Source organism: Manihot esculenta, chromosome 18 (assembly GCF_001659605.2).
Source record: "Manihot esculenta cultivar AM560-2 chromosome 18, M.esculenta_v8, whole genome shotgun sequence".
In the NCBI taxonomy this organism is placed as follows: domain Eukaryota; kingdom Viridiplantae; phylum Streptophyta; class Magnoliopsida; order Malpighiales; family Euphorbiaceae; genus Manihot; species Manihot esculenta.
Genome location: NC_035178.2, coordinates 4,119,204 through 4,368,701, shown reverse-complemented (window position 1 = coordinate 4,368,701; position 249,498 = coordinate 4,119,204). Strand labels below are relative to the sequence as shown.

The window sequence follows — 249,498 nt, the reverse complement described above, 5'->3', positions numbered from 1 at the left end:
CAATTCGTTGAAGCTCTTTTTATGTTTCGACCACCTTTTAATATATCTCACTGTTGGCTTATAAGTGGCTAATGGACAGTCTTTTTCATGGGTTCTTATCGCTACACTGGCTTCTTGTCGTTGTTTGTTCTTGCATGGCCGGCCCCCATCAATGGGATCTTAGTTTACGACTGGTTGCCATCTGTTTTTCTTTCAACTACCTCAAAATGAAATCAAACACAACAGTCTTTTTTGCCCCTTCATGTGGGAAGGAGGATAATACCCCAGAACTTCTTCATATTAACTAGCTAGCAACTTGGCTTCAATATTGCTATCACATGATTCAAAATGGTGAAGAAATAAAAAAACACCAATCAAAATGTCTTGTATAATTAGTTCAGTACTCTTTTTATTAATTTATATATTTTTGTAGGATTATCAATATAAAATCTTGACACGTATCTATTTCGATTAATTTTATGATGAATGATTATTAATTTTCAAATTCAAAAATAAAATCTAATTATGATAAAAACTTTATTTACACAAAATATATACAATCATTACCATTTGGACACTTAATAGATATTTCAGAAATACCAATCTATATAACAACATTAAAACTCATTTTTCAATTAAACACAACAAATTATTGACCTTTTTTTTATTTACTTTTATGTTCTTCATTAGATTTGGAAGAATTTTTTTTGTCTTTTCATAACCCTCTTGTCTCTCTAGCAGTATTGAATTTGTCCGCCAAGGCCACCTAGTTTAGATGGCTCACGACATCTCTTGCTCACTTCTGTTCTCGGGATCGAAACTCACACACCCTTCTCTATAATGACTCTTGCAAAATTAGAATAAAGAAAATCTTACATATGTTTTGCAATAAAGAAAATCTTAGTTGAAAGATTCAGTTAATAACGAGTTTAACTTGAATTTGGTAGTAGACATTACATGCGAACATGTTGCAAAAAAATGGAATAATAATTGGAGAGAAACACATGGCCTGTAGTGGAAGGAAGGGTTATTAATTACAACATGTGAAAAACCTTAATACAAGAGAGACTACAAACCAAGCCATATGACGAAGAACTGGCCAAAGTCCACTATTACAAGCAGCCAGCCAGCAGGACACGCATGAGCAAATGCCTTGCACCAGTACTATTTTCGCTAGAAACAGACAGAAAGCTCTTTAATTTCCTGCCTCGGTGGACCCCTTAGTATAGCTTCTCTTCCTTTCTCAATTTAATTTCTACTGGAAAATGGACACAACTTTCCTACGAAGAAGTCAGCACTACCTGAAATGGAATGCATTGCCAATATGGAGTTAAGACATTTGTGACTTCCACGATTGACCATTAAATCACAAAGCCAACTCTTTGAATTTAGGAGTTGTTAATGCCCTTTTGGAACTTTGGAATTTTGCAATTCATCTATACTTCTTCATTCAATGCGCTGCTTTGGAGACAAACGATTCAAGAGAAAAAACTTACGTAAATTATATTTATATGAATTTTGACTAAAAATACATAAATTTATGTGAATCTCATTTTTATTTAGACTATGACTCCACGTGAATTCAGTATAGATAAAAAAATTTCTTCAAATATAACGGTCTCTTAATTTATTTTATGAGAGTATTCTTTCATTCAATTTTTTCTGTATATGGTGATCAATTACTCTAAAATTTATCATTATTTTTTTAAATATTATATTTTAAAAATAAAATTTTTATTTTTATTTTAAAAATATACCAAATCTTATAATTATATTCAACTCTCATGTATTCTTAATTCCAAGTCAAAGAATTTCTAAGTAAATATTAGTAAACAAACTTGTCATAAATGAGCAAATTTGGGGTTAGAAAGCAGTTAGTGGGAGACGAAAGTTGCATGGTAGTAATTATGAGGCTACAAAAGAATAAGGCCTCAATTTCTAAAAGCATATATTCAGAAAGTGGACATTCCAAATTTTCCAATCCCAAAAAGTCATATCATTTCAGGAAAATTGTTGAAAAAATTATTGGAGAGACGAGTACTAATCGAAGATGCCAAAGGAGTTGCGTAATGCAGGGTTAATTATAATGGCATAGGTGTACGAATTGCCGCAAATGCTGTCATGAGCATCAAGCTTCGCCGGCCCACGAGCCACGACCAGGCCATTTTCTCACGCTGACCGCATCTAAAATTGGCAATATGAATAACACTAACTATTTATTGGGTTTCAATATTTCCGTGATGAGAAAGGTTTTAATTGATCGATATTGACCGTTACTTGTAAAAATAAATTTATATAAAATCTATTTTATGAATTTATATAAATTTAATTTAAATAAAAATTATTTTTATTATTATATATTAAAAGAGAAAGGTGCCTTTTATCTCTATTATTGTCGTGTACTATGTCCTACTATAACTGGCATTTTAGATATTTTTTTTTTCAAATTATTTATTATTTTAAAAATTTTAATAGAGTATTAATTAGTAATATTTATATGTATCTCTATTAATTTTTAAGTTTTTAATATTAATATGTGAAAAAAATAATTATTTAAAAATTATTTTAAATAAATTATTATTTTTAAATTAAGATTATTAATTAATTTTATTGTGAAATGGAGCCACTGGGAAACTAGCAGAGGGGCAAAGTATTAGACAATTTTCTGGAAATATGAAAATCACTATTAGATTTTTGTATATTTAAAAAATAATTTAATTTATTTTTATTTTAAAATTAATCAATTAAAATATTATTATATTTTATAAAATCAGATTTATTAATTCATTTATCAAAGATATCTTTATTATTCAGTCTCTTTCCTTCTTTATTTTTTTTTCAATTTAAAATTTTTATTTTTTCATTTTTAAAATTTTAACTTTAAGACTCCATTAAAAAAATTTTAAAAATTATTCACTTATTATTTAATTTAATTTTATACATTATTTTTGTTATTAAAAAATATTTTTTTCCATTTATTTACTTAGTTACTATAATATGATTAAAATTATATGTTAAATTATTTAAATTTATGTAAAATAAAATTTAAATTTTCAAGAAATATATTTTTATTAGTATTATTGGATTATTTAATGAATTTTTATAGAATATGTAAATTTTAAAACTTAAAAATAAATTTAATAGGTAACAAGTTAAATAATTTAATTTTAGAAAATCTCAAATATAAATTAAGTAATATTATTTTAATTGGTAATAGGTTAGAGTATTTCAAATTAAAAAAATAAAATACTATTTTTATGGAAATAATAGGTTAAAATGTTTATTTAAAAAATAAATTTTAATAATAACTTATATATTAAATTATTCTATTATTTTAATAGTATTTTTTAAATAAATTTACAAGTTATAAAAATAAAAAAAATTATAATAATATTATTAAAAATAGACTATAATGAAATGAATAATAAGTTACCGAATGATTAAGCTACAATTTGTATTAAAAATATATTTATTAATATATTTCAACTAATTAAAAATAATTATAATAATTTATTCATTTTTTATAATAAATTCTCTTATTGATCCTGAACTAAATTCCGGCATCTATTTCTTTTGACACATGTGAATCATAAAAAGTTAGACAAAGTTAATGATTTTATTTGGAATTATTATATATTATGGTTGACAAATCAATAATAATTTTCTTTTGGACACGTGTACTAATTTTTTTATCATGAAATTTATTTTTTATTGTAAAAAAATTCAACCACTAAATTTATTTCATTTTGAAGATTACAATAACAATATAATAATTCAATAAGTGTTTTATTGTGGTAAATAATTTTAATAGATTTAAATATTAATATTTATAAAGTCTGTAACAAAATTTATTACCTTATTGCCTTCTATTATTTCTTCGACGTGATCTGTTTTTGTTCTAAGAAACCTTATTACAGATAATATTACGATTGTCTTTGAAATCATTCATTTTATTAAGAAAAAAGGGAAAAAAATTAATCAAATTTGAGAAATGTTAACTATAGTCATTTTTCTTTTTAATTAATTAGTAAATATTATACATTTTTTACTGATAGTATAGAAAGTGTCTGATAATCACTTAAAAAATGATTGACCATAACATTTCTCATCAAATTTTAGGCAATAACTCATCTTCTTACCGAGACGACAACACAAGCAGATAAGAGGATCCCCGACAGAAACCAGACTACAAAGGACCTAAGCGAAGCAATTCCATGGGAGCCTACAAAAGAAGAACAGGCTGTCTTAGCAGCATTAAGACAGAAACTAAAAATAGTCCTACCTCCCATTATAATTGTCTCACCACTGCTTGCTTCTATCCCAACATTGGTTTGGCTGTTTTCACTCTCTTCTCACCAGTAGTCAATAACCTGCTCCTGCTCCAGCATGCACACTTGCCTTCACTCAAGTCAAACATCTCTCCTTATGCGAAATCTGATTACTTGCATTTTGTTACAACAAGCCACGCCCATGTGTATATATGCCTGCCTTTTTGCCTGTCCAATCCCCATTTCTACTTATTTTTCTGCTAATTCTGCTTCTAAATTTGGAAATCTATTATCTAACAACGCAGTGACATTTCTTCCACTTGGGATTTGGGAGAAGTTAACACACCCACAAGTTGAAACAATAATATTTTTTTTCTGGTTGGCAGAGTTACTGTCATGTAGGATTTTTATTTTTTTTTTTAAATAAAGTTTTTAAAATTAAGAAAAAAAATGGCTTTAGAATTAGTAAACTGTGCCTGTTATGCATTGGTACAACAGAGAAGCATTTAAAGACCATGAAGTGTCTTCTATGATATCTCTGTTACACTTCTGATCATGGTTTGTTTCTGCAAAAGGTTCTAATCTTCACTTAATTATTTGGCTAAATAGTTTCCATGGACTTTGCCTCTACTACTGCAGCTACTTTGTGGTGTGATTATGTTGGTGCAATTTATCTGAGTGCTAACCTAGTATGCCATGCTTACTCAAAGCATATAGAATTAGATTACCATTTTGCTCGTGAAAAAGTCATCTGTGGAACTATTTACGTTTGGTTTGTCTCTCCTGATGATCAAATTGCTGATATCTTTCACCAAGACAATATAAATACACTCATAATCATTCGGATTTATTAGAAAGCAAACTTTTCATCGTTTCACAACTTCGACAGCTAAACATCCTTCTGTTTCAAATTTCAACACTTAATGAACTGTGAAAAACCTAATTTAGATAAGAACACCGTCCACACGATGCCACGGAAATTATTAACAGGTGAAGAATATAAAGTCAGGTTGGGTTGGAATACAGGAAATCAATCTACAAATACTGAAATATTTTGGTGTACTTGTACTTCAGTCAAGTCAAAGAAATTATGTAGAGAAGTACCCTTTTTCGTATCAGAAGTGTGTAGAGAAGTTAATTGTATGCCTTGAGGTGGAAAACTTGACAACCCGAGCTACAGGACTTGGCTGCAGCCTGCTCAAACTTATTAAGAGCCACTTCATTTTCTTCTAAGCTTGTCTAAATGAATATCGAGCCCACCATGTTGAGCTCCTCAATTTAGCCTGCAGGGATAAAAGGCTTACTGCAATTTTCTTCTTTCAAATGAATTTCAATGATATGAAAATTGATCATACGATTTATATGCCAAATCAACACAAACAGACATCAAATTCTGGACTCTCATCTTTGGTACTTCCCGGAGCAAGATGTATGGAACTTCCAACATTTTATTAGTTAGATATGCAGTAAGGATTGCTCCTTTGAACTTAGTGAAATATTTGTTCCCCAAAATTCCCTAAATCCATATGTTCTAAGACATGCATGGAGAAAATTCTCTTTGCCATTCCAATAAATCGGATCTTTAATTATGCATGTCAGCATGTGCAACCATTCATGCTACACTATATTTTGCAACACATCAAAATATGTATACAAGCAGTTTCTGCAAAGGCCGCGATTTGAATTAATGACCTATGCAACTTTCAATTTCAGTACGTGCACCATATATCGCATAATGATCTTGTATTTTAAGCCACAATCAAGTCACTTACTGCTCTTCCAAACTTGGACACTTCCACAACTTTAGCTCTGTGCTGACCAGGAAAGCCTGAATGTTGACAGCGAAAAGTCATTGAGGAGTTTATACACAAAGTTTCATTTTATGATCGATATTCTGTTCATTCATTTCTATCTCATAAAAAAGACGGAACGTTAAATAGATATTCTATTTGCCCGTCCAACAAGACAAGAGGGAACATATCATAAGAAACTGCAAAATTTGTCAAAGTAGAGTAGAGATTTCTGTTAAAATATTTCATTACTCGGTTCAATTAAAACTAAATTCCCTGTAAATTTAGGATCAGAGTACAAGGCTACAAGTACATATCATAGCACGAGAAACTTGGTAATAAAATCCTAATTTCTAGAACAGAGAAAAGTCTTCTCAAAGAACCAGATTATGAGAACTGCCATCATAATTATGTGCATCAGCCCATTGCGAGTGAGTGAACCCATGAAAATGCAAATTGAGAAGTCAAATGTTGGAATTATGACATAAAAGACGAAGAGAGTGCTTTTGCAAATAAGGCATGAAATTTTGCAATATCGCAAATCATAAGCTACTCATGAAGTTAAAGTTCAAAAGGCAGGTAAAGATGAGTGACAAGACTCAAGCAAATAGACAAACAGGGAAAGAAGGTGGAAGAAGAACGATTCAAGTTGAAGATTTAGGGAAGGTTTTGCCTTTAAAGCCATCACCTGAGCTATGGCCAAACAAAGTGGAACTGATGAAAATGATTTGTGAGAACAAGATAAGGTTAGGATTTAGTTTAGTGTGAGTTGTATAAGATGCTGATCACCATATTGTTCTTAAAAATTTGTCAACACTAAAAATCCATGTCCCTGAGAAAACTCTACAAATACGTGTCTCACCACATTCACTTGTCTTACAGTATTTGCTCCTAATCAATCATGCAAAGAAAAAATAATGGGTAAGTTGGCTAACCTTTGTAGAGGAAAAATAAGGGGTTAATTGGCTAATCTCTCTAAAGAATTTTAATGAACAGAATTAAGTTTGGTCCATCAACTCTAGCAAACGATAGAAACCAAAAACCTGAGTGGCAAACATAAAAGCTAAGAGTATCAGTAGACAGCTGAGCCCCATTTACCTGTAAATACTACAAGTCCCTCATTGACACCCTTGCCAAATCTGGATGAGTTTTGTTGAGGTATCTTGGAGACAAGTAATCCTACACATCTGACACAATTACAAGAGAAAATGAATTTGGCCTGTACGGAAGCGGCAACTTGATATCGGCAACACGCACTGTGCCTTTCTGTACTGGAGATTGGCAGTGACCATCCACATCCTCAATATCATATGGTTCTATACCTCAGGCTTCAGTTTCCTCTTCTTTCTCTAATTTAGAAACCACTGGACAAGTACAAGGGCCGACATGCAAAACTTTGCGCATGCTGTCACCATACGCCTTCTTCAAAACTGGAATTGCTCATTGAACCTCTACCGTGCATGTAAAATCACCTGCGTATCCATACAAAAGATACTCTTCAAATCAAATATGCCATGCATTTCAATCTTCAGTGGAGGTTTAGAGTCAATAAGGTTAATCTCTCATAAAACAGAAGATCAAAGGAACAGCTTAATTGATGAAGAATTCAACCCAATTTCATACTCATCACAAGCATAAATATATTTTGCCAAAAAGAAGCGACAAAAGAATTGAAGTTACATCACATCTATTTATTTTTTTAACTAGAGACATCATGTGATGTAACACTATATGCAGCTAAAAACAGCGGTTGGTGATCCATAATAATACAAAAGTCAAATGACGCCCATTAAAAATTATAATAGATAACTAAATCACAAAAATTGAGCATGTAATTTTAAGAGTCAACCAAATTTACCTTCAATCCTACCAATAGCCCGTTTGTGGCCAACAAACCCTCCTGTTACAGGCAACAAAGTTCAGCCAATACATTTAAAATTATGCTAATTCAGTACATGAAATATACAGTGCAATTGAGCAGACTTTGACAGCTTTACATAAATGAGCAACGGAATGAAAAAGAAATTTAGCAAAAAATTGAACTGCCATAAAACATGTTTCACGTTATATTAAACATGATAAGTTTGGAGATTACCAATGGGGAATAATGATGTTTTACATTTGGAAAGTTTGGATTGAGAATATCTATCATCTTCGGTCAATTCCAATATCTTTATGACCAATTGAAATCAACAGAGTTACTACTCTTTAGCTATTCAATAAATTTTGATATCTTTTCTAGACAAATGCAGTAGCCATTATGAAGTTAATATGAGGGGCGAGAAATGTGATTGCTAAGAACACAAATACCAACCTGAGCCTCTGTACAAATAGGCAAAAATAAGGAGTGAACCCTGACAAGTTTCCACAAAAACAGAGATAACAAATCACACTCATAGCCACCAATCAATCTCGCATAATTCTTTTCAATGCAATAACTTCTGAGGAAAAAAAAAATAAAGAAAGAAGCAAAATTTGAAAGGATTAAAAAAAAATTAAAAATAAAATAAAGCATACTTTACCAGGACTTTAAGAACAATTGGAAAATAGGGAGCAGTACGCGATTTTCCACTGAAGGTGAACAAAGAGGCTGCTCCTCTCCCTCCGCTGTCTCCATGTCGCCGAGAAGGGTGGTTCCCCGGCCTCCTTGACATAGCTCCAGATTGAACTGTCAACGAGCCTACAATTACACTATGCTGTTTCAAAATAATCGAGTAAGCTTCCCATATAAAAATTAAAAGACAAAATCAAAATTGAAAAAAGAAATAATTTGAAATTTGCTTAGAATTAGAGGGTCCTGTTGAACAAAATAAATGAATGGATTTCATTTGGTTAAACCAGGAGAGTGAATGTAGCAACCTTATACTTGGACACCTGAGAAAAGAAGGGCCTAAACAATCAAGTGCAGATCTAAATGTCGTCGCCATCGTCTCCTTTTGCTTCTTCTTCTTCTTCTTCTTCTTCTTCTTCTTCCTCCTCAGAGTGACTCGACGTTTAAGGAAGCGGAAATTTGGAATGCAAGCCGGGAAATTTGTACGGGAGCGTTGGATTCTAAACAGAAACTTCTGACGGAAAGAGGAAGTTCCGAACCATCGGTCAACCGAATGAAGCCCACAACCAGTCCAATCCAGCCCAGCCCATTGCTGAACCTCTTCTCTTCTGTTAAAGTACTCCAGCCCATTTAAATTTCGGTATTTTTTATAGTCGTATAAGTTTAATTTTTGTATAAAATTGTTAGAAATTAATAATTTATATAAATATTATAAATATTTTTATAAAATTTGCATTGTATATTTAATCAATTATTTACATAAATATGTTTGACAAATTACATATAAATTCCAAACTCCTTTTAATATGATTCAGTTAAATTAGATATTGAAAAAAAAAAATATTCCATCTGTTGCGATTCGCAGTAAGTAATTTAAGACAGTTTTGATGAAAATTTATTCAACTTTTTATGTCATTTATTTCCTGTTGTTTTCATTAAAAGCTCAATTTTCTTAGGGGGAAAAAAAAAGGGATGTGTATCTCCTTTGGATGAATTTCATTAGTTTCAACATAAAATAATTTTTATTCGTTGGATTAAATTAATTATATTTTAAACGACGAAGTTAATTTATAAATTTTATAAAATTTCAGGAATAATTTATTCATAAATAAACTAAAATTTGTTATTATAGTTGGTGTGATCCTGTCTTCTTTCATTGATGGAAGCTTTGGTGTATTTTGTTGAGAAAAATATGGAAGGCAAAGCAAAGAGAAGGTGGGTCACCTTGACGTATGCAAACATGCAATCATGTCGATTGCCAAAACCAACTGTCCAGTAATTGTTAGAATTTATCAACACTTTTTTAAAAAGAAAAACATGAAAATTCCAAAAAATAATACAAAGAGTCGGCTTTTCTTACAAAACAAAACATTATATGCAATGTCCAACTCACATTTCTGTCTATATACTTGTGTGCTACCTTCAAAATATTCTTCTGCTCGACTGTGAGAGGATTAATACCATCCTTTATTCAGAGTTGTCAGTTCTACTTCATTTTTATTTGATTTAGTATTTAGAGAAAAATCCAACTGTCAATAATTTTAATTTAACGTATTATTAAGGACAAGAGTATAAAACCCAAATGTGAGTTTAAATAATAAGGGCTTTCCATGAAACAAGGTAGGCAGTTAAATCAGAGATGATTTTGCTGCCTGGTTAAGACAAAAACTAATTGAAACTTTCAACATATACAATGTTTCTGATTTGGACATAATTCATAACTAAATAGCTAAAAAAATTCATTAATAATGAATACGTATCTGGTTCTCTTTGAAAAACAAAAGAGATGAAATGAAATGCAGGTGAAGGGTGAGCTGGATTTATTGCATAAAGTTTTATTTTGAAATGACATGTATGGGTCTCCAATACATTACCAGCTGTTCTAAACAACCCCACACCAACACACAAAAAATAAAATTTCCACTTGTTTTGGTGGACCATTACTCCAACATTCAATTGGTTGGATTTTGTCTTTGACCATCGCCCATTATATACACATAAACACAAAATCACATCTTAAGTTTAATGTTTCAATACAGATTTACAGTGAATTTCATAGATGGTGAATGAATGAATTTATCAGTGTCATAAATCCCATTTACTCTTATTCACGGTTCCTTGCACTGGGTTTGAGGAGTCCCCATCGATGGCGTGGTCCAGCTGCTTCCCAACCATAAATACGGCATAACAACAGCCTACTCCCATGCCCATGTGCATCCAAATACACTTTCACACATTTTCTGTGGGCTCCCAAACCAACACTCAACTGTTTCCACCTAAACAATCTTCACTTAAGCTTTGTTCTAATGCCAATACTTTAAAAATTGTCCACTACCTACCTTCTACTCTATACCCATTAACTTCAACATGTTTTCAGGAAAAGTAGTTGGAGGAATCGTTACCTTTTACGCATAAAACTGAAAGTGATACCATGAAGGATAGTAATCAATGATATCATATAATCCTATATGATATATCTGCTTCACTGTATAATTTTTCCTGTGACCAGACACCGAGGTTAACTCGTTACTCTAAAACTTTTTCGGGTCTTGTGATTATCAACTAAAATGGCCACCACGTAATCAATCAACAATCCTATAATAAATGGCCATAAAGTAGCTAGAGAATCTTGAAAGAAACAGGAACTCATATTTGGTAGTTGGCATTATAGCTGAGACATTTGCTTCTTTTCAACATTCCTGGAAATTTAACTACAGTTGAATTAGCATGTCCAGAGTTAATTATGGTAAAAGAAAGGGGCACCAAGTGACATTCTGTTATCCTGCCTTAAGAATGCAACTAAATTTCCTGATTGATGTTTTAACCACAATCGTTTTTTCTTACAAAAGAATTGAAGCACGAACAAAAGAATGAAAAAACAAAAAAGAAAATCTTACATATAATCAAGAGCATTGATATTATGTAATCTTCCTCTGTCCCAACTGCAGTCATTCTTCTGTCCACTTTTAATTCAAATTTCTTCTCACATTTGGGCAGAATCGTGTTTGTTCTGAGGGTGGAGGCCAATCAAGAAAAGGAAGCACTCGCAGCCCACTAATGATCTCCCCATGTAACTTCCTGTTCAATCACATTCATTTTCGGTGTTCCCTTCATCTATATCAGCTATAACCCTTACAAATCCATCATATATCCTTTCACTGAACCTGCTCCCCAATCAAATCAAGACCAACCAGCAAGAATGATATTCCTTGAAACAGCAAGAAGTAGAAATGGATCCCCTGAGCAGACAGGAGACTCCTCGCTGAAGCTGTTAAAAGCAGAAAAGCCAGTGCCAGCTCCTTTCTATATATCCTATTGTGCTTTCTTTTTGGACCCTTTTTCTCCTGTAGAAGTTCTTCTTTCATTTCTGCAAGATTTGGTACTGACGCCACCCTTTGATTATTTGGTTCTTTTTGAGCCAAGGAGACAAGATCACCCTCAGAAGAGCGACCAGACTTCTTAGTCACAACCCATTCATAGGCACTTCCAAGCTGGAATAGACCAGAGATCATGGCATTGAACTTGGTTACTGACATAGTGTTCTCAAATAGAAGGTAAGGAACAATGAAGGGGAAGGATTTTGGTGCTGGGAGAATATTGAGAAATGACATAGTGGCTGGAATGTAACAGACAACCCATGCCGGCAGCTCAGCCTCTGGTATGAACATTGTCATTGGCAAAATTATGCAAAATAGGGTGAAAGAATAAAAAGGTAAGATCAGCTTTCTAAGAAGAAAGAAGAGAAAGATCATATTGAACTTCTTCGATATGCTAATCTGCAAATGCAATAAAGGAACCAAATTAGCAATTGGAGCCAACAAAAATTGTAATCAAAGTTAACACAAGCTACAGGAAGTATATATACCTTTGCTCGTATAATATCCGGCAAACAGAGCCTAAACAACTGCATTGGACCAGAATGCCATCTGTGCTGCTGCTTTCTATATGCCTCGTATGATTCTGGCAACTCACACTGGCACTGAACATATGAAGGAAAACTAACTATTATTCTCACATGAACAATCAATTTCTGTTCCAATGAGATATTCACATAAATCACTGAGTCAAACCATTTCACTCTGATAGAACAAAAAAGAAGTAAAATTATACCTCAACATCATTTAGGAAAATAAATTTCCAGCCATGAAGATGAGCACGGACAGCAATATCCATATCCTCAACGGTAGTTCTCTCTAGCCACCCACCAGCATCCTCCAGAGCCTTAATCCTCCATACTCCAGCGGTCCCATTGAACCCAAAAAAGTTAATGAAAACCCCATTCACCTGTTGCTCTACTTCAAAATGAAATGCTAAATTAATATTCTGCAATCTTGTTAACAAGTTCTCATCCTTGTTCACAAACGACCATCTTGCTTGAACAAGCCCAAGCTCTTCATTATCCTGTAGAAACAAAAACAACATTCCAGTGCTAAGCATATAACACTTAACTAGAAATAAACAGCTCAGTAAATATAGTTCCTAAGAACTCCTACATGACAATAACAAAGAATCAAATTGAAATACCTTAAAGTGAGGTACTGTTTTTTTAAGGAAGTCGGGTGTGGGCTGGAAATCAGCATCGAAAATAGCAACAAATTCATAGTCTTTGACATAGCTGCAATTCATTGCAGACTTGAGATTACCAGCTTTATACCCTTCTCTGACTACTCGATGCCTATACACAATGTGGGCACCCTCTTGCTGCCATTTGTTAACCTCTTCCTTGATCAACAATTGAGTCGTTGGATCATCAGAATCGTCTAGAACTTGAATTAGAAGCTTCGATTTAGGCCAGTCCAAATTACATACAGCAGCAATTGATTGTTGATAAACCTAAGATGTATTGAAAACAAAAGTCAAAAAGTTAAAACCATAATTAACTCAAAAGATAATCCTAGTAGCCAGCTAGAATTTAAGCTAAGCTTAAAATGAACAGTGACCTAGTAGAGTTTGATCTCTAAAGTGCCAATGTGGATATGGATTAGTACCTCTTTCTCGTTGCACATGGGGATTTGGACAAGGACCATCGGGAAGAAGCCATTTTCGCCGGATTCAAGGTCGGCAATTGCGTCTTGTTTGAGAATGGGTTTTATCTTCTTGAATCGGATCCAGAAACAGCCCAAGCAGAGAACAAGCCTGTCCAGACTCTGAATAAGGAAGAGCACAATACATACATTGGCGAGGAATTGCAAGGGAGGAGCGAGATACTCCACGCGAATCAAAACCCATCGAGAATACAAGGAATCGAAAATGTCCTTAAACCCAAAGGAACTAGCTAATAGGTACTGTAATTGGAGGTGAGGAGAACCAAAATGCCAGCCCTTGAAATAGGCAGCCATCTCGAACCCTAAAAGCAAAACAGAGAGCCATAGAAAGACCTTGATGCAGGAGTAGAACCGGCTTTTGACTGTTATGTTCTCATTTTCCCGGCCGGCGTCCAAGTCGATTTCTACGTCGGCGTCGGTGTCAGTGCGACCAGAGCGTAGACGTCGCTTTATGAGGGAGCCAAGGGAGACCATTGCTGAGGCAATGGAGGTTAAACAACCAGCGGCCTTATGGGCTTTGAGAAGAAGAACCCAGGTGAGCTGCTTCGCGTTCTTGTTACGAAACTTGTCTCGGGAACGAGCCGGCGAGTCGCCGATGAGGAAATCTTCGTCAGCTGGACCCTCAAGCTCGACCATTGACCAGTTGGGGTTCTCCATTTTGACCACGACGGGCGTGCCTCTATGGCCCTCCTTAGCCCACCAATCGAACGAAGGTGCCATTGCCGTTAAATTTGGTATTTTGGGTCTGATCTATAAAAAATAAACCAGACTCGCAAACAAAAGAAAGCGAATGAAAAGCAACAAAATAATCAATCAAATATTAACCCAAAAACTCTTCTTCGTTTCCTTTGTTTTCTTTTTCTTTTTATTTGACACCTCCTTTCTTTCGAGGCCGAAAAGGCTATAACTTCGATATCATTGTCAGAAGAAACAGATAAAAATGGAAGGGGGAAAGAACAAATAAAAATGGCAGGAAAAAATAGACGCGTGGAGGAAGAAGCAGAAGCAACAAAGGCGAGGCGTGTTTAAATCACGGTGACATAGGGACACAACTTAAAACGAGAGGAGATCTAATCTTCCGAAGAGAGTGATGAGATGGAGAAACTAAAACAATGTCATATGGGTTAATGAGAGCGCGAGCTATGAGCAAAGAGATGAGTCCAAAAACCCTCTCATTCGATTACAGCTTGCAATACGGGAACGAAATAGCAAGGAGGACAAGTTATAGACAGGGAGATAGAGAGAGGAGAAGGTGTAAAGAGATTTAGGAAAACAGATGCTAACAGCTCAACACGTCTTTCTTTGATAGTATTATATTTTTCCAACAAATAATTCTTTTTTTATATTAATTAAAAAAAAATAAAAAAAGAAATATACAGACACAGTCCGGGGTACAGAAAAGGACAAACACATAAATAGACACTCACACCGTGTTCTATTGTCAAAATCGATTGGAGCTTAGCTTCCATACAAACAAACTCTCCCTTCTTTTCCCATTTTTTTCAAACCAACGCCATTACGCTTCAACCACACCTCTACGGATTCATTTTCTTTTGTATATTTGGAAATAAAAACATATCAATTTGCTTTTTTTAAAAATCTTCTTTTCACATTTACACAGCTCAGACAACGACACTTCTCTTACTGTTTTTATAAAAAAAAAAAAAAAAATCTGAAATTTAAATTTACAGACAATGGAGGATTGTTTTTCTTTTACGTGTGAAAACTTTCGCGAGTAAATGATCACACGGTAAAACGCAGATCGACAAGGATGAAACGGAAGGGACGTTTTATCTAACGAAGTACTCTTAATTATAACTGAAGTAAAAACGCGTGCTGACCAGAGAAAAAAAGAGTAACTATTATTTATTTGATTTAAATGGAGGAGTTTAGTTAATGAAGAATCCAACCCATGGCCGTCCCATCGCACTGAAGCATTCAACCAAAACTAAACTAAAGACCAAGTCCCTTTGTACCGCTAAGTGCCGTTAATTCCCAACCATAAGGAGACGGCTCTGTTTCTTTTATGTGTTCTTCCTTTGTTTTTAAACGATCGTATATTTTTTCTTTTATTAATTAAATTGGCCGTCAGACCCTACACCATTTAAATGGTTTTTTTTTTTTTTAAATACAACTTTGGCATTTTAATGGATCTAATGTCATTGGTAACATCAAGTATTGGTTGGTCTACCTCATGATTATGCAGCAGAACCATCTGGTAAATCATTTATTGATTAATTATAATCGATAAAGTTTGAAATTATTAGTAAAGTTAGTAATTTCGACTGTACTATCTTATTTATTTAGTATAATTATTTTTTTTATTTATCATATCCGTAAAAGCTTTGTTAAAAAAAATTCCGCAAAGGGGTGGTCAAATGAACCCATTATAGGAACTTCTCTCACTCTGCAAATTGCAAGTGATCACAGAAATATTTCAAATTTATTGGATAATTGCTCAAATCAATCAATTTTGACAAACGGCGAGCGACGTATTACTGTTACATGTCATTTCAGTTAAGACAGAATTGCCGTGCACGCACGCGCTTCGCACTGCAACTGCACATGTAAAGTTCATTTTTATAAAAATTATTTTGGTCTAAATTATCCTCTGCCCTTCTGTATAGCACCGACAAATGCCGGTCAAAAAGAGGAACTTCAACGGAGGACAATTTTGGAATATTCCCAGATAAGGTAACAATTATTATAGAGAGACTATAGATGCAATTGTGGTATTTCCCTTCGTTTCTGGGGGATACAACTTTACTTTGGAACCTGATGCACGGTCATGATTTGTTTCTACATTAGAGTAGCATTAGGAATCGTGAGGCTTAGCTGTATATTATAGAGAACCCGATGACACATTTCAAAATTCAAACAAGAAAATTAAAAAATCTGTAAAGGCTTAAAAAAAAAATAGAGACTGCAAAAAGTGGAACAGTAGGACATGCGACCATATCAGGGCTAAGGGGTAGAAGTGACATTTCGGTATAGAGATATAGAATATATTTTTTACTGAATTTTTATTTTATTTTATAGATGGGATTCCTAGGAGGAGTAAGAAAATAAGAGCCGTGAGATCACTGGGACACATACGGTGGAGACTGAATGTGGAGAAATTTTTAGGTGGGAGAGACCGGACGTGATGTTGAGAAGGTGATACGAGACTTTGAAACGTGGCACAAACTACCAAAATGAGTTTTCAATTGTTAATTTTCATTTATATATTCATTAAAATAATTTATTTAATTATTTTTTATTTCATTTAAATTGATTTAAAAATTGTATTTTGTTAAAAAAATAATTTTACAATTGATTTCATTTAAAAAGTAATTTCTTAATTTTTTTAATTTAATTTATAGGTAAGTTAAAATTTAGACATTAAATTAAGTTCAACATCTTTGGCAATTACAGATATAACCGAATGGTACAAATGCTTTTTTCTGTAACTAATTATTTTAAATATAAAATATTTTAAGAATTTTCAAATATTGGATTGATTAGAAAAAATAAATAATACAAATGTAAATATAAATTTTATCATATAATTTATTTTTCCAAGTTTAGATAAGTCTAGTCATCGCAGCTCGCTAAAGCCATTGTCGTGTCGTGCCCACATGTAATAAGCGTAATCTGCGCTCCTCTGCCACGTAATCTGGCTAAATATCATATAATTTATGATATTTATTATTTTTTTTGTTTGTTTTGAAAATAAAAAAATAGAGATCGTTCTAAATTCTACCTAATATTTTTAAAAATATATATATATTTGATGCAATTTTTTCAATAAATAAAAATAATAATTATATAAATAGCTATAATAATTAAAATATTAAATGGTATCTTTTGTATGTGTATATTTTAAAGTTTTTCTTATGTATCTTTTACATATTTTAGTTATTTCTAACAAAAAAAAAAAAAAAAAAAAAAAGGAAAAACTGGGGTTTGTTCAAGACGGCAACGGAATACCATGGATGACAGCTCTCCTCTCATAGTCATATATGATTGTTTTTCCATTTATTTATTTACTTTTGTTTCAACGTATAGAAAAGTATAGAAGTTTCTTGGGAGATGATAATATTCTAATAAACTATGGATTGTTTATTAAATCACTTGTCAATTTTTAACTTTCTAAAACTTTCCCTTATATAAATAGTTAAAAATATGAAAAATAATATATTTTTATTTTAATTACTATCCATAATTTTTAAATATAAAAATTTAATTTAATAATATCAAAAACTATTATTTAATACTACAATTTTAAAATAATAAGTCTTTAATTTATATTCATTAATACTCAATCGAAAGTGAATTTTAATATTATATAATTCAATTTGAGATGAATATAAATTTAAAATTAATGTTTGTAATATATTAGGATTTGTGTCTTTTTTAATAAGGTACCAATTCTAAAATATACATTTTATATTAATATTTTTGAATTTTTTATGCATTCTCACTTGGAAATTGAAATTTAAATATTTTAAAGGAATATTATTTTTTTAAAAAAATGAAAATTATTAATAAAATGCATCTTTATAAATTATTAGCTAAAATATATAAAATTAAACATATTTTTTAATATTAATAATTTAATTTAAAATGATTTTGAATACCCAATGATAAGTTTTAATTGGTGATATTGCTGCAATTAAACTGATAACATAATCAGAATAAAATTTTACTGTAATTATTTGAAATCTATAAAAAAATAAATGTAAAATGGTGGGTACTCACACCTTTATAGAACCGTCTCACAATGACCATTATAATGCTCAATTTTAAAAAATATAAAAAATATAATAAATTATTTATAATTTTGAATAATATTAAAGATAACTTTCATTTATCAATGTAATACTCCCTTTTTAATAATTCTGAAAGTAAAAATGAATATGATATATTTTTTATAATTCAATAGTCTTGATATCTATTGTTATTCTATTTTTATATGATAAAAAAAAATAAACGTAATATCTTTTTGATATTTCAATGATAATATAATCATTTATTTATTATGGACTATCGCTAGCAAATTAAATAAAAATTCCTATTCTTAAAAAGATTAAATCTTGTTAATAAATCAGAGCTTAAAATATTTAAATTTTATTAAATTTTTATCGTGATCATATTCTGTAATCATAAATAGTTATTTAATATTAATTGAATTTGAAAATAGTTTAGATATTAAATATATTAACTAGGTTTACCCATTTACATTTCAGACACCGGTGATTGTCGATTAAAATGGTTACAACATGTAGCCTTGATCTCGAGTTTTCTGAGACTCAGCGTTCTCTGATGGGCAACGACTTGTAAGGGCTATAAAAATGTCTTAAAGGGGTTATAATTTTTTTTTCTTTCATTTTTTATAATTAAAATAATTATATAATCCATAAAATTAATAAAAGGAATAAACAATTAATATTCTGAAATGATAGATATTATTTAATGTATTTTAAAAAAAATATATAAAATAATTAATGATATTAAAATTTAAAGAGTAAATAATAATTATTCATTAAAAATAGTAATTAATATAATTAAGTAGGGCCATGGGGAATTAGGTGAGAGTGAGCAAAAGGAGATGGGTCTAATTAATCCATGATTAGTCTTTTGTATACCAACACATTATAGTGCTCTTAATAAGTGGACACCTTATCTTTTGTAATTTAAAAATCTTAATTATTAATTTCATTAGATCAATTAGCTTCGTCTTGTGCACATATATGGATCAGCATGCCGTCAATTTTAAATTTGAATAAATTAAAAATTAAAATTTCATAAATTAAATTAAATCAATTTACATATAAATTGAATCAAAATTAATTTCAAGTATAAATTAAATCTAATCAAATTAATTTAATTAAATCTAATCGATTTAGTTTTTTAATAAATTTTTTTAAATTTTTTATTAAATTAAAGAAAATTAAAATAAATAAAAAATTAAATTAAAATTTTAAATTATTTCAATTCAATTATTAGTGATCCACATGTCCACACTACCTTTAAATTTTAATTTTAATATGTTTAAAAAAAAACATTTTCAATTAAAATGGACCGTTTTAGTTTTTTTGTATAAATATGTTAAATATTTAATAAATTAATAGTTGGTGAGATTGTTGCATTTAAAATAATAAAATTTTGACTATCTTTAATACTCTTCTATATGAAGATACGTTTGCCTTTTTAGTCATTTTTTTAAAATATAAATACTTTTCTTTTCAGATAATAATTAATTTATTGAAATCTTAATATAAACTTTATTTAATAGATATTAAAATTAAAATTTATAATTTCAAATCCAACGGTAAATTATAAAGTATATTATGAAACTTATTGTTTAAGTATATTTCTTTAACATATGGCTTCTCTTCTCTTCTCTACTCTTGCTGAGCTCGTCATCAAATTGAAAACGTGCACCTCTGTTGATGGTGTGCTTTGCATGTTTTTGCTTTATTGTCTTCCAATTGTCCATATCCTCGTTTCTCACTTGCTTATGACTTCAAACAATGTCCAAATTCACTTCCTCTTTTCTTTTATTTTATTCTCAATAAAATATTTTCTCTATTCCTTTTTTCGAATATATATATGTATATTTTTTGCAAATATTGTGAAGTGGGTCAAACTGCCAATAAACGAAAAAAGAGGGGTGTAATTAAACAAATGGCAAAAGTTAGCTTAATGATCTAGAAGGTCTTGGATGAAAGCTGCTTTCCCCACTAATACTCAGTATTTTACCCACTCCATTTCATTTCAATTACTCTCAATATATATAAATTAATATTTAATAACTTTTAAAATATTTGTATTTAATATGTATATAAAAATAGTATTTATTTTTTTCTAAAAGCAATTAAAAAATTATATGATAACTGTATTTTTTATAAGTTAAATTTCACTGTGTAAATGGATATATTCACTATTGAAATAAAAAATAAAAAATAAAATAAAATTAAAGTAATTAGAAAAATTATTACAATAATATATAATAATTAAGCAGAGAATTGGATGCTTGAAATAATAATAATAATAATATATATATAATGGTTGCCAGTCCATGCAATTTTGTAATTATTGACCACTTAAATTCAAGATTTAGTTTTTCTTTTTTTTTTTTTTAATCAAATTCAAGATTTAGTTGACATCTTCTAATACCTACACATCATTTGCTTCCGATTCCATTTGGCAACCGTCAGGTGCTGATGAGTTGTGTTCCAATCCTTCCATCCAAAAGACTATTTTACCCTTTTAATTTTTTTATTTTAACGTCGCTTTTTTCCTTTTAAAATTCTAAAAATCATTTTAAACTAACTTTTGCGTCCACTGAATTTTATTAAAATGCAATCAACGATGTATTGGTAAAAAAAATAATAATAATTTTATTATTTAATATTTCGAGTTAATATTAAAAAATATTCTGAAATAATGTTAAAACATTATATAATTTGTCAGTAAATTGAGACAATACGATAAAAACTGACTTATAATATCATTTTTACAGAATAGAAACTAAGCGTCGGTGGCATGCTTGCAAAGTTCAAAAGCAATTTTCATATACAGAAGACTTGAAGCAACAAACAACAAAGACTATCACCAAATACTCCAAATCTTTAGCGCAATCATTGGCGTTGGCAATTTGGCATATACTCCCGCACTGGAAACGTAGACTACTGGTTTGTTTATTTATTTATCTATTTATTAATTCTTGTTGAAATTTAACTTAGCTATCCCAAATTTAAATTGCCAACTGTCAATTTTTGCCAAAATTAGTTGATTCAAGCTGTCTATAAAATATATGCCAAAAATCTTCCATTCCAAACAAAAACTGCGGTGGAAATTCATATCGGGTTTTAATATGCCAACCAGTTTATGTCTTGAAGGAGAAGTTTCTATTGGGATCCCAAATAAATATACTGTATTGCAGCAAGGCAAATAGAGTATGATTTCTATTCATTTACTGACTTCAAACTTCAACACTAAGATTTGCTTGCTTCAATACAAGAATGGCTAGCTACATGTCAACCAATTGATGAACTGGAGCTCTTCAGTATGGTTGTCTTGGCTCACCCAGTATGCAAGTGTAGTCCTTAAGTTAGAAAGAAGTTGTTATAATTCGCCCTCTCACATGTCACCTTCCAATTTCATTTTCGAAGTTGAAAATGCTGTAAATATCACTACAGATGGCCGCTGTACTGCATGAGACAGCCAATAGTATCATCACCCATGATTTTAGCCTGTCATTTTTTGTTGCAATTCCATGGGTGTCCCTGCCAAAAACATCAAATGTGGAATAATAAGTCAATGCAACAAGTTGTTTAGGCCTGTGTAAAACAAATAATTTAAGTTACTTTCTCCCTTTGTGGATATTCAGAAAAACACGGTGTCCTACGTTGATGCTCTAATGATATTGTTCAGGTTTACAAACTACATAATAGAAAGAACACCTGAAGATGCTTAATCAGGAACACCATAGACTAGGACTGGCTACTAGTTCCTCAATCAACTAAGATCTTAGAGAGATACTATTTTGATATCTTCACATTTAAAATTGTTGGTTATGGTGTCAGAAAGTAATTCAAAGTATTTATACAGTTGCTCACCTTAGAGCAATGGCTGCTGGAAAGATGAAACCAACAGCGATTGCAGCTGTTGCTCCGGTGAACTGGAAAGCATCCCAGATGTTAGGCACAAAATTGGCCCCCACAAAGATAAATCCCATTAAAGCTGCAGTTATTAAGAAGAATCTCTTGTTATCACATGCAATAGGAATGGCATATGGAAAGAGAAGACCATCCAGGTTAAGGCGAAGGGAGAAAAACACAATTGGGAAGACAAGCATCAGGTGGATGCCATAGCTCACTCTAACCACATCATCAAGCAGTGAACTATATGGAATTCCAAGATCACCATCAAAATTGGCAAGCACATCGTCCAGTGTTTGGTCACCAAAGAGAAGAACTCCAAACAAGCTGGTAGCGATATAGACAGAAGAGCACAATGTAAGGGATGTTCTCACTATTGACTTCATCTGGGTGGGATCAACCAGTTCATTCTCTATAGGGTGAACTGCAAAATGTGTTTGAATGAGCAAATAATCAAGGAGTTAATGGCAACAAACAATCACGAAAAACAACCAGTGCCTCTATGATGCAAAAGAGATCGCCTTTTGCCAGGGCGTTCTAGCAGATTAAATCAGAGATGCTCACTCAAATCATGGATCAGATAGATAAGCAATATGCTTGTGAACTGAAAGTCATTTTGATGTCCACTTGACATTTCAACTTTGATCATGCATGGAAATTCATGCAACTAAATGAACTTGATGAACAAGATTTTCCCCCACCAAAAAAAGAATTTATCTCATGAATGTCGTTTTTTTACATGACCTCTATAATATTAACAGACTAATTATTTTTGTTTGACATTGAATACACAAGCAATCTAACATTTATGTAAATAAACAGACATTCGGAGAACTTGAAAGACAGTTGAACCAGATCAAAACACAACAGCCCAGATGACGTAAAGAACTAGCCATAAAACATAATGCAGATTCCATTAACTTACTGTTGTGGTGGCATATATAAGCAGTGACCAAAACAGGTATAACTGTAAAAAGTTTCCAGAAAGATGCTTGATCACTGATTTCAGGCATCAAACGTGGCATTCTGATACTTCCTTCTATTAATTTTACAATTGCCACTCCTGCAGTGATTGCCACAAATACAATAGCAAGCCCCACCGATAATGCTGACGTGTATCTCAATGAATCTAAAATGACCAAGAATATAGGATTACAGGGAGGTCACTGTTTGTCCCAATTATTATGATAAATAACAAATAAAACTTAAAAAGAAAGATATTGCATTGCAATCACTCAACACAGGTCACAGAAATCTTGTAACATGCAATAAGAATCGTTGGAAAACTCTTCTCGTTTAAGGATATGTATTATGCTTTTGCGAAAAAGATGGAGGAGAATAATTGAGTAGCTAACTATAAAAGGCTCCATTTACCAAAATAAATAAAAATAAATAAAGTGTTTGTAAAAATTTTTTTTCAAGAAAATAAAAAATATTTGTAAAAAAAGTTGTAGGTAAGTTTTGTTTCTATTCATATTTTAGGCAATTCTTATCTATATTCTTAGAACATGCACTCAAAATACAATAAGTAGGTCCCATTATGAAATTACATTTTCATACGGAGGACTCACTATCTTGAATTCATGATACACCAAGTGTAGTCAAGTTTTTCCCTTTATCTTTTTTAATTTTAAAATTTTATATTTAATCAAGAAAAAACTTAATTGAATTAAATCAGCAAATCTCCATAAAATCTGAAATATTAAGTGATAAAACTTGGAGAATATCGTACTCTAAAACATGACATAGGAAATAAAAGATTCTCTCTAATAGGTGGGACTAACATGAAAACTAATCCCTGCTGTTTAAAATGGACAACTAGGTCAATTTGTTAAGCCCAATTAGTTTTTCCCCTTACTTTTTTGTTACTTGATATCAATGCCAATATACATATATATATATATCAACTGAAAGTATTTTTCCTAGTTTCCTTTTTTTTTTACTGAAAATCTAAAAGGCGGTTCATTTCCTTTCTAGGTCTTGGTCAAGCAATACTTGTTAGACATTTCAAAATTCCAATATGTAGACGTGCATAAAGTGTTGGACATTTCAAAATTCCAATATGTAGCCGTGCGTAAAGTGTTGAACATTTCAAAATTCCATTATATAGACGTGTAGAGAGGGACTCTGGAAGCTTACCAACGCGTTTGAATGAAATGAGGGGAGAGAACACAAGCAGCGTGGTTAGCAGTAGCAAGAAAGAACGCGAAGTCAACCAATGTTGACCCAACCATTTTTCCATAACACCCGAATGGTGGACCCCATCTGACAACGTCCCGGCTAACACATCACCTGCCATTCAAAAAACATGATCATTCTTTGATAAAAAAGAAAAGATCATTCGGTGTACAGAATCGAGAATTCAACAGGGCCTACTGTTACTGTTTTCAACCTAGAGTCCTAGACATTCCACGGCTACCTTCTTTATCTAACAGCAATTACGACCCCAAGGATCAGAAATTTAATTTTAATACTCCTATCAAATGCATAATAAGCTTGAAAAAGTGAATTTCTTTACCGATTATGATCATGTATACGATGAGCATGCCGAGGTTGTTAATGACAATGCACATTTGGATGAGAGTGCGGCCGAGCCCGCCGAACGCGTCCGCGACGACACCGGAATACGTGGAGGACTTGGAAGCTTTACCGAATCTTAGGATCATGTCGATGGAAGACTCCGTTAACATGGCTCCCAGCACGATCATTATAATACCTGGAATTAGCCCTAGTTGCTTCACGGTGGCCGGAAGGGCCATGATTCCGGCACCAACGATGGTGGTGGATAGGTTAAAAACGGCGCCAGAGAATGAAGCGCCACCGAAGCCTACCTCGAGAGGCTCGTAGCCATCGTGCTTTAGAGGAAGGAGAGGACTCCTGGTACTCCGGCGGTATTTTCGATCGTTGGACATTACAGTCATCTTGATTACAGTCTGTCTTTAGAGCGTGCGTGTGCGTTGGGTGAGAAAAGAGGAAAAAGACGTGACTCGTGAGAGACGGGATTTTATACGGGGGCGTTTCTGGACACTTTTCACGCGGGAATGGACGCGGAGACCACCATCATTGCAATGGCCAAAATCAATGTGTGTTGAAATGTTGGAGGCTTCGAATAAGCTAAGTTTCTGTCCGTTGGACGACTTATCTAGTTCTTTCACCTGATAGAGCCGTTACTGAGAGTACAAGAAAAGTCGAATTAGGACGAGACGCCTACCACTTGTTTTGTTTTTATATTTTGTTTTTTCAAATTGGCTATTAGTTGCAGGTTAATGGTTGGAATTTTCAAAAGCAAGTTCATGCAAAGGAAATTTTGTGGGAGGCTTGTAAATTAGTTGCAGGCATTCTTGTCCTTTTCATTCAATTTATATATCGAATAAAAAAGCCAACCAAGTCACCTATTCCTTGGCAGTAGTTTTTGAACTGACCTCGGCCAAACTTTAAACAGCTTTGATAAGCCTAGCCTTGTAAGCGACGGCATTGGTTTTATGAAGGCTCAGCCAACCCTCCGTGATCCACGTGTCAATCCAATTTGCCTTAGCTTGGTAACGAAAACGTCAGATGGGGATGCATAATTCTAATTTGTGGAGCTTCCATCTCTTTAACCATCACAAATCAAGGCCCAATGCGCTTCAACTGCTACTATTCTTGTTTGCCTTCTGAAAAAACCTTCATTCTTTGCCTGGGTTCTATTAAAGTAAATGAGAAAATTTTCAATGTTTTAAATCCTAAGACGTGTGTTTGAAACACCTTGAGTTTTTTCAAATGAGAGTTTTTAGAAGTTTTTTATGACCTCCATTTTCAATCCAGAAGTCAAAGAATTGAAAAAATTTTCTCCTTTAACTTCATCGTGGTTTACTCCATCCTCTCCCAAACAAAATATTAATTATACCACTTATTTATTTCATTTGGGTGGTTTTTTTTAAACAAAATATTTTTTATCAGATTAAAAAATTCTTTGAATGTGTTTGAAACAAGTCCAAAATTCGGTTATGATAAATATTTTTTAAGAAAACATTTTCCCTATCTTTTGAAATTTGAAAACACTAAAAAATTTTAATCAATAAAAAATATTTTATTGATAAAAAAATTAAATCATTTTAAGTCATTTTTCACATTTTAAACATCTAATACACTTCTATATAAATTTATTAATATATTTTATTTTTAAATTAAAATTTAAAAATAAAAAATAAATTATCCTGTAGAAAATATTTTTTACAAATATATTTTTTACGGAAGATATTTTTCAAATAACGGAGGCTAATATAGACCGTATGCACCATAAATAATCGGACTTCCATAGGTACCATTTGATCTGGCTATCTGATGGTATCAAAACACATGGCGAGGGCTTTTGGGCCCTAACATTGCTGCATAATAAGAAAGCGGTACTACTCGGCAGGCCCATCTAAAAGTTGGGTGTAGCAGCAAGGCCTATAAGCATGCGTCAGCGGTAAAGAGGGAGGTTCCCAGTCTGTGACTGAAATGGCTTTAGCACTGGGGAAGTTTCAAGCATAATGGAGGGTAGAAAAGATGTACTACTACCGAAAAGGCTTGAAACGAAATTAGGCCTTGCCATTGTAACCTAGATAGCATGAAAAAATAGCACAATGAGCTAGACATCTTATGGGTTGTAGGACTAGGACGGGTCTCGGCTAACATCTTGCTGTCTACATGATTTTAAGTTCATTCACCATATCAAACTCTTAACACGATTTTAAGTTCAATTAACATATCAAACATTGATCAAATGATTTAAAGATGAAACACTTTATGCAATATTTGAGTAATAAGCTATAATTGTCGCTTCGTTCATAGTCCAAAAGCCAGACATAGTATCACTTGTATGCTCATCTTTTAGTCAGAAGAATCAGAATATTACAAGAGTAGAGAGTTTAAGGGCAATAGAAAGTAGAAACTATTATGTGCATCAGGTAAGCCTTAATATTCTGCATTGACTGAAAGCCAAAAATGGGGCATACAGAACTTGTAAAGAGAGTTGCTCTTCATGAGATGAAAATACAAGTCTTATGGACATCTATAATTTAAAGATAATGAACTTACAGCACATTCAACGTTTTCTTTTCCTCTTGCTGTCTTTGCCTGTATTACTCTTCGAGTTTGGATCAGGTTGTGAAACTAGCAGCTTGGACCACACAGCAAAACTCCATAAGGCCCTTTCTACATCTGATACCGTGAAGGACTCCCCATTTGAACTTAATTCCTTTTTTTTTTCAACAGAAAATGCCAGCTTAGTGAGGCGGAGCACAAATTATGCATTTTCATTCATAAATCTTTAATTAATCCACATACGATAACACATACATGCAAGGTAGAGAACTTTCTAATTTCCTTTCATCAACCATTATGAGGCAAACACCTAATTGAATAATGACAGTTACAAATTCCAAGTTTCGAGTTAAGATATGTAAATTATTCTTCATGATATTGCTCTCCAGAAAAGTATCTTTGATCCATCACATATTGGTTAAATTACCTCTGCTTAGTTCTTAGACAGGCATTAAGGAACTTCAACAATCCTGATTAAAGTACCAATATTATCTTTATTGATGCCTAAGGATAGCACCCAAGTGGCACAAGGCTAAGTGTCTAATTACATGATTCATGACTTCCAATTTGAAGGCTGCATTCTAGGGAAATGGCATTCCCCTGCATGAATTGACCAACATCCAATATCTAGTTAAAAGTTCATCATGCAATTTCATTTATTTGTTCCTAGTGATTGAAAATCGTATTATTTCTTTTAGAAAGGGAAAAGTGTGGCCGGCAAAATTGATTCCCAACATCCATTTTGCTTAGTTAAAAGAAGCTTAAAACTTGAAAATAAACTAGTGAAATTTTGTGAAGAGATTAGACTTATAAATAGGTAGACACTCTTCGCTAACAAAATAAAGATTAAAAACCTTCCTAAAGAGTTCATTCTAGAAAAAGAATTTTTCAAAAGTAAAATCCACAAACAGAGATGCATTGTCTAGAAAGGCTGAGTACTATGAAATAGAAGGCCATAAAAATTAAAGGATGAGTCTAGTCATTAACAATTAATCATTTGATAAAGAATCTTCCAGGAAAAAAGCACAAATATAAGTTAATGGAAAGATGAGTCCAAAATTGAAGATCATTTGAACATGACATATATCAGAGTAAGCATCTTAAAACCATGGTTAAGTTTGGAATATATTCAATAATTATGCTAAGAAAAAAACATTGCATGTTCCAAGAAGTCAACAAGCTTAAGCATAGGTCCCCCACCATCTCCATCCAACCCCACAGCATTTTAAAGGACGATTTCGAAAGCAGCATTCTCTAGGGACAATTTGAGGATTTCTTAAAACATGTCCATATCCAAGAAGTTAACAAGATTAAATCGATGGCATCATGGTAAAACAGCTACCATCTGAAAGTATCCTCAACAAGGCATTTCACTTGGGGGAAAAATAAAGCCCTTGAGATGCTTAAAGAAAGAATAATTAATCAACCAAATGACACTGACCTTAGATTTACGTAGTAGCTTATCCGTGAATAAAAGATATTGCTTCAACGTATAATCCTTAGAGGAGCCCAGAGCTGCCTCCATAGCCTTTCATCAACATTCAAATAAGCCAAAAACTAATTATCCAAATTGAAATAACACAACGATAAGACGTAATCACTAAAAAGATACCTCATCAGACATGAAAGGTGCGACATCAGGCGCATAGGCAGCCAAAACGGCGGAGGCAGTTGCCGGACCGACGCCTTTCAAAACCGAAAGCTCAGAAACAGCTTTTGATAAATCAGGAAGCGATTCAAACGCCTTTTGAGAAGCAGATTTCACTAACTCCTCGTCCAAGGACGAGACGAAGTCCAGCAAGCGGGGCCTCAAGTAATTAAATGTACAGAAACTCATCAATTAACACACTAGACAGTTTATAAACTAAAAGGGAAAGTGAGAGCGCGGTTACCTCCATTTTCCACGGGAAAGCTTCCATTGCATGAGCTTGGAGAGCTCAGAAGTGGTTATATATGGGTGAGGGTTTCGCTGATGGAGGAGAGAGGGAAGTTGGACACGGTAGAACTGATCGAGAGAGACGAGGTTGGGTTTGTTGAGAGATTGTATGCGAGCTGGGTAAGCAGAGAGGGCCTCCTTCCAGGAGCTGATTTCGGAGCTCTTAAAATCCATAATCGCCGCTGGCAGTTGCCGCTCCGCCGGAGTGTTCATAAATTTTAGCTTCTTCTCTCTGCTTTTCAGGTGGACTGGGCCAGTGATGTTCTGTTCCATTAAATGATGGGCCTAGTTTCTATACTTTGGAAGACTTCATAAGTTCGTTTGGTTTGCAATAACTCTTAACTCGTGAACTTTAAGCTTTCATACAGCCTTAGAATTTCGCTTTTTTTAATTACTTTTTATCCTTCATTGGATATAATTTATTTCATAAAAAATTTAAATAAATTTTTATAAAATTACGTAAAATATTAATTCTTTAAAATTAAATTTTTTATTAAAAATTAATTTTTTTCATTACAATAAAATAATTATTAGAAATTAAATTTTTTGTAGAATTCTTGCTTCAAACAAAAAAATTAGAGATTAAGTTTTAGTTATAAGTTTCATTATAAAATTTTCAACTCCTGATTACTCTTACTTGATAAATATCTAAATTGCGTTATTTCATTTATTTTTTAATTAATGATTTATTTAAATATATTTTAAATATTAATTAATATTTTTAAATTTAAATATTTTAAAAATATTTAAATTTTATTTGCTTAATATAATATATATAAAATTATAAGTATGATTATAAAATATATTTTAATAAATAATTTAATTAGTTGTAAAAATGAATATGAGTCGCGGATATTTAAGAGAGAACTTAAAATCAATAGGAATATTATTTCAGAAAATTAAATTATTTTCTTTTTTTTTTTTAAAATTGTATGGTATTTCAAATTCATTAAAATGTAGAGATGGTGGATATATATATATATATTCTTTTTCATCTCTAAATTGAATTCATCATGGTACTGTCTTCACATGTAATCGACAAGGCAGTCAGACAAAAATAATTGTCCCTACTTCATCTTTGTATATTTTTTCCCATTAAATGATAATTGTTATTAGAATAATCAAATTAAATTAGCTAAATAATAAAAAAAATAAACTTGTCAATTACGACTAAATGCATAAAACAAATTTAAAGAAAATTTTTAGAAATGGATCATAAAACTAAGCATCCATAAAAAAAAAACAGGTTTAGAAACAATGTTTTTTTTTTTAAAAAATATATAGATTAAATTTAGTGACTAAATTAGATTATTATGAAAATTATGATAATTTTGATAAAGTCTTTAATTTTATAAAAACATTATTCATACGTCATTTATAATCGTTGTGAGATTTTGAAAAATTACGGTTTAAGATACACACATAAAAAAATTCAATCCAAAGCATATATCACAATGCATCATCTCATCTCTCAATTTTATACGTTTTTCATGTATTAGTATTAAATGACTTAAAAATTTAATAATAATAATAATCAAACTTATTATAGTGTTTAAGTTTTTGACATTTAGATTCTGTTGGTTTTTTAGAAGTATTTTTTAGATTTTTTTTTTTATGTTTTTTGATATTTGAAATATTTAAAAAAAATAATTAATGAAAAATATTTTGTGGATAAAAGAAAAATTAAATTATTTTGTGTTTTGAAAATTTATATTAATAAATTTTATATAAATTTATTAATATATTTTTTATTTTTTAAATTAAAAGTAAATAATAAAAATTAAATTATTTTATTAAAAAATATATTTTATATGAAATATTTTCAATGAAAAAATATAAATTATTTTTCGTAAATAAATGAAATTTTAACATTAATTTTTTTATTTAATTTCATTGTTAATTTTCTCTTTATTTTTTTATAATTATATATCTAATTAAAAATTAATATTTTAAATATATATGAACTTAGATTACATAAATAATTTTGTAAGAAAAAAATTTAAATAAATTATTGTAAAATTATTTATGATTTTATTTCTATAAATAATAATTTATTTAAAATAAAAAATTTTAAATAAAAATTTTATAAGAAAAATTTTAATATTTTTATAGAATTTTTAATTTTAAATGAAAGAAAAAACAACTTTTAAAAAAAATCCATTCAACTTCGAGGAACAGAACAAAAACAAGTAATAAGAATCTTAAATAAGTGGAGTCTTGGTATCTACATTGGATTTCTGATTGTTCATTAGTCTAAAAAATTATTTTGCATAGTGTTATTAAAAAAAATTACAATTAACACTGATTCTTTATTTAGAAATTTTTTTTTGTAAACATTCGATTTAATTATTTTATTTTATTTTTACAATTCTTCTATTTAAAATGGAAAAACTCAATTTTTTAATTTAAAAATTTTTTATTTTAAAGTAAATTAAAATTTTATATAATTTTATAACTATTTATTTAAATTATATTATTACAAAATCAACATTTAACAAACGAATGGAAAAACTGCTATACTTTTGTCCTTTGTTAATTTTTTTTTTTGACAATGCTCAAATTATTTTTCAAAATCTTTTGAAGACCGAACCCCTTTTGTCTCCTTTGCAATTTTTTATATGACCTCAGTGCAGCCGAATCCTTTTTTTTTATCATGATTCAAAGCGTCAACCTTTTCAACAGCCGAGCTTCATCAATCATCACGTCGTAGGATGAGAGTGAAACGACTGCACTGGCAGTTTGATTCAAATTTAATAAAGCTAATCCATAAATCAGAATTATTAGTATAGTTTTAAGGGGAAAAAACTAGTAGTTTATCAAAATTAAATAAAATCATGTTAAAATAATTATATTCTTAAACTTTATTTAAACAAAAATCTTAATAGTACAATGTATTTTAAAATACTACTTAAATTCACCATTACTAATAAATAGCCTAATAATAATGCACAATTCTATAACTGAATCTCACTATATAATAATATATATATACTCAAAAAATATTCTCATTAAATTCAAATTATTTTTTTTTCAAAAAAAATCAAATTAGTTTGAGAATCCTTTAAAAAACTTATGCATATTTAGTTTAAGATAAATTGCTTTTATGTTTCTAAGTTATGAAAGTTAACACATATATTTTTTTATTTTTTTAACTTAATAGTTTAGTTTATATTTTAAAAAGTAAATATGTGCATCTCCTCTACTTTATATGGCAGTTTCTAAGGTTTTATTTTCTGATATTTTTTCGATAGTTATTTTCATGATAGATTCAGATTTGAATATGGCTCACTTGAATATTGATGAGGAGGAGGAGGGTTTTCTTTTTCGGACTGCTAATGTTGAGCGGTAATGGATATTAGTTTTTGTCTTTTGGAATGTTTCTCACCTATAACAAAATCAATTTTGAAGCCATAGAAACACTCCAGAGGATGTGTGGCATCCTCTGGGAGGTATGGACATTGAGGATATTAGTGCAAAACGTGTATTATTTCGTTTCTTCAATGAAGTGGATAGATATTGTATTAGTGAGGATGGACCGTGGTTTTTTAATCGTCATGTTCTTGTTACTAGGGTTTGGAGAATGGTGATAAACCATTGAAAGTACCTTTGCTATTTGTTCATTTTTAGGTCCTTATTAAGGGTCTTCCTCTTGGTAATACAAATGAGAAAACTACTAAAACCATGGAAATTTTATGGGAGAATTTGTTGAGTATGATGCTGAAAATAGTATGAATCCAAATTTTGGGTTCACGAGAGTCCATGTGAAACTGGACATCCGGAACTCTTTAAGAAGAAAGAAGAAGCTTATTGATGAGAAAAGGGCAGTCTACTCTATTAAGTTTCTGTGTGAAAATTTCACCATCTTTTGTTTCTTGTGTGGACATTTAGGCCATACGGATTTATTTTGTGATCTTAGATTATTTTTCACAAAACTTTTGAGGTGTCTCTTCTTAATGAGCTTCTCTATCTCATTTATTAACTGGTAACAATCATTTGTATTATAGCCATGAGTCTGGAGGTACTGACAGTACTTATTTAGGTCCCTTCTGCTTACGTCTGCATTCATTGGCTTGGGCTACTATATGAAGTCCTTGTCTTGGATTGCCATAAGCACCTCGACTCTAGACACATTCAGGGGAGTGATCACCTCGGGAATCTAGGGTTGATAGGGTCTCTACTTCTTCCTCTTCCAACGCTGTCTATTCAACGCTTTAGGCCCTCGATCCTACCTCCTTTCCTGTCTATCTAGTTGCTTATCCTCCTCAGCCTTTCCCCTGTCTCCTGCTTCCTTGGCGAATTTGCTAGTGGTTAAGGTGTCATCCTGTATTATGTACTTTTTTGCTCTTTTCATCAGTTACGCTAAGGTGGTAGGCGGCTTCCTGCAGAACGATTCAAAAAACTATGGGGAGGTGGTGCCTTTTTGCATGGCTTCCACGGCTCTTGCCTCATTGAGCTCTGGTATTTGCAAAGTTAAACTTGGTCATATACTCCCTTAAGGACTCATTCCTCCTCTGTCAGATTGTCTCTAAATGGCTTATTTTCCTTTCAGCTAGGACTCCAGCAATAAACCTGTTGATGAACACGCCGGCCAGATCCATGAAGCTCTTAACACTTTCTGCTTCCAAGCTGTTGAACCACGCCCGACCCAGCCCAATAAGGGCGGTAGGAAAAACCTTACACATCAGGGCATTTGAGTAAGTTTGCAGCTCAATAAACATTTTATAGTTCAAGATGTGTTCCCAGGGGCTCCCTGTGCCATCATACATGGCCATTGTTAGCATTATGAATTTCTTGGGGATGGTTTCCTATTGTATCCATCTCACAAATGGGGATGAAGTTGGTAGCAGGGGGCTGCTGCTGTCTCGTGTCCCTAACTCTGCTAGCAGTTGCTCTTTCAGCCTCTCTAGTTTTTTACATTCATCTGCCTCTTCTCTCCTTGGCCGTTTCTCCAGGTGGTAGTTTCTCTCTAACTCTTCATTCTTTGACCTTTTTGCTGACTCAGAAGAGTAACTTTCAATTCCATCGTTCTCAATAAGCTCCTTTACTATTTGGCCTCTTGCTCTAGCCAGGGGCTCATTCATTCTACTGGCTTCTCTATCTCCATCACCTGTTCTCCTGTTGCTTTGTTGAGGGGTTTGGTGATTTAATGTGGGTTGGGACTTATTAATGTTGAGCCATTCAGTTACTGGTAGTATGCTCAATAGAGTGTTGAGTCCCCTCTGCTGCAACATTTGGCCTAACCAGTGAGCAGTATTTTGGAGCTGGAAGGCTATGTTTTGCAGCTCCTGGTCAGATAGGGTGGTTCGAGGGATGGTTCCTGCTGAGCTTGGCAAAGGGTTAAGCAACACAGATGGTTGATTCAGTAGGACAATAGGGCTGGAGAATGAGAACTGTGGTCCTTCCTTAGCAGAGCCCAGATCGTTTGGGGTGTTTGCGGTATGGTTTTCGCCGTGATTGGCCATGTGGATCTCAGTGGGTGTAATGAGAATGAGAACTCTGGTGATGAAAAAATCTCCTTCGTTTCCCACAGACGACGCCAATTGGTATTCTGAGATCCAATAGAGGGAGGGCTTAAGGTGTATTTTGATAAGGTTGGTTGTAACGACCCGGAAACCGGACCGCTATCGGCGCTAGGATCCAGATCGGCTTAAGGCCGCCTGAACCCGTAGCAAGTCAAACATTCATCCTGTACACTTGTTTAATCCCATACTCATCAACACATACATAAAAATTTTGAACTTTTCTTTTCATTCATTCACCAAACTCAACCTGTGTATGCACTAATCATATACATAATCATTAACCCCACATTGGAGTCCTCATCAATGCTCCAATGGGGTAACATAACATATTTTAAGTTTGGTTTACATAACATCATAAAACATTTCATTAAAAGATCATGTAACCAAAAAGGGATTAACAACTTACTAGGGTCAAGCACAATTCTATCCTCAATAACATCATTACTTTACATAACTGTTTAATACTATTCATTACATTACTGAACTATACATTACATTTCAATATTTATCATGTCCACCACTAGCTATTACATGACCATAACTTTACTCTAGCTGACCTCCTAGTCTATCCCGTACCTGCAAACCTGGGGGATTAAGGGAGTGGGGTGAGCTACTAGAGCCCAGTGAGCAGAATAATAAAACATTTTATTTAAAACATATGATATCATGGAATGCATCACATCACAGACAAATCACATCAAGGATGAACTTGTCACCAATAGCCCACTACACATTCCAATAGTGTCAGGGGCGTAGACTGAGTCTCACTGGTCTTTCTCTTACATTACATAACATAACATTCCAATATGCCAAGGGCGTAGAATGGGCCTCACTGGTCTTTCATACTGTATCACATCATATCATAACATAGTGCGGGCTAAAGGATCATCCAACATTCATCCACATCAACAACATATTATGCAATGCAACATATTCGTGAATTCTAATGCAAGCACCCTAGTATATCTCATGGCATTCATGATGCGTGAATCATGTTAAGAACTGATTTATTTACTTTAAAGCATAAAGAGTTATTCCACTCACCTCAGGCTGAAACTCTAATGACTCTGAAGCAGCTATCTCACTGCTGGGGTCCTTGGTTTCTCGGGTCCGAACCTACACCGGTGGACTCAAATGAGGTACCAAACAAGGACTAACATAACTCTAAACTACTCCCCAAAAAACCCCTAAAACATCTTAGAACAACCATAGAAATCATGCAAAGAAAGGCTGAACAGGGCACTTTCGACGGCAGGTTCGGCGGCCGAAAGTCCCTCCAGAGCCGAAACTCAGCCACTTTCGGCGGCACCTTCGGCGGCCGAAAGTGGGTTCCAGAGCCGAAACTCATGCATGTTCGGCGGCACCTTCGACGGCCGAAACTCCCTTCCAGAGCCGAAAGTCCACTTTCGGGGGCAGGGTTCGGCAGCCAAAAGTTGGCCTCCACTGTAATACCCGGCTCGAGTCCGGCATCAGAATTCCTGTAGTCCGGTGGAATCTCGGGTGTCGGAACCCTCGAGAAGGGTAATACATATGTGTTTTTATGTTTTGAATTGTTAAAAGCCTTGAGTTGTGAAAGAAAAGCAACAAGGGAGAAATGCAAAGGTTCGGCCGCCGAAGGTCACTTTCGGCCGCCGAACATTGCATGGTTGCGGCTTCACGTTCGGCTGCCGAAGGTGGTCTGGCCAGCCACCTATAAAAGGGCCAAGGGTCGGTGGAAGGAGGTTATTTCTCCTCCACTTGCAGCCAGAGGTGAGTTTCAGCCTCTCCTACGTTGACTTTCATGTTTTCCATGATTTTCATCAAATCTTTCAAGAGTGTTAAGAGTTTTGGTGACTTATGAAGGTTTTGAGCAAAAGAAGCAAGTTTTGAAGCTTGGAGCTTTGGAATAGCTTTTCTTCATATCTCCACGTTAGGATCCTTCATCCTCAAGTTGTGTAAGAGGTAAGTGAAGATCCTGAGCTTCTTTGATGGTTTTTGAAAGGTTTTATGAAGTTTGTATGGGTAGTTTGCATGTTTAGGTTTAGGTGAGGTTTTTGGTACTTTGTGGTGTTCCAGCATGTTTAAGTGTTATGTGCTATGTTTGTTTGGGGTTTTAGGGTAGTTTTAGACCCCTTTGTGCATATATATGTGTATATGCTAGTTGGGAGTAGTTGAGATGCATGTTTGTAGGTTTTTGGGCAAAGTTTGCATGAAACAGAGCAGGGTTCTGCCCTTCGGGCAAAACCAGGTTCGGCCGCCGAAGGAAGGTTCGGACGCCGAACCCTTTGTGGAGGCAGTTCGGTTGCCAAAGGTTGCCCCCGAAAGCTAGGCTTTCGGTTTAGAAAGGGGCTTTCGGTTTAGAAAGGGACTTTCGGCCGCCGAAAGAGGGAGTTCGGCCGCCGAAAGAGGGAGTTCGGCCGCCGAAAGTGTGTGAGTTTCGTCTCTGGAGTGGGGTTTCGGCCGCCGAACCTGCCGCCGAAAGTGCCCTGTCCAGCTTTCTTTTGCATGTTTTATGTGCTGGTTTGAGGATTGTTTAGAGGGGTTTTGGGGAGTTTCGTAGAGATGTTCTTGAGTGAGTTTAGTCCCTCATTTGAGTCCACCTGTGTAGGAACGGACCAGAGGAATCAGGGAGGTCAGCAGTGAGTCCAGTGTCAGAACCTGCAGGGTCAGTGCAGAGATAACCAGGTGAGTGGAATTTAACTTAATGTTTTAATCTGACAACTGAATATTTTATCATGCTTCATGCATCATGAATATGCTCTAGGGTGAGTGCATTAGTGTACACAAAGATGATGCATTGCATTTATCCTTGTACTTGGCATGGCTCCTTGTACATTGCTTATGTGAGACGGCACGGACTTCGTGAGGATTCATTAGCCCTCAGAGGAAAGACCTGGAACAGCCCTACGGGGACCAGGCACATATACAAAGACCTGGAACAGCCCTACGGGGACCAGGCACATGGTACTTAGGTACCCCAGATGAGATAGAGGGAGTTTTGATCCGTCCGGCCGAGGTTATGTGATTATGTGTTGCATTCCATGAGAGCATGTTTTATCACCTGTATTTGCCTATTCTACTCACTGGGCTATCATAGCTCATCCCTCTCCCCTAACTTCAGTGGTGCAGGTTCAGAGATCAGAGAGAACTCAGCAGGGTACAGGAAGAGTACAGCGTATTGTAATAGCTAGTGTGGACATGTAAATGTAAAGAGATAAGGTTTATGTATAGTGTATAGAATGGTGCTTTGACTATAAGAATTGTAATCCCTTTGTGGAGTCACATGATCAATTTATGTATGTTTCTTTATTGTTGTATGTTTATGAGCAAAACCAGGCTTAACATTATGAGTTTGATCCGCCTAGAGCCATGAGGAGCTCTAGTAGGGATTAGTAGAGCACAGAGAGAGTGCATGCACAGGTTAAGCCTTGGAATGAAGAAAAGTTCTATGTTTTTACAGCAAATGTATGATCATGTATGGGATTTCACAGGTATACAGACAGGATAGCAGGCTTACTACGGGTCCCGGCGACCTTAAGTCGATCTGGATCCTAGTGCCGGTGGCAGTTCGGTTTCCGGGCTGTTACATCCACAGACAGGTTCGGCGGCCGAAAGTCCCTTCGGCTGCGAACCTGAGTTCTCCCAAGGGGCACAAACTCAGCTCCAACATGTACAAATGCCTCCCAAACTTTCAAACATGCATCCAACCCTCTCAAATTATGCATACACACATACATTAACACATAGGGGTCTCCAAGCAACCTAAACCCCAACAAAAACACAAAACAAGCAACTCAGCAACCTACATTGCCCAAAACTCACATAAAAACCTAACAATGTTCAACTAACCTAAACATGCATTTCTACCCCATGAATCCTCTTTAAAACTTGTTTAAACATAGAATGAGCTCAAGATCGACTCTTACCTCTTGAAGATCGAGAGAGAGTGTGACCTAACTTGGAGATTTGGGGAGGATGGGTTCCTGAGGTCTCCAAGCTTCACAACTTCGATCTAAGCTCGAAATCTTCAAAAACCAAGTGAAAACTCATAAGAAATCATGAAGATTCGAAGGAAGAAGCTCAAAATCGATGAGGGACGGCGGAGAACTCATCTTGGCCGAAAACGGGGAGAAAAATTCACCCGTTCGGACATGGGGACCCCTTTATAGGTGGCTGGCCAGGCCACTTTTGGGGCCTAACGTGCCTCCGCATGCATGCCATGTTCGGCGGCCGAACATAAGGTTCGGCGGCCGAACCTGGACTTCCCTCTCTCATGCCTTCGGGGGCCTAAAGCACTCCCGAAATGCATGCATGTTCGGCAGCCGAACTTGAGGTTCGGCGGCCGAACCTGGGTCTTCCTCCAAGGTTATTTTCATACAAAACTCATTTCCTTTCTTGCTTAAAACCATAAAATACATTAAAACATTTTGTGAAAACATGGTTTTACCCTTCTAGAGGTTTCCGACATCCGAGATTCCACCGGACGGTAGAAATTCCGATACTGGAGTCTAGCCGGGTATTACGGTCTAGTTGGCTCATACCTTCCTTCTTTTATTTTTTTCTTCCCTTTTATCTTCTAGTGACGCATAACTGCTATCCTGCACCTGTACACCCTGTCATTATTACGTAGGACCGTACATACGAATGTACTGTGTCATTTTCCATCATCAGACGATCATTTAATTTTCTTCAGCACCATGTTGATACGATTCTGAATATCTAGAGGTCTGTTGCCCCACGAATCCATCAAGTCGATTGGATCAGATCTCCTTCGCTTGGGCTTAATCCCTGCCCTATCTGGCCTGTCTGAGCGAGGCTTGGATTGCGTATTGGAGGACAGATCTGTGTATTAGATTTTGATAAAGTTATAACCTGACCTTCCAACATGAATTCAGTCATAGCCTGATATCTAAGACTAGTAGTCATCACTATATATTTCAACTTTATCTTTTATTGTGCTAAAACAAATATTGTTTTCATTGTTAAATTTGATTGAGCCAAATATATAAATTATAATGTTGAATTAAGAAAAAAAAATGTCTATGAGTTAATTTTAATATAATTAAGAGATAAAAAAGTATATTTTTCTTTAGTATTATATCACGAGCTTTCATTTAGGACGGAAAAATGTACATTGAACCTAAAAATAAAATGATAACTAAACAAATCGTGCCGTAACAAAATGATCTTGATCACCAAAATTTCATGTGAAAAACCCAAGTGGAGAATTTTGCCTACTTAATTTGCGCGCTTTTGGCATGCAAGCAATAAACACGCAAATAAGTAGGCAGATGGGCAACTCTGCTTCAATACCAAATCATTGTTGTCAAATCAAAGTATGTTCATCCACGAGTGTCTGTGCCTGCCTCCATTGACCCAATTGATAAACAAACTTGGATTAACTTTAAGACGAGTTTTTGCCTATTACTTGACATAATCTCTTTGAAGTTAAAATTAAAATTGTTAAAAAAGTCAAGAAATTGAATAAATCAGGTGTGTCCTCACAGACGTAGAGGTTGGTATGAAGTAATAATATAAAAGAAAACAAGTGGAAAATTGATCAGAGGTACAGCACATTGACCAGAATGATAATTCACTTCACATTCGCCCATCGATTTAATTCCCACAGTATCTTTTTTTCTTTCAAAACCTCGAGTTATATCATTAAACAAATTAGTATTCATTAACCCGATTCTTAATATTAATTTAATCATCATTACCATGCATCCCCCACTTGCATTAGAAGTCTGCAATACTCCATCATAATCCGCATCAAATTAATAAAATCCAAATTATTTTAATAAAATTATTTATTTACAGTATTATTAATAATGAAAATATACCTATTATTTTCTTACAAATAATTATTATGAACATATTATATTATTATACTATTTACTTTGATAAAATATATATTTTGCATTTTTAATTTGATTTGATTAATGATTCTAAGTTTTTTTTTTAAATACATAATAAAAAGTCCAATTTAATTTAATTTGGTTAATCAAATGCTCATTTCCCTAACTAGCAGGGCAAACGCAGAGCTGACCTTCATATTTTACAGAGCAAATCGCATCCACACGGTTGACAAAATAAGAGTGTCCACGTCAAAGTTGATAACAAATCATTAGGTAATATTCACATACTGAAAAATTTCCTTTCTCAAATCTTCTTATCACCTAATATTTTCAACAACCCATTGGCTTTAATTATCTGACCATCTCATATTTATTTATTTAAATTATTATCCTTCATATTCTGACCTAACATTTTAATTGTATAATTAATTTCATTGTTATTCCCCAACTATTAACCAATTCAAGCAATTAATATTTGATTTGGACATATCGTTATGACTATTGGTCATTCAAAATTTTGCATTTATGCTTGATCAGATTTGGGTTAATCCTGTATATATATAAAAAAATTCCATAATTGAGTATTTTCGCGTTATAAAATGTTTTTTTTAATTAATATTGAATATTTGATTGATTTAATAATGTAAATGTAATGTATATCTCACCATTCCAGCTAGAAAGTAATTATATAATATAACAGTTCGTACTACATAAACAGTCTTGTATAATATAGTAAGTAGATGGGTAAACTTTAAAAATATGATAATTAATTAATATTTTTTTAATTATAAAAGTATTTTTTATATATATATTTTTATTTAAATTTAAATTTAAATTTAAATTGAAAAAAATATATTTCATATTTTAATTTAAATTTATTTAAAAATGTCCATTAAAGGACAATAATTTAAGTGTGTACATTTATTTGTTTTTTTAATATTTTATTAATAATAATAATAATAATAATAATTTAGAAATAAATTTAAATTAATTGATGAAATTTAATATTTTCAAGCTGCTGTATAGTTAAATTTGATATTAAGCAAATTACCCAGGAGGCGCACGTTAGCAGTGAGACGTGTCTTCTGTTGAGTTATGGTGGTGATTCTCTGTACACTCTTGGGAGTGAGACTTTCTGTTTCTCTATAAAAGGAGTGCTCCGTTGGGGAGGGTTCTCGTGCTCTCTCGGTTAACTATATCTTTTAACACGAGAAAAAAAAGCCATTGCCAGCGAAGCTTTCTACTCTAGCTACCAAAGCAAAACCACCACCAGATAGGGAAATCCAGGGAGGGAGAGAGAGCTTGAAACGCCTCTCCGCCGCCGTGTCTGCTTTCAATCGGATCTTAAAATGAAAATGGCGGACCATTACTTGCTAGGATGGATCTTGGCCTCCGTCCTGGGGCTTTTCGCTTTCTACTACATGGTTTATTTGGTAGTGAGGCGAGAGGAGGAGAATAATAGACGAGCATTTTCGGAGCAGAGAAGCGATTCCGTCAAGACTATCCCCGCTACAAATGGAGAACGCAGATCCGATGACGACTGTCATGTTGACGTTATCATCGTAGGCGCCGGCGTTGCTGGCTCTGCTCTCGCTCATACCCTTGGCAAGGTGATTTTGTTTTTTCCTGTTTCAGCCTTTTTTTTTACGCTGCATTTTCTCGGTAGCAGAGGAGAAGTGTTTAGTTATTTTTGTTTTCTTTTAGAAATTTGATATGGTTTGCCTGCATGGCTTACAAGTTATACAAAATTTAGCAGTTGTTCTTTTTTTTTTTTTTTGGCTTATGAGCTGCAGGTAGTTCATGTTTGTATACTCTGCTGTGTACATATCAATAGTGGTTTTCCTTTTCCTTTTGATTTTTCCCCTTGTATTCTCTGTTCGTAGTTTAGATGAAGGATATTATTTAGGTGTTCTAAGATGAAACTGGATTTGATTTTAACTTGCAGAGACTAGAGTCCATGGTAACTAACTGGATTGGATTTAATGTTTCTTGACTTTTTGAACGCATGCAGATTTATTATAAATTTTTCTGCTACCATGGTTAGATTCCCTTTTTATTTTTTGAGAACAGATTATTTTTTATGGTCTAGAAATAGTTTTATATCTCTACAGCCTTAGCCATTATCTTCGTTATATGGCATCACTTTAGAATTAACGATTGGGTAGGACAAGATGAGCATATGAAAATTAGTTGTTAAAAGACTTGTCATCCATGGTCCAATGTTATTATTATTTATAAATTTTTTTTACTTGGTTGCATAGCATTTGTTTGTTCTGCCTTAACCCACCTATCTAATTATTAGTATTATCAGCTAACAGGCAAGACATGAAGTGGACGACTCCATAAAATGCTCTCTCTTTAAATTGTAGGGATTGCTTTTAAGTTCTTTATCTATAATTTAATCAAAATACAACTGCTTAATTATTGGGGATTTAACTTATTATAATTCTCCTGATTGATGGGAATATGTAATATTCTCCTATTACATATAAATTATGTTTTGTGCTCATTAAATAGAGGGCTACTTTGCATGAGTTTTCATCTTTTGAAAGTTTTGTTTTTACCTATTATTTAGGCCATGATTGGTTGTCTATGCTTCAGGATTAAGATAAATCCTTCTATTAGGATAAGTGCTAGTTGTTTCAATAAGTTAATTATGTTATTTTGAAAAACAGGATGGGCGCCGAGTGCATGTTATTGAAAGAGACTTAACTGAACCCGACAGAATTGTTGGTGAATTGCTACAACCAGGGGGCTACCTAAAGTTAATTGAGTTAGGACTTGAAGGTGTGTTGCATATCTGCAGAATTTTTTTAATGCTACTAGTTTGTGTTGATCTTGAATTTGCTGATATTAGAGTTAGTGACACCTATTGCCTATATTCAATTACAGTCAGACTATGTTGCTAATGGAACTGTATCAAATTTTATACTATAGATTGTGTGGAGGAAATTGATGCACAAAGAGTGTTCGGTTATGCTCTTTTCAAGGATGGAAAACATACACAACTTGCTTATCCTTTGGAAAAGTTTCACTCAGATGTTGCAGGGAGGAGCTTTCACAATGGCCGTTTTATTCAGAGGATGCGGGAAAAAGCTGCATCCCTTCCTAAGTATGTCTCTCCACCCACTATAGATGAACAAATGTGCTAATGCCTCTTGACATTTGACTGGCTCTCAAGATGATGTATGCACAACTATTTCTTAACGCGTCTCTAAAATAATCATTTCATAGGTAGGCATTAGGAAGTCGTTGACGTCTGTATGTGCCTATGGTGAGGATCCATGTGTTATTTAGTTTCACATTATGATCGTTAGAGAACCATATTTACCAGTAATTATACATTGTTACCTTTTCTTTTAGCGTACAATTGGAACAAGGAACTGTCACTTCTCTACTTGAAGAAAAAGGGACAATTAAAGGTGTGTTGTACAAAACAAAAACTGGTGAAGAGCTTACAGCTTATGCGCCTTTGACAATCGTCTGTGATGGCTGTTTCTCCAATTTGCGTCGCTCTCTTTGCAACCCTAAGGTGATGACTTGTGATCTTGTTGGATGTTAGTGATTGTTTTACTACGAATTATTGAATTACTTCTGTACAAGCACTATATATAGAAAGTAAAATGGCGTCCTAATTACATTTTGCAGGTGGATGTGCCCTCTTGTTTTGTTGGTTTGGTCCTAGAGAATTGTCAACTTCCATATGCAAATCATGGGCACGTTATACTAGCAGACCCTTCCCCAATTTTATTCTATCCTATCAGTACTACGGAAGTTCGCTGTCTTGTTGATGTACCTGGTCAGAAGGTCCCTTCTATTTCAAGTGGTGAAATGGCTAATTATTTGAAGAATGTGGTGGCTCCTCAGGTATATAATTTAGCCCTTTTTCTTCCTGCCCTTTTCATATATTTATCTACATCCAATCTGAAAAAAATGTTGCTATCTTTTATGTATGTTTGAAGGTGTCTTGGACTGACCTCATGAAATGTATATTGCAGGTACCCCCAGAAATATACAGTTCTTTTGTAGCTGCTGTTGATAGGGGAAACATTAGGACAATGCCAAACAGAAGTATGCCAGCTTCTCCCTATCCTACCCCTGGTGCTTTATTGATGGGTGATGCATTCAACATGCGGCATCCTCTAACTGGAGGAGGAATGACTGTGGCACTATCTGACATTGTTGTGCTGCGGGATCTTCTGAAGCCTTTGCGAGACCTACATGATGCTCCTACGCTCTGCAGATATCTTGAATCCTTCTATACCTTACGTAAGGTAAATTATGTTCATAAGCGTGTTTTGATGCTGCTACAACTGGAGTAGTGTATGCTTCTTTTTCTTGGACTGCCTCTAGCTGGTGGCATGCATATAGGAAGAACTTCTTGCATGGAGAATAAACTATGACGTTTGATTGTTATGAGAATTAAGGCCAAAGTTGGTCGTGGAACTTTCTTCAGGTGAAGATAAGATTCCATGATATACAGTCAACTCATTATATCTTTTGTGTTATCACTGCAGCCTGTGGCATCTACAATCAATACATTGGCAGGTGCCCTGTACAAGGTGTTTAGTGCTTCACCTGATGAAGCAAGGAAGGAAATGCGCCAGGCCTGCTTTGATTATTTGAGTCTTGGAGGCATATTCTCAACAGGACCAGTCTCTTTGCTTTCAGGCTTAAACCCTCGTCCATTGACCTTGGTCCTCCATTTCTTTGCTGTAGCAATTTATGGCGTGGGGCGTTTGTTACTGCCATTCCCTTCCCCTCAGCGCATCTGGATTGGAGCTAGATTGGTTTCGGTGTGTCTCTTTCTTTTTTACCATTTTGCAATGTTACTGTCTGCATATGAAATCATGAATACTAAAGTGTAAGATACTATTGGATACAGGGAGCATCTGGAATCATCTTCCCCATTATTAAGGCAGAAGGAGTTAGACAAGTGTTCTTTCCTGCAACTGTTCCAGCATATTATAGAGCTCCTCCCATTAAACACAATTAACTGCACAAGGAAATGGAAGATACTGCTGTCCAAGGCAGCTGCATTGTATTCTCAAAGAATTGTGAATTATCATAAACATTAGTTTTTAGAACGCTGTTTGCTTCTACATGTCTGTAAAATATTACTCTAAGCTTGAAATATATAAGTTTGGTAAGAAACTAGAAACCTTAAATGAGAACGAGTATAGCATTTGCCTTTTATGCTTATCGAGCACGCTCCCATAGCAGAGTTGAAAGTAATTATCCTAAAAATCATTTGTCTAAACGGGACTATTATAACGTAATATTTATATAATAAATATTTTAAATATAATTTCAATATAAAAATTTTCTAATAGTTTTATAGCTAATTCTTTTTTATAACATAAAATACACAAAAAATCTGTTTTCATTAGTCAAAGGAAATAAAATCTGTTTTTATTAGTAAAAAAGAAAAAGGGGGGCGAGGGGGTGTGATGCAACGCCTAAAATCGTCTACCTTATTGCGTCAAAAACATCCCATGCACAGAAAGAAAGTGGAAAAAAGAAATCTCCAATCCGCACGATATACAAGCAATAAATCAAAGAAAAACTCCGGAACTATCATTTTACGAGTGTTTATTATATAAATAATTTTTTTAATTATTCATGTAATTTGTTCAATGTTCGAACATGACGAATTATACTTTTAGATAATTCCTAGAAAATAGGTCAAAACACATATCAGCAGGGCTCTGCATGCATAATTACATTATGGCCCTTACTTCATATCTAGATCTTTTGTTCCCCCCAAAAAAAGGGTAAAAATCTCTCTCCCTCGCTCTCAATATGAACCTATTAATACAACATTAATTCGCCCCAAAATTAATTCGCAGTGAATTGAATTTTCATCAGAAAAGAAAACTCTCACGGTTTACAGTCCTGGGCAATTCCTCTAGCAGTCCGATGGACAGTTCATGATTTCAGGTCCTTCCTTTCTTGCTTAATAGCCTCGTAGGATATCATTACCTCTTTGAACTTTGCCTCGGCAGCCTCTGCACCAACGTTGAATCAATAGAATACATTTTTTCCGCTTCAAAGCTATGGCCTCTATTCACAAGATTATAACAAGAATCGGAAAAAAATATCTAACCTTTATTATCTTGGTTCTGATCTGGATGGAACTCCTTTGCCTTCACCCTGAATGCCTTCTGTAGGCATAAAAATCTCAGTGTAAGGAGGCCAAGAAAATTTAAAAAATCATGTTTAAGAAATTATTGAATTGCAATTCTAACACATAAACAGAAAAGCCAGACAATTTTTAATGAGATCATTGAACAAGAGAGGGGGAGGGGAGAAGAATCCCACACACACTCTCTCTCTCTCTCTCTCTCTCTTTCTGGGGTGGCTAGTCTGGCATATTGATATCACTGCAACCTATATAAGATGATCATGGTCTCAAATGCAGGGAAAACAGATAAAACAAAATGAAGTTGCATGTATCTCCATGAATTAGGCTTAACAGATCTATGCCTTCAGATGTCCTATTCCTTAACAATGATTAGACCTATCTATCTTAATCATGCTTGTATCACCAGCATGCCAAAAACAAATAACATCATTGCAGATATGTTTAGCTGGATGAGTAAGCATTGTCTCAAGTGCACAAAGCAGTGAAAGGTCAGCAATTTGTTACAGAAGGTCAATCAAAGATGCAACACTAGCTGTTTGAAAATATCAATTGTTAAGTCTGACCATGAACCTAACATTAATGCAGAAGAGAACATACTAGAGTAAATACCTTAATCTCAGCTTCTGTATATGGTGTTTTTCTGGATCTGTTGTGCAAGAAGAAAAGTTAGGATGTCAGTCCCAACTGCTATCTATGTGCTGGATAATTACTCGAATGCATGTTAATGAAGTGAGAAAAACTAGTACCAAGAAAAATCAACAATGCATCTTAATAGGTCCATGATATTAAGGAAAAGTCATAATCTTCCTATTAATGATTTTGTCTGAGGGATAGGGTTACGTATTTCAGAAAAAAGAAAAAGAAAGGAGCTCAAGTGACAGCTGTGAGTTGTTAGCTTCGGAGGGGGAAAGGCTGTTACAACAAAATTAGTGGAGAGAGGGTCACTATTCTTGTATAAATAAGAACAGTAGCTCTGCATGGGAACATGAAGAATGAATAATAAGACTCTGCTTTCTTTCTCTCCATTCTCTTCTCATCTGATTCCCTATTCTTTATCTTCTAATCTCATCTGAATCTTCTTGCCTAATTTTCATAATCTCCTCTGCCACATCCTCCAAGGTATTCTCCCCGAACCTACAACAGATCTCTCTCAAAATCCTCCTCAACAGTGTTCCCCCTTTTCCTTAACCCAACAGTGATGCCATGAATCTGCCCTATCCATCAAGAATAAACTAGCTATGGCTACGCTTTGTTCCCTCACAGTCCCATAGATCTCAAAGTACTTGATACATTTCCGTACCCAAGCCCGAGGTTCTTTCCCATCAAATGAAACCAATTTGATTTTAGGCATTATGGTCCTTCAGCATGACCATTTGGAGCTCGGAAGAATTCCTTTGCCTCCAAGGCCTACTGCATGAAGTCCCACAGATATAGCAAGGTTTCTGACCCCTTCGCTACTTTCCTCCTCAACACCTTTGCCTTTACCGAGGATCCTACTCCAAACATAGATCGCAATTCCTCTAGAATAGCATTTCTAGTCTCAATTGCGCTCTGTTTAATTTCTTCCCTCAGCTCCCGTTTATCCTTCTTCGCGTTCTCTCGCAGAGCCCTAGTATGATCCTCCAATTCCACCATTCTCAATTCCATGTTGACAGCTTCAAATCTAGTCATTTTTTCCCCAGCTACCCCCAGATTCAGAATTCCAACGCTCGTATCACAGCTATGATACCAAATTGTTAGGTTTTGTAATAGAGAAGAGAAGATTAGACGAGAGAAAGAAGGTTCATATGACATTAGAATAGAAAGAATAGAGAATCAGGTAAGAAGAGAATGGAGAGAAAGAAAGGAGTCCCTTATTATTCATTCTTCATGTTCCCATGCGAAGCTACTGTTCTTATTTATACAAGAATAGTGATCCTCCGTCCACTAATTCTATTATAACAACTTTTCCTCTTCCAAAGCTAACAACTGTCACTCGAACTCCTCTCTTTTTCCTTTTTCTAAAATACGTAAAAGATACAAACATGAACTCCAACCATCCTTTTCTCATAGCAAAGGTGCTAAATCATTTAGAATTAAGTTACTGAAACATTTCAATATCAATTAAAAGCATTTGAACATGGAACTTTCTCTATCCTTTATAAAGACACCAACATATAGCTTTGTAATTATTACAGGTCTAAACAACAAAGGGCAAGATCATGCCATGATGGAGAAATCGATAAAAAAAAAAAAACCTCTTTAATATGCATGATCCAAGGTTCCAATCCTTCTATTAGCCAATAAAAGCCCCCAAAATAATAGGATAGAATTGAAGGATATGACATCAGAAAATAGCTTTCCTAAAATTTGCCTATCAAGATCTTACTCTTCAGAGATTAATATATCCTCATGTTCCAACCAATATGTGTAGTATTCCAATTCTTTCTAATAGTCTAGGAGCTATGCATCTGAATAGTGTTAATGGGCAAACTAGAAAAAGAAAAAGAGAATATAATAGATGTGGATTGCAATCAAGCATTGGTGAAGTAGCATTACCTATCAAGGCCCAGAACTGAGTAATGATGTGACAAAGGGTAGCTTGCACTCTCTCTTGGAGTCCTAAAGTTAGTCCTCTGCTCTCTGAAGGATGATGCATCAGCCTTCCAATACCAATCATCTCGCTGAAAATGCTGATGATATGCACCTGGACCATTTTCCCTCCAGCTTTCATAGCTTCTCTTGTACTTGTTCCTCTCTCGGTTGAACACGCTTTGCATGCGCCTTATTCGTTCCTACAAAGAATAATATGGTAGCATATTAGACAATCAAATACAAGTAAGAAACACATAACCAAGTACAGACCATCAGATTATTGCAAGTTTAAGATGTTTGACACCATAAGGCTGGGTTTTAGCAATGCTTATAGCACAATGTAGAAAACACAAAAGGATAATAGGATATAAGATTCATCAACAGAAGTCCAACATGTATCATGGAAAAGTAAGTGGAAGACTTTCAAAAGGTTGTCATTTTACCATGTCAAAACTATACTATCTTTTAAGAGTTTAGTGAGAACCATTAGTTAACCATGTTAGGGCAGTAAAGAGTAAGAGTGAATCGTGAATAAAGGTCTTGCCCTCCAAATAAATCAAGTAAAAACATATTGTGATCCAAAACTTGTAAAGACATGACAGAAGGCATGGAGAATGAGCTAAATAAAAAATAATAATTTTATAAATTCTACAGACTTTTTTACTAAACACAACTGAGCTATAAATGAAGAGAGAAAACTCACTACTCTCTCCATTTCCTCTTCATATTCCTCTTGCATTCGTCGATTATACCTTTTCCATGCTTCCTCCTGAAAACTTGACCGAAAAGAACCGCCAGTCCCTCCTTTCCATGATGATTGTGACCGTTTTATCTATAAAGTGCAATTGCATATGCAATCAGACTGGCAAAATGGCATACAAAAAGCAATGTGTTGACTAAATATATATAAACTATAAAGACAGACTGTTTTCCACCACATATAGGGTTAAGCATATTGAATACTCAAACTGAAATTCTTGCAAGCCTTTTTGGTTTTGAGATATCAAACCTGATAGTTTCTTAAAATTATCACACTAGAGATGATATTAAACATGAAAATGAGTTGCAAAAAAATTATACAAAAAGGCCGTAAAGCATTAGTGGTTTGTATAATAAATAAGAAGGTGTTAGTCACAGGATGCAATCAAGAAATTGATATTCCACATTATTCCTATAGTCCATGCATTTGACCATTCTTACATTTACAGACGTGTGCACATGGATCTATATGCTCCTTTGATTTAGAAACAACAAAATAATGCAAATTTGTGTACTTTATGCAATGCCATCAACCATAATCCTAACTGCTTTGTTGGTAGCTAAATTAGCTTGATATTATAATTGGCCTTTAGGACAAGAAAAATATCATGTTAGGTCAATAGTGATTACAACACAACAAGGCCAAGCATTTATAAATAATTGTATACCTGAGTATTAAACCATTCAAAAGTCATCTGCAGCTGACCAACCTGCCAGATTGCTACAGCCATCAAATGGTGTTCTCTAACAGAGCTGGTTCACCAACAATTAAATCTACTTTCTCAGAACCCAAAGAATTAATGCACATTTTCAAACTTTAGCGGCATTAAAAATTAGTCCACATTACAGCTTTCATGAGATCTAAAATGGCTAGCATAGATTGAGGAGGTAAACTCAAATGAATATGGCCCAAGGGATATGTAGTTGTTGATAACTTCTAAGAAGGTTAAACCATCCTCAGTTCATTCGTATTCCGAACCATCCTTATTTCATTCACTATACGAACCATAATTCCATAATAGGAAAATCAGGAACATGGAATCTTTGGCCTAGGTAAGCTTATGCATGTAGGAGTATATGCAAAATACAATCACATACCAAACACCCAGTATCAACATAATCATTGCAGAACATATAACTCTAATTTTAATCATTCTCTTTCTGATTGTGATTGCCAATAAGAATTTAGATAACATCATACGATAAACAACAAAATTTCCCCATAAATACATACATTTAGCAACCAATTTGAATTAAAAAAAAAAAAAAAAAAAAAAAGAAGCAAAGAAGAGAAATAGAAACTCACAGCGAAAGTGGTAGCAGTGGCGCCAATTATACCGAAGATAAGTATTCCCCAAAGCTTCATATCCTCTGCTTTCCCTTGATAGGGTTTGTTTGCCGACTGCCATGGATTGTCCTTATCTCGACTACTATCTTGGCCTCCCATATTATTAATGCTACAGCAACACTAATTTTCAACGATTGCCCTCGAGGAAAACGCAATTCGAAACCCTAAAATCATAGGTACGGTTTCTCTTGACTATGTAATTTTCTTGAACCGCCTTTTGAACGACAGTGTTTGGTCCGAGAAAGAGAGAGATATGTAAAATTGAGTTCTTTGGCGAAAGAAATCGCGCGAGACGAAGACAGAACGAACGAGAAGCGTGAGATGTCAGATTAGAGAGAAGAGGGAATCTGACATGTACTAACTCACACCAGAAACGTATAATTTAGAGCGCCTAGAAGGCCAAATTTCGCCTCCAGTTATGAGAAAATAAAAAAATATTAATTTTTTTTTTTAAATTTATCTTCAATTATCGCTAAAAAGTTAAATAAAAAATTATTACTTATCATAATTTGAAAACTTTAACTACGAATTACTCAATTTATTAGTATATTCGGACATATATGATCAGTTTATGATCCATTTAACTAAAAAATTGAAATTTAATATTTTTAAGTCCTAATAGATAATTTAAGATAAATTTAATATTTTTACCAAATTAGTATTAAATAATATTTGCCTCGCCACTTTATTATGACTTCCATCACACATGTTCATTAATTTAAATTAATAAAAATAAATTGATAATTTTAATTTTAAAAAAATTTATAATAATTTATTTAGAATATTTTTATATTGTCATATTTTTCATACAATGACTTAAAAGAATAAAATATATATATATATCATCTCTAATTAAGAAAGGTCTCCCCAAATTCTACAAAGATTATCAATCATAAATCTAACACTTGCTATTTCTCATAGTATTTGCAGTGGGTAAACAGCTAAAAAATTGATTCTTACACAACTAAATAGAGATTTATTTATTCCATATTCCAAAGGTAAATAGAATAAGCATAATTAGTCAGCAAAACAGCTTTCATGAAAGGATTATTATCCAACCATAAATGTTCAATATTATGCTGTCAAATTGGAAGGTTCTTGGGCTCATTTTTGGTTATAAATTAAAAGAAAGTCGATCCATATAAATTAAATGAAACAATACCAGTTTATGGGAATTATGACAGAGGACTTCATGCTGTGATCCATTCTACATGAGGGAAACTCTCTGAACATATTGCCTCAACAAAAAGCTCAAAAATCTTCAAACTCAGAACTCCCTTTAATTCAAAACACCAATTACAGAGGAAAAGGAGAAGAAATTAAAGAAGAAACACAAGTCAAATTCTCCAATTACTGTCTTTTTTTTTTTTAAATGAAGAAAACAAATCTAAAAATATACATGTGTGTGATTCTAACACGTAATCTTTCTTCTGCTAAAAATTCGAAGAACAAGCAGTTAGGAGCTGAACCTATACAACAAAGAAACCTCTTCCTTTCTTCTTTTTCCCTTTCCCAAAAGACTTCTAATGTGCAAGTCAACTTGAAATACTTCAAATTATTTGTTAGGAGGATTACAACCTTTGATTTCTTCCAGACATTAGAGCTCCGGCTTCAACCGCCCTGCATAATAACATCTCAAGTTTAAAACACAGAACCAAGTTAAAACTCAGATTATATGCATATGCATGTCCTGTCTATTACCATTTGGTCCCAAACCGTCAATGGCAGAACTTGAATCAAATCCCATTTGGAAAAGGGTTTGGAGATCGTTGTCTAAGGCAGCCTGTACATTAAAGAAAAGGGGAATGAGTGAGTGCAAAGTTTTTCCTTTTCAAAGCCAGATATAAGAGTAACATCTACTCGAAGACCGCTTACTTACATGAGGCACAGGTGGATATTGTGGATTTGTATTTGGAATTATTGGCATGTTTGCTGGAAAAATTCCATGAGAATAAGGGTACGCATTCATCCCTGGACTGAATCCCATAAAAGCAGCATTACTACCTCTTGAATGAAGGATCTAGAGTGGAGGAAAACCAAAAACATGTATTACTATGGTAGCTTAATAGAATACAACTGATTTAATTCCTGAACCATATGAACCTTGGCTTACATCTTTAGACAGAATCCTCTCGATATCAGTGCTTAGTTCAGGATTCACAGTGGCAAGTTTCATTGACAAAAACTGCAACAAGGAAGCAAGTATTACTTCACTGGATGGTTGATTATTATCAATAACTACCATAGACGGGCATACAATTCTCAAGTGAGTAGATAACTATCCTTTCTGTCGGAGATATGAATTGAATAAACCCCAATTTAGAATCAGAAAACATTGATTTGCCTTCAGATTATTGAAATATTAAACCAATTTTATTTTCCTTGTGCAAGACCTTGAAGGTAATTAGTTGTGCTTATCTAGAGCAGGCCTCTAGTGATACTAGCAGTCTTATTGTATAGAAACATTGCAATTTACATATAGATGTGCATATTCAAGACCAGATAATTTAGGATCCAGAATAGCATACCTCGACCTGTTGTTGCAACGACTGCACATAATTGATGATTTCATCTAGCATTACTGCCTTTCCAGTGATCTAAAGCAATCATCAACACTAATCAGATCCCCTTTGTTATTTTTTTCACAGGAAATAGAAAAGTTTTCACTGAAAGGATAGACTTCCACTGCGTACCTTATTGCATCCCGGAACGAGTTCTTGCAACAATCTCATCCGCTCACTAATCTTCTCTCTTCTCACCTGCAAAAAGACCTTTGAGTTCAATATATGGATATAAATAATATCTTCTTCCCATGATCAATACATATAGCGAGAAGGTACCCTTTCAGCAAGGCTGTGGCTATTGGTAGCCTGACCCCTTCTTGCCCTGACATGAATGTAATTCTCATTAGGAGCTTCTCCACTGTGAGAATTGTCTTTAGGTTGTTTAGCTGCCTGCTTACCCCGCAAATTAGCAGCAGTGTTCTGTTCAGTTCTTGGTTTCTTCTCATCCTGTTCTTTTTGGACATCAGAGCTATGTCCAGAAGCATCCTTTTGTAGCTCTCCATCAGCATTCTAAAGTTAAACAACACATCAATTCAAACAAATAACAACTAGGGGCAATCAGAGTACTGCAAGACTTAAATAGCCTAATCAATATAAATGCAAATTACCTTATTTGGATCAAAAGGAGAACTGGATTCAGCCACTCGTTTTCTTCTCTTCCCATCAGGTGAAGCTCCTATAATGGGCTCTTCTGTTAATTGGTGATCTTCTTGAGATTCTGTACAATTTGATATAGTCCTTCCAATAACTGCTTCCTTGTTGGAGGAATAATTCGGATGGCATCCAGTATTGGCAATCTGGCTACATTCGGAGAGACCAAATGAACTAACCATTTCTGAGAAGCTCCCACTTCCATAGGAAGGGAACTTGGGCACCATCTCAACATAACTTGAATCAGATGGGTAATGAACAAGATGGGAAGTGGTACTGATTCCCTGGTTTTCCATCACAACAGGGTAAGAAGAGTTGGTAAATTCACTTTGAGACACCATTGATGAACCTCCAAAATTCTCATGCTGACTTATTGAAACAACTGGATCCCAAGCAGGAGCAAAGAAGGGGTTCCCAGTCATTCCTGAACTTTGGCCTCCATTTTGAAACGCCATACCATCATTGTTATCACCACTACTACCCATTTCTCTAGATTTCAAAAGCTAAATCCCCAAATTCCAAGGAACAAGCCTATATATGATTTTGTGGAAACCCCAGCCCAACAGTTAGCCGAGAACAAGACTAAATATAGATATAAAACAGAAGGAACTATAGATTAAAGATAAAGTGGGTTTGACCAGAATTAGGTGGTGTTATCTTGCAGGACTCAACAAGGAACAAATAGGCTTGGCAGCTTTATAGAACTGAGCGGGTGCTAAAGCAAAAGGAACACCTCATTGCAGCATCCCATAGACACAAAGCGAAAAAGAGGAAATCCAATGCAGGAAGCATAAAATCTAACCAGCAACAACTACTTAGCTCATCTTTGAAAAAACCTTTGGATCAAGGCTACTCTAATATGCAATGATAAATCGGAAAATGCTTCCCAGAGACAAGAAAGTGAACCTTTCAGAGCATAAAGTAGACATAGACAAACAATGGCATTAGCCAACTAACAGCTCACCTGACCTTACAAAAGAAAGCAGATTCCCTTTTCACTTTTGCTCGTACAAGAAAGCAGCTCCACTCATTAAAAAAAAAAAGAAAAAGAACACATAACACCAATGTATTAAAATTAGCAGCCCATGAATCTCTATTCAAGGGGAAGACCTCATACTTTAACCATTGAATGTGGAATTAAAAAAACAGTGTATAGTGAAGTGACTAGCTGTTGAAGTTTTGAATCAGAAGACCCAAGGAGGCAAGTAACCAAATAGAAAGGGAAGTTGCAGAGCACCTTTTGAGATATTCTCAGATGGGTTTCCAAAAAAGACCAAAAAGCATCAAATTCTACTTGAATTATGCAACAACTGAAAAGAACAGAGTTTCATTCACAGTCCCCTAAAATGGGTGTTTGATGGTACCTCCAAGAGCATCAAATGCTTGCTTAAATTTGACAAGAAAAACCAAATTCACTAATTGGGCATTTCCACAAACAGTAAAGCAAGCATCAAATTCCAACTTTTATTATACATATAGATCACAGACAATGTAGGAGTCCTCTATGAGCCTAGAGAGACATAAAAGAGAGAGAAAGCATGCACAAAGAGAGAGAGAGAGAGAGAGAGAGAGAGGCCTTGGCTTACCTGCTTAAGCAAACAGGTGACATGTATGATTTTAAAAGACACACTAACTACTGCCCAACTGCTCTACTAAATTATTACAGATCCTAATCACTTTACTTTACTCCCCTGTAATTTCTTTTACTATTTTTTTTTTAATTATTAGACACTTTCTTTTTCAATTTTTTATATTTTAATATCTATTTATCTCAAAGGAGATTGGACAGAGAGGTTCTTCTCTTCAAGGCCAAGCTTGCTCACTTGCCTTGCTTGCTTCTTTGAAGTATACTTTCTCTCTTTTTTTTTGTTTTATTTTATTTCATTTCAATTTAATAATATACAATTTACCGACACATTTGCCAACTATTCTAACAGACTTGGCTTTGCTGTTATACACTCATTTTTCTCAGTGCCAACTAACCCAACCCCTCCCTTTCTTTTCTTTTCTTTTGAGAAAATTTCATCATGCATCTAAGCTCCATCACTCTCCATGAACACTCCCCCTCACACCATTCCTCATCAACTCGATTCACTTGGCCCACCAAATCCCTCTCTCCAAACAATTCAATTTGTGGGTCATACAGATCCATAAGACTTTTCTTCGATTTAGTTCTTCTTTATCATGCCTCTGATTAGACAACTCATACAAAAATACTCCTAAATACGGATCACACAATAGTATTTCTCATTCTTTTTTCAGTTTTATAAATCCAATGTAGTTTTTTTAATTAAATATAAATCACCTGCAGCAATCTTTTTCCTTTTTTTGTTATTTTTTTATTTTGTAAGCTTTGGAGGCTTTGTTGAGAAAGAACACAAGGAATAATGGAATCTAATCATGAATTTTACCTTCTTGTCCTGGCACAGTTTCCAGCTGTAGCTTTAGAGCAACTAGCGCCTGTGCTGTGCTCTATGTCTGTGCAACCAAACCAAACCAACCTGGTCAAATCAAAATCAGATTATCTGGTCAACATAAGTTCCGGTTGTGATCTTGCTGGATTTAAATCAAATTATTTTTCCGAGATTATCGGCTAATTCTGCTTTTCAGCAGTCTTAATTTTAATCCAGTGTAACCAACCTCACCTCACTGATTTGATTTTGTGTGACGTGGATATGGACCCAACGTGAGGGACTGCATAGTCAAAATCAGTATACATACTATGATTGAGATGGTACACCTAACTGATCAATGTGGGTACTCACACCAAATCATTCTTCAGGGTACGATTCGAGAGTGGGACAGACTGGGCTGTCTCAATTAGGGTTAGGGTAGAGACTTGAGAGAAAAAAGAGATTGGGGTCTCAAATTTGAGATTATGGAAATTAGAAGCTGAAGGAAAATTGCAAATTACTGGATAATTCTATCTCATAATTGATATTAAAGAGAGGTTTGATCGTCAATAAGTGGTTAATCATGATTCATTTCATTTGTTAGAAATTTACTTTGTGTTTGATAAGGCTAGATTTCATTTGGGAGACCACAGAAAAAAAAATGTGGAAAATAAATTCTTTTAAAATATAAATTACGGATGAATAATTATATAAATGAGGTATTTATTTAAAAATTTAAATAATTTTATTTTTAAAAAATTAATTTTATTTAAAAAAATAAAATTTAAAACCTCTTAAATTTAATACACTTATCATCATCAGACTATATTTTTAAGTGCTATATTTATATAATTATAATTATTATTAATTGCAACAAGTTAATATTTTTGGATATTTATTTTGATCAAATCTATCGAAACAGTTCTATGTACTAGATAAATCAGTTTACATAAACAATTGAGTAATCATAAAAAAGTATTTTTTATAAACATATTTAAAATTATTTATATGCTATATTTTAAAATAAAAATTAAATACTTTATAGAATTATTAAACATGGCATGTTAATTTTTTAAATTTTATTTAATAAAAGTTATATTTAAAAAAATAACTAAATCAAAAATTAATTTAAATAGTTTAAAATAAAATTTAATTTAACTTAGTACTAAATTAAATATTAAAAAATTTATATAAGGAGATTTTCACGAAACCCCTGGCAATTTCAATTCTAGCAATAATTAACCTCAACCACAAGTAATTTTGTTCATGAAACGGTCCATCAACAAAATTCTTAATAGCAGCAAACACACTCAAAGTTAACCCCACTACGATCACGCGTGTGACAAGTGTCAAACTTTGGAACACAGATGCGGTCCACAAGATGTGGTCCACCCTAACTAGCAATTATATGGGTTGATTGCTAGCTAGGAGAAGAGAACTAGATCAAATTTTCTTTCTTTGGTTTTTTATTATTTTCTCACCAGTTTTCTACCAAACCAAACATATGATGGAAAATCATTACTTATTAGGTTTCTCTGCTTTACAAAATTTAGCACACAGACACAGACCAGAGCCCATGCTTAGACTGCTACCATCCCACAGTCTTTACGATAAATATATATATTTTTTAATATACTTTAAAGAAGCTTTTCCCTTCTCTTCTTTATAGAAAGTTCGATACAAACTCCCTTTTTCTTCTAATTATACAATGCAGAGCTTGCACTGCGTGTGGATTATATTAATGGGAAGTTAAAGACTACAACTCATAAAGCATATTTATTTAAGTATAATTAAATTAGATCATTGGAGTAAAATGGTGAATCCCATGATGGAGTTTGAGGGTTTTAAGACAAAGACTATTGAAATCACATACCAAGAATCTTCCTTTGCTTCTTCTTCTTCTTCTTTGTTTTCTCTCCCATGGCCATGTCCTCCAATGACGAAAATATATATATATAGAAGCATGCGCACAAGATTATTAATCATAATGCGGCCTTCACTTTAGAACTAAAAGCTACCAGAAAGGCTGCTAAGGAAACTCATATGAGATGGAACTCCTAATAATCAATCTTTTTCACACTATTGATTTTTTTTTTTTTTTTTCGCCCTCCAATTTTAAGCAAGAACAAGTTGAGAAGTAATTCCATTTAATGGTGGCCACAGAGAAATATTTCAGAGAATAGTACCCATTTGTAGAAACTAACTAAATAAAATTTACGTATCATTACATTTTTAAATCAATGGATGGTTTTTACATGTCATATGTAGCAGTTGTAGCAACCTGAGCAGGCATAGCAAAATCTTGGCAATCATGAGGATCCCTCGTATACCTAAACTGTAACAGTAACCTAGCCTTATAAAGCACCAAAATCTCTAAAAGGCCAACATTTTCATGTGAACGCATTTCAACATCAAAATCTTTCCAATAATTCTTCTAACCTTTAAATAAATAAAGAAGTTTTAATTTAAAAATTCTAGCATAGGGTTTTGAGCATCTTCCTAAGTTATAATTGACTTGCAAAAATCTGATATATCGCCTTTTGATGTGCTTTCAATTTCTCATAGATCGTAGTAAGAAGCCTCAGGTCTCAGGTCCATTTCATTCAGTCATAAAATCAAACATCATATGTACTGGAGATCATATCCAAAAGCCCAAGATGGGTTTGAACTGAGGTAATCCCGAGCCTCAAATTGATCTGGCCCAGTTCAGAAACACTGAGAAGGCCCAAATTGAATTAAGATTTCCAACCCCTTTGAACTGATCGATCGGACAGTGGACGTAATGCAAGAAAATTTTAAAATTCTTGTATTCGAGGGAACCACATAAAAGCAGTACTTGGGCTTGTCGGGAGGAGAAATTAAAACGCAAGGTGGAAGCAACAGAGACGCATCGAAAGAGGATCCATCTCTGGATTCTTTGTTTTTAAGGTTTTGAAGGACACAATCTACTTACGTCTTTCTCAAATTAAATTTCTCAGAAGCAGAAGCAGAAGCAAAATCAAACGTACACGTGTAAATTGTAATAAATTGGTCCTTCCAAATGCTACCTGTCAATTTTTCCACAACCCTATCTTTGGCTAAATTTTACGACGACCCTTATCTGTTATTTTAGATAATTTTTTAAAAAATTATTTGTGATTTTGAGAATTTAAAAGTAATATTATTTTTTATTTTTAAATATATATATTTTTTAATTTTTAAGTCATTTATTTGAGATAAATTATTATAAAATTATTAATTAATTTTATTGATTTATATATATATAAGTCTTAAATGATAAATCTTGAGGGATAAAAGTAGTACAATATTTATTTAATTTGTAATTTTTTTCTTAAACAATGAGTTGAGAGCATTTTTAGAGCATTTAGTTTAATTTATTATATAAAATTAATAAAAATTAATTGGATAAATTCATTCAAAGTGACCACAATAATTACAGTTACTCTTTTAAAAACTAAGATACATCAATAACTGTTGCTTAAACTAATAAAAAAAATAATTAAAAAAATTATGGGTATTAATAAAGTTATTTTTAATTACTATAATTTTATTACAAAAATTCCTATTATCACTATTTTTTTTAGCATAGCCTGGTGGTTGAGTAACAGAAACTTAATTTGACAAGTAAGGTCAATCCTCCAAATCTCAAATCCTTTTTTAAAAAATTCTCAATTACTAAAATATGATTCTAAAAATTCTAAGATCCTGTTTGGATAGGTTGAGAAGAGTGGGAAAAAAAAATACAATTGGAAAATAAAGTGAGATACCACTTTTCCTTTTTTAAATGTCAAAGAAAAATAAAAGGAGAAAAGAGAATATATATTATTTTTTCTGTAAGAGAGAAAATAAGAATATAAGAGAGAAAAGTGTATAATAAAATATGAGAATAAAAAATAAAAATAAAATATTTTGTTTTATTTATTTAAATATAAAAAATGAAAAAATCCTTTAAAAAAAAAAATCTTTCCACCCTCGTACTTTATCCACACAGTGTAAAGCCCACGCTACGCCCACCCTACCCTCTGTAGTCTATACACAAGGCAGATCCAACTCACGCAACAGCGGTTTACGGCGGGAGCAGTAACATCGACGGCGTACAAATGCCATGCGGACGTACCCAGCGAAAATTGAAAAAAAAAAAAAAAACTGTTATTATAATTTTATTAAATTTATATTTATATATCATAATTAAAATAAAAATGTACGTATACTTATTTTATTTGTAATAAAGAAAAATACTTTTGGGCAATAGATGCGGGGCGTTGATCTCCTCTTCCACCTGTAAGCTTTGCTTCTTGAGTTGCCAGTTGCCAGCTGCCAGCTCTTGCTCTAATTCTTTTAATGCATGTACGTATATTAAAAACAATCTGCAGCGCCATGGATATTCCAAGGAAGGTGAGAGCTGAGTGATAAATTATTAGCATATGAGGTTGGTGTATGTTTGAGAGATTGGAGACAAGTTTGGTTGGCAAGAGACAACAACTAGTGTACACAGTATCAATTATCAAACATGACATGCATCAGATTTTTGTGTTTAATGCTGATACATACTGACAAGAAATTTCACAATTAATGCCCAGGCTCAGCCTGCCTCTGTCTCTTCCCAATTTAACCACAACATCCTCCATAATTATTCAATACATAAAAAATATTAAAATTTAGAGAAAAATAAAATGTCAGGATTTCAAAATGAGAAAACAAAATTGTGAGGACTGGATTAAAAAAAGCTCAACATCTTCAGGCTGCGTTTTGCCATTCCAGTACGGTAAACAATAAATATGAAGACAAGGTTTTGATAGAGTGTACGATATGAAAGGTCACATTCATGCTGTTGGGTATGGGCCAACAGCTAGATATGGCTTTAAAACTCTTGTGAATCTCAAACACATGAGAGTCTCTAGCCCAATGATATTCAAATAATTTTGTATTTAAATTTCCACAAAAATCTAACAAACAAAAAAGAAATTTGCAAACACATAATTTTGTAACATTACATGACTTGAGGAAATTCAATTTTGTTAGTTCTGGTCATTAATATCGACAGGTTTGATTGGAGGTGACAAAGAAAAGGGGGGCAACTAGGAGAGGTCTCCCTGGAAGAAACAGACTCCTCAATACAAAAATCCAGTATCTAATTTCACTATCAGGTTTTGGACAGGATAAAGATCTGCGTTGATTCAGCTCTCCAGGCTCCAGGATCCAGCGTGCTAGCTGTTATCTAGCCATGGGACCATATTACAATTTGGGACCATTTCAAATTTCATTGCTTATAATTTACTTATTATTGATTCATTTTATTATTTAAATTGAAAAATTCAAATTTAAATATGGCAAAAAAAAGAGTTTTTTTTTTTTTTTTTCTTTTACCTTAACTAAATGTGAGTGATTTGCATGATTAAAGGCTTGAAATTAATGGAAGCTGCAATGAAGAAGGTCGTTATTAGATGAGCACATTACTTTTCCAATGCTGTGATGGACGAACTTCGTTTGGACACTTCAATAGCTGTCAACAACAAGCACAAATGTAATTATGGAATTTGACTAAAAATTAAAGAGGGTTTGAAGAAATTCATATTACTGTATATGATTTTAACTTTTTTGTGACTTAAAAATGACAAGTACTTATCAACTTTGTAACTTTTTTCTCCATGAATTGTAATCTTTTTGACCATCAAATTGCTCCATTGTGGACCTTTATTCTTTCCCATTTTGTGGTTCGTTGCAGGTTTTGCCTTTATATATTTTTCTTTTATTATTTGTCCAATCAAAGCTTGTTCTTTTCCTCTCTAACATTTTGGCCTTTTCTATTGAAATGTACTGATTTCGGTGATTGCAATCTGTAGGCCATTTAACAACTCACGAGTGTTTGTATACATAAATAGTACCAAAAATAATAGTATTACTAAATAATTTCCATCATCATATGTTAAAAAATAAAAATAAAAACAATTATTATCATTAAGCTGGAAACTAGTTAGCTAGGATGATTAAATATTTGGAACTTAAATTACTAGATAATTTAATTAATTATTTGTGTTTAATGAAAAAAAAATTTATTTTTTAAAATGAAAATCAAAAATTGAAAAAATAAAATCTAAAAACTCTCAATTTTATTCTAATATAATTACCACAAGATTAAATTTATAAATACAAGGAAAAAAAATTTAAAACTATTAATATAGTAAAAATACTGGATAAACTTGAAAATATAGGAAATTAAAATTCCAGGTTATCCGGCACTAAATCCTCGTTGTCATGTTACAAAAAAAGATCCCATAATAGTCAATATTGCAATCAAGTAATGCAGAGTCGCACACGCAGAGCCCACACACGAGGGAGATCAATGAGTGCACCAAACCCCATTAATGATCTATTATGGGCGTCCACACAAGGACATGGATTCGCTTTTAAGTCCAATTTCTCTTTAGTTCACATCAAAGGGAATAACAAAAAGCTAAAGAAATTTTTTTAAACTATAACGACTTTATAAAGAGAGAAAAAAAAATTATAGAGCAGACAAACTCCTAACTAATTATGACTAATAAATTCTTAAAATAATGGACTACTCACACTTGAGAATCTCTCCCACCACCTTTTTTTCAATTGATGAAGTGTAATGTCTATGCCTTTGAGGAAAGCTCAGATAAGAAAGCTGGAAATGCAATGATGGTGCAATGCAAAATGAGGAACAGAATGACGGTATTGAAAGAGATTTTGTGGTCAAAGTTAGCACCTTTTGCATTATTGGGAAACATTGAGCTGGTCAGTTACTTAGCAGCACATTAAAAAAAGGATTCATTCATAGATTTATATATTATATATGGGGCCAACATCTATTTAATCATTAATCCCTTCTCCCAATTTTGCAAAATCTTGCATTCCAATATGAGCCAAAAGGTCCATATTTGCTAAAAGTTTCTTACACTTGGGTCACAGACAAGATAATTGGCCCCCACCATTGTGTTTTTGCATTAATCTCCAATTTCCTCCACTAACAACCTAGAAAAGATAAAAACATAATGGAAAAATTCCTACTTCACCACCTTCCTTGCTTTTTCTCCATGCAAGAACTTCATCTGTTTTAGCAAAACACATAATTTTTTAGGTATCGTTCCAAGCTGCAAAAACTGGCAAGTGAGACATGGAAATTGCTGCTGGCCTCAGCTGGGTTGCTGCTGTTTGGAACCATGGACTAGCTCCATTTGTTGAGGTAATGAACTTTGATGCCAGTGGAGGCCTAGCAAACAGCATTGGGTTGCCAGTTTTATCTGGGCTAGCTTCTCTCGAGCTGCTCAAACTGGTCACCAACGATGACGTATTCGAGGAATGGGTCCCTAGTTTTGTGGCTGATTCACTCACCACTGCAGGCTGGCTACAGTTCACTGAATCAACACCGATAAGATCTTGCATCGCCATTGAATACGGGGAACTTCGATAATTCCCCAACTTGTGATCATGCGAATCAACGCATGCACTGGGCTGTGGCTGCTGCGGTGACTCGTACATAACCACTTTCCAATCCGAGCTACTGCTATTAGGAATCTGTATAGTTTCACCACTGTTCTGTGCTGGTGGGTTATAGTCAATTGCCCCATTACTCGTTTCAGTCTCCTTGTTTCGCCTGGCTAACTCTCCGGCGAGCAGAGTGTTACTTGCCATGATCCTCCCAACATCATATCTTGTTATGTCAAAATTAGTCACAGCATTAACCCCGCGAAACTTGATCGCTGCGATATCATAAGCTTCAGCCGCTTCCTCTTGGGTGCCTGAAATTTTATTTATTTAACATAACATTTTAAGCAAAACCCTTTAATCAAAGAAATTTTAGTAGCAAAAAACTTTAATCACTTTCTTTATCATCTCAACTGATTAAAAAAAACAGCCTTATAAAAGATGCAGTGTTACTGAAAATCAGAAGCATGTAACGTGCAGTATCAAAGTAGCCATTATCAGCCTTATAAAAGCATCACTAGTCTTTAGTGGAGACATGGGAGCAGAGGTGTCATAAAAATGAGTCCTTTAAAAGTTCTTTATGCACAGCAAGAGCCCCAAAAAAAAAAAAAAAAAGAACATGAATTGAGAATGATTGAAAGGAATATAGCCCCACAAAAATATGGGAGAATTTTAAATATAAAAAAATGATATATAGAACTTACTGAACGTCCCAAGATAAAGGTCCTTGTTTCCTGCAACCCTTCCTATCCTCGCTTGCCATCTTCCATGCTGGTGATGTCTGGCAATGGCATAAGATGGGAGAAATTTTTAGAACACTTAAAAATTTAAGAAAAAAAAAAAAGGAAAAGTGGGGAAGAAGAAGTGAAATAAAGATCAATTGCAACCTTGTTACTCCTCTGTACATTGAGGCCCCCCTGGAGAACCCACTACTTTTCCTGCAAAGGAAGAAACAAAAGTTACTGTTATCACTCTCATTTATTAATATCACAGTCACCATTTTTGAACTGCAAGTCATGTCCTTACCTTCGTAAATGCGCAACGTATTCTTGTCGGCTCATGTTCTTCATCTCTTCAAGCTCTTCCTGGTAATTTTCCAACTGAAACATGGTAAAAACGGAATTTTAATTACTAAGAAGTAAGAAAATAATCCTCAAGAAGATTATACTCACAAAGACCAGAGTTAATATTACCGGAAAATTGATATGTGTAGAAGGACCCCAGTACTTGAGGGCAGCAAGATCATAAGCCCTTGCAGCTTTCTCCTCCATATCATATCCCCCTATAATTACAATTGATAAACTAGATTAAGCATCACTTCAAGATTATTTAAGCAATATTTTAGCATAACTATTAAAGAAAAAAACTCACCTAGATAAACTGAAATATTATCATTGATGGGAATGGCATCAACACGAAGCATGAACATGACAAGGAATCAAATAAAACAAGTCAGGCAAGGAGGACAGAAGGACGAAGAATTGCAGTCAAAAAGCAATACTTCCAAATATATACTGTAAATATATTATATTGTTTGCTTGACCAACCTTGCCTTCCTTTCCTGGTCTGGCCCTCCTTCTTGCAACTATTATCCCAGAGATGGGCTTCATATCTACCCGTCCATCTATGTCTGTGGAGATATTTTGACAACGGCAACATGTATAAGCAGGGAGGCAAAATAACAACTCCAAAGAAACACAAGTAACTGAATGAAAGAATCATAAAACAGTTCAATGGTGCTCATAAGAAAGCAAAACGGAGAAATTTCTGTTAGGTTAAAGAAACAGTATTTACTGACCTGGTAACACCTCTATACTGTGATGTTCTTTGCCCAAACGTGTCTATGGACTTCCTATGAACAGGCTGCTTTTGACCCACTTTTGCAGGCCCTCTCTTCTTTGTTTCCATAGTCATACATTCAGTGGCAGTAGGTGAGATCTGTCTCGGCGCTGTAACACAACTGGACTGAGAACCAGGGATCATGGATAAGCTGAGAGATTGTATATCCCCACAACCCATAGAACTAACAGACCCGGAAGCTCCTCCGTCATCAACCATGCTGCTAGTGAGTTGCTGCTCCAGTGCATTATGGGTGGAATATTGCCTAGCAACCCAGTTCTTCAAACAAGGCATCCCATCATCTCCTATTTGAGGCATCTGGGATTCACAATCGGAAAGTTGGCTATCCTTGGTTGCTTCCTCCAGTGAGGCCTGGTACATCCCATGGCATGCTATTCCACTGTAATATGGATGAGTTTGAACAGAGAACTCTTGGTCTTGTTGCCTGTAAGTTTCGTGAAGGTCAACAGCATTTTGCCTATTGTTTTCTGGCTCTGTGTTTTGATGATAATACATGCTGTCTAGGCTTAAGGCCATTGTTTCCCTTTCGTGGCTGCCGTACTGCTGAGTTTCCATAGTTGCACCACCCAGAAAGTCCTCTAGTTTTGGTGATGAACTTGGCACTATCCCTTAACACAGAAAAAATTAAACGAAATAAGTAAAGATTAATATAAATTCCCGCTCGAAATCAAGGATAAAAAACCAACTAAAGACACAAGCAGGAAATAGGAGAACAGAAGCAAACCTTCGGGTTGTGATCTAGTTAGAGCTTCCATAATGCAAAGCGACCCATCAGACTTAAGTGGCATAACAGACAAGGATGACTGAAAGCCAACATTTTCTCCAACCCCATAACAGATTCCAGGGCTGTCGAACTGAGATGAGGACAGATAGAAGCTTGTTGGAACAGCACTAGAAACAGCGACGGAAGCAACTGAAGGAGCCGGGCTTTCATGATGGTACTGGTGGTGATGATGATGTTGGGGGTCAGAAGCAACCTCCATTTTCATGTGGGGTGAGAGGGAGAATCCCAGCCAGTTATTATTGCTGCCATTGTTATTATCATTCATCGATTTCATCTTCTTGCTCTCTCTCAGTCTCTTTTTCTCTCTCTCTCTCCTTTTCTTAAAACCCCTTAGAAGTATCTCTCACTTGCTGCAAGGCAACTCAATCATTGGGAAGGAAATAAACAAATCATACCCGAAATCTTTTCCCTCCATCAATATGAAAGCTTGGTTTTTATATTTTTGTTGTCTAGCAGCACGAATTCATCGCAAGAAAATTTCCCTCTGACCCAAAAACCCTTCACTCCATGCAATCACCCATAAAAATTCCCTCTCTGAAGAGAACAAAACTGGTCTCTTTAAACTAAACAAAAGGAATGAATTCGAGCAAGCAATGCTGGGGAGCACCCCTGCATTCCATAGGGATCTGTGTATATGAGAAAGACCACATCTTTTACTTTTCTCTCTCTCTCTCTCCCCTTGTCTTGCCTTGCCTTTTTCTTTAAAATCTAAGCCCGATCCCTTAAACCCTACAAAAAACCCAGATCCAATATAACCCCAAGACTCTTTCTATTACCCCCGAAACTAAAACCATCCTTAAGTATATCCTCTTCCCCATTACCCAGAAAAATACCACCTACTTTTCTCTCTGTCTCTCTCCTCAGTGACACACTATAGCCAGTTGATCTAGTGGGTATGCGTTAGCCAATAGGGAGAGGGGCTGGTCAGTATCCAAAACTGGTTAGCTTTATTTTTACAGTCCACAGAGCCTTAGATAGATTTGACGGGCAGGAAATCTGCCCCTCCAGTCACTTCATACAGTACGCTGCCTCTGTGCCACTCTGCAATCCAATTTAAATCTGCTGTTTTTCCTTTTAACTTAAATACTGCTCCATTTCGGTTCTCAGCTTTCAATTCAAAGCAATCTGCTCTCTCTCTCTCTCTACGCTATGGGACAAAACCCCACCATCACCATGTCCAATTCTTACTGTCACCTTGTATTCGTCACAGCCCTATTATTTACCGTTGATGCGGATAAATGAGTGTGCTTTGTTCTGGTCATTGACTTGACCTCTTCTGCTCCTTTGCTTTATTTATCTGACAGCTTAATATTGGCTGTGATTTTTCGTTTGTGATTTGCTATGTGACTGGATTACGTTGCTTAATGATCAATGGTTGGAAGTTGGAAATATTTTTTGAAGTGAAAAATATTTTTAGTTTTTTATCATTCATTTTAATTTCTTCAGTTGAATATTTGTCCTATAATATAAAAATTAAAAACCTTTTTTCAACAATTTTTCTTTTTTTAGAATTTTTTTCCAACGTACATAAAAGAGACTCAAATTAAATAGTAATCAAAGAAAAGCAAATTATAAAGGAATAAAAATATATTATTATACCTTTTTATTTTTTGTGAAAATTTGGCAATTTTGTTGGTATCCGGCAGCTTTTTGCACTTTTTTTTTTAAAACTCGGTGGCCCATCTAGCAGGCTGTTGCTGTTTTCCTTCGCTTCAAAAGTTCAGATTAATCTCACTAGCAAGCAGATTATCCAAGATAAGTTTTGGCAAGATCTCAGTATTTATTATACAAAATCAAAGCTAATTAGCATTACATATTGAATTCTATATTACTATATTTATTTTTGTTTTAATTTACTAAGCTTTAAATGCAATTGTTATACAATGTTAAAGCTCTCTTTTCTGTTGGTTGTGTTGTTAACTTAAAAAATGGCAGATGGGTTATGGGATACCATGTTTGAGGAATGAATGGAACTGTCAACTGTGAATAGATAAGGTTGTCTTTTTTGGGGTTGGGGTTGCATGGAGATGTGCATGAAAGTGTTTTTGGTGGAGACAGATATTCAAATGAAAATGATTTGGTCTAAGTCTGAACATTGAAAGGAAGAGTGATGAGTTTGGGAGGGAAAGGGAAGCAAAGTACTAGAGAGTGAATGAATGAGCATGTGTGTGTGCATGGACGTTGAAGGGATTCTTTTGATTATTATGTAGTAATGATGAGGGAATCTAAACCAAAGACTGTATTGAGCACTGCTTCCTTAGTGCCACCTTTGGCATTTGGCAAAAGGATTTTGGATCTTACCTCTCAAATTCACTTCATTTTCACCAAACTTTTTCAGTGAGATAGCCAATGTGGTGGGGTTCTGCTTGCGCAGCTACACTTCCTTTTATTTTTTATTTTTTTTCCCTCTCTTCGTCTATTTTGATTAATGTTAAAAGAGACCTTATTAAGGGCTCTTACTAGGATTGAGCAGTATTCGGTTCAAATCGAAAAAATTGACCGAACCGAATCGATTTGAAAATTTAGTTCGATTTTTTATACATTTCGGTTCGGTTCGGTTTTTAATTTCAGAAATTTCGATTATTTCAGTTCGATTCGGTTTTGATCAGAAAAAAACCTAAAAAACCGAACCGAACCGATTTGTGATAATAATATGTTTTTTCAATAATATAGAGATATTAAATCATACTAAAATTAAAATATTTTAATTAAATTTTAAAATATTAAAAATAAAGTGTAAAAAATAAAAAAATTATTAAAAATCAAAATCGATCAAATCGAATCGAACCGAACCGAATCAGACCGGTTCGGTTCGATTCGGTTTCTGATCAAAATCGATTCGATTCGATTTTCATAAACACTAAAATTTCGGTTTTCGATTTATTCAGTTCGATTTGATTTTAAACCGAACCGACCGAATGCTCACCCTAGCTCTGACTGCATATACACTTTTATTTTTTTTTATTTTTAAAAGATAATTAATTTCTTATTTTGCACCTTTCAATAATGTTATATCCAAATAGTAAACATCAGTCAAATCCTAACTATGAAAATAAATTCAATAATTTTATTATTATAACATTTTTTTTCCTTTCATACATATCCCTTGTGCTTCCCTCAGCCTGTTCAAATAGAGCGTCATTGAATTGAAGGGATATAGAAGCCATATTGTTGTGAAAGAAAAGGTGAGAGATAGAAGGGAAAAAGACAAAAACTCCCTTAAGGAAGACAATAACAGTAGAAAACAGTTCACTGTTGCGTAGGGACTCGACTGGAGGACATAAGCTCCACATACCCAACTACTCAACTCCAGCTGACACAAATTTGGTATTCAATTCGTAGAAATTGAATGCTTCTAGTTGTTGTTAGTATTATTATTATTTATAATGAGCAAAGTTCTGATCATAATCTAAGGCTTTGTTTGGTAGGTATAGTAGCTAAAACTAAGAAATTTCAAATTAACAGCTAAAATTCTGTTGTTTAGTTGGTTATCTCTTTGTTACTCCTCCTAGTATCCAAAGTCCTTCCAACTTACTTCCCTTCTATTCCAAGATCTGGCAAGTGTAACAAGGAAAGGGTTAATCATTTTTGTTTTAAGGTTCAGTGCTTGTGTGTACATCTGGTTTTGGAAGTTTAAGTTGGCTAAGTTTTGCGATGTTTTAATCTTTTTGAATTAATGCGTCAACTGGTTTTAAGTCTGAGGGCAGAGGGACAGGAGGAGGGAATTTAATGCGGTAAGGATTTAATAGAATCACGTGAGTAACACAAAATCTAAAGAAAGATCACAGCAAGTCAGCAGAAACTAAGGCCAATGAGCAATAGGTGGGTCAGCAGAAAGCAAGAAGATTATTCATCTGAGATCACTCTGCCAGATGGCTAAGCCCAACTGAGAAGGACAGCAAGTGCTGTCACACTGTTCCCTTTTCCTGTTGAAAATGCTGCTTTATTACCCTCCTACAAAAAACGAACAACTCCTTAACACTGCTCAAATAGAGAGAGAGAGACATTAGACTGAGTTACCATTAAGGCTCTTTTGCATGCCATACTTCAAACCTTCTTTTTTTTTTATTTTTTTTTTTCTCATTGATATGCGATGAAATGTCAAAATCTAAGCCCATTTGTGATGTCTCAATCACCTTAGATTCTCTCCCTGCTTCCTCTAGGGAGATTTCTGCTTCTTTCAATCAAGGGACAGCTAAGTGATTGGTTATGAGAAACCATTAGTTTCCTTCTTTTGTTAAGACTATAACAATAATGGAAGAACCTAAAAAACAGAACTTGCAAGAAGGATGCACATTTTCAAGAAAAAAAGAGTAGAACCAGCCATATGCTACGGCTACCCTATGCTCTACTAGAGATCACAATTCATAAAAGAGTGCAAAAAAGATTTCAAAGTGGAAATTTAGCCAAGATGGGGTGTGTTCCCACTGGAACATTAGTTTTGCTCGTCCACTGCCCACTTAGTTGCCATGATCTAGCATTAAATGTTTGATGATGTATTGGCCTCAGAAGCTTTAACCATTTATTGCCACTTTGCTTGTCAATGGGAGAATAGAAGACTAATGGGGATGTTACCTGTTACGGCTTCCTGAGTCGAAATAAATTTTGTTTCTACTGACCAGGAATGTCACCAAAAAGGATGTCAATGCAAATCCCAAATTATCTGAAACCCTTGGCATGATGGAGAACATTTGGGTCCTTTCCAGTTGAACAAACTTCACCCATTTGCCCTATAATGATTTAACTTGTAAATGTAATTAAATCATGGAGCTCACAACGCCACCATTTAATATTATTGCAGTAATTCTTTGAAACAATTTAAAAAATTATTAGGTCTCAAATCGGTTTGAAACAATATAGTATGCCCCTTACAAGACTTTTGGACAATGCTTTCCTTAAATTAAATTTTAGAATGGGTTAAATCTAACTTAAATTTAATAAATATGTACTTCAATAGTGTTTTTTTTTTTTTTTTGGCCAAAGTTGTGTACCTTTGCCAATATCATTTTCAGCGAGCCATTACCAAGTTATTGTTCTCCCTCCTAGCAACATTAGGATTTTCTAGTTCTTGGGCTTTAAGCCTCCTTTAGTTGATTTATATAAACTGTGCATGAAGTTACAGCCATTTATACAGCATTTTGTTCCTCATTCCAGTCACAAGCTCAGGAAGAAGTATTATGGACCTTTTCCAATTATTGGAAAAATTGGAAAGGTTGCTTACAGATTCCAGTTACCCCCTGATGCAAAAATTCACAATGCTTTTCATGTGTCTTTGCTCAAATCTGCTTATGCTTCTGTGGATGCCTCTCTGGACTTACGTGCTTCCCTTGTCTATGCTATTCCATACCCTCAAGCTGTCTTGAAGAGGAGGATAGTCAAACGTAGGAATCAAGCAGCCACTCAGTGGCTCATTCACTGGACATGGTCTTCTCCAGCTGATGCCACTTGGGAGTATGCTAAAGATATTCAAGCTCGATTTCTTAGTTTAGTTTCTTGAAGACAAAGAACATTTTAAAGGGGAGATAATTGATACGACGCGTTTTATTAGAATAAATGAAGGAATAAAAGGAGCTGAATAATACGGTGTGCAGCAAGTTAACTGATACGGTGCATAGGAGGAATGTCTTCTTCACGCTTCTTTAGCTGAGAGTGTATAACGAACGGCTTGATTACAGCTCATTGAGCAATTTGTATTAGGAAAGGGAATTCTGTTAGGGACCTGGCATGAGTAAATAGGTGATCATAACCATATGTGATGGCCAAACACACACGGGTTTTGGGTTAGCTGCACGAGGAGAAAAATTCAAATTCCGCAAAAACTACTATTTTCACATTCTGGCTGATGGGATTCACCAGGATTAGTATCACCCGTAGTCCTTGCTTCTCCTAGATGTCTAATCACTACTCCATGTAATTACGCAAAAATGCTCCTCCTGTTGGACAGTTTGGCATCCTGGGGAGGCATTTTCCTGTCATTAACAAGAATTTTCTCACACTTTCATGTGATTTTCTAGTCCTCGACTCAGACAATATGTTACCAAGTTCTAAGCAATCAACTAGAGAAGATCTCTCGTCACCAAACTTTAATCCAAGAAGGGATAAAAACAAGCATGTGCTTTTTGGTCTCGGTAAAAGATATCTAAATCAGATTTCTCCTATAGTTTTACCGCAATAGTTTACAATGCAAAGAAGGATAAAGCTTAATGCCATAGAAATTGTAATTAGCTTCGCAAGCATTCAAACTCATGTATGATGCCCATCAAGTTGCACAGAACCAGCTTGCACCATAATCTGAGATTTTTTTTTTTTTTTGGAAAAAAACAAGCAGCAGCAGGAGAAAAAAACAGTAGAATGTGAATCCTTCTAGCTAATAGGGTAACTTTTCTCAATGCCCTCACATAGACAACCAATAAATACAAAACTCAGTTCTTTTGCTAACTTTCCCTGCAGGCGAACTGCAAAAAGTACAACTGATTAACTGAGATAGCAAGGTACATGCCCCCTATGCATCAGCATAATTATATGCAATAGAAGAATCCGACAGACATTCCAGACCTTCCAGCATCAGCAGCAGAATTAGAATACAGTATATATATTTACCCTCAGGGGGGTAGTTCATACGAGTTGCTAATATAAATCATACAATTTCTCATGCGCACTTTTGTTTCCATACATGGGCTCATAAGGCAGTGATGATACCAAAAAAACAACCTTCACCCAAAAGAAAAGCAAAAAAAAAAAGGAATTTATAATCTGTCATAATTGAAGAGGAAAAAGGAAATTATTGAACCATGATCTTGACACCTTTTCTATGGCAAAAATTAGCCCCAACGACCTTGAGTTCATCCATGGTCTAACCTTTTCTGATTCTATACAGTACTCAACAATCCATATACTCACTGACAATCGTTGACAATCTGTATATACAGATACCGTGAACTACTCAAATGAAAGTTCTCTTTCTTTTAGGTCATATAATGTGTTGTAGAAAAAAGAGCATGCTGATAAACATTAAAATGATAAATTGATATTATGTTGTGATAATAATATGCTAACCTTTTGATACTAATATTCTCTTGTGATGATAACATTATGACCTTTTGATACATTTAATAAAATTCTCTTGTGATAATATAATATGCTTATGTAAGATAAATAATTATACTTCCCAAAATTCTCAAACATGCTGAAAAGCTTTGCCTATCCAGAGGCTCCTTAAACACCACATAAATTCTCAAGCATCAATTAGTAACCCCAAAGGCTCCTACTTTGTTACATGCTTCAACGATAATATTTCTTCACCTCTACTCTAGGAAGTGGCTTGCTTCCATCTTACATTAATTGTCCACGAAAGTATGCTTGGGTCAACCCAAAACATCAGATGAGAGTTCAAACAAGTAAGAAATAGAGTTGGTATAAAGCAATCTAAATGATCTATAGTATTATTGTTAGAATCTTACGATTCTAATCTATTTTTCAACAAATTGATTTGAATTTATAGAGTGAATCTTAAATGTATCTAAATCTTATAATTCTTGATTTGAATCGTAAGATTCTCAATTTGATTTCACTTGCTAGTGATTCAAATCTATGGGGTAAATGGCAAATGTACGTGAATTAAGACAATAAAAAAAATTGATAGGGAATCTGGAGAATCAATATGAACAGACCAAGTCTTCCCGATTCAATTAGTTATTTATAAAGAGATAGTCTGACCTTATATTTCCAAAATTTAAGATCCATTCATTTTTGCTACAAAAAAGTGTATATAAAACCTTTTCTTAGCTATTTGTTCTTCCACCATCTCTTCTTTTTCTTCTTCCTCTTCTTTTTTTTTTCTTTTTAGTTAATTTATTTAACTACTTATAGTTATCAAGTTATGACAATTTATATCAATAATATTCTAACCTACTATCTTTTTTTACTATTTAATTATTTAATCAAATTTAAATAAAAGTTTCAGCATATGTATAATAATAACTGTCTTCAATTTCAAAGTTCATAATTTATAACATAAAACTATATAACATAATAAATACATATTACTCTATTATAAAAAATATTTCTAATTAGATAAATGATAATTCTATATTTATCAAAATATGTCATTATGATACTTTTTTTTCTTAATTTTAGAACATATATTATTTTTAATTGATTTTTATAATTTTTTTTATCAAATCTTACTATTCGATTCAATTCCTGACTCTCGATCCATAAAATGAAGATTTTGATTCTTGATTCCATTATCGATTTGACAATTATAATCTCTAGCACTCATACTCGATATGCCATTTTTTATATCTTAAAATTAAACAGCAGAATACATTCAAAGGATAGCTCAAGCAAAATATTGAAATTCAAGATCCAATGATCCAGGATTTTTGTCATACCCATATATTGGTAGCAGGTAACAACAAAGAGTATGAAGTCAAAACTGAAACTGCTGATGCCTTGAGAGACATAACATCATACAAGCTACCACAATCACCACCGTCGTACTAATGATGTGAGCAACTGCAACCATTAGCAATATTAGTAATCAATGTCTCAAAGTATTAGGAGAAGCATAAAAACCAGCTTAAGCTATCAAACGAGAAAAAAAAACACAAATAGGGACATGCAATTATAACATAGAAAAGAAAAGAAAGGAGCAGCTAATATGTTTTTCTAAGTCTCATTGAACATGCTGCTCTCATGAAATTCAATTTTCAAAAGATAGGACAAACAAAATTGCTTGCAGAGGCTAAATCATTATATGGAGAAATAAAACAGAAATTAGCAATTTCTTCATAACAAAGCTCCTCTCATGAAGTACAGCAAGCATCCCCACTTAAAATGATTTGCAAGTACCATTACCAAAAAAGAAAATAACAATTTCTTCACAAAGAATGAAAGAACTTCCATACATCAAGGTGCAAAAGATTACTTGAACATGAAAACTGAATACCTCAAATAGTTCAAAAGGGCTACCATGCCGGTATACATCATCCTTCTTGCTCTCATTATTAGGAAGAATGCTGGATAATAGTGCCCTCAATCCAACAAGTAAAACAGCAGTGCTTCCCATTGTTACTAAAATAAAAGTAAAAGGTGGAGCGTGTCCTGATATTACTGCCCTTATGACTAGTCCCAGCTGCTCAGCGAGGTAGATGGGAAAGAAAGGAGTTAGTTTACTTACAGCATGATGGGCTGTTTAAATTACAAGTCATGTAAATAAAACTGAAAACGAAAACCACTGAATTAAGGGTAGCAAGGCACAGGAGGAGAAACTTAAATCTTAAAGACCTAACGTCACTTGAGAAATAAAAATCGCTTCATTGATGCAGCACACTTATTTTTTAACGATGAACAAGGCAAATATTTACAATGTCTTCAAGCTGACATGCATGTAAGAGAAAGTAGTGAATTCTAACTTTTTACATGTCTATCTTAAACAAACAGAAGCAATTAGATGTCTGTTACTAGCATTCTGCAGCATGTGATTGAGGATAATAATTTAGCCACCTAAGAGAAAACCAATAAAACAAAGTTATATGACTTCTGCTCATAGTTCTAGACAGATCTCTAGTGAGCAGCATGAGGCCAATGGACTCTCAATGCACAGATGGGGCATGAACAGTTTAGAAAGCTATTGCGGCCCTAAACATTTGTAGCTTCCTCTTGGTAAACATTTGTAGCTTCCTCTTGCCATTCAATTAAACCATAGGCATAGTTTAATTATAGTGTCTCATAAATGGCTTTTCCAGTAGATGTTTAATGCATTTAGAAATGGAGCCTTTTGTTCTGTGACAAGCTTAGCCAGTGGAAGCTCCACTCAGTGCTCCCTCTCCTCCACTAGTATATTTATTATGAAAATACTCGATAGAGACTCTCAAACTATTCACTAAAGGTAATGTTTTTTCATCCATGTGATAAAATTGTTCAGTAGAACCATTTACAAAACGTGTCATCACCACAAGAGTGAGGAATACCTCAGCTTTATGTCATTAAAGGATTTACAGTTATTCAATGTCATGTTTGTTTAGGACTGACCTTTCAACAATGTCTGGATTTGCAGTGCTACCATGTGAAGGTATGTGAAACAGAATATGTGAATTCAATTTTAATAATCAGCCAAACAGTCCCATCAAATAATATTTTTCTTAGCAAAATCAATAAAATAATAACACCTAGGTGTACTAAAAGGCATTAATGGACTCATAAAAGACTATGTCAGTGTCACGTATTATAGAAAGAAATACAGAAATAGGAGGGAATAAAATGTATAGCAGGGAAAATACTATAGCTGTTATAAGTTGTTATAGCTAGAGCTAGAGGTTGTTAGAGCTAGAGATCGTTACAGCTGGTAAGTTAGTTACTGAGAACTAATATATATCTGAGTGTAATGCACATGTAAAGCATTCAGAGACGTCAATACAAATAGAGCCTGCTTCCCTCTACTTTCTCTTCTCTCTATCCAAACATTCTTCTCTTCCTCTTCTTCTTCTTCTCTATTCCTAGTCCTGCTCTCGTTAGAGCTACTGCTCTAACAGTTGGCATGTAGACTTCTCAAATATTTGCATAAAGTAAACAAGTTCACGGAGAAAAATCAATGAGGTTCAAGTATGAATTCATATGATAATCTCATCGCTCCTAATCAAAAGTCAAACATGAATTCCCATGATAATTCAATAGCATATAACAGGATCTACTAACCAGATATTTCCAATAGGAGAAAATCAATGCGGTTCAAGTCTTACACATCAAGTTAAGCACATAGTTACTCTGATATTACAATTAAGTGAAGTCTTCCTAATGTTACGTGCAAATTATTCACTTGTGGAAACATTAGGCCCAACAGAAACTCACAGGAATGCCCAGAGCCCATGATTTAACGGCAGCAACCACAGCTTTAGAAACACCATTCATTCCACGGCCATCTTCACCATAACCCCCAAGGAAGTAAGCACCCAGAAACCAACCTGCTCATTTTTAACCCACATTCAATTTGTTAAAATTTAAATCAGAAAATAAATAACTAAATAACAAAAGCACATATATGTGTATACCAGCGATAAAAGGGTCAGCAGTGCGCAGCGTCTCGAAGTCAAAAACTGGGAAACCATGGCTAAATCTCCCAATTGCAGAAAACAAAACCAAAGCCAATACATCTCCGCCAGAAAACAAAGCCACTCGACTGCAACATAATTTTGAGGTAAGGGAGGCAACATGAAAAGAATGAATTGAATAACAAGTCTTTTTTTCTTTTTCTTTTTTTTTTTTTTTTTTTTTTGGGGGGGGGGGGGGGGAGAGAAAAAAAATAGAAGAAGAAATTAGAATCAAATTACCCCCATTTGTCCAGACGGGAAGAAGAGTCGAGCTTATCAAACTGGATGACGCCTTCCAAAGGAACACTCTCTGGGCCGACGAAAACAGGGTCGTCCCTGGTAAAAGAGGGAGGAGGAGGAGGAGGAGGAGGAGAATTGTTGTTAGAAAGAGGCTGCTTGGTTGTAGAGGTAGAATCTATACCTCCATCAGGCTTAGCGAGATTGAGATGAAAGGGTGGTCTCCTGGAAATGAATTTGGGTCCAGTGATGTTGGAGAAGAGAGGTGGATTTTTGTGGGCGAATGGAAGAGGGGATATGCGAGTACATTTTCTGGCAGACAGAGCTCCTCCAGGACCTTGGCTCACCAGCAGCATTTTTTCTCAATTCCCAATTGCCTTCCGATTGCGCTTAATAGGCCGTTTTCTCAAAGTTTGTTGATTGTGCGGTTCATTGCTCTTTGTGTTTCTTTTTTTCTGACTGGATAAAATCTCATCCACAATTAGTCTTTCTATTTTTATATATTTTTTTAAATTAACTATTTAATACCTACGCAAAATTCACTAATTAATTTTTTATTTTAAAAAATATATTACAAATTTTTATTATTTTAAAAAATCTATTAATTAATTATTTATTAATTTTTATTTTTAATATAAATTAACTAAATAATTTACGATAAAATTTAATAAACTTTAACGATTACCAATATTTTAATACATTTTTCTAAATAAAACAACTGACGTTAAATTTTAACGGTAGTTTCTTTTGTTTTTTTAAATCTTATTCTCCTCCTCCTCGATGACCTTGATTTTGGCGCAAACCTGGTTAAAACATGTCGCTTGTACGGTAAAATTAAATTCGAGTCTACGTTTCTTTAATCAATAATCAAAATAAATTAAAAAAAAAAGAGTTAATTTTGGTATTTAATAATTTCATCAGAATCTTTTTAATGATAGGGCCGTCAACGAGGTTGATGATTGGTTCAGTCTAAAAAGTTGATCAGGTAGGCATGGGGATTGGGCCCTGGTTCAGTTTATTTGAGCCGTACATGCATAAAGAAATGAAAACTGAACATAAAAGACATTACGCGTATACATGAATGTGAAGTTGCCATATGCAATACAATCACATTATAACTCGTGCGACCTCCTTGAAAAAGGCCGAGAAACATTCTCTTTTTTTCTAAGTTAGATTTAAATGCATTTATGTTATAGATGACTGAATGATGTACTTACAAATGCTTGAAACTACAAAGACACACAGCAAGCAACACATCTATGAAATAGAATTGGCACATGAGAAACGGACATCTGAACAGTATAGTTAAGATGTCCCCGACCCCATCAGTGAAAGAATTTCCTAGCACTTCAATGTCCATGAAAAATGTGTACAGGATAGTCAACTGCAACTACCTACAGGTAAAGGCTTCAGCTGTTCATAGACCTATTCAATTTTGTTAGCTAGATGCACCACCATCACTACCATTCAGACCTGAAGAATCAACTCCTGACTCTACGCCTTCAATCGGAGACACTGTAGCACTAGGTGGCAGTTGTTCATTGCCACCATGATCCCCATTCAGTTTCCCATTCCCATTATGTCCATCAATCCCACTGTACTCACTCACAGTCATACCCATAAGGCCAACAACACCATTTGTGTAAGCTGGATAAAGAAAAGCACTGCTATATGGTGGAGGATACATCGTGGCAGCAATCAACACAGGACCATTCCAAGGGCTCCTTGGGCCAACTGGTGTAAATCCAAAGTCAGATCTGCTACATCCTACCGCAGGGTAACCACCATAGAAGCCTGTTCCGTAAAAACACCCTCCAACACCACTATACCAATGAATAGGAACATGGCCTGAAAGAACTTCATATCCAGGACCATAAGAAACATAATTTCCAGGTTGAGAAGACTTAGCAGAAAACCATCTCACACCTCCTTTTGCAACACGGTTATTGTTGCTACCACTAATACCTTCCTTTGGCACAGCCCTCTTAACCTCCACAAGCCTACCATATAAATCATGAAAATTATTCAACATTACCTTCTCAACAGATTCTTCAGAATCATAAGTGACAAACCCAAAGCCCCTTGGCCTGTTGGTTAAGGGGTCTTGCATCACAACTACATCTACTATCTTACCAAATCTCTGAAAGTAATTATGAAACTGTTCCTCAGTTAGACTAGATGAAAGACCCCCTACAAAGATCTTTTTAGTCCTAAGGCAATCATTCCCATTACTATTGCTACCATTCTCGCTGAACCCACTACTCTTTTGTTGATTGGGGAATTGTTGCTGCTGAAGCTGTTGTAATTGCAACTGTTCACTTTTGGGTATAGCTTTCTTCACTTCTACCTAAATTGAATAAATAATACTGATAAATAAAAAAGCCCCCAAGGGAACAGGGAATACATACAATTCCACTCTTATAATAAATCAAACCAGAAAATACAATCTAAAACTTCCCATGATTTTGACAAAAACCAACCAAGAAAATTTTTTACATCTTCCATTGTGCACGAATTACCGATAAAAATGTTAAATTCTATCAGCCAAAAACACTGGAACACAAAAATTATGTAAAGGAAAGAAAAAGGAGGAAACACAGTTTTCTACGGGTAATTTTCATCTCCATTTCTCAGAAAAGACGCAGCACATGAAGTCAATAATTACGCACAAACTTTATTTAGAACATAATAAAACACATAAAATCATATAAAGAGTGCCAAAAGGTAGCTGAAACTGACCGTTCTTCCTAGTATTACATGAGAATCTTGAAGGGCTTTATCAGCGCAGGTAGGATCAGAGAAAGTTACAAAGCCAAAGCCTCTAGGGCTTCTGGTGTACTTGTCCTTGGCAACAACAGAAGTTAAAACAGTACCATACTTAGCAAAGTGAGCTTTGAGAGCATCTTCACTGGTGTCCCGAGATATACCTCCAACAAATAACTTGGCTTTATCGTTATCCATCATGAATCCCGTCAGCAAAAACCCTAATCGCAGAGAATTCTGAAAAGCCCTAAAATTAAAACCCCCAAATTGGGAAGAAAAACCCTAGAAAATTTCTAGGGTTTGTGAACCCAGTGAAACTAGAAAGGGGAAATAAAAGCATGGAGAGTTTTACTTTTACCTGCGTGGGCTTCTTAGGAGAATCCAATTCAAAGGATACCACTTCTTCTAGAAGTAGAAGGACGCAGGCACCTTCTTCCATGTTTATATAACACGGTCCAATAAAACTCTTCTATCCTAAGTCAACTACACTTCTTCTCTTCTCTGTGTGTTTTTCCCCATTTTCATTTATTAATTTAATAAATTAATTAATTTTTTACTCCCAACAAAAATTAACTACTTAATTAATTTCGCCTAATTAGTTATATTAGGGTTTGATTTTATTTTTTTAAATTGAGTTTAAGGTAGTAAAATATTAATAATTCAGTAATTAAAAGTTCATAAAGAGTCCATGTCAGGTTCTATTTCAGAGCCTTCAGGACCAGAAACACGGCCCAGTGAGCTTCGAGTGTTCAATCAAATACGGGCCTAACAAACTAGGTCTATCTTCTAAGATAGGCCCGCATGTACTGCAGTTCTTACTTCTTAGCCAATAAATGGGCTTCTTAATTTTTTTTTCTAATTTTAGATATGGGCTAGTGATTTTAGGACCCAAGTAACCCTTCAAGTATGATGAATTTTCCATAGGCTTTCAAAAGCCTATTAATTTAATTATAAGTAAATAGAAAGTATAATTATATATTCTAATTATACTTTTAATATTGTATATAATTTTATGAACTAGTTTACAGACTTAATAAATGAGTAATTTTTTAAATAAATTAAACAATAATAAATTCAAATTATTATCTAAATTATATTTAATAATGAATCCATTTAATTATAACAATTAAATTAATCATTAAAAAATATAATTAACAAAGGTTGTTTGGTTTAATAAATTTTAATAAATTATATAAAAAAAAAAAGAAAAGAAAAGGAGAAAGAGAGTGGGAAAGCAATTGCAGAGGGAGTCAATCCCGAGAGAGTCTCACATGAAAGGGGCTAAGCAGCTGAATACTAAAAATTATAATTAATTAGTATAATGAGTGGGCCTAATGCGTGCGAATATTCGATAATTGCGCCTTTTCAAAATAAAATAAAAGAATCCACCTTAATCATTTATCTAATCAATCTTTTTTTTAAAATCCCTCCTGCACGTGATTACCTCTTTTTTTAAATGCGCCATCTTATTCTAAACAAATCCATTTGTTAATCTATATAACTATTCACGTAGAATCATGTGCTCATAACCTAACAATAAGCTTTTGATTTGGGAGCCTCTCTTGCTTCTTTTTTATATATGGCCACTTGTGTAACTTTCTTAATTACCACAAATACCCCCACCCCTAAGTTCATTCAAAATCCTCATGCAAATGGAAAATTATATAAAAAAATTAAAATAGAAATAAAATTTTTAGTAAAATGATAAAGATGGAAGTAGGGTTTTAGTTACGCCTAAAAGGTGGCCCCATAGGGAAGGCCAAAACGTGGTCCATAGTCTCAAATGTAGTCCATACAAAATGATGATGTGAGAGTGAGAAGAGAAGAGAAGCATCTCTAGCCTCTAGGTGTTATATTAACATGTTCGTGAGATTTAACAACCTCATTTGCTCTGTAATGTCTTTGTCATCTTCTCGTTGCCAAAAACATTTTCTTATATAAATATTCAACAAAATTAATGTATATAACACTCAGATCTCTAGGTTCATGAAAGCATATCTTTTTTCTAGGGTTTTGGGTCATCACTCGTCACAAATTGCAAAGGTGCCCTTTGCTAATGGATGCCATGAGTGAATAGCCCAAACTTCAACCAAGATAACTCTATAATAATATGTAATTACATAAGCCTTATTAACTTAATTCTTATTATTTTGGTTTGTCTTGGGAAGTTAACCATCCAAGATGATAGCCTATGAAAAAGAATACTCATTAGCTATGGTATATATTTTCAATTAAACCTTTTAATTTAGGCTTAGATTATTATGGTCATTTCATTTTTGTAGTGTATGGTTAAAAATGAATTTTTTTTTTTTTTAGCGAGACTAAAGACCAATGAGATGGGAGACTGGGGACTGGATGAGCTTAGAAATGATGGAGGACAAGGCCTACAAAACATTGGAGCCTAGGTTTTTACAAGGAGACACAAACCTAGATGCAGTTTACTAAAGTAAAAGATTTCTTGGACAACGGAAGGACGACAGGCATGGTGGCTATTTGAACATTTTAATTCGTGTCTACTTTGACCAACAACAAAAGGTGATAAGACATGCCTTTGGGATTACACACTCTTCGAACTTGTAAAACCCTAGAAAACCCCCATAAAAAAACAATAACTCGAAGCATTTTTTTATGCATATTCATCGATCCCTGGAGATATATATACAAAGTCTATCTTTTCTTTTTTTTATTTAATGATTTTGCTTGTAACCCAATAAACCTATTGTTATTACAAGACATTTGTGATCCACTGTTCTTATTCTGTCAACAAAACTACCACGCTAATTAAAACCTCAGTTGACAACAGAAACATATTTATAAATGGGTCTCATGTCCATGTCATTTCCAATACATTGTATGCTGCGCCGCTCTGCCTTGGAAATTCGCAGCAGTTTCTTACTCAAACCCAGAGAGAGAAAGACGAGTAATTATGGCCTCATCCTTATAAACAACGAAAACTCCAAGACCAAAACCAAATTCATTTTTTCTTTTGAGTCAGCAACTCAACCAGGCAGGCAACATATGGCTGCAGTTATTCGTTAGTCAATTAATTTTTTTTTAGGATAAAAAAAAATAGGCTAGTGCCTGTCACGTGAGCATCATTACCTCAATTGGGAATACTTATGGTATTAATTTCTCCCTCTCCCCTTCTTCTCTCATTATTATGTTTGGTTGGCCTTTCTAGAACAGAGTAGACTTCTTCTAATAAAAATAATGTTTTAATTATATTAATTATAAAATATTTAAAATTATTTTTAATAATAAAAATATTTCTCTTCATTGATATAAGTAATTAAAATTATTGGAAAAATAAGAAAAGAAGCTGTGAAACGTAGGGTTTGCGGTTAGGCCATCCAGGTGTTGAAGGACAGTGAGCCGTAGTCTCTAGTTGCAGCTTGCTCTTTGTCTACCTTCCTATATTAGCTAAGAGGCTACAACAGCTATGGCTAAGCACTAATTTATTGATTATTTTCAATAATTTAAGATGCATAGAGTGTGGTGAGATGAGGGCTGTAGCTATAGCTTGGCTCCATTTTATGACCTGAGACAACAAATTCAAAGGCCTATTCTATTCTATTATATTTCAGCACACCTTAAAGTCTAAAAATATTTGCATTAACATTTTGTCAGGTTTGGCATTGAAGAGTGTTGTGGAATTTGGGTTGTAGCTGGAGGGGACCTTTTTTCTCTTGAGCTAAAAAGGAAGGGAAACAAATGGAAATCAGTAAAACTAGCTTTAATACAAAAGGAAGCCCTGCCTTTAAAAATGGTAGGTGTTTCGCAATCAGGACCAGTTATCTTAACTGGACCATTTCAACATGTGCTCACCACCTCTGGTTTACTTGGGAAAGAAACCTTATTGTAATCAATACCAGCAGCTGTTTATAGTTAATATAGTTAAATTTGGTCGATAAATTTAAATTTAAATTTCCTATTTAAAGAGCAATAATTGTAATTAGGAATTAAAATTATTATAATTTACAATAAATTTTTATTATTAATATCGTTGTTTTAATAATGTTAATTCGGAAAGAGAAAAAATAAAGTGTTTGATATTTTATTGACAATCACTCTAACATTTAATTATAAAATAAAATGTTTTTAATGAAAATGTGATGGGTTATTGGAACTATTCTCGTTATAAAAATGCTGCAAAACGAAGAGACACCCGCTTTGTAATTACATGGTACAGTGGACGAAAGTGGCTAAAATTTTGTTACAAGGAAGAAATTGACAAGTCCTGGTACACATCTGATGGCTTGATGGAAACATGAACAAACGTGAGATGCTCATGTCGCCACCCAAACACATTAATACTTGAAAAAGTGGTCACAACATTGGAACTCTACAAACTCATTGCTCTATGAGAGATGTATCTATAAATCACAACAACAATAATAGTTAAGAGAAATGATCAAGTCACTGTCCAACATTTTCTTTTTATTGATGAAAAATATCATAATTAAAAATTAAGTTGATTTAATTCCAGCTAATAATTTTTTATTTTTTATTTTTTAAATTCAATCTGGTTAATTCAATATGAAAACGAAACTAACTAAATAAATTTACTTTAATATTAATTATCTTCCTGCTCATTTTTCAGTTTCTTGCATAGTTCCTCTCTTCCTATGTTATACGTTTGCTCCTGTTGTCGCATCATGCGATTGTCCCTCTGAGACATGGCCTCGTGTGTGGTGCATGTTGAAGATCTCAAATTCTTCGATTCACCTTTTGCCTTGGCGATTGTCTGGTCAACCTTCGACCTTTCGCTTTGCCTGGATTCTCTCATTAGTCATCACTCTCGCATGAGCTCTATTTCAAGATTTTGCTGCAGATTTTTTTTTTTTTTTTTTTTTTTTACAGATTTCATTTCAAGGTTATATATTGCAAATTTATTGAATATTATGGATAGAAATATATTTGAGCTAATTGATAATTTTAATTTGTTTGGTTCTTTAAAATTTGTCCTTAATACGTTTTCATTTTATGATTGATAAAAATAATTAAAAATACACAAAATATATTTATAAAATAAAAGAATATAGAATAAAAAAATATTTACGAAAATTTATATTTATATTTAATATTTTAATAATAAAGACAAACATTTTCAATTTCTTATAATTATGATTAAGAAAATTAAGTTAAATTTGCATAACTTAATGGTAAATTACAATATAATCCCTAAGGTTGTATTTGAATAATAAAATAATCTTTAATATATATTTTTATTACAATAATATTATTTTTTTATTAATTTTATTATTCTCTCTATTCCCACTTTTATATAATATTATAAATATTAATAAAAAGTTTAAAATATGAAAAAAAATAAAATTTTACAATTTAAAATATATAATATTTTGTTTTAATTAGAATATTTTTAATAGAAAGTAAAGTTTTTTAAATATAAAAAATATATACATAATTTATAATATTGAATATAAACATTAAATGGAATATTTTAATATATTATTTATATGTGATGTTTAATATAATAAATAGTTATTCAATATAATATATTTAATAGTACATATAATAAATATAGAATATATTTAATTTTAATATAAAATTTAAATCAAAGAAATGTATATTTTATTAATAATATAAAATTTTAGAAATTATATTATAATTTATCATTCACTTATATAAATTAAATTTAATTATTTTGATTATAATTATGACAAATTAAAAAATTTTGATTTTATTATTTAAAATTTAAAATGTTGAATATAATGTGAATTACCGTAAATGTCTAAATTTTTTTATTTAATATCCTAAAATAAATGATGAATTATTTATTATTAAATCCATCACCATTTTATTACAATAAATTAAAACTCGTTTATTTCACACAAATATACTTTTTTTAAAAAAGTTTTTCTTCATATGCTTTTGAAATACTTTGAAATTATTGATAAAAAATATTTTTCATGGTAAAAAAATTTAAATTATTTTTTATATTTTTCATCTCATAATTAATTTTTTTTATTAAAGTGTTACTTTTTAATATAATTTTTTTATTAATTTTTTAATTATATCTATTTTAAATATATTAAATTTTATTAAATATTAAGAGATATTTTCAAAAAGAATTTAAAAATTAAACAAAATTATAGTAGTTAAATTATATGTTATTATAGTTTTTTTTTAAAAAATTATTAAAGTGTTACTTTTTAATATAATTTTTTTATTAATTTTTTAATTATATCTATCTTAAATATATTAAATTTTATTAAATATTAAGAGATATTTTGAAAAATAATTTAAAAATTAAATAAAATTATAGTAGTTAAATTATATGTTATTATAATTTAAAAAAAAAAGCGAACAATGACAAAAAAAGATAAAATGGATAAAAATTATGAGACGAATGAGATATATTTTAAAAAATTTATAAGCACCCTTAAATTTTTTACGCATAAATATTTATAAATAATAATTAAAAAATAAAAATAAATTATTTTTAAAATAATGTTTTTTTTCATGATAAAGGGAGCATTAGTAAAATAATAAACATATCTTTCTTACTTTTGTTTTATTAACGAATTATTTAAGAAATTAATGAAGCAAAAGAAAAAAAAAACCAACGCTTGTTAAAAATAAAATTTTCTTAAAATATTAATTGAAATTAAATTAACTTGATGCAAATATCAAATTTAAAAAATAAATAAATTTAATTTATTAATAATTAAATTAAATCAAATCAAATCAAATCAAAGTAAATTAAAAATATATTCAATAACTTTTTTCTGCTTTTATAAAAATAGCAATAGTCCCTTGTGAATAATGCCTAAAAAAAATCTCATGAGTATAACATTGTGTTAGTTTCTGGGTGTAAAGAATCAAGTCAAATTGAACATTAAAGAGAATGAATTCAATGTGTCAAAATTTTTAAAATAGAATAAATTTAATATTGAGTTATTTTGAATTGTTTGTTAAGGGGATCTTTTAATAAGTCAAATCTAATGCATTTTAATTTTAAAAAACTAAATAATGATAGTTGAACAGCTATATTAACAAGTTAGTTTGTCAACTTATTAATAAGTAATGTTATATAATAATTGTTTAAAGTAAGTAGTGAGTCATCATTACAAAATGAGTTTATGTGGTAAGCACTTGATAAGCAGAAATGCAAGCCAGCTCAAAGAAATAAAGACTCGGATACCTTAACACTCAGTTCATCTTCAAAGATTTGTCCTTCTCTCGATAGGGCGAGTCACACGACGGAATTATCATTAGCAAACACAGTTCAGTATATTTTCATTGTGCTTATAATTGCGTGATTACTAACCTATTAGCTAGCGATGCCCCATATTAAGCAGCCAACCACATCACTGTCGGATTATCGAAAAATATCATATTCATTTCCATCCTCTTACAGTATGAAAGGAGAAGGATTACGGAAGTAAAAGTATACTATTCTCTTATACAAAAACTCTAAGCAATTCATTACGTTCATTTTCTTCTTCAGTATACTGACTTGAGCGTAAGAGTGGCTACTGTGGGTATCCACCACCACCTCATGTCATTTTCTTTGCAGGTTCTATCCAATCGCAGCAGTTCCATTCCGCCTACATTATCAATCTAATCTCTGCAACATCATTTGCTTCCATTACCGGGAACATCCATCGGTCTCTCTCAGTCATTTGGATTTGCACCGGACTCTTGTTTCTTTTCTCCCTAAAAAAAGGGAGAACTTTTTCCTCTTTATCTCTTGAAATTGTCGGAATTGTACATGTCATCACGGGAGGACCTGATAAAGGTAAAGGAAAAAATAAGTGTGTAGCAGAAGATGTCCTGTTTGTCTATCAAGAACCATGGACCAAGCAAGAGACAAGGTTCAGTCCTGCTAACAAAGCAATCAGATTCTTTCAAAATGACTCGCTGGTCATTAAGATCCTCCTAAACCAGTACGAGGTAAGGCGAGTATTGATGGATATAGGTAGTTCTGTTAATCTTCTCATCGTACATGTTTTTAATAAGTTATGATTAGATAAAATAGTCTTGTTAGAGTTTCCTATCCTTTTGTAGGATTAGTAGTTAAGATCGTGTCAGACAATGGTACTACTAGCCGATTATATTGTAGGATGCGAAGCAACTTGTCCAAAGATGTAGAAGATGCCAAATACATATAAATATCACAAGAACTCTGGGAGAAATGCAAGCAGCCACTAGAAGCCCCTGACTTTTCTTTCAATAGGAGATAGACATTCTTGACCCTTTTCCGGTATCCGGGTCAAGAAAATTTATAATCGTGGCAGTAGATCATTTCAGCAAATAAGCGAAAGCTAAGGCAGTACAATCCATCACTACCCAACAAGCAAACTCTTTCATCAACAAAAGCATATTCACCTGATTCAGAATACCAAAAGTAGTGATTACCAATAATAAAACTCAGTTCACAAGCTCCAAGTTTAAAGATTTCTACAAGAAATGGGAAATTGACTTGAGATTCAGCTCAGCTATCATCTCCATACCAATGGTATGACAGATGTAACAGCCCGGACGTGATCCCCGGCACTGTTACCGCGCACAGCCCGTGACCTTCCTCTGGGCCCAGCCACTATGAGCAGCTCTTAACATCCCTTCACCCTCACGGGTTCCAGGCAGGATTTGTCCCCTTGGTTCGCGGGACTTGAACCCGTTCTTCCCAAGTGGATTTGGCCCAATTCCTTCCTCTGGGAATTAGGTCGCCTCCCCCACTGCTCGAACCCTTGACCTCCCACTTTAAGGGAATAGTCTGGTGAGAGTGAGTACAACTGGTACTCACTCTCACCAGACTATTCCCTTAAAGTGGGAGGTCAAGGGTTCGAGCAGTGGGGGAGGCGACCTAATTCCCAGAGGAAGGAATTGGGCCAAATCCACTTGGGAAGAACGGGTTCAAGTCCCGCGAACCAAGGGGACAAATCCTGCCTGGAACCCGTGAGGGTGAAGGGATGTTAAGAGCTGCTCACAATTGGAACAATTGGTACTCACTCTCACCAGACTATTCCCTTAAAGTGGGAGGTCAAGGGTTCGAGCAGTGGGGGAGGCGACCTAATTCCCAGAGGAAGGAATTGGGCCAAATCCACTTGGGAAGAACGGGTTCAAGTCCCGCGAACCAAGGGGACAAATCCTGCCTGGAACCCGTGAGGGTGAAAGGATGTTAAGAGCTGCTCACAGTGGCTGGGCCCAGAGGAAGGTCACGGGCTGTGAGCGGTAACAGGGCCGGTCGAAAGGGGCCGGGCTGTTACAACAGAGGTCACAAACAGGACCATCTTACAAGGGCTAAAGAAATGTGTAACGACCCGAAAATCGAACCGCTACCGGCGCTAGGATCCGGGTCGGCTTAAGGCCGCCAAGACCCGTAGCAAGCCTGACTTGCAACCTGAAAACCTGTTTAATCCCATACATGATCACAACATACATAAAAATTTAAAACTTTTCTTTCATACATCCAACTCAACCTGAACATGCACTGCACATAGCCATAATCATAATCATGATCCCTCTGTGGGATCTCATCAATGCCCCAATGGGCGATACATCATAAGATGAGTTGGCTTTCATGAACATAATAAAATATTTTTGATCATGTAATAAAAGGGATACCTCATACCCAATGTCAAGCACAATATCTAATCCTCAATATCATTAAATGACTGAAACTGTACTTTTACATAATATTAATACATCTATCATGTCCACACTAACTATTACATATACGTGACTTCATCACTCTTGTAAACCTCCTGGTCTACCCTGTACCTGCAATCCTGGGGAAATTGGGAGAGGGGTGAGCTACTAGAGCCCAGTGAGCAGAATAATAAAACACTTAAAACATATGATAACATGAAATGCATCACATCACAGCTAATCACATCAAGGATGAACTTGTCACCAATAGCCCTCTACATGGTCCAACTGTGCCAGAACGTAGAATGGGTCCTGGTCTTTCCCTTACATAGTGCCATCGAACGTAGAATGGATCCCACTGGTCTTACTTTCCGTACCGTACATATCATATTGTCATATCATAGATCGAGGGCTATGGATCATTCAACATTCATCCACATCAACATAAAAATGTGCAATGCAACATATTCGTGAATTCTAATGCAAGCAACCTAATTCATCACATGGCATTCATGATGCATGAACAATGCTCAAAACTTTGAAATTTATTTACTTTAAACGTAAAGGTTTATTCCACTCACCTCTGGATAGCTCTGACCAGACACTGGGGCAACAGACTCACTGCTGGGGTCCTCGGTTCCTCGGGTCCGAACCTACACAGGTGGACTCAAATGAGGGACCAAACATACATAAACATAACTCTAAACTATTCCCCAAAAACCCCCTAAAACATCATAGAATAATCATAAAAAAACATGCAAGAAATGGCTGAACAGGGCACTTTCGGCGGCAGGTTCGGCTGCACCTTCGGCGGCCCTCGAGAGCCGAAAGTCAGGCAGGTTCGGCGGCACCTTCGGCGGCCGAAACTCCCAGACAGAGGTGAAACTCATGCATGTTCGGCGGCACTTTCGGTGGCCAAAACTCCCAGACAGAGACGAAAGTCTCCTTTTGGGGGCAGCTTCGGCAGCCGAAGGCTGCCTCCACAAGAGGGTTCGGCGGCCGAAAGTCCCTTCGGCTGCCGAACCTGGTTTCTCCCAAAGGGCAGAAACTCAGTTCAAACATGCACAAATGCCTCCAAACTCAAACCAACATGCATTTAGCTCAACCAAAACATGCATTCAAGCTCCTAGGGGTCTCAAACTACCTTAAACCCCAACTACAACACATCAAACACACATTACAAGCCACATTGTTCAAGAACATACATTTATACCCATAAACATAACTATGACCTAAACATGCATTCTATCCCCATGAACTTCATAAAACTTACTTAAAACATAATATAAGCTAGAGATCGACTCTTACCTCTTGAAGATCGAGAGTAGAGGCGACCAAACTTGGAGTTGGGAGAGATTTGAGTTCTTGAACCTCAAAGCTCCAAAACTTTGCTCAAAAGCTCAAATCTTCAAAACGAAGTTAAAACAAATGAAAAACTTGAAAGATCTAGAGGAAAAATGTAACGACCAGGAAATCCGACCCGTTACCGGCGCTAGAATCCAGATCGGCTTAAGGCCGCCGGGACCCGTAGCAAGCCTACATACCTCCTGTAAACCTGTGGAATCCCATACATAACAACATATACATGATCTGTAAAAATTTTTCTTTTCTCTTATCCAAGCAAAACCTGTGCATGCACAAAATCATACATAAACCCCACACTGGAGTCCTCATCAAATACTCCAATGGGGTATCATCATCATACATATCAGCTTGGATAATTATGGTCATTAACATCATTACTCATTAAACACTCTGTACATAATGGGGATTCACACACCTCTAGGTCAAGCACTACTATAATCCTCAATACATCATCAAATCATTCATTACATTACATGGTCATAAATACTCATTACATCATGTTCATGTCCACTACTATCTATAACAACATACATGACTTGACTTCGCTCTAGCCGACTTCCGGATCTATCCTGTACCTGCAACTCTGGGGATAAAGGGAGTGGGGTGAGCTACTAGAGCCCAGTGAGCAGAATAATAAAACATCAATTTAAATCATGCTTTCATGTATGCGCCATAATACAAACATTTCACAACAAGGATGAACTTGTCACCAGTTAGCCCCTATCTTTCTTACTTATACATGCCGGGGGCGTAGAGCCGTAGCAGGCACACCCGGACTTCCATAATCTGTCATAGTGCCAGGGGCGTAGAGCCGTAGCAGGCACACCTGGACTCACATAGGCTATCATGACATACAAGGGCTAATGGATCATTCAACATTCATCCACATCAACAACAAAGTATGCAATGCATCATATTCGTGAATTCTAATGCAAACAACCTAATATATCTCATGGCATTCATGATGCGTGAATCATGCTAAAACATTTCCTTAATTTGCTTTAAAACTTAAAGTTTATTCCACTCACCTCTGGCTAGCTCTGAAGAGACTCTGAAGCAGCCGACTCACTGCTGGGGGTCTCGGTTCCTCGGGTCCGAACCTACACAGGTGGACTCAAATGAGGGACCAAACATCCATGAATATGACTCTAAAATACTCCCCAAAAACCCCCTAAAACATCCTGAAAACATCACATGAAAACATGCAAGAAATGGCTGAACAGAGCACTTTCGGCGGCAGGTTCGGCGGCCGAAAGTCCCTCTGCAGCCGAAAGTCATGCAGGTTCGGCGGCACTTTCGGCGGTCGAACCTCCTAGACAGAGACGAAACTTGAGTTTCGGGGGCAGGCTTCGGCAGCCGAAACTGCCTCCACAAGGGGGTTCGGCGGCCGAAAGTCACTTCGGCGGCCGAACCTGAGTTTCTGCCGAAGGGCAGAAACTTGGCTCCCTTGTGTCCACAGCCTCCAAAACGCCTCAAAACATGCATAAACTTGTTTCTACACATGCATACTCATCATACATCACACCTAGGGGTCTCAAACTATAATATACCCCAACTACAACACTTCAAACAACACATTTCCAACATACATTGTTCAAAACACAACATAAACCCATAAACCTAACAACAAGCCTAAACATGCATTCTACCCCATCAACTTGCATAAAACTTTCATAAAACATAAAAGAAGCTTAGATCGAAGCTTACCTCTTGAAGATCGAGAGGAAGAATGACCCTAGCTCGGAAAATGGAGGGATTTAGCTCCAAGACTTCCAAGCTCCAAAACTTGTTTGAAAAGCTTAAATCTTCAAAACCAAGGGAAAACAAGTGAAAATCTTGAAAGATTTAGAGGAAGAACGTCAAAAAAATGGGTGAGGGGCGGCGGAAAGCTCACCTTGGCCGAAAATGGGGAAAAACTCGCCCGTTTTCGGCTAAGTGACCCTTTTATAGTGGCTGGCCAGACCACGTTCGGGGGCCGAATGTGCCTCCGCATGCATGCCATGTTCGGCGGCCGAACATGAGGTTCGGCGGCCGAACCTGGACTTCCCTCACTCATGCTTTCGGGCGCCTAAAGTCCCTCCGAAAGCATGCATGTTCGGCGGCCGATCTTTGGAGTTCGGCGGCCGAACCTGGGTTTTCCTCCAAGGATTTTTCATACAAAAACTCATTTAAATTTCTTACTTAAAAACATGAAATACATGAAAACATTTCATAAAATCATAGTTTTACCCTTCTAGAGGTTTCCGACATCCGAGGTCCCATCGGACGGTAGGGATTCCGATACCGGAGTCTAGCCGGGTATTACATTCTCCCCCCCTTAAGAACATTCGTCCCCGAATGTTCCTCGTCTAGTACATAGCATAACAAACATCATAACATACATATAAAACACATAGGGACTAACCTTAAAAGAGGTGGGGATATTGCTGGAGCATAGACTCCCGTGTCTCCCAAGTGCATTCTTCTATGTTGTGGTGGTTCCAAAGGACTTTCACCATTGGGATTTCCTTGTTTCTCAACTTTCTGATCTGAGTGTCAAGAATCCGCACTGGCTGCTCTACATAGGTGAGATCCTCTTGGATCTCTACATCAGGCTCACTAAGAACCTTGCTCGGATCTGACACGTACTTCCGTAACAGAGAAACATGGAAAACCGGATGGATTCTCTCCATCGAAGCAGGCAAGTCTAGCTTGTACGACACATTACCGACCCTCTGAAGCACCTCGAAAGGACCGATGTACCGTGGAGCTAACTTACCCTTCTTCCCGAACCGAACCACTCCTTTCATAGGAGACACCTTGAGCAAAACCAAATCCCCCTCCTGAAACTCTAGCTGTCTTCTGCGGATGTCTGCATAACTCTTCTGCCGACTAGCAGCAGTCTTGATCCTCTCTCTGATTATGGGTACCACCCTGCTGGTAAGCTCTACTAACTCCGGACCCGCAAGAGTCCTCTCTCCTACTTCCTCCCAGCAGATAGGTGATCTGCACTTCCTCCCATACAAAGCTTCATATGGAGCCATCCCTATGCTAGCATGATAGCTGTTATTGTAGGCAAACTCCACCAAAGGTAGATGCTGCCTCCAAGAACCGCCAAAATCTAGCACACACATTCTGAGCATATCCTCTATTGTCTGGATGGTCCTCTCTGACTGTCCGTCTGTCTGTGGGTGGAAGGCAGTACTGAAGTCTAATCTGGTACCCATAGCGTTCTGCAGACTCCGCCAAAACCTGGAGGTGAACTGGGGCCCTCTATCTGACACTATAGATACCGGGACCCCATGCAGTCTGACAATCTCATCTACGTACACCTGCGCCAACTTGTCCACAGAGTAACCACTCCTGACAGGGATGAAGTGAGCAGATTTGGTGAGTCTGTCCATAATCACCCATATGGAGTCCAATCTGTTGGACGTCGTCGGTAACCCCACTACGAAGTCCATAGCTATATTCTCCCATTTTCACTCTGGAATCGGTAGTGGATTTAACATTCCAGCCGGCTTCTGATGCTCTAGTTTCACCCTCTGACACACATCGCAGGCTGACACGAACAGTGCCACGTCCTTCTTCATAGCTGGCCACCAATACACTCTCTTCAGATCCTGATACATCTTGGTGGCTCCAGGGTGAACACTATACCTGGTATTATGGGCTTCCCCCATAATATCTCCCTTCAGACCAATGTCATTTGGCACACATAATCTGTTCCCGTAGTGGAGGATCCCCTTATCATAAAACTTGAACTCATTATTCTGGCCTGACTGAACCGTTCTGGCTATCCTTACCAACTCTGGGTCCTCATGCTGTTTCTGAGCCACCTGCTCCAGAAACACGGGTGTCACTCTCATCTGAGCCACTAAGGCACCTGTGCCAGACAACTCCAACTGTAATCCCTCACTCATAAGTCTGTGGAACTCCTTCACCACCGGCCTCCTCTCTGCTGAAATGTGGGATAGACTGCCGAGTGATTTTCGGCTTAGGGCGTCTGCCACAACATTCGCCTTACCCGGATGGTACTGAATCTTGCAATCATAGTCACTCAACAGCTCTACCCATCTCCTCTGCCTCAAGTTCAGTTCTCTCTGACTCAGGATGTACTGCAGGCTCTTATGATCTGTGAAGATCTCACACTTTACCCCATAAAGGTAATGCCTCCACATCTTGAGTGCAAAGATCACTGCTGCCATCTCTAGGTCATGTGTGGGGTAATTCAGCTCATGCTTCTTCAGCTGCCTAGAAGCATAAGCGATCACCCTCTCATTCTGCATTAGCACACAACCCAGTCCCACACGGGATGCATCACAATATACTGAGAAGTCATCATCGCTTTTTGGCAGAGCTAACACCGGTGCTGAAGTCAATCTCCTCTTAAGCTCCTCAAAGCTTTCCTCACACTGATCGGTCCATATGAACTTCTGATTCTTCTTTGTCAATTTGGTCATAGGAGCAGCAATCTTTGAGAAGTCCTGAACGAACCTCCTGTAGTAACCTGCTAAACCCAGAAAACTCTTGATCTCGGTCACTGTGGTGGGTCTAGGCCAGTTAGCTACAGCCTCTACCTTCTTGGGGTCTACTTCAATACCCTGTTCTGACACAATGTGCCCCAAGAATGAAATGTTCCTAAGCCAAAACTCACACTTGGAGAACTTGGCATACAAGCCATGCTCTCTCAAGGTCTGCAAAACTGTCCTCAGGTGATGGGCATGCTCTTCTGCATTTCTGGAATACACTAAGATATCATCTATGAAGACAATAACGAAGTGATCCAGATACCGACTGAATACTCTGTTCATAAGGTCCATGAATGCTGCAGGGGCGTTGGTCAACCCAAACGGCATCACAAGGAACTCATAGTGCCCATACCTGGTCCTGAAAGCTGTCTTCGGTACATCTTCATTCCTTATCCTCAACTGATGGTACCCTGATCTCAGATCTATTTTGGAGAAACAACCTGCTCCTGCTAGCTGGTCGAATAGATCGTCGATCCTCGGCAAAGGGTACTTGTTCTTGGTAGTGACCTTGTTCAACTGTCTATAGTCGATACAAAGTCTGAGGGATCCATCCTTCTTCCTCACAAACAAAACCGGAGCACCCCAAGGTGAAGTACTCGGTCGGATGAAACCCTTATCTACCAGCTCTTGCAACTGTTCCTTCAATTCTTTCAATTCAGCTGGTGCCATCCTGTAGGGAGGGATAGAGATCGATCTAGTACCAGGCATTAACTCAATCTCGAACTCTATCTCCCTAGCAGGTGGTAACCCTGGCAGCTCGTCTGGGAAAACATCTAAGAACTCACTCACCACAGGCACTGAGGCGGGCTCTCTGACATGACTATCTAACTCCCTCACATGAGCTAGAAACCCCTGGCATCCCCTCCTAAGCAACCTACGAGCCTGAAGAGCTGAGATCAGACCTCTAGGTGTACCCCTCTTGTCTCCTCTGAAGACGACCTCTGACCCATCCTGATCTCTGAATCTGACTACCTTGTCTCTACAGTCCAAGGTAGCACCATGGGTCGATAACCAATCCATCCCTAGAATGACGTCAAAATCTGTCAAATCTAGAACCATGAGGTCGGCGGAAGGGCATCTTCCCTCTATGAAAACTGGACTACATTGGCAGACTGCCTCTGCCACTGACGGGTCACACTTGGGTCCACTGACCCATAGGGGACACTCTAACCCAGAGACCATCAATCCTACCCTCTCCACGACTCTCGGAGCAACAAAAGAATGAGATGCACCCGGGTCCATTAAGGCATACACATCAGAACAACCAATGATGAGATTACCTGCCACCACGGTGTTGGATGTGTTGGCCTCCTGCTGAGTCATAGTGAAGATCCGTGCCGGAGCTGATGGACCTTCACCTCTGTATCCTGCTGATGAAGAGGCTGACCCTCTCCCTCTGCCTCTGCCACTGGCCTGTGTTGCGGCTGGAGCTACTGGCTGCACCACACTGCCGGAGGCTGTCTGCTGAGACGGTGTTGCAAAGGCTGCTCTAGGACAGTCTCGAGCCAAATGACCCGCCTGTCCGCATCTGAAACATGTGTTTGTCCCTGCCAGACATACTCCCTTGTGTGGTCTCCCACATCTCATACATGCTGTAACCTCTGCGCCAGAGCTTGAGCCACTGCCTAAACCCAGACCTGACTTGATCTTGTTCCAGAACTTATTCTTCTTAGATTTTCTGTGGCCTCTGTCCCACTTCTTACTGCCTGCACTCAGAGAAGAAGAGTCTAACCTTTCCCCACCTGGGGTCTTGGAACCAGAAGACTGTGCCACTGACTGTTTAACCTTCCCCTCAACGATAGCACTAGCCTCCATTCTCCTAGCCATATCCACTATGGCATGGAAACTCTCCCTCTCTGCTGACTGTATCAAAGAGGAATACCTGGAGTGCAGCCTCATAATATATCTCCTTGACTTCTTTTGATCTGTGTCCAAATTCTGCCCAGCATATGGCAACAACTCCAGGAACCTGTCTGTGTACTCCTCCACACTCATCTGTTCAGTCTGCCTCAACTGTTCGAATTCTATCATCTTCTGCTCTCTGGAGCTCTCAGGGAAAGCCCATCCTGCAAACTCATTTGCGAACTCCTCCCAGGACATACTGTCCGCTCTCGGGTCCACATAGTTCTTAAACCAACTACGTGCCTTCTTGCACTCCAGTGTGAACCCAGCCATCTGAATGGCTCTACTGTCATTAGCCCCTATCTCATCTGTAATAGTCTTGACCCTGCTCAGATACTCAAATGGGTCATCGCCTGCTCTGTACTGAGGAGCACCCAACTTCATGTAATCGGTCATCTTGACCTTGCTCCCTCCAGATGAGGTAGGTTTGGGCACTTGTGTTTCCGGGACAGTAGGTACTGGTGGTGGTGGAGGTGTAACATCCCCCGGGGTAGGGTCTGCTATACTGGTATAGGGAGGTGGAGGTGGGTACATGGGGTACTGAGAGTATGGTGGGTAGTAAGGTGGGTATGGCATATATGGAGGATAAGGGCTAAAACTGGGGTTATCCGATGTACCTCCCATCGAATACCATGGATGGTGTGAATAGGGTGGGTAGTGATGTGGCTGGACATAACTCGAGGCCTGTGTGCCTCCTTCTGATTCTCCCATGCCCTCTTCCGGCATGCTCACACCGAGACTGCCATCCCTCCTCTGATCTACTTCCATATCCTCAGACATTCCTCCCTGCACTGTTCCCCTTACTGATCTGCTTCTACCCAGATCCAAAGACCTTCTAGGGTCTCTAGCTACTCTGTCTCTGTTGGACCTACTGGACATTGCCCTAGGCAAAGCTGAAGGACGGGCATCAGCGCCCTCGTCCTGAGGTGGCACTCCAGTCAATCGTGCAGATCGACGAGTTCCTCTCATTCTATCTTCTGAAAAACAGCACATAGTATAAGCAATCATTAGCATCATATGGTTCATGTGGAAACACATGAACCCTCATCACATACATAGCATCACATCATAGCATTTATGCACTTGCATATCATCATGGCATATCATATCATCATATAGACAGGACTCTACATCCTATCCTAGTGGACATGATTTTCCTAGTGGACATGATTTTCCTAGTGTGCTTGACCTTCTAGAACATCTATGAGCCCGACATACTAGGTCCGACCATATGAACCTAGGGCTCTGATACCACTCTGTAACGACCCGGAAATCCGACCCGTTATCGGCGCTAGAATCCAGATCGGCTTAAGGCCGCCGGGACCCGTAGCAAGCCTACATACCTCCTGTAAACCTGTGGAATCCCATACATAACAACATATACATGATCTGTAAAAATTTTTCTTTTCTCTTATCCAAGCAAAACCTGTGCATGCACAAAATCATACATAAACCCCACACTGGAGTCCTCATCAAATACTCCAATGGGGTATCATCATCATACATATCAGCTTGGATAATTATGGTCATTAACATCATTACTCATTAAACACTCTGTACATAATGGGGATTCACACACCTCTAGGTCAAGCACTACTATAATCCTCAATACATCATCAAATCATTCATTACATTACATGGTCATAAATACTCATTACATCATGTTCATGTCCACTACTATCTATAACAACATACATGACTTGACTTCGCTCTAGCCGACTTCCGGATCTATCCTGTACCTGCAACTCTGGGGATAAAGGGAGTGGGGTGAGCTACTAGAGCCCAGTGAGCAGAATAATAAAACATCAATTTAAATCATGCTTTCATGTATGCGCCATAACACAAACATTTCACAACAAGGATGAACTTGTCACCAGTTAGCCCCTATCTTTCTTACTTATACATGCCGGGGGCGTAGAGCCGTAGCAGGCACACCCGGACTTCCATAATCTGTCATAGTGCCAGGGGCGTAGAGCCGTAGCAGGCACACCTGGACTCACATAGGCTATCATGACATACAAGGGCTAATGGATCATTCAACATTCATCCACATCAACAACAAAGTATGCAATGCATCATATTCGTGAATTCTAATGCAAACAACCTAATATATCTCATGGCATTCATGATGCGTGAATCATGCTAAAACATTTCCTTAATTTGCTTTAAAACTTAAAGTTTATTCCACTCACCTCTGGCTAGCTCTGAAGAGACTCTGAAGCAGCCGACTCACTGCTGGGGGTCTCGGTTCCTCGGGTCCGAACCTACACAGGTGGACTCAAATGAGGGACCAAACATCCATGAATATGACTCTAAAATACTCCCCAAAAACCCCCTAAAACATCCTGAAAACATCACATGAAAACATGCAAGAAATGGCTGAACAGAGCACTTTCGGCGGCAGGTTCGGCGGCCGAAAGTCCCTCTGCAGCCGAAAGTCATGCAGGTTCGGCGGCACTTTCGGCGGCCGAACCTCCTAGACAGAGACGAAACTTGAGTTTCGGGGGCAGGCTTCGGCAGCCGAAACTGCCTCCACAAGGGGGTTCGGCGGCCGAAAGTCACTTCGGCGGCCGAACCTGAGTTTCTGCCGAAGGGCAGAAACTTGGCTCCCTTGTGTCCACAGCCTCCAAAATGCCTCAAAACATGCATAAACTTGTTTCTACACATGCATACACATCATACATCACACCTAGGGGTCTCAAACTATAATATACCCCAACTACAACACTTCAAACAACACATTTCCAACATACATTGTTCAAAACACAACATAAACCCATAAACCTAACAACAAGCCTAAACATGCATTCTACCCCATCAACTTGCATAAAACTTTCATAAAACATAAAAGAAGCTTAGATCGAAGCTTACCTCTTGAAGATCGAGAGGAAGAACGACCCTAGCTCGGAAAATGGAGGGATTTAGCTCCAAGACTTCCAAGCTCCAAAACTTGTTTCAAAAGCTTAAATCTTCAAAACTAAGGGAAAACAAGTGAAAATCTTGAAAGATTTAGAGGAAGAACGTCAAAAAAATGGGTGAGGGGCGGTGGAAAGCTCAACTTGGCCGAAAATGGGGAAAAACTCGCCCGTTTTCGGCTAAGTGACCCTTTTATAGTGGCTGGCCAGACCACGTTCGGGGGCCGAATGTGCCTCCGCATGCATGCCATGTTCGGCGGCCGAACATGAGGTTCGGCGGCCGAACCTGGACTTCCCTCACTCATGCTTTCGGGCGCCTAAAGTCCCTCCGAAAGCATGCATGTTCAGCGGCCGATCTTTGGAGTTCGGCGGCCGAACCTGGGTTTTCCTCCAAGGATTTTTCATACAAAAACTCATTTAAATTTCTTACTTAAAAACATGAAATACATGAAAACATTTCATAAAATCATAGTTTTACCCTTCTAGAGGTTTCCGACATCCGAGGTCCCACCAGACGGTAGGGATTCCGATACCGGAGTCTAGCCGGGTATTACAAAAAACATCAAAGATCGGTGAGGGGCGGCGGAAAGCTCACCTTGGCCGAAGATGGGGAAAAGCTCACCCGTTTTCGGCTAAGGGACCCTTTTATAGTGGCTGGCCAGGCCACGTTCGGGGGCTGAATGTGCCTCCGCATGCATGCCATGTTCGGCGGCCGAACTTGAGGTTCGGCGGCCGAACCTGAGTTTTCCTCCAAGGTTGTTTTTATGCAAAAACTCATTTCCAATTTACTTAAAACCATGAAATACCTTAAAACATTTTATGAAAACATGATTTTACCCTACTAGAGGCTTCCGACATCCGAGATTCCACCGGACGGTAGGAATTCCTAGGGGTGTGCATCGGTCGGTTCGGTTCGGTACCGAATTGAACCGGCAAAAACCGATTTAACCGAATTCTTTTAAATTGTAAACCGAACCGAACCAAATAAGATATAAAACTGAATCGAACCGAACCGAATTGGTTCGGTTCGGTTCGGTTCGAAATCGGTTTTTGATCTTTTCAGTTAGCTTAATTTCGAAGCAAATTCTTTTGTTCACAAATTTGAAACTAACAGATCATCTGCTTCATATACAGGCTTCAAATTTCAGAGCAAAAGCCGAGATGAGATTCAATCAGCTTTAACTGAACATCAAAAGCCAACAATTTTACTCAGGAAATATAAAGTTCAAAATTTCCCCCAAATGTAGAGGAAATTTAGGAGGCGAAGAAATTGATTTAAACATACATCAAAAGGAGAATGGTGAACAATGAGAATCCACACCAGCAACAAATTTTCTTTAAAACCATTAGAAAAACAAAAGAATGGAATCAATTGAATTTACCTTGTAAGGATCAATAGCTTTCGCCTCTCCAAATAACAGAACCAAAGATAAAACGACAGTCAATGACAATGTAAAGGGCTTGTTCATCTTCTGAAAATCTGCAGTGCGAAAGGGAATATCCCACTGGGTGGGTGGATGGCCGTGGCTGCGGGACTGAAGACGCGAAGGATGGAGAGAAAGACTCTGGCTGGCTTTCGCGAGTGGGTGAGTCCGTGGGTGGGTGGCTGCGGGACTGGCGACTGGGTGGGTGGGTGGCCGTGGCTGCGGGACTGAACTGAAGGACGAGAACGGAGAAGGGACGAGAAAGGTGAGGAGACTCTCGCTGCCGTCAGCGTGCTTCAACTGAGATTGAGGTTTGAGAGAGAGGGAGGGAGCGGGATGGGAACTTGGGAAAGTGACGAAGTTAAGTGATATAACCCTATCATAAAACGCAACGTTTAAGGCTGATTCGGTCGGTTCGGTTCGACCGAATTATTTTGTCTCTAAAACCGAACCGAACCGATCAACCCGAAATTTTCAAAAATTAAAACCGAACCGAACCGATTTTATTTTAAAACCGAACCAAATTATTAAATCAAATCGGTTCGGTCGGTTATTTCGGTTCTGACCGAACAGTGCTCACCCCTAGGAATTCCGATACCGGAGTCTAGCCGGGTATTACAAAATGATTCGACCAAGCCAAAGGTAATTGACCCGAGGAGTTACCTCATATACTATGGGAATACAGGACTACTCCTATAATAACTATAGGAGAAATGCCTTTTTCTCGTATATATGGGGTTGAGACACACATTCCTCTAGAAATCCAAGTAAGTAGTTTCAGGACACAACACTCCGAGATTTCAGGAGATTCCAAAGAAATATAATTCAATTTGGACCAAGCCGAATTCCTACGAGAAAATGTCGCAATCAAAATGGAGGTTTATAAAAATAAAATATCAAGAATGTTCAACAGCAAGATCAGACCACGAGCCTTTAAAGTAAGTGACTTAGTCATCAAAAGAACATATATAACAAGCAGCAATGTCAAACTTGGTGAGTTGCGCGAGAACTAGAAAGAATCATTTAAAGTCTCAAAGGTCATTCATCTAGAGTAATATAAGCTAGCCAAACTAGATAGTCAAGTCATTCCCCATGCCTAGAATATCTGTAATTTGAGAAAATTTTATCAATAACAAGTTAACGATATATTTCTTCCATATGTTGTATTTTTCAGTGATAAGAAACAATGAATTACCTTTCTCGAAAGAAAGAAAGATTAAGAAGATAAGAGAAGGCCACAGGGCAGTTTTCACCAGGCCGAGTCACAAGGCAGCTCCTCCTAGACCATTCGGGCGTTAGTCCCACAAAACAAGACCATAAGGTAGTCTCTGTCAGACTAGGTCACAAGGGGGTTCTTGCCAAATCATTTAGTCATTGGTCCCACTAAACAAGACCATAAGGCAGTCTTCGCCAGATCAGGTCACAAGGCGGTTTCTACCAGACCATTCGAGCGTTGGTCTCACTATACAAGGCAGTCTTTGCCAAGCTAGGTCACAATGTGGTTTTGCCCGACCATTCGGGCGTTGGTCCCACTAAACAAGGCACAAGGCAGTTTCTGCCATGCCAAATTACAAGGTGATCCCTACCAAACCATTTGAGCATTGGTCCCACTAAGTAAGACCACAAAGCAGATTTCGCTAGACCACAAGCCAGGCGTTGGTCCCTATAAATAGATCATCTGCACCAGACAACTATGAGGAGGGATACTAATCCCCAAAAGACGAAGGTGGTGCCGATCAAAAGATAATATTGATGAGGTGAGTCTTATAACCAATAATCAAGATGAATAACTGGGTGAAAACCCCTTATTACAAAAATGCATGATGCGTCTTATGGTGCAAAGGTCGGTACCTGCCAGGCCACATGTCTAGATATTAATTATATTTTATCAAAATTTTATAAGGTATATTTAGTAAATCGGACCTTAAAAGCCACAAATGAATATATTTTTACCGCTGAATAAGACAAGCAAAATATGCATTTTTATTACAAAATATTACAAGGGGATAAAAGGGACTTGAGCAAAGTCTATATTACATCAAGATTTTCTAAATCTATTAGCAGAGACCCAATTGGTAGGGCTCTCCTCAGCCTCCCGCTTGATCTCGTTCTCCGGGAAGACATCGTTTGAAAGACCATATAAAAGGCTGTCTCTCAAACTACCTTCCTGGCCTGAAAATTAATCTTGCACAATCCAAACATTCTCCTTGAGGTCATAAACGCCGAAAAAACATTATAGTCGGGCTAGTTGGAATCCTCATAGCTAAGCAGTATGTTTGCAGCCTCATGAAAACCCACCTTCAGCTGATCTTTATAGACCATGATGATATTCTCTGCACATATTTGGTTATCCTCAAGAAAAGAAAAAGTATCCCATTCATTTTTCCCCACATACGATAGACACTAACACAAATAAGTGAAATAAGGGTTCTTACACAGCGGTATAAATGGACAAAGTTTTTAATATGGCTCGAAAAATGAGGCCACCATCATAACCAAAGAAAGATAAAGCAATGCAAACAGTAAAAGCCAATCAAATCGCTCTACGTAACCAAAAAGACAAACGGTCACCTTCGAACTTGAAGAATCGAAGACCAGCAGGATGACCTCTGATGCTAGATAACAATCACCCAAAATAAGTTGTGAGTTGTCACTATAAGATAGATCCATGTGACAAGTAGGAAATACGGACCAGCGCGAGAAAAGGAAGATCCAATTCATCCTCAAAGACTTGCCCTTCCTTCAATAGGGCGAGTTACAGCACGAAGTTACTATTAGCAAGTACAAGCCAGTGTATCCTCATTACACCTATAATGCGGGATTATCAACCTGTTAGCTAGCGATGCCCCACAAGCAGTCGGCCACATCACCACCGAATTTTTTAAAAATACTATATTCATTTTCACCCCTTACAATGTAAAAGGAGAATGATGATGAAAGTAAATGTATACTATTATCTTATACACAAACTCTAAGCAATGCATTACGTTTATTCTCTTCTTCAATATAGTGACTTGACCTTCGAAGTGATTACTGTGGACACCTACCACCACTTCATATTCTCTCCCTTGCAGGTTCTATTCAATTACAGTACAGTTCCATTTCAGTCATATCATCAATCTAATTTAACAAGTTAAGTATTTATAAAATTTGATCTTCTTCTTTGGTTAAGTGTGTTTAAAACACAAGATTGACTCATTTAGAAATTGAATTTAATTAATATGAATTTTTATTGATTGAATTTTAATTAATTTATTAATTATAATGAGTTTATTTCAAATAATTTATTAAGTATAATAGTAGGTTTTTTTTATCGAAAGTATAATTGGAGTTCGTTTGTCATTATTGTTGACGTGTCATAAGGATTCGTTTGATATTACCTTAAGAAAAACAATTTTTTATACATAATACTAAAATTTATTGTGAAGTAATTTAATCATAATAATATTAAAATGATATATATTTTTCTAAACTGATTTTTCATTGTCAGCATATAAAAGAAAGTCTTTGTTTTTTTTTTTTTCAAATAAAAAGCTTTTCTAGCCCTTTAACCTTAATGACAAACGGGCTGTTATAGTTAAAAAAAATTCAAATACATTTTCCGGTTTATGTAGTGAATCGTTATTTTAAAAATAAATATTAATAAAATAAACAAAAATTAAATATATTTATCAGGAGTTCGGATAACAGTATTCGATTCAAATCGAAAAATCGATCGAACTGAATTAATTTAAAAATTCAGTTTAATTTTTTATTCATTTCGGTTCGATTCAATTTTTAATTTCAAAATTTTAGATTATTTCGATTTGATTCGATTTAATTTTAATAAAAAAAATCATAAAAATTGAATCAAACTGATTAGTAATAATAATATATTTTTTTCAATAATATAGAGAAATTAAATCATATTAAAATTAAAATATTTTAATTAAATTTTAAAATATTAAAAATAAAGTGTAAAAAATAAAAAAATTATTAAAAATTAAAATCAATCAAACTAAATCGAATCGAACTGAATCAGACTGATTCAGTTTGATTTGATTTCTAATTAAAATCGATTCGATTTGGTTTTTATAAATACTAAAATTTAATTTTTAATTTATTCAATTTAGTTTAGTTTTAAATCAAACTGATCGAATACTCACACTTATTCATCAGTCTTTAAAAAATTATGTGAGGTGAATGACTTTATTAATATTAAATAATTTAAAAATTAGTAAGTTTATATATAAAAAATAATATTTTATTTATTTTTAAATATTAATATTAAATAATTTAAAAATTGGTAAAATTATATATAAAAAATAAAATTTAATATTATCTTGAAAATTTTAAAGTAATAGATAATATATAATAATAAAAAAATTAAATGAAAATTATCATGCGACAAAAGTAGTATTAATTCGAATATTGAATTTTAATTTAATGGTGATGGAAGCAGAATTAAACTGACGAATAAATGCCAACTTCATATTAGTATTATCATTAATAGTAAAGGAAAGGGGGGAGAGAAATGAAAGGACAGGAGCTAGGTGAGGCACGTGAGAGAGAGCCCCACACGTTGAAAACATCGAAAGGAAAAGTGGGCCCTATATACAAGAAAAAGGACGGAAGTTAAATTTAAAACAAGCCGAAGTGGTTTTTGTGGACCCAAATGAGGCCTGTCGGCAAATGGGAAGCGAAGTTCTCGCTCTCTCTAAGCCCAACAATAACATTATCTTCTTCTTATTTTCATTTCTACCCCTCAATACTTTTAGCCCATCTTGTGGGCCCACTTGCCACTGCCTTGGCCACACCCTCTCTTGACACGTCAACGTCAAACTCTCCCTCTCTCTCTCTTCTATAAGCAAGCATGGGAGGATTCCGAGATGATATGATAATGGAGCGGAGGCTGAAATCAGATATGTCTTGTTTTTAGTTAGCATCTAACATACCCAATCTTACTATATATCAATAAATTTATAATTTTTAAATATTTAAAAATAAATAAATATGTAAAGTTATATAATTTAAATTGACATACAAATAATTATAAATATTTTTATTTATATAATTCAACCATTAATTTTCAATAATAATAAAATTATTATTACTTTTTCAACTTTTATTGCCAGTTGTCTCCTCTTCACCACGCGCTTTTCCTATAGGTCCCATTTCTCATTATAGTCTCCATCCTCATTATCCAACTCCATGCATATCTTTTTTTTTTTTTTATAAAAAAAATAAGAGAAAAAACTTCATGCGTATCTTATTAATAACGTTTTTCTTCTTATTCACTTGCGCATATATACACGACAAATAGCAAAGCTTTGGAATATAAATGATTACTTTACTTAATAATAAACAAAATGATATAAAAAATATAATTTTATAATTTATAAAATGAGAAAAAAATTGCAAAAAAGAAAAAAATGTTAGTAGTTTTGACAATGACATGCAGCAAAAGAAGGCATCTTTGTTATAACTAAGTTATTCTGTCTCTCTTCTGCATCAATTCGAAGTATACAGATGGTTATCATTTACATTCTCTGTCAATTTCACTGTGGAACTCTGATTTAAAAAAAAAAAAAAAAAAAATTCACCTTTGGAGTATTGGCAGTAGGGACGTGTACAATCTTATTGGATATGGCCCATTTAGATACCACCTTCTCCCTTTGTAAACAATATATCTTTCAATCATTCTACTCTTTTTCAAAACTATATATAATAATAATATCATACAAAGGAAATAAATAATTTTACATGTAGGAATATGATTTAGCAATTCAAAACCCAATCGTATTGAGCAGAAAACCACATGCTTGCTGGCTACTGGTTACGAACACGATCAGTTGGTAGAGCAGCGTGTACATGATCCAGCCACACCAATAATAGCAAAATGTACACGTCACTCACTCGCAATAAAACCAAATTTAACAATTTCTGTCCCTCTTTAGGTAAATGAGATATTTCTTTTTTCATCCAAACGAGGTCTTTAATGGCACTTGCAATAACTTGCTTATCTATACTATACATTCAACTTAACTTGGTCGTCGTTGTCGTCGTAATCAGATCCATTCCAGCTAGGTATGAGCTTTAACCCGTACAGAAATTTTATACTCCTTTTTTCTTTTTACTTAATGGAAATAATTTTTTTTTCAAAAAATTATTTAATTTTTTTCCGATTTTTATATAAGTGTAATTTTCTGGTGAGGGGAGTAATTAATTTCAGCAAATTATGAGGACTAGAGAGCGAATTTTCCTAAAAACTATGGCTTTTCGTGCTACGGTCGTACTGAAATGGGTCCTTATTACTCAATGAACAGTGGTAATTTCACCAGTCACGCTTCCCATCAGGGGGGCAATATTAGAGAAGGAGAACACAACCTCTTTAGCTGTGGGAGGGAGATCCCATTTTGAATTTTCTTCTATCTCTTTAGTAATGAGACATTGCCATGACGCATACAAGCTATTATGGCTTGGCCTAAAAATAACTCAACATAAATAATATTTTTCCTCTAAAACCTTAACCTCGAATCTTAACATGGGGACATAAGCCTAGGTTCCTCCCATGCATTAGGAAATTATATATTACAATAAATATTCAATTATACAAAGTATCTTTGACCACCAACTCCTAAAGCAAATTAAGACACATGAATACAATTAAACAAATGGAAATGCAAGAAGCAAATGCTCCAGAAAGTGGTGTAGCTTAGAATAATATTGGTGTTAATTATATATTAATTATCAACTAAGTAATATTAAAACGGTGTGTTTATACATAAAGTTGTTCACCGAAAGAAGAGAGAGAAAGATAAGGTGGATGTGGGAGACGTACGAGAGAGATGAGGGGTAGAATTAGAATTTTCAGTAGCATCTCTGTCACGTGGCAATGCATCTTTGTTCATGCAGCCCACCACTCCTAATACCTTTCAACTTTAAGATGACAGAGAGAGAAATAGAGAGAGAGAGAGAGAGAGAGAGAGAGATCCATTTTTCCATTGCCCAGTGAAAACCGCTAGCAGACTTTGCAACCCCAACCTTTCTTTCTCTTTTTCACAGTTTTACTCTTCTAACGAAACGTTATAAAAAGCAAGTTGACAAAGAATATCATCTTTCTGAAATGACATTTACACCCTTTACAATTTCTGTCATTTTGCTAGATTATGAGGTAAAAGTGACTATTTACAAGTATTTTATCGTAATCTCGTACCTTTAATAACTTATCAAACAACATTTGACCAAAATTGAAAATTTTAAGAGGAAAAAAAGACACAAACCCTTTTGCTTGCTACACGAGTTTTGCTCATAAAAACACACATTTCCTTTGTTAGTTTTGTCTAGTCACTCACCTCCTTCCCCTTCTCTCTCTCTCTCTCTCTCTCTCTCTCTCTCTCTCTCTCTACAATTATTTTACCTTTGCAAAATATCACTCTTAACAAAAACCAGAGTGGTTTTCAGTTTGAGCTCTTAAGGCTTAAGCATCCCCTGAAAATGCTCCTGTCGCCTAACCTTCAAGCTGATGTCTTTTTTGCTATTCTTCTGCTTGAATATTTGTTCAGGGTAGAGGTGGTGTAATTTTTTGAGGTGGGGTTTTTGTTCTATATGGATTTTGGGATAGTTGGTTTGGAGGGGCTTGTGGGTTCAGAAACTACTAGTAGTGGTTTTGCTTCTCTTGCTAGTTCAGATCCTGAGACAAAGCATAAGTGGTACGGATCTGGGTTTCTCAAGCAAGAGAGATCTGGTACTACTGAAGATGATTGGAGGAGTTCTAAACTGTCAAAAACTGAGTCAATGCTGCTTCCGGCGCAGAGAAACACTCTACTCAAATCTAATACTTCTACTACTGCTGCTGCTACTACTACCTCTACTCTCTTCACTGATGGCCAGCAACAGCAACAGATGCTGAGCTTTTCCTGTCCCAAATCAGAAGCTCTCTCAGCGGAGAGGATTCCTCAGAATGCTACATTGCCTTACTTTCACCTCACTTCTTCTGCTTATACTAAAAACACAGGTACCACAGTAAGCAATACTAAGGCTTTAACAATCTCCATGGGGTATGCATCATTATTTGTGGAAATGATAGTGATATTTTTTGGTTCCCTTTGGGGAAGTAAAGTGCCCACATGACTAAAATTTTACTTGGAGCCATGGCTTTATGATGATGAGAGGTTGTTGTAAAAGATTAGACATCTGGGGTGATTAAAAGATGGGATTTTATTGGTTCCTTGTGTCTTTGGTTCCCGCTGGTGGTGGAGGTCTTTTCAGGGAAATCTAGGAATCGTCTTTGTTTCAAGTCTTGTCAAAAGAAAAAAGTGGATAAATTTTTTCTTCTTATCTACCGTAAAATCTGTGTCTTTCTGTTTCTAGGCGATGGGGTTTGGTAATTAACCAAACACAGAAGATCAGTGTGCACTAAAGAAGTAAAATCCATGAAAGGCCAAATAGGGGCAACAAGAACAACATGAAGACCCTGTCTCTCGGGGTTGAGTCCTTAAGATTTTTTTTCCTCCTATTTTCTTTTGTCCCTCTATTGCTTATTTTTCTTCTTCTATCAAAGACAAGAAATTCATCATTATTGTAGCCCCTTGAATGCTTGCAGACAAAGCTTATGATTTTGGGTTTGCCTGCCTGGCCCCCTTTCTTTATTTCATTTTTTCCTTTTTGCCAAGATAGCCTTTTTCTGTTTCCAATTTGCTGCTATATGCTCTGAAATTTTGGCTTTTGCATTTTCCCCCTTCTGCTTTTACCTGATATGTATATTACTTTTTTTTGGTCCATCAGGGTACAACTATGGAAGCTTCAGTAGTGCAAACATGCATGGGGTTCTGAATGAGGCTAGAGGGCCATTTACTCCATCTCAGTGGATGGAGCTTGAACACCAGGCTTTGATCTACAAATACATAACTGCTAATGTGCCTATACCTTCTAATCTGCTCATCCCCATAAGAAAAGCTCTTGATTCTGCTGGATTCTCTAGCTTTTCTGGTGGACTCCTCAGACCCAATACATGTAAGTTTTGTCTCTTTATGCTGGAAAAAAAACAAAAAAAAACAGCACTTTCCCCTTTCTTTGTCCAAGGATTTGCATGTCTGTCTTCTATTTTTACTTTGATTTGCAAAGTTCCTATATTTGGCTTCTCTCTCTGAGTGTAATGATCCTGTTGTAATGGTTCAAATTTCAAACAAGAGTGTCTACTAGAAAGTACATTCCTTGATTTCATTCCTCCCCTCCCCTTTCTCTTTTACTTTGTATGCTTGGGTAGTTGGGTTGGATATTTAGTCTTAAGTACAGAGTGGCATTATGCACAAAATGCAATTTTTTTTTTGTTTTGCATTTAGCCATTTATGTGAAAAGGCCCAGTTAGTAGCTGTATTCACTCGAGTACTTGTTGTTACGAGGAAAATCAAAAGTACTCATTTTTTAAGAAAAAAACTTAACTTTGTTTGTGTTCTCTGATGGCAAATTTTTAGTGTCTTGGGGAAATTTCCATCTGGGGTTCTCGAGCAACACTGATCCAGAGCCAGGACGGTGTCGAAGAACGGATGGGAAGAAATGGCGGTGCTCAAGAGATGCGGTTGCCGATCAGAAGTACTGTGAGCGGCATATGAACAGGGGCCGCCATCGTTCAAGAAAGCCTGTGGAAGGCCAATCTGGCCATTCCGCTGCTGCTGCATCTACCACCACTGCAAAGTCGATGCCTACAGCCGCGTCCTCCTCATCTATGTCAGCAACCGTGGGGGGGCTCCATGGCGGCAGCGGCGGCGGCTCGTCCAACAGCCTCGCCATTACACAGCAGCAGCAGCTCAAACACTTGCAGCCAGATAGTTCATCTAATCTTTCAACAGCTACTCCCCTCGGCAGGTAAAGGAAAATGAGTTTCACCTACTGGATTTATGATTTGCTGCTTTTGTCCCTGTTTTGCTCCTCATTGTTGCTATTTTAATATGCTTTCTGTTTGCACTGCTGATGCAGACTTGGTTTGGTTAAATACTTATAGTTTTTCATCTGATCATAGGATTTATTTGTGCTCATGTCTGTTAACTTTATGTAGGTACCGTAGCTAAGAGTTTTCCATTCATAAGGAATCTAGAGATATTTTCATAGCTTTGCTGTTTGTTAATCTTGGTCCAAGGTTTTGGTTTTCTAGCAATTGATAGTTTCTGTATTTGGTAAATTCTCTTGCAGGATGTTTCTTGATAAAGAGAAGTTGAGTGAGAGAGAGAGACTGCAAGATTCACTTGGCTTGTCTATGTTATCATCCAATATTGACCTGAAATCTAAAGAAAACTCTTTCTTTATTTCAAAAGAATCCTCACAAATTGAGTTTGGACTTGTCAACTCTGACTCCCTCATCAACCCTTCACAGAATAGCTCTTCATTGATCAATTGTAGAAATTTCGGTTCGTCTCAGGACCTCATTGACCAAGGAACTGTTTCTCAGCATTCTGTTCGCCAATTCATGAATGATTGGCCTAAATGCCAATCTGATCGGTCAACTGTTTCATGGCCTCAACTTGATGTTCAATCTGATAGAACCCAGTTGTCAATTTCAATCCCCATGTCCCATACAGATTACATGTCCACCACCTCCTCTCCAAACAATGAAAAAGTGACTCTCTCCCCATTAAGATTATCTCGTGATATGGATCCAATACAAATGGGGCTTGGAGTTGGTAATGTTCTCAATGAGCAAAACCAAAGGCAAGCAAATTGGATACCAATCTCTTGGGAAAATTCTATGGGCGGTCCCCTCGGGGAGGTTTTGCACAATACAAATAGTAGTGCCTCAGAATGCAAGAGTTCATCTGCACTTAATCTGATGACGGAGGGATGGGACAGTAGTCTGCAGATAGGTTCATCTCCAACTGGCGTATTGCAGAAGACTACATTTGCTTCACTTTCAAATAGCAGTGCAGGGAGCAGCCCAAGAGCAGAGAACAACAAAACCAATGAAGGGGCAAGTCTCTGCAATGACCTTCTTAGTTCAACTCTCGTGCAGTCTTCTTCGTTACCCTAACTACTTTACCAGCTGATTAAGTTTTAGGTTGATGGAGGGAGTAGATTAAGAAGAATGTTCTTTTTCAACCTGTGCTGACATATGATGGAACAATTTGTTTTTAGTTTTTCATCAGCATGTTGTTTTCTTTTGTTTTATTTTTTTTTCTTTGACAATTTATTTGAATATGGTTTTGCTTGGTAAGTCTTTAGACTAATTAAAATGTACTAGCTGGGAAGAAGGCTTTTAAACCTTGTATGTGGAATTGTGGCTGTGAACTAAAGTTTTGATTTTCTAACTGTGAATGTCTGGTGTAAGATTTGTTTTTGTTTTGGTGAAGAACCATTTTCTCTGCTTATGTTCTGCAATATTGTTATGCAGCAGAAGACCAGCAGCTATTCTGCAGTATCCTCATCTCATTTTCAAACTCGTCCTCCGAGCGAACAACTGAGTATGCGTAAACGGTAGTTGGCTTGCTGCTAGCATTTTGTATTCTGATGCTCCTGACATTGTTTAATGCAATGTTTTCTGCAGTTAAGAAGAAAAAATCATCTGTATTAATACAAAATTTTTTGGTATTACCTTTCTCAGTTATATTGGATTTTCCCTTCGCATTTTCTTATTCAAGACATTGGAAATTATCAAGAAAATGTAAAGGTATTCTTAATCTTGTTGAATTTCATAAGATAGTTTAGGACGGGTAATGTGAGGCACTTTTTCCTTAAATAACTTATTCTGATAAAGGAATTTAACTATTAAATTAGGAAAATTTTTATCTACCTCATATGCACAAGGAGTAACAGAAATCAAATTATCCATGATTGGTTCATTTTAAAATTTTATTTATTGCAAAAGAAATATATATTAACATCTGAAAAAATGTTTTATAATTTAAGACTGCTGAAAAAGTGAAAAAAAAAACGTCATAGCCATCGGATAGAGGAAATAATATATTGAACTACCATGGTATACATTTTTCTTGCTTCTGCAAGTCATGTATTGCGATTAAAGATTTCCTGCGGATACCATGTCTCTTGTTTGTCCACGAGTACTTGAAAAATGAAAACCTTTTTTTTTCTTCCAAAAGTAAAAGTTTTATTAAGATATCCTGGAGGAGACTAACGGCTACAACCTATGGACTACAGTTAACAGCAACCCAAATATATCAAGTCCAAATACACAAGGAGGAGAAAATAGAAAAAGCCCCAACTTAAACAATGATGGTCAGGCCACCAATCATCCTAACTAGAGTAGAGGTCTCCACATCTCTTTTGCTGCCGCTTCAATCCATCCAAGCCACATCACCAAACCATAGTCAAATCTCGTCAAAAGAAAAAAAAATGGTAAAACCATCAAAACAAGGAAAACAATAGTATGCAAACACATTCAAACATCAATCAAGCTAGTAGAGACGTCCAACAATACCAAACTACTCATTCTCTGAGTTCTGTAGAGGAAAGAGAAAAGCTCACAATCAACATCCATAGCCTTTGAGGGTAGCATATCAGCAGAATGTGGTAGGCTCAAAGGCTCTTGATATTCTCTTCCTCACAACAATATGCATCCCACAGCAAGGCAAAAAAGCGCCTTCTGCTTTAAACTAAACCCGATCCGAATGGTAGGTGCTTGTTGGTAGTAGATTGATGGGTAAACTCGAATAACCAGCAACTAGAATCTTAACATAAAAGAAACCCTTTCCTCTAAACTCTGATACCAAAAAAAGTGCAATAAAATGCATCAAACATAGGATAGAGATGGTGAAACTCACTTTCAGGTGAGGAGGAGACCTACTTCTGCTAGGAAAGGGCGACAACCCTTTTAGAAATAGAAATCTCTGACAACTACGAAATTAGAGAGTGAAGTAATTTCAGTTTGCATTCGAAAGAACCAAAGAAATTAAAAAGCTTCTGTCATAAAAAAAAATTCCTCTTTTCATTTCATGGATGCAAAGTAGTCTCAAAATTTTTTTCTTCCAAAGATGGCGGCTCCATTAGATGCGCGGAAACATTACATGGCCTAGAACCTCATTACAAGGCTTAATTGGTAACAAATCCTACGCAGAAGGCCTACAGAGCCCAAAATAATTCACCCAAAGTCAATCCCTATACACTCAGCTTACTAAAGGGCCCAACCCAAGATCTAAAATAACCCTAGGCCCTAACTAGGCAGAGAAAACAGTAGCACTATTCAGAAAATAGCTATCTGGAGTCCACGGGCCGAGGCATGCGTAGGGACCACCCCAGGAGTAGCCGGACCAGCGAGTCCCCGATGCAATTCCTAGTGACGCATCTATGCTGGGACATAAGCAAAAAAAACGCATGCAGAGCAAAGAGCCGCCGGTAATGACTTCAGCGGAGAAACCTCAGAGTATCACTTCCACCTGCAAAATCCACACCAGAGCAAACAACACAGAGGAAAGAAGGACAAACAGAACCAACATATCACCCATGCAAGGTACTGAGCTCAGACATGTGAAGCATTACAAAATCAAACGCAACTCAGGTGGAGAGGAGAGGCCCCTCCCTGCCCCTTCCCACTGTAGAAAACAAGGAGTCATGCTCTTAGAAAGTTCAAGAGAGAATACAACTGCCTTCAATCTTGCTTTCATTTGTTTTATATCAGTCACGCATAACCATTCTATATGATAGAAGAAAAAAAATCCTGTGCAGAAAACACAAGTCATTTTTGAGAAAGGAATTCCAAGATCACATCTCAATCTTTGGTCTTGAATGATGAGAATTCGTCGAATACATGTATCCAACCAAAGATCAACAACATCTGAAAATTCAGGATAGAAAAAATTTAAATCAAAATTGAATAAAATAAAAAGAGAGTGAAAAATTACACATGATGTAGAAATGTGCGTAACCCCAATCTACGAAATTGCTTCTTCCATCAAATTAAGGCTTCAAACACCACCAAATAATTTTAGGGAGTTGACTCAAAACAAAGCAATTTCATTATCATGCTTTGCAAACAAAAGTCACCTCCTAAAGTATTTTCATTGATCTTCTGTAGCTCCTATAAAACCATCAATTGAACACGCTTTTCAAACACAATGTGTAATTGCACAAATCAGCAAATTATCAAACAGCAAATCAATGAGATAAAATTGTAAACCAATATCCAAATCTACAATAAAGCGATTAATTACATAAAACAAATCAGAAACACTGAGAAATTAGACGGCGGTGCTCATATTCTATGGGTGTAAAGGAGTCTGTCATGCCATGGCTATAGCATTCAGAACCAATAATTTCATTTCTAATCATCGCAACCAAGCCTCTTCTAATTCTCCCTTTCTATCTTCCCGCTACAAGAAAATGTAATCAAACATCGCAACTTCTACCAATGCACAAATAATAAAGAGGAAGATATGTTACATAGAAGGAGAAGAAACAGACTCTAAATATCCTTGATTCCTTGTGACGACAGTTAAATACGCATGCATTAGGGATTGGCAGTCAAAACCCTAATTGCGCAGACCCGGGCCACGCCATTTTGTATGTTGTTTGATTCTTGAGAATGTTTCAAGTGACGTCGTTTTAAAGTTCAGACTTGCCGCATCATTAAGCAAGAGGTTATTTTTTGTCCTTCTGCACCCATTAAATTCTGGGTCACGGTTAGAGAGGACAACCCACCGGATATTTTTCAACATGCAATCTAATTGAATTCTAATTGAATTTAAATAGTTATAATTAACTTTGAAATAGTTTATAATTAAAAAGTTATAATATATTTAAATTGATTCAAATTTTATTTATATAAATAATTAATTTAATATAAAAATATATATATTTTAATAATATTTATAAAATATTTTATATGTTATTTAAAAATTAAAATTTAAATATTTTTTAAAAATATTAAATTTTTTATTATTAATAAAAAATATTTTTTTATATAAATTATTAATTTAAAATATATAAAATTAAATAAATTCAAATTTTATTTAAATAATAATAATTAAATTTAAATAATTTATATTAATTTTTAATTAAATTTAATATATGTTATTAATATAAATCAGATTCAGAATTAATATTTTAATTTTCGTGATACCTATCCATTTACCTCCCTCACTAGTCGCAGTGCCATCCGCGATTGTGAAAAAGGCACTTATATGGGGTTATTTTAGGAAAACCATAATTATTGTAACTGCAGGTTGCTGTACTTCAATCCCTATTCTTCAAAATCCCTTTTAATTTACTTAAACCCTAGCACCAAAGGTTCAATCAGAGAGGTAGATCAGTAACGCTTTTCTCTTTTCACTTTCTCCACCTTGTCATTCCCTGCTGTTCGTTTTCTTTTTTCTGCTGTAACTGTAAGTGCTCTCTTTTTATTGATTTATTGATTTATAATTTGGATGCAATCACTTGCTTTCTGTTTTTTGGTTGCTTGGAAAATGTCGAGTGCAAAAATTGGAAAGCAAAATGTGAAATGCTTTCAATCGATTGTCAGGTGGTTCTGCTATTTCACACAGCGAGAGAACTTCTATAATTTTCAATTTGTGCTAGTTTACAAGAAGATTTCCTCAGTAGTCTACCTGTTTTTCATTCCTTTCTCCTTAAACTATGATGTCATTTTTTTTATACTTTTGTACTATTTTTTCTCACCCAGTACTTGGTTTTCTGAAACAATTTATTTGGTCTCCTCGTGATCGAATAATGCCGCTTGATATGCTATGCGTCCGGCATTGTCCTCTTGGAGTTATTTTTCATGCATGTTGAGACTAGAGCTCCTGAATTTTGTGATGAAACATAAAACATTTTTTATTTAAATTTGCCCTTAGTCAATATCTTGTTTTGAGTAAGCTAGTTTTATAACTCCAGGATGCACATTCCTGTCTTTTGTTCTTTGGGGCCTATGATTGAGAATTGTCTTTCTAGCTTAGGTTGACAAGTAACTAAGGCCTATGATTGAGAATTGTCTTTCTGGCCTAGGTTGACAAGTAACTAACTATAATACTTATTTTTGTAGCTACTTGAGTTTGCATATGTGCTGCAATGGACAATAGTTCTCAATCCTCCGGTTCACAGGTAACGACCATAATATCAGCATTTAGTTTTATCTTTAACACCAACGTCTCAACATGACTCAGCAGTGACAGGCTGTTTATGCTTTGTGTGCGTGCAAGTGTCATACCTATAGCATTATATTACAAAAGAATACGTAATGATATTTTTCAGAGAAATCTGAGGTTTACTCATTTTCTGAGCTGATAATTTAAGCTATTCAACTATGTCCTAGGAAATTGGCTCTGTGTTTTGCATGTGTCTGTTAATACTTCAATGCCATAGAAACAGGTCTTCTATTTTTTGATATATATATTTATTTTTAATTTTAAAATAAAAATAAAATAATATTTTAAATTTCTGTAAGCTTATATCTACCTTTTCAATATTGATTCTGACCGCTTTTCCACCAAGTATTCATTTTAAATAAAGTTTACTCCCTTAACCCTTTTTGCTTTCTTTCTGTGTTTGTGTGCCACTGTTATGTGGATTAGCCATTTAGTCCTCTTGCATTTGGATCCTTGGTTCCTATTTTCAAGTAATTTTTCTCCTTTTTATGTTGGGCATTTTGTAATTTGATTGTCTTTTAGGAGTTATGTCTAAAGTGCTATGTCTTGCAGTTTCGACCGGTAGGTCCTCCACATCAAGGGCAGCCATTCATTCCAGTGGCTCCCCAACAGTTTCGACCTGTTGGACAAGGGATTCCAGCTGGTCAGAGTCAGTCGCTGCAGTTTTCACAACCAATGCAGCAGTTGCCACAATGGCCAAATCAGCCTGGCCATGCTACACCTTCATCGCAAGGTGTACCTTTGCCATATGTTCATCCAAATAGGCCACTGACAGCGGGCCCACCACAATTGCAACAAACTGCCCCCTCTGCAGTTCCTCTTTCATCACCGTACACTGTAAGATCGCACTGCCATATTCCTCCTCTCCTCCATTAGTTGCTTGATTTTTAGAATAGCTTTCACATTTACTTCCATGATTTTATATGTTTCAGTTTACTCCGTCTTCTTTTGGCCAGCCACAAAATAATGTCAGTGCATCATCCCAGTTCCAGCCGATGCCTCAAATGCATGCAGCTGCTGTTCCTGGAGGGGGACAACCTTGGTTGGCCCCTGGAAGCAATGGTGTATCAGTTGCTACAGCAGTACAGCCAACTGGGCAGCAGCCTTCTGTATCTTCTTCCTCAGATGCAGTATATGCCTTTTCTCTTTTTCTGCTCCTTTTTGGACATATTTTATTTGTAATGTTCATGTTGATGAAGATCCCTCAAAGAATTTCTGTCAGACTTGTTTTTGATATTCACGTTCATAAAGACTTGGATAAAATTATATTTCTAAATAAGCAACCAGCCAGATTGGTTTATCACCCTTTCAGTCATCCAAGCAATCAGTGATTTGGGTTTTGCATTGTAGCATGTTAACAAGAAACCTTATGAGGTCTTGTACGAAGGATTGATCATCTATTATAAAGTGTGTTTCTCTGATTGTGTGATGCTTAATATGAAGCAATAGTGGTAATGATTGTATGATCGGATCAATAATTTCCCATGATTTGATGCTGTCATGTATATGTGCTCTTTGAAATGATGATGGCTGCTCAAAATGCTTTATACTCCTAACTGTATTTCATTTTTCTATAATGGCAAGAGCAGTTATTACTTAGTAGTTTACAGCTCCTGGGTATTGTTTAAGTTATTCTCAGACTTAATGGTCTTTTTATGTGCCCATTTACTAGTTGATTGATTCTTATGCTTTCCTTTTTTAATGGAGTTTCAGGCAGTCAATGTTCAACAGTCTTCATCTGACTGGCAAGAGCACACAGCTTCTGATGGGAGGAGGTTTGCTTTCTGTGTAGCTGTGTTATTTTATTATTGTTGTTGTTGCTTTGTCTTGGTTATGTTATTCAAAATGTTTTCTGCTGATATCACCCTTCTTATGAGTCATATTTTATTGCTGTAGTTTATAATTATCACCTTCTGCCTCTATATTAGTTAGTCTAGAAATCGTTCATGGCATTCCTCTTCCTTCTATGATACTTGACAGACAGTGAATGCTTTTTTCCAGATATTACTACAACAAACGAACAAAACAATCTAGTTGGGAGAAGCCTTTCGAATTGATGACTGCAATTGAGGTGAGTCAATCTAGACTAGAAGTTTATATGTGGAATTGTTGATTGAATTTGGTTGGTTGGTTGTGTTTCTCATTTGTTCACTGAGGTTCTCTAGAAGAGTACACAGTTAGAACGGGCCACTGTCTGGTTTGAGAACTGTCCTGGTCTAACCTGGACTAGGGCTGGAGCTCCACAAGTCTGAGCTGGAACTGCAGCATTTTCTCTCTTCTCTTGGCCTGGCCATTTCACATTTCTTTCTTAAAACAGGAAAAACCATTGGATTGGCTCAGACATGGAATTGCAATTGGGGGACCCTACAGTTCTGTCTGTGGCCCTCAGTTCCAGGGACAGGAATCAGTGAGCCTCAGCCTGCTGGCATGGCCTGGCCTATTTATGGTTGCTCATGTTTACTTGAATTTGTCTGCCTGTGTATCTTCCTCTGGTTAATGCTTTGATGCTCCTGCATGTTTATGATTTGTTCAATTAATTGTGGATTTGTGGTGCTATCCATGCATGTTTCTCTAGAATCACAATATTTTACTTGCTTTGATTTTCTTTTATTTTTTCCTTTTTTTTAACCACAAAAAAAAAATCATGGGCCATTTTTTGTCATTATACTGTTGTTTACCTGTTAATCTTATGACAAGTTCTGAATGAACAAAACAAATGGGCAGTTCAGGGGAGAAAGAAGAAGAAGAGAAATTATTGCAGAAATTAGGCATTTTATGCTTTTATAAAGCAAATAGAAATCATGTCCATTACTTATCATTTTATCCTCTAAGTAGGACATTATAGAAATCATGCATATTACCTTTCTCTTTATAACCAAAGTAGGATGTTGTCCATTGTCAAATTCATGTTTTTGTCTGGCTGCTGAATGTACAGATTTAATCCTGGAAGTTTTACTTTCTTCTTCTTCAGTTTATTATAAATTTATCATTGTTATTATTTGTTAGTGTTGGTTATCTTTTAGTGATAGTAATCACATGGATTTCTTCTCTCATCTTATCCATTACTTGTAAGTGTTGTTGTTTATCTTTTGCTGGCTATTCATGTACCATTTTACATCTCATATCCATTATTCTGCCTTTATTGTCTGTCTTGTTAATTTGGCCTCTTGACTTGATAATTAATGTGAATGTGATAGAGAGCTGATGCGTCAACAGTGTGGAAGGAATTCACCACTCCAGAGGGGAAAAAGTGCGTGATGGTTTTAATTTTCTCATTATTAGTAATCATTTATACAAATTTAATTGGAATCTGGTTCAATTTTATGGCCCTCTTCTCCTCTTTGAGATCCCTATTTAATCAGGGAGTGACATCTGCAGATATTACTATAACAAGGTTACAAAGCAATCTAAGTGGTCTATACCAGACGAATTGAAGGTATACTAATGCAATCTGTTACTGTTTCCCACATTGGTGTTACATTTCTGATATCACACCATTGAGTTTTTTTTTTAATTTTTAATTTTTTTTTCAGTTAGCTCGTGAACAGGCTCAACAAGCATATAGCCAAGGAACACAGTCTCTTGCTGATGCAGCTTCTCATGCCCCAGCTGCTGTTGCTGTCACCATGGCTGAAACATCTACTACAGCTACGCCAGTTAGCTCCAGTTCTCCAGGAATATTTGGGGTAGCTTCAAGCCCACTTCCAGTCACACCTGTTGTTCCCGTTTCTAATCCTGCAGTGGTAGTTTCTGGTTCATCAGCCCTGCCTGTTGCACAATCTAACATAACAAATGCTGCTGGTGCCCAACCCCCTGTGGTTAACATGACTGCTTTACCCACTGGTGTTTCAGGGAGTGCTGGTGTTACCGCTGCTTCAGTTAATGCTAAGACAGCATCATTGTATGGCCCTTTTTTTTTTTTTCTGCTGCACTTCCTTAATGATCTTGAATGATTCATAGTTGTCATATATTTTGAATGCTGCTTGCTTAATCTTTTAACAATTACAGAAGTGGGCTTGATAATGTTTCATCTCAAGTTGCTGCCAGTTCGGTAGATGGAGTATCCATGCTGGATGCTGAGGTATGCTACATTCTTCAAAGGCTATTTCTGAAAGCAATAAGTTGGGATTGCAATTTTTCAACTTTTGTTGCAATTGTGGGAAAAAAAGGACCAATTACTCTCTCGCTCTGTGTCTTTGTTTGTATGTCTTTATATGAAGCTATTTGCTCTTCTGAAAAATATTTCATAAGCCATTGGGGTTTACCCTATAACAAGATTTCTGTGATGATTTGCTCATTTCTGCAAGTTAAAAATGCTCTTCTTATGAAAAGTATACATTCAAGTGTGAGATAGAAATTTTAATTTATTTCATTTTTCTGTGTGCATTTGTTGTGGTATTGCCAGGAAGTGAGAAAAGGAACAGCAGTAGCAGGAAAAAGTGATCCCATCCCATTAGAGGAGAAAGCCCTGGATGATGAACCTTTAGTATTTGCCAGTAAACAGGTATTAACCCAGAATTAATTCTCTATTTTTTTTTATCTACCGACAAAGTTCGTTGATTCTGTGCTTGCTCAACTTTCTTTGCAAATTTGGAAAATAATGATGCTACCTGCCTTCTTCAGCGTCTTTGTTCATTGATTTGCAATTTCATATGTAATTATTTAGGAGGCAAAAAATGCATTCAAAGCTCTCCTGGAATCAGCTAATGTTCAATCTGATTGGACATGGGAGCAGGTAGCATGGTTGTATAATACTTGCCGTTTTATTTCTTTGTCGAGTAGTTGTTACTGATTGATATTGAAATTTGATATTAGACAATGAGAGAGATCATTAATGACAAGAGATATAGTGCTCTGAAAACTCCTGGTGAACGGAAGCAAGCATTTAATGAGGTAAACATTACATCAAAATGTATATGGTTTTGCATTGAATTTCTATAGTTGCCAATTACTCATTAATTAATTTGTATTGTGCATAATCTTTTGAGCTTTAGTACTTGGGTCAAAGGAAAAAAATAGAAGCTGAGGAGCGGCGCATGAGGCAGAAAAGAGCTCGAGTGGAATTCACCAAGATGTTGGAAGTATGTATATAGAGCTGAGAATGTGTCTTTTGTTTATTCTTTTTCTTCATTTCTCTGCCTCTTCTTCTCCCTTGTCTGTATTTCTGATAGTTTTTATGCTTTTTGGTGCTTTTTATCTCATTTCAGGAGTCCAAGGAACTCACATCATCCATGAAATGGAGGTTGAAATCTGTCCTTATGTTATGTGATGTTTTGACTTCAACCCTAGGCTCTTCATGTGTAGCAGAGGTGGTTTGGTTAATTCATTAACTTTTTATTGGGTGTTAGGTCAGTTAGTTTTTTGTAGGTTCAGGAGAGTTGCCTTCTAGGGATTCAGTTCAGTCCTTGGGTCCTTTTCATAACGTTTGAAATTATTATTATTTTCAAATTTCAATTTTGATCTTCTCTTTACCTTTTTATTTTTAAATTTAAAAATAAATCATTTCAGTTCATTTGAGTTGGCTTTGATCCTAAAATTTATGAGTCAATTTGGTTGTTCTGAGTGGGTTTGGATTAGGTTAGAACTTAGAAATCACCACCTCTACTATGCAGTATAATTTATGACCTTAGAGAAGAATTACCTAATAAATGTTTTGGCTGAATATTTTCTTCAATCAGCAAAGCCGTAAGTTTGTTTGAAAATGATGAGCGGTTCAAGGCTGTTGAGAAAACCAGAGATCGGGAGGATCTTTTTGACAACTACATAGTGGAACTTGAAAGGAAGGTAGATATTTGTGCCACCTAAACTAAGTTCAGTTATGTGCTAGCATGTATCTGCATATAAGTGTGAATAGAATCTTTATCTATCTGGCATTTCAGTAGTAAAAAATGTGATCTTGTAAAGACATGGGAAATGCCTAAATGTATGTGAGGTCTATTGATATTTATGTGGTTTCCTCATTTGACAGAAATGATAAAGATGTAGTCTGTTGTTCTTACACATTTTTGTGGTACAGTGGAAATAAATTGCCTCTGAAATCACATGTTGGCTCCTGATATTCTCTTGGCCTTTTATCATATTCTCATTCTAATGAATAGCTCAAGGGCCTAGGAGATATTTATAACATTGTCCATCCTATTTTTATAATATGCCTTACAGGAAAGGGAAAAAGCTGCAGAGGAACACAGGCGGAATGTAGCTGAATATAAAAAATTTCTGGAATCCTGCGACTTCATTAAGGTATTTCTGGGAGAACAGAGCAAATATATCATGGTTGTTTATTCATGATCTGGTCATGGTTGATGTCATATTTCTAGGTAAATAGCCCATGGCGGAAAGTACAAGATCGCTTGGAGGATGATGAAAGGTGCTTGCGTCTTGAAAAACTTGACCGCTTACTCATTTTCCAGGTATTTTCTTTTGCTTACAAATGATTAGGTGTGTTGAACTACATACTGATAGTGTCAGTGGCAGGACTATATCCGTGACTTGGAGAAGGAGGAAGAGCAACAGAAGAAGATACAGAAGGTACATCCATTCACATGATCATCAATACTCTTGATATCTATTTTTAATCTTTTATTTTTAACCAAATGAAAGGAACAACTAAGACGGGCTGAGCGCAAAAACCGGGATCAGTTTCGCAAATTGTTGGAAGACCATGTTGCTGATGGGTTTCTTACAGCAAAAACTCACTGGCTTGATTATTGTTCTAAGGTACAAACTTGATTTATTGTGGCGTCTAACATGCATATAATTATTGCTATATAAAATAAGTAACAATGAACTGTATGTGAATCGGAATTTGGGTAATATATTCAATTGTTTCTCTTTTGGTTGTAGGTTAAGGACTTGCCTCAATATCATGCTGTTGCAACAAACACCTCTGGTTCAACACCGAAAGATTTGTTTGATGATGTTGCTGAAGAGTTAGAGAAACAGGTGATTGTTTCACATCCAACCTGCTCCTGGGACCTGGCTTTGGTGGCTAGGTTATGGGGTTGGTCCTAAATTTGACAGCAAGATAACCAAATTAGTGAATAAAGAAAAGAGTATATATAGACTGTTGTGTCTGTTTTTGAGAGGAGAATATTCCTTGAAAGAGGTACATTTTATTAGTTAGGTAAGAAATATAACAAGGTAAGGTCAATATTTTATTTTGGATCAGTGATGGTTCCAAAATTTTATTGCACTCAGTTAACTCAGTTTTGTTCTGATCAGAAGATTAATGGGCTCAGTGAGTTTCAATTGTGAATTTTTCAGACTTACTGCATATGTTTTCTTTAAGATTTCAATATCATTTGCTTGCAGGTTTTCTTAATGTTTACTCTCAGTAGTTTTACTAGAAACCACACTCTTTTGTTGCCATGATTTAACGAATGCATTGCAATGTCAGTTTAAAGTTGGGCTTATCTATATATCTGTTGAACAACTCATTGATTTTGTCCTACTGGTGAAGATGAGCTTTGTGAATATTGTCTTGTATGGTTCTATTTGTGCTTACTGTGAACTTGAGTATAAAAGTGTTTTGATTTGCAACTTATAACTGGAAAACAAAAGCATGCATGGGTGTTTGGGTTCTTTAAGTTTTCTTGATTCTTTGTGTTTCCCCCCTCCTCTTGGACTTCTTTTTCTTTTTAAATTGCTGTTCTGAGTCATCCATTATGTTCCTTTGTGTCTCTATTTCTCAGACACGCACACACAAGCACACTCATATCTAAAACTTATGGGCCTTGGTATGAGTATGTAAATTAATGGCAAATTGTATAATTTGAGGAGTAAATAGGATAAAAATAAAGTTGAGGGGGAGGGGTAAAATGACTTTTCATGAAAAGGTGAGGGGTCAAATTATGCATTTGGCCTAAATTAATTAATTATATAATGCATTCTCTAATATATTTATGTATGCATTCTCTAATATGACTGCTGCCTGATTATCAAAGCCTCTCTTTCCCCTTCACTTGAAGTTTTAAATTTGCAGCATGTATGCATCTCACCTTTGTCCTTTTCACAATGGCAGTATCATGATGATAAAACTCGTATAAAAGATGCACTGAAAACGGGGAAGGTAAGGCACATGCGCCCCCGGTTTGCTACTAGTATTATTTTAAAATTTCTAACATTTCAATCCCCAGATTATGGTGTCATCAACGTGGACATTTGAAGACTTTAAGGCTGCCATTTCTGATGATGTTAGTTCCCCACCAATATCAGAAATCAACTTAAAGGTATTTTGTTTTTCCTGTTTAAACTTTAGGGCTACTGATTCTGATGATGTTAGTTTTTCTTAAACCTCTAGCTACTTTTCCTAAATAGGAACATCCCATAAATGAAGGATGTAATAATACTACTGAAATAAAATAATTTAGAATAACTGGAAGCTTATAAACTAAGAAATGAATCTAAATAAATTGCTAATTCCTGTCTCCTGGACCTTCTCTTCAATGGTTCAATTGTCAATGTTTCACTAAGGGTTTATCTTGCTATCTTGGAAGAATTCAATATTCCAATTTACATTTGTGTCTGTGCTGTCACAAGCACAGGGGGGGATACATTCTGCAGACATGTTTTTTTTTCTTCTGCTACATTCCGTAAAGGATTTATTCATGGGTGTGCCATATATGTGTGTGTGTATATTACACGGGGCTGGTTGTTTCTTGTTTCTTGCAGCTCAGTGTCACATCCCGCTCTCTCTCTCTGTGAGAAGAAAAATAGCAACTTTATTTATCAAGTAGAATCATCACATAACAAAGAAAATACAGAGGTAGGAGGCTCGTTATAAATTGTAGGACTAGCATTAAATAAAGCTATTGTTGCTGGAGAGTGGGCTAGCTTATTGACTTGGCTACTGACCCAGTGACAAGACATACCATCGCCCTGGTTTACTAAGTTTTTGCACTGTAAATTACGTGGCCAAATTTATTACAATTGACTTCATGGAAGCAAACTGCATTAAAGATCTCCGTGCATCTATTTCAAAGTCGGACATTGCATGGGCCTTTGTGCTGCAACCAAAGAAAAGTCTCAAAGCACCAAAGCCACAGTCCTGGATTGCCAACAACTGATCATGGTGCAAGGTAATCCAGCGATGGAATTTCCTCCATGCACACTCCATAATGCTCCTCAGCTGGTGTGTTTCTCCTGTCAAAGAATTGCTGCATCCACATTACATTTACACCTGCCCCTCCTTGGTTTCCGCCAACATGCTTCCTCCCCTTGGGATGCCTTTCTGTGTTTTAATCAATCTGATTTTCCTTGGCAACTTACCAGTCACTTAACACGTCCATAGTATTCTGAAGTATACAATGTGGAGAGCTAACCTTACCTTGCCAAAGATTTTAATTTTGGTGATTCCATAAACTTCAAGCCACTGCACAGATTTGGAAACAAATCCAGGTTCCTTGGAGCTTAAAGTATGATGAAAGAGAACTCCGAAGGTTGGCATGTTTTGATCCGGATTCATCCTGAACAACTCCCAGCAAGCCCTTGCTTTAGGACCTTGCAGCAATTCATGCAAAAGATCTTCACTTCCTCCACACACTAGGCAGGCTCCTGGCATCTCCAATCCCCCTTCTAATTTAGTTGTTCCTGGGAATATTATTGTATCATTAATCTTGAATCTTCTCTCATAATACTTCTCTGTGATTATTAAGTTGGATATGCGCAGAGCTTGTCATCTTATATACAATTCTGATTTTTCTTTGTTCTTCTAAGCTTTTATATGATGAGCTACTTGAAAGAGCTAAGGAGAAGGAGGAGAAAGAAGCTAAAAAGCGGCAACGCCTTGCTGATGACTTCACTAAACTATTGTATACCTACAAGGTATGCAAATGTTGCACATAGTATGCAAAGGTGTGCATAGTCCTGTATTCCGTCCCTATTGGTGTTTAATAGGGTTATGCTGTCTTGCAGGAGATAAATGCATCTTCTAGTTGGGACGATTGCAAACATCTTTTCGAAGAAAGCCAGGAGTACAGGTATGGCAAATTCTCATCAGCTGTCTCTTAGGGGACACTTGCTCTTCCCACCTATTTTCTTTATTTTCCTGACTGTTTCTCACCTGTTGCTTGTCTCTTTTAGATCAATTGGGGAAGAGAGTTTTAGCAGAGAGGTCTTTGAGGAATATGTTTCACACCTGCAGGAAAAGGCTAAAGAAAAAGAGCGCAAGCGAGAGGAGGAAAAGGTGCCTGCATTTTTTCCTTGTACTTGAGAAGCTGTGTAGCTGGTTGTTGCCTTGGGCAATCCTTTTGTGCTTTTTCCTGGCCTGAATGTGGCATCTTGCACATTTAATATAAAAGATTTTTCCATAATACTGGTCTTCATTTGTTTTATTTTCAACAGGCCAAGAAGGAGAAAGAGAGGGAGGAAAAAGAGAAGCGGAAAGAGAAAGAGAGAAAAGAGAAGGATAAGGAACGTGAGAGGGAAAAAGGGAAGGAACGAACAAAAAAAGATGAAACAGATAGTGAAAATTTTGATCCAACTGAAAATTATAGCCATAAAGAGGAAAAGAAAAGGGAAAAAGATAAGGAAAGGAGACATCGGAGACGGCATCAAAGTGGTACTGATGATGTGAGTTCTGACAAGGATGAAAAAGAGGAATCTAAAAAATCACGGAGACATGGCAGTGACCGTAAAAAATCAAGAAAGGTATTCAGCTAAAATTTTGTGATCGTGCTAAAACTGTGGAAAATGTTCTAATTTTATTTTAATATCTTTTTTCGCAGCATTCACGTACACCCGAGTCAGATGGTGAAAGCAGGCATAAAAGGCACAAGAGAGATCACCGTGATGGTTCCCGTCGAAATGGCGGCTACGAGGAGCTAGAAGATGGGGAGGTTGGTGAGGATGGGGAGATCCATTAGGATCCTATTGTCCTCAGATTGCTAACTTCCAAGATACTAGAAGTTTGCAGCTAGTTCTCAGGTTTTTCTAGCGCGTTCAATTTGTTGCAAGAGATTGTATTGGAGTTAAATGGTGCTGTTGTAGATCTTGGAAGTAGGTTCACTGTGAGAACTGCTGCTTTGATGGGATGTATAAAGTTTTTCTTTACCCGGGTTTTTCACTGTTTGGCATGTAGAGTGCCAAGGAATTTAGAGGATTGCTCATTAAGAATGGTTACCTGTTGATAAATTGGAATTATATAGTTGTAAATGAATCGAAACTAAAAGGATTTTGTGGGTTAAATTTGTTTGCTCTATTCTGAGTAGTTTCCTTTATGTAATTGAGCTTATATTTGTGTATTCTGCGTTTGGGGTGCATTCATGAGGCAATAATTTTGTAGAGCCTTGAAATCTCTAGTTTATCATCCTGAGTTTGGAGTATTCCAGGCCTTGCGATTCGAAATTGTAGCAATGCTGAGTGTTTTTTTTTTTTTTTGGATGTTGTAGCAATGTTGAGTTACAGTGAAAAATACACCGACGATACTGCATCTGCTATATTCTGTTTATCAATCGTACATCCATTGTTAAAATGATGATGACGACGACGACAATAAAGAAAACACTTGCATCCTGTGAGCTCTGAGAAAGTACATCCATGGCGGGGAGATGATTTTAATTGAGATTGCTTGGATGAAAGTGAGAAAAGAGTAATTTACATTATAACTTATTTTAACAACCTATTTTTCTGATTTCGATATTTTAATGTAGTATGGAAAGTGAAAGTGGAAATAATTACTTTTGATACAATTACCAGCTCAATATCTGGTGATTGGTGACAATAAATCGATCATTTCCTTAACAACTTCACTGCTAATCTCCTCCAAAATGGCGTCCCCAATCTGAAACCCGATGTCCCTTCTCTGTTTCTTATAACTATTCCATTCTTGTGCTGAATCCAGAAATTCCAATTCCAGTAGTTCTCTCAAGGTTGATTCTTCACCAGACTGTTTTCCCAAGAACTTAATTTTCTCTCCAATTAGCTTTCCGAGCTCTTCTGATGCCAAATATTTTCTCTGTTGTTGTCGCTTCTCCTTCTTCCTTCCATGGTTCTCTACTATCTCCTTTACACAGTCAAAAAGAAGTTGCTTTGTTTGCTGCAAACTTGACTTCGACTTCAGGTGCTGTGAAGAAAGATTGGATTGGACAAGCTCCTGTATTTCTGAGACTCCTGCTAAAGTTGGTTTCTCAGCTGCTGAGTGGAAAAGTAATTTCCACAGACAAGCTGATAGAACAGAGTCTTCTGTAACTTTCTTGGGAGAAAGGCCACAAGTTTTTGAGGTATTCTTTTCTTTTAAGCTGCGGAAGTATGTTTTATCTACAAGAACAAACAGAAGAAGATTATAACATCAAAAAAGAAAAATTGTCAATAAACTAATGGTTAGAAAAATTATGGAAGATAAGAATATTAACTGTTATCAAGTGGGTAACCTCTATGTGAAGCTACCTCTTCTAGTACAGACACTGGGCTGAGCTGTCTACTTTCTTCTATGCATTGCCATTGGAACTTCCCATCTCCAGCAGCCTGTTAAATTTATGAGTAAATTCACTTTCAAGAGGGAAAAAAAAAACAGAATGTAACTTTTTTAATCTAATTATAAACAGGCAAGAGGAAAAAATAGTTTTGTTACCTCTTTTTCTAGTAGATTGCAGAGTTTTAAAGACTGGGAAGTGTTTGCTGTGAATGAGATGTGATCTTTAAGCTGAGAAGTGGAAGTTTCTTCTGCATCACTTCCACAACATGAATTGAAGACTGTTGAGCTGCTAGCTGAAGAAAATCTTTCAAATTCCACTGCTTCTTGGTTTTGCCTGTCCTTATTCTTTGTAACATCAACATTTCCATCTCCATGATTACAAGTTTTGATTCTGAGCCTCTCGTTGATGGAAATGACCTGATCATACACACTTCTTAACGCCTTTGGAAATTGCGGAACACCCATTTTGCTCCTTTTAAGACCAGAGCTAAATGACCTCTTGACTGATTTTCTTGAATCGCCATGACAAAGAGGGAAGCTACTTCCTCCATTAAAGCTCTTTCTCAAATACCCTCTTTCCACCAGGTAAAGCTCCAGGATGAAAGGCTCTTGCTCCTCCTGGAGGAGCTCTCGAAGTTGTTTATCCCTGGCAGCCATAGTTGAAGTAAATGGAGCTTGGAAATGAAGAAAAGAGTGGTGAATAGTTCAAGTAGCTTGGAAGAGAAGATGCATGGATTAGTAGTACATTAAATAGAACAGACAAAGAACATCTGTCAGTCAGAGACACAACAAGAGAAGATTGAGGATTCAAGGCTCAGACAGAGAAGATCATGTCCTCTATGGCACATGGTCTTAATTGCTGCTCTTGATACCTTCTTACAAGTTCCAGATTGCCTGCACTCACAAAGCTTTAGATACTTACGGTTCTTGTCTTTACTTTCAGGCTTCAGTCCCTGTTTAAGACTCTCTTCACAAAGAGACAGAGATGGTCCTAACAGAATTTGTCTTGCCTGCGAGGAGAATACAAGCTATGAATTTAATAGCTGACACATGAATGTATGTAGAAAGAGTTGAAGCTCTTTTGTCATATGAGGCACTAGTGGCAGTGGGGTTATCATATTCATGTTCTTCTTTAATTGCTTTGCTTTAAAGCTCAAAAGAATGGATTAAAGGATCCCTTTTTTTTTTTTTCTGTTTTTTGGTCGGACCACTTTTCGGTTTTGGTTATTTTAGCGTCATTGTGAACCCAAATCAAACCCTTAAAAGCCTCACAACCTGGAAAAAAGGTAAATGACAATCGTGTCGGTGGGACATGTCCTAAAGGCAAGGTAGGATGGCTATGGATCCCATCACCAAAAAAGAAAAATCAACAGGAAAAACAAAAAAAAAAAAAATTATTTATTTTATTGAGCAGTTAAAAATTAACTTTCCACTTTTAGGTTTTTTATTAATTAATTTCTTTTAGGGCTTGAGATCAACAGCTTCGGCTCGCTTATGGAGTCTTTGTCTCTAAGATCATAAAATTTTAAATTTGATTTCAATTAAAGTCAACAATAGAAAAACAAAAATGCAGCTATAAATAAAAAGATTCAAAAAATTAATATAATAAGTTTGAAATTGATGGGTTATAATTTTAATTTAAAATTTCAATTGAAATCATCAATTTTAGTTTGATTGATTTATTTATAAATACATCTAATTATTCAAACTTATAATCTATCCTGTTGTATATGTAATTGCTTTTTTAAATAATTTATATATAATTGTTTTTTTAATAATTGATAAATTAATAAATAATATAATTTTTGGATTTGTGTAACTAAAATAAATAATTCACAAATTTTAATGCAATTAATAATATATTATTTAGTAATTATCAGTTGTGCAAGTGTTAGTTGCAACCAATTACCTAAAATTAAATTTTAGCATATTTTATTTTTTAAAAGAAAAGGACTTAAAATTTAATGGGGATAGAGCGGTAGGAAGTTGTTGGGAATGGAAGTCATTTGTCTGAAATCATTAGGCCCACCTATTTATACCATTCTATTTTAATCTATATTTTTATTTTATTTTTAAAAAATTTCTAAATTTATTAATATAATTGAAAAATTAATTTAAAAAATTATATTTTTTAATATGCAGGAAAGTATTAAATATTTTAAGATTTAAATATATATTTTTTATTTATTGAATTAACACATTTATTTAATGCGGATTTTTTCTTTTTCAATTTGCTTTATTATCACTTTTTCCAAATTGAAAGCCTTAGTAAAAATGTCTTTTATAACTCCAAATTAATTGACTCACGTAAATTATCTATTTCAATAATGACCTAATTCAATTATAATGAGATTAGGATTAGTAGATAAAATATTTATGTCAAATATATTATAAATAAAAAAATAAAACTTATTAAAAATTAAAAATTTTTATTTTATTTTTCATATATTTTATACTTATATTTTTTTATTTTATATATTTTGTACTTATATTACTTTATTAAAAATTATATACACTTCAGCTCTCATAATTTTTATTTATTTTATATTTTTATATATATTAAAAATATAATTTTTTAATTACATATTTTAAATATATTAAATTTTATTAAATATTAAGAGATATTTTAATATCGAAGCCTCTTCAATTTGAAAAGCCCTGTGATATTATGCAAATTGAAGCCCAAACCAGTTGTCCTCATATATCATTCAGCCCAATATGTAGTATTTAGGATTTTATTGGGCTTATCTCCTTTTAACAGAATTCTATCCCTTCCTTGTTTAACAGTGTCCTAATATTTTTCTCACATCTATTCTTTTTTAATTTAATTTTTTCGTTGATATATGATATGACCTGATTATTTGATTTCAACTTAAAATTTTATAATTTTAAAAAATAATAAATTTATTACTAAAACACTGCTTGATTTCTAGAGAATTTTTAAAATATAATATTTTGAATACATGTGGATCGAAGGAAAATCTCAGCTGAGTCATGCATGCATGCATATGGTAAAAAAAGGGAAGTCTCCAACTTTCTAAAACTGGATGTATCATCACCACCACTACTTTGAAATGGTTGTCTTTCTCAGAATCACCTGGAAGAAGCTGCTAGTGGGAACTTGCAAATGAAGAAACAGACACTTGACAGACAAGCTTTGAATCGAGAAGCAAGTACAATGGGAATGTGAACCTATCTTCTAATATGCAAGAATCAAATCATGATCTGCTTTTGATCTTTCTTTCCTTCTCTTTAGTGATCAACTTTTGTTGATTTGATTGGGTTTGGGGCTACACCTAGCTACACGTCTTAATTATCTAAATCCATATTCCTTTTCACTTGGATGAATACCAAGGCCCCATCTGCATAGACTCTAGCTCGCTGTATGCATGCATTTATATATGATTAATCATCATCTTTAAAAATAATTAGTTTCAAATAAAAACATAGGACAGTGATGAATTTTAAGAAATTTTAACTTATCTAACTTTTAGAAATTAATTTATTTTACTAATAAGATTTAATTAATTGGTATTGGAGTCAAAAAGTCCGGAGTTCGAAGTTGTACATAATATAACTGTTTTATTTTATAATTTTTCGCTACACAATTGACCACTTTAAAAATGTGGATAAAAGAAATCTTCCACTCTAAGTTAGCAAAATTTTGGAGAGCAAGAACCAGAGATGGAAGGGCGTGGGGAGGCTGAAGTCTACCATTTTAGGAAGTGCACTGCAGAGAGATTGTCGCCTTCCACCAGCTCAGCTCCCACGTCTTCTCAAAGGAGGCCGTAATCAAACCTTTTTATAAAGTTTCTTTCATTAATTAAACTAATCATGATTAGTACTATTGATCGATTAAGAGTGAAATTAGTCATTTCTCAAAAGAAAAAGGAAAAAAAAAAAAAGAATCAAATTAATTAATATATAGTAAAGTCTAGTTTCCTAGAGAATCGCTATTTCTAGAAAATCTAGTCAGCCATTAAGCATCTGACTTTGTCATATATATACGTGGAGAATTAGAAAAAAAAAAGGGAAGAGATAAAAAGGAAGCGAAAGTAGGGAGGGCAGCCATCCACGTGACTTAAAACAGAGAGAGAGATGAATATTCCATAATTTTCTGGACAGAATACTTGTGGGCTTTGTATATGTGGTAGCAGTTGTTGTCCGATGATTGTGTAATGAAGCAGAAGCATAAATGAGCTATTTTTCGTTGCCATTTTTGCAACAATTTGGAATTTGGAAACCCCCATTTTCCGAACATGTGGGACTTCTTGTACAGTTAGTATTTGGAGGCATATATCCATTTCCCATATGCGAATTTGCAGAGAAATTTTATTCATTAAATTTTCTTTGGACGCTTTTCTTTGATTAAAGGAAGCTGAATATTGACTGGAAATGAAAAAATATTTTTCAAGTAATTAGATATGTGGAGCCAAAACTAGGAAGCTACCTTTTCAACTAAAACACGTTTTCTCTAAGCTTTTGTGCGCGCTTTCAAGTTTCAACTTCCTTTTTTGAACCTTTTAAAATCAATGATTTAACCAGGCTTGTTCAATGACATATATTTTCCTTTTTTTTAAAAAAAAAAAAACAAATTTGTGTAGAATTTAATTGTGGTATTCTTTCTTGAATTTATATATTGTATTCTCGAGAGATTGCAAAGAATTCTGTGGATCTCATTAACAGAAGAAAGCAATGCCCTACTTAGTTTGTGGATCTCACTAACCATCATATCTTCTTGCCGGAACGTGATATTGTGGAAGGCAGTGTACCCAGGCTTGGGTCAGCTTGAGCTTTGAGCTCTTGTTTTTTCACCAATATATATATATATATATATATATATATATATATATATATTGCCGGAACGTGATATTGTCGAACGTGATATTGTGGAAGGCAGTGTACCCAGGCTTGGGTCAGCTTGAGCTTTGAGCTCTTGTTTTTTCACCAATATATATATATATATATATATATATATATATATATATATATATATATATATATACTAAAAATTACATTATATAATATATAGTATATAATATATTAAATTTTTCAAAAATTTAATATATTTCTCCCTATAAAAAAATTATCATTGTAATTGTATCAAGAACCTGTTAACGTAACTATATATACACCTACGGAACAAATTGATTAATTATGACAACATATATAATTTTATGTTTTATTCATCATCTTGAAAATTGAACCATAAATACATATCATGGCTAATTCCCTGTTGATGATTTTGATGGAAAACTTTTTAATTTAATTTTAACTTTTTATTATTTTTTTCCGACATAGAATGGTATAAAGAAGATGAACGTGTTGTTTTTGAAAATGTGAATGCGTGATATATAATAATTAGTCCTGTCACACCAACTTTCCTTCATTTCCATGGATGAATCTTTAGTTAGGTGGATCATGATGATTCGTGGGTCCAAAACATGTTAAACGTCCTCCTCAATTAATGCAACGACACTGTGCTTTCATTTTATCCCTACTTTGTTTCTTTAGCAATTTATAATTCTCGAGTACGTAGCTCTCAGTAGAAAGGACAAAAACAAAACTTCGTTTCATCACCAATCACTAATATTAATTCCTCCAAAAACATTAATATTTACATGCACATGTAGTTTAAGCCTGTGTTTTGATCTCTGTAGTGATAAAGGAGATGTCTGCTGAAAAAGAAAAGTCTCAGACAAGACCATAAGCAAAGACCGAAAATGCTTTACATGTAGAACAACGTGGGTGTTTTCTGATTTTGACGATCACCCACCAGAGCTTTAATGGGATAAATTATGATGATTAGGTTAAAAATTATAAGGTTGATGATAATTATTGTGGGAGTTGCATGGCAACTAAAGCATGGCGTAGATCAGAAAGTCTGGCTTGGAGAACTAAATATTCAGTTGTCAACTGTTCATTCTCTCTCCATAATACGTGACACTGCTCTAAAATCGAACCCAACCGCTTCTTCAGCTCCCAGTTCTGTATTTCTAACCGGTTCACTTGAACCTCAAGGTTCTCTAAATGCTGCTTCTTTCTCCAGCGGGAACGTCGAGCTGACTCCCGGTTTGATATCATTCGCCTTCGCTTTTTCTCATCCACAGAGTAACCAACACGGTTTGAGTTGGAGTTTGAGTTTGAGTTTGAGTTCGACCCCAAACCGGAATTCGGGCTGTGGGTGGGCGACTCAAATAGGGACAACAGTTCTTGAATTTCACTAGCAGTGAACCCGGTTTCATTAACCGGGTACTGGAAATGGATCGGATCTTGGGAACAGAACATGGTGACGACTCGGGCGAGTGAATATGAGTGAACCGGCACGTATTATTTTTCTTTGAAAGTGAACCGGAGGGAGGAAAGGAGGAGAAAAGGGAAGGAAGCAGTATGGGGAAGAGGAATTTATAGAGAAGAGAATTGGCAGGTAGGGACCCACAAATACAAAGATTTTGTAAGATCAAGGGTATTTTTGTCAAGAAGAGTATGCTTTTTTTGTGAGGTGGCAATCATTCCTGAGAGGAAGGTGAAGTTAGCTTAATCACTAAGAATCAAAATATAAAACATAAAATTAGAATTACATACTCACAGTTCTGTGGAAAGTACACAACTTTATAGCACACGAGGCCACGTCGTATAGTATACGGAGAATAGCTTCTGCTTACGTGTCATGTCGGTTTTTGTCCCAAACTCAAAAGTAATTTCAAATAATTTAATTAAATATTTATTGTCATTTAGTGGAGGTTGAAAGTTCAAAAGTTGTGGGTGCTGTCTGTGGCGATAATAATAGTAATAATGATAAATAATTTAGTATTGCAAGAGATAAGAGTTGGGATTTGGATTTTCTGTGATTTAATTAATCATATGATTAAAGAAAGAGACGAGAGATGAGTACATACAAACAGAAAATTAACAAGAAGGCAAAGGCTCAAAATCAAAACAAAACACTAGAGTTGCTTTTCAAAAGGAAGTTAATCACGTATGTGGGTCTGTTTTAATTATAAAATATTACATGCAATTATCAAATCCTAATTATTTATTAAAATTAAAAAAATCTCTATCAAGTTTATATTACAATTTCGTGTAATTTACATTTAAATTAGAGTGAATTATATTATTTGAAGTTAAATTTTTATTAAGTAGGAGTATAACCACTTAAATAAATCAGGATGGTCTTGGAGTGAATTAATGTCTCATATTTGAAATTAAGTTATTTTGAGGTAGTGACTGTGGAGTGTTGGATTGTTGAGCAATAATCAATTGTAGAGTCCTAGAGTCATTTATAATATATTCAAAACTTCTTTTCCCACCGGTCTACATTTCAGTGAGTCCACTGATTAAAATAATAATAATAATAATAATATAATAAAACATACTCTCATCTTTTTTCTTATTATTCATCAAAATCAAAATTTTAATTTCAATTCTGATCAATTTAATAAATTAAGTAAATTGTAATGAATTTACAATAGGAGACCTCAATTGTCAAAATTAAAATATTTAAATTGAATAATGTATTTACCCAAATATTTGAGTTTTTGATGTAACCAAATCCAGTGACTTGAAGTTTCTTAAATTAATTGGAAACTTAAACAGTACAAGGATAAAAAATAAAGACACAGAACCAGACACCAGGAACTGGACCGTTTACTCGAATGGGAAAGCTGAAGAACCCCTTTCTTATTTAGGTGGGTGGGTACTGGGTTTTCAATTGTGGGCAAAGATGTTCATCTACAGCAAAGCAAAATATGGAGCAACCTCTCATTGGCCAATACGAAGAGAACCCTTGAAAGCTAGGAAGTGAATGTTGCTTAATTTTTTTAGTTTTTGATAATACCACCGGATCTAGTAGAATTGGTACTTGATAAGAATACAAACACCAGTTATCGATTAGAATTCGACTGTGTTATAACATTTTATATGTTAAAAATCTAAAAGATGATGATGGTAACACTGTTACTCTATCAATTTCCAGCGGAAAGAAAGGTCATCTCCCATATACCAAGGGCACAAGACAAACGGAAAAGTAATAAATTCATTGCATTAAGCAAAAGGGTAAACAATAAAGGAAATATCAAGCCAACTAAAATGTAAACTTGGCAATAACCAAGTTGAGTGTTTCAACACTTCATTCACCGCATGACATCTTAAATCATACTGCGACAGCATCTATCTACACTACAACTGTTAATGTTCCGGGAACATCCCTTTTGCAGCTTACAGAACAATGTACCCGATACCAATGAACTAACACTTTGTTATAGATAACATACAATATTTCCGGCAAAGCCGTGTCACCCGACACCAAAAGTTGCAAAGAGAAAGGAAGAACTTTAATGTATAGCTTTGTTTACGATAGAGTTGTGCAACACCGGCAACTGTTATCACTTCCACTGGTTGTTTTCTTCCACACTGTGCGCGCCTATTTTGCGTTTTTAGGTGATAGATATGCTTAGATGTTTACAAGTTCACTGGAGGACTTCCCTGATTTTGGCAGTCAGGAAAAGAGAAAAGAGTTAGTACCATTTGTTCATGCAAGGAATGACTAAAGCCTCTTCCGTACAGAGAAAAATAGTCAGCTTTCTATTTGTATCCTTGGTAAGTAGATCCAAATAAATTGATGCCCTCATTGCAATAAGTATGCATGTGTGTGTGCATGCATGGGCGTGCGCATGTGTGTGTGATTACACGGATGTCACCCGGGCAGGGCGAGAGGAAAGAATGAAGAATAGACAAGCTACTAGAGCCATGAATAATTGGCAAGCAATACTTGCACATCAACCTAACAGGATCAGAAAGCCATGCTAAAGAACGACATTTTAAAAATGATCTTTTTCATTCATTAATGACTGACATAGAGAAGTTACCTTGAACAAAAGATCATAAGCAATATGTTCCCAGGGCAATGATATGGACATCAAGCAGCACTTAAGGGGCAACATCTCATCATCAGAACTTGTAGAGGCAGCAGCAGCATAGGCATGCTTTGCTGCCACAGATGCAACAGATGCAGCTTTTCGAACAATTGAGCCAATTCCAAAACCTCTCTTTGATGTAACTGGTGAAAAGGGGCCAAAATCTTGCTGGCTTTGATCTGATACAGCAAATCCTAGATTTAGCCCATGTATTACAGATTTGTACACGCCCATTCACTTCATTGAGTAAATTTACTGAAAGGAGATGTGCCACGTGCATGAGGCTCCCCTCTTTGCAAGGGTTGGGGAGGATTGACTACCATTAGCAGTCTTTCCCCAACTCTTGCATAAGGCTGTGTCCACAACTGGAATCATTAGCAATGATCTACAAATGAAAATAAAAGCTCTTTCACAGGACAGATTTGCTTCTCTGAAGAAAGCAAAGCATTATAGTTTTATTTGAAACTGATAGCAATAGATGTTATCTGTTTTGATCACAGGAATATAAATCTGACAAACCCCTGGATGTTAGGGTTATCTTCTGAACCATCCAATGCTACGCATCAAGTGTTTGTTAATACACTGATCAACAAGGAATTGAATCTCATCAGCGTATGTGAATGGGTATATATCAATATTACTGTTCAACGCAAAGTTATATCTAGAGCCTCCCCCCCCCCCCCTCCCCCCCCCACAGCCCCAGCCCCAGCCCCAGCATCAGAAAAAAAAAAGCACCAAGAAAAAAGGGAGAGATAAATTATTAAATTAATAAGTGTTTTTTGCTTTTACCAGCAACCCCAGAGACAGCTACTTCAACCTCCCCCCTTCCACCTGGGCCCTTCATGTACAGTTTATCTGCTTTGCCAGGAGAATAACCAAGTGAAAGGAGACTGCCAAATCGAGACTTCCCAGCTGCAAGAAATAGAGAGAGAGAGAGAGAACGAGAGATTAAGCATGCAAATAAGTTTAATGATTATTCAGCATTCCCTGCCTTCATAAAAGCTTAGAAATTTATGATTTAAGAAGAACAACTGCCGTGCATAAAATGAAACCTGCTACAGCATTTGGTTGAAGTTAAACCACCTAAGCAACCTCATTTCAAGCATATTCCACTCAAGTAATATGTGAAAACTACATATTTATTTCTGAATGGACCAACAAAAACTTTTTTTTTGTGAGATATGAATGCATACCATCATATGCTTCCCGAACCATTTGATAGCTTACGAACCCAGAGAAAAGAGTGAGCTGCAATAAAACGACCATAAAGTCAAGTTATGCACAAACTGATTTTCCAAGTACCAGGGCATTGTGCCATTGTATGTCCATCACAAAGTATATTTTACAAAACAAAAAAAGTTTGAAAGCACATCCTAATTGCATCTGCATTCAATAGTAATTAGTATCGATATTTTACCCCTAGTTTGTAATGTTTATTCCCTTTTAGCATGTGAATTAAACATAAGATACTTATGCTATGCAAGAAAAATAAATTTACTCACTAGTCTGTGCTACTCATCACATTTGTATTTGATGAGGAGGACACCAGTGGCTCCCGTAAAAACTAAAAAGCTATAACCAGACAAAAGCTTGCATTTAAAAAAGAGAGGGGGAAAGACAACAGACTAGCAGCCTAGGCACCCAGTAACATACTCCATGATAGAGGCTAGTCAGCGATGGATTCAACTATCTTAGAATTGTGAATCTGTTTAAATCAGATATAGCTCAACAAGTAAAGATATGGTAGATCATGGAACCAGAACAAGTAATTCTCACACGTGAATTGAGAAGTGACCCAAACCTTAGAATTCTTCGTCTTTCCAGAGTTACTATCAACATTAAGAGGGGTATTACCACTGGAACTGTTATCAGGTGACTCTTTTTCACTGGGAAATGCTGCTCCATCATGTGCATTGAGAAGTACACAGTAACAGTGGTCTGTTTCTGTCAAGACCTGCATAATGGGTGGCAAACTGAAAGAATGATAAGACATAAAAAAACATAAATAGACACTAATAGAGTGAGATAGCCTATATTGTGTAAATTAAGAAACATATAAAAAGGAAAGGGAAAAAGAAAACTTTAGGCAAAAACTATTTTCTTTATTTAATCATGGTATTACAGTTTAACAAGAAAAGAAACAAATTTTGGATTGATAAACTATTATTGTATTGTCTAACAGCAGTCAACTATAGCTAGCTACTTTAAAATATTTATGCACACAGTAGAACTTGGAAGAAGAAATACCAAATGGCACAACTGTGAACAAATTAGCACATACCACTGCATCAAAAGTGGAGTCAAAATCATCTACTGCAAAACAGATATCTGGATAGGCGGGAGTTGTCTCTTGTTCCTAGATATGTATTAGCAACCATGTTAGGTATAAGTTGAAGATAGAGAACTAATGAAAAAGACAACCATTTTGTTCACAACAAATAACCTTGCCTTTTTTGAGTCCAATTGAAAATCTACACGACTTGGTGATGCATACACTGTTTTTACAACCTGAAGAGACAATACAGACAAGACTGACCATATTAATATTTCAAGAGACTCTGGTAGAGCCTAAACTCAATCTATGCTTTTTACATGCAAATTTTAGCATTGCATTGTCATAATTTTCATCAGAAGAATCCTAAAAACATAAACATGTAAACCATAAATCATAACTAGCTCCATCTTTAACCCCAACCAGCACAAAATAAATTATAAAAGGAAAAACATGCAGTGCATTTCACAAGACAAGGAATGTGTTGAGATAATTTCTGTAAATAGCCTAGATTTGTAGTGCTTGTGTGCATAACTATGTGATATGATTGGGATATGATTAGATTATAATTAGGGGATTGATTCATTTTATTTCCTATTGTATATTCTTGTAAGTAGTATATATACCCCAATTGGCTTGAGGGGAATCATCAAGCATCTTTGTCTCAAATTCACTGCTTTCCTCTCCTTTTCATCTCTGTTCATGGTATCACAGCAAAAAAATTTGGCCTAGTTGTGAGTGACAGATTTGCCATTTCTGAAAATCAATTGGTCTCACCACCTAGCCCACCAGTCTCGCCGACCTCCAATCGGCGACCCTGTGAAGCGCCACCACCAGAATCAACTCCACGTGCGGCCACCAGAATCAACTTTTAGTACACGCGCCAGTGCGTGAACCGTTCTCCAGCGACTTTTTCACACTGGCGATCCTTCTCCCAGCATCGCCAGAGACCGGCGACTCCAGCCCACTCTGTCCGGTCACCTACTCAGCTCTTCTTCACAGTCTCTTGTGAACAGTAGTTTCGGATCTACTATGATCGCTCACAAATTCTCTTTTCTGCAGATTCAGTTTCCATGGCTTAATCAAATATTGCTCATTCTGGTAATTCTTTTTATTATTTAATCAAGTCTTTACCTAATGGTTCATAGGTCCTCAACTCTGGTACTTTTGATCATCCCAATCTTTTCTCTACTCTTGTTTCACCTTCTACACCATCTAAAGTCACATTAATTAATTGTTTATAAACTCAAGTTAAAGGAATCGGTAACGTATATCTCCTTTCTTCTATCCCCTTAACTAATGTTTTATTCACCCTTGAATGTCCATATAACGTAATCTCCTTAAGCAAATTGACTAAAGATTTTCACTGTTCAATCATCTTTACTACTGAATCTATGGTTGTGCAGAATCGGAGTACTGGGAAGATGATTGGAGTAGGATATTAGTCGCATGGATTGTACTATTTTTCCACTTCTAACCCTCTAACTGCTTTTGTGTCTACCACTTCCGCTGAATTCATTCATAATCGTTGGGGACATCCAAGTCTAAACAAGTTACAAAAACTAGTTTCTAGTCTCTCTTCCTTGACTTCTTTAGAATGTAAGTCTTGTCAACTTGGAAAGCAAACTTGAGCTTCTTTTCCCAAGCGAGCCAACAATAGGGCCACTTTTATGTTTGACATTATTCATTCACATATTTGGTGTCCAAGTCAGGTTAGTACAACTCTGGAATTTTAATATTTTATTACCTTTATTAATAACTATTCTCGTTGCACTTGGCTTTTTCTGATGAAGAATTGTTCTGAGTTGTTCTCTATTTTTCAGAAGTTTTATGCTGAATTTCATAATCAATTTGGCGTTCGCATTAAGATATTGCGAAGTGACAATGCAAGCGAATATTTGTCTTCCTCATTCACTCATTTCTTGTCTACTCAAGGTATTACTCACCAGACTTCTTGTTCTCGTACCCGACAACAAAATGGGATCATCGAGTGAAAAAATCGGCATTTGATTGAAACATCCCGCACCTTACTCCTACATCACAATGTTCCGTTGCGTTTTTGGAAAAGTTGTCCTCACTGTCTATTACTTGATTAACCAAATGTCTTTTTTTGTTTTGCAGCATCAAAATCCTCATTCTGTTCTATTTCCTAACCAAAATTCCATCCAGTTGTCTTTGTGAGTTTTCGGATATATATACTTTGTTCATGATCACTCTTGACAAAGACAAACTCTAGCCCAAATCAGTTAAATGTGCCTTTCTCCGCTATTGACAGCTTCAAAAAGGTTATAAATGCTATGATCCTACTACTAACAAATATTTTCTGTTTGCAAATGTCACATCTTTTGAAACTTCTCATTACTTTTCTTCTAGTCCAGCATACAAAACTTTATTCATTGAGCTTTGCCTGTACCTCCGACTCTTATTTCTCCTTTGCCTCAAGTGAGTCCATCTCCCACTTCTATGCCACCTCTTCAAGCCTATATACATCGCCCTCACCCATCTGCTAATAACAATGACATTTCTTTTCCTAATGCAGGTACTTCTAATGACTCACCTCCCATTCCATCATCACCTGCTTCGGTCATGCCTTCAGCAGCAACAACTACTACTCCTCTTGCTCTTCGAAAAGGTATTCGTTCTTCTCGAAATCCTCATCCCATTTATAATTTTGTGAGTTACCATCGTTTGTCTCCCTCCTATTATACTTTTGTTTCTACTGTGTCTGCTATCTCTATATCCAAAACAGTAAAAAAAGTACTGGATCATGTAATGCTATGGTTGAGAAAATTACTGCTCTTCACAACAATAGAACTTGGGAACTGGTATCCTTACAACCTGACAAATCTACTGTTGGTTGTCAATGGATTTACACAATTAAGGTGGGACCTGATGGCAAAATTGATTGCCTTAAAGCTCGCTTTGTAGCTAAAGGTTACACACAGCTTTTGGGCTTGATTATAGTGATACTCTCTCCAGTACCCAAAATAGCTTATGTTCGCCTCCTTATCTCATTGGCTGCAATTAATCATTGGACCCCTCATTAACTGGATATTAAAAATGTCTTTCTTCATGGAGAGCTCGGCGAAGAAGTTTATATGGAGCAACCTCCAGGGATTGTTGTTTAGGGGGAGTCAGGATTAGTATGTCATTTTCAACACTCTTTGTATGGATAAAACAGTCTCCAAGAGTATAGTTTAAACGATTCAGCACTGCAGTTCAAAAGTTTGGAATGTCTCGAAATAAATCTGATCATTCCGTATTTTTTCGTCATAATGGTAATAAATGCATCTACTTGGTTGTCTATGTTGATGATATTGTCATTACAGGGAATGATCATGATGGAATCTCTCAGCTTAAGCAACATCTATTCAGTCATTTTCAAACTAAAATAGGTATTGCGATTTCTCAACGGAAATATGTTTTGAATATATTGGAAGAAACAAACATATTAGACTGTAGACATGTGGACACTACCATGGATCCAAATGTCAAACTTGTTCCTGAACAGGGGGAGCCACTTAAATATCCTACTAGATACAAAAAATTAGTTGACAAGCTCGATTATCTCACTATCACGCGACCAGGTATTTCCTTTGTAAGTGTGGTTAGTTAATTTCTCCAAACTCCATACAGCAGTCATTGGGATGCAGTCATCCGCATTCTTAGATATATCAAAGGAGCTTCCAGGACAGGGTCTACTTTATGAGGACAAGAGTCACTCACAAATTGTTGGTTATTCTAATGCAGATTGGACAGGTTCCAATTCAAATAGACGATCTACTTCAGGATATTGTATTATGAATGGAGGAAATCTTATATTCTGAAAAAGCAAAAAACATAGTGCGGTTGCAAGATCAAGTGCAGAAGCAAAATATCGTGCTATGGTTTAAGCAGTATGCGGACTCATTTGGTTGAAACAAGTTTTTCAGGAATTGAAGTATGGCAACACTAGTCAAATGAAGCTTATATGTGATAATCAAGTTGTTCTCCATATTGCATCAAATCCAATTTTTCATGAGATGATAAAGCATATAGAGGTGGATTGTCACTTTATTAGGCAAAAGATTGAGTCGTGATGCATTTCTACTAGTTTTGTCAATTCAAATAATCAGCTAGCTGATATTTTCACAAAATCTCTTCGAGATTTACAAAGTGAGCATGTTTGTAATAAGTTTGGAGCATATGATATGTACGCCCCAGCTTGAGGGGAGTATTGAGATACTTTCTGAAAATAGTCTAGATTTGTAGTGATTGTGTGCATTATGTGATATGATTGGGATATAATTAGGCTATAAGTAAGGGATTGATTTATTTTATTTTCTATTGTATATTTTTGTAAGTAGTATATATATCCCAATTGGCCTAAGGGGAATCATCAAGCATCTTTCTCTCAAATTCTCTGCTTCCCTCTCCTTTTTTATCTCTGTTTCAGAATGCACAAATATATTTAAAATCATTTAAAGAATCCCAACAAAAAACAATTGTAAAAATCCAAAACTGCTACCTTGTATATGGGAGATAATGGTGTATCTTGCCCAGCTTGATGATTACGAAGGACCTGATGACTGAAAAAAAAAATAACAAATATGCATTCAACAAAGCGAGAAGTTTAATGAATTTTAAAGGATAAAGATATGATTCTAAAGATGGGAAATTTTCACCTGCAAATTGCAACTGTTACTGTGAAAGACGTGTGTGCAATTAAATTCAAATAAAATGAGCGCCTCCAATCTACCTCCTTTGAATTCTCACTGATCAAATTCTCCAACTGCTTGCACATGTAAGTTACTAAGTAAGGACCATAGCAATTGATTTATCCGACTAAAAAAGAAGTTACAGCTACCACATGTTTAATCATAAAAGAAAGTGACTGACAGTTTGATTGCAGATTAGTCGCAACCAAGGGTATAAAAGCAATCTTTCCCTGTTACTTTCCTACACCACCATTTTCAGTGCCTTACAAAAAAACTTGAACTAAGCCAAAACTTTGTTGAAAGGTACAGACCTCCAGGTGAATCCACTATAGTTTGAAAAGGAATTTTCTCATCCTTAACATTTGTTCCAAACACATGAAAAAGGCTCCTCTAAACCAACATATTCCATTTAATTTATAGGGGAAAATCCAATAAATGAGATTCACATTTTTGTTATTTGTACGAGGACTTTAAAGACATTTTTTGGGCACACTTTGGGGGCATTCAATGCTGTATGCTTTTACCTAGTCCTACCTCTAGTAATAAAGAAAATGGAGAAAGTAATATTAAAATCAAGGAAAGAAAAATGTTCAACCCAATTTGGGCACATGTAACTCAAGCTAAAACAAGCTTGATATTGTGTTACTTTTACCTTAGGTGCCCACCTGCGTACAAAGTAAGGAGGGAGGTCCTGCACAGTATCATTCAAACCATATCCTTCTGTGCCCTACAACAATATGACAAACTTAGTACAAATCCAATATCGACAACAAAACTATCTGATACAAAAAATTAAAGAAACAAAATAAATATATCACTGATTCAATTTATGTTAAAAAAAGAAGCCACACCATGTTTCTGACAAAAAATACGAGATCGTCATCCTGCCGTCCCCTTGACTCTTTACAACGGATAAAGTACAAATCTAACATATCATACCAAAAGCGGCAATCCATTTCAACATCAGAGGCATCTCGTTCGTCGAGGGTGCCTTTCCCTAGCAGGGCGGAGTGCTTCTTAACCATACTCAACAATTCATGCCTACCAAAATAAGCATTCATAGTCAAATTATGAAATTCAACACTCATAGCTACACCATTCCAATACCAAACTTAAAGGGAAACATACAGCTCTCGAAGAAATTGAAGTTTAAATTTAAAAATTAGTCAAATTACAGCTCTAACTCAGTTCAATTGCAACTCAATTTGGTGTTTGGCTCTCCAGGAAATGCAAATTCCAACTACGAATTCAAGCAGTTAAGTAGACAAATGCATGCGACACCATAAAGAAAGAAGAGAAGATTATAATAAACCCTGACAAGGGACTAGGATCTTTACCTGGAAGGGGTATCTTCTCCATCACTTAGCATCTCCGTTTGTGAATCTGATAGCAGTTCGTGGTACGTGATGCTAATTGATAATGAACCTAAATCAATTTAATACAGAGAATAAAAAAACGTTTCGATGGAACAAAAAAAACTGGCGCGAGCATTTGCTGATCCGATTCTTTGCTTCGGATCCCTGACACAGAACAGGGAAGACGCCAAATCAAGGAATGGTAGTTAGAGGAATTATCCGGTGAGTTTCAGCTGCATGAGAAAACTTATGGGCAAATTATTATGTAAATCCTAAAATACCACCCAATAACATTATAATATATTGACAAAAAAATAAAATTTTATTAATTTTATTTTTTTAATTAGTAATGATGAGATTTAGCGGATATGTGGGAAATAGGAGGAAAAGAAAAATAACTCTAAAAAACTAATATGTTTTTTTTTTATTTGAAAAGAGGGGAGAAAATAAAAGGGGAAAAATTTTTTTTTGTTATAAAAAATATATTTTTATTTTAAATTTACATAAATATCTCATATGAATAATAAAAAGAATAAAAAAATGTAATAGTAAATTTAAAAACATATCATTGTTTTTTCTCTCATATTTCTTTCCAAATAAAGGAAAATAAATTTGGTTTCTTTTTTTATTTTATTTTTTACTTTTTACTAATTCAAATAAAAAAATAATAAAAAGAATATTTTTTATTTTCTCTCTCTTATTTTCCTTTTTCTCTATAAAATTATTCAATTAAAATATAATATAATTAATTCAGTATATCATGTTAGCATGAGTACGATAACGAGGTACTTCTCTGAGTATTTCAATAATTCTTCTCTCGCTGGATGATATATGTCAAACAAAGGATATTGTGGTCTTTTAGCAGATGAGATTTGACAGATGGAAGGATGATTGGCTGTGACATGGCAGTGCCAATTTCTCATGTTAGCCACGTGGAAACACCTTTGGATGAATATTTAAGGGTGAATTTATTCGGTTGTTATATTATATTATAATTTTAAAATATTTATTAATAGTTTTCAATTGTTATGATATATTATTATTTATAAAATTGTAATGATATATTAATAAAATATTTTTCAACTATATTTAAAAAATAATTTTATATTAAATATTTAATTGGACGATGGTTTCGATGATCTTAGAAGGTGTGCATAGGTGCGGTATGCGGCTGCTAAATAGTTTCTAGATTGAACTGGATCTTTAGCTGCTGTGCTGAATTTTTGATGGTGGCCTCTCATGTTATTATACTTTGAGCTCAGTCCGTTTGGGTCATGATAAAATGCAAGTTTAACTGCATAAAAAAATAATTATATAATACATTTATAATATTTTTTTATTCACATACATAAATATATTTTGAATAAGTTTATAGATAAATTGAACTCGTTTGATGGTTTAATACTTATATTTATCATATATTTTTTAATTAATTATTTAAAAATTTTAAATTAATATTATATTTATTCATTTATTAAATTTATTGAAAACTTTGTATTAATATAAAATTAATGAGTGAATCATAGTTTTTTCTTTTTCTTTTTGTGTGCGTGTGAAATTGAGTTGGCCATGGTGTTCAAACAAAAGAAAATTGGGCCTCTTTTCTTTTTCTATCATCAATCGATAGGCCGTTTAGCTAATGCAAAACTTGTTTCATGGCTTTGCAACTGATATTTGGGTTGGATTTTTTTAAACTTTAAACAATTTTATTAACCAGCCCATCGTAAACTTTAGAAAAGAACAACTTTATTAATCATTATCTCATTTATATTGAGTTATTATTTTTTTTTTTAAAGATAAAGTTTCATTAATATAAGAGAATACAAATTAATCTATAAGAGATCTCAACAAAATTTTTAAAAATAAAGGCAAAATATACAGGACAAACTCAAAGGTATTAGGAAGCCCAAAGCAACAATAAAGAGGAGAATTATGATACCGCTGCTGGTGAGAAGCCATTCTCAACCAGAAGAGGAAACGGATGCACAGCTCAACAAGAAGGAAAAACTCCAGTTCGCATGGAAAATCTCCATATAACTGTTTTTTTCATAGGTTGAGAGAAGCAAAAAAAATCTCATTCAAAACTCAAAAGACTAGTTAAGAACCATAAAATCCAGCTTAACTATGATTAGGAAAATGTAAAAATGATAGACCCACCACCTAAAGCTGAATTTCTAGTAGATCCAACGAGGGCCTTCCTATCATCAAAGGAAGAGATCTATAAAAGCATGCATGAAAAAAAAAAAAGCCAATTATAGTGAAAACAACATGAAAAAGGTAAAAGAAAAAAAAATAAATTTAAAAAAAAAAAACTCCTCTTCATTCAGCACAAATATACCCTAAACAAAAATCAATAGAACTCAATATTTACATCCCACCCAAAAGTGAAGAGGAGAAAAACCTATAATCGAATGGGAGAGAAATAAAACTTTCCGTACTGAAAGAATAAGGAAAGTCATCTATCATGACAGTGTAAATGGTTATAGAATATTAGTCTCGATATGTATTACGTCTATAATTACAAGTATTTATAGAATACAAAGGATAAGACTCTAAGCTATTCAGTTACAGAAGAGACTTATCTACAATAACTAATCACAGCTGTATTGTTATCTAATATCCCCCCTCAATCAATGTGTGGCATAACACATAGATTGTCTCTTAGTAAACGAAAACGTGTCCCAGAAAGTCCTTTAGTAAACACATCAGCTGTTTGATCAGTACTTGCAATATGATGAACTTGTAGGTGTCCAGAGATGACTTTTTCGCGTACAAAATGAATGTCCAATTCAATATGCTTAGTTCGTGCATGTTGAATGGGATTAGCTGACATATATGTAGTACTAATGTTGTCACAAAACACCACAGGTGGCTCTTCAAGCTGTATTCCAAGCTCACGCAATAAACTAGTAATCCAAGTCAGTTCAGCCACCGTACTAGCTACTGCTCTATATTCTGCTTCCGCGCTTGATCGTGAAACAGTTGGCTGTTTCTTGGCAGACCAAGAAATCAGATTGTTACCAAAATAAAGACAAAAACCTGTAGTGGACCGGCGAGTATCATGGCAACCTGCCCAATCGGCATCAGAATAAGCTGTTAAAGTCTGCGAACCACCCTTATAAAATTGCAAACCATAATGGACAGTCCCCTTGACATATCGTAAAATTCGCTTTACCGCAAGCATATGTTTCTCTCTTGGATTATGCATGAATTGACACACCTGGTTAACAGCAAAAGCAATGTCCGGCCGAGTAAAAGTCAAGTACTGTAAAGCGCCAACAAGGCTTCTGTATAGTTGTGGATCACTGAGTAAAGCACTATCGGATGACAAAGACAGGGACTCATTAAGAGTTGGTGGTGACACAGGTTTAGCCATCTCCATTCCTGCTCTCTTTAATAAATCCGTTGCATATTTATATTGATGCAAAAACAACCCATCCAAATTTTGCTTGACAGATATACCAAGAAAATAGTGCAAACTTCCTAAATCAGACATAGCAAATTCCGATTTAAGAACCTGTAATAGCCGACTCATCAAAGTTTGGGACGAAGCTGTCAATACTATATCATCCACATAAAGTAATAACACAGCCATGTGTTGTCCCTCACGCAGCACAAACATCGAGGAATCCGCACGACTTCCTTTGAAACCAATCATTTTCAAAAAATTCGTAAAACGCTCAAACCACGCCCGCGGCGCCTGCTTCAATCCATAAAGAGCCTTTTGAAGCTGACATACATATTCTGGAAAAGCCGGATGTATAAATCCCCGTGGCTGTTTCATATAAACATTTTCTTTCAAAATCCCATGCAAAAAAGCATTCTTGACGTCTAGTTGATGCACCGGCCATTGTCTCGAAACAGCAAGAGAAAGTACAGTCCGAATTGTTGTTGGTTTGACAACCGGACTGTAAGTTTCATCATAATCCAATCCAGGCTTCTGAGCATATCCTTGTGCAACCAAACGGGCTTTGTACCGTTCGAGAGTTCCATCGGATCGAAGTTTCACTTTATACACCCACTTCGAACCTATAATATTAACATTGGATGGCTTAGGAACCAACTTCCATGTCTGATTGCGCAATAATGCGTCATATTCAGTAGACATCGCCTTCCTCCATTCATGATGTCTTTGAGCTTCTGTATAGGTTTTAGGTTCGGGCAAAATCTGATTCTGATCACCATGAGCAGTCAAGGAGAAAATTTTCTTTGGTTTTCGAATCCCATCTTTGAGACGAGTTTGCATGGGATGCAAAGTCTGAGTTGAGGGACCTGTAATTGCCAAATCTGCAGGAAAAAGAGTCAAGGCATTATGTGTTTCATTAGGAACAATAGGTGTAGAATCCGCAACAGCAGGACTGGTGGTATCGAAATGATCCGCAGGTGACTGATTTCCAGAATCCGTTGGTTCTGAATGAACAGGAGAACGGCAGTCCTGTACGGTAACAGCTTGCTGATTCTGAGCTCTATTATTACTCGAACAACTTTGTAACAATGGTACTTGCCTTGGAAAGGAAGGAAGATGGAAGCCACGTTGCACAGAAGCTGCTGGTTGTGCAGAAACATGTTGCTGGAACTGTAAAAAGGGAAATTGATGTTCGTCAAACAGCACATGTCTAGAAATAATCACTTTGCCAGTTTTCGGATTATAACAACGAAATCCCTTGTAAGTATCAGGATACCCAAGGAAAATACAATGAATTGAGCAATTTTCCAACTTATGAGACACTGTTGCTGTGATGTTAGGAAAACAAGAACAGCCAAAAACTCGTAAATGAGTATAAGAAGGCGGTTTACCCAGTAATTGTTCATAAGGAGATTTAAATTGTAATGTCTCACTAGGCAAAATATTATGTAAATGTACCGCCATATGCACAGCCTCCACCCAAAATTGCAAAGATAAATTGGATTGAGTAAGCAAAGTTCTGACCATATTTATTAATGTGCGATGTAATCGTTCAGCCGCGCCATTTTGCTGTGGCGTATACGGACAAGAAAATTGCAGACGGATACCATTATTAGAAGCAAACTGTTGAAAATGATTGCTAATGTATTCGCCACCTCCATCACACTGCAAACACTTAATCAAAACACCAAATTGGGTTTTTACATAAGCCACAAATGAAACAAAATAATTATAAACCTCACTCTTTCGTTTTAAAGGATATAACCACACATATCGAGAGTAATCATCCATAAACACCACATAATATCGATAGCCACTAAAAGATGAAACAGGAGAAGACCAAACGTCAGAATGAATTAAGGCAAAAGGAGCCGAAGCTCTTACATGAGAATGAGAAAACGACAACTTAGTATGCTTGCCCAATCGACAAGCAGTACAAGACACTTTATTAAAACTAGATGTTCGAAATAACTTTGACAAAATGGAAGAATTAGGGTGTCCTAAACGACGATGCCACAACTCGAATGAATTTGCCGAAGCAATCAGACTCGTAGAACCACCAGACAAAGAAGACGAAAATGAAGAAGGAGAGAACTCATAAAGGTCCCCTGGACTACTGCAACTGAGAAGTGGAGTCCGCGTCTTGAGATCCTTCACACAAAAACCATAGGGATCAAACTCAACTGAACAGGAATTATCACGAGCAAATTTCTTAACAGAAATTAAATTATGAGTTAAAGAAGGGACGACAAGAACATCTTTTAAAAGTAAATCACGACTAGGTAATGGAAAAGAATTTGAACCAATATGAGTGACAGGAAGAGAATGTCCATTACCAAACACAACATTATTAGAAACGGGAGTTGGAAGACACGAAGACAGGATACCTGGATTAGGTGTCATGTGGGAAGTAGCACCTGTATCTGGTAGCCACGCAGAATGCACAGGTTCAGGAAATTGAACCGCAGCAAAGGATCGATCACCCGAGAATTGTCCAGAACGAGTAAAATGTGGGCAATCTCTTGCTATATGGGTATATTCTAAACAAATCTGACACTGTGTGGGTTGAGAAAAACCAGCAGATTGAGGTGGAAAACCAGCATATGGTGAAGAAAAACCAGTGGGTCGAGGACCAAGCACACCATTGTATGAACCTGAAAAATTGGATCCAGGATGATACATAGAAGATGATTGATTGTAATAATATCCACGTCCTCCTCGTCCAGAACGACCACCACGACCCCCTCTGCCATAGGAATCACCACCATTGTTATGATAGTAACCAGAATTACGGCCACCACGACCTCGACCGCCACGGCCTCGTTGATTAGAAGAAGAATTGCGTTCAGTAGAAACTAACGCTGTCTGCGAATTTGCCGGATTTGGAACTGGCTGAGATTGTTTCTTTGCGCGACTTTGCAATCGCAACTCCTGAAGATATAAAGAAGTACGTGTCTCCGCAAAAGAAGGAAGAGGTTTCTTTCCCGTCAAATTGATGACAACATTTTCATATTCAACAGGCAAACCATCCAGTATCTGCATAACTAAGTCATCCTCAGTAATAGCATGACCAATAGAACAGAGGGAATCATAAACAGTTTTTAATTTCTGAAGATATTCATCAATGGTAGAATTATCCTTAACAGTGCTGTAAAAGTCTGCTTTAAGTTGAAGAAGTTTTGCATGAGCTTGATCATGAAACAGAGTTTCGATAGCTTCCCAGGCTTGCTGAGCAGTAAGAACAACATTTGGTTTGATGAGACTACGCAAGATATCAGGACTAAGAGTAGCCTGAATCCAAGATAAAACGAGACGGTCAATTTGTTTCCATAATAAGAAATCTGGATTTGGTTTAGATTCACCAGCAGAATTTGTTAATACACATGGTGGTGCAGGAACTGAACCATCAACGTGATCATACACATCATAACCCTGTAAAACAGGAATAATGAGAGAACGCCAGAGAAGGTAGTTGGTGAAATTGAGAGCTTCATTGACATAATTTTTGATATTAGAAACTCCAAAAGATGGATGGAGAGAAGAATTGGAAACAGCAGGTTGGGTGGAAGACTCGGCAGGATGAGAAGGGGCTGTTGTGTTGGAAGACATGACGAAGACAACGAGAACAGGGAGAGAGAAAAAAAAAAAAAAAAAAAAAACAGAAGAAAGGAAAGAGTTGATACCTAATAGGGCTCTGATACCATGTAAATGGTTATAGAATATTAGTCTCGATATGTATTACGTCTATAATTACAAGTATTTATAGAATACAAAGGATAAGACTCTAAGCTATTCAGTTACAGAAGAGACTTATCTACAATAACTAATCACAGCTGTATTGTTATCTAATAGACAGGACCCTAAATGAAAAACTAAGAATAAAATAAAAAATCTCGAATTAAATATTTTTATAAGGTCCATCAACTATTTAATTAAATAATATAAAAAGATATAAACCTATTGACTTAGTCGAATTAAAATGAAGTTGAAAAACTTAAAGTTAAATAAATATTATATTATCATAAATTAATTCAATCCGATTTTATAAATTATTGATAGATTTCAAAACCTTAAAATCGATATGCAGATACTCATGCTTTCATTTAAGCACGTTGGATCATTGGATGCCTAGAAAAGTTAAGAAGAAAGAAAAAAAAAAAGTAAAAGAAATTAGTTGGCAACAAACAACTCCCACTAATCCAGATAATAACATCTTATCTAGAAAGCTCTTTTTGAATATTTAAAGCAACTTTAATTAGTTGGGACTTGCTTTATCTTTGATTTTCTAAGCTAAAATATTTCCCCAAAGGGTAAAAGCCTAAAAGGAGGGATGAAGATGAACATCAGCAGTAAACTCATACACACTGTATGCAGCAGTCAGTAGATGAGCATCAATTACCTGATTAAACAAGCTTTTTTTTTTTATAACGCCTAGATTTTATATAAAAATTGGGCCATTGAGATTAATTTTTTTTTAAATAAAAATTAAGAATATAAGACCTTTTAAATTTAATTAAATATACTTACCACTAAATTAAATTTGTGAGTGATTTAGAATTAAACTAAATTTGTAAGTATATTGAGATTAAATTTAAATGTTTATTTTAATAATATAAATATATTAAAATTTAAAATCTTTATAATTTTACCTAATTAGAAATAATATAATCTTTTTAAATTTTATAAGATATAGAAAATCAATGAAATCTCAAATTTAAATCCCTCTAAATCTTTTGAAATATTTATTTTTTCAATAAAATAAGAGAAAGTTATTTACCGTTAATATTATATAAAAAAATTTTATTTAATTTTTATTATGACGATTAATATTTTTAATTTTATTCATTAAATATTGTATAAAAATTTAAAATAAATTAGTAGATATTTTTATAAAATCAAATGTATTTTCATTTCACTCAACTGTAAATAAAACTAAGGAAGGAAATGAAATATTGAATTGGTTCAATTCATTTGATCTTATGCATAAGAGATTCAAACCCATCAAACGTGCAACTCTGTTTTTGTCTAATAGCCATTTGGAAGCTCTTCCTAAACCATAAGGACCAAATCTCACACATCCCAGAACCCCATGATAAATTAACGTACCAAAACGCACAGTTTCTTTCTTTCGCTTGCCCAACCAAATTAACTAGCACTCTTCAAATGCTCCAGTGCTCTGTTTCTTGCCTTTCCCTGTCCTTCTCCTGCTGCTGATGGTGGCAAAATCATGCCTCATGTTTCCATCGTTGAGAATCAAGGGTGCGTCCTTAGCCTCATCGCCGTCGTCTACGGTAGCGATACGGACGCAAGAACATCTCTCTAAGGACGCAAAAAATGCACTTGCCACACCATTGATGAACCACATAGCAACTCCATCAAGCTTTCCACTCCCAGGTGAGCCATGGTTCGATGAAGGCTGGACCCTGCCCTCGTCGGAATTTGAGCGAAAATTGAAGAATCCGGAGCAACTCGTGGAGTTAGTGGCAGCCATGAACTGGTAGATCCAAGCTGTAGCAGCAGAAAGAGAGAGAGACAGAGAAAGAGAGGGACAGATGAATCTGCAGTGGTGACTGGTGAAAAGCTCACTCTCACCTTCTACTGATCATAAATATGCAATTCAATTATGTCTCTATGGAACGATTAGGGGCATTTCCGTCATAATTGCGCTTTTAATTAAGTTAAAAGAAAATTTGTTTTTAGCGGAAAATGATAGATAGCAATTGAACAACAAATCACAATCCTCTCTGTAGTATCTGTTAAGATTTAAATTTATAATTTTAATTCTAATACTAATTATAAAATCGAGCGTTACGACAGACACAATTTCAATTTTTTTATAATGTAATAATTCAAACATTATAGTTTTAAAAAATCTGAACAAAATGATTGTCTGCTTAACCAATGTTGATTTATTGATTACGCTTCATTATACTACATTTACATAATACAAGTGAGAAGCAAACAATATCAATTAGAAATTCTAAGTGGGCCTTATTCATTATTATTTGCTTAACTAAGAGTATAAAATTTATTAAATTTTAAATCAAACATTGATATAAAATGAACTTTACAATAAACTTTAATTTCAAAATTATTAAATTAATTTTGTATAAAAAATAAATTTATAATAATTACACACATTAATTAAGTGTATAATTTTTTTTTAAAAAAAGTTAAACATATAATTAATTAAAAAATTAAAATAACGGAAAACGAATATTAGAATGAAAATAGAGGGAAAGAAAGAAAGAGGGACAAGACTGCAAGCATAATTAAAGCAATAATAATAATAATAATAATAAGATACACAATGATGAGACCCAAAAAAAATAAAGTGCGTACCATCATTTGTTGCCCATTGGAGGACCCATTTAACAAAACCTTCCCACTGTTTTAAGAAAAACATAAGAGTAAATTATATTTTAATTATTAAATTTTAATATAATTAATGAATTAATTTTATATTTTTAAAATTAAATATTTATATAAAATTATATTTATTATTTTTTTAAATAAATAAACTATATATTAATTTTAAAATTTTAATATAATTAATATATAATTCTTATTTTTTAAAATTAAATATTTAAATTTTTTTATAATTAATCTGTTTAGATTCTAATTTTTTCATTCATTTATTTTAATTAAACATATGAAAATATTTTTATTATTTATTTTTTAAATTAAAAATATTAAAATCATTTATTTTTTATTTAAAAAAATATTTAAATTCTCATTAATTTTTATTTAAATTATTATATTAAATTAAATTTTAACCTTTTTTTATTTTTTTATTTTCGTTTATTAAAAATACTTCAGATAATTTTAAAATTTTCAAAAAATATTTTTTTAATCTCAATTTTTTTAAATAATATCAAGTAATTTTTAAATGGATCATAATTTTTAAAAAAAATATTAAAAAAAAGAATTATACTTTTAGAAATTTGACCACCAGTTTTAAATTAATATTTATAACCGAAAGAAAAATTGTAATTTTAGATTGATTAAATATAGAGTAATATAAGAATTTAATTTTAAAAATATAAAAATTAATATGTTAATTATACTAAAATTTAAGAATTAAAATGTAGTTTAAATAATATTCCATCACGTCATAATTTAAATATTTATGAAAATATTTTAGATATTTAAAATATTTATTCTCTTTTTAATATATGAATGTAATAATTTTTTATTTGAATGGATTAATTATAAAAAAATTTAAGTGTTGAATTATGTAATACGAGTTTAATATAAGGTAGATTAAATTTATATATAGAAATATTTCTAAATTTAATTAAAATACATATAATGAAAGCACAAGTATATATATATATATAATTTATTAATTATTAAACTCATTCTTATTCGTTTTAAATTATATATCACTTTTATTTTCAAAATAGTGATTTAATTATTAAACTTTGTGAAATAAAAATTAGATAAAGCTACTTAGAGTCGCTCATTTGAATTGTCTCATGTTATTTGATTGAGTATTTAGTATTTATGAATATACTTTGATTTTAGGTAATTTTATGCATATTTATTTTTATTCATGTATTACATTATAATTAATATTTAAAAATTCATATAAAAAATAATAGAGTTAAATGGATAAAAAGTAAATATCAAAAAAAATAATTATTGGTAAATTATAATGATTTTAATAAAATTTATTTTTCTATATAATTTTATCTTCTATATAACATTTTAAAGGATTGGTCTATAAACTATACTCTATATTTTAAAGGATTGATCTATGATACCTAAGCTGTGCTTATTCTGATTTTCTCGTGGGTTTATTTTTGGTTACTTTGTAGATGATTTTAAGGCACTTAAATTTTTCTTTAATTATGGCGAATAACATTGAAAATGATACATTGGTTGAGTCTCAATTTCAAATTAAATCTATAAATATGACCACGAAATAATAGACCGCATATATAGATCTCTCCGGTATAAATTTGACTTTTTGATATTGGAATATATATATATATATTTTTTATTTATACAATTATAGGCTATCTAAAAAGTAATGATTGGATATTTTTAGTTCCCGATCCAATCTAATTCTAATAGGGCGTGTTTGAATAATTATAATTATATTTTAAGATGAATTTGAATTTGTAAAATAATATTATTGATAAGTTTGGAGTTTATTCGGATTTATAAAATAATATTAGTTACAAGTTTGGATTTTATTTATAGAATGTCTATGCTCGAATATGTTTATATAAATAATTAATTTAATATATATTTTATAATAATGTTTATAATTTTTTTATATATATTTATTTAAAAATTAAAATTTAAATGTTTTTTAAAAATATTAATTTTTTAAATGAAAATTACTAATAAAAAATGTTTTTATATAAATTATTAATTAAAATATATAAAATTAAATTAATTTAAATTTTATTTAAATAATAATAATTAAATTTAAAATAAATTTAAATATTATTAATATAAATTGAATTTAAATTAAGATAATTTAATTTTTGCTATCTATTTACATCCCAATATATGTAACACTATAAACAAGAGTCCAATGGCTCAAAACAAAAACACATAATAGGCCCAACTACTTCAACCATCTGGCCGTGGAATTGGTTTATGTCTGTGGCATACAATTCCAGACATGGGATGGCTTAACAAAATATCAAAACTTGCCAATTTTAAGTTCAAATTTGGTGAGATTGCTTGTCTGCGTCTGATTTTTGTGTGCAGGCAGCCAGCCTGGTGCAGTAACTGCTCTGCTTAGATACTGAAGCTTTTTTCCATATGTAACCAATTGAATGGATTGTCATACCACATTGAGTTTAATAGTATATACGTTCCAATTGAATCAGTTTTTATATTAAATTTAGAATTGGAGTTATTAATAGTATATATGTTTCAATTGAATCAGTCTTTATTTGGAAATTGGGTCAAATCAGTTTATTAAAATTTTAACAATAATTTTACTAATTAATTTCCATACTTTAGATTGAACTAAATTCGTTTTAAAACTTATTTTATTTTTATTTTTTTTAAAAAAAAACAAAATCAAAGTTAAAATAGTTAAGAATAAAAATCCAACCATCCCATTAACCATTACCAATAATTAGACCATGGCTATGTCCATCTATTTCACAGCTCCATTGCCTATTTAAACATATCTTTCTTTTACTAGGCTAATTAGCTCTTAACAAAAAATCCCACAAAACAATCCGAAGTTGAAACCAAAGATGTCTAAGCTGCGCACCATTTTCGGCCTAGTCCTCGTCCTCACCTTGGTGATGGCCCAAGCTGCTCGGCTCCAGCCTGGCTTCACTAGTGATCCTGTGGTAAAATTCCAATGTTAATTTTTCGTTTATAATAGATTCTTAAACTCACAATTATTTCCCTTTTTTACTTTTGTTGCCCTATTCATATCCTTACTGATTTTTCAGTAGTTTTTGAAGATGAGATCATGTTGATGGTGATTACTTGTGAGAGACCGTTCTTTCAATGTTATTTATTTGTTTAGAATTTGAAGACACAGAAAGCTGAGACAGAGGAGAGCTGTGAAGGAGTAGGAGAAGCTGAGTGCTTGACCAGAAGAACTCTGGCGGCTCATGTGGATTACATCTACACACAGAATGAGAATCCATGAGCTAGAGTGTGACTAGTAATTTAGTCATGATCACTTGAGATTCATGACCCATGTCAATGCTCTGTAATAATGATAGTATGAGAAATCACTAATCATAAAATTATCTTTCTAATCCCATGTATGAAGTATTGATTTTATTTATGAATTTCAAAATAAGGACTAATAGAAAACCTACCATGCCAATGATTTAGAACTGGGCACAACTCAGAAATAGGAGAATCAGTATTTTTTTAATCCAAATTGCCAATGATTTATAGAAGTTCAGAAAACTTCTTCAGGAGTATACTCGACAAGTTTACTCATGAGAATTGTCCAGAGTTGCCTTTCTAAGAGATTTCTAAGAGATTTAAGCAGAGCATGATATAATTTATAGCTTTTGCAGATGGTGAATAGAAATAAGCTAATTCCAGAAATTTTTTTTTTTAAAAAAAAAAAGAAAAAAAAATCGTCAGAGAAGCCAAAATATAGGCAGGGAAAAAAGCCTCACCAAGCGTGGTCCTAAAATCTGTTCTCAATTTTCAGACTAACAAGCACAGTTGAGTATTAACTAAGATTAATCTGAGAAAAGTACTAATAAGAGCTTTATATTCAACAGAAGCACAAGTGTGGCTTAGTGACACTGTACTGGGCCCCCTATACGACATGGAAAACTGTCGCTTTCCAGCAAGAACACATGTAAATAAATTTGGTTTCAAAAACTTGTAATGAATTTGCAGTTCACATGTGCAACCAGAAGTGTCGTTCATGTTTTGCCATGACATTAAACCCTGCTATTCTGGGGGGGAAAAAAAGCTTGAAACCTCTCTAAGAATTTCTCCATTATCAAACAAGAGTGCACTTCATGTCGTAGACTGAGTAAATACACCAAAAAGAAAACCAGTAATAGAATTTAAGCATTTATAGTGTGATCAGCAACACTTCCAAATCTTGAGATTTGCTCAACTCTATTTTTAAAAATGATTAGAAGTGTGGATCCCATATTTTTCTCATTTATCCCACAAATTAAAGTCTGCCTTAATCCAATTATGAAAAGCTCTGTTCCAGTAACTTGTCTGTGCAACAACATCTTTAAACAACAGATCAATGAAATGACATTCCACAAAGTTAGTTAGTATGGTTAAACCACATAACAATATAAACTTCTAACTAACGAAAACAATATGAGAGTACAGAAAGAGAATTAAAATCAAGCACCCAAAACTGTTGTTTTTAATTCAACGTTCCTAACATTAATGAGCATAGCCCCGTTGCAGAAATATTTCTGGATCAGAAAGTTTGATCATTTTATTGGATCAAAGAGAAAAAATAATTAAAAAAAAATCCAATCATATAAGATATCTAACAAAAATAAGAAGAAACAAAGAATTTCCTGAAGCCAAAGCCAACCATCAAAATGAGAACGAGCTACTATTGCATTAAAATTTCGAGCTAGGGATCATACAAAGAAGGTCTATGTCATACCAGGACTGCTTCATTAAGGAGGGGCAAGGCAATGGATTTAAGCAGGTAAGAGAACCCTAGTCCCACCCAGAACATGTAAATACAGGGCAAGACATATGGTAACAATAACAGATGATTTGGCCCCAAAATATCTAATAACCTCTAGTCCCCTGTCTACAACCTCTTCCTGAACTACATTAAGCATTCTCTTCAAGCAATCTGATATCTTCCACAACAAAAACTCCACAATAGATCTTATCGTTCCAAAAGTCACCCTCCCAGTCACATCGACCACAAACTTTCTATTGCCTGGTACAGCCAAAGTAGACGAAACCTTATCAAACCATCTACCACCTTGATCCCCTTCACGTGAGTATCCGTCTTTCAAACGTACTTCTTGCTTGAAATAATCATCTCTTGCTGCACTTAGTCCTTCATTCTGCTCAACAATTGAATACGTAGAACCAGAACTGGAACCTAAATTAAGTTTCGAATTGGAACTCGGATTTGTCAACACTTGGTAAGATGTTTTAACAAGCGTTTCCACAGCACCATTACAGACAGAAACCATAATGTCTCTCACATCGCTTTGATGCTTGGGATTGGTCAACCCAGAGAACATCTCATCATAAGTGTTGATGTCCATTGTCTTATCAAGATAAACAGCTACTGCTGTGCTCACAAACTTCTGTATGCAATCAGCTATAAGCTGCTTGCACCGATCATCAGAAACCACACTAACCCATCTAGGCAAATCTGATATGCTCGACCCACTTTGATCCACATCAGCTCCAACATTAGAATAGAACCCCAAAACCAAATTCCTGGCAAAACTACCAACAACAACAGAAACAAACCCGGTCGCAGCACTCGAGAACAACCTGTCCATCGCCTTATCAGCGAAACTCGAATTCGTTGAGCTTGATGCTAACTGATCATTTATCGACTGCGCCTTGTAGCCTCTCAGGATCCCAACCGTCACCGCCTGAGAAACCCTAGTCAACGACTGAGAGAACTCATCAGATTTAATAATCTTAGAAATTTGCCTGAAGCTATTAGGAATTTCATCCGAATCGGACCGTAGAAACTCCTTCAGGTCCCTGGAAACAATGTTAATCGTCTCGGCGGAATCGGACACCATTTCAGCAATAGAAATTAAAGCACCGACAAGTTTGATCAATCTCCTCCTTTTCTTGACAACGGAGGGCATATTATACACCTTATACAGTCCATAACCAGAAACACCGGAAAAGGCCAGTAAAATCAGCCATTTCTTATTTCTCCGGGAGAAATCAAACCCCTTCTTGGCCAATTGAAAATCCATCCAAGAACCAAATCTTCGGGGCAGAACTACAGAACAATAAAATTGGAACAACTAGGGCTTAAAAGGATAAAGAAAGTAGGAAAATTTAGAGAATCGAGGAATCTAGGGTTTCATTTCAGCCGTTCTGGTTGGTTGTTGTCACGATCAAGCTTTGCAATTGGATTTTATGGTGGGGGTTAGGCACATTAACTGAGGATCAGTTATTGAGGTTAGGAAAGCAGATGAGATTATGAAGAAGCAATTAATAAGAGTTTGAATTCAAAATTAAATGCCATTTTGGGTTGCTGCAGACGAACAGAGGAGAGAGAAAACTTAAGCAGGCGAAGGAGTTTAGCAAGTTGATATTAACGGACAAACAAACACCGTTACAACTTACAACAATAGCGGCCTCTCGATTGATTGGCTATTAGCTAATATAAAGATCGTATCTCGATTCACGTGATATGGATTTTTCTTTTTTTCTTTTCTTTCTTGTTTTCTTTTTTCCTCTCCCAAAAGCGCGGGTGTTTTGTGTCTTTTCATAAAAGTTTAAACAACTATGGAACGACATGACGTTTGAAGCTGGTGGTGGCCGAGCACGGAGAGTGTACCTAAAGAACAGAGGAACATTGCCCTAACGTTGACCGTTGACTGGTGGGAATCTTGCATAAAAACTATTAATAAAAATTTAAAATTCTTTATATCTTATCATATTTTAGATAATTTTTTTTAATTTTAAATTATATATCAAAATTATATTAAATAAATAAATACAACTTTTAAATTGAAAAAAATTAATGAAGTTTTGTGTTTATGAACAATGTTATTTTATAATATATAAAAGTAGAATGGGGAAGAAATATTAGTACTTTATTAATTATAAATTTATTATTATTTAAAATTTTTTAATTTAATTATTTAATTATATTAATATTTTATTTAAATTCAAATTGATTAAAGAAATTTCTTGACATTTAAATTATAGTTGATAAGGAAGAATTCTCTTACTATTTAAATTATTTGTATTCAAATTTTATCATAAGTTAATTTTTTTAAAAAAAAATAATTATAATTTGTTATTATTTAAAATTTTTTAATTTAATTACATTATTAGTCTATGTAATTTTAAATTGATTGAAGCTGTTCTTGATTAAATTTTATTATAAACATTTTAAATTCTATTCTTGATTAAATTAAAATTATAAATTATGATAATAATAAGTTTCATATTTTAAAGAGATAAAAAAAATTAATTAGATTTTTAAGCTTATGTTTGAGTCGGTTATATTTTAAAAATAAATTTATTCAATTAAAATTGAAAATTTTTATTTTTTTAAATTTTATAAATTAAAATATTTAAATTAATGCAAACTTACTTTTCAAATTTCAAATTTCAACTATACAGTCTATACAGTTATATTTTCAAGTTTTGTGGATATCATTTGTGCTATTTATTTATCTCTAATTTGTATGTATTTTTAATTTTTTTGTCGAAATATATAATATGTAAGTTTATATTGAATTCTCTTTCTCTATATATAACTTTTTATAATATTTAAATGGTTATATAATATTATAATATAAATTTTTAGAATTTTTTTTATATTGATTTAATATTGTGCAATAAACTTGTATATATTTCAAAAAATTTATTAATTAATTTATAGTATGATATTATAATCTCTATCTATTTATATTATATATTGAATTTTATAATAATATATTATATTTTATTTTAATTTGATAAAAAATAATGTAGAAATAATATAGATAGATGTATATTGAATTTTATAATAATATATTATATTTTATTTAATTTAATAAAAGATAATATAAAAATAATATAGCTTTACTGAGAATAGTATATCGTAATATATAATATAATTATAATAAATTTTTTTTGTATTTTTAGAAATTATAATTTTTTAATTAAATAAAATATTTTTTATTAAAAATTAATATATTTATAATAATATTATAATATGTAAAAAATTTTAAAAATAAATTAAATATTTTGACAGATATAAAAACGTGCCATCGCAGATTGAATAAAACTAGTTTTTCTAAATTAATAAACTTGGCTCTTAGTGAATTTTTAGGTTGAAAGGTAGGTAACATGATTAAAAATATTATTTTAAATATTATCATAAATTTTTAAAATCATATTTCCATAATCACAACTAACTTTAAGAATTATTTTTTAAAGAAAAAAAGATATACATTTAAGAAGATATTTTTCTTAATAACAAAGCAAACCAACCCTTAATAAGAAAATTTGAATATTTAATTATTATAATTTAATGAAATTAACTATTTAATAACTTTATTTTTAATATTAAATAATATTTATTTTTTAAAATTATTAACTATTTAAATCCTTTCATTTTAAACTATTAATTATATAATTCTTTCATTTATCTAAGCAATTAGTAAAACACTCTTATTTTTTAATTATTATTTATAATTTTAAAATATAATTATTTAATTATTATAATTTCAAAATAAATAATTATTTAGTTTTTATAATTTTAAAATAATAAATATCTAATTTAAAAATGGCACATGAAAAAGTCTTTTCGAAAGGTACCATAGAATTGGCCTTGTAGTCAAAGTCTTAAGTTTACGTTTACACCGCCAACAACCAAGTTTATTAGCATTGTTTAATCTACCCAGATAGAGACAGCCCATGAGTTAGAGAAACCTACCCAAACTACATTTACCCCATGAAATAGTCAATTGCCAGAGAAAATGTTCAGTGTACCCATTGCAGAGTATTAGATTCCGTTAGAATCTGTTTGTATTTACTGAATAGCAATTACTGATTATGACCCGTTTGCAGACTATGGTTATAAATTTTCACCATACAAAAATATAGACAGCCTTTCTGTATTGCTTCTATGAGCATCATCTAATTTAATCCAACAAGTTTTCTTGCAAAACAAAGAGAAAACTGGCCATTTTCATTTATAACATCCTTGCCAAGACATTTAACATGTTTTGTTTACAACCTTTGCACAATAAATCAAGATATACTCGCTTAATAGCTAACTCAATTTAAACAACCATCATGTACAAAAGTGCTTGTAAGAAATACCACAGCACCCCGACCAAAATTCTGGATGCGCAGAGATTTGCAAGGTCTTCACTCTTTATCAAAGTGTTTCAGTTCAAACTAGGCGACTTTACAGTTCAAGCAACAGGACAACCAGCAGAGCTTACGCTCAGCTGAAGCTACACATCTAGGTTTTCGATGTCGATGTTTCAGAACCTTTGGAAAGCATCTTTGATTTGATGGGTATGGTGCTGTTGGCATCATCTTCAAGATCACTGAAAGATATATCTTCTTCATTTCCTGTGGGGAATGTGGCTTTGTAACTGCCTAAATCTGAATCTTCCTCATCTGGCCAGTCATCCTCATCATCTTCATAATTTGGAACAAGTACTTTAGAAGATTGACTGGCAAGCACATCCTTATTAACAATTTTTGTCACTGGCTTTTCTTCAATAACAGATTTATCAATGAATTCCATGTCTGCACTTACAACTGGGTGCTTCTGAGTCTCGTAATCCGTTGCCATACTGGTTGCTGGTTCAAAATTAAATGTCCTACCATATTCAAACTTTTCATGCAATACTGCACCATCATTTGCATGGTACGTGCCTTGTCCAAACCAGTCATTTTCAGGCTTCGTTTGTTTATGTAGCTCCTGCATCCACAATGCTCTGGCTTCCATTACCTGCAACCAATAGGGCATGCTATAATTTACCTCAATCATAGCCCCAGTTCTCAAGCCACTTAATATGTCCTTAACCACAATTATAAATGATGCATTTAATAATCTCTGAATTCCAGTAAACAATCCATTGAACCAGAACAAACTATTCTACATAACAACATTGAAGCAACATTTGCTTGAAAAGAAAAAAGTAAAACCCAAGTGATTGATCAATTAATGAAGTGCAGATCGGATGAACATCAGTTGAGAAACAAGAACATCTCGTTTATAAAATTAAACAAATAATTTGTCATTTCTCTTAGCTCCTTGAAATAGTCTTCATATGCAATGTATGGGAACAACCATCAACCAAGGTCAAAGGAGAAGAGTCAAACAGAGTCATGTGTAAAGCAAACAATCTTTTACATTGAGATGTCTCAAATAATTCACAAATTTTAGAACTAAAACTAATTAAAACTGACCACATATTTAGAATTCTGAAGTCTGAAATTTGTATAGGCAACAGCAGCAAAACTATGCTTCCATAAAATCCAATAATAATTAAGGATGAAAATTACAATTTTATTGCATCAGCCCATCCAGCCTCCCCAAAATCACTACCAGAAAAATGGGCAAAATTTGACTCACACAGCTCATATTTATCTTTAACACACACACACAAAAAAAGTATTATTAGTTGCAAGTGCTTATGATCATAAAACCCTAAAAAGAATCTTCAATTGGACACAAAAAGGACTTTATATCACAAGGAGCTAGGAAACTTGACTACCAGAATTAAAAGGAGAATTATATTACCTGAGGGGTAGATAAAATTTCTGCATCATGTTTGTCTAGTCTTGAGTGCAGAAGGACAAAATACACTTTCCAAAAGTAACTCTCAGTCATATGGCAAGGACAAAGTTCAATTCTGAGAGCAGCTAGTCTAGGAGCAAGTTGTTCAATTGCCAAAGCATGCTCGCATTGGGCATCAGACATATCAAAATCTAAACAAGGTGAGGAAAGGGGGGAAGATAAGGTTTAGAAATACAACAGGGACAGCAGAAGCAGAAGATATGCTTTTGTTACTGAGTAGAACAAATAAATCACAGTAGTATCCAAGCAATTTTTAAGCAGCACCTAGATAACAAAATGAAACCTTGAAAAAAATACTATTAGTGGAACTCTTCAAACATTGTTTAGGACAATTTGAAGAATTTGAATCAATCACACAAATATTGAAATACAACTTATAAAATTATTTCATACTTCAGGTACAAGACTACAAGATTATAAGTTCTGAACCACAAAATCTAACTGGTCAAGCATCTAAGTTAAAAGAATTGTGAATATGTCACAACAATTCACATTAGATTATGCAATGCAACCAAGTTAGTTAACACTAACCAAACAACTTCAGACTATGTTTTATTATTTCCAGGCAATTAAGTTCAAGTCTTATTCATGCTCATAAATATCACACAATTAAGGAAATATTAGTAACTATCGCCCGTTAGGGAGTCAAAACTTTTACTGAAATAATATTTAGGCAATACAACCAGCATAAGACAGTCAATTAACCAGGCATCACCAATGGAGTTGCATACCGATTAAATTTTATTCTAAAATGGGGAAGAAAACCCTCTGAAAATAATGCAAAAACCCATACCAATTGGATGCAATGTCTGAACAAACTCCCAAGTGTTGTTAGACAGAGGATTGAAATACAAAACTGGTGATGCTGCCATGCCCTTTCCTTCTTTGTCTTTTGGATATGGGGAAATATAGGCAAGTAATCTACACTAAGGCTAACGCAATGAAAAAGTCAATGCAGGAAGACATTAATCATTCCAATCCATCTATTAGAAACTTTATGCTCCAGTAACTAAAAGAAAGCATGAGATAAATGCAGATGAGGAACATTTGGTTGCTTCAATACTTCAACTACAAACAAATTCAGAAGAACAAAAAGATAACTTATTTCCAATATAAGCATATGCACATAGAAATTTAGGAAAATGGACGCACCGTCTAAATCGTCTTCCTCGTCAAGGGGGAAATCCAGCCAAGTCTCGGGATGCATAGCAATATTCCTCGCAAATGCCAACACTTCGTCGGTAATCCCGATGGCTTCTGGTCCCCAATCATCAGGCTCCTCGATCTCCAATTCCTCCCCGTGCGTCTCATTTCCCTCATCATTTTCTACCTCGTTTTCCTCCGACCCAAAAGGAAGATAATTCGTCGCCATCTTCGAAATCTCCGTGACCCCACTCCTAAATCTCCCTCCGATTTCCGTAAAATCTTGCCTGATCCCCGATACTTCCTCGGAATCGGAGTGATCTGCCTCGTTGGATCGATCAGATGCCTCGAATTGATTCAAATTAGAAGGTGGTCTATCGTTGGAAGTCGGCGCAGGAGCAAGAAAGGTGGCGACGCCCCACAGTTGACGGGTTAGGGTTTGCTTGAGTTCTGAAAGATCCTCTTTGACACCTCTCGTTTGCGTTTCGTCTCCTTCATCTTGAATCTCTGTTCGTTCAACCGATTCTTCTTGAATGCATTTTGCAGGTGACGGGTCGTAAGGGGTGTTGGGTGCAACGTCGTTTTCTGAGTCGGCGTCATCATCGCCGCCGTCGTCGTCATCGAGGCGAAGGGAGTTTGCCAGGGAGCGAGCCAGCCATGACATTATGCCGGTGAGAGAATGGAGGGGTGAGAAAGCGACTGTTAAAAAGGTGGGTGTTATTAGAAATGTTTTTGCTGAACCTGTGCGAGTGGCGGAATCCTGCAAATTACTAGTAATTTCGCCTATTAATCCAAAAGTTAAGGCAAATTGCATGGGATGTTGCTATAAAGTAAATAACTCAATCATATGTAAAATGTCTGTTTCATATCCATTAGGTTTAAAATTTGCATTTCAGAAAAAATAAAATAAATTTTGCTTTAATTAATTATATCTAAATATTTAATTTATATTTTTAATATATTTAGACTTTGAGTCTACGTAATGCTTGCTTTTATTAATAAAATTTATTGTAATTTATTAAAATAAAAAAATAAACTGCTGTTTGGAAACCGCTAATTTAATTATAAAGATTTAGAAACTTGAGAAATAGTGTTTTAGAATTTTTTTTTTTTTTAAGAAAGGTTAAAAACTCTAATTCAATCATAGAATTAGAAAAAAAAAAAAGGGATTTTAACATAAAATTTCAAAATTTAAAGTTAAAACTATGTCGTTTTGATACAAGATTTAACTTAATTAGCACTTTGCAGAGCATGAGCTTTGAGCTTTAGTTATGGCCCTTTGAAGATTCAACTTTTTTTTTTTTTCACTGATATAATTCGCTATTTTAATTTAAATTTTGGATTGCTTCGGGGTTCACATATCGTTGTTATAACTTCCTACGATGTGACCTCTGTTGTTGATATCATCCTTATTAAACTTCATCTTCATTCCATCGTGCTAGTTGCCCAAATCCTCCTTTTGTCCGTTGCAACTCTCTTTAGTAAATTTTGTAAAGGTTAATGATGATGCTGCGTCAGACTCTAGATCAAATTGTGGTTCTACAGTTCACAATTATATCATTTGTGAAATTTCACTATGATTTTTTATTTTAAAAAGTATGATTTATTGAAAAACTTCCAAATTAGAAAAAAACCAACATTTTATGCGAAATTATTATGAAAAAAAGACTCTTATTGAATATAAATTCTTGCTAATATACTAATGTTTCATAAAAAGAGAAACTAATTAAATAATTTAAGATTATCCTGTTTAGATGTAAGAGATATCTCTAGATAAATTTTTCTTTAATATATTGAAGATTGACGAAATCTTTATTTTTGAAAAAAAAAAAATAAAACCTCCCCTGAGGCTCTCAGCCAATTTGGATTGATTTTCATCTTACTCATCCTATGCCCTAGTCTCCCTCCCCCATCCCTTCACCATTGCTTCACCTTCATGTGCTACTCATCTCTATTCTTATCGGTAGGTGTCGCCAACTTTGGGAGACCTAGATCGGGTGCGATGATCACTGCTAAATGAAGTATACATGCCCACAAAGACAAGCACCGAACTAGGTTCTTGTCTCTCGCACTCTGCGCCCTCTTCTTTAGTTACTTCCAAGGAATCCACAGTTTTTTGTTCTTTTTTTTTTCTTGGTTAAACAAAATAATTGTTCTATGTTTTTTCTAAAAAATATTTTTGGTGAAAGATAAAAATAGATGCATTAAAAGGGGGGAAATGAGATACAAGGCCCCAGTACCGGCCCAAGGTTTCATCCAGCTTGTCCAAACTAAACATCCCTATCCCAAATTTACAAGGGCGGCAGGCCCACAAGTAAAAAACGCTGGACAACGACTCTCATCGCCGCTCTCCTCTAGCCCTTGCTGAGGCGTACAGCAACCAAAAGATCTTCAGATCGGAAGGTATGCTCAACCACTAGTAAGAAAACCTTAACAGGCTATCTAACGAAGGCCTTCTCGTCAATCGAAACCAGTCCCTCAAGACTCCAAGACCCAGACCAAACAACTGGAACCTTAGCAAATCTACGTTCGGCAAGGCAAGAGAGCTGCTTCTTGTTGCCCACTTGTGACTTTCTTGGAGTAACTAATAATTTCCTTGCATATAACTGACATCCAGCTAAAGGGTTCGTACTCAGCTATTGTAACTATCTCCGGTTTCATTTGTTTCACCATTGCCATTAACGGCGCCATGTCAGTGTCACCTGCAGCTCGAAGAGCGATTTAACAGCCTAATAGCATCAAGCTCAGCCAAAGTTCTCTATAATCAAAACTGAAAGTGTATCATCTGTCAATTCAGCTGATTGCAAGCCCACTGCAATCTTTGATGATCAGCTAAACTATCATCAAAGCAGGCCACTGCATCCCTTGATCAAATGTATGGAGGTACGGTCGAATGCTGGACGATGCTGTCGATTAAATGTTATACCGTTCGTTGCTTATGTTCACTACATGGATTTGGATGGCAAGGACTATTGTTACTCAATAGTACCATCATGAGGACAAATTTTTCTTAATCAACAAATTGACAAGGCTGGCTGCTCTTATTTGATGCGGAGAATAATTGACACAAAATGAAAGGCACACAACACAAATATGTATATAAACAAGCTGGAACTAAAGAGGATGACAATTTCAATATTTCAAGTAATTACACAATAACAACTTGGCTGGGGATTTATTGGAAAATTATTGCAAAAGACCAGCTTTATGGACAGTGGATTAATAAATAATTGACTACATGACATGCAATTAGCCTAAAATCCACATTATCATACTTCTACTTTGTGAAACCAATGGAATGCACCAAAAGATCTTTCATATACACGAAGGAACAGAAAAGGGGTACCTTAGAAACCCCAATTGATTCCGTCCCATAAGCTCCAGTCCCTTTGTCTCTTTGGACAACAGGAAAAAAAAAAAAAGACATGGCATATATCAACAAAGCTGGCATTCTTCTTCATTGTATTGTTCTAGTAAGCTTACACTTGGAAATGAAGATAGAAGATGAGTAATTTAGACTACACAATTTCAAGAGCTCGGCTGATCTCTGCTTCAGCACTGGATTACAACCACTCTGTATTACCAGAAGCAGCTTCGCTGCCAAACCAGCTTCCACAGCAAGTGCAGAGCATTCTTCTGGTGCAAGCTTGCAGACTGCCCACAATATCGATAAAGCAAGCTGAGTACAACTCTCTGAAACTTTCATCAACAACTTCACCACATTCGGTATTGTGCAACTGCAATCCTTTAAAGCATTGCTTCCCTCTGGAATTGTCGATAGAACCTCCAGAATATGAAGTGCTAACTCCAGACATTCATTATTCAAACTGGGCAATAGCTCCACTAATTGAGGAACTGCCCCCACGCTCACAATTGAGTTTCTAAGGGGTTCATGTGAACAAAGAGTCTTTAACAAACCAAGTCCAGCCAATACCCCATTTGTGTGTCTCTTATCTTTCACTAACCTCAACAACCCAACCACAAGACTCAAGCTTGACATATTCTCTGACTCGAAATCTTTTCCTTCTATCAACATTTCAATCAATCTCGTACAATTAATCTTGGTCTCAATCGAACCTTCATTTAGTATATCTACCATTAAAGAAACTTTTGCAGGTTGCATCAAATTTGATTTGGATGCGAAATCAAGATCCAGATTCACAAGAATACCAATTGCCTCCGACCCCACAGCATGAGTGGTGAAAGGACCCAATAAGTTGGAAACCAAGGCAACTCCCCCGTTGTCTAGCACTGTCTTCTTCGCCGTGGCATGAGCAGTGACAACGTGCCTAAGCTCTTTTAGAGCTTGAACTCTAGCCTGACCCTTAACCTTTTTTAGAGATTCCAAGAGCTCAATGGCCCTCCCTTGCACGTCCTCGGATCTCTTCTTCATAGCCAAATACTTCTGGGAGAACCAGCTATAAATCAGCTGCTGGAGAGTCCTGTTTGGCGTTACCGTATCGTCCCAGAGCTCTTGCATTGTCGTAGGGCAAGTATAGTGGCCAAGGGAGAACCATTTAAGGATGTTGGATCTCTCATATGTCTGGCCAGTGCAGAGCGTGACTGGGTCTTGCATTGGGTACAATGAGATCGGACATATAAACACGGACGGCACTTCTACCGATTCAAGCTCTTCAATCATCACCTTAAGATCCAATTTCTCGGCGCCGGCTGTGGAAATCAACCCACCACCACCACTACCACCTAAAATGCCATCTTTAACGGCGGTTTCTAGATCTAGCACTTGCCCACCACTAGCCACAACATCTAGCTTAAAGTTTCCTTCTCTCCCATAACTATTAGGCAAATACATGGGCATTTTGGAATACTCAAAATCAAATCCAAAAATAAAAAGACCCTAAGATAGAAAAGCTACCTTCTGCTGCAACAACAAAGCTCACCTCTTTCTCACTCTTACAAGCAAATTACCGATTTCTCAACAAGACCAAAAAGGAGGAATCATCAACCCAGATCAGGAAACCAAAAAAGAAGCAAGGAAATGAAGAAAGAAAGAACAATCAATGGCGACAAAAGGACAATAATCACTCACAAATGAGCAATCCCTCTTCAGCTAAAATTTAACAAACAATGCACATGATGAAACAAGTATGAAAAGGGAAATTAGAAAAAGATATGAAAGGAATGGCTTAAACTGATAAACTATAACCATACCTAGTTGTAGACACAGAAAAGATTGGAAGATGATAAATCTTCTTTCTTTCTTTTTTTTTTTTTTTTTTTTTTTCTCTATGGCTGTTTTCTTTTGAGGTAGGGCAACGCAATGGAAGCCCCAAAAGAATAATTCTTTGAAAATTTCGCTTTAGTGGGTCACTCCTTCAACTATTTCTCCTCCTTTTCTATCAGCCGATGAGGGATCTATTTCGTGAAAGTACGATATTACCCATCTCAGATTACTCCCGCGAAGCCATAGATGCCCAAACTGACAGGGGTAAGACCAGAAATGTAGAGTTTGACCAGATGAAGTCACGATGGTAGAAATACGACTTGGGTTAACTGGGACCCATCTTATTTGAAATACATTGAAAATGAGAAAGGAGTTCACGTATTTAACGGGAGTGACCGGCTATAGCCCGTAATGAACCGTGTACCGCACGTGCACTCACTTGTAACTCTCATCTCATCGTCCTTAACATGTCATAATTCTTTTTCTAAGAAATTTAGACAAAATAAAGATTAAAAAAATATTATTTTATAATAATATTAGTTTTAAATATTTAAAAATAATCCAATCCGGTTGAGTTTAACCTTAAAATTAATGCATTAAGAGTAAAAAAGAAAAAAGAAAAAAGAGGGTATATCTGGGAGAAAGAGGAGGCACGATTCCCCTGGGGCACGTGTGAGTGAGGAGTTGGCAGAAGGAGCAAGCAAAGGTGCATCAAAGTAGTCAAACATATACCTGAAAGGCAAAACCAATGCGTACGCATTTTCAATAACCGAGAAAACTGGTCAAAAGATGAGCTGGCACTTTACGAAAGGCACGCTCTGCTGGGGTCCCACCCCACGGGGCATCCAGTTTCCCCTCCACTTATTTATTCTTTTTATTTTTTTGTCTCTTATTTTTGAATCATGGAATCTTTTCAAACCCATCTCAATATGACTTAATAATAGCTGTATATATTATTAACATTTAATCATTTCTTTTTCTAAAAGCATCCACCACTGTTTTTTTGTTTGGATATATTCCTTGTATTTTAAAAATAAATTTATTTTATGTAAAATTGATTTTATACTATATATACTTTTTCAATAATTAGGACAAAATAAATATTTTATTTTATTAGAAGATGTGTATCCAGCCTCGTTGTCATAGACAAATTTATGTGGTGGACAGAGAGGTCCAGCACCCAACAAAATTTACTTCAAAATATTTTCAATATTTCATTTATTTTTATGTGTGGTAGTATGGAAAAATCTTTATTAATATTAATACATAAAAATTCACCACCATTTAATAAAATTGACTTGTCTTAATGATTGAAAAAAAACAAATCAATATGATAAAAAGAAGGATTTATCAAATTTAATTTTATATTTATTTTTTTAAATAAAAATTTAAAATTTAAAATTTAAAATTTAAAATTTTTATATTTATTTAAATATATTTACTATTAAATTAAGTCTGTGAGTGCATTCTTATTATTTTTTTTTTTATCAGCGTCTTATAATGTTTTTATAAAAAATTTAGTATTCACCTAAACCAAGTAAAGTCGCTGGGGATGTTGCAAGTAACTCATATATTCACTCTTTTCCATAATATTTACGCTTCCTTTACAACAATTAATTTAAAAAATAAATAATTAAAAACTCATACTTCGTTTAATTCATGTTATAAGATTTAAATTAAAAAAACTCTATTATTTCAAACAAAATAATTGATAAAATTAAATTAATCAAATCAAATTTTTATCATTTATCTTTATATTTTTATTCTACTATTTTTTTATGCATACAAAATGGAGGAAATTTGTCCAAACTCATAAAAAATAAAAAAAATTTATATTTCAAACTTTAAATATGTAATTATATTCAGATTCAGAATAAACATAGGATTGTAAAATTTTAAAAAGATAAATTATTAACAAAAATACATTTTATACATAATCTTAATTAATATATATAAAATTATACTTAATAGTTTCTTTTAAACCATTTAATGTTTGAAATCCATTAAAATTTTGATCAATTCCATTAAAAAAAATCAAATCGCTCTCTTTTCAACTTTAAATATGTTTTATACTAATAATTCCAACTCAATACCTTTAATTAAGAAAAAAAATTATACATCATCCATCTCAACTATCCAAGGAAATTCAATAGTATTTAAACAATAATATTTTCTCAATCAAATAATATAGAAATTTACTTTTATTTTGATGTGATAAAAAAAATTAGTTAGATTATAATTTTTAACCACTTTTAATATATATATATATATATATATATATATATATATATATATATTATGACATAATAATCGCTTAAATAAGTTTTGAACTATCACTATAAAATAAATCTACAAAGCAAAAGACTGATAAATTGACACGTGATTACATAAATTTTACCTACAAAAATAAAAAGGAAGGACAAAACATCATAACATTCAAGACTAATTATCTGTTGTGCCAATTGAATATTTCATACTTTATCGTTAACAAATATAACCTAACAGATCTAAATAATATCTATAATCATGAGATTACTCATTTAATAGTTAATATTAGTCTATTTTTTTACTGTATAAAAATAAAAATACACATAATTTAAGATATATATTTTTATAAATTCATTTAAATTTAAAAAATCTATTACACTTGTCAATTTTAATAATTTATTAACTTAAGCATTAGAGTAACCGTTCATTAATTAGCTTATTGTTTTCTCTTTCATTGATTAATTATAAACAGTTCAGTTTATTTTTAGCCATATGTATATAATGTTTGTATTATTATATTAAAAATTAAATAATTTATATTATAATAATTAAATTAAATAAAATTATACTAATAATTTATTATTTTTAAAAATAAAAATAAAAATAAAAATAATTTAAATTTAATATTAATTTGAGATTAAAATAGAGATAATGTGTAATTTATAAAAATTTTAAAAATTGTTATATAGTTTTGAGTATAAAGTGTATATTGAATTTAATTTAAAATAAGAATGATGTGCACGTTAAGTTTAATTTAAACTTAATATTAATTTATAATAAATTAAATACTAAAATATTAATTAAATTCAGTTTTACAGAGTGAACGATAGAGATGATCTCAACGACTTCTCTACTTCACCACATAGGCAGTACTGGAGAGAGACTAGACTTTTAGACTTTACTTGGAGGACTCGAGAAAAAGGAAAAACTAGAAAAAGTAGCAAACCCTAATTATTTAGGGCATTATATTCTTGACTTCAAAGCCGGCCTCTATATCCACAAAAAGCCTCGTTGCCAAAAACAATGTGCTTACGCTAAAAAAGAAATAATAATAAAGCCGTGCACATAACTGCACAACCCGTGGCCGTGATTAGTTTTGGTACTGTTCAATGCACTTGACCTATGAGATAATTCGCCATCGGATTAAAATAAAATTTTCTGATTATGAAATCAGCCGTTTGATAAAAATACTTATGTTTGTGGGTGGCCTTAACCATTGGCATCACCAATTTCTGCTTTTTGACCGTTTGACCGAGATTGCGTCCTTCCGTCTAGGGGTGGGCCACCATAAATTTTAGAATTTAGTAGTGTTGCTGTGCAGTACGTACACATAAAATTGGCAAATCGATAAAAATAATACTGTGTATATGATAAAAAAGTGATTTTTAAAAAAATTACCAAATAATTTTGTAAATAACTGAATTATATAATTTAATTGTTAAAAATTGTAAATAACTTAATTATTATAATTTTATTTTAATTTTAAAAAATTTAAAAATATTTTTTAATATTTAATAAAATTTAATTTATTTAAAATAAATATAATTAAAAAATTAATAAAAATATATTTTTAATATATAAAAAATAAAATAAATAAAAATTATGAAAGCTAGTGTTATAATTTTTTAAACAATTATTTATTTTTTGCAGATTTATCATGAAATCTCTTATCCAATAACCGAACGTTAAGGGTGACGAAAGTTAATGACTGCACGTGTGATGCACGGTCGCCAAGGGTTGAATCACGGGCTCTAGCCGGTCACTCCACGTAAGAACCTTTTCTTTCCATAAATTTTCTTTTCTTCAGTGGTCCCCTGCCGTCTTCCACAGTCGTATCTCTACTCGTAGTTGTAGGGTTTTATCACTTCAAAGGAAATAATTTTATTATTCCTGTTTTACCCCTTATGTGTCGGGCCTGAATATAAGTATATGACTAGACGGCCCAAACTAGAAAAGGCAATTCTGTAATTTTACAAGGCGATCATATTAGATTTTTTTTTAATATTATAAAGTTGGGAAAATATAGAAATAATTTTGTAAAAAAAAAATTAATAATTTGAGCAGCATTGGAGGATAGCTTTTCTTTTTCTTTTGTTTTTTTTTGTTCCTTTCCATACTCCAATCTCTCTTCTTCTTCTTTTTCAGTGTTTGTCAACAACTAGGTATGGTTTTGAGTTAACCCATTTTTAGATTTATTTTTTCTATTTTCCCTTTTCCTCAGTACGTTGCTTGTTGAATTTTGGCTGAGGAGTTTACTGTTCATGCACAAGTGAGCATTATCTTATTCCTATTGCTTTTGATTGCAATTTCTTTGTTGGCTTTGCTTTTTTACCTGATCTGGGGTTCATCATTCCACTATTTTCTTTTTGGGAGCTTGAAGAGGAAGCTGTTAGTTGTGGGACTTTGGTAATAGAGAAGAAGATTGCATCTTCATAATTTGTTCTTTCATGTTGATGATGAAGATGGAGAAGAATGTTACTCTTTTGACCAGAGAAAGAGATCAGATAAAGAGCCAAATTAAAGCACACAACGTAGAAAAGTTGTCCCCTTTGATAGTTATTGTTCCTTGTGTTTGTCAATGAAAGAGAGAGACCTTCTGCCATCTTTTTTTATCTCTTTTCCTTTCCCACACGTTTCTTGTCTCGTGGATGTGATGGCTCTTATTACTCTCTATTTTCTCTTTTGAAATCCCAGGCTCTTTCTTCGATTACGTTTACTTCTTCTTCTTCTTCTTCTGTGACTCTACTAGTAGTGGTTTCTTCTTCCAATTGGGTATCCCAAAATGCCCATGTATGTGCCGAATAGCCACACAAGATTAGGAAACATGAAGCTAGATGTGGGTAGTGGTGGCCAAGTGCTAGATCTTGAAACCGCTGTCAAAGATGGCGTTTTAGGTGGAACCGGTGCCGGTGGGTTGATTTCCTCTGCCGGCTCTGAGAAATTGGATCTGAAGAAGATGATTGAAGAGCTTGAATCGATGGAAGTGCCCTCGGTGTTCATATGTCCAATTTCATTGGACCCAATGCAAGACCCAGTCACTCTCTGCACTGGCCAGACTTATGAGAGATCCAACATCCTAAAATGGCTTTCTCTCGGCCACTACACTTGCCCTACTACGATGCAAGAACTCTGGGACGACGCTGTCACGCCAAATAGAACTCTGCAGCAGCTGATTTATAGCTGGTTCTCCCAGAAGTATTTGGCTATGAAGAAGAGATCCGAGGACGTGCAAGGGAGGGTTGTTGAGCTTTTGGAGACTCTAAAGAAGGTTAAGGGTCAATCTAGAGTTCAAGCTCTAAGAGAGCTTAGACAGATTGTCGCCGAACATGCCACGGCAAAGAAGGCAGTTCTAGATAACGGCGGAGTTGCGTTGGTTTCTTCCTTGTTGGGTCCTTTTACTATGCACGCCGTTGGGTCTGAGGTAATTGGGATTCTTGTGAATTTGGATCTTGATCTCACATCCACAGCAAATTTATTACAACCTGCCAAGATTTCTTTAATGGTGGACATGCTAAACGAGGGTTCAATCGAGACCAAGATTAATTCTACGAAGTTGATTTCAATGCTGATAGAAGGGAAGGATTTCGACTCTGAAAATGTGTCAAGCTTGAGCCTTTTAGCTGGGTTGTTGAGGTTAGTGAAAGATAAGAGACATCCAAATGGGATAAAGATTGGACTTGGTTTGTTAAAAACCCTTTGTTCATTTGAATCTGTAAGGAACTCAGTTTTAAGCATAGGGGCAATTCCTCATCTAGTGGAGCTGTTGCCCAGTTTGAACAATGAGTGCTTGGAGTTTGCTCTTTACATTCTAGAGATTCTTTCAACTCTTTCAGATGGGATTCTGGCTTTGAAAGATTGCCCCAAAACGATACCCAACATGGTGAGATTGTTGATGAAAGTATCTGAAAAGTGTACTCGGCTTGCATTATCCATATTATGCGCAGTTTGTCAACTTGCACCAGAAGAATGTGCTGCAGTTGCTGTGGAGGCAGGCTTGGCGGCGAAATTGCTGCTTGTAATACAGAGTGGTTGTAGTCCTGAGCTGAAGCAGAGATCAGCTGAGCTCTTGAAATTGTGTAGTCTAAATTACACAGCTACTATCTTCATTTCCAAGTGTAAGCTTACTAAAACGATACAATGAAGGAAAATAGCAGTTTGTTGATATATACGTAATCCCAAGAAGCAAAGGGACTCTTGTAAATATCAAATTTCTTTTGATAAACTTCACAGAAGCTTCACAATGTGGAAATTGAGGCTAACAGCATATGTTATAGTTATTACTTGTTAATCCAGTGTCTATAATTTGGTTCTGCACTGTGTATCAATAACTGTTTCCATGGACAAGAGCTCTGTAAAGTACATAATCTGCAATGGTGGTCAAATTTTTTTTTATTAAAAGGAATTGTTTGATTTATGTAATTTTTTGGACAGATAAATAATCTCTCTGCAGCAATTCAAAGACGGTGAATCCTAGAACTAGGATTTGGTGGTGAAAGCCATGTCTGAGGAACCATACAACCTTAAAACTAGTTGAATCTTTCAACATCAATCAAATTTAGCTTTAAACTTGTGGCCTTAAGGCAGAGTCATGAAAGACGTTTCAATGCATTAAAAAAATTGAAAGAATTAGATTCCAGGGGCCCTGGATTCTACTTTTGTTGTCATGAATGCATTCACACGGACAAAAGAGGGATTAAAACAAGTGAAGTGGAGAAAGAAAGAAGAGCACAAGATGTTGTCAACTTGAAAAGAAAGCAGCCAAACAAATCTTCAATCTTTTATTGGAGTTGTCTGACCCCCTTTCTTTTTATCAAACCCCAAATGTATACAGCCAAAGTTCCTCGAATGATCTTCTGAGCCTGGTTTTCGTTTTTATTTTTGAGATTCCCATCTATTTTGAAAATAGTTGCATTCACGGTCTTAAACCTTGTTTGCTTTGAATTCTCTTCTTATTGGAAGTTCACTTTTCATAAAGAATCTTACTCTATTATAATTAAATTATAAAAAAGTAAAGTTTTTGAGTTAAATTTATCTCAACCAAACATGTCTTTAATATATTAACGAGACCTTATGCAATTTCATATCTAAATCAAGATTCCATGAGGAATAACTGTTTGGCTTTCAAGTATAGTTTGGAATCACACTAGATGGTAGATAGAGAGCATTACTGTACTTATTTTCACGTCACACCTTCTCTTTCTTTATAGAAATCTTTGAAGAATCTAACTCGTCAGGTTGGTCTCTGTTCCAACAACCTTCTTCTTCCTTTGGTGCAAAAAGGGTAAAAACAAAAAAATAGTGTGGTTATTTTGTAATTAATTCCATTGAAACTTCAGTTTCTGCCTTTGCTTTAATAGAGCAGCCATTTGGTACCCAGACAAATAAAATAAAATAAAATAAAAACAATACTAATAGAAATCCAAAAATAAGCTAATCAAATATATATATCCATGTAAAAAATAAAGCCTTATTTGATTGAAAGTAACTCAATTAAAAAAATTCTATCTGCTCATTTGCTATTTCTCAAGAAGATATTTTATGGGAAATTTACTTACTTTACTAAAAAGAGTAACACTTGTGAATGTTAAATTTAAGTAAGTCAAACATCAAATCTCAAGTTCTTCAAGCACTAGTTTTCCTTGGATCATGGCTTGCATGAGATGAATGGTTGATAGGAGAGTGTTCATGTTAGCCATTGTCATCGCCATTTACCTGTCCATGATCTAAAAGTAAGATATTAAGAATTAGAAAACAAGGGATGACTTCATTTTAGTAAATATATGTTTATTTAATGAAGAACTATTTGTAACAGTGGCAAAATGTTTGATAAAAAAATTAATATGTAAATTATAAAACTAACCTTTATAATATAAACATCTAATTATATTATACACAAAGATAAAGACTATGAAATGATTATAACTAAGATATTATGTACTGTGTTGCTCATATTTACTTGCAGGAGTAAAAGATTTTTTTTTTTTCTATCCACAGATAAAAGAGTTAAAAATTGACTTCTTCCATAAGTCAAATGATGATATCACACAATGATACTTAGGTTCTATTAGTTTCGCAGAAAATAATGTGTATAGAAAATATTTTCTACAAAATATTTTTCTGAGAAAAAAAACTTTCCATGATTTAGTTGCAATATTAAAAAAGGAATTATGTTAATAAATTTATGTGTAAAAAGTTTAATGGTGTTTTTAAGATTCTAAACGGCTAAATTTTCCAGTTGACTAAGAAATACTTTTTCATTCATCAAATTTTCAACATACTCCAAAAGAAAGAAAAGGTAGAAAATGTTCTCCAGCCTTACATTGTCGACAATTACTCTTAGGTCCATGACAAATCTTTTGGCCATTGGAACAATCCTATCAAGCTGGCTGCAAGTGCCCACAGTTAAAGAAGAAAATTCAACAGACTATAATAAAGTGGACGGACATCGTATGAAGATAATTTGTTATAACTTTTTCAAGGGAAAAAAAAACATAAAATAATGCCAATGTAGATGTTAAGAAGGATGACGAAAGTGAGGGTACTAAATTCCTTCAGTGTCAATGTAAGCAACCTTTTCATTCCCATCCTGCATATAGAAATGTTTATTCTGAAGGCTTGTTGCAATATTGTTTCTGCTAAATAATTTGATAGTAAGGAAAATGAGCAGATTCTCATCTGAGCAATGAAATAATTATTCTCTACCAGATATCCTTGTTTAATCTGCTAGTTTTGTTACTTTTATTGCCTGAAGTGTTTCCTATGATATCTTACATCTTTTGCATATTCTTATGGTACTATTATTGAATTAGAATCCTCCAAAAGAGTATGAGCAAGCGTGTTTTCCCATATCTGAAGTAACAATGAAACTGAAAGTACAGAAGTTATGCATGAATTTTTATGATAGAAGAATAAAGCTATCAACATAAGCAACAACACTGAGGAGAAATGCGAGTTTCTAACCAGAATCCTCCAAAGGCTGTTTGTAATAGCTATAGCTTCAATCTCATCTTTTTAAATCAATCAGAAAAGCAGCATCCATTGCTCAGAAATAAACTATACCACAACACTAGAGATACCCTTAGAGCAACTAAGAGTGCATAATTACCTCATTATAGTTTATCAAGGGCTTGGCTTCCTGTTGTGATTCAAATCACTTCTCTGTCTGCATAAACAGAAATCATACCTCAGGTTTGTCAACAAATTATGAATCTTCAATTGTTCTTGTGGTAGCAAATGGTGTTCAAATATTTGAGTTATTGAATCAGATCTAATCTCTTTATGAAAGAAAAGAGAATATAAAGCTTACTTAGAGCAAAGCACTTCCAGTTATATAACCAAAATTCTCAGAAAGAAAATTAGAGAAAAAATGAAAGTGAATTAGCAAGGAAGAAAGCCACAGAAAACAATAAAGTTTAACAGAGATTATCATTTTAATTCATATAATTAGAGTAATCAAGCGCATATTATCATTTTGGTCATCATGTAATTTGGGCACTGACCATTGTGTTCTTAGCAACCTTAGCTTCAGATAATTCTTTAATTTTGGAAAAAGAAAATAAAATAAAATTGAGATGACAGTAAACAGGATGCGGCCAAAACTTCCAGAATCTGAATTACTTGAATTGAAAATCATCCAACCTTCTTTACGCTCATCATAAAGCCCAAGTGTAGATCCCTGTATCTTGAAGCTTTTTTGCATCTCCTGCATTCAGTAAAACAGCAACAAGGTCTAGTTCCTCGATAACCAAGTGAAATACTTCAGGAAACACCAGTTAAAATAATTGCACACAACTCTTGGAGCTCAAAATTCAACATGCCAGCAAACAGCACGTGTCATTCATTAGAATCAGGGGAATTAATCCAAATTATTTTCATAGATTTGTAATTTTTGTTGAATATTACAAGATAGAAAGAAGGCATCAAATCTAGAAACGAGGAACAAGAAAGGAAAAAATTTCCTGGCGTACAAATTTTCACTGCATAAAAATAGTGAAAAATGTTGTGGCGATTTTGGCTTTGTAGATTTAAAGAGAACTCCCATAAATAAAATGGAAAAACAAAACTCTCTCAAAATCAGTATCCACATCAAAGATGGACTGAGAAACCAAATTGGATTTTAAATACAACTGCCAAGCGTACAAAAATAACATTGAGAATTGACAAAACACGAAAACACTCTCCTGATTTCAATCAAATAACAATGATAAATCATAAACCATCAAATAAATAATTTCAAAAAGGGGAATGACAAAATATGGAGTAATGATATTACCTTGTTAAAATTCAAATCCAAATATGAGAAACATGGAACTGATTCTCTTGCTTTTCATAATCACAACCAAGGAGGAGGAGGGAATTTGAAAGGAAAATGGTAGGATTGAGATAGCACAGTGCTATTAGGTTTCTGTAATAACTGATGGCACCTTTGCATGAATGTGAGATATCGAAAACATAGAAGTGATTTCATCTTCACCACTAAAGACTGCCTCCATGTTAAGCAATATGCAATTGTGCACTTCAGCCATTTGCCTCCAAGTACAGACATTTTTTTAAAATCTGCCTTTACTGTATGCTATTATTAGGAGAAGTTTTTTAATATCTTTGTAGTGTATGAGTAATAACAAGTAGTTCTGGCCAAGCCTCTCTCCTCATTTGCTTTCCTCTTGCTGACAAAAATACCAACTACAGATGCACCCCTAGTTCATTCCCTAAAGTAAAAGCAAGAATTACACTCAGAATGGACCATGGGGTAGAAAGTGTTCCAGTATGCTTGATACATTTTTTGCTCGAAGAAGGCTCCCAGCTGAGAAGTTGGAGGACTCCTCAACTGAGAAAGAACTCCTGCAATCTTTTCTCCACTATGAGTACTTGTCCTCCCTATTGACAGAAATCTTAAATGATAGATGGTATCTTCTACAGCTAAGCCATGTCAAATTACTTGGTTCTCCATACAGTACCTCAAATATCAACAACAATATTTTATTAGCAAGCTTTGATACTGCAAGTTAAAAGCAATTCCTAAAACTTGAGCAACCATGTTCTATAACTGAGTAAACTACTTTCAGAAAATAGTTAAATATGTGAATTATCATGTTTGCCTAATCCATGCTGTTAAAATCAAAATAAGCTAATACAACAGTTATCACACAGTAAAGGGTTAGTACCAAAAAAAAATTCTTCAAATTTTCCTCCTTAAATTATACCTTTGTTCCTGCTGTTTCAAAATTAACAATTTTAGTCCCTCTCTGTACTACCATATGTGAAAAATACAAGATTTTGAGGGACTGAAACATTTTACAACTTACCAATTTCAGAGACTATAGTCTGGGCTAATTTAAGATGAAAGGGAGCAAAGTGTGATGAAAATTTATAATTCTGTAATGGAGGACTAAAGTGTGGAGTAACCAACAAAACATAGAGAACACCAAATAGCTAATTTCGAAGTAGCATGAACCAAAAAAGTACATATCATGACAAACCAACATATTTTGAAATTAAACATATAGCACTCCATTCACGAAGTATATTGAAAATCTTAATATAATAATAGCAGCTTATTTTAAATGGTTCACATCTATCAAATATGATATGCCCAGAAATTGCAAGCAATAGCATATAATAATCATCATTATGTTATACCTGGTATAGTAAACCTGAGTTGCTCCTAAAAGTTGTTGCAAGCCTAGCAGTCATTCATGTCCGCTTTTCTGTGGTTTGCTAAGCTACAATTGCAAATCTTGAAGTTGTCATAAACCTGCACATCTTTATTCATAAGCTTCCTACCTTCTTCAATCCGCTAGCATACAATGACTAATAGCATCTATTTTCTCAAGTCATTTCACCATTAACATTAACATCCACCACCTTATTGCAGGTAATGTCCATTTGCGACTTCAGATTATACAACCATGAGTTAATTACAATTTGATGGTGAAATATTTTTTTAGGAAATAAAAGTTAAAAGAATAAATTCCAACAAATTACATTGACAAGCAGCACAAGATTCTCACTGAATATTGATGTCAAGGTAAAGAAGAGCACGTTGAAATATTTAAAAGGGTATTAAAATATTTCAGAGGATGGGTTCAATAAAGCCTTGATGGTGGATTCTACAAGATAAAGCCTTTGATAAATACCAACTCTCTTGAACATAACATAATACTGAGAGATTGATTTATTTGATAAGGACATTCATAAACTCAATTATCCAAATGCTTTGGCAAAGTTGGATTAGTTTTTGAGAGTCAATTAGGACTAGAGAACAAGTTGGCTTGGTCGAAAGTTGAAAAACTAGATGAACCATGTGAACAATGGTGATAAAGATAACGCGGGGAAGAGAAAGCATTTGGGCTCTATAGGAGAGGAAAATTTACTTGATGACGCCGGGCGTAATAGTCATTCGCTAATAAAGATAGTCAAATACATCTCAAACTTGCTAACTGGGGTGCGCATTATTCATAAGTGAGGAGAAAAGAGGAGAAGAAACATATTAATTCACCTTTTTTTTTATTTTCTGAGATAAGGAGTCTTTCTTTTCTTTCTCTTTTTTCCCCTAAATTAGTTTCCCCTGTTTTAAGAGGATGGGAGGTGATTAGAGGCTTGGAGGCCTCTCCACATCCATTCCCAGTACTGTGACATTATAAGACCCGCTCAACTCCACTACAATATATATTTACAGCTTACTCAAAGAGCTCTCTTTTAAATGGGAACAATCATGGAAGCAGAGAGCATATCAATGCCATTTTGGCAAGAGAGAGCAGTCCAATTCAATGATGGTACTCCAGGCAAGTTATTAAAAGAAATCCAGCAGAACAGAAAACAACTATTTACAAGACAGCCTTGCTCCTCTTACTCGCTCGTGCGCAAGCCTGGCTCCTCTTACAAGCCCAATAACAAAAAAAATATTTATAAACCAAAGGAAATGTTTATATCTTTTCTATGCAGGACACAATGCTTTTGAGATATAACTTTTACAATAAGGGATTACTGAAATTTTTGGCAATACAAGGGTTATAGAGAGAGGATGAATAATTGATAGCTGCAGAATATGCAATCAGGCTTAAATCAACATTATGAATTATGATGCTGCTCGGTTGCTCCTATCAAGCAAAATCAATATAATGTATCAAAATTCAAAACATGTTTTAATATAAACAAGGGAGTCAAAAGAGTACCTTTGAAACTTCAACCAGCTCTATTGCATCTATCCCAAAAGAACCAATGCCTTTGTCCCTTTGGAACAGGAGTTAAACAGGAAGGATTTAATCAACAAATCGACATTTTCCTTCACCGTATTGTTCTGGTAAGCTTACACTTGGAAATAAAGAGAGTAGCCGTGTAATTCAGACTGCACAATTTCAAGAGATGAGCTGACCTCTGTTTCAGCTCAGGATTGCAACCACTCTGTAGTACGAGAAGCAACTTCGCTGCCAAACCAGCTTCCACAGCAAGTGCAGCACATTCTTCTGGTGCAAATTGACAAGCCGCCCATAATATGGTTAATGCCAGCTGAGTACACCTGTCAGATACTTTCATCAACAGTCTCGCCACATTTGGTATAGTATTGGCACAATCCTTCAAAGCCAAATTTCCATCTGAAATAGCTAAAAGAACCTCTAGAATATAAAGAGCAAAGTCCAAACACTCATTACTCAAACTGGGCAATAGCTCAACTAAATGAGGAATTGCTCCAATGCTTATAAATGAATTCCTAACAGCTTCAAAGGAACAGAGACTTTTTAACAAACCAAGTCCAGCCACTACCCCATTTGGATGTCTCTTATCCTTCACTAACCTCAACAAACCAACCAAGAGGCTCAAGCTTGACCCGTTTTCAGAGTTGAAAACCTTCCTTTCTATCAGCATTGAAATTAATCTCTTGCAGTTAATCTTGGTATCGATCGAACCCTCATTTAGCATATCCATCATTAAAGAAATCTTGGCAGGTTGCAAAAAAATTTCCCTGGATGTTAAATCGAGATCCAAATTCACAAGAAACCCAATTGCCTCCTAACCAACAGCATGCATAGTAAAGGGAACCAAAAAGGAAGAAACCAAGGCAATGCGGCCATTATCTAGCACTGCCTTCTTGGCAGTCGTATGTTCAGTGACAATCTGCCTAAGCTCTCTTAGTGGTCGATTCTAGCTAGACCCTCAACCTTCTTTAGACTCTGGATCTCTTCTTCATAGCCAAATATCTCTGGGAGAACCCCCTAAGAATGAGCTGCTGCAGCGTAGTTTTTGGAGAGACCGTATCGTCCCAGAGCTCTTGCACTGTAGTAGACAATTGTAGTGAACCACTTGAGGATGTTGGATCTCTCATAAGTCCGGCCAGTGCAAGTCTTGCATTGGGTCCAAAGAAATTGGACATATGAACACTGACGGCACTTCCATAAACTCCAGCTCTTCAATCATTTTCTCGAGTTCCAATTTCTCGGCGCCGGCGGCGGAAATCAACCCATTACCAGCACCGCCACCTAAAATGCCATCTTTAACGGCGGCGGGTTCTAGGTTTAGGCCTTGGCCACCACTACCCACATCTAGCTTCATATTACAGAGTGGTGTGGCACCTACAGTTTACAGAATAAAGAGATTAATGGAATCCACAGTGGCCAGATAAAGAGCAAAAGGCCTCGTCCCTCATCGCAGTCTCCGCGTGCGAATTTATTAACAGGGTTGTTTCCTTTGGGAGCCACCGGCTATAACCCCTGATGGAACCTTGCACCGCACGTGCACTCATTACTTTGGTCATCCTCCTTATCTGCTGACTCCATATGTTTCTTCCACTTTACTTTTTTAAGAAAAAGGATGTATACTTTATTTTTTTATTTACTATTATCATTTATTAATTAAATAATTTTTTATTTTAAAAAATTATTATCTTTTTCTAATTTTATCTATTATTAGATCCTTTTATTTTAAATTCCTCACTTTCATCATTATTCAACTTTATTATTATAAATGCTTTTTAAGAAAAATATTCTCTAAACTATAATTAATTAAAAGCATTTAAAATTTAAAATTATATTTGATAATTTTTCTTAAATAAGTGATTTTTTTATAAAAAAAAGTTTTCATTTAAAAAAAAATATTAAAAGAAAGTGTGAAATATTAGCTTCTGATTTTTCAGAAAGTTGATCAGTTCTACTTTCTTTTCATACAGACAGTGAAGACTAAAGAATTTAAACTCTTGTGTATTAAATTGTCTTAATTTTAATTTTATTATTTTAATTGAATATTTGAATAAATATTAATTAAATATTTCATAATGAATCTGATTTGTTTATTTCCAGCCACTTTTAAAGTAGTAATCAATTCAAGATAGTTGAGACATAGATTCTGTATGCAATTCTTCTTTGGCTTTGAAATTGTAATATAAGTCATATCCATATTGAGTTAGATTCGACTGATTAATATTGTTCAGGTAAAAAAATCTGTCTGAATTTCATCAATTTATTGTATTTTACGTTAATTTTACTGTCTGATCATTTTATTCTGATTTTTTGAATAATATTTTATTTTTTCCTATTATTTTAAGTCTTTTTATTTAATATTTTAGATTATATGTTGAGTATATTGGAGCGACCGCTCACGTCCGTTAGAATAAATCCGTTATGTAAAATTTTGTCTGAATTTAATTAATAAAAATTATATTTTAAAAATAGAAAACTGAAGAGGGTACACAGTCTCTTGATATGCAATGGTGGGTAAAAAAAAATTCCATTATAAATATATATAATATTCATTTAAATAAAGAAATAAAGTAATTAAATTAGAATCCAAACATTTTTATATTTTATGAAAAAAATGTTTATTTTTTTTGTTTACTATTATTATCATAATAAATTTATATTGATTTATATGAGTTAATTTTTTTAAAAAATTGAGTATTTGAATAATATAATGTAAGCTATATTAAATTAATATTCCAAGCACTATATTTATATTTAAAGTGGAGATGTTTATATTATTTTATAATTACTTTTAATTAGTATATATTTACTTTTTATATATTTATTTATTGTGAATTTAATATCAATTAAATATATTTAAATTAAAATAATTTTTTTTGAAAAAATGAACCTTTTCAAGAAGTAACTTTTAAACTATTTTAAAATCGTCCAATTGGTATGGTCTTTTTTTTTTTTTAACTCTAACTATTATGGTTATTAAAAAAAAAAAAAAAAACTTCTAGCAGTTATGGTCACTGCATTAGAAGTAATGCAATAAAAATTTTCCCATGGTTTTTTCGCCCATGTCCTTCTTCAGGCACACGTTCAATATTTATTATTGTTGTCGTTTTATCAATGTATTTTCTTATTCTATAAAAAATTTATAATCAGAATTGAAAATTGATAAATGAAAACTAAGAAAAAAATGGAAGAAAGAGATCGTAGCCGTTCACTTTAGGTCTTTATTCTAGACCGTTGATTCACAGTATATAAATTTCTCTAATGTGGCTGCAACCGAGGTCTAAGAGAGACCTGTCCTCCCCTCATCCTTCCCACCTGAAACCCTAAGATAGATCATAAACCTAGATGATTCATTTCTTTCGCCGGTCATTTTTTTTTTCACCTGCGGTGAGATCGTGTCCTGTAAAATCCACCGCTTAAGACATCGACATTAGCTACCTTTCATCTATCTGCAATACCCAGCCCCCATTTCCTTCCGTCTTTTATCTCCTAGCATCGCAGAATCCAAACACCTCCTCATCCATTCTCCGACCACCGAGAAAGTTCATTTCACGTGAGGCCTATTTTCAAAACCTTAATCTGCCTCCTCTTCGTGTCTTCCCGAAACTCGTGCAAAACAGTAAAGCTTGTTTTTGCCTTCGTGATCTCGGATTGGTCAAGAAATCAGGTAATCGGTAATTGTTCTCCGATTCGTCACCATCTCAGTCGCTATTTCTGTCCTCCCCCCTGACAACTTTAATAGAGAAGCTCAGGCTTCTCTCCTCCTTTAAGAAGCTGCATTCTGCTCTTGCCATCGCAAGATCCACACCAGGTATTGTTGCTAGCTTTTTTTACTGATCGGACCTTGAACCTCCTCTTCGGTTCTATCGCATCTTCTGAAATTGATTGTATCTCATTTGGGACTGATCTCGAAGATTGGGTTCATGGTCAAGGGGATGGGTTTGGTTTCAAGAATATTTGGGATCAAGATTTGGAATGAGTGATGTTTAAATCTTGTTGCATGAGAGTAGGTTTCAAGAATATTTGGGATCAAGATTTGGAATGAGTGAAGTGTAAATCTTGTTGCATGGGAGTGCAGACAATGGGATCTCAAGGTGATGGTAGCAGTGATGGAAAACAGTCTCAGTTCCAGTCGCTGGCACGGCAAAACTCCATGTATAGTCTAACTCTGGATGAGGTTCAAAATCATTTAGGCGACCTTGGGAAGCCTTTGAGCAGCATGAACCTTGATGAACTGCTCAAGAATGTATGGACAGTTGAGGCTAACCATTCTATGGGTGCGGAAGTTGAGGGCACACAATTGGCCAATCAAACTGCTCTGCAGCGTCAGGCAAGCCTGTCATTGACTGGTGCTCTGAGCAAGAAGACTGTCGATGAGGTTTGGAGAGACATTCAACAAAATAAAAACAATGGGGAAAAGAAGTCGAGGGAACGGCAGCCTACCTTGGGAGAGATGACTTTAGAGGATTTCTTGGTTAAAGCTGGAGTTGTTGCTGAAGCATCCTTGGAGAAAAAGGATGGCGATCCTGTTCTTGGGGTAGATACAAATATAGGACCACAGTTCCCACAACAGCAAGGTCAATGGATGCAATACCCGCATCCGCAGTATCAGCATCCTCAACAACAGATGATGGGGGTATATATGCCAGCTCAGCCAATGCCACAGCCACTTCATGTGGGGGCCGGTCCTGTAATGGACGTTTCATACCCTGAGAATCAAGTGGCCTTACCTTTACCTTCACCTTTGATGGGAACATTATCGGATGTACAGACACATGCGAGAAAGCGAGGCACACCAGAGGATATGATAGAGAAGACTGTGGAGAGGAGGCAGAAGAGGATGATTAAGAATCGGGAATCTGCTGCCCGTTCACGGGCAAGAAAGCAGGCTTACACAAATGAGCTTGAGAACAAAGTTTCTCGGCTGGAAGAGGAAAATGAAAGGCTGAGGAAACGGAAGCAGCTGGAAAATATGTTGCCTTGTGTTCCTATTCCTGAACCAAAATATCAACTCCGCAGAACAACATCTGCCCCATTCTAACATCGCATCTATTTCCTGTTCTGTGGAAATTTTGCAGATGTAATGTTTTCTGGATTGTGCTGGCAGCTGTTTCTCGCGTGTGCTTCTCATGTGAGATTTTTCTTGTATCTACTCTAAAAAATTTCTTTTTGAGTTTTCCTGTTACACTTGTGTAGCTTTTAGTTTTTTTCTTTTCTTCCTTTTTCTTTTTATAAAGAATCATTGCAACAGTTTATTGTGCCAGATCCAGCTCTATCTCCATCTCCATCTCCATAAACAACATGGAGTACTCAAAACTGCTGTGCTCGTTCACTAGTACTGATGCTCAAGGATTTTCTCCTGTAATTTCATAGCGATACGTTGTTTCCATTCTTGGCGACCGAGAAACCCAACCCAACCCCACTAATTTTAGGGATTGATTTTGTTACCGGTTCTAACTCCATCACTAACAAGCTGGACATGTTCACTGTATCATTTCCATCTCCATGAACAGCTTATTCTGTTAATAAAAAACATTTCCACTTCCAGCCAAGTCTCTGCTGTGCAGCACTCTATTCTCAAATCCCAATTACACATACCATGGGGGCCTCAGGAGCTGTTGCCCTTGATTTCTCAATTAAAGGTACAATGCAGCATTTATATACCATGTTTTTATGAAATTTCGCTATTTCATTCTCCAAATAGCTTTTGGATTGAAAGTATTTCTGTACCAGGTGGGGTGCAACTTGCTATACCTTGAGTCCTAGACTTTAGCGCGTACAATAGGATTATTTCTGATATATTATATTATATATTTTATTTATATATCGGTGTGCGTGTGTGTATGTATTATTGAATTCAGATCGGATTGGACGGGCCTGAAAAAAGGACATCTGTGAAATACTTTTTTTCTCCCTTTTTTCCCTACTCCATTTTCACCCATGTTAGTATTGCATCTCCTCAATCACCCTAACCGCGTGGCCTACCCTATTCTGTTCATCAGGTATTGGATATGTGCAAGCCATCCCGAACACCTCAGCTGTCCATTCCTCTCTCAAACTGGACACACCTGGGTAAATCCACAACCCTACCATGCCTAGACTTCGGAGAAGAAAAGGGAGGCCATGAATCAAAGACAATTGCACATTGGGAAGGTTTGCACGTGCCTGCGGGCAATTATAATCATCCAGTTACTATGCAACAGAAGACGGTGTAAACAAATGCATTCAGGGCAAAGGACCAGAAAATGGAGACGGAAACAAGATCCTTCAGTTGAGGTTGGGATCGAGGTATAGAATTAGTGGGTGACTGTTGCCGGTTGGTTGACACGAGTACAGCATCTGAAATCCATATTTCCTTTTGGTTTTTCTCTCACTTTCACCCTCTTCTTCTCCATAGATTGTGACTCCATAGTCCACTCTACTTATCATCATCCTGATCTCACTGGTTCTCGGATCAACTTTGCTAGAAATGAAGAAGGGATGGGTTGAAATTCTTTTGCTTGTTATTTGTTGATTGGAGTCGAGATGGAGTTTGATTGTAGGTTTCTCTAGTGCTTTTGCTACTGAATAGTTGTGTTACATTAAAGATAAAATATCAAATTGCGTTTCGGAGCTATGATATTACAAAGACTTGCTGCAGACTTCGTATGGTGGTTATGGTAACACTGATCAGAGATATAGGATACTTTAGGTTGGGAATCTGAATTTCTTGATTCGGTGTTGTTATTCTTAGTTTTATTATTATTATTATTCTATTTTTATTTTGTGTCATTCAAGCAGACTATTTCCATTGGCAAATTGAGGTATTCTTTTATTATTATTATTATTATTATTATTATTCAAAGGAGGCTCAAGCCCAGAAAACAAACCAATCAGTCGTCATACTTCACCGACCTTGGAGCAAGCCCTTGTCTATCCATCTGTAGCCAATCCAAAACACCTTCGGGCGGCTGATCTAACGTAACACTCCCGAACCACCACCAACAGCCAAGTTAGCCATCTCATCAACCATCGTGTTGCCTTGTCGAAAACAATGGCCAAATTCTAACTTGCCAATCCCCCTGCAAAGTTGCTTCCCCGCTACATACAGCCTTGAAACGTCATATCTCCTTCAACGTTCTGCACGATTACGAATTTGACATAGCTTGTTGGGGATGTAACGCAGTCATTACCTTATTGTGCCTTCTCACACGAAAGACTATAGTTACATTCCTGCATGACATGACCCTTGTAGCCGCACGCATACCAAAAACGTGGCAAACGTTCATTACGCAGTTAAGTCCACTTGGTTCCAGAACCCGTCTTTAAGTATTACGTCTCGACGCAATGGTGTGTTTTAAGTACATAGAAACTCTAATACGTAAATCCCTCGACCAACCATTTACATCAGAGTCATCATAAAGACACAAAAGTACCAATCATGTTTGTAATAACCATTGCCCTTGATGCCGGAACCTAAAACTTACAAGCAAGAAACTCTACTGACGTTGTTGAATCGTCCTTCTGCATCTATTGTAACACAATTAGATTATCATCAAAACCCTCTTCCAAAACTCACCTCTTGTCATCTTCAAAGAAAAACTGAAACACAAACACGTCCTCCATTGAATTCGACGCCGTGCACACAAAAGTAGAAGAAAACAAAAAGAGAGAACCATTTCCGAGAATATAGGAAGCATAAACCCTAGCCAACAGATTAGGGAGAAAAGATTCCTACTAGTTTTTGACATAGCTTATGAATGAAATTAATTTACTCTAAAGTTAAAGTGATGGTTAACTCAACTGCCCTCTACTATGCTCAAAACAAGTAGTGATCCCTTTTGGATAACCAAGCAACGAGCATAAAAAATTGGTTACTCTATATTTAATTTAAAGTTTCATGTGATTAGTTAATTTGTTTTAGTGTTTAGTATTATTAATATATTTTTGAAATATTATGTTTTAGATAATTTTGAATGTGTTCAACTAGCATTCAAGGTTCTATTAACTTTTTAACAAATTATATATTTTTATAGTTCTTTCTTTTTCTTTTTTCCTATCCATTATGTTATCCTTCCACTCTTTCTTTATACTTTATTTGAAATGGCTCCTATGGAAAAGTTCAATTCAATTATATAAAAGAACTCAAATAGGTAGAGACAAAAATGTTTGTTTTTATGTTTTGCTTTTATTTACATAAAGTGAAATTAAATTAAGCAACTTTACTTTGGATATTTGTTAAAAAGAATATTAAATGTATTTAATTCTTTCAAAACAAGAACTTTTAGTATACAATTCATTTTTCTTATGATAATTTCTTTTTTAATTTTAACTAGCAATTTTTCCATAATTGATGTTGATTAAATAGAATTTGATTGCATTGTAGTCCTTTGTTTTCACTTTTCAAGCACATCTTTTTTTTTTTCAATCAAATAAGGGAATTAACCCAATTACAACCCTCTTGGCATAATACCAAGAGTATCAGCTAAAAGAAGATAATGAACACCTATGAGTGATGAGTTCAACCAACATAAATAAGTGGGATTGAATTTCATGTTGACGGTTTATGAAAAATTTAAATTATATATAATAATTAATATAAAATTATTAAATAATTTAAATTAATCATTTTATCAATATCTAGTCTAGCCATGACATCCTAATCTCTAACTAATAAAATCTTGCATTTATTCACCGTGTTCTTCCACCGAAATGGAAGAGAATTACTTGTTGATAAAAGACTAATTGCTGTTTGCGCATCAGTTTGCAGTTCCATCTTTCTCCAACCACGCTCCCATCCCAATTCTAAAGCACGAAGTATCCCCCATAACTCAGCTTCTACGTCGTACATCTACCCAGATTCTGGTTAAATCCACCAAGCCATCTCCCTGAAACATCCCTAAATACTCCTCCACAAGTCCCTGGATTACCCAAGGCACTCCCATCAGTATTAACAACCACCCCATCCAACACGTTCGGTGACCAAACAATAAAAGAAAGACTAGGTGCAGGTCATCCCCCATGAAGAAGTCGATTTCCCCAAGTTTTTCTGACTGTGCCCAGCTTGCGATATTACTGCTGTTTTGAGACCCTCCGAAGTAGACACCAAAGATCGAAAAACAATGGCATTTCTATTCTTCCAAATAAACCAAGTTGCAAATGCAAAAATAATGTCCCACCCAACACCTCCAATTTGCCTAGCCGCAAGTCTGAGATTATGAAAAATCAAGTCATCAACGCTAGAGATCCAGAAAAAATCAGAAAATATTTGCTGCGCCCCTAGTAAATTCCAGAGTTCCTTTGCATGACTGCAATCCCTCAATACACGGAATACATCCTCTGAAGCCCTACCCTATACCATGCACAAATCATTTTGAATAAAATGCCTCTTCTTCCTTTCCGAATTACACATTGTTCGACGATGAGCAGCCCCCCAAAGAAACATTCTGATCCGTTGAGGGATCTTAACCCGCCATATGAACTTCCAAACTGGAGCCGTTGAACCTGACTCAGTTCGAAGAAGGTTGTATCCTGTTTTAACTGTATACTGGCCACTAGGTGTTATATTTTTCTTGCCTTTAGTATAAAATAAATTTATAATATATGTTGTTCTTAGTTTCTCCTCTTCCCTCTTTTCCTCTATTTTTCATAATTTATATTTTCTTTTTTATATCAAACGCACCTTTAATTTATATTTTTCTTTCCTTTTATTTTAAAATCAAGGTTCTATGATCAGTAATGTTATTTTCCTGAACTTTGACTAAAATTTTAATAAATGTAGGTTTATTAATTAATTAAAGTCATATACCAATAAAAAATAAATTTAAATTAGCATTCAAAGACATAGACCCCAAGTGGTAGCCTAGCCTTGTAATTGCGGTTTAGGCACGGAGATGGTGGCTTCTTTGACATGGTATGCTTATTAATAATTTATTAAAAAATAAAATTTAATAATTATTTTACTAAATGTTGAGAAAATTATATGAAAGCAATAATATTTTCATATTTGGTAAAAAAAAAATGGTAGGAAATTAGAGAAGGAATTTTCAATCCCTATATTTTAGTTGTCTTTTTTAGAAAAAAATAAAATTATATTGACGACACATATTGAGATGTCAATAATTTCAACCAAACTATAAATGAAAACGGCAAAATAAATAAATAAATAAATAAAAGTTGAGTTGCCTTTGAAACTGAAAAACAGGTCAACTTTCTCATTTTGGAGTGCTTCATGGCTAGCTGGCTACTACAGTGGACTTTCACAAATTATTTATCCTTTTCATATACGTAAAGAATAATATTACATTAGAAATTTATAAAAATTTATTCATTTTGGGTATCTTTTATATTTTAAAAATTATTAAAGATGATTTAGTTGTTAAAGTTTATTTTTGTAATATAAGATATATACTCAGATCATTAAATTACGGATAAATATTTATATGTATATGATTATTATTTTAAATATTAAAGAAAAAATTATTTACAATTAAAAAAATTATACATATGTTCTGTGCAGATATTCCAATCACAGAACAAATTATTTGCTTTACTCCAAAGTTATGTTTAGGCATAAACAATTATTATTTTTTAAAAAAATATAATTAAAAAAAAAAGAAGAAAGAATATTAAGCAATAGGATGAGTCAGCAAAAGCTAAGAGATAGGAGTGAATTGAAAATGCAACGCCCAAAAATCAAACTCACAATACTTTTCTAATTAAATTTGTCCTATTCACACGTTGTGCTTATCTTAAAGCTTTCTAATCCTGTGTGCCCCCTTGAAAAGTCTTAACCCACCATCCTTCTTATAATTTTAATACTCATGATTAATAAAATTAAAATTTTTATTTATTTAAAATAATTTAAATATATATATTTATTTATTATATTATTTTTATTAATATATTAATATAAATGGTCGAAAGTATCTCTTACCTTTACACGTGGTTCTCCCTGTTTATTCTATAATTTTCCTTTGCATTCTATAATTTTCCTTGATGTCTGCTAACCCTCAACCTTGTCCTTCATATTAATTGCTTCTTATACATTATCAAACCTTACTCTCCATTGACAAAACCTCATCCTCTCTGCCTTTTTCTCTCAAGCTTTAGCAAACCAAGATTCTTTGCTTTTTGGAATCTTGGATTCTTGATTGGTTCTTTCTTTCTTGCTTGCTTTCCAGATTTCAATCTTTTTCTTGCTGTCATGGGCGCCAAAGGGCACAGCCAGAACAAGTTCATGCGGATCGTGACGATTCCGATTAAAGTACTGGGCAAAGCCAGGGATCTTTACGTCAAGAGCATGACAGGGTGCGCAGCGAGAGCCAGCTGCGGCCACTCTATGTCGCTGCCTAATGGTCAATTGCCCAAGAGTTACAGTATGGGGTCATCCATGTCCAACGATAACGATGATTTCAGAGAGCTTATAAGGGCTGCATCAGTGAGAAGCCTTGGTCATAAGAATGAAGTTGATATGTTATTGCAGCAAATGAAGCAGAAATCAGAACAGTTGCCCAAGAGTTGCAGTGTTGGGATGGGATTCATGGGAAGGATTGACGAGGAGAAGGCATCTGAAGAAGAAGGCAGTAGCCATGGTGGAAATAAGAAAGCAACAAAAGCTGATCAGTTGTATCCTCGAAGCAAAAGCTATGCTGTAGGCAAAACAAGTGTTGCCTTTTGATTGATTTGACGAGAATTCGAGTTCATGAGAAGCTGAACTTGAAAATAGCCCACACTCCCTTCGGAGTCTGGCTTTAGTTCCTCTTGATGCTTGAGAGCATCTGTGTAAAAATTTAGCATTTGTTTTTTTTCTTTTTTTTGTGCAATTTCAAATCCAACTTCCAATTCAAAGCAATAAAGATTTCAACCATATCATCCACCCAGCTAAAATTAGATTATAAATTTAATTTCTTTGATAAAGATATTATGAATTTTTAGACTTTCATTTCACCTTGTGTCTTAAACGTGAAGAAACACAACTGCGACAGTTTTATTCTATAGAAAAGCTAAGATGAGAGACCGTGTTGAAAGATTAAATATTTAAGATTTATTTATTTTTCATGTGTTAGTTGAGAGAATAATCTTTAATTAGGAATCGATATGTTTATTTTTGGATTATAGGTATTAATTATTTTTTTCATGAATTTCATAATAAATATCTTGGAATAAATTTAGAGATAAAAAAATAGAATTTGAAATAAATGCAATTAATATTATGTTAAGTCTGTAAACACTGGTCGAGTAAATCTTTAAGTTAGCTAATGTGGGTTATTTTTTTTACTCTCAATGTATTAACATGTAATATTTTTTTATAAAAATTAAAAGATAGAGGACTCAAACTCCAAATTCTTAATTTAAAAAGAATACTTTATAAAAATAATTATTACTTTATGTCAATTTATAATATAAACTATATAATTTTTATAAAATTTAATTTATTTCCAAAAAATAAAATTACTTTCTTTTACGTTAAATATATAGGAAATCTAAAATATATGTATATATACAGAGAGAGGAAGAAAGGGGTACGGATTAGCCCCTCGCGTCACAGTTCCGTCACTTTAATGACGCCGAATTAGTGACACTGTCCAGAAACTACTGCACCTATCGCCCCAAAAAATTCAAAATCTCAGTGCTTTCTTATCGTTGTTGGATTGAATTGAGGAATGGGTATAGAGAAGGGTGTAACCTTGTCAGATATTGAGGACGAGGACGATCTCGATGAAGAACCAGGGGAGGTAATCGAATCGGCTCCCCCTCTCAAGGTCGGTCAAGAGAGGGAGCTTAATAACTCTGGTCTTAAAAAGAAGCTTCTCAAGCGCGGTCTAGGCTGGGAAACCCCTGAGTTCAATGACGAAGTTACAGGTACCCATATATGATAAAAGTGTTGTCTGCATCTGTTTATCATTTTCTTTGTCTTTCCATTATTTTGATTTATTGGATCAACTGTGTATGTGCTTTTGATAATTTTATGTACAAGTTCACTGGAAAGAATTTATAATTCAAGAGTAAGTCGTGCTCTGATTCAATGCAGTTCATTATGTGGGTACTTTGCTTGATGGGACCAAGTTCGATTCTACGCGCGATAGGGATGAACCTGCGACTCTTAAACTCGGTCAAGGTGGGTTTCTTAACCTGTTTGTGTATCCCCAGCTTTTTTTTTTAATTTATTTTTATGGTTGATCAATTTTGGGTTGCTTTGCTTTCCGATTCTTTCTTGGTGATTTGGGTGGTTTTGTCTTTAATAGGTCAAGTGGTAGAAGGGTTGGATCATGGGATAATTACCATGAAAAAGGGGGAATGTGCGTTGTTCACAGTACCCCCTGAATTGGGCTATAGGTTCGTGGGCCGTGATGGTGTGCCACCAAACACTGGGGTCCTGTTTGAGGTCGAACTCATTGCTTGGATCCCAGTGGTGAATGTGAGCAAAGATGGTGGAATTATCAAGAAAATTATGGAGAAGGGGGAGAATATTGAGTGTCCTGGTGACTTAGATGAAGTCCTTGGTATTTCAACTGCTTAAATTGTGGAGCTTTCTTGCTGATAACCATTTTAAAGGTATAAATGCAATAATGTGGATGGCCTTTGCTAGTGCAGTGAAGTATGAAGTGGCACTTGCTGATGGAACCGTTGTTGCAAAAACACCCGAAGAAGGGTTTGAATTTCATGTAAAAGATGGTAATATCAATCAATGGGACATCTTGGTATTTAACTGCTTACATGGGTTATCTCTAATTTCTTGATAATTGACTTATATTAATCAACAATTTCAATTTTAGGTCATCTATGTCCAGCACTGCCAAAAGCTATCATAACCATGAAAAGAGGAGAGAAAGTTAAGCTAGTTGTCCAACCTCAGTGTATGTTTTTTTCCCCATTATTAGCAAATAGCTGCACAATAGTGGTTTTTTTTCTTGTTACTCCTATAATAAATTCTAAATATTCCTATATGAACTTCAAGTAATCATTAGATCTTCCATCTTTTTTATATCTGTTTTTCATTTATGAAATGGAAATTAGCTCTTGGCAATATTGAAAGACCATTTCCCATGGTCTTACTGACTGGAGTTGATATCAGGAATTACCGAATTAGTGTTTTTCTACTGTTGCTACTCACCAGCATGTTAAAACTTGATGTTACTCATAGAGAAGCTAGATTTTATTGAAACAACCAATTTTAGTCAATTAATGTCAAGGACTTGTAATTATAATATTTTATACTTTTAGTTCTGTAGGCCTTAATCATTCGACATCATATTATTGGGGGGGAAAAAGCGTCCAATTCTGGCTCCAACTAAGTTGAGATTGCAAATATGGAAGCCTAAACTACTTAGATAAAAATTCCATATATATAAATGTATGTGTTTAATTTTTATTATTGTGGCTGTTTCTTTACAACTGGTGGCTTGGTCTAATAGTAGAGGGTTGGCCAGGTTGGGCTGGTCTGAATCTTCCTTAATTATTGAAAAATAAAGAAAGTAAAGTTTAGTTTTGCTTATCTTTAACCATCCTAAATCAAAGATGAATATTAAATTATCATGGCTTACCATACCATTTAACCATTGTTTTTTAATCATTCATTGACTTGGTCTTCAGTGTTCCACCACTTAAACCATAACTTTATCTGTATCTGGGGCTGAATGTAGGAGCTCTAGTACCAAATGAGTTCTCTAAGCAGGAACTGCTCTATGTATATGTACTGTATTTTTGGATTCAATGAAGGGAATACTGATGCTGCAGAAGATAGTGGATAAGTTAGTAGCATATTCACTTTTCTAATTTGGCCTATGATCTGCATGATAGTGGTGGAATTAACCCCTCTAATCTTTAAAAAGTTTCAAAGTTCAGTTGAGGATTATTGACTTTAACATGTGACAATACACACACACATATTGCAGATGCTTTTGGAGAGGAGGGAAATGTTGATGGAATCCATCCCGTCCCACCAAATTCAGTGTTGAACATAGATCTGGAGTTGGTGTCCTTCAAGCCAGTTGTTAATGTTACTGGGGATTCCAAGGTATTCAAGAAGATCATTAAAGGAGGGGAGGACACCTTTGTTGCAAATGAAGGTGCCACAGTAACTAGTAAGTATTATTGATACGTGCATAATGGTTCATAGCAATTTCATCAGAACAAGTTGTGCAAAGATGTATAGGTAGATATGGAATAATATTCACAGAAACTTTACCAAGCCAAGAATAATCGAGTGACTTACACATGATTAGACAAATATACTAACTCTGTGGGACAACTGGACTGTGTACATGCTGGGTTAGTGGTGCACAGACAGACAGCATAAGCCTTGTTAGCCAAAAAAAGAAGAAGAGAGTATTATGCACTAGTTTTTATGCTTATCCTTATCACAAAGGTTAGGATGGTATTCAGAGCTTCCAAGTCAGAATTCCATTAATTAAATCAACACTGTGTTTAATAGGCTAGATATGCTTCCTGTAACTACAAGGAGTTGTGTGCAATTTTAGATGTCAGCAACTTCAGCCATCTAATCACATGACCTATGTAAAAGCAACTGTCTGTTGGAAAGCAATATTTTGATAGTTGTGGGATTAAAATGTGGGCTGAGCAATTTGCATTATGGATTTTAGTATTGTGCAACTGCCATACTAAAATAAATTACCTTACTGCTGCTAAATCCTTAATGCAGTTAGCTACACAGCTAGGCTACAAAATGGAACAGTATTTGAAAAGAAAGGGCTGGATGGGGTTCAGCCTCTGCAATTTATTACAGATGAAGGTTAGATCCTATTTAGTTTGACATTTATAGTAGTTGACTTTGGTTTTTTGTTCACTTGGGAAAACTTGATCATGCATGTATTGTTGGATGTAGAACAAGTGATTGCTGGTTTAGATCGGGCAGCAGCAACAATGAAGAAAGGAGAGCGAGCAATATTGACAATAAGTCCTGAATATGGTTTTGGAAACATGGAAATAAAGAAAGATCTTGCTACTGTACCTCCTTTTTCGGTGTTAGTCTGTGAAGTTGAAATGTTAGATTTTGTAAAGGTAATTACTGTCAATGTCCTCCAATCACCCACCACCACCACCAAAACAAGGCAGTGCCCTGGACACTTTTTACCTCTTATAGCATTTGCAATATGATTTCCGTTTTCCAATAAGCAGCAAAGAGCACCGTGGGAGATGAACAATCAGGAGAAAATTGAAACCGCTCATAAAGAGAAAGAAGGTGGTAATCTATTATTTAAAAGTGGGAAGTATCAAAGAGCAGCAAAGAAGTATGATAAGGTAGCTTGGCGTTCTTCATCACCATCATTTTTAAATAAAAACCTGTCAAGGATCACTTTGGGGATTCTGGTTTTACTTCAATTTTTTGTCCATATGATTAGGCTGCAGACTATGTTGTTGAAGAGGGATCCTTTGGAGATGATGAGCAAAAGCTAGTTAAATCATTAAGGGTGTCTTGCTGGTTGAATGGAGCAGCATGTAGTCTCAAACTTGATGATTTCCAGGGAGCAATCAATTTATGTTCAAAGGTGAGGTGCTAAAAGAAAAAGAATGACCGGGAGCTTGTAAGCTTGAAAAGGTCATTATGTGAAACTTAAAGCTGTGTGTTATTGAGGCATGAGACCTCTGAATTTAAATTTGAGGACAGCATTCAGTCTGAAATCGTACCGCTTGAACTTGTAATTTCAGATAGCAGTTATGTGCTGGGGTTTATAGATTTAGTAACTGGATTTATTACCCACGAGTATTTGCTTTTGGTTCATCTGACTTGTTGGTCCTACTAGTCTTTATTAAATTCTTTTAGCTGTCAGAAATGTATCACAGTGACAGGCACTTGTATAATTTCTTGGAAAGAGGATGTAATAGGATTCCAAATGTTTTCTCTCATTGGAAAGCTGGGATTGTGCATCTACTTCCATGAAGTGCATGCTTGAACTGGTGATATAGTTTTAGTTATCATTTTGTTATTATTATTTATTTATTTATTTTGAATTGGACATTTAGTGGTCATTACAAGCGGCCAAAAGTCTGGGCCTTTCTGACATGATATATTCTGTAGCCTGACAAGTAAAATTGGAGGCAAAATGTTATCTTATGTTCTACATTTTGGTCTTCAACAGGTACTGGATATTGAGTTCAACAATGTGAAAGCTTTGTATAGGCGAGCACAAGCATATATTCAAACTGCAGATTTGATCTCAGCTGAACTAGACATTAAGAAAGCACTTGAAGTTGATCCTCAAAGCAGGTGGTAGAATATCCTTCATGTAGAAATTCAAAAGTGAGCTTTTTTTCTATTGTGTTACTCACTAACGACACTTTTCAGGGAGGTGAAGTCGCTTCAAACAACACTGAAACAACTTCAAACTGAAAGCAACAAGAGAGATGCAGAACTCTACTCAAACATGTTTGCACGAATGACGAAGCAGACATCGGGGGGGATTAAGGTACGTAATGTCCTGCGTGTATGACCTGCTTTCAATCTTTTCACATCTGGAACCGTACAAGACACTACAGTGTAATACGTGAATGGCATACATCAACATTAATGGCAATCAAAATAACTTGAATTCTTTACAGAAACTGAAGGTTGAGAAAGCAGAGAATGAGAAGAAAGATGAAGAGTTTGTGGGCATGGATATGGAAACAGTTGCTGACAGCTTCCGCTGATAGTGGAATGGTTGTTGATTCTTGTTGATGTACATGTAATGAAATATTTAACATAACGCTTAGACCTAAGAGGGAAAAAGGAACACAGGCGAAATCCACAACACTGTAGCATATATAACCATTTTAAATGGGGACACCATATCGATTGGCATCAAATGTGGAGCTGATAATTCATCATCTCGAATTGATTTCTTATAAATATGTATTGCAATTTTATTTTGTTTATGTTACTATTTCTTTTCAATATAATGCGACATGTATAAAGTTCGTGTGTGTCTTCCGGGGCTAAGTTGACAAAAATGAAAAACCATCAGATTTTTGTGTTCCTCTGATATATTTGCAGCTTGTTTTTGGCTTCCATTTCTTTAAAAAATATATATATATACTTTTCACATTTTAATTTTTTTAAGTTAATTTTTTGGCTTCCATTTGACAAAAATTTAAATTAATTTTTAAAAACTAAATATTGTATTTAAATTTAAATTAATAAAATATTGTTGAATAGTTATACATATAAGAAATTTCATAGGGCTTATGAATCTGGTTTAGTTTTCTATGGCAAGGAAATACAATGCAATATCAATAATAAAGATAATATAATGGAAAAATTATAGTTATTAAATATTAATTATTATTTATGAGAATTTTTATGAAATTCAATATAATAATGAATAACTTTTTATCCTCCATGTAAGGATCGCACTAAAATTTCTGGTTGGCCACAAAATGAGAAGTCTATTCAATAGTGGAATAATGGAAAACGTTTCGATATATACAGAAATAGATAGATTGCAAAGGTTGAAAATTGTCCTTATATTCATAACTAATCTTGCGTGCTGCCATTCCAATTTTAACAGCATTCCTGTGTCCTTTTCTGGGATGCCTGTTTTTCTTTCACTGATGATGATATGATTGAATACCAGACATACAAAACAAGCTCAGGTCTCTACCCTTATCCCAGTCGCAGCCCCCAAAAAACCATTTACTTTTTGTCCAACTTTATTTTATCTTCCACTCAGGGGAGGGATCACTACCAACAGTCAAGCTTGAGGGCAAAAAAAATGGTAAGATCAGAAGCTATCTGCATTATTTTTATTCTGGTATTGGAGGGTTGGTTGCAACTTGCAGTCTCTCACACAAAAGTTGAGTTTCTTCCTGGGTTTCAAGGGCCACTTCCTTTTGAATTTGAGACTGGGTGAGAAACTGAGTATCTGATTGTATTCAGCTAATCTTAATTGCGAAAATCAGATGAAGAAAAAGGTAATATTTATCCAACTTAGCTGTTCATGGCTGTATCAGATATATTGGGGTGGATGAAACAGAGGACGTGCAGCTCTTCTACTACTTCGTCAAGTCACAGAGGAACGCAAAAGAGGATCCTCTCGTCCTTTGGCTAACTGGTGGTCCTGGCTGCTCTTCCTTATCTGGTCTTATTTATGAAATTGGTGAGTGTCAACTTCAAGATGAGCAAAGTTGAGGTCCCACTGTGAGAACTTTCTTTCCTCATAACGGATCACGGCGATTAACCTTTGATCAATATGTGCAGGTCCAATATATTTTGAGGTAGTGGAGTACAACGGGAGCTTGCCTACATTGGTCCTAAATCCACACTCATGGACACAGGTTATATTGTCTTTCTGCACTAGTTTGGAGCAATTTATAAGGAAATGATACGTTTATCCCCCACATTAATATGGGTAATTAACGATTAATTATCAGGTGGCCAGCATAATATTTGTAGATTCGCCTGTTGACACTGGATTCTCTTATGCAAGAACAGCAGTTGCTGCTCTCTCAGGGGACTTCATCCAAGTTAAACAAGCTGATCAATTTCTTAGAAAGGTAACCTCTCAATTTTACTCTGCAGATCAAGATGGGTAACAGTAAATTCAGATGCATGGTTTAGTTTACTACTTTGATTTATTCAGTGGCTGACAGATCATCCAGAATTCCTCTCAAATCCAGTCTATGTCGGAGGAGATTCCTACTCTGGCCTTCCTATTCCACCCTTGGTTCAGCTAATTTCAGACGGTATTTATTATTGCACCTTGGTGCAAGGCATTGGATAATCTTGAAATGGAAGAAATTTTAAGTATCTGAACATAGGTTCAGTAATTTAATTGCCTTTTTTCCAGTAATCTGTGATCTCCACGGCAGAGTACCCTATGTTTACCGAAGACAGGGGAATCTGCCATGGAGTTGGTTTTTGGATTATTAATTTTTTCTTTTTAACTTGAAACTATCCAATGAGTAGTTGTACTAAGCATTATGGTGATGCAGGGAATGAAGATGGTAGCAAACCACTGATAAATCTGAAGGTTGTGATTATTTCCTCATTTGCCTTTCCTCATTTTAAGTTGACTAGGATATGAAAAATTGGGCTTTTGCATGGTTTCAGGGGTACATACTTGGGAATGCTGCTACAGATTACTCTATTGATGACAACTCTAAGGTCCCATTTGCTCACGGCATGGGACTTATTTCTGACGAACTCTATGAGGTTATACTTGTTCTTGCAAAACACCATGATCCTTCCAACATATCCTAGGCTAAATTCATGATAATCTGTAAAAGGAAAAGATTTGCTTGTGCAAGAAAAGAAAGTTTATTTGTTTGGTCTAAATAGTTGTCAGCTTTGTCTAGTCACTGAAGAGAAGTTGTAGGGGAGAGTACACGCTTGTAGATCCCAGCAATGCAGATTGTTTGCAGCTTATGCAGGAATTTGACAAGGTAGACAAACCAAAACTTTTTGTGAACCCCCATCTTCTTCTTCGTACGATTTTGTATCATCCAAGTTAATATAATCGTCTTTCCCAGTGTACTTCAGGACTTGACGCTGCACATATCTTGGAGCCCCTTTGTGCTTTTGTCTCCCCAAAGCCAATGGAGATATCATTCCATAAAAGAAGATCTCTCATTCTCAACGACAATTCTGGAGATTTGGTTGATCCTGATCCATCACTGCCGACAATTGGCTGTCGGGTAACTCCACATTTTCCTCCTCCTTGTCTCCAACATGTGAATTTTCTCGGGGAATGTAACATGCTTCTCTTTTATGTGGATGTAGACTTACGGATATCTGCTCTCCAAATATTGGGTCAATGACAAAAATGTCCAAAAAGCACTTGGCATTCGAGAGGTATAAGATCAAGAGTTGAAAGATCAAACACTTAAAACTAATTAACAAAAATCAAGGAGGGAATTTCATTTGGCGCAGGGAACCATAGGGGAATGGACACGATGCAGTTATGGAATCTCTTATACCCGTGAAATTTCCAGCACTATTAAGTATCATTTATACCTGGGAAAAAAAGGTTACCGTTCGTTAGTCTACAGTGGCGATCACGACATGCTTGTGCCGTTCGTGGGAACTCAAGCATGGATAAAATCTCTCAACTTCTCAATTGTTGATGATTGGCGACCATGGCTCCTTGAAGGCCAAGTAGCAGGGTATGTCCCCTTGAGATCAATAACTCTTAATTTATTTGTTTTCATATTCTGGCTGGTAAAGTTTTGATTGCTTGTAGATACACGAGGACATACTCTAATCAGATGACATATGCGACTGTGAAGGTAAAAAGTTTGCCCATTTCTGTGGATGATTGTGTTTCTATTTCCCTGAACGCTTGATGAATCGTTCGTTGGGGTGCAGGGTGGAGGGCACACAGCTCCTGAATACAGGCCTGCAGAATGTTTTTCAATGTTTAAGAGGTGGATAAATCAGGAGCCTTTGTAACTAAGACCTTCGTTGCAATCCAAAGTGGTGATATGGAAATTTGTGGCTAATGGGATCTGAAAATTCAAGATAAATAAACTACCACTTGAATAAGAGTTGTTGGACAAAGCTTTCTCTCTTTAGTTGCTATTCTATACCTTCGTAAATGTAACTTACTATACGTTACTTCAGTTACATGGCTGTATAAATTAATAAATAAAAAAAAGGGGAGATTTACAATTTAGTTCCTAGGTATTACCATTATAAACAAGTCAGTCCCTATATTTCAGAAACCTATTTAAACATTCTTTAACTTTTCTTTCCATCAACGAAATAATTCTTTTGTCATCTTTTCCGTTAAAAATAAATAAAGTATAAGAGAGAAAATTTTTAAAATCCAATTTTGCCCGCAAATAAAACTCCTTGTTTAGTTTTTGAATATTACTATTATTAATAAGTCAGTCTCTACATTTTTAAAAATCTATTAAAACATTTTTATTTTTTCTCATATCCATTAAAACGTTTTTATCATTTTTCTCCTCCTCCTTTAAAAAGATGAAAAGAAGAAGAGGATGATGATGAAGGAGAAGAAGAAGAAAAAGAAGAAAAAATAAGAAGAAGAAGATGATGACGAAGAAGAAAAAAAAATATTTTCCTCCTTAAAAAAGAAGAAAAGAAAGATTAAAAAAAGAAGGAGAGAAGAGGAGGAAGAATCAATGAATAAGGAGGAGGAGGAAGAGGAAGAGGAGAGGGTTAATTTGGTCTTTTGCTATATTTTTAACGGTAGAAATAGACGGAATGACTATTTTGTTGACGGACAGAATGACTATTTCGTTGACGAAAAAAAAAAATAAGAACGTTTTAATAAATTTCTGAAAATATAGGGACTGACTGGTTAATAATGATAATATTTAGGAACTAAATTATAAATTTTTCATAAAAAATTATAAAAAAATTTATTAATCGATTATCCAATATTAAAAAATATATTAAAATATTCTAATGTTGTGTAACCTAGCCATTGAAGAAAAAGTGATTGTAATCCAATTCACATGTGGTTTCGCAAGTCACTTCAACTTAAATTTATATAAGTCCATGTAATCTACCAATGGAAGTGCTAGAAAAGCAAGATCCCCTAAGGCCCTAAACGTTTCACTCAAATTCACATTTTCTAATAGTGGAAGGACAAGACTTTACAATCAAAGAAAATATCAATTTTAAGAAAGCTAATTCACTCTTTTCGTTATTTTTCTATAAAATATTTTTATTATATTATTTTATGTGAATCAAATAAAATCTAAGTCAGTTAAATTGATACGTCTCTTATGAATCAGCTTGCAGAGAATGAAAAGAACATCCATTTCTGAATGCACAAAGACATCTATTACTTACAGACAAAAGAGAAATTTTCAACTTTTATGTTTGATTGGTCTAAAACGTCTCTTTTTGGACATTTTATGGTATTCTGCTGGATGCATCTGCTTGTTCTTTTCTGGTGAGGATGATACGCAGGGCTGCAAACATCTTAGTCGCTCAACAACAGGAAGTTCCCAATGCAGAAAAAAAAATTGCTATTTTTCTTATATGAGATCTTCAAACAAATCCTACTTCTTCATTTTATTACAGCACAGCTACAAGCAACAAGATCCTTTTTTTTTTTTTCTTCTCTAGCTTTGTGTAACACATAGTTCAATATTAAATGATTCTAGGAAACTATTCACTTACTATAGAATTAAGATATTTTTTGAAATTTAAGTGAACGCGTTTATTATCTGATTAAGTTGTGAGCGAGAATGAAGGTCGATGAGATTGAATATCGGAATTTTTATGGTGCTCTACTTGTGATTTTCTGTCACATCCTTGACACAGACATTTACCTAATTGAATCAATTTCAACATATTTCAAAGCAATTAATGGACTATGAGATAAATTTGAAGAGTATTAATTTTGATTATTCAATATCTCTTGGTTGATCTTTATTGTCTCTTTTCGGAGAGGACTGAGACAGCAGCAGAAAATATTTGTCAATGAAAGATTTGTCATTATATTCATTATCATTTTTCTACTGCTTAGTCATTGTTGTCAATTTGCCATCTTCCAAGAAGCCATACAATACAAATACATGAAACAAAACGTTATCTCCACTCAATACCCACTTCATATTCTTATCAGAATATTAGAATTAGCTAAGTGCACGACCAGAATCAATGGAAAATCTGTGCATTCTTTTCATTCTGTTGCTACAGATTGGATCAGGGATTGCTGCTTCTCACTTCACTGTAAAGTATATTCCAGGGTTTCAGGGGCCACTTCCCTTTGAGCTGCAAACTGGGTGAGTTTCATTTGAGAGAATCATTTGATAATTAGTCTAATCAGCTGAAAATTAATTGCATGCACATGATTTTTTGTCAGATATATTGGCGTGGATGAATCAGAAGATGTACAGCTGTTCTACTACTTCATTAAGTCACAGAGGAATCCTAAAGAAGACCCTATCTTGCTTTGGCTAACCGGTGGCCCTGGCTGCTCTGCGTTGTCTGCTCTTCTTTATGAAATTGGTAAGATACCCAGCAGAAGCAGATGAGACTAACCTGAGCTCTTAATTATCTCTTAGAATTTTGCTAATTGAGCAATCGCCAACTCGTTTGAGCCCACTTCTTATGGTGCAACGAATTTCTGCATCTTTGGTAGGTCCAGTCACTTTTGAGGTGGTGGAATACAATGGGAGCTTACCGACACTGGTCCTGAACCCACATTCATGGACACAGGTGATGATTTAGTAGGGAAATACGTTTGGTATTTGGCTCGATCAAACTCCATTCAGACGAATTTGAATAATATAATTGAGTTTGACATATTTAAATATAAAAATTAATATTTAGAACGAGTTTGAATTTTATGGGTTGTGTATTAATTAAATAATTAACTAAATATAAAATATATATTTATGATAAATATTTATCAATATTTATATATATATATATATATATATATATATATATATATATATATTCTAATTTTAAAAATACAATTTAAATTATTTTTTTGGAAATATTTAGCGAGTTAGAACTTTTTTATTATTATTATTATTATTTAATTTTCTTTTAACATGAATTTTTGGTAAGTAATTTTTCAGGTGGCCAGCATAATATTCATGGATTTGCCTGCTGGCACTGGATTTTCCTATGCAAAAACCGAACTAGCTTCCCATTCAACTGACTTGATTCAAGTTCGCCAAGCAGATCAATTTCTTAGAAAGGTAATTAGTTGAGCTACTCATAATTTTCATTATTGTTATTACGGAATTTAATTTTTTTCTTTTTGGCTATTATATAGTGGCTAGTGGATCATCCAGAATTCCTGTCGAACCCAGTCTATATCGCAGGGGACTCCTACTCTGGGATTACCATTCCGGCTATAACTCAACAGCTCTTACATGGTAAAATATTGGCAAGTCAAATATGTCATGCTGTCAACTTTACATTGTCTGAAATAATCAATTATCTTGCTTTTCGATGGTCATGCAGGGAATGAAGAGGGTATGGACCCACCCATAAATGTGAAGGTCAGTACAAAAGAGTATTTATTCTAGAAAACTTATTTTCTTGTGTTCCTGCTGCTATTTAGAAATTAGAATTACCAATGAGATAGTGAGTTATGGACGCTTTCAGGGATATATTGTAGGGAACGGTGCCACAGATCCAAGTTTTGATGCCAACTCAAAGATCCCATTTGCCCATGGAATGGGTCTTATTTCTGATGAACTCTATGAGGTGATTTGCATCCTTGCAAATTCATTAGTAATCTCTAAAAGAAATAGATGGTATTATGTCTAACACTCTAACTAGTTAACAACTTGTTCCAGGCATTAAAGAGAAGTTGTGGAGAAGAATATGTGAATATAGACCCCAACAATACTGAATGCTTGAAGCATATGCAGGACTTCAACGAGGTACATATAATTCGGATGGTAATATCACCTCTTTATATTCAGAATGTGACGAGAGTTGACGCATGGCTACTATAATGGTGTTTTCAGGGTCTTTATGGGATTTTTCCTAATCACATCTTGGAACCCATTTGTGGTTTTGCTTCCCCAAAACCCTTTCAGATATTTGGTACAGGATTTCTCGGTGACAACTCTCAAGACATACTCCAAATCGATCCATTTGTTCCTACAATTGGCTGTCGTGTAACTTCACAATTAATGATAAATCCAATTTTATGTTCTACTAATAAAGCAACAACCTCTTCTCTGAGTGGTAGTTCATTATAATTTTAAGCTTTGTTTTGATTCCCACAGAGTTATGCGTATCTGCTTTCTTCTATTTGGACAGATGATAAGAATGTTCGCAAAGCACTTCATATACGAGAGGTACGAGTCTGAAAATTGAAAGATATTTACTTCCAAAAGTAGAGTAGATTAGCGAAAGAACGATTCAGAACTCTGTTGAGTGCAGGGAACTGTAACGAAATGGCAGCGATGCAACTACGGAATATCTTATACAGTCGACATTCCAAGCAGTCTTAAGTATCATTTATCCCTTAGCAAGAAAGGATACCGCTCATTAATCTATAGGTTCGACTATTTTTAGTTGGTTCATTTTACCTTAAAGGTTCTTATGGTTGGATTATATCATCTCTCAATAATTTGGAACAGCGGCGATCATGATATGGTTGTGCCGTTCTTGGGAACTCAAGCATGGATTAGATCTCTAAACTATTCGATTCTTGATGATTGGAGACCATGGATAGTTGATTGGCAAATTGCAGGGTAAGCTCTGAACTTGAAATCTTAATGCTTATAATCTATGTTTTGATGTTTCTGTTCTTGTCCTTCCGCATTTGAATAAGAAAACTAATGGGCGTGTCATGGATATTTGAATTGAATAGGTACACAAGGACTTACTCTAATCGGATGACATTTGCAACTGTTAAGGTAATCAAATTCTCCATTTCCTAAGTATTATTTACAAGTTTCTCATAAAAATTGTCTGATAAATGTATAGGGTGCGGGGCACACAGCGCCAGAATACAAGCCTGCAGAATGTTTAGCAATGTTCAAAAGGTGGATAAATCAGGTGCCTTTGTAATATGTGCATCAGAAGCCCTAGTAAGGAAATAACGGCCACCAATTAATAGTAATACAAACCTTGGGAGGCAATGTCAGAATAGCAAGCCATTTCTTAAATAATATTCAATCTCAACATTTCTGCATTCTGTTCTTAAAATGATGTGGATCAATGCAATTTGATGGTGTGCCTACAGCTTTCAAAATTAACAGCAAATAACAAAATGCAGAGATGTGCAGTAAAAACAGTAAAAGAAGGATCAGAAAAAATTAACCAGAAAAATGATACCACTCTTTTGAGTTTGTACAATATAAATATGAAAATAAATAATACGTGTATTTTCGAGGTCCATATAGAAAAAGAATAATAGCAAAGTTCCAGTATAACCAGGACTCTTGCCTTTCTCATACAACATTAAAGGGCGCCTATAATCAGGTCGGTAATTAGCTCAAGTGAGATCAGAATTTGTGCAGGGTACCACAGATAATTTCCATCTTCGCAGATGAACAAAGGCAAAGAGAGAGCATACCTCCGATGTTTGTGCTTCCATTGATGTATTATCTTTTGTCTTTTCTAAGTATTGAGTGTCCGGCAAAAATTTAATCACATGAGACTTCCTGCTTACTTGTCTCGCAATTCCCTCTTTGGAAGTAAATCAGGCCTTCTGAATCTGAATCTCAACCTCATGCCTATAGAGAAGCAAACAGGCAGTAAATAATCATTGTATTCGCCATATATTTTGCAGACTTTCTTAATTTCCAGATTTCAAATGTGCGTGAATTAAGATCATATTCATGCATTTATGTATCATGGAATGCTTGGCTTGTATGTCTCCCTAAACAACACATACACATTTCTGAACCAGAATGACCTTTTCATTACATGGCATACGTCCCAATATTAGATTTGCCCAGCAAACAGAAAATGGGACTTGGCTTTCTCAGAAAATGTCAAGGAAGGTCAGTACAAAGAACATTACCATTCAAATTTCTTGAGAAGAACTTCAGGATTTCATCAATAATTATAACCTACAAAAAAAAAAAAAAAACAAAATATTAGAAACACAAGAGTAGAAAAAGAACAAATTTACATAACTTTTAGCTGTCACTTTGTGCCTAACAACTAACAAGGGAAGGGGAAGGAAAGAAGCTGCTAACTCTCACCAGCAGAGCATTCAGGAAAGTGTAAAGCATTATACAAGGCACTTCATGTTATCCAGAAAGAAACAAAAAAATCAGAAGTTGGGATTGCCATGAGAATGCAATGTATAGAGAAAATCACAATGTATAGAGAAAATCACAATTGAAATCTAGCCCAACTCATGTCTACTTCAATCTAAGAAGCCAAGTGAAGTGGGGAAGCTTTGAAAGATTAGAAAAACCAAACGAATATTAATGGGAAGGGCACCATCTGAACATGAACCAATAATCATTGCTTTTACTAGATTAGCAAGAACTGGAAACCACTTGAGTGGAGCAAGGCTACTAAGGTAAAAATATTTACAACTAAAGTCTTCTTGAAAAAAGATATTGCACCAAATAAAATAACTGAATCATGAATGATAATATCCAAATTAATTGACAATTTAGTAAGCTGCGAGGGTGAAGATTCACTTCATACAGGGAATGAAAGATATAGAACAACAGTCCACTCAGCCCAAGACAATGGTGTTACCTGCAACAATATATTTCATCTTTCAACAAGTGCCTCATGACAGTGGGTAAAGTATTTCTCAAGAGAAATAGTAAACAAGATGAAAGAAAAAGGAAAAAGGAAAAAGGAAAACAACTTACAGAGAACAGAACAGAGAGTGGATGCACATACAGAATTAGTATGTGAAACAGCATAGTCAGGATGATGGACGCAACAAGCCATAAATTACTCCAGGGAGGGATAACACTAAGAAATGGGACAAAAATCCATTGAAAGTCAAACACAAATTTAATGGCATCTGAAAAGGCATTAAATATGCAGGAATTCTCAATCAAAGATGGCACTCACAAAAGTGATTGATTTTCACTGAGATTGTTCAAAGCATTAAACATCTCAACAACGACAAGCACAGTCATGGCGACTGTTGACGGATGTTTATCCTCAAATATGCTGCATGGGTAAGTAGGCTCCCTTGTAGAGCAAGAGTCAAAATTCATCTGCAATAAATGAAGGATTACAAACTCTGAAAATGGGACGACATGGACATGGATAACAGCACAAGTGGAATGTAATTTCAGGCTAATACTAAAAGGCAAAGCTCAGTGCCTTCATACTAAATGAAAACCGAGTATCTCCACCATTGCAATCTATTAGGAAAATAAATTACGGGGCAGGAAAAGGGCTCAAAAAACAAAACAGAAAACAATACAGAGGGAATCCAAGTTCCAGTTTGACAGCAACATGAATTTAGAAGATGAACTACTGATGTTAATTAGCCAAGCCTCGACGAATAACACAAAAACCAAGGTCCTATGCTCTCACAACCAAAATATTTTAATTCAACCAAAAATCAAAAAGTGAATGAACCATCCTATAAAAAATATCTAGTTATTTGAGTCCTACTACTGGAATGCCTTAAGGGACAATAATAATTGTTTAAATATCCTCCAATGAGGGCTGAAGTCAGATAAGAGTTAGGTTATGCCGTTATTCCCACGTAAGAACCCTTTTTTATCACAGTTAGGACTTTTGCCCATATTCTCTCATCACAAAAGACTCATTAATGCCATTTAAAATTAAATCTCACCAATTCGCTGTATGGTAGTTTGGGACCACTATCACAATATACAAACCACCACACAAAACCTGCAACCGTTGCAAGGCCAACATAAGCTGCATCAACCAGATATTATGTCAAACCTTGGGAATTAGGAAAAAAAAAAAAAAATCACTAGAAATGATCCGCACAGTAGCCAATGTGAAGCATGCATTATTACCTCCAATTACCAAATAACGAAAAAACAACCACCCACTAACGACTGCTTCATTCACCTGTAAATCAAATTGATATAAATGTCATCCACAGTAAAACAGATACAAAAGCTTGCAATAATTTATTGTAGAAAGAATTCAATACAGTAGTCTTCCTTTTGTAATATAATCGGCTCCAATCGGAGTTCAAACTCAAAATCTATCAGTCCTGAAGACGACTCCAGTACCGATGAGCTAAGTTAAGCAATTGACTAGTATCATCATAGTCAGGATGATGGAAGCAACAAGCCATAGATTAGTCCAGGGATGGATATCACTAGGAAAAGGGAGAAACATTGCAGCTTTTGTCTAGACAATCAATTGACTACTAAGATAGGTTTTTAAGAGAAATGGCTGGTGCCTGGTGTTGGTGAAAGCATGAGTTTAACTAATTTGGAATAGAAATTTTTTATTTTATTCACTCATAATAAATACACTTATATATACAACTCAAATACCTAAAGAAAAGAATAAATCTTTAAAATTATGCTAACCAATGTAGGATATACAGGTATTTACATCTCATTCTACAACACTCCATCTCAAGTTGGAACATGGAAGCCACATCAATTCCAACACTTCATAATTATGTAGCAGCTATCAAAAAAAGGTTTCGAAGGCTTCCATTACTGTTATATACGTGAAATAACAGCTGAAGAAAATATGCAGATCAGCTGTTACTCATGAGGTGCTCTTTACTTTGGATCAGAGGGGAAAACTTGTCTTTCTAGTTTCCAGGGTTCCTCTTTCCCCTTTTTTTCTCAAATTTCCATCTCAAGATTTTCATCTTTTACAATCCTTCACTTCTTAAATTAAGATCATTGATTACTGAAGATTTATTTGGTGGTAGTAAGATTAGTTCTTTACTATCTACAAAGTTGTTTTAGTTCTAAAATAATTAATACCAATGATGCCTAAGAATGATGGATTTAGTCTTTATCTTATGCATTCATGCTCATCATTTAGTGGCGTATCTTAGCACTTAGCTTCACTTCTTAAATATCAATTTATTTCATGAAGATCCCAAACTTTTCTAAAAGATTTGTGTAGCAGTAGGCCATTATCATTACATTATAGATTACATACTAGTTTCTATTACCTACAGCCATGACCACAATTTAAATAGGCGGATGAGAGAAAGAGTGGCTAGCTATGTGTTAAGAAGGCAATGTATAAATTGCATCAGCACATTTCATCATCATAAAGTTTCTAGCTCCTTCAACTTCATGCACATGACTATCTTAATACAAGAAAATTTTTCAGGCAACATATCATTACACAAATTAAGTCCAACCTTAAATCTGTCTCCTGCTATCCATCTAACGTTATTTACTTGTTTAGGGGTTGCTGTGCAGAAGGCAGGATTGTTGGAAACTCTTTGCAAAAAGAAGACAAATAATACTCTTCAAAGCATTAGAGCAATACCTTGCGAGGTTTAGACTTCATCACATCAGAATCTTGCTTGTTAAAACCAATAGCAGTGGCAGGCAATCCATCAGTAACCAAATTAACCCAGAGCAACTGGACCTGCACGTAGTAAGAAATTGTGAAACCCTGTATTTGAACTACTTGAATTTTAGGTTTCAAAGAAATTAACACAGGTAATTTACAGAAGGATCACTTTTTTGAAGAATTCGTAATGTTTCCCATCAACACCAGGAAGACAGGAATGGGCGTAATATAAAAGGCAAAAAGTTTATTCAAATTTCAAAACATACAGGGCTTTTGTACTCGTAATAATAAAGACAGATATTATATAATAAGCTATTTTAATTTACTTCATGAAATAGTTATGAACTCACAGGAGCCAAGGTATCAGGTATTCCAAGTACAGCTGCAACAAAAATACAAACAACTTCACCGATATTTGAAGAGATCATATATCTGATGAATTGCTTCGTGTTATTGTATATAGCCCTTCCCTCTGCAACTGCCTGCATAGAATACACCTCCAGTTGAACTCTCTCATCACCTTCACTTTTGCTAAATCAATTGTATTATCATGTTATCATGTTTTCCCAGGAAAATATAAGATCAGGTTCATAATATAGAACAATCTTCCATCTAAAACACTCTTGAAATCAAATATGTTGCTATGATCGAAGGAGTGCTGTTCCAACCTTATAGACTCAACAAGTGATGCACATGAACTACATGGGTAGGTTATTCAATCCAATGGCCAGATGGTAACTTTGTCTATTGAAAACCAAAAAAAAAGGCATAACTCTAATAATAAGCAGATGCAGATCTCCCCTTTGTATAAGTGAGCAAACATAATGCATTTTTTGAAACAATATCCAAAACACACTGAGAAATGACAAGAGAAGAGAGAAAGAGAGAGAGAGAGTGAAACAACAGTTAATAATTGTGGAGAGATAACCGTACCGCAACTATAGAAGCAAAATTATCATCGGCCAAAACCATATCAGAAGCACTCTGGAGATGCAAGGATACAGATCATTAGAACATGAATGGAATATACATTATTAATTAAATGTAGGAGCATTACACAATTAAAGTGAAATTAGACAACCAGTCAATATAATGGATAAACAGTGAGCTAGGTGAACAATTTTCCTCCTCTATAGTGTATTGAGAATATAAGATTTTCTACATACTTAAGAAGATATGAAGTTGACATATGCTAGAGCACTTATACTAGCATAGAGCTTGTTTTTTAAATCAGGAACGGATGGGAAAAAGACAAATTAAATGTTATGATGAAGATGAAGTATGAACATATGAACAATACAGTGATACAAAACCAAGAAGTAGAAAGAGAGTACAGTATACTTTGCAAAATAAGGAAGCTCCATGCTAGCACAAGTGCTGTAGAACCAGGACTCTTTATCTCCTAAATGAACTCTTTGTCTCAAACAACAATCAGAGTAAACTCAACTCTAATGATCTACGAGTCATATATCTGGATATCTACAAGCATGAGTGATGTAACTTCATAATCGTACTTTTTTGTGCATGTCAAATTAAAGTAAAGGAAATAATCAACAATTAATAAAAACATGATTTACAATCATTAAACAACCTAAAAATCTGTAAGCATGCTACATAATGAACATCGGTTCCAGTGCTCCTGAAGAGGCCCAATTATCAATACCTTTGCAACTGCTGTTCCAGACCCCATGGCAATTCCTATATCTGCTTTCTTTAGGGCTGGTGCATCATTAACACCATCACCAGTCATTGCCACCTAACAATTTCACATTATGAGCGTCAATATGTTTGACAAGGAACAATAATAATACAGATACAAAAAGATAAAGTAACAAATGGAGAAGATACTATTGTCTCATAATAAAAACATACACATGTAAACACAAAAAATACTACAAAGTCTAATGATTCAACTTTAGATCACCTTATTAGGTGATATGTGAATTTCCTGGATCAAACCAATACACAAAAATCATTTGACAACTAGCCCTCTGTTAGACTTCTGGTCTAATATCAAGTCCACGGGCACTGTAGGGTGAAATCAGCTGTTGAAGAATATACCAGTGGGGCTTTGTTGGTTTTCCTGCCTTTCCCTTTGTTACCTATTGTAACAGAATGGTGAAGGCTCCGTAGAAAGAACCTTCCAATCTCTAAAGGTTAAGGAACTCAGCCCTTTTAATCAAAATAATCCTTGTGTTTTGTGCTCGTACAAATTCTAAAAATGACAATACTCTGTAAACCAAATAAGCCCTCATATATTAAATTTCCTGAAACCCATAATGTACAAATTTTAATGTTTTACACATCCTTCTTTTATGTAGACCCCACTTGTCAGGTTAATGATCAAATTTTTTCAAAACAATTTTTTTAATCCTACATAAATATTACTTTTTACTTTAAATTCATACTTTACTAGCTTCCATTTCAAAAGACAACATGGGAGAAAAAAACAAATGGATTCCTCTAATAATAATGTAGAATCTTTTTGCTAGCATTCATGAAAGCAAACATTCTGAGATAAAAACACAAGAAATACCACTTCATTTTGATTTTGTAAGGCCTCCACTAGCATCCTTTTATGAGCAGGTTCAACCCTAAGAAATTAACAAAAGATGTTGATGTCAACTAAATGAATTTGTAAAATCCAGCAAAAGAACAACTTGAATTTAGATGAGAAACATAAGTTAAAGCATGAGTTAAGGAGATGGCATAACTAATCTAAGCAATGCTGGAACTGTGCAGAAAGGGATATTAGCATATATTGCCCTACCTGGTAAATAGTGCCATACGTTGCAAAGCCAGTGTTTGCTGCAATGAAGGGAGTTCGTCAAATTCTGAAGCAGTATATGAACGTCCCACAAAATCTTCCAAGTGATCAAAAGCACCAATCTTTCTACAAAGCGATTCAGCTGTTGACTGAAGCAGTGACTCATGTTAAAAGACAACTATAAAGAAGGTTAAAAGATAACCCAAAATAGAAACATAAAATGCACATCACCAAATTAATTTACCTTGTTGTCCCCAGTAACAACTATAACTCGTATACCAGCAGTCATGCATGAAAGCATAGCATTTCTCACTTCCTCTCTTGGTGGATCAAGCATTCCAACCTTTGATTGATGTAAAAAAAACGAAAAACCAAACCCCATGTCAGCAGCGGAATGAGCAGGAGGAAACCTTCAAACACTAAATACAAACATTAAGGATCAAACTGACGGTCAGATTCGCACTCAAGTGTGCATAAAAGACAGTTTAGAAGAGACCAAACTGCAAGTAAGATATAAATGCATAATATGAATATGAACAAACTGCAATTAAGATACTGCTAGAGTTGAGCATTCCATTTTGAACAGAAAGCATACCAACCCAATAAATGTAAGGTCCTTCTCATCGTCAAAGGAAAGGCTCTGTCGGCCCACGGGCATCTGTTTCATGGCTAAAGCCAGACATCTTAATGTTTCTTTCCCTGCAAAACTGACAATAAACAAGGGTGTTTCTGATGAAAAGAACAATTTCATATTTCAAGTAAAACCACCAAAATATGCAGTTTGAGAGAGTGCAGAAATTAGGCCTAGAAGCAGTTTCACTAGTAGTTAAAAGTCACCTAATATATATATATATAAAATTCGACCAACTAAATGGGACAAAAATTTCAAACATTGCATAATAAAACCACCTTGGTGGAAGCAACTTTAGGTCTAAAGCATTGGAGGATGATTAATATCTAGAGAAGCTGCAGGAAGACAGATATAGGGCATTTGCAGATACAAAGATCTAATAGCAGTAACAGGTGAATAGGACATGACGTACATGGAAAGCAATGCTGGGAAATGGTATCAATTCCCTTCAAATATAATCTACACAATCCTGAGAAGAGACCACCACCCAAATGAGTTCTTGAACCAGCCATCTCACAAATAGGCCTAGCCTGATCGATACCCCCATCACTGACCCAGGATCCCTGATCCAATATTAAATGAACTCTGCCCACCTCATGTCCAAGACATGAAGTTTATCTGGCTGCTCGGCAGCCTCTCTCAAGTCTCAAGACCCTGGCTCCCTCCCCCCTCTCGGCTACAGGTAACCACTAACTATTGTCTCTGTGAACCATTCAGAATTTGAAAACATAAGCAAATGAAAGAAAATGGGGCTACATATCACAAATTGAATCTCCAGAAGTGAAGCATCTTCTTTTGCACAACAAAAATTTACCAGACCACCTCAAGAATTAATAAAGAAAGAAAAAGGTAGAGGTAACATTCTCTACAACTATAACATGGGAGACATTAAGTCTACTGCAATTCTAACCTGTGGAATTTCGATTCTATCTCATCTCTGATAGCAGCAGACAGAGGAACAGTGTAACCATCATCATTACAAAGGATGTTGGAACATCTATAGAGGATACTCTCTGGAGCACCTTTTGAAAACATAATCTCAGTCTGCTTCCGACTACATAAGACACTCATCATTTTCCGATCACGAGAGAATTCCAATACGGAAACCTATAGAGCATCAAAATGATTAGTTATAACAAAAAAAATTTATGTTCACTTACTCCACTGAACATAAAGTTACTATTATAGCAGTTGCAAGTAAATCCTCTCCAAAAATCCTCTGGGTCACAATTAGGACTTGGGTTATGCCTATGGAGAGGAACATATTGCACCACAAAGGCCAAAAGAAAGAGAATCCAACTTCTGAAAGCAAACCTTTTTGAATTGGTTTTCCCAGTAGTGGTTGCAGTAAGAGGCACGTTCATGCTTGCTCAGCATATGCAGTGCAGAAGGCATAGAGTCAAAACCAGGGATCCCAACCTGGAAAGAGGCAGACAAGCATGTTCACACACTAAATTACATTTGCCAAAAGAAAGAAGTGGGTTGGGTGAAAGGGGGGAGGAAGAGGATAGGAGAGAGAGAGGGAGAATGAAGAAGATAAAGATCATATGCTGATTAGTATATGGCTTTATAAGGCCAAGTCATACAAAGCAACCTTCTCAGCCAGAACGCGCAATGCTACTTCAGTTGATTCCCCAATCTTTTCGTAATTTCCTTTATCTGGATTATACTGTAAGACAGACTCATTGCAAAGAGCTGAACACATTGCCACGTGAAGCAGACAAGGTAACTGAGCTGGAAAATCAAGCTGCCAAAAAAAAAAAAATATTATCGCAAAGTTAGAATGCAGTCACTGAAGGAATTATTAACAGTAGCCTACATCCGGTCATTCTCTGGAAGAGTAAGCTTTCAAGGGTTGTTCTTGTTTTTTTGAAAGACATTGCATCATGACAGCATATGGTACGTGACTGCCACTGCATTTTAGGTTTTGGAGGTGGTAAATAGACCAAGGGTGCAATCTTTCAAGTTTGTAATTGGTAATGTTTATAATTGCTACCATTATATGGACTGCTTACAGTGGTGGTATTGTTACTGATGGTCCAAGTACTATTTTTTTCCCTCATGGTCATGTTTTTAATTGGATTTTTGAGACTTTATGGATTAAATGATTGAGTTGTTCATAAGGCCAAGAAACTAACTTAAACAACACACCATGAACTAAATATGCTCAACCCCACAATCTAACAAGTCAAATACCCGTATCCCACTGCTGTCAAAAATTATGCCTTCTGGAGCATATGTTGTCCCACTGACATTGTATTCAGCAATCATAGGACGATGATGAAGAGAATTTACAACACATATCTGCGAAGAAAGTAGCAGACAAATTATATCATAAAAGAAAAATCAAATGCCAAAAATAGAGCTGCTGGCAAAGATGCTTTAATTAAATGCAGTAAGTAGTGACACTGACAAAACAGCATGATCAATGATGTCAATTCTCCTTTCATCAAGTGTCAAATACATCAGAATTCTCTTATACTTTTGTCTTTGATATTTATATGTTAAAATAATGAGTGCAACTTTTTAAGAAGTAAATGGATATCTTCATAAGACAGCAAAAAGACAAGTATGGTGGCCAAAAAGGAATATTTCCTCAATCTACCACATAACTGACAGAAGTTTTTGAAATTTCCAGTCACGGATAATGCAACGAATAAAGTTAATGCTCAACAACATAATTTTGACTTGTTTAGACATCATTATCAACCCAAGAATGAAAATACAACTAAATCTATATGAGCATTGCCCATGTGGAAGATTAACTTAAGAATGTATGACCAAAACATGAAATTTATCACCAGATGGTCACCTTTGAGACAGACATCATATTAGTTGTCAATGTTCCAGTCTTGTCACTGCAAATCACTGTTGTGCAGCCTAGAGTCTCTACTGATGGCAAAGAACGTACAATGGCATTCAAACGAGCCATGCGCTTTGTTCCAAGGGCCAAACACCTAGAATAGATAAAAATATACAGGAAGCAAACATTTAGGAACCAAGATTACAATTTGAGATGATGCTGACAAAAACAACCTGAAGGAACTAGCCATTAAAATGAAATTTTAATAAAAAGATAATATATTATGAGGAATTTTGCATTTTTGTACTTTAATATCATGTAGCCATTTCCATGTTCAAGTGCATAAATTAAGCTACTTAATAAATCACCATAGAAACATGGAAAAATGATGCTCCTTTGTAACTGACATCCAGTCTACATCTTTGAAGTTCCAATTCAATCTCTCAACTTATTTAGGTTAGAACTGTTTTGGGCACCTCATAACATATTAGGCACAGGAGCAATGTCAATGTCCTTGGAAAGAACTTTAACATCTAGAATTTAATGAAAATTTTTGGGCGCTCACGTTGTAACAACAGCAGGAAGCCCTTCAGGAATTGCTGCAACTGCAAGAGCAACTGCAATCTAGGTAGGCACAACAAAGTAATTCAAAGTTAATAACACTAACAACAATGGTAGTACTGATAATAATGATATCATCAGCAGCAGAAGCAGTAGCAATTAGAAGATAGAAGTTTGTGCTGGGGTGGACAGAAGATTGGAATAATAATTAGGCACTGAAACATGACCGCGGACAAAAAAGGAAAATGGACCCAGGAGAGCTTAGCATTAGTCAGCCAGGGTTCCAATAACTTCTGCATGAAAAACCTAAAACAATATGATGCTAAATAATTATATCAACAAATAGAGTGTAGGTTATATACTTTAACACCACAGGTAAGTCCGAAAAGGCTTTACAAAAAGTGAAAGAACTAGGTAGTATTCTAAGCTTTAAAAAAATCGCTACCATATGAAAGATCACCAAACCTTGTGAGCTTTGCTTTACTTATTTTCTGCTAGATGACATACAAATGCGGAATTAGATAAGCTTTGCATTGTGTAACAAAGGACCTCAAGAAAGAATACAATTAGTGAAAATAATTCAAAGCCACTAACAGCTTATATTCCAAATGAATGTAATAGAAAGGATCTCATCTCCAGAACACAATACCTTGAAATAGTGGATTGCACCTCGCAAGAACCCACCATGGGAAGGATCACGAAAGTGACCTATGTTTACAATCCACACCAGTACACAAATACCTGCAATAACCTAAATTCAAAGAAACATTAAAATACATTTTTATAGTAACTTAGATTTAAGAGATGCAACCAGTTTAACTTTATACTAGCAAGGAAGGAAAGCTCCTCATATGTTCAACAGGATAGAGTGCATAATTTTGACAATCTTAGAGGCAACAGGAATCAGACACTATTAAAGAGTATAATAAGGAGCTATTCGTAAGCTTGTCCCAGAAGAAGCACACAAAATGAGTGGGATGATAGACGCTTAGCAATAACCTTAGCCAAAAAAGTACCAAATTCATCCAACTTCTTCTTCAATGGTGTTGCTTCCTGCAAAAGTGGTACAAACAAATATGTAAGAAAGCTGTTATTACAAACATTCAGATACGGTTTACACGTATGTATGGTAAAATCTGGAGTAAAATCTGACAAGTATGTATGGTAACAATTTGCCAATACCAAAGTCCCTTAAAATGCTTCAGGGAATTATATTAACATTTGAAGCAAGTTTAATGGATGAAAATTGGATATAAAAGGTAAGGGTATAAATTAAATTGAAAAAAAAAGAGTAATGTGTACGCTTTGCAGACTGAACATGTAATAAAAAATTAAAGAACTAAAAACCCTTACATCATCTGTTTGCAGCATAGAATCACGTATGCTGCCCATTGCAGTGTTGGCACCAACTCCAACAACAACAGCTCTTGCTCGACCAGCAACCACTACAGTACCCTGGTAGTCAAAATACATGGAAAACCTTGTTTATTGTGATGTGCTGTAAAATATTATAGCATTTACAATATGGCTTCTATCTTTGAAATTAATTTACTCAAACATCCACAAAGTTGTTACAAACAAGCTCTTCCTTCCTCTCCATTAAAGTTGAATGCATTTAAACCACCCACTCAACTAAACATATAGTTCCACCCCACTCAACTGGTTTCACAACACCTTCAGAGCATTTTAATTTTAGTTATTAGTCTCTTCCTTGTGACAAAGGAGTCCAATTTTTTACATGTTTAATGTCCAGACTTACTTCATAGTAGTAATCATACTCTTCTCATCTCACAAACCAACATGCTAGATGGCATACAAAACAAATGTCTTGGAGGGCAAACAATTTGATTCGTTATGTAAGGTTGATTGAAGCTAGTTCAGAAATGCAATAAGAGAATACAATTATTACCGAAAATAGAATATTCGTCTTGTCTTGGTATACAGCATTTATTGCAGTTGTGGGCTCGAGTTCCTTTTCCACAGAACAGCTCTCACCTATCATTATCACCAAACAGCATCATTTAGTTTGGTACCCAAACAGATCATGCACCTGCTTATGCCAATCATCAACGAGAATCCCCAAAACCCAAATTCAAAAAAGTCAGAAATAAATATCACTAAAAACAGTTTCATGTGCAAAGAAAAACACAGATAGATGCGGCAGCATTTCTTTGAGCCTTCATCTGCACGAAATACATACTACTGCCATTTAAGATGGATGTTCTGTTTACACCAGAAAAGAGTCTCCACGAGAGTACAATATGTAGGGTTACAAGATGAATACAGGGTGTACAACCCACTCCATACAAGAAATGCTAGGGAATAAAAAGTATGAGTCAGTCCATATAAGAGTAACCATGTAGTGTATGGCCAACCATGTGAAGTGTATGAGCATGACACAGTCCAGACACAAATGACTAGAGGAGTGCAAGATGCATGGTCAATTCCACATCAGAGTCATCAGTGAATGGAATATTATTTAAGGCATAGCAGGCCTAGGGCCAGCTTATCAACATGGATGAGTTCTGCAACATCATAGAGGCACATGCTTTGTTGTCTCAAACACATAAATGTTCTGAGGTGCAAGGCATGAGAAAAAAACAGCTCCCTAGACTCTGTCATCTAAATCCCTTGCCAATAATGTTGAAAACAATAATCACAACTTCATTATGCCAGAATCCAGTGTCAACATGTTGCAAATGCGGTCACTATCGCCAAAAAAGTCACAAAATCTAACCAAACCACCACAACTGGAGTTGCCAGCTGTCAATCCTTCCATTTCTGGCATCCATGCACCTCAAATCTCTCTCATTCTATCCCATTTCAACTCTTTTCTGATTTCTTCTCCTCCCTTCCTTTGCCTCTGTTTCTGGTTTTCTTTTGCCCTTTCAAATTACAATGAAAAACATTTGTTCAGTTCCCCCTCCTTGGTTCTGTTTACTTTTTCCAACAATCTATGCATATATAGAAACTGATGTATTTCCATGTTCCCCCTCCCTCAGCTCTTGTTTTCTTTATTAATATTTCATACAGTAATACTGAAACTAATACAATATTGTTCCATTACCACGTATTCCTTCAAATTTTTCTCCTGAGGTGGCCATGTCTCAAGAAATTTAGTTCAAGTCATTACACTTTGAAACTGACCTTTCCCAACTAAAGAAATATGTATTGAAAACTGGAGTCTATATGAGCTACAATTTTCTAGAATTACTGAACTAAAATATTTATGCAATTTAAAAAGGATAATTTTAATATTTACAAATTGAAATGTCAAAATAAGAGGCCATGTGAGTTTAACCTTTTCTTAAACCCAATCCAAGAAACATGGTAAATAAATTATTTTTGTCCTTATTAATATCAATACAATTAACGTGAGTGAACATTATAAATTATAACTTGTTTCCCAAAAAAACTTTTTTTTTTAGGAAAGATAAAAAAAACTTACAGAACCATATTTCTGTGAATCTGGCAGCAAATATATCAATAGATTTTTTTTGCTCATGTCCAAGTAGAAGTAATACCAAACAAACTGTTGATATTTTTGACAGATCCGGTCCAAGTCTGCATGTGGTAAGGGCCCTGAGCCTTGAAATGGGACTTAATTGAGTTTGTTGTGGTGACCTTCTCCAAAATACCCTTAGGCGTTTTGGATTGGGCTCCACTTAACTTATATACTCCTCATTTCTTTTTCTACTAACGTTGTATTTCCCACTTCTCTAACACTCCCCTCAAGTCCAATGGGCCTGACCCAGTTGTGACTTGCCTTCATTTTTTGTCATCCTGAACTATGTTCTTTGAGTCTCAGAGGCTCAGGTCTCTCTTCTTATAATTGTCTGGGTTTGTACTCTTATTAAACCTCAAAAACCATAGGGCTTTCAATATTTTGAACTACGTCTTCCTCGTTGAGCCTCCATTCTTGGACTTCAGGTATTGGGCCTTAGTCTTTAATATGTTTGGGTCTTCCTCGTCGAGCCTTTATCCTTGGGCTTCAGATCTTAGGCGACAGGTCTTGAATATTTTTGTAGATCTAGCTCGTAATTGCCAGCCCAACCTGCCAGGAGCCAGGAATTTTCATAGACCTTGAATCTTCATGCCGTGAGGCTATTAGACTCTGATACTATGAAGAATTTTGAAAGGAATTTTTTATTCTATTTTAATTGTATTGATCAGATCTTTACAAAGTTTGAGTATTTATACACAAAAAACAACTTAATTCAGGAACATTTACAACATATCTAATTAGGAATATCTACAATAGAAGTAAAAAATAAAATCCCTTAATCAAGCATAATTAGGATCCCAAATTTGAATGTAGGAACCTTCTACAATAACTATCTTTCTAACATTGTAGCTCAAAACCAAACGAAATGAAGGGAATGAATTTGCACAATTGACCCCAACACCCCAACTAGGTTGGGAATGAGGCTAAACTGAGTAGAGTACAGAATATGGTAATAAAAAATCTCCACGAACTAAGTAACATGTAAAAGAAAGCTTGCAACTCAAATTCTTGAACACGATGTTTAGATAGGAGGAAAATAAGGAGTAAAGAAATATTTGGGAGGAAAATAATTTTATTTTCCATTCAATTTTTGTTTGGATAAGAGGAAAATAGGAGGAGGGGAAATCAATTTTATAATCCATTTTCATTCTCTCCAAATTGGAGGCTAAGTGGGTGGAATGGTATTTAAATTACAAAAATATCTCAATATTGATTACACTCTTTTGAATATTTAGTGTAAAATTGTAATGTTACTATTTAAAAAATAACTTCCCTTCCAATATTTTCCTCCCAATATCCAAACAAACCTATAAAGAATTATCTCCTTCTCTAATTATTACCTTCTTTTATTTTCCTGTCCTTATTTCCCTTTCTCCCATCCAAACTTATAGTAAAAGGAAGGCCACATTCACATGCATATTCAACTAAAATTTTGAAAACAAAAACCCACATGAGTTAATTTAGAAAGCTTGCAGTTGCTTTGCCTCTATTCTACAACAATTCAGCTAGAAAATATTATTCATATTGAATAAGTTAAATTGTAATATCCATAATAAAATGCAGATGTACCAGTAAGGATCGCTTGATCAACACGTAACTGATCACTCAGCATCTCAATCATTCTCATGTCAGCTGGAACCTTGCTTCCCACTATTTTAGGCCACAAAATCTAAAGTCAAATTCTCTAAGATGATGTTTTATGATAATAATCTTTCAACCAATTATAAAAATCTAGAAACATTATTGACTTACCACTGACTTCCACAATATCACCTGGAACAAGATCTGTTGCTGGAAGTATGGAAAAGCAACCTGTAATCAAAAGTTTCAGGTGGAATGAGAGCAATAAATAAATAATACAATACTTTTAGGAGTTTGTTATATTATCTCTGAAATAGTAGCTAAATATATTATAGTACAACTAATATACTGGCTTCTGTGAACTACAAGCCCAGATGCAGAAATCTAGTGTTTCTTTTTCTCATTTTCAGTAGAAGGAACTACAATGGGAATGTCCTGAAAAATTTTTCCTTGGCCATTTAAATAAAATATACAGAAAAGTAAAATTTCACAAGCGTTTTGCATTTTGGGTGAAGAAGGCAACCAAGTCAAGAATAGAAGCCTAAAACTAAAGAACTCAACCACAGGGCAACTATTACTTTGTTTTTCTTTCTTCATCTTAGAAAGAAAATCAACCAGAAAAAGGAGAGGAGAAATTTTCACAGAGCTATCACATGACACTGCAACAAAATAGATGGATAGCAATTACTAAACCTGCATTTATTTCACTCTTTCTTAGCAGATGACTTGAACTTAAACCCTAGAGAAATCATATCCACCCTGGCACCCTCAAAACAGCTTTAAGAATATCTCTACTGGAAGTTAATATTTCATACTACTGACAAAAAAGTTCACACCAACAGAAAAGGAATTCATCACGAAAAATTAGCTTCACAGTTCACGATCATCTGGAATATATACTTTGGCTTTACCATTTCGAAGCACAGTTGCAATATCAGCTTGGTAGGCACGCAGTTCCTACAAGAAACAATAGTCACAATGAAATAATGTGCAAGCTAAAACCATCAGCATTCCAGAACCTACATATGCATTTCTTATCTTCTACCACGCAAGAAAAGCAAGATGTAATTCATTAATGTTAAAAATATTTTTGCAAGTGTTTAGGTAAGCTATTAGAAGTCCATAACTTACTTCAAGAGCCCTCTCAGCATTGGTTTCTGTAATTACCCCTACTGCAGCATTAGCAGCTAAAATCAATAGGATAACCTGCACAGGTCATGTAATCAGCCTAAAAGAGATATTAACTATTAAAATCATTGAGCATATGCCAAGCCTGCAGAAATGGAGATCTAAGCAACAAAGACACTTCTACATGGAAATTATTATGCGTGCCCAGAAAACAGAAAAATACAAGAGGTAGATAGAAACTCCAAAATGCATATTAATATCGCATCAAATCATTTGTCCTATCACTAACACATTATAGCACATCCATATGCCATAACAACCTTAAAGGGGAAAAAAATATACCATAGCAACAAGAAAGCCTCAATACCAAATTAGTTGAGGTCAGCTGTGTGTATCATTGTTCCCCATTTAGCTCTATTAAGACACCAAGTCCACATCAATATCCAAAACTTGAAAATCCTTTGATACCACTTCCCCCTATGTTATCTTAGGTCTTCCCTTTCCCTTCTAACTTATCCCACTTCCATATTACGGCATTTGATGCCTGATGATGGACATGACCAAACCATCTCATTTGACCCTCTCTCATATTAAAACACACTCATAACATTTAAGGGAAAAAAAATCAAAAGAAGAAGTGTCAATTTTAAGCCCATGACCAACTGCCTGCCCATTTTAAGCTGGAACAGCGCTCAGTTATTGGGTCAATGCACCTATCTAACTAATGTAGAACCAATGGTGTAATGCAGAACAAGGGTGAGAAACAAATTCTGTTGAAAAACTGATTATCAACTTTATTAATTCTCAACTGTCAATAATAGCATAAGAAAAGTCTCACTAATGATAAAATACCTACACATAGGTAGTTACACTGTATCACTACTCCTAATACAGGACATCCATACATTTAAGCATCTAGAGACCTAAAAAGAAAATTAATTTGAAAGAACTTATAAAATATTGTCCTTGCTTATTCACAAAACAATAATGAGAATCAGCATAGTCGAGTAGAAAAGATATCATATCTTACAAAAGGCTCCAAAAATGCTGTTATTCCAGTCTCTCCATTAATCAGAGCCAAAATGAAAGAAACAATGGCAGCAGCAATTAATATCTTAACGAGCAAATCATCAAACTGTTTCAGGACCAATTTCCAGAAGGGAGTCCCTGCATTGAGTAAGAATGAAAATCATAAGATTTTAGAAATTATTGCAATAAATAATACTCAACGCAAAAGTTAGCACAAAAGAAAAAATGAAAGCAATGGGAAGTAGCTAAGTAACCAGGGTAAAACACAATATGTTAGCTTAATATATGATATGGCATAACATAAAGGCATGATTCAATGTGCTTGAGAAAGAGACAGAGGGAGAGAAAGGGATGAGAGGCATATGCCATGTACTTACTTTTCTCTTCAGGCAGCACTGCGGACCAAGAGTTAAGCATAGTGCCGAAGGATAAACAGACATGAGGGTGAAAAGGAAGAAGTTAAGATATGCATAAGAAATTATTGATTAACAGTAACAAAAGCAATCGGTATAAGGTCGAGATGACATCAAAATGAAGTACTTCCGAATTTGACATTAAGTGCACAAGAAGAATTAAAGATCCAAAGTAATCACAGCTTGAAAACAACAGAATATACAAGAAACTCATTATTTGCGATGTAAAAAGAAAAATTAAAACATAAATGAAAGATAAAGAACTAAAGCAGACATAGGAAGAAGTCAGCATATAAGGACATCAGTTAACCATCATTGAGAGCTCTCAACAGCCAGCATTAATCTCTTGGAAATGATGACTTGATATGTGCATGTGTGCCTGCATTACAGCAGTGACCTTACCTCCACAATTAAAAATCCAGGAAGCGACAGCCTCAATTTTAAATAAATGCCTACAGCATAGCACATAATTCTAATCTAAAGCCCTCACAAGCACAGAAGGGCCTGAACCCAATATGAATATTATGGGCATGGCACGCAGAAAAACAGGTGTTAATACAATTACAATACTACATTAAACCACGTGATCAGCTTAAGCAGAAGTAAAATGAATATAAATCATATGTGTATTAGCTTTTTTGTTTTCCTATGCACTCTAGACAAGGAAGATAATCCTAGCCTATAATCTAAAAAAATGAAAGCTCAAGTAAATAACAACAGATGTTCAGGAAAGACAATATCATACCATTTTTACCATGAATTTTCGCATTAAGAACTACCTGCAAGCAACGACTCGTAAGTTAAGCTCGAAACCAAATGCCCAAATCACTCAAGCCAACTCCACTTGTTATATCATACCATAAAAGCAGCTCAGCTTCTAAAAAACAAAACAAAATTATTCATACCTGAGAATCACTAAGCCCCTTATTAGGGTCCACACTAAAGAAATCCAAAACCTGCCCAAGAAAAAAAAAAAGCAAAAGCATTAATCACGTTAAGTAGCTTCTCAACAACTCGAGCACTTAAAAGTCGAAATTGATCGAATTCCGCAAGTAAATGCAGCGAGGGAAGACAATTACCTCGGCAACGGATCTGGCGTAGGCGTCTTCCATTGCAGCAATTAAGAAATGGTAAAGTGTTGTGAAAAAACTGAATTTACGATCTTAACAGTAGCGTTTTTCCATTTGGTTTTGCAGCGACACTGGTATTGGTTTTCGTTAGATCTAACTATGTGGGTGTTTCAGTTTCGGAAAGAGAAACGTTGAGCTCAAGAGAAGGGACACTGGGCCTTAGGTTTTAATTTAACAAAATTTTCCGGAATCAATCTAGCCTGAGCCCATAGACGTTGGTGGCTTTAGCTTGAAGCTGAAGCTGATTTTGTTTCCCTATTGGACCGGGCCTTCTTCTTCGGGCCTTGTCCCTCACTTACTCGTGGGAACATTCCTGAAATCAGTATTTTCAAACACAAGTATTCCTATTTCGAGGTTGAAATAGCAAGTTATGAGAAATTATTTTTACAACATTTAATTAACTACTATCAAAACAGTTAATACTTACCAAAATTCTAATATTATTTTATTTTATTTTATTTTTATAAACATTTATTTTTTCACTAACAAATAAAATAAATATTTATTTTCATTTTAATTCACTTTATTTACATTTTATTTCATCATTAGACTAAAAACTTTAAACAATTCACTTAACAGCAGTTTTACTATGCAAAAAAATAATGTAGATATTACTAAAAGCTTCCATTTTAAATTTTTTTTTTCTTAAAAAAAGTCGGATATAATTGCAAGTGAAAATATATGTATATCAGATCAACAAATAATTTTCCAATGTTCATTACATCACGTTTCGATCATTTAAGTATGTGATTTCTAGAAATTTTATTTCTAATAAAAAATTAAAATATTATATAAAAGAAATTATCATCACCAATAAATTAGTCCTTTGTAGAGTTTTTTTTTTTTTAACACTTCATTGAAAAAAGTCTACAATTATTTTATATTTACTTTATTATCTTCATTTTATTGTACTAAAACCACGAATGCAACCAACCATCTCATCAAACTTATATTTTATTTATGAGACACGAACAAAAAATTTTTATTTTTATAATAAAAATTTGATTAAAATAGAGAGAAATCAATAAAAAATAAAAAATAAAAAAAGACAACGGATCATGCCATTAACTTGATCATAAAAAAGTATATAGCTAATGAATACCTCTCTTGACCTGATCAGAAATACATATTTTTTTCGTAATCTATTTTTATTAGAATATGATTTATTATAAATTTAAATTATATAAATTAATTTTATTTAATTCTTATATGAAAAATTCACTTATTTATATAATGCCCTGTTCCTTGTAATTATTAATTAATACGCGAAAACCTCAAAGACTTCTTTAGTTTAAACTTCAAGGAAAAAAATCTGGCAATGCAACTTCCTCACTTGTTGATGAGTTTCAAACTTTCGGTAAATGTTCATATCTCCTGTGGACGATAGTTCCTTCTTATTTTTATTATTTTGCTTCTATTTCTTAATAGTTAACGTTTTTTTCTTTGGAAAAAAGGATTAAAAAAAAAAAAAAAAAAAGAGATTGAGTTGACCTGGAGGTACCCAGGAATGACATGTGGGTACTTCATGTGCAAATGGCAAGTGGGTACCGAAACCTGGAATAGTTGCTTCTCATGATCTCAGGGGACTTTGTGCAGTGCACCATGAAATGTGTACCTCTTTCAAGTCAAAACTCAAAATAATCACCTTCGTTTCCACCTTTTCTTTTTTCTTTTGTCTGTTCCCTTCTCTCTCTCTCTCTCTCTCAATGATTTTATGCAAGTTGGTGGTCCATTGAGGCCACAAATTCATTAAAAAAAATTGAAATGGTTAGGTGACATAAAGTTCAATCATATTGATTTAATAATTTCTTGTACTCAGCTTTCAAATTTGAATGTTAATAAAAACACCCATTAGGCTGCAGATGCATTTTCAATTGAAGTCTAGCAGAAGAAAATCTCAGGTCTCAAATTGCAGTTGTTTTCACGGTTAAAAGGTCTCGAATTCAAATGAATTAGAATATTAAGCGGTAGTATTATGGTCTTGATAAGATCGTAATCCATGTAATAATCCAGTTGATAATGTGCCAAAGACAGTGACAAACTTGTTAGAAGGGCTTAAAAATTCAGAAGAAGACAAGTTAGTTTCAACTCACAACAATTATTGGTGCTTTTTTGTGAGAGTGTGATGAGTGGATAAATAACAAGCTGTTTAGGCATTATTCGTATCAAATTAAGGATATAATTGGTAGCAGAAAGTGTAGGCCCTAAATTTCTGTGAAAGATTCTTATGTTAGTTCTTATTTCTTAATCTTATCTATAAGCATCAAGTTGTTCAGTCCTTTCATGTAATTAATAATCTTGATCAGAGTTGGCAATTTTGATCTTATAATAGTTAATGTCGTCCTATGCTGTCAAGTTACTATCATCAAGTTAAAACTACAAGAGATGATGGGAAAGAGGGTGGAGAGAGGATTTTGTCTTGTTCCTAAAATCTAAGTCATTTTCCAAGATATGGGTGCTAATTTTGAGGATGGGAACCCCTTCAATAAAGATTTTGAAGGAAACCCATCAAAACAAATTCAATAATTGCACCAATATTATGTATGGATCACATTCTCAGTAGGTAGCTACAAGGGGTGGTGGGGTTTATGAACTGCTGCTTCTGGTCCCTTTTGGTGGAAAATGAGGCTTACCTTTTGGTTTCTTCCATCTGAAAAATTGTCTGGCTCGTCTCCACAAAGCCACACATCACCAAAATTTACCCACCCTACCTTGTTTTCAAGCTGGCTAGGCTGGCAAATGCAATAGTGGAGAAGGGCGGGTCACTCTAGCTAGTTAGCAGTTATGGCCCTATCTTGAGCTCTTGGACACCCTGTGCATGTGTATGGTTGGGTGGGGGCAATTGCCAAGACACTCTGTTCTACAGAGGACCACAGTCTTTTAAGTTTGTTACCCTTTTAACCTGAATTTACTGGATACTCTTTTCTTCATAATTAACTTTAGCAGCAGCTGGAGCCTTTAATCAAACACATGGTAGATGTTTTGTGGTTTTGCTTTTTATTCGGTATGATGTTTGTTTATTTTTTTATTTATATTGATAAAATGGATTCTAAAGGAATAAATGCTAAGGAAAAGGGTGGCAAAAAGGCTGAAGAAGAGAGGACTTGCTAGTTTCCTGATGTGAACATTACTGGTTGCAAAAGGAGAAAAATAAGAGAGAGTTAAAGACATAAATTAATTTATTTTCTTATGTTCACAGGTTGTTTCCCACTGCATTGACAGGAACATATAAAAAGGAGTAGAAATTAGAAAAAACAAATTTAAAAAGAAGGGAACAAAATCACTTTAAGATCAAATGCCTTTCTTTTTTTTCACTTTTTATCCCTTCCATATTTCTCTCCACAGCAGCTGCATTGATAGAGACAAAAGATGGTAACCACTAGTATTTGTCATTTCCAGTTTTTTCCTTGGAAGCCACCTGCCAGTATATCGACCAACACAGAATTAGAGCCTGGAAGTGCTCAGGTCTTTTATGTCTCTGTAGAGATGAAAACCAAAAAAAAAGAGGGCAAAGGATTGCCTATCAGGATTCAGGAATAAACAAATAATCAAACCTGGTTCTTCTGAAGCTGATTTTCCTGGAAGAGAAGATTGAAAGAATCCAAAGTGCTTCTTCAGTGAAGATTTCCCCTGCAACAACAAGAAAATGGCATTTGAATTTCCTGAATACAAGAAGCTTCTGATATATATATACATACAGAAAAAGGAAGGTTTACAAATTGACAGGTACCTTGAAATGAGTAGCTGAGAAACCTTGTGAAAATTCCAGGACATGGTTCATTGAAGCTTCATTCTTGCCCACTTTCTGTACAAACATCAATAAGCCACAACAATAAGATACAGCATATGAAAATCATACAATTCCTGCAAGAATTAAACTTGCCTTGCCCAACACAGGAGAGCTAGCAGTATCATCAAGATATGAATGCTGCTGGCTTCTATCATATTCTTTGCTCTTCTTTTTGCTTTTATTCTTCTTGTCCAATTGATCAAAGCAATCTTCATCATCCTCACAATAATGTGGAGGTCTAGAGGATGCATCTGAAACCATGGACAAATCCTCTTCTTCTTCATCATCATCAACTCTTGCATAACCTCCATCAACAAACCCACCAAAACCCTGATACTGATTCTTGGAAAGAGAGGATTGATCCAAGTACAAAGTCCAGCCAGACTCACACCCACTACTACTGCAACGAGACATATTCATTCCCAAATCTCCAATCTACAAACACAGCAAAGAGAGACAGAGAAAGAAAATGAGGATGCAAGAGAAGCTGCCTTATTCTCACTCGATATTCCTCTACCTATATAAGTAGATGAGAAAGAAGAGTAGAGCTAAGAAAAAAAACAAAGGAATCCCATTCAAATCCTAGACTAGTTTTGTCCTTTGCTCTATCCTTTCGCCCCCCTCCCATTTTATCTCTATGTGAATCAATCAAAGTTGCCAGTTGGCTTTGAGTGTGTTTGCTGTGTGCATAGGAGAGAGAACCAAAGGAAACACAAACACCAACTAAGGGTAAACATTATTGATAAGGGAAGCTGCCTGCCATCAATTCATGTATAATTGTGGTAATAACCATCTTACCATAAGCTCAATATTAGCTATGGGAACCTTGCTTTTGTGGGATCTATATGGGATAATGGATTATATTCCCAAAAAATTCTTTAATGGGATCTAGATCATCTATGGGGACCTTGCAATGCTCACTTTTTTGACTCCATTTAGGAGGCAAATCATTTAGAAAAGCAAACTTTAAAAAGCTTATTCATAATTTCACCTAACTCCAATATATATTTATTTATATGATTATTATAAAGTGAAAATTCTATTATTATACTAAACAAGACTTATTCTATCAGTAAATTTGTTATTAACTACTATTAGATTCGTCAACATGAAAATATTCTAATTTATACATTTTACATACCATAAATATTTCAAACAATCATTCATTCTAATTTATAATTTTTCATTTATTGGTATTGAAATTGCCTCCCAAATTTAAAAATCTGAACTTCAAATTCCAGCTAAAGTCAATTGTACCAAAAATTTAACCTTTTACATTCACCTTGATCATGATTCTTTATTAGTAACATCAATAGTGCAAGAAGAGCTCTCTTTTTCCTTCTCTTGGCTACTATACATCAAAATTTAACAGAAGTAGACTGTGAAGCATATGCAATTGGATAGCACTTCAAAAAAGTGCAACATCTTTTTTTCTTTCTGGTCAAGAATTATTGATTCCTAATATTAAATGAGTGCACTCAACAAATTCTCTTTTTTTTTTTTCTCCTCCTGTCCCACTCTAGTTAATGTATATTTTGCTTTAATCACCCACCCATCAAAAAGCCTTTGACCCTTTTGTTGTTCATTTCTCCAATATGGAGACTTGGGTCTTACTAGGCGTCCAAGATTGAGACTTTTTTTGCACTTTAATATCATATTAATTCTTATTCACACACTCCGCCTCTGTAGATGATTTTTTCACTAATCCTCTATTTAAAATATAAATTTTTAAAAATTAAATTAATTTTGAAATTAAAAAGTTTAACTCTTTTTAATTTTAAAAAATAAAAAAATCTTGAATAATTTTATAAGACTATTGTATCAATAATTAGAGAATTAAATTGAAGTGGTAAAAGACATAAATGTATAGTTTTTTTAATGCTAGTAGGCAATTTTTTCTTTCTTTCTTTGTTTTTACAAGTATTAACTTGCACGTAAAACTTGTATGACATCAAAGGCTCAATTATGAAGTTGTTTGTGTTAAAATAGAAAAACACATGAATGATAGAGGATGAGATTTGTGTGGCTAATATGTGAAATTTGCTTTACTGACAAAAAGAGTTTCCTATTTTAAGGTAGAAAATCCACCCTCGTACGTCCAAGATAGCTGTTTCTGGGACCACCTCACTTCCAATAATGGTGGTGAATATTTTATTATTATTATTATTATTATTCATTAACAGTCGTGCCACTTTAATTGATGTAAAAATGTCTCAAAGACAACTTAAAACACTCTACTTCTGTTGAGTTAGATCCTACAGTTTGGGAACAAGGCTAGATCTCTTACATGTCCTAAGAATTTTCTTACTTACAATAGTTAATGGGTAAAACTTCTATGCTGTGTTTGGCCCTCCAGAATTAAATTAATCGAGTGTCCTAAAATATCTTAAAGAGGTAGTTAAGAATGAGTGAATAGATAAAAGTGGGTGTCCCTTAAATTAGGGGGAAAGCTGATGGGTGGCTTGTGATACAATGATTATGAAGTGTGACTAATAGAAAAGATTGATAATGGGTCCAGTTTAGGATCTTCGTCTGAATCAATATGGTCCCATACACAAATTGTGCACATGCCTTTTGTTAGCTTGTGGCCCTTTGCCAGTCCATGATATCCGTAATTCCTGCTGTTAGGACTTGCTTGGTTAATCCATTTTTGCTTCTCCTATTTCTCTTTCAATTCTTCAATCTTTTTATCCCATTTTTTACTTAATTCACCATCAATTGAATCTTTTCTATAAGCACACATGGCATTTTTTGGTTGGCTAGATATAGATACTTGAATAAGTGGAACTCACAGTAATTTTAGTATTTGTGATGTTTTTAAATTCTAGCATTATCCTTTTTATTAATTTAATGTATATATTCCCCAAGTTAAATCTTATTCCAAGAATATAATTTTATTTTCTTTCTATTTTGGGATTAAAGAAAGGAATATCCATGGCTAATGGTTTTAGACCTACCTCAACAGCATCTATGTTTAGAGAAAACCTTATAATCTACAGTAGAAACTGCAGCTAGCACAGTGTTTGTGTGGGCTTAGAGCTTGAACAAGATTTATTTACATGGTCCCAAACAATGGAAAGGTCAAAAAAGATTGGCAGTTGCTACAGTGTGATATTGAAACGCCACCGTCTCTCACATTCACACTCCTCTGCAAAGAAGAAGGAGGTCTTGGCTTTCATTTTCATGTCTAAAGCAAACAAAACCAAGTCCCTATCAACAAAAAACCAAAGTCAAAATCTCCTTCTCATACTTGCATGATCTACATGCTTTAGCAGAAGAAACTCAAAAGGGCAGCAACCCCATATGCTAATGTCAATTATATTATTATTATTATATTTCTTTTTTTTTTTCTCTAAATGATTGGATAGAGAATGAAAAGTCGAACTATTCCACCAGAAATCTCCAAACTCTGGAAATTACAATACATATAAAAATATACTGACGTGCTTAAATCTGTTTGTATTTTGGTTGAAAATTAATTATGAAAGTGGGATTTTGACAAGAAGTACCTATATATATATATATACGTGTCTGAATAAAATGTGTCAAGAATAATTAATAGCCATATAAGTTTCCAAATTTCAGTGTCATTATCAGCAAAAGCAGAGTATGTATATTTGAGATTGGCACTGCCTTGCCAAGTTTTAATCTCACCATACAATAGATTTGAAAAATGCAGGCAATCAGTCTACTCAGAAAAATCAGTCCAGTGGACCTTACATCTCTATTATCTGTCGTTCTCATGGTGGCTGGCCGTAGAGAAGCTCCCCACATCATGGTCGGTTTCAGACTGACATTACTCTTAATCCTAATAATGCTAATGCTTTGTTATTAATTAAATTAACCCATTGTTTAATTCAATTATTATATAATGCACTAGATAGATCGGTATTTAGTTTAAATTAAAAAAATCAATTCAAAATTTTGCTTTTATTTAATTTTTATTTTAAAAAATTTTAATTATTTTAATTTATTTTATTTTTTATTAAAAAAATTATAAAATCGAGTCCATCACTGACTATAATATATTATTTTTGATATTATAAAGATATTATATTATAATTAAAATATTTTAATTAAATTTTAAAATATTAAAAATAAAATATAAAAACTAAAAAATTTATTAAAAAAATTATTCAAATTATAAATCCAATCAGTTCAATTTTAATTAATTTATATTTAAAATCAAATCAATTTAATTTATATAAATATTAAAATTTAATTTTTAAATTTTATTCTATTTCACCTAAATTTATGTGAGTAGTGATTTTTAACCCGGAAGGAAATTAATTGAGAGTGCTGACCAGCTCAACGTTTTGAATCCATGGTCCCATTTGGGAATCGGTTGGCGTTTCTTTTGGATTATGGCACAATTTTCCACACAACAAATATCTTTTCCTCCCTCATAAATGCTACTAGACAATATGCTCTTAGCATCACCAATTCAATGTGGTCTTGTTTGCTATCGCATTGCAATTAGAATCAGTGTTGGAATTGAAATTGTGTAGATTAGGAAATTAAAAAAAAATGCTAAATTTTTAGGAAATTAAATGTAATATTGAATCGTAATGTAGTAAAGTTTGCATGGTTAAAATTTAAAAATGGTATTAAATTATTTTTTTTAAGAAAAAAAAAAGCAGAGATTATGAAATCTTTTGGAGGCGGTAACTAGCAATATATTACCAGTACAATTTACATAAAGGAAGTCTCTGCGAAATAAAGGAGAGGTGATTCCGGCCTGGCTTTTGGGATGACAATTTCAGGGCATCCAAACAAGTACTTACAGGTCAACAAGAAGGACATGTGTTGCACTATAATTCATCAGATTGATGGGCCATGGGAAGCCCATCATGTACGGCCACGATGTTGCTGATCGATTTTGATCACATATTTTATTATCTTAGCTGAACCGCTAGTCCCAAAAATTATTAGGTAAGGCGGGCCCTATTTAGATTTTGGGTTGTCCGGACACCTCAGAGTTATAGCTTTGAGTCTATGATTGATGTAATGGGCTCGGCTTATGTGCCAACCAATGTATATTTTAATTCTTTTTTTTTTTTTAATATAGAATTATTTGAACCTGAATTATTATTATTTTTTCCTGAAATGCAAAACTGAATTATTATCTGACTCAGCTATCTCCAAAATTAAATTAAATAAATTGAAGATTAAAATTTTATATATTCGATTAACTCTAAATTATTATATATATTAAAATTATATTAAGCTCTACTTATAAAGTGTGATGGTAGCTTTTGTTCAAAAAAAAAAAGTGTGATGGTAGCTTTGAATTAGACGAATGTATACACAACTGGGTATTGATGAGAGTTTTCTTGCATCAATTTATGTGCCTCCAAAAGCTTAAGCAACCATTCAACAATGCCAATTCTCAGCATCTTATGTCCACTGGCTTGGCTTGGCAGTGTGTATAAGAACCGGCCACAAGCATGGTGTATAAAAGCGGGTGACTGTGGCCAGCATTGTCAAAATTGCGTGGCTTCCAAATCTGAGGAATCCTTGTACAGTAAATCAATGCTCCAAGCCCATATAATTTCCTTATCAGAATCTCATAAACATGGGGTTGGTGGGCTTCTCCATGTAGAGTATCAACTTATGAAGAAAAGGCGTTTCAACTGATAGGCCCATCACAGGCACACTTTCATTCAGTTAAGATTTATTTGGCAATGAGGATAAAGAAAGATATGTGGGATTTAGTCATATTGTCCCTAATTGACAATTTTTATCTTGGATTTGCATGCTCATGTCCAGACAAACTTGGAAGAAGGAAAGAAAGAAATTAACTATTAAAAACACACATTCAGCAAATTGCAACAAGCTAGTGTTTTTTTTTTTCTTTTCTTTTTTCCTTCACAAATTTTAACCAGGCAAAAAGCACAATAAAGAAAGACTAAAGGGCTGGGAAAAGTTCATTAAGCCTGCAAGGTAGAGCATAGAATTCATCATTCCTAACATCAGAATTGTATAAGCTGAACTTCTCCCACCACTTCAAGCCACCGACGTTTCTTGTTTCATCATTTTCACGCCTAAGTGTGCAATCCAAGAACACGCCAACCAAAGCAGCTACCGTTGCATGAGATGTGAAGATGACGGTGACTATATCATGAAACTGCAACTCAATGAATGAAAAATCATGTAAAAAGCCAATTCTACACATTGTTTATATATCGAGTAGCAAAAGGATTAGTTCTAGCATCTCACCCATCTAGAACTAGTGTGAGATCCCAGTTGATAGTGTTCTCTGAAGTATTGTGGTACTGAAATACCCATGAAGAAAGAGAAACCCAGAACAAATTTTGTTCTGAAACTGTTCAGGTTACAGAACTGGAGGAATCCCAGGCCTGCAGAAGCTGTGTCCAAATTTATAGGAAAAGATTTAAACTCAAATCTGTCTAACTTTTTCAATATCTAATTACTGGATGCATATCAAGTCAGTCCACACACTTGCTGATAAATGTTTTGGATTCTGTACTTCAGAAAGGTAAAATCTTTACTTACACACATAGCCAAATAAGACACAATAAATTGCTGCTACAATTGGCAGGGGTATGGAAGCAAACAATGCCCCAATTTTTCCTGGTTAGGGACAAAATGTTATCCATTAGGACAGCCTTGGTAGAAAAATGAAACACTAAAAACTTGAAAGTTGATATAAATATGGTACAGAGAGAACTTACCAAATACAGAGAAGAAAATCATAAATCCAGCTGATATTTGAATCACTCTTCGGCTTCCAACCTTTGTCAATGCCAATAAACCTGCATTTTCCCTGTAGAACAAGTTCTGATTTACTTTTACAAGAATCAGAATAAAAAACATGCAAGCATCTTGGCTGCAGAATTTAAGAAATTCTAATTATTTGAATCATAAAGAAGCATGTAATCCAAGATCCAGGGCTAGTTTGAAGAAACAAGTTCATTACACTGATGCAGTAAATCCAGTCACACAACCAAAAATACCATTGAACAATACCCCAATTCCCTGCACATTTGCAAATATTAAGGGACGATGAGAAACAGCTTAGAAGTTTAGAATTAAAAAGAAAACCACAATGTAACATCAAAGAAAGAGATCTACCAGCCAGCCAGTGCCACGGCTGACCACTGAAGGTGGAACAGGTGTGGCACTTCCATATCTTGCCGTCGCGTAAAATGTACCAGTGGACTGCAATTTATAAGAATAGAACTTCAAGACAAAATTATTCCAATTGCAGACTTAGCAATAAACGTTTGAACAATGCAGCTAGCTCCATATGGCTGCTGATGAAACTTTCTAAATATGATATAATATGCATAAGTATTAAACTTCAAGATTGCTCATGAAAGTTTCAACCTCATTTTGTCAGTCTTTGCATAATATTCAGGAAACCATGCAAGTTCACTGAAGCACAGCATACCTCAAAAAGAGAAACAAAAGCAGCAGCCATCATTGCAAATGCTTCTCCAGCCTTAAATGTTGGGCTACCCCACTGGTACGGATGGGGAATATATATCCTGCATAATTAGATGACATGACAAAATAATACCAAGTGAAACTGACTGATTATCTTGGGATGGCCATATTAGTATTGATATAGCTTTACCAAGGTGATGCAGCAAGCAGTCCAGTGCGATCAGTTCGGCAACTCATCTGAGTTTTTGCAGGTTTGTTATTATACAAAGTACTTGAAGTTAGAAGTTGTGCAAATAACCATACAATTGCAACGGAGAGCAGCACCGCATAACGGTCACATATGGGCCTCGTTGATTTAACATAGTGAGGAAGATACTGCAACGATGCTAGTCAGTTATAGATTACTTGCCACCACAAGCAAAATATATATAGAAATTATTGATAAAGTATTTTACTGTGGCTGAAGTATGTAATAAACAAGAACCACGAATACCCAGTCAAAAAAATTGAAGTTATATGGAAGAGCAAACGAATTCTTACCTGTGAGATGAAAACCATTGTGATTATCTCTGGAACTCCAACTTCTACACAGTTTGCCAGCTACAAGGAAAATAGAAAAGAATGTTATTCAGCTTATTGAGCATTCCATCCATTTAGTTTTACATTGAGACAGATATTTGATATTTTACACAGCAGAAAAGCATGAGGATTTATTACAGACCTAGTTGAAGCAGAGGCTGAAGGGTTTGGGAGCTCTTACCATAGGGAAACCAAGATAATAGAGCCCTAGTCCAGTAAAAGTTACATAGGGCACAATAGAAAGAGGGCTAAAAAACCTGAAAACAGAAAAAGAGAAAACACGTGAAATTGTGATTTAGCATTTGCTTATCTGAGAAACTTTAAAAAGCTCACCTCACTGCATTTCTCCAGAGACCAAAGAAACCCATAACCATTTGGAAACAGCCACTAATAATTAGAGCCCCTTGAATTGCTCTCATTGTTTGTCTAAACCTCTAAAAATACCCAAAAGAGTAAACTGAAGTAAATCCATGAACTGAAAATGAAAAAAAAAAAGAGCTAAGTGAAAAACTTCACCTCATGGGGGTCAATGAACATATTATTTCTATTGGCTAGGAGAATTGAGGTAGTGGATATAACATATGCATGAGAACCCACCACCACAGATGGAAGCCTGGTACCAAATAAAGTCTGGAAGAGTGTGCTAAATCCTGAAACAAACAGTAATGTCTGTATCACTTTAGCCTTCTCATCCTGCCACAGACATGATCAGACTTGTGAAGTTAATATTACAGGACAAATATGTCAAGCAATACACATAACATAACAGAATCATGAAAACAGACAGAATTTTTACTGTTGAATTCTTACATCTCCGCCCCCCATTTCAGGCACGATCAAGCTTGGAATCAGAACATTAATACCAAGAGTCAGAAGATAGTGCTGGAACCCCAAAACAAGAGCTTCAGCTGTACACAGAATACAGGTAATTAAGCCATTTTCTTATCATCCTTTTTAACTAAATTAACCCATCATTTGCATAAAATACCAGAAATCAAGCCAAAATAAATATATATGTATATGTAGAGAAGAGAGAACGAACGCCAAGGTGGAGGACTGTTGACACAATACTGAACGCCGGGTAGCTGCTCTTTCACAGGGTATGGTTGCAGCTCCTCAGCCTTTTTATTAGCTCCACCTCCGCTGCTGCCGCATCCGGCTTGGGCCATATCTTTCGCATAGGAACTTGACAAAGGGAAAGAGTGGCAGCAACTGTCCAGGAAAGGTGTTTTTCATTACAAAGAGGATGACCGTTACATTTCTGCATATTGACCATTAAATTAGAATTCATTATATTCATTCCATTCTGCTCAGTAGTTTTGGAAATTTGAAGTTCTGATACCCAGTCAGACAATCAATGTATTATTATGGAGCAATAAAAGCAAGGATTTATTTACAATAATTGAAAATGTAATTAATTAATTTTCGGTTATTATAGAGCAATAAAAGCAATGATTTGTTTACCATAATTGAAAATGTAATTAATTAATTTTCAATTAAGGAATGATATTATCTTAATATAAGAAGAAGGCAGATAACAATGAATCGGATATTTTAGATATCCGATAATTTAAGATAAATTCAAATTTAAAAAATAATATCCGTATAGATTCGGATTTTATTTATAAGATATTTATTTATATAAATAATTAATCCAATATAAAAATATATATTTTATAATAATATTTATAAAATTTTTATATATTTTTATTTAAAAATTAAAATTAATTTTTTTAAAAAAATATTAAAATTCTTAAATAAAAAATATTTTTCATATAAAATATTGATTGAAATATTTAATACGAATTTAGGTTTTATTAGGTAATAAGGGTGAAATTTGAGTCGGATTCGAATAATTTTTAATTGAGTTTAGAATAAATTTAAATATTATTAATATAAATTGAATTAAAAAATTTTGAGTATTTTATTTGTTGTGAGTATTCTATTCATTTAGATGGGTGTACGTAATATATTTTCAAAAAATTTTAAAAAAATCTTTCAATATATTCTCTCTCACTGTTAAAGTGAATAAATATATGAAAAATTTAAATGTAAGATCTCATTAATTTTTTATATTTTAAAAATGAAAGAAAACAAAATTATTCCCTTCCTGACGGTTATTTTCTGAATTTTGAAAAACTTATTAACACCTCTGCCTATAATTCCTTGTGATTCCTTGCTTCTCATTCTGTGTTCTCAATTCTCATGCTCGCATCAAATCACATTTCCTCTTCTCCAATCTCATCAAATCACATTTCCTCTTCTCCAATCTCAGTAATCCACATCATCAAATCCATCTCCATGTGGTCCCTTGATTGAGTCACTTGATGGAAGGCTTCATGCAACTCCTCCCATGAGATTGATCTGTGCTATTTTCGTATCTATTGTTTGTAATTCTGAATATGTAATAAAGTTCAAACATTTTACAATTATGGTTTGTGATTCCAAATAATGTTACGGGTTTAT

The 249,498-nt window shown here is 34.7% G+C and overlaps 27 protein-coding genes, 1 long non-coding RNA gene, 1 other non-coding gene and 3 pseudogenes across 50 annotated transcripts; 9 read left to right on the top strand and 23 right to left on the bottom strand.

Moving 5' to 3' along the window:
- Positions 1-5,075: 5,075 nt before the first annotated feature.
- Positions 5,076-9,174, bottom strand: LOC110605979 (annotated as a pseudogene).
- A 1,212-nt stretch (positions 9,175-10,386) lies between these two features.
- On the bottom strand, positions 10,387-14,921 carry LOC110606598 (probable xyloglucan glycosyltransferase 12). 2 transcript variants are annotated; one of them, XR_002486534.2, is made up of 6 exons: positions 13,577-14,921; positions 13,113-13,421; positions 12,699-12,989; positions 12,454-12,567; positions 11,486-12,364; positions 10,387-11,287 (listed from the first exon to the last, which is right to left on the bottom strand). XR_002486534.2 is itself a non-coding variant. In XM_021745475.2 (5 exons), exons 1-5 carry the CDS (start codon positions 14,351-14,353, stop codon positions 11,744-11,746), a joined length of 2,112 nt encoding a protein of 703 aa, XP_021601167.1. In that variant the 5' UTR covers positions 14,354-14,921; the 3' UTR covers positions 11,372-11,743. The 2 variants fall into 2 exon arrangements, 1 of the variants encoding a protein (XP_021601167.1); XM_021745475.2 differs by lacking the exon at positions 10,387-11,287 and having other exon boundaries at positions 11,372-12,364.
- A 6,546-nt stretch (positions 14,922-21,467) lies between these two features.
- Positions 21,468-25,661, bottom strand: LOC110605982 (amino acid transporter AVT6A). 2 transcript variants are annotated; one of them, XM_021744681.2, is made up of 5 exons: positions 24,800-25,654; positions 24,421-24,573; positions 23,207-23,410; positions 22,240-22,705; positions 21,468-21,906 (listed from the first exon to the last, which is right to left on the bottom strand). In XM_021744681.2, exons 1-5 carry the CDS (start codon positions 25,200-25,202, stop codon positions 21,768-21,770), a joined length of 1,365 nt encoding a protein of 454 aa, XP_021600373.1. In that variant the 5' UTR covers positions 25,203-25,654; the 3' UTR covers positions 21,468-21,767. The 2 variants fall into 2 exon arrangements, with proteins under 2 accessions (XP_021600373.1, XP_043808833.1); XM_043952898.1 differs by lacking the exon at positions 23,207-23,410 and having other exon boundaries at positions 24,800-25,661.
- Positions 25,662-27,185: 1,524 nt separating this feature from the next.
- On the bottom strand, positions 27,186-29,572 carry LOC110605981. Of its 2 annotated transcripts, none has more exons than XM_021744678.2 (4): positions 29,241-29,572; positions 28,961-29,156; positions 28,790-28,876; positions 27,186-27,502 (listed from the first exon to the last, which is right to left on the bottom strand). In XM_021744678.2, the coding sequence occupies exons 1-4, from the start codon at positions 29,555-29,557 to the stop codon at positions 27,350-27,352; spliced, it is 753 nt and encodes a 250-aa protein (XP_021600370.1). In that variant the 5' UTR covers positions 29,558-29,572; the 3' UTR covers positions 27,186-27,349. The 2 variants fall into 2 exon arrangements, with proteins under 2 accessions (XP_021600370.1, XP_021600372.1); XM_021744680.2 differs by lacking the exon at positions 27,186-27,502 and adding an exon at positions 28,408-28,693.
- Positions 29,573-41,769: 12,197 nt separating this feature from the next.
- Positions 41,770-45,839, top strand: LOC110606759 (squalene monooxygenase SE1). Its single transcript, XM_021745735.2, has 8 exons — positions 41,770-42,253; positions 43,319-43,430; positions 43,581-43,755; positions 44,007-44,175; positions 44,292-44,510; positions 44,642-44,917; positions 45,161-45,439; positions 45,529-45,839. The coding sequence occupies exons 1-8, from the start codon at positions 41,993-41,995 to the stop codon at positions 45,637-45,639; spliced, it is 1,602 nt and encodes a 533-aa protein (XP_021601427.1). The 5' UTR covers positions 41,770-41,992; the 3' UTR covers positions 45,640-45,839.
- A 355-nt stretch (positions 45,840-46,194) lies between these two features.
- Positions 46,195-51,898, bottom strand: LOC110606938. 3 transcript variants are annotated; one of them, XM_021745953.2, is made up of 7 exons: positions 51,428-51,898; positions 50,790-50,831; positions 50,066-50,194; positions 49,327-49,562; positions 47,398-47,434; positions 46,750-46,807; positions 46,195-46,651 (listed from the first exon to the last, which is right to left on the bottom strand). In XM_021745953.2, the coding sequence occupies exons 1-7, from the start codon at positions 51,566-51,568 to the stop codon at positions 46,572-46,574; spliced, it is 723 nt and encodes a 240-aa protein (XP_021601645.1). In that variant the 5' UTR covers positions 51,569-51,898; the 3' UTR covers positions 46,195-46,571. The 3 variants fall into 3 exon arrangements, with proteins under 3 accessions (XP_021601645.1, XP_021601647.1, XP_021601646.1); XM_021745955.2 differs by having other exon boundaries at positions 50,790-50,874; positions 51,428-51,896; XM_021745954.2 differs by lacking the exon at positions 50,790-50,831 and having other exon boundaries at positions 51,428-51,891.
- An 829-nt stretch (positions 51,899-52,727) lies between these two features.
- Positions 52,728-56,283, bottom strand: LOC110606919 (transcription factor bHLH74). Its single transcript, XM_021745929.2, has 8 exons — positions 54,642-56,283; positions 54,310-54,543; positions 54,163-54,228; positions 53,998-54,066; positions 53,583-53,654; positions 53,349-53,489; positions 53,171-53,252; positions 52,728-53,089 (listed from the first exon to the last, which is right to left on the bottom strand). Exons 1-8 carry the CDS (start codon positions 55,167-55,169, stop codon positions 53,067-53,069), a joined length of 1,215 nt encoding a protein of 404 aa, XP_021601621.1. The 5' UTR covers positions 55,170-56,283; the 3' UTR covers positions 52,728-53,066.
- A 7,565-nt stretch (positions 56,284-63,848) lies between these two features.
- LOC110605869 (AP2-like ethylene-responsive transcription factor CRL5) lies at positions 63,849-68,234 on the bottom strand. The gene is made up of 9 exons (XM_021744538.2): positions 67,114-68,234; positions 66,328-66,997; positions 66,077-66,159; positions 65,901-65,909; positions 65,723-65,811; positions 65,556-65,629; positions 65,417-65,467; positions 65,234-65,310; positions 63,849-64,843 (listed from the first exon to the last, which is right to left on the bottom strand). The coding sequence occupies exons 1-9, from the start codon at positions 67,445-67,447 to the stop codon at positions 64,179-64,181; spliced, it is 2,052 nt and encodes a 683-aa protein (XP_021600230.1). The 5' UTR covers positions 67,448-68,234; the 3' UTR covers positions 63,849-64,178.
- A 3,020-nt stretch (positions 68,235-71,254) lies between these two features.
- Positions 71,255-78,936, bottom strand: LOC110606861. Of its 3 annotated transcripts, none has more exons than XR_006349480.1 (6): positions 78,504-78,936; positions 78,225-78,352; positions 78,025-78,137; positions 76,124-76,309; positions 75,567-75,690; positions 71,255-73,884 (listed from the first exon to the last, which is right to left on the bottom strand). XR_006349480.1 is itself a non-coding variant. In XM_043953607.1 (5 exons), exons 1-5 carry the CDS (start codon positions 78,854-78,856, stop codon positions 75,661-75,663), a joined length of 810 nt encoding a protein of 269 aa, XP_043809542.1. In that variant the 5' UTR covers positions 78,857-78,936; the 3' UTR covers positions 75,443-75,660. The 3 variants fall into 3 exon arrangements, 1 of the variants encoding a protein (XP_043809542.1); XR_006349479.1 differs by having other exon boundaries at positions 71,255-73,628; XM_043953607.1 differs by lacking the exon at positions 71,255-73,884 and having other exon boundaries at positions 75,443-75,690.
- A 733-nt stretch (positions 78,937-79,669) lies between these two features.
- Positions 79,670-81,758, bottom strand: LOC110607075 (RNA-binding protein 1). Its single transcript, XM_021746132.2, has 3 exons — positions 81,622-81,758; positions 81,240-81,500; positions 79,670-80,847 (listed from the first exon to the last, which is right to left on the bottom strand). The coding sequence occupies exons 1-3, from the start codon at positions 81,700-81,702 to the stop codon at positions 79,939-79,941; spliced, it is 1,251 nt and encodes a 416-aa protein (XP_021601824.1). The 5' UTR covers positions 81,703-81,758; the 3' UTR covers positions 79,670-79,938.
- Positions 81,759-102,465: 20,707 nt separating this feature from the next.
- Positions 102,466-103,663, bottom strand: LOC122722516. The gene is made up of 3 exons (XM_043953521.1): positions 103,659-103,663; positions 102,954-103,338; positions 102,466-102,753 (listed from the first exon to the last, which is right to left on the bottom strand). The coding sequence occupies exons 1-3, from the start codon at positions 103,661-103,663 to the stop codon at positions 102,709-102,711; spliced, it is 435 nt and encodes a 144-aa protein (XP_043809456.1). The 3' UTR covers positions 102,466-102,708.
- A 6,633-nt stretch (positions 103,664-110,296) lies between these two features.
- Positions 110,297-114,274, top strand: LOC110605932 (growth-regulating factor 1). The gene is made up of 4 exons (XM_021744620.2): positions 110,297-110,991; positions 111,762-111,989; positions 112,451-112,841; positions 113,166-114,274. Exons 1-4 carry the CDS (start codon positions 110,583-110,585, stop codon positions 113,995-113,997), a joined length of 1,860 nt encoding a protein of 619 aa, XP_021600312.1. The 5' UTR covers positions 110,297-110,582; the 3' UTR covers positions 113,998-114,274.
- A 1,615-nt stretch (positions 114,275-115,889) lies between these two features.
- LOC122722505 lies at positions 115,890-117,586 on the bottom strand. Its single transcript, XR_006349455.1, has 2 exons — positions 117,131-117,586; positions 115,890-116,997 (listed from the first exon to the last, which is right to left on the bottom strand). It is a non-coding gene; the product is annotated as an uncharacterized LOC122722505 (long non-coding RNA).
- Positions 117,167-117,257, bottom strand: LOC122722566. Its single transcript, XR_006349506.1, has one exon. It is a non-coding gene; the product is annotated as a small nucleolar RNA snoR8a (small nucleolar RNA).
- Positions 117,587-118,144: 558 nt separating the features above from the next.
- Positions 118,145-130,299, top strand: LOC110606742 (pre-mRNA-processing protein 40A). 4 transcript variants are annotated; one of them, XM_021745714.2, is made up of 28 exons: positions 118,145-118,300; positions 118,957-119,015; positions 119,612-119,896; positions 120,016-120,189; positions 120,773-120,834; positions 121,061-121,130; positions 122,257-122,309; positions 122,438-122,495; positions 122,593-122,960; positions 123,068-123,140; positions 123,465-123,563; positions 123,726-123,794; positions 123,875-123,952; positions 124,054-124,140; positions 124,267-124,301; positions 124,738-124,843; positions 125,219-125,299; positions 125,377-125,469; positions 125,534-125,587; positions 125,660-125,776; positions 125,903-126,001; positions 127,080-127,127; positions 127,195-127,287; positions 128,774-128,881; positions 128,972-129,036; positions 129,140-129,242; positions 129,401-129,706; positions 129,784-130,299. In XM_021745714.2, exons 2-28 carry the CDS (start codon positions 118,983-118,985, stop codon positions 129,919-129,921), a joined length of 2,955 nt encoding a protein of 984 aa, XP_021601406.1. In that variant the 5' UTR covers positions 118,145-118,300; positions 118,957-118,982; the 3' UTR covers positions 129,922-130,299. The 4 variants fall into 4 exon arrangements, with proteins under 4 accessions (XP_021601406.1, XP_021601404.1, XP_021601403.1 ...); XM_021745712.2 differs by having other exon boundaries at positions 120,767-120,834; XM_021745711.2 differs by having other exon boundaries at positions 119,992-120,189.
- Positions 130,300-130,696: 397 nt separating this feature from the next.
- On the bottom strand, positions 130,697-132,564 carry LOC110606743. 2 transcript variants are annotated; one of them, XM_021745716.2, is made up of 3 exons: positions 131,628-132,564; positions 131,428-131,521; positions 130,697-131,314 (listed from the first exon to the last, which is right to left on the bottom strand). In XM_021745716.2, the coding sequence occupies exons 1-3, from the start codon at positions 132,126-132,128 to the stop codon at positions 130,755-130,757; spliced, it is 1,155 nt and encodes a 384-aa protein (XP_021601408.1). In that variant the 5' UTR covers positions 132,129-132,564; the 3' UTR covers positions 130,697-130,754. The 2 variants fall into 2 exon arrangements, with proteins under 2 accessions (XP_021601408.1, XP_021601407.1); XM_021745715.2 differs by having other exon boundaries at positions 131,410-131,521; positions 131,628-132,556.
- Positions 132,565-137,306: 4,742 nt separating this feature from the next.
- LOC110606860 (basic leucine zipper 4) lies at positions 137,307-137,759 on the bottom strand. Its single transcript, XM_021745843.1, has one exon. The coding sequence runs from the start codon at positions 137,757-137,759 to the stop codon at positions 137,307-137,309; it is 453 nt and encodes a 150-aa protein (XP_021601535.1).
- A 1,729-nt stretch (positions 137,760-139,488) lies between these two features.
- Positions 139,489-148,963, bottom strand: LOC110606756 (uncharacterized protein KIAA0930 homolog). 3 transcript variants are annotated; one of them, XR_006349441.1, is made up of 12 exons: positions 148,693-148,963; positions 148,207-148,396; positions 148,008-148,082; positions 147,323-147,429; positions 147,166-147,226; positions 142,835-142,894; positions 142,668-142,742; positions 142,188-142,340; positions 141,580-141,634; positions 141,176-141,298; positions 140,339-140,771; positions 139,489-139,955 (listed from the first exon to the last, which is right to left on the bottom strand). XR_006349441.1 is itself a non-coding variant. In XM_043953396.1 (12 exons), the coding sequence occupies exons 1-12, from the start codon at positions 148,722-148,724 to the stop codon at positions 139,932-139,934; spliced, it is 1,182 nt and encodes a 393-aa protein (XP_043809331.1). In that variant the 5' UTR covers positions 148,725-148,963; the 3' UTR covers positions 139,489-139,931. The 3 variants fall into 3 exon arrangements, 2 of the variants coding, with proteins under 2 accessions (XP_043809331.1, XP_043809332.1); XM_043953396.1 differs by having other exon boundaries at positions 140,339-140,565; XM_043953397.1 differs by lacking the exon at positions 139,489-139,955 and having other exon boundaries at positions 140,628-140,968.
- An 8,098-nt stretch (positions 148,964-157,061) lies between these two features.
- LOC110606970 lies at positions 157,062-157,721 on the bottom strand. The gene has a single exon (XM_021745999.2). The coding sequence runs from the start codon at positions 157,605-157,607 to the stop codon at positions 157,266-157,268; it is 342 nt and encodes a 113-aa protein (XP_021601691.1). The 5' UTR covers positions 157,608-157,721; the 3' UTR covers positions 157,062-157,265.
- A 5,419-nt stretch (positions 157,722-163,140) lies between these two features.
- Positions 163,141-164,904, bottom strand: LOC110606953 (protein PHLOEM PROTEIN 2-LIKE A10). The gene has a single exon (XM_021745968.2). It carries the CDS (start codon positions 164,512-164,514, stop codon positions 163,249-163,251), a length of 1,266 nt encoding a protein of 421 aa, XP_021601660.1. The 5' UTR covers positions 164,515-164,904; the 3' UTR covers positions 163,141-163,248.
- Positions 164,905-167,424: 2,520 nt separating this feature from the next.
- On the bottom strand, positions 167,425-171,000 carry LOC110606763. Its single transcript, XM_021745740.2, has 3 exons — positions 170,235-171,000; positions 169,026-169,213; positions 167,425-168,230 (listed from the first exon to the last, which is right to left on the bottom strand). The coding sequence occupies exons 1-3, from the start codon at positions 170,887-170,889 to the stop codon at positions 167,733-167,735; spliced, it is 1,341 nt and encodes a 446-aa protein (XP_021601432.1). The 5' UTR covers positions 170,890-171,000; the 3' UTR covers positions 167,425-167,732.
- A 2,524-nt stretch (positions 171,001-173,524) lies between these two features.
- Positions 173,525-175,549, bottom strand: LOC110605749 (U-box domain-containing protein 31). Its single transcript, XM_021744371.2, has one exon. The coding sequence runs from the start codon at positions 175,042-175,044 to the stop codon at positions 173,683-173,685; it is 1,362 nt and encodes a 453-aa protein (XP_021600063.1). The 5' UTR covers positions 175,045-175,549; the 3' UTR covers positions 173,525-173,682.
- Positions 175,550-179,724: 4,175 nt separating this feature from the next.
- LOC110605858 (U-box domain-containing protein 30) lies at positions 179,725-182,560 on the top strand. The gene has a single exon (XM_021744524.2). The coding sequence runs from the start codon at positions 180,461-180,463 to the stop codon at positions 181,817-181,819; it is 1,359 nt and encodes a 452-aa protein (XP_021600216.1). The 5' UTR covers positions 179,725-180,460; the 3' UTR covers positions 181,820-182,560.
- Positions 182,561-183,131: 571 nt separating this feature from the next.
- On the bottom strand, positions 183,132-190,442 carry LOC110607052 (annotated as a pseudogene).
- Positions 190,443-192,134: 1,692 nt separating this feature from the next.
- Positions 192,135-195,641, top strand: LOC110606481 (ABSCISIC ACID-INSENSITIVE 5-like protein 2). 2 transcript variants are annotated; one of them, XM_021745297.2, is made up of 3 exons: positions 192,136-194,001; positions 194,135-194,512; positions 194,873-195,641. In XM_021745297.2, exon 1 carries the CDS (start codon positions 192,937-192,939, stop codon positions 193,909-193,911), a length of 975 nt encoding a protein of 324 aa, XP_021600989.1. In that variant the 5' UTR covers positions 192,136-192,936; the 3' UTR covers positions 193,912-194,001; positions 194,135-194,512; positions 194,873-195,641. The 2 variants fall into 2 exon arrangements, with proteins under 2 accessions (XP_043809310.1, XP_021600989.1); XM_043953375.1 differs by having other exon boundaries at positions 192,135-194,512.
- A 4,202-nt stretch (positions 195,642-199,843) lies between these two features.
- On the top strand, positions 199,844-200,718 carry LOC110605995. The gene has a single exon (XM_021744699.2). It carries the CDS (start codon positions 200,056-200,058, stop codon positions 200,527-200,529), a length of 474 nt encoding a protein of 157 aa, XP_021600391.1. The 5' UTR covers positions 199,844-200,055; the 3' UTR covers positions 200,530-200,718.
- A 647-nt stretch (positions 200,719-201,365) lies between these two features.
- LOC110605993 lies at positions 201,366-206,726 on the top strand (annotated as a pseudogene).
- A 588-nt stretch (positions 206,727-207,314) lies between these two features.
- On the top strand, positions 207,315-210,460 carry LOC110605994 (serine carboxypeptidase-like 17). Its single transcript, XM_021744698.2, has 13 exons — positions 207,315-207,696; positions 207,801-207,946; positions 208,048-208,124; positions 208,221-208,343; positions 208,430-208,532; positions 208,782-208,819; positions 208,900-209,001; positions 209,145-209,231; positions 209,319-209,483; positions 209,569-209,640; positions 209,719-209,951; positions 210,029-210,074; positions 210,154-210,460. The coding sequence occupies exons 1-13, from the start codon at positions 207,410-207,412 to the stop codon at positions 210,235-210,237; spliced, it is 1,563 nt and encodes a 520-aa protein (XP_021600390.1). The 5' UTR covers positions 207,315-207,409; the 3' UTR covers positions 210,238-210,460.
- Positions 210,461-212,312: 1,852 nt separating this feature from the next.
- LOC110607029 (serine carboxypeptidase-like 17) lies at positions 212,313-215,434 on the top strand. The gene is made up of 14 exons (XM_021746074.2): positions 212,313-212,549; positions 212,630-212,775; positions 212,909-212,985; positions 213,354-213,476; positions 213,554-213,656; positions 213,745-213,782; positions 213,889-213,990; positions 214,083-214,169; positions 214,257-214,409; positions 214,521-214,592; positions 214,678-214,796; positions 214,878-214,991; positions 215,111-215,156; positions 215,227-215,434. Exons 1-14 carry the CDS (start codon positions 212,425-212,427, stop codon positions 215,308-215,310), a joined length of 1,389 nt encoding a protein of 462 aa, XP_021601766.1. The 5' UTR covers positions 212,313-212,424; the 3' UTR covers positions 215,311-215,434.
- A 124-nt stretch (positions 215,435-215,558) lies between these two features.
- LOC110607028 (calcium-transporting ATPase 3, endoplasmic reticulum-type) lies at positions 215,559-235,394 on the bottom strand. 8 transcript variants are annotated; one of them, XM_021746069.2, is made up of 34 exons: positions 235,203-235,392; positions 235,029-235,079; positions 234,869-234,902; positions 234,088-234,105; positions 233,712-233,848; positions 232,685-232,759; positions 232,465-232,510; positions 231,725-231,784; positions 231,542-231,622; positions 228,377-228,462; positions 227,821-227,922; positions 227,467-227,520; positions 227,117-227,218; positions 226,472-226,530; positions 225,916-226,060; positions 225,300-225,407; positions 224,698-224,850; positions 224,418-224,522; positions 224,014-224,210; positions 223,068-223,179; positions 222,717-222,815; positions 222,476-222,621; positions 222,242-222,299; positions 221,369-221,461; positions 220,639-220,689; positions 220,056-220,187; positions 219,679-219,780; positions 218,220-218,274; positions 218,030-218,115; positions 217,291-217,439; positions 217,083-217,188; positions 216,910-216,963; positions 216,269-216,317; positions 215,559-215,978 (listed from the first exon to the last, which is right to left on the bottom strand). In XM_021746069.2, exons 1-34 carry the CDS (start codon positions 235,233-235,235, stop codon positions 215,911-215,913), a joined length of 3,006 nt encoding a protein of 1,001 aa, XP_021601761.1. In that variant the 5' UTR covers positions 235,236-235,392; the 3' UTR covers positions 215,559-215,910. The 8 variants fall into 8 exon arrangements, with proteins under 8 accessions (XP_021601761.1, XP_021601764.1, XP_043809489.1 ...); XM_021746072.2 differs by having other exon boundaries at positions 227,117-227,208; positions 227,484-227,520; XM_043953554.1 differs by lacking the exon at positions 216,910-216,963 and having other exon boundaries at positions 235,203-235,393.
- A 3,020-nt stretch (positions 235,395-238,414) lies between these two features.
- Positions 238,415-239,855, bottom strand: LOC110606361 (protein SOB FIVE-LIKE 5). Its single transcript, XM_021745133.2, has 4 exons — positions 239,137-239,855; positions 238,984-239,058; positions 238,808-238,883; positions 238,415-238,671 (listed from the first exon to the last, which is right to left on the bottom strand). The coding sequence occupies exons 1-4, from the start codon at positions 239,461-239,463 to the stop codon at positions 238,643-238,645; spliced, it is 507 nt and encodes a 168-aa protein (XP_021600825.1). The 5' UTR covers positions 239,464-239,855; the 3' UTR covers positions 238,415-238,642.
- A 5,065-nt stretch (positions 239,856-244,920) lies between these two features.
- LOC110606695 (putative nucleobase-ascorbate transporter 10) lies at positions 244,921-248,334 on the bottom strand. The gene is made up of 14 exons (XM_021745627.2): positions 248,075-248,334; positions 247,843-247,940; positions 247,549-247,725; positions 247,366-247,466; positions 247,214-247,289; positions 246,994-247,053; positions 246,644-246,828; positions 246,458-246,554; positions 246,139-246,225; positions 245,984-246,042; positions 245,739-245,830; positions 245,560-245,637; positions 245,263-245,411; positions 244,921-245,170 (listed from the first exon to the last, which is right to left on the bottom strand). The coding sequence occupies exons 1-14, from the start codon at positions 248,199-248,201 to the stop codon at positions 244,952-244,954; spliced, it is 1,605 nt and encodes a 534-aa protein (XP_021601319.1). The 5' UTR covers positions 248,202-248,334; the 3' UTR covers positions 244,921-244,951.
- Between the last annotated feature and the right edge of the window lie 1,164 nt (positions 248,335-249,498).

Excerpts from the sequence above, each read along its gene's own strand:
- LOC110606742 (XM_021745710.2), top strand. The coding sequence starts at position 118,983 with ATGGACAATAGTTCTCAATCCTCCGGTTCACAG. Across the intron at positions 123,953-124,053 it reads GGAAGCAAGCATTTAATGAG|TACTTGGGTCAAAGGAAAAA; the intron begins GTAAACATTACA and ends TTTGAGCTTTAG. Across the intron at positions 127,288-128,773 it reads TATCAGAAATCAACTTAAAG|CTTTTATATGATGAGCTACT; the intron begins GTATTTTGTTTT and ends TGTTCTTCTAAG.
- LOC110607075 (XM_021746132.2), bottom strand. The coding sequence starts at position 81,702 with ATGGAAGAAGGTGCCTGCGTCCTTCTACTTCTAGAAGAAGTGGTATCC. Across the intron at positions 81,501-81,621 it reads CTCCTAAGAAGCCCACGCAG|AATTCTCTGCGATTAGGGTT; the intron begins GTAAAAGTAAAA and ends AGGGCTTTTCAG. Across the intron at positions 80,848-81,239 it reads ATGTAATACTAGGAAGAACG|GTAGAAGTGAAGAAAGCTAT; the intron begins GTCAGTTTCAGC and ends TATTCAATTTAG.
- LOC110606953 (XM_021745968.2), bottom strand. The coding sequence starts at position 164,514 with ATGGATTTTCAATTGGCCAAGAAGGGGTTTGATTTCTCCCGGAGAAAT.
- LOC110606695 (XM_021745627.2), bottom strand. The coding sequence starts at position 248,201 with ATGGCCCAAGCCGGATGCGGCAGCAGCGGAGGTGGAGCTAATAAAAAG. Across the intron at positions 247,726-247,842 it reads CTGAAATGGGGGGCGGAGAT|GATGAGAAGGCTAAAGTGAT; the intron begins GTAAGAATTCAA and ends TGTCTGTGGCAG. Across the intron at positions 245,638-245,738 it reads GATTTTCTTCTCTGTATTTG|GAAAAATTGGGGCATTGTTT; the intron begins GTAAGTTCTCTC and ends GTCCCTAACCAG.
- LOC110607028 (XM_021746069.2), bottom strand. The coding sequence starts at position 235,235 with ATGGAAGACGCCTACGCCAGATCCGTTGCCGAG. Across the intron at positions 226,531-227,116 it reads GTGCAATCCACTATTTCAAG|ATTGCAGTTGCTCTTGCAGT; the intron begins GTATTGTGTTCT and ends GTGCCTACCTAG. Across the intron at positions 225,408-225,915 it reads ATATGATGTCTGTCTCAAAG|ATATGTGTTGTAAATTCTCT; the intron begins GTGACCATCTGG and ends CTTTCTTCGCAG.
- LOC110606919 (XM_021745929.2), bottom strand. The coding sequence starts at position 55,169 with ATGGGTAGTAGTGGTGATAACAATGATGGTATGGCGTTTCAAAATGGA. Across the intron at positions 54,544-54,641 it reads CTCCTTTTGATCCAAATAAG|AATGCTGATGGAGAGCTACA; the intron begins GTAATTTGCATT and ends GTTTAACTTTAG. Across the intron at positions 53,490-53,582 it reads AGAGGATTCTGTCTAAAGAT|ATCCTTCATTCAAGAGGTAG; the intron begins GTAAGCCAAGGT and ends CCTCCACTCTAG.
- LOC110606861 (XM_043953607.1), bottom strand. The coding sequence starts at position 78,856 with ATGCTGCTGGTGAGCCAAGGTCCTGGAGGAGCTCTGTCTGCCAGAAAA. Across the intron at positions 78,138-78,224 it reads TGCTGACCCTTTTATCGCTG|GTTGGTTTCTGGGTGCTTAC; the intron begins GTATACACATAT and ends AAAAATGAGCAG. Across the intron at positions 76,310-78,024 it reads CATGGGCTCTGGGCATTCCT|CTGGGACTAGTCATAAGGGC; the intron begins GTGAGTTTCTGT and ends CTCGCTGAGCAG.
- LOC110605994 (XM_021744698.2), top strand. The coding sequence starts at position 207,410 with ATGATTGAATACCAGACATACAAAACAAGCTCAGGTCTCTACCCTTAT. Across the intron at positions 208,820-208,899 it reads AACCACTGATAAATCTGAAG|GGGTACATACTTGGGAATGC; the intron begins GTTGTGATTATT and ends GCATGGTTTCAG. Across the intron at positions 209,232-209,318 it reads TTATGCAGGAATTTGACAAG|TGTACTTCAGGACTTGACGC; the intron begins GTAGACAAACCA and ends CGTCTTTCCCAG.
- LOC110606598 (XM_021745475.2), bottom strand. The coding sequence starts at position 14,353 with ATGGCACCTTCGTTCGATTGGTGGGCTAAGGAGGGCCATAGAGGCACG. Across the intron at positions 13,422-13,576 it reads CCATGTGCAACGAGAAAGAG|GTTTATCAACAATCAATTGC; the intron begins GTACTAATCCAT and ends AATACATCTTAG. Across the intron at positions 12,365-12,453 it reads CGGATATTATACGAGCAAAG|ATTAGCATATCGAAGAAGTT; the intron begins GTATATATACTT and ends TTGCATTTGCAG.
- LOC110605981 (XM_021744678.2), bottom strand. The coding sequence starts at position 29,557 with ATGGAACAGAACATCACTGGCCCAGTCCACCTGAAAAGCAGAGAGAAG. Across the intron at positions 29,157-29,240 it reads CTTTCCCGTGGAAAATGGAG|GCCCCGCTTGCTGGACTTCG; the intron begins GTAACCGCGCTC and ends TAATTACTTGAG. Across the intron at positions 28,877-28,960 it reads CACCTTTCATGTCTGATGAG|GCTATGGAGGCAGCTCTGGG; the intron begins GTATCTTTTTAG and ends TGTTGATGAAAG.
- LOC110606743 (XM_021745715.2), bottom strand. The coding sequence starts at position 132,128 with ATGGCTGCCAGGGATAAACAACTTCGAGAGCTCCTCCAGGAGGAGCAA. Across the intron at positions 131,522-131,627 it reads GCAATCTACTAGAAAAAGAG|GCTGCTGGAGATGGGAAGTT; the intron begins GTAACAAAACTA and ends TAAATTTAACAG. Across the intron at positions 131,315-131,409 it reads AGGTTACCCACTTGATAACA|ATAAAACATACTTCCGCAGC; the intron begins GTTAATATTCTT and ends TTGTTCTTGTAG.
- LOC122722516 (XM_043953521.1), bottom strand. Across the intron at positions 102,754-102,953 it reads AAGCTATTGATCCTTACAAG|TTAAAGCTGATTGAATCTCA; the intron begins GTAAATTCAATT and ends TTTGATGTTCAG.
- LOC110606763 (XM_021745740.2), bottom strand. The coding sequence starts at position 170,889 with ATGTCATGGCTGGCTCGCTCCCTGGCAAACTCCCTTCGCCTCGATGAC. Across the intron at positions 169,214-170,234 it reads CGAGGAAGACGATTTAGACG|ATTTTGATATGTCTGATGCC; the intron begins GTGCGTCCATTT and ends CACCTTGTTTAG. Across the intron at positions 168,231-169,025 it reads AAATTTTATCTACCCCTCAG|GTAATGGAAGCCAGAGCATT; the intron begins GTAATATAATTC and ends TATTGGTTGCAG.
- LOC110605749 (XM_021744371.2), bottom strand. The coding sequence starts at position 175,044 with ATGCCCATGTATTTGCCTAATAGTTATGGGAGAGAAGGAAACTTTAAG.
- LOC110605982 (XM_021744681.2), bottom strand. The coding sequence starts at position 25,202 with ATGACTGTAATGTCCAACGATCGAAAATACCGCCGGAGTACCAGGAGT. Across the intron at positions 23,411-24,420 it reads CATTTCATTCAAACGCGTTG|ATTCATTGAGATACACGTCA; the intron begins GTAAGCTTCCAG and ends TGGTCATTTTAG. Across the intron at positions 21,907-22,239 it reads CCAGCAGCCATTGCTCTAAG|GGACACCCATGGAATTGCAA; the intron begins GTGAGCAACTGT and ends TGTTTTTGGCAG.
- LOC110606938 (XM_021745953.2), bottom strand. The coding sequence starts at position 51,568 with ATGGGAGGCCAAGATAGTAGTCGAGATAAGGACAATCCATGGCAGTCG. Across the intron at positions 50,832-51,427 it reads CCACTGCTACCACTTTCGCT|GTTGGTCAGCTGCAGATGAC; the intron begins GTGAGTTTCTAT and ends GCAATCTGGCAG. Across the intron at positions 46,652-46,749 it reads TCAGAACCAAGATAATAAAG|AGGCTGCCGAGGCAAAGTTC; the intron begins GTTAGATATTTT and ends ACGTTGGTGCAG.
- LOC110606361 (XM_021745133.2), bottom strand. The coding sequence starts at position 239,463 with ATGAATATGTCTCGTTGCAGTAGTAGTGGGTGTGAGTCTGGCTGGACT. Across the intron at positions 238,884-238,983 it reads TCTCAGCTACTCATTTCAAG|GGGAAATCTTCACTGAAGAA; the intron begins GTACCTGTCAAT and ends TTGTTGTTGCAG. Across the intron at positions 238,672-238,807 it reads ATCAGCTTCAGAAGAACCAG|GTGGCTTCCAAGGAAAAAAC; the intron begins GTTTGATTATTT and ends ATATACTGGCAG.
- LOC110606970 (XM_021745999.2), bottom strand. The coding sequence starts at position 157,607 with ATGGCTGCCACTAACTCCACGAGTTGCTCCGGATTCTTCAATTTTCGC.
- LOC110605869 (XM_021744538.2), bottom strand. The coding sequence starts at position 67,447 with ATGAAATCGATGAATGATAATAACAATGGCAGCAATAATAACTGGCTG. Across the intron at positions 66,160-66,327 it reads CAGTATAGAGGTGTTACCAG|ACATAGATGGACGGGTAGAT; the intron begins GTCAGTAAATAC and ends ATATCTCCACAG. Across the intron at positions 65,311-65,416 it reads ATGTACAGAGGAGTAACAAG|ACATCACCAGCATGGAAGAT; the intron begins GTTGCAATTGAT and ends TGCCATTGCCAG.
- LOC110605858 (XM_021744524.2), top strand. The coding sequence starts at position 180,461 with ATGCCCATGTATGTGCCGAATAGCCACACAAGATTAGGAAACATGAAG.
- LOC110606481 (XM_043953375.1), top strand. The coding sequence starts at position 192,937 with ATGGGAGTGCAGACAATGGGATCTCAAGGTGATGGTAGCAGTGATGGA.
- LOC110606860 (XM_021745843.1), bottom strand. The coding sequence starts at position 137,759 with ATGTTCTGTTCCCAAGATCCGATCCATTTCCAGTACCCGGTTAATGAA.
- LOC110605932 (XM_021744620.2), top strand. The coding sequence starts at position 110,583 with ATGGATTTTGGGATAGTTGGTTTGGAGGGGCTTGTGGGTTCAGAAACT. Across the intron at positions 110,992-111,761 it reads TGCTTATACTAAAAACACAG|GGTACAACTATGGAAGCTTC; the intron begins GTACCACAGTAA and ends TTGGTCCATCAG. Across the intron at positions 111,990-112,450 it reads ACTCCTCAGACCCAATACAT|TGTCTTGGGGAAATTTCCAT; the intron begins GTAAGTTTTGTC and ends GCAAATTTTTAG.
- LOC110606756 (XM_043953396.1), bottom strand. The coding sequence starts at position 148,724 with ATGCTAAGTGATGGAGAAGATACCCCTTCCAG. Across the intron at positions 148,083-148,206 it reads TATTTTTTGTCAGAAACATG|GGCACAGAAGGATATGGTTT; the intron begins GTGTGGCTTCTT and ends ATATTGTTGTAG. Across the intron at positions 141,299-141,579 it reads GGTTCGGGAAGCATATGATG|CTGGGAAGTCTCGATTTGGC; the intron begins GTATGCATTCAT and ends TATTTCTTGCAG.
- LOC110607029 (XM_021746074.2), top strand. The coding sequence starts at position 212,425 with ATGGAAAATCTGTGCATTCTTTTCATTCTGTTGCTACAGATTGGATCA. Across the intron at positions 214,797-214,877 it reads TACCGCTCATTAATCTATAG|CGGCGATCATGATATGGTTG; the intron begins GTTCGACTATTT and ends AATTTGGAACAG. Across the intron at positions 215,157-215,226 it reads TGACATTTGCAACTGTTAAG|GGTGCGGGGCACACAGCGCC; the intron begins GTAATCAAATTC and ends ATAAATGTATAG.
- LOC110605995 (XM_021744699.2), top strand. The coding sequence starts at position 200,056 with ATGGGCGCCAAAGGGCACAGCCAGAACAAGTTCATGCGGATCGTGACG.
- LOC110606759 (XM_021745735.2), top strand. The coding sequence starts at position 41,993 with ATGAAAATGGCGGACCATTACTTGCTAGGATGGATCTTGGCCTCCGTC. Across the intron at positions 42,254-43,318 it reads TCGCTCATACCCTTGGCAAG|GATGGGCGCCGAGTGCATGT; the intron begins GTGATTTTGTTT and ends TTTGAAAAACAG. Across the intron at positions 44,511-44,641 it reads AGAATGTGGTGGCTCCTCAG|GTACCCCCAGAAATATACAG; the intron begins GTATATAATTTA and ends TGTATATTGCAG.